Here is a 272886-nt window from a genome sequence, read left to right as displayed (position 1 = left end):
CCCAGGGTGTCTGTTGTGGGGAGGGGAAGGGCAGGGGATTGTAAGCCGGTTTGAGTCTCCCTTAAGTGGTAGACAAAGTCGGCATAGAAAAACCAACTCTTCTTCTGATAATCCACAGTGGGTAGCCGTGTGAGTCTGCCTGCAGTAGTAGAAAAGAGCAAGAGTCCAGGAGCACCTTCAAGACTAACAAGAATATTTTCTGGCAGGGTATGAGCTTTCGTGAGCCACAGCTCACTTCTTCAGATATCTGAAGAAGTGAGCTGTGGCTCACGAAAGCACATCCCCTGCCAGAAAATATTTTTGTTAGTCTTTAAGGTGCTCCTGGACTCTTGCTCTTTAATTCTTCTGGGAATTCAGATGGGGAAAACGTGCACCTAAAAAGCAGCCAATGCAAGGCCTGCATCCGTGGCCCAAGCTCTTTCCGCCCTCGCACAGTTCAGCGGTAGTTTCGTCCCATGCCAGCCGTGGAGGGCGCGATGGCTGCCAGGCCCCATTGAATGACCCGCCGCGCCATTGCAGCGGAGGAAACGTCCCGCCTGCCTCCGAGGGCCTGGGATGATTGACAGGCTTCCCGGGTCCTAAAGCGCGGCGTGGCAGGCGCCGGGGTTGCCCCGCGAGGGGAGCCGGCGGCCTTGTTTCGAAATCCCGCCCCCCTCGTTTGCATGTCTCTGGGGATTGGCTGGCCCTTTGCGCTTCCCGCGTCTTGTAATATTCCGGGTGGCCAGTTGGGGAGGGGCCGTGGCTCAGTGGTGGAGCCTCTGCTTGGCATGCAGAAGGTCCCAGGTTCAATCCCCGGCATCTCCAGTTCAAGGGACCAGGCGAGTAGGTGATGTGAAAGACCTCTGCCTGAGAGCCATGGAGAGGGGCCCTGGCTCAGTGGTAGAGCATCTGCTTGGCATGCAGAAGGTGCCCGGTTCAGTCCCCTGCATCTTCAGTTAAAGGGACTAGGCAAGTAGGTGATGTGAAAGACCTCTACCCAAGACCCTGGAGAGCCACTGCTGCTCTGAGTAGACAGTATTCCCATCAGCATCTCCAGTTCAAGGGACTAGGCAAGTAGGTGATGTGAAAGACCTCTGCCTGAGAGCCATGGAGAGGGGCCCTGGCTCAGTGGTGGAGCATCTGCTTGGCATGCAGAAGGTCCCCGGTTCAATCCCCGGCATCTCCAGTTCAAGGGACCAGGCGAGTAGGTGATGTGAAAGACCTCTGCCTGAGACCTTGGAGAGCCGCTGCTGCTCTGAGTAGACAGTATTCCCATCGGCGGTTTTATTCGGGAGATTTAGCGGTACCCGTTTGGAAAAGAGAATTTGTGGCTGTGGCTTGAATCAGACTCCATTTATCATATTTTATTGGAATGTGAAATGCTAGCGGACCTACGTACTAAACATTTAATGCCGTCAATTTTGGATAGGAACTCTTCCCCCCACTCTTTGATTAGACTTTTATTGAACGGGTATGATCCAGAAACTACAGAAATAGTAGCCATGTTTTTGAAGCAAGCTCTAATGATAAAAACCAAACAAAAAATAGAATAGCTGCTATTCCGGTTACTTGTAGACACTCGTTTTCTATATATACCTTATATTCGCTGTACTCCGGCATACCTCATTTTATTCATATCTATCGCTACAGATTTCGATATTGATGTTTTTATCATTTGTCAAATTCTGGAATACCTTGTACGATTTGTTATGCCAATAAAGGTTTCTGAATTGAATTGAGTAGACAGTACTGACTTTGATGGACCAAAGGTCTGATTCAGTAGAAGGCAGCCTCATGTGTTCATGTGTGTTCATGTGTCTTGAGGGTTGTGCTTCCCAGCCGGCTGAAGAGGCTGGATGCCTGAGCTGTGACCAGCTGCAGTGGGAAGAAGGGCGGCTCCGGCTAACCAGGCTGGCTGTTTGGGGGGAATGAAAGAGGATGAGCCGGAAGAAGGGAAAGCAGCCTGGAAAACTTCCACATCAACACTTAAAAGATCAAGAGTCCAGTAGCACTGCTATGTTAGGGTTTTATTATTGTTGGTTTTATTAATGATTATATATATTGAATGTTTGTGTTTTTAAATGATGTTACCCGCCCTGAGCTGGCTTGCTGGGGAGGGCAGGTTATAAGTCAAATAAATAAATAAATTTCTGGCAGGGTGGGAGCTCTCTGGCTCACGAAAGCTCATACCCTGCCTGAATTTTTTTTAGTCTTTAAGGTGCTACTGGATTTTTGCTCTTTTCTCCTGCTAGTGACAGACTAACACGGCCATCCCATCGTGAGTTAGCAACTGGATAGAAGACAGAACTGGCACGGTCATGAATTGGATTCTCGTTGCCGTTGTAGTAATAACATGTACCTTCGCATCTATGAATGTAAACAAAAAATTGTTGCCCTCAAGTCACAGCTGACTTATGGCGGTCCTTTAGCGTTTGCAAGGCAAGAGCAAGAGTCCAGCAGCACCTTAAAGACTTAAAGCGCCTCAACAGAAGTAAAGTATAGTGTCCAGATCACATGAAGTGATGGTATCGCTTTACTCTGCTCTGGTTCCTCAGTGGAAGAGGCTTCCTCGGGAGGTGGTCAGCTCTCCTTCCCTGGAGGTTTTTAAGAAGAGGTTGAATGGCCATCGGTCCGCAATGCTGATTCTATGACCTTAAGCTGATGATGAGAGGGAAGGCATCTTGGCCATCTTCTGGGGTCATTGGGGGTGTGGAGGGGGAGGTAGTTGTGAATTTCCCATTCTATGATTCTGTGACTAACACAATTTCTGGCAGGGTATGAGCTTTTGTGAGCCACAGCTCACTTCTTCAGATATCTAATGACTAACAAAATTTCTAGCAGGGTATGAGCTTTCTTGAGCCACAACTCACTTCTTCAGAGAGCTCATACCCTGCCAGAAATTGTGTTAGTCTTTAAGGTGCTACTGGACTCTTGCTCTTTTCTACTGCTACAGACAGACTAACATGGCTACCCATTGTGATCTCTGTACAAGGCAAGAGACATTCAGAGGGGGTTTAGTGTCACACCCCTGGTGGTATTTCTTTGAGGTCTCCCATCCAAATACTAGCCAGTGTCAGGGCTGAGAGTGTGTGACTAGCACAAGGTCACCCAGCAAGTTTCCTGGGTAGAGTGGAGATTTGAACCTGGGTTTCCCGGGTCCTAATCTGACCCTTTAAGCACTACATCATGGTGGCTATTATGAATGTAAATCAGCATGGGCAAATCTTGCCTCCCCCCCTTTGTTGTTGTCTGTAAACAGCAGAACTAGAGTGGCCAGCGAGGATATATGCTTCTAATAAATAGAAATCTTGTGGCATCTTAAAGGCTGGCTAGCTGTTATTTTGGCATAAGCTTTTGTGAGTTAGGCCTCACATCATTAGATGCATGATATTGTTTTCTGTGTTCCCTTTGGAGGCATTTAGGGGCCTGGCTCGTCCTTTCTCCCATGCACAAACACTAAAAGATTTCCTTATTGCTTTTTACTGGTGAGATCATCTTAGTCGTGATGGGCGAAGGGTCAGAGCAAGGGAAGCCAATTGTTTCTTAATGGCCAGGCCAAGGAAGGAACAGGACTCTTTTCAAGGGAGAATGCAGTGCTTCTGCCCACATACAGATGCAGGCATAGCCCAGAACTTCAAGCTCCAGGTGGAAAATCCAGAGAGAAGGAATCCTAAACAGCAGTAGCACAAAAACTTTTGTTAGGACTTGAGTAAAATGGCACAAATTAATGAGCAGGCTGTCTAGGCCCACCATAATTCACCACCTGGCTGGATGTCACCACCAGGATCATAGAGTTGGAAGGGGTCACCAGGTCAATCTAGTCCAACCCCCTGCACAATGCAGGAAATTCACAACTACCTCCCACACACACACACAGTGACCCCTACTCCGTGCCCAGAAGATGTCCAAGATGCCCTCCCTCTCACGAACTGCCTAAGTTCATAGCATCAGCATTGTTGACAGATACCCAATTTGGCTTCTTCTGATGCTGAACTGAATTTTCAGACTTGCTAATATAAAACAACGATATTTTTCTTTGCTCTGTCTGTTACAGTTAGTGCTGGAGACAGGTCCAGACCACACCGTAGAGAGATCCAAATTACACCTGGCCTTGTACATTTTCAGTGGAGAATTGCTGCTGAGTCTTTGTCCCAGTAGCCTTTTGGGAACCAAATATCATTTTTAGCACTTGGACTAATTGAACTAGCACTGTTACAGGCTTTTACATATTAGGACATATGAACTGCTGTATTAGTGTTGTACATGTGCAGAATTATTCAATGTAAAACCCAACTTCTCATAAAAACCCTGCAGAGGCTTGTCTTTCATTTAAAAGTGAACAAGCCTGGACATTCTTTTGCCAAGGACTGATCTGCCAGAATTATTGTCACACACTTGTTTGTCTTTGTCCTTGGATGACTCCACTTTCAGAGATATTTTTTCCTATGGCCTTTATCCTTTTACTCTGGAGATTTTTTCCTCTGGTAGCATTTTTATCCAGTGGTAATTTTGCTAACTGTTACCTAATGAGGTAATATAATGTTAGAGGTCTTTCACATCACCTACTTGCCTGGAGATGCTGGGGATTGAACCTGGGACCTTCCACATGCCAAGCAGATGCTTTCCCACTGAGCCACGTGGCTCAGTGGGAGAGGGGCCGTGGCTCAGTGGGAGAGCATCTGCTTGGCATGTGGAAGGTCCCAGGTTCAAACCCCGCATCTCCAGTTAAAGGGACCAGGCAAGTAGGTGATGCAAAAGACCTCTACCTGAGACCCTGGAGAGTCACCGCCAGTCTGGGTAGACATACTGACTTTGATGGACCAAGGGTCTGATTCAGTATAAGGCAGCTTCATGTGTGTTCACGTGTATGTGAAGCTTGGAGGGAGCTCTTCGCTTTTCACTCTCACCCCCTGCCCAGTATTCTTTTTGTTGCTATGAAATATGTAGCATGTTACGTTTTAATTATCAATCATATCCATGTTTCTGGTTTTCTCTGGATAAGGGCCGTAAATAAACTATCTAATTATCAATCAGGTCAATAGGACTGTATTTCTTGTAGGATATGCTTGAACTCTTGGTACAGATGGTATGCTTCTCTTTAGGAATGTCTGTGTTCTGGTGATTGGTTAGTCTCTTGTTACAGTAGGAATTCTAGATCGAAGAAAGTCTGAACTCTCCCCAGAAGCTAATATGACCAAACGGATGCTATCATACTTGTCTTCTCATAATGTGACCAAAGACAAGACTCACTGCAAAAGACAGTGATGCTAGGAAAAGTTGAAAGCAGCAGGAAAAGAGGAAAACCCAACATGAGATGGATTGACGCAATCAACAAAGCCACAGCCTTCAGTTTGTAAGACTTGAGCCAGTATTAGTCATGGGATGTTTTGGAGGTCATTAATTCATAGGGTCGCCGTAAGTCAGAAGCGACTTGACAGCGCTTAGCGCGCACACTGAAGGAATATTGGCTTTTTAGGGTCCATATTTGTAGGGTCCATATTTGTAGGGTCCATATTCTTACCCAGTTTGCTGTTATCTCTCTGTGTAGAGCGATGGATTTAATTTTTACTGTGCCATCAATGAATACACCCAAACAGTGCCCTACAGAATTGCAGAGACAAAAATAGGTCCAGGGAGCTTTGCAGCATAAAGTAGAGAATGGGGGAAACCAAGACGGAGAGAAAAGAAGAATGGGTGCATATGCTTAAGCGTTAAACCTAGTTTGCTTGTTTATTAAATTTATATCGCACCCTCCCCAGCACAGCCAGTTGAGTCCAGGTATTAGAATGAATGGAACAAGCCAAAATACTTGAGGGGAGAGTAATGTTTTTGAAGAGGGATTAGAAGAAAGGGAGAAGAGTGTTGTGGATGTGGTCAGTGTGGAAGTTCCAGGCATGAAGGGCAGCAAAAGAGAACTGGCAGATTCTTACCTTTTAGGCATTGGGGTTGTTGTTTTTTAAGTTCCAGTACTCGTATATAAGTTGCCACCAATTTCAACCAATTCTGCCATCTGGACTTGGGAGAGCGAAAAAGATGCCAGTACTCAGTGCTAGTGAGTACTGTCATAAAAAAGCCCTGCTTTTATATATTCTAGATCATGGGTGTCAAACATAAGGCCTGCAAGCCAGCTGAGACAGCCACCTCCCCCAGTTCCAAGTTGTTAATGATCGAACACTGTCAAATAAAAGAAAATATTGTAAGAGTGTTATTGTTTTAAGCATGTTTGCATTTTAAAGGAAAAAATATATCATTATAATATCATTATGGGACACATGGCCCAGCCCGAGTGACATTTATGTCATATCCGGCCCTTGTAACAATTGAGTTCGACACCCCTGTTCTAGATGCTTAGTACTCTCCTGAGTTTTTGTACCTGGGGCAACCCCTTGCTGCTGCCTTTGAGTGTCTTAATTCTACCGGGGAAGAGACTGCAACTCTCTGAAAGTAAAGCATGCCAGTACATTAGAAAGGTTTCATGCATTCTTTCCATCCGCTGGCTCACTTGCACTGATGCCTGCTCACTCTCTGCCCTGGCAGCTGCCTGTACGACTTGTGTTCCTGATATCAGGAGGCTCCTTGGCGTGCACCATTGCTTGTGTGGGTGAATTGGTGGGTGGACAGTCAAGAACAAAGAGCGCTATGAATGACCCATCCTGGGGCTCTTCCCCGCCCCCCCGGAATTACAAAATAACCCCTCCCCAGTTTACAGTGCAATACAACCATTTCCCACCAGTGTCTATGATGAGGCACGATCCCAGAATTACAGATTTTAAAGAACTTTGTGGTTGTGGTGTTGCTGTTACACCTTGTAGTAGCCGTTAATGCGGTGCTTTCCAGTTGAGCCCAGCTCACCTGGGGAACCATTGCCTGGTTTCATTCCTGCTTTTTGAAGCTCTGTTCTCTTTTGCTTTCCCTGCTGCTTAGGGAGCGGAGCTTGATGCTGACACGTCACTTCCTTAATAGATCTGAACTTGAGTCAGTTTTTGATTGTTTGTTCAAACCCATGCTGATTCTTGGTTGTGCTGATACAGTCATGAGGATGACTAGTTGTGTGATGGCGGTCTGTGTTTGTGATCCCACGGGAGCGATCCTAAGAAGGCCTACAGTTCTTCACGTGGTGTAGTGGTTAAGAAGCTGTGGTTTGGAGCTGTGGACGCTAATCTGGTGAGCCGGGTTGGTTTCCGCACTCTTCCACATGAAGCCTGCTGGGTGACCTTGGGCTGGTCACAGTCTCTCGGCCTACCTCGCAGAGTGTCTGTTTTGGGGAGGGTAAGGTGATTGTAAGCCGGTTTGAGTCTTCCTTAAGTGGTAGGGAAAGTCGGCATATAAAAACCAACTCTTCTTCTTCTTCATTGGGGACTACTCCTTATGGGTGCAACATGTGCATATACATTGAAAGTTGAGGCTGCAATCCTGCATACCATTAACTGAGTGTAAGCCCCTTTGAACACAATAGGACAGAACTTCCCAGTAGACATGTTCAGAACTGTGCTGAATGTTTAGTTAGATTAGTGAGATTTACAGTGCATTCCTAAGGAGAGTTACTCCAATCTAGGGTTTAGACTGGAGTAACTCTCCTTAGAAATGCACTGTTACTGAACTAATTTAGTTGGATGTATCTGGATGCATGGCTTTTAAGAGTGTTTCCTGAGGCTGCTGTAAGGGCAGGTGGGGGAAAATACTACAAATAAGCAAAATCCTTCAACTGTTGTACAGAGGTTAAATATCCTTTTATTTAACATTATCTCTAGCCTGCTGTCTTGGATGAAAAATGCCTTAATTAGTTTGGTATTGAACATACTGGACATAATTTTGCTCCACTTGCTTTCTTTGTGCTTTTAAATCTTTAGGTGAGACTAGGAGGGGTGGATTAGGGGGTTGTGGGGATTTGAAGCCTTGGAGAAAGAAAAGGTGAATTTTGGGGGCCTTGGGTTGTGGACTTTGTAGTAGGTAAAATTATTTCTTAGTTTTTGTATGGTATTTTTAAACTGTTCAGGTACTTTGCATATTTTTGTAATACTCTCAGTAGATCAGTATTACTGTAGTCTGTTGGTGATTACCATTAAAGCCATTTAATAGGTTGGGACAGGAGTTTATGAGACTGTGCATCAGCTGTGATAATCAACAGAGACCTTATGTCTCAACAGAGACCCGCACCTTCAGAAGTAACAAAGATGTCCATTGGAGCAGGGCCTTTTCAGTGGTGACACCTCAGTGTTGGAATTTCCTTTCCACAGTTGTGCATGCAATACCCTATATATCTGCTCTGCTGTTGTTTGCTGCTGATAATATTTTGTTCATTGTATGATGGTAAAGAGCCAGAGTGGTGTAGTGGCTAAGAGCGGCGGACTCTGATCTGGAGAACTGGGTTCGATTCCCCGCTCCTCCACATGAAGCCTGCTGGGCTTGGTCACAGGTCTCTCAGAACTCTCAGCCCACAGGGAGGCAGGCAATGGCAAACCGCCTTATGGGGTTGCCGTAAGTCAGCTGTAACTTGACAGCATTTCCCACCACTATGACGATAAACTCCCCAGGGAGCTGTCAGTTGAGAAAAAGAGCATTCTATAAAAAGCTCTTAAACAGTATTATCCTCATTTTGCAGATGGGCATACAAGGGCTGTGATTGGTTTGCTAAAAGCCCCCAAGGAGTTCATGGTTGAGGTAAGGTTTGAACCAGGGACTTCCCAGCTCACACCGTTCTCGCTCTCAAGTCTGCTTAGAGTGTGCTGGATATTTGGTTTTTGGAGGGGATTTTGGGTCTAATTTTACTGTTGAAAGTTAGGTACTGCTCCTGACCACCAAATATGTTCCTTATTCTTTATGTAAGGGTTCATTATACATTTAAGCTGGTTTTATGAAGATATCACAGTTGGAGAGCATATCTATCCAATATATTTATTTTAGCATCACAGTAGTTTTTGTTGTGGTTTCTCCAAAGATAATTGAAAGGTGTTTGAAGACGGGCTGAGAATCTAGATCTCTTCTTAGAATTACAGTTTCTTGAATACAAGAATTGACTGTTAATTCAGCGAACATACAACCACACTGAGCCATGTGGTGTACTGGTTAAGTGTGTCGGACAAGTGTCCTGGAAACCTGGGTTTGAATCCCCACTCGTGCCATGGAAGCTCGCTGGGTGACCTTGGGCCAATCATACTCTCTCAGCCTAACCAACCTCGCAGGGTTGTTGTGAGGATCAAATGGAGGAGAGAAAGGCGGGATACAGATGCCTGAAATGCACATATGTCCCCTTTGCTATAAGATTACAGCATTAAAATGGCCTTACAGTTCAGATAATATCAACTTTTATGTATGCGTCAGATTGATATCCCATCTTTAAACATATTCAGGGCACTTTATGAGAAACAGACACAGGTAAATAAAAATAGCAATTAAGATAATAAAAACAGAAGAGGAAAATGAGCAGAGCAAACGAAAGCCACAGCAATTGCAATCGTCCCTCCATCCCATCCCGATCTATCCTAAACCTTGGCTTAGAACATGAAGCAGCCATGCTGCAAAAATGAAATGGAAGTGCAGATCCACATTTCCTTGTCTGGTTAGAGCAGCTCCATAAATTGGGTAGAAAATACAATGAAAAACAGATCTCCACTGACTATGAAGGAAATACATCTGGGGCAAGCTGCAAAATACAGCAATGTGCATTGGATCCAAAGAAAGAATGATTCTCTCCCCCCCCCCAAATGGGGGCTCTTTCTGGTGGAAAACACTGGGATTCTGCAATATTACCTAGAGAACCATTGAGTAACATTACATATGGACTTCACCCGCCTGAGTTGACATCAGTAGCAAGGTAAAGCATCAACATATGTTTACACAAATAAATGTTACTGTTATTCTTGCCAACGCTTTGTCCAATTGCATCTAATGAGCGAGAACGTAGTTAACGTAGTTCTTTCTCCACATGGGCTGTCAAAGAAGACCCTGAGCTGCAGACTGTTTTTATTTTTAAAAGAATTCTTATCAATTTTTTTAAATTCACATATTTTCAGAGTCAGAAACCTAGCATAGCTTGAACATAGACTTTAAGAAAACGAGTTAAAACCTATGGATCAAGTAGGTAGGAAACATGGGCTGCATTCAGACATCACAATAGATCTTGGTAGTTTAACTGTGGCCAGTGTAAACATCAAATCCTGGTTTGGTAATAAACCCTGGTTTGTCTTCGTCCTGCTTCTCATTTCTCCTAGCAGGGAAGTCATTCTGCCCCCTCTGCGGCCCAGTGTCCAACAATGATACTCAACAAACTGTGATTTGTGATTTCAAACAGGATGACGAACCACAGTCAGTGCAGACTATGGATAACAGCTACAAACTTGGTTTGAAAATCCTGATTTGGTACTATCAAAGGTTTGATGAACTGCCTACCTTTGGGCAGCATAACTAACTGGTGTTTGATCCAACTTTGGCTCATTGTGATGCTGGCCCCAGCTCAAATGTACAATGACAAACTGGTTATAGCTGTAAATGACTCACGCTAGGATCCAAAAACAGAATGTGTAACGCAGCAAGCACTTCAAATTACAGAAATACATCACAGGATTAACCAAGGCGCAATATATTACAAAGTTTATGCGATATGCATGTCTTTCTGATCACTCTTTCCTGTGGTTTTTATGACTGATGTAGGCTTTGCAAACAGCTCTTTTTTTCCTTTTTGGTTTGGGCTCTCTTGGTGATTTCCTTCTCCCCTGGGAGGGGGGCGGTTTCCCCTTCGGAGTTCATTGATCACACTTTCCACTTCCTTCTCTGCCTGCTTTCGGTCTTGGTGGTTTAACCCTGGCTCCACATCTCTCACTGTGGTGTAAACCACTTGGGCGAGGAGCAGAGACATGCAGAAGGGGTAAGGGGGCCAAAATATAGTGGAGACTTTTTTGTTCTGTTTCGTTGCACTTTGTTTTGTTTCAGCACTTTCACGATATTTTGCATCATTTAATGTGTCAGGGTAATACTTATGCTTTGCTTCATTTCTGTTTTTAGACTTCTGGTGATTCTACAAACCTAATCCTGTTGCTTTGTTTGCTACATGCCCCATCTGTCTTCAATTGTATTGACTTGCTCTGTGTAGTCCGCCTTGAGTCCAAGTGAGAAAGTATATAATAACGTAAATAAATGTTAGAACAGTTAGATGGGGGGTTCACTTTTTCTGAATTTCTCTTTCATATAGTGATAAAATAATAGCTGGACAAACGACAGAACCAACTGAGAGATTTGCCTTAAACAAATATGATTGCATAAAACTGTTATCTTTGTCTCTGCTAATGTAGGAGCATTAAGGTAAAGGCAGTCCCCCATGCAAACACCGGGTCATTACTGACCCATGGGGTGACATCACATCACGATGTTTACTAGGCAGACTATGTTTACAGGGTGGTTTGCCAGTCCCTTCCCCAGTCATCTTCCCTTTACCCCCAGCCAAGCTGGGTACTCATTTTATTGACCTCGGAAGGATGGAAGGCTGAGTCGACTTTGAGCCGGCTACCTGAAACCGACTTCCGTGGGGATCAAACTCAGGTCGCGAGCAGAGCTTGGACTGCAGTACTGCAGCTTAACACTCTGCGCCATGGGGCTCCTATAAAAGCATTAAAGCAAGGCTGATTTAAACAGTATTCATCCCATACTTCCATAGCTATTGTATAGATTTGGTCCAGCGCTGTCTTATTTTTATTGCTAACCAAGCAAATCTAGCAACTCCATTGGTTAAGACCTCACTTGTATCTGATAGTAATAATTTAAGGCGTTGTTTCCTCAAGGCTCTGGGACATTCTACAAGTAATGATGTTAATAGTCCTGTACATATATGGTAATACAGCTTACATTTCAATAGCACATGTTTGGTAGTTTCGAGCTCAGTAGATGTCTTGGTGTACACTGACCCCTTTCTTGGCGCCCACCAAGTGTTTTAGAAAGGGGGCGGGCCAGGTAGGGCTTTTGCCAAGCAAGGCTTATTTTTTTTATTTTATAATTTTTATTTTTATAATATGAAACAAAACAAACACATACAGTAATAACAAAAAACATAAAAAATACAAAAGAGTATCAATTATAATTATACAAAGTTATAAACTTCAACAAAATTCAACAACCAAAAATACTCTTTTGACCCTCCACCCACCTTAAAAATTGACCCATCACCTGACTTCCGCAGAAGTGTCTAAACAGTTTTGAAAGTTATTGATAGTAATAATAGAAAAGTTAATAAACTTGTTTCTATAACTCACTAACGAAAATAGTAAAATCAATTTTTGCCAGTTTATCCCAATATGTGATGGCCTTTGCCCAAGTTTTTTTGAATTCTTCCATATAATTTCCATGTAGGAATTCTGTTAATTTGGCCATCCTCATATACATCCATAATTTCTCTCTCCAGTCACGAATTGAAGGTTCATTCACTTGCTTCCAAACTTTAGCAATTACAATTCTTGCAGCAGCGAAACTATATTGACAAATGACCCTATCATTACCACTCATTTTTTCTTGTGGAATTCCCAGTAAACCACATGCAGACTTATGACCGACCAGCCGATTTTTTTAAACAAATGTTGCCTTGACAGCAGCCCCCATCTCAGCACAAGAATCATCACGGTGTAACTGGAGAGAAACTGTGGGTTCTGTTTTGTGGCTGGCTCCGCCTCTTGCGGCCGCCATTTTGCGGCCGCGCCCATCATGCTGTGTCGGAACTCCAAAGGAGCCCACAAGCTCAAAAAGATAATAAATTTAATGGATATGTATAGAATAGTTTAATACGGAATAGTAAACGGAGATTATAAACTAAGTATAGATCAAAAGATAGACAGCTGATAGGCTTTTTCTCTTTCTTTTTTTGTAAGTAATGAATCGATAAGTTTAAAGTGAATCCCCTGGAAGATTGATTATATTGTATGTATGGGAATGATTGGGTTTGTCATGTGTAAGTTTTTAATAAAATATCTTTAAAAAAATGGTTGGGGACTCCTGCATTAAAGAATAGGACCCTTGGAAACAAGTTTCTCCAGTATATTATAACAGTTATTAAGGAATAGTGCAAGCCTTATGCATCATTGGGGACTACTGACCCCTTGACCGTCTTTCTGTCTCGCTCCATGCACGTTCAAAGAGGGACGTGAGGGAGTTGGTTCTGCCCTGGCCAGGCTTCTCCAAGGGAGCTTTGCATAGCTTATTTGTCCTCACCCTCAGCATTCCTTTGGGATTCCTGCAGGGGGCACTCCAGGCACATTTAAAACCTGGACCACAACCTTTCTGTGCGCTCTTGACTTCATTATGTGTTTTTTTCCCCTTCCTTCTAGGCTTCTCTGGGGCTTCTGGTGCGGTGCGTGGCCTGCTGAAAGGGATTGACCGGAGTGCTGCACCAGTCTCAGCTCAAACATTTGGCTTTAGCCGATGCAAGGTGAGCAGACTGGATTTTGTCACGCTTAGTCTGCCCCAGGTGCAAACAAGGCCAGGTGGATGGGTAGGGGAATGGCTGGATATCCCTGACTGCTGGAGGGGGGAGTTGTTCCCCCTTCCTGTGCAGGCAGCTTACTTCCTTCTGGTAGATTGGAGTCCCCTGGCGCCTTAGAGAGAGCCAGCGTGGTGTAGTGGTTAAGAGCAGTGGTTTGGAGGGGTGGACTCTGATCTGGAGAACTGGGTTTGATTCCCCACTCCTCCACGTGAACAGCGGAGGCTAATCTGGTGAACTGGATTTGTTTCCCTGCTCCTACACACGAAGCCAGCTGGGTGACCTTGGGTTAGTCACAGCTCTCTTAGAGCTCTCTCAGACCCCCAACCTCACAGGGGAGGGGAAGGGAAGAGGATTGTAAGCTGGTTTGAGTCTTCCTTAGGTGGTAGAGAAAGTTGGCATATAAAAACTAACTCTTCTTCATAGAGACCAACAAGAATTTCCCTTTGTATCAGATGAAGGAAGCTTTGACTTGTGAGAGCTCATACCTCAAAAATCTTGTTTGTCTCTAAGGCGCTAAGAGAGAGAGCCAGCGTGGTGTAATGGGTAAGAGCAGTGGACTCTGATCTGGAGAACTGGGCTTGATTCCCCACTCTTCTACATGAAGCCAGTTGGGTGACCTTGGGCCAGTCACAGTTCTCTCTGAACTCTCTCAGCCCCACCTACCTCACAAGATGTCTGCTGTGGGGAGGGGAAGGTGATTGTAAGCCACTTTGAGACTCCTTAAAGATAGAAAACAGCGGGGGATAAAAACCATCTCTTCTTCTACTGGGCTCGTATCTAGCTGTTCTGTCACAGGCTTTGACATATTAGGACATATGAACTGTTGTATTAGTGTTGTACATATGCAGAATTATTCAATTGAAAACCACATTTTTCATGAAAAGCCATTTAGAGGTTTGATTCCCTGTAAACTGGACAAGCCTAGACATGCATAGCCAAGAGAGTCTTTTGGAAAAATTACGTTTTGGAAAAATAATTATACTCTTAGATTTTTTACACTTAATATTTATCCAGTAGTATTTTTCCTGTTACCTAACAATGTCTAGTCAGCAACAGCTGTCTGAAACATTACCTAATGGTGTTGTATAATGTTATATTGGGTTTTAAGGTTTAATATGAAAGAATGGTAGTAGAATGTTGAAAATATATTCATTTGTATCGTGTTCTTTAGGAGATGAGATTGCTGGTAAAATTAGTCATTATAGAGACATAACAAGACTAAAAACTGACTGTCTAAGAAATAGCTATGTTCAGCAAAATAACCTACTGGAAGAAGAAAATCCTTATGTGGTAGTCTGCAAGGAAGTTTGCAGCTACAGAGCATGTGCAATAAAAATAAATCCAGCAGTAAAAATAAATCCCAAATCGAAAAAAAGTAATTTTTGACAGTATAAATATAGGCAAGGAAAGGCTAGAAATTTAGATCTCTCTAAGTCTTTGGACGAAGAGAATCTCAGAAGAGATTGGCTTTGGGTATGGATGGATTTACTTTTATACTATTCTAGATAGTGTGAATCAGATTCTTTTAACTAAATCAGACTTTAACTGCTATATTTTAAGTATTGGATTTTAAAACTAAATAGTATGTAGAACTTGCTTGCTTTATTGTATACATTTTAAGACGTTGTAATACTTGCATATACACATATATACACATTTATTACATTGAAGCTATTCAATAAAAAGACTTAATTTTGCGAGTAAATTAGTTGAGTCCTGCTTAGTAGGTGACTAACTGAATAAGATAACATACCACTTCTCAGGAAGGGGTCAATTCTAAGAGTATAGTCAACTGAAATGCACTGACCCGCTTCAGTTCTACTGCAAGCCAACATGGCTTCCCTCTGAAATGTGCTTCCCATTGGTTCATCTAGCCTAGTATTTGGGATTGGGGCTGAAAGTGAGAGGCTCTTTCCCACAGTTACGGGTGGAGATCTTGCACAGCCTTGTAACCTAAGATCTCTTAACTGGAGATTCCAGGAACTGATCTGTTGTTCTTATGTGCGCAAAGCATTGGCTGTACCACTGAACCCTGTGCCTGTTTCTTGGGAATGTTGCTGACTTTCAAGTCCTGAGCAATAGAATCTGGAAATAGCCTCAGAAGAGGTGGATTTCCCAGGCAGTCCTGAGACATTCCCAATGTCTGAGCTTCTACTTGTGCTTGTCGCTTGGTGAGGAAAAAAGAGAATATTCAGGTGAAACAGACGCATATATCTACTTATAATAATATATACTTTTTTGCAGGGAGAAGACCACGAAGATTAAGGATTAACCCAAGTGCCTTGTCTCAGCAGTCATAATGAATCAGGTGGGATCCCAGACTGCTCTTGTGACCAGTGTGTGAATTTGTCTCCTGAAGAAACATACTAGCATGTGTTCAAAGGGGGAAAGGGAGGCTCTCTTGAGCACCTTTTATAGAGGCTTGTTTCTCTCTTCTGCCCCCTCCCCTTTCTTAAGGTTGGTCTTGTAGAAAGGTCTTGTCCCTTGGAGCATGGGCACCTGCAGTCACTTCATAAGAACTTAAGAAAGGCCATGCTGGATCAGACCAAGGCCCATCAGGTCCAGCAGTGTGTTCACACAGTGGCCAACCAGGTGCCTCCAGGAAGCCCACAAACAAGACGACTGCAGCAGCATTGTCCTGCCTGAGTTCCACAGCACCTAATATAATAGGCATGGTCCTCTGATCCTGGAGAGTATAGGTATGCATCATGACTAGTATCCATTTTTACTAGTAGCCATGACTAGCCCTCTCCTCCATGAACATGTCCACTCCCTTCTTAACACCTTCCAAGTTGGCAGCCATCACCACATCCTGGGGCAGGGAGTTCCACCATTTAACTATGCAGGGGAGGGGTTCATTGGCTGTCTTGATTGTTGGCTTTGATTGTATACATAAAACCCTGTGGGGGAAGGCAGAGGATGCTGTGAATCACCTATTTTTGACAATTGCTCGTCTCTCTAGAACCTTCTTTTTAGCTAGATTAAATGCTAACACTTCTAGGTTTTGCAAGGTAGATTTTAAACCTACCATATTCAGAAAGGACTTGTCCATGCCCTTCCAGTTCCATCGATTCACTAGCTCATGTGCTCTAGGAATGTCATTTCTATGAGGATCTTGGATTATGATCTCTCTCTCCTCTTTTAATGGATAAATCTAATGCCCCTCTGTCTGATATAATGCCTTTTTATTAAGTGACTAGCATCCTAAGGCTACACTGGCAGTGGCAAAATTTATCTCAGTCATTATATCCCCCAAAGAATAGATTTAAAACTATGCTGCTCAAGGTCAATGGATCAAAGAGCTTCTAAGGGATAAAGGAAAGGATGCTGTGAGTCTCACTCAGGGAAATTTTCACCCTCACTTGCTATTTTCAGCAGTGTAGTTTCTTGTGATAATAACTGGAGAAAATTTTGATTAGGGGAGGGCTGTATCACCAGCACTCAATTTTGTACCAAGAAGGCTGTGTTATCCAGCAGGCAAATCATTCATCTTAAGCACACCTGCGTATATTGACTGGGGCCATACTCTTCTGCCAGCCTCAGGGAGGGGCTAAGAGGAGTTATAAAGCACTGAAATCCTACCTCATGACTGCGAGGAATCTTCCTTCGGCCTCCCTCTAGTAGCTTTTACCAGGCATGAGGACTAGTAACTTCGCTCTGTTTTGTTTTTAAATGAAAGCGTAGATTCTCAAGAGTGCTCAGTGCCGATTTCCAAACTGCATGACATGAGCAGATATGCAGCTCTAAAGGATTTTGCACACTTGAGGTGTTACATAAATCACACGTATCATATAGAAAAGCTTGTTTTATCTCTTAATCCCAGCTGCGCTTCTGATGCACCAGGGCTTCCTGTCCATCTGGAGCCGCAATTGGGGACACTGCTGGAGTGAAAGCAAAATAAATGCAAATACATGCCAACGTGTTTAATTGGTTTAATCTGTGCAGACTGCTGAATTCAGTTTTCACTTTGTGCACAAGCTCTGTTGCTTAGCCTAGAGTTCTTAGATCACCACCCTGTTCACATAGTCTTATTAAATTTAATTAACAGAGGTGTGGGTTAGCATTTTTCTCTCCTCCACACCTTATTCCCATGAGCTTTAGATGCTGACACTTTATTTTTGTGTCTTCCTAGGTTTATAGGGAGTGTTGTAGGAGAGCCCCTGAGAAGAATGCTAATTCCCTGGCACCTTCTGTGTACAACCTCCAAATCTGAGTAATCCAGATTCTGCACTGTGAAAAACTGAATTCTGTGATTAATACTCATTTTTTTTCAAATAAGCATAATTGTCTTCAGGTTATTCTGAAAATTATTCAAGTACATCTGTAGCCCATAAGGACTAGAAGCTTGCTCATGAATGGAAGCTTTAAGTTCAGGAAACTGCATTTGGCACCAGATACCACATTCTATGCTCCTGAGGAATCACGTCTGTATACCCTTAAGCAAAGCCTCTTCATGCAAAGCAAGCCCTTGCACATAGAGGGCTTCTTACCTGCAGAGGTCTTCATAAATAGCTGCATTCTGCCTCACTTCCCCTTTAGGCATTCCCTCCCTGTTCTTCAATAAAATCATAGAATTGGAAGGGGCCAAAGAGGCCATCTAGTCCAACCCCCTGCTGAATGCAGAATCAGCCTAGAGCATCCCTGACAAGTGTTTGTGCAGCCTCTGCTTAAAGACTGCCAATCACATATAATAATACAGTTCTCCTCTGCCAAGTCACGTAAATTCTTCCAGGGTGCCAGACTATGGGCTGGCCAAGACTCCGCAGCTGCTGGATCCAGGAATTTCTTCCTGGCTCCAGGCTGTGTGTTTGTGGCTTCCTGCCTCTTGGCAACACACAGTCAAGGTTTTGACAGATTGGTTTGAGGCAGCAGAACTACCGCAAAAGCAGGAGAGGGCAGGGGTTGAACCCTGCCCTCTCCTATATGCCTCAGATTTAGGAGAAGGCCACTGTACCCCTAACCCACCAACTGAACGAGGGGGCGGTTAGAGGTGGTGGTTATACTGTGAGTGTCCCAGTAATGGTAGGCTGGAAATTTGCTAGGATTAAACAGTAGTTTGAAAACAGTAGTTTGCTTTGTTATACTAGCCAGCATGGGAATATTCCGTATTCAACACACATACCACCCTCCAACCTGAAACTTCATTTTTTCTAGAACGGGTTTCTTAAGAAAAAAAATCACTTTTTAATTTTAAAAGTAGAGAAGGCTATTGGGGAGGGAGTGAAGAGATTTTAATGCAAACCTCAGTAAGTGAAACTACATCTGATAAGGAAACAAACCAGTAAAGATGCTGGAGATTCAGGGGCAAAAAAAGACCAGCAGAGTTGAGAGTCCAGAAGAAGGGTGATCTGGAGCAAACCTTCTTAAAATAAATTGCTTTATGATTTATGTTTGATTTGTATACCTATTTTATATACCTATATACCCGGGGTCGTGTAAAAATTTCTTGGGTGAAAAGGAGTCGTGAGCAGAAAAAGTTTAAGAAGCCCTGATCTCGAGAGCGTTAGAAGTTTACTTCCTACTTCTCAACATGTTTTAATTATTCACCTGATTTATGCAAATGCTGCAACTATAACGTGGGGCCTGTGTATAAAGAAAGGTGAGAGAGAAGGTGTTGTGTATACTGTCTTGGCTTTGTTGCTGGATATCAACAGGAATGAGAAGGCAGGGTAGGAGCGTCAGAGTGTTTGTGTCTTGCGCTGAGGCTGGCGTTTGTTGCCTCCCAGTCATTGATGTATAGACCTCCTTGCATTGACCGATCCTGAGAATTACTAAGAGTGGTAATGGACCATTGTTGCAGAGCTGGCTCGTTTTTAAATAATCTCAGAACTGTTCCGATGCATTTGCACCTCTTCCTAGCCACCCATTTTTATTTATTTTATTTATTTTTCAAATTTATAACCCGCCCTCATCCCCAGCAAGCCCGGCTCAGGGCGGATAAATAATGAAAACATTAATATATCCAATATATAAATCAAGTACATCCTTAAAACCATAATCATTAAAACCCTAATCAGATGGCCATAACTATACCTAGGTGCCACAGCCATAAATGTCAGCAGATCAGCCCCCCAGATTTCAAGAGTGGGGGCAGGATGGGGAGGCCAGTAAAGATGGATCTTCTTGCGGCTGTTCTCAGTTATAGGCCTGGCAGAATAGCTCTGTTTTACAGGCCTTGTGGAACTCCTTAAGGTCCCGCAGGGCACAGATGTCACTGGGAAGACTATTCCACCAGGCAGGGGGCCAGGGCCAAGAAATCCCTGTCCCTTGTTGAGGACAGCCGCACATTCTTCTGGCCAGGGACCACCAGTAAATTACTGTTCACAGATCATAAAGCTCTCTGGGGGGGCATACCAGGAGAGGCGGTCCCACAGGTACTTTATTTGGTTCTAGAATTCAGGATGCTCACTGGCTGACTTACAGTTGGGTGTCTGTGTGTTTTTCTTTTTTCTTTTCTCTCTCCTAGGAAATCGGTGGCAATAGCTTGGTGGAGCACTCCGTCACCAGCATCCTTTTGTACTCCTTTTTGGAAAGATCCCCCTACTGCACTTTCTCGCGCGAGCTCAGCGCTGTGGGAAACCAGCTGAAGTCTTCAGAGCCATGCTACCATTATGAGGGGCCTTTCGGCGGGGATCTGCAGACAGATGGCAACCGAGCCGGACGATTTGGGGCCCTAGACCCAGGTAATGATGATTCTTGCAAGGTGATTCAGGATGCTGTAGAAGCAGGGGCCCTTCCTGCCCAGAAGTGCTGCTTCAGCCCTGGAGAGGCTGACAATGGAGGGCTGTGTTTGTTTGTTTGTCTGCTTTAGCACTCCGAAGGGTGCCCTTCAGATTCTCAGTATGCTTGTGATTTGCTGGGTGTGTGTAATGCTTTGCTGGAGGCCAAGATCAAGATAATTCATACTGGGGTATTCCCAATTACTATGCATGGATGTGAAAGTTGGACAGCAAAGAAAGCTGACAGGAAGAAAGTAGATTCATTTGAAATGTGGTGTTGATTCATTTGAAATGAGGAAGAGTGTTACATGGACTATCAAAAAGACAAATCAGTGGGTTGATACCTGCACAGTTCCTGCTGATAGCTGCTACTCAATGGGAACTCAGTCAGAAGACAGACTAGAACACCAAGGAATGAACTACATCCCAATTTTTAACCTGATTTCACTCCTTGTATTTTAAAACTGTATTATGCCATTAAAGGTATTTGTATTGTATTGATACCTGCACAGAGCCTGGGTCATGAGCATCTCTGTGTTCATCTCTCAAGAGGCTCGCCAAAGTTTATGAGACCTGTGTGGACTGGTTTTAAGGGGTTATATATTTTAGCAAGTATTTCATTTTGAGCAAATTAAAATCTAAATCTAACGCCCAGTGTTGTGGTACATCATCAAATGACAGGTGTTTTCTTATGGGTAGAGGGAGAAGTACCCAGTCAGGTTTTCCTGACAATACAAGTATGGTGTCTTCCTCCGCTTATGTTTAAAAGCAAAGCGTTATCCTTGTGTATTTCATTTTGTTTGACTCTCCTCCTTCCTGTTTAGCTATCGGAGATGACAATGAACGTTTCCAGATTATTGGAGCTCAGTTGGCTGAAATTGGGGACCAGCTGGCTCTGGAGATTGAGCCGTCGTTGATTAATAATCTTGTGCAGCAGTTTACAGCGGAGAACCTTTCTAGAGAGGTGAGGAAGGAGTGGAATGTAGGGCTTGTAAATATGATACTGAAGGGTAATCACCTAGGATAAGGAAGGTCCTGTATTCGAATAACCGTGTGACATCCAAAAAGTCTTCGGGAGAGTTCTTCCCAGCATCCCAGGGGCACTGGGTAAATAGGGTTAGATAGGTATATCAGCTGTACTTACTGGCACTAAATTTATAGTAGAAATCTGCAGAGAGGCCAAGGGAAATTTTTACTCTTGGGCATAGATGCTTTGAATAAGAGATTTTACTGGAGTGCCAAGATACAGGTTTTCCCACTTCCAGTCTATCATGTGATATCACTCCCAGAGGCTTAGCATACCCTTTTTTCAGTTAACTGGCCCAAAGAATCAAAGCATTACTGTAAGGCAGAATAATCGCGTAGAATCCCCCAAATCAAAACGCGAGGCTTACTTAACCAAGGTTTATTAACAAACAAAGTTGTAATACGAACAGAAAATAGTAAAATATTGTTTTTAGCTTGATACACTTGCCCCTTACTTATACCTAGGCAGTATAGCTTACTTAATCACAGAGGGATCCACAACTAAAGGCAGTTCGAATATTTCTCCAATTTAGTCCCTCCCTCCCAGCGCAGAGCCTTCATGCTGGCCAGATTAAATACATTTCCATAAGCCATAGTTTCGGGTAGATATTGGGGTATTCCTCAGAACAAAAGACTATGCAGCAGTTGAAAGAACCAGAATCAGTAGAGCATATTCTCTTCTATTGTCCCCTGTATTATAAACAACATCTATAACTAATCAACCCTCACCTTATGTCCTTAAAAGATTTATCACATGGTGGCATCAAATTTGTATTAGCGGATAGGATACCCGCTGTCTCCGAACATGTGGCAATGTTCCTGGTGATTGTTATCAAAAATAAAAATAAGGGTAAAGAAATAATTAAAAAACCAACTGAGGTAATCTACATAAAAGGGTGCTGGTGTTAGCTAGGCTGTGTGATAGGTCCATTGTTGTATGGAAGAATGCATTATTACAGCATTTAAAACTGAAGAGTTATACGTGAGACCCTTTTGAGTGAATATGGAGTTCTATGTATTTCTGTTACTACTATTACTATTTTTATGCCAATAAAGGTGACTGAAATGGAAATAAAGGCAGTTGTTTCTAAATTAGAAATCTAGGGATTGTTTCTTACACAGAAAGGTCCAGCTTGGAATTCAGCTCTCTCCATCTCCATAGTTGGAAACCGAGGCTTCCAGCCCCTACAGTTGACTTGGCTTGTATGTCTATAGTCTTAATTTAACTGGAGAACTGATCTGAGGGCACACTATGATCTTACAAGAAAACAGTAGACCATGAGGATTATTGATATGGTTTTCTTGTATGAGAATGTAACCGAGGGCTAGTCTGGGCCTGTCCCAGTCAGTACACATTTGGGTGTTTTGACACAATCTGGAGATATTTGAAAGAGCACCGTCTAATGAGGTAGCCAGTATTGTAGGCCATTTTGTAGATGGAGCACTTAGACTGAGCGTGACTTGCTTACAGTCCCCTGGAGAGTATTTGGCAGAGGCAAGATTTGAATTGGGAATCATTTTCTTAGCCACTATGATACATCAGCTATTGGATCTTGGTTGCTAGCATATGAGCAGATAGTTCTTACAGTCTCTAACCCAACCATTTTTCTTGAATGGATTTGGTTTTATCAATTGTTTCGATTCTGAAAGTTAACATGGGTGTGGGAAGAGTAGGTAGCTATTTTATCAAAATGCCCCCCAGACAAAGGGTGTGAGCCAAGATCTCAAGAAACTACATGAGATCAAGGATAAAATGAAAGTAGTGATGAGGGGTGGAAGAATTGGGGACCAGCAACGAGCAGATGGGACTTCTCTTCCCCATGGATATTGTGCGTTCATGTTTGTTACTATCTGGCTCTGGTAATGAGTTCTGACAACCAGCTTCACAAAAGAAAATTTGAAACTAAAGAATGCTGGAAAGGTAGTGTTTCAGGGAAATATGTTTTCTGTTCTCCTTCAGGAAATAACCAGGCATCTGTCTCAGGCAGTGGAGACCTTGAGGAGAAGGATGCCAGTGGAAATGGAGCCAGAACGAGCCATGTTAGTGATAGTCATGCTGTTGGCCCGAAATGTAGCAAACAAGGTTCCATCTCTTCTTCGTCGGGTGTTCGTCACAACTGTGAACTACATCAACGCCACACTTTGGGATTGTGTGAACAACCTGGCGCCTGAGGTAGCAAAAACAAAATTACAAAAGTCGCATTTTAATTCTCGTTCTCTCCATGGTGCATCTCAGCGCTTGGAGCACAGATAGGGTTGCCCACATATTTAACTGTGCTGTTCAAAGGCCGTGGTGTCATTTAATGCCCCCCCCAAAGATAGACAGGGCTTCATTAGCCCCCAGTTTCACATCATGTGCTACTTGTAACAACTTGCAAATGCAACTGCCAACCAGATTTGACAGGACTCGGACAGGACTCTTTAGTACTTGCACCAATTTAATTTTGTGTCTAACATATCCGCTCAGGATAGAGCATATGAAATGGCCTTATAGTGAATGAGACCAGTGGTCCCTCACACTCAGTATGGTCGACTCAGATTCACAGCAGCTCTCCAGAGTTTCAGGTGGAGATCTTTCATGTCACCTACTACCAGAATTTTTAACTGGAGATGCTGGGGATTGAACCTGGGATTTTCTGTCCGCCAAGCAAGATGCTCTACCTGAGCCACAGCCCTTCCCCTCAGATGCATTGGCAAAGTCTGTGCACGGTGGCCCAAAATATGGCAGCTTTTCATTGGCCCGGGATTGTCAAATATGAGCAAGTTTACCTGAGATTACATAGGAGCCTCTTGGCGCAGAGTGGTAAGCCGCAGTACTGCAGTCAAAAGCTCTGCTCAAAGTTGACTCAGCCTTCCATCCTTTCGAGCTCGGTAAAATGAGCACCCAGCTTGCTGGTGGTAAAGTGTAGACGACTGGAGAAGGCAATGGCAAACCACCCCGTAAACAGTCTGCCTAGTAAACATAGGGATGTAACACCATCCCATGGATCAGTATTGACCCAGTGCTTGCCCAGGGGACTACATTTACCTTTTACCTGTGATTAGCCTTCTGATGGCCATTACTTAGCACCATCATTAGCACCTCCATTCCCTCTAGTGAATTTTCGATTGTTGTATTCTCAGGGCACAGACCTGTCAGCTGATACAGCTCTCTCAGCCCCACCTACCTCACAGGGTGTCTGTTGTGGGGAGGGGAAAGGAAAGTGATTGTAAGCCGGTTTGATTCTTCCTTAAGTGGTAGAGAAAGTCGGCATATAAAAACCAACTCTTCTTCTGTAATGTAATAATGCTGTAAATTAATATAATAATGGTAGGCATGCTGTGTGTAACTGACTTTTCTCTGTTTCTCTCCTAGGGTTAAATGATCGTGTTCTGTCTTCTGGAAGGAAAAAAAACACTTTTTAAATATCCCAAAGCAATTTTAGGTTGGTTTGTTGGTTCTCCCCACCCCCCATGAAATTGTGTCATGAAGCATTTCCATCCCCTTGGATTAAGGCCTTCTGCAACTTTTTGTGGCAGCAGTTAGCTGCAACGTTCTGCTTGCCTTTGCTTTATTTTGCCAATTTTTCTTACTAACCTTGAGACCCTCGGTGCTACTCTACCTTCATCTCAGGTGGGAGATGGCAATTCGACTCTTGTACTCAGGGTTGGTATTGAGAGTCTGCCGTTCCCTTGCTAACCAAGGTAGAAGTTCGTAACAGCTTTGGAAGAAACAGTTGGCTGGCTCTCCCAACACTTGTCAGCTGGGTCAGGACATGAAAGGGTGGTTTGTAACACTGTAAAGCCTAAACAATGTGGCTAAAACCCAACTGGATATACTTGATTCTATCACCAGCTTCAATTTGTGCAGCAACCTTAGTCCAACCAGTGCTTGGTGTCATCCTTGGGTCAAAAATACCTCAAACCCTAATGTGAATGAGGCTTTAGCTGGTGGGGGGGTGGTCTGGCAAGATGCCATTATTTTCCAATCACTAGCCGTTGGAGCAGGCTCTTCCCTAAGTTCAGTTGGGGGCTTATTCTGAAGACAGGAATTTCTCAAACCTGTCCGTCCGTCTCCTCTCCCACTGTCAGCTTTCAGGGATATATCATCATCAATTCAGGCAATTTATTTTGTGTAATCCATCTCTGAAAGTGACTTGTTGTTGTAACTCTAATATTTTTTTAAAATAAAAAACTGCCAACTACCAAATATGGAACCGAATTATTCTACGTGGAAAGAAGAAGAGCTGGTTTTATATGCCAACTTTCTCTACCACTTAAGGAAGAATCAAACCAGCTTACAATCACCTTCCCTTCCCCTCCCCACAACAGACACCCTGTGAAGTAGGTGAGGCTGAGAGAGCGTGACTTGCCCAAGGTCACCCAGCTGATTTCACAAGTAGGAGTGGGGAAACCAATCCAGTTCACCAGATTAGCTTCCGCTGCTCATGTGGAGGAGTGGGGGAATCAAACCCGCTTCTCCAGATTGGGAGTCCACTGTTCCAAACCACCACTCTTAACCACTACACCACTCTGACTGTACTTAGGGGGTATTATTTACTACTATACAAGTGACAGTGCCCCAAGATGAGAAAAGTCCTAGAGCCTCCTTTCTCTGTATTCCCCCCCCCCCAAAAAAAAGTACAACTGGGGTAAGAGATACAGCCCAAGGAGGGGCATCACTGTTAGGGACCCTTGGTCTAAATCATATCCAGAGGCATGTTGGGCGGCCTATGCGTTCTCAAAATGTGCAACTATGGAAGGAGTAGGAAGGAGACGACATTAAAAACTACCACTTTTTTTCCAAAATTGACTTTATTAAAAGTGCAACCGGGGTGGCGGCGGTGGAGGCATGGTCTTACAACAGAGTCCCATTAGGGGAAGAAAAAAAATGTATAACCCCCTTCAATTTATAAACACAGTCATGATGGAGCTGGCAATTACTCCCTTTTAACACTGGAAACAGCCATTTTTTCCCTCAAGTCAACAGATGTCACACAAGAAGTTTCAGACAGTAGTATTTGTAAAAGTGCTGTGCTTGCACCAGAAATGATCAAGAAACGGCACTCTTTTCAGAATACGTGCTGACCTGTTCTTGCAGCTCATGTCACCCTTGCATAATTCAAACCCACCTACAGTTGCAAAGCATGTAATTGTTTTCTTTTGGGAACCCAGGGAACAGAATAATGTGATAACAGCCATCAGTTTGATGCTTGTGTGTGCAACCAAGTACAGGATTTAGCTATTGCAGTTAACATTTTTTTCCTGCACCGAGATCAGTTTATGATCCCCATTCATTTGCCAGCCTTCTGCTACTGCCTCTTCCCTAAATGCCATGGGCTTGAACCAGCTTTGTAATGCAGACATGCAAACATTCTCTATGTAGTGCTTAGAGATCGATGCAGTAGGGGCATACGGAAGGCTTATTTTGTAACATGTGGGTTGCATGTTCAGGAAAGAGGATTCTTTTTTAAAATAAAGACCTAGGCATGAATACAGTAGTGAAGTCTAAAACAGCACAGCCCATCTTTCAAAGCCATAGTAATCAAAAGTTTTGAGCCTGTCATGGGCAGCTTGAAGCTGCGAAAAGCAGATATCTTTCGTTGAAAAGGAAGGAGGGTGTTTAGTAGACAGCGGCTTCACCTTGGTACAGAGACAAGTTCCTTGCCACCCAAAGTGTTTTGCCAACTAAAGAAGTTGGAAGGAAAGGAGAGCCTCCACAGATCTGGTTTGGTTGTTGCAATTCAATTTAGGTGTTCAAATACAGAGTTCAAACCTGTACTGTTTTTGGAACGTCTGTATTACGTGTTCTGTAACACTACCAAGGATATGTCTGCAATAATACTCCCCTCCCCCAAAAAAGCTATTTAGCATATAATTCTTGCAGCCCAAATAGTAAATGCGTACTCCGCCCCGTGCCTGGACTATATGAACGTTTAACCCTGAGTATTTTTGCCAGAATATAGAGTACTTTTTACAACAGACTAGCCCTTCTCTCACGATACTTCACAGCTCGTCCTGAAGTAGGACTCCAGTTCGAAGCATCGGTGCCATTGGCCTAAGAAATCAGAAGTAAATTACAGCCAACTAACAGATATGACTTCAAAATATAGAGTACAAGAAATGCCACACCTTAAAACAAGCCTTGTTCTATTGTGAATCCCCACTAGTCCTTCAACAGGATACTGGCTCTAGGTAGCTTTAAAAAAAAAAACTCAGAAAAAGGTCAGCTACGTGATTGGCCAATATTTAACAGCAATTCAGTTCTGCATCCTTTAACGTTTATAATACTCTTTATTGTTTTGACAACTAAGCTTTGCCTACAACTAGAAAGGACTTAGCTCTGTCTCCATATTCACTAACATGGAGAGGAGACGTATAACAGACACAGGAAGCAGGCCCCTGAAAGCTTCCTTCTGCCTCTCCTAGCACGCTATATCTCTTCTATCAACTGTAGTGGTTAGCACAGTGAGAACATGGAAGTGCAAATTTATAAAGTGAAGGGGCATCAAGTACCCTATTTGAGAAGCAGCAGTAGTCCTCCCGGAGAAAGCCATTTGTTGACTAGTGTATGGCAGAGCCAAGATCAGATCTTTTACTAACAACAAGCTGGAGAAATTATAAATGCTGAATTTTAAAATTAGGCAAGGTAAGCAGCCTCCATTTCCACTCTGTTGAGATAGCACAATTCCACCAGGGAAGCTACAGACCCTTCCTATCGTTTACTGTCACAGTTGCCCAATCCTAATGGCTCTTCCAAGTACCCGACAAGCCAAAAAACACTTGCAACTGCAAGAGCTGCGAAGTGGTGAAGTAGGTACTAGGAGCCAAAAGCTAGAGGAACTGCGCTACAGCAGTGCTCGAAACGAGCAATATAGGAGCTACAGTGTACTACGTTTTTCTGAACTTCCAAAGCACCTTTAGAGCCACTACTAGCCAAGAAAGCTACAAAACAGAAAGTAGGCAAATACACAAAGGAAAACCCACTGGGCCACACAGAGGCACTTTTTCTAGAAAACTGACGATAAACTGCACTAAAGCACTGTAAATAACCCCCCAGATGGCTGTAGCACAGTTCCTGTCCTGCAGCACTAGACACAAGTAGATTTCCCCCTCCACCAAGGTCTACCTGAAAACCACTGTCAGGTGTGCATGCAGTAGGTTTTACATACACACCTGAAAATATAGGAAAGGAAAAGAATGTCTGCAAATGAATAAGACACTCATCGGAGAGAAGCAGCTTCCCTATGTCTCCCTGTCAAAAAAGCCAACTGGTAGCAACCCTCGGTTTGCAGTTATGTCATGAACGAGATTGCCTCGAGGCCATTCATAACCAAGATTGGTAGAAAGGGGCGCATGGAAAATGTGCTACAGCAGCTTCGTCCCCAAAAATGTTTTTAAAAGGATGCTGCCTCCAGCCACTCGGTCGTTAGAACTGCACCTTCTGGTCATCTCTGCTCCTCTGCTGGAGCTAACGGTGAGCAGGGTAACTTTAACCACGACCAGAGAGATCCATGGGTGCCCAGCACAATTAAGGGACCACAGCAACTAAGGGTGAAGGTAGAGAATAGCAAATATCACTAATAAAATGCACATGGAAACCCTATTGTGTCACAGCTTTTGAAGAACAATTACCACAGTATTAAGAGGAAGCAACAAGATACGCTTTTGAGGGGGGAGATGGTAAAAGGAAGGCCAGGTTATAACAAAGTCCTTAGGGCCTGATTCAGCTGTACCCCTTTTGAGTTGAATCCTTCAACATTAATTCCCCATACCTATGGTAAGACCATCTGTCAGCAGTCTCCAAACTGGTAGGACGAGAGGATGTATGTGTACAGTGGAACTATTTATGAGCAAATGCCTAACAATGAAATATAGGCCCATTTGCACAACTGATTTACCCACAAGGGCAATTTAAATCATAAATGCTATGACCAGGAGATCCAACGTTTTTGCCAAAATACTGCCACACGAATATAACTGCTGTTAACATAAGGACTGGAGAACAAATTTGCCACTGCCACATGATGACTCCTGTGTGATAATTAAGAGTTTTTTTTATTTTACTTACATGAATAGAAAGCTGGAAACCACATCTGCATGAAGAAATTTAGGAACTCCCTGATCATCTGATCTACAGAAGGTAACAGGAAAAGGCAGCTATGGCAAAGGTTTAAGAGAAAAACGCTAACTCTACACTTCGATGCTACCTGCAGAATAATCTGCACCGAGGTACCCGATTGCTGTGCAGGATCATATCCAAAAACAAGGGCACCAGGAACGGAGGGAGAAAAATCCCTCAGGACCATTAAATGAGAGACAAAGTCGAAAGGGGGTGAAAGAGAGGGGATATGTCTGCCACGGCACAGGCCAGGATTAATCATGGTTGGAGGAAAAAAAACGCTTTATCTACCTTTTCTCAGTACTTCTCCAAACTCTCTATACATAACAGTCTCCCCAGAAGTTCACATGAGCTGCATGAGACCGCTAGCTTTGCCAACAATCTCTCAGGAGCTAGGCAATTAAAATGCTGTTCAGAATGGAAACCAGTTTCTTAGAAGACCTTGGATCTGCTCATCTGGCAGCGGCCAAGGCTGATTTAAGGCTAAATGCAATCCACCCTTGAACTTTGTGCAAATGCAGAAGAGGCGGACCAAGTCAATGTTTACGTTATTCATCAGATGGCGCCAGATCAACCCTCAGGCTCATATCAGTTTTTGCTTATGAATACTGGGTAGTAACATTTCCATCATCGTTTGCATTCATAACAAGGACTTCATCAATTTTTCCCACAGCAAAATGAATGCAATAAAACAGTATGGATTAAAGGGGACAGAATTAACAGCGATCACGGAAATGACAAATACACACGAGGGCTCTAAGGACATTTACCTTCCCCCAACAGCATCCTAATTGGGAGTCGCACTTCCTCCACCCAACTCTGGAGAACGTTGAGAATTCTACTAGAGAAAGAAGAGATTTTGAAGGTTGGGGGCCTTAGGAAGTATTGGGGGGGGCAGAAAAAGAAGAAAGCAAAAAGGTATTGAAGAAGCACTACCCCACTGGGGTTTAAAAGAGGACTGGGAGGTCAACAGGAACAGCGCAATAGACCTGAGGAAGCTGAGGCGGAAAAAGGGAGACCAGCCTCATGCGACAGTATTCAGGTACCTCTCGTTCAAGAGGTGAGGTGGGGAACCAAAACGCTGCAATAGCAGCTATGGCAGGAAAACCTCCAGGGGGGCAGCCACCAACTCTCCCATTCCCCTGGAATTGTAGGTTCCAGTTTCCAGTGTATAAACATTCAGTTTCCTCATTCATACATAGATACTTACATGTGCAGGGGTTTTGAAAATGACACCCCTATATGTTAATCAGGAAGCTCCAGTTCCCAGCCCACTAAAAACATGATTGTCCCTAGACTTAAACCTTAACAGTGTACACCTTTGCCCCACCACCCTTTAAGTTACCTAAATTTCCCATTAACAGTAGGCATCGCAACCCTCAGTCAACGCAACTGAACGTGGATCCGAGTTAAGCCCATTACTTCTTCCTCAGTGCCAGGGCTACACCCACCGCCACCGCCAGGATGGCCACCGCCGCGGCCCCACCGTATAGCAGAATCGATTTGCCTTCTGGCAAGAGGATGGGCTTTTCTTCTCCAGCCGGGGACTTCTCTTCCTTTTCTTCGGAGTAGCCCTCCTTCCTTGCCTCCAGCTCCTCTTCCGGAGCCAGTATTCTCTCAGGTTTGGAGGCTGCCGTGTCCTCTACGGGAGATGGCGTCTTGTCAGGCTTACTCAATGATGGAGTTTCGGGTTCCAGCTCCGCTACTGCCTTCCCCTCTTCCTGCTGTTCTGTAGGCAACGTTGCAGAGAGGCTCGGTTCTTTAATGGGCATGATTTCAGGCTCCACCTCCACCAGCAAGGCGGTTGGAGCGTCTGTGGAACCCTGCTTAGCCGTTTCAGTCTGCAGAGCCCCTTCTGACGGCAACGTTTCCTCGACCCCCTCTGAGATCTCCTCCTTCTCCACGTGCACAATGTCAGAGTTGGAGGAGTTGTTTTCGCTTCTCTCCTCCCCGCCTCCGTTGCTGTCCAAACTCTTCACCTCTTCCGTTTCCATGGCCACTTGTTGCCAAGACTCAGGCCCCAAAGACACAGGCAAGCTCTCCGTGTGCCAGCTCTGGCTAGCTGACAAGGAGACGGGCAAGCTCTCCGAATGCCAAGACGTTGTCACTGTGGGTGACTCAGGGGGGCTCACCTGGCCCGAGTTGTCACTAGTTAGGATGTAGATGTCATTGCTGTCCTCGGCAATGATCCCGTGGTACTCCTCCTCTTCAGAATCCAAACTAAAGACAGTGCCCTGGAAGGAGAGGAAGAGGGGAAATAGTCAGCAAAAGAGTACCAACTTGAACACATGAAGCTGCCTTATTGGGGGAGGGGCCGAGGCTCAGTGGTAGAGCATCTGCTTGGTCCCACAAAGGCATCTGCGGAAGGTCCCAGGTTCAATCCCCAGCATCTCCACTTAAAGGGACTGGGCAAGTAGGTGATGGGAAAGACCTCTGCCTGAGACCCTGGAAAGCCGCTGCAAGTCTGAGTAGACAATACTGAATTTGATGGACCGAGGGTCTGATTCAGTATAAGGCAGCTTCATGCGTATACTGAATCAGACCCTTGGTCCATCTAAGTCAGTATTATCCACTCATACTGGCAGCGGCTTCTCACACACAATTGTACATGACCACAGCTACACAAGAGTCTGCAGAAAGAGAAATAGAGGTGTCTGTTTTTTTTGTTACCAAGACGGATTTTCTGTCACGATGGTAGCCTCAATTTTTATCTACAGAGAAAACTAAGGTGGCTTAGAGCAGTATTAAGACACAGTATGGAAACTGATGCGTTTTTGTAATTTTGTGAAGAATCCCATGAAGTTAAGAAACTGGAAATGAGAACCATGCGTACTTTGTAAGTGTAGGGCCCTAAACTTACAAATGACATTACGTTTACTTTAGTGTTAAGCCTCCAACTGCTCTTTCCATGCAACTCTAGATTTATTCAAACAACTTTTTCATACTACTGTACTTCCTCAAAAGGAAGATTACTTTCCCCCCAGTTACACACTGCAACTTTTTAATTACCGGACATAACTACCTTGTACGCAGATGTAAATGGAACCCCTCTTTTTCTTGCCATACTGGGACATAACTACTACTGCATTTACTCATATTCAAGACTAGATTTTATTTGCTTGTGCCTGAACTTTATTAGTAAAAAAAAAGGATATGTGCCAAAAGGGACAGTTGCTTCTTTTTTTAGCCTACCACAACAACGTGGACAAAGGGACTCCGGTTATCAGAAAATTACTGCTGACTTTTTTTTTTTACAAAACTAAAAATAGGATAGAACTGTTTGCTATGGTCCCCATCACCATCTCCGCCTGTTATTATTTTTCTTAATTTTGTTCTGAACTTTGCTGTCTTATTTGTTACTGTTCTGCTTTTTGCTATAATGCAATAACATTGTGACAGTCAACTGCTATAGTGTACTAACTATAAAAGTCTCTAAACCTTTTCATTGTGGAGTTATACATCGAAGCCCATTTCTCCTTAAAACTCAGCAACAGAGCTAGCAACTTTGTAAGGAAGCTGTGAACAGATGTAACCATCTGTCAATTTCTGAATTTTTAAAAAACCCTAAAAAAATTCTCTCTGGAGACAAGTGAGGGCAAGGAAAGCAGCTGTGTAGATATTTTGCTGCCAACGTGAATGCCTCCATATTAGCAACAGCAACAAGAGCTATATGGAGAATCATTGCCATGTGGAAACGGCCTTGCTAACTCAAAAAAAATGTTTAGGACTTTAAAGGGTTGAGAGAGGCAGCTAAAGGAAAATAAATTGCAAGACAGCTGAAACGTGGGGGTTGATTAGAACCTGTGCGGAAAGATACTTGCGCCCTACTGTAGCTATGAAATGGGGGGTGGGATTCAGTGAGCTCAAAATTCTGTGTAATACCGCAGGCATTACAGGGTTCAGGGAGTTCTGCAGAAATCCACGAGCCAACTTGATGCCCTGGGAGAACCCAAGAAGTCTCAATATAAGTCTATAATTTATGCATTACAATATTCAAGGCAGCAAATATATATATTAACAGAAAAATTCAGTGTTCGAATCACAGAGTTGGAAGGGACCATCAGGGTCATCTAGTCCAACCCCCTGCACAATGCAGGAAATTCACAACTACCTCCCCGACACACTCCCAGTGACCCATACTCCATGTCCAGAACATAGCTAGATGCCCTCCCTCTCATGATCTGCCTAAAGCACTGGTTCCCAACCAGGGGTCCATGGACCCCCAGGGGTCCGCGAGAACTAAATTAAGGTCCGCAAAACAAAGTTATAAACCCATAATAAATTAATATTTTCAATTAAAAGTTCTCTATCATAAATATATATATTCAAATATTATTCTAAGTTTAATGTTTAACTAACAGTTATGATTAAAGTTTATTTTCAAATTCTCTGAATTTTCATTTTGAACCTTGGGATCCCTGCACCGAACAAAAAAGTCCTAGTGGTCCCTGGTCAAAAAAAGGTTGGGAACCACTGGCCTAAAGTCACAGAATCAGCATTGCTGACAGATGGCCATCTAGCCTCTGCTTAAAAACCTCCAGGGAAGGAGCACTTACCACTTCCCGAGGAAGCCTGTTCCACTGAGGAACCGCTCTAACTGTTGGAAACTCTTTTGATTTAATGTTTTAGCTGACAAGACAGTGGCAAAAGATTACATGTCTGAGCTGCATCAGTGGGTTTCCGGAATTCAAACGGATAAAGCAGGGAATTTCCATTCTTGTAAAGGAGTGAAATAGGGTGCAATTTAGGGCAAATCTGTCCATTCATCTGCAGATGTGCCTGTGAACAGAGGCATTAAAAGACAACAAGCAGGGCCAGATGGAAGGTTTAGAAGGATCTTAGTAACCTAGGAGAAATTTAGCTGTAAATTGAAGATTGAAATGCAAACAGAACGAGAAATTCCTCCTCATTCCCCAGTTCATGATTTCAACAGAATTTTGCTGCCATGTTAAATGGTAGCCTATCCCGCAGGCTTACTTTATGACTGTATATTATTGCCTGTTCCCTCCTCCTTCCCTACATGGTGTTTCAGGTCTCTTGTAAACTATAAGCCTACAAAGGAGACTTGCCTACTTTGCAATTGTACACTGCCTAGTGTAATTTTAGGCTGCTTAGCAGCCGCAACATGGAGTTTTATATTCTCTAGATGGCAAACCTGAAGACAACAGAGAAAATAGCTAGTTTCCTCAAAATCTAAACCAGAACAAATAATATTCCTATGAAGTGTCTCTCCCCAGTCCCACCACTCCTGAGAGTCTGAGGGAAAGGGGCTGTGGCTCAGTGGTAGAGCATCTGCTTGGCATGCTGAAGGTCCCAGGTTCAATCCCTGGCATCTCCAGTTAAAGGGAGTAGGGAAGTAGGTAATGTGAAAGAGCTCCACCTGAGACCCTGGAGACCCGCTGCTGGTCTGAGTACACAATGCTGACTCTGATGGACCAAGGGTCTGATTCAGTATAAGGCAGCTTCATGTGTTCATGTGAAAAAATGCATCTAGGGATGTCAGCGTGAGCCAATGTGGCGTACTGGCTAGAGTGTTGGACTAGGACCTGGGAGATCAAGGTTCAAATCCCTACTCTGCCACGGAAGCTTATTGGGTGGCCTGGGGCCAGTCACATGTACTCCGCCTAACCCATCTCACAGGGCTGTTGTGAAAATAAAATGGAGGACAAGAGAACATGTAAACCACTGTGGGTCATTGTTTGAGTGGAAGCCAGGGTATAAATTAAGTAGATAAATAAATGTCTGTTTCTATGGAAAATTCTAGAAGTGAAAATTTGTGAAGATGTGCTCTTCTCCTGCTTGTTGATTGTAAAGCAACTGTCAAACCAAATTTTCATAACATACACCCCGAGGAAAAGGTTGTTTTTCCCCACATGCGCAAGATCTGGCCTTGTTTTTTTATTGCTCAACAAGGCTTGAAAAGCAGCCAGGAAAAGCAACAACAGCAAGGCAAATGAAGCCAGGAAAATGCATCAGGCCACTACTAAATGTCTTCATTGGAATTCAAGCCAGAGTCAGCAATACTTCAGACTATTCATCAATCCCTTAAAAAAAAAAAAAGACACAAAGTTTGATGTTACCCAGACTGGGAGCCTGCTCCCCACAAAAAAAAAAAAAAAAAAGGATGGAAAGGCAGGTTACAGAGTTAAATAAACAAACAAGACTATCAAGAGTGAGAATGCATGTGCAAAGGACCTGCAAGTGAAATGCTCTGCATTGGTAAAACCATCTGTTGGGATGTTAAAGCTACCAACCTCAAGGTGGATCCTGGAGTTCTCCCAAAATTACAACTGATCTACCGACTACAGAGATCAGTTCTGCCAGCTTCAGAGGGAAGAATACTGTATACCATAGAGTCTAGGGAGAAATGGAAGTCCTAGAGTGGATGCTCTAGGACTTCTGCAACTCCTAGGGTACCCCACAGAGAATATAAGAAACCGATTGATGGTCACTTGTAAACATACTAAATGCCACAGGTCAGCTGGGGATTGAAAGAAGGATGAGTCTGCTGTTGGCTGGCATCACCTATGTACATTTTTCTCAACACAGAAAAACCTGTAGAATATTATGAAAGGGTTTTTCGGTTGAGTGGAATCAGTTATACTAGCACAAATATTTAGGATCAAATAGTTAGTATGACACACATAACTCATGCATGCAGAAGCCTATGAGTGATGCAAAGTGGGAGAAAAAGGTGTGTATGGGGGGTGACATGATGCAGGAAATTTAATTTTGGTGCTGGAAGTGACCTCAAAGGAAGTGGAGGAGCTAACCTTTAAACTGGACATGACATCACAGAAGTGACATCACATTCCCACTGAGCTCCCTCCCCTCCCCATATACCACCCACAAATCTCCAGGAATTTCACAAGCTAGAGTTGGAGTAAAAAATAAGGCTAAGGCCAATGATTCAAAATTGGTTAAAATATATTTTATTACTCAGATAAAAATTCCCTATGCATTTCACCCAAGAGGTTTCTTCAGGGGAATCTGTTAGTCTCGCAGTGGTTTTCAAAGAAGAATATAAGTTCAGTAGCCAAGCTAGAGTTGGCAAGCCTAGATGATGCCCAGTAGTTTGCAAGTGTTAAAAGGTAAAGATCCCCTGTGCAAGCACCGGGTCATTCCTGACCCATGGGGTGACGTCACATCCCGACGTTTCCAAGGCAGACTTTGTTTGCGGGGTGGTTTGCCAGTGCCTTCCCCAGTCATCTTCCCTTTACCCCCAGCAAGCTGGGTACTCATTTTACCGACCTCGGAAGGATGGAAGGCGTCAACCTTGAGCCGGCTACATGAAACCAACTTCCGTTGGGATCGAACTCAGGTTGTGAGCAGAGCTTTTGACTGCAGTACTGCAGCTTAACACTCTGCGCCACGGGGCTCCTGTGTTGCAAGTGTTGGATGGTAATTATTAACTGTTTGGAACCAGTGGAGAGAGCATCGGATTTGAAGGGGGGAAATTCACTATAAATGCTTTGAACGACTTAATGCTGGGCCTAATCAAACAGGATTGCTGTGAATATAATATGGGATACCTTGATGTACACTGACTGTATGTTTCATAATGCATAAATCTGACCTTCCTTCTGTGGCTACAGAATCATGGCTACATGGCTTGGCAAGTCTACACACTTATTTATTCACAGTGGGTAGCCGTGTTAGTCTGTCTGCAGTAGTAGAAAAGAGCAAGAGTCCAGTAGCTCCTTAAAGACTAACAAAAATATTTTCTGGCAGGGAATGAGCTTTGTGAAGTGAGCTGTGGCTCACAAAAGCTCATACCCTGCCAGAAAATATTTTTGTTAGTCTTTAAGGTGCTACTGGACTCTTGCTCTTTTCTACCACTTATTTATGACTGCCTGGAGGACCAAATCTAAGACATGTAATAGAAAAGTACATACCTCGAACATTAGCATGGTACAAAAAAAGAAGATAAAATAGCCGTATATGTTTTCAAAAGAATTCAACTGCAAAATGGTGATCAATTCCATTAAAAGGTGTCATTGCCATTAAACAACTAACTCAAAAGAACGTCTGCTTTTTCTATTTCTAATCTTTTTCCAGAGATTCAAACGAAGTCACATTACAGCTTCTACATTCTTTCTATAAGAATTTATGGTATCAGATGAGATCTGGAATGGTATAAGTATATCGGTTCTTGTAGGTTATCCGGGCTGTGAAACAGTGGTCTTGGTATTTTCCTTCCTGACATTTTGCCAGTAGCTGTGGCAGGCATCTTCAGAGGAGTAACATTGACACTGTCCTTCAGTGTTACTCTTCTGAAGATGCTTGCCACAGCTGCTGGCGAAACGTCAGGAAAGAAAATACCAAGACCACGGTCACACAGCCCGGATAACCTACAAGAACCGATGAACTCTGATTGTAAAAGCCTTTGACGGTATAAGTATAGTTCGATCTTTTTAGAACTCGAAAGTGGAGCTGGGTAAGTACTTGGAAGGGAGACCACCAAGGAATGCTCTGCAGAATAAGGCAAACGGCAAACCACCTCTGCTTAATCACCTGCCTTGAAAACCCCACCAGGGTCGCTCTAAGTCGGCTGCAACTTGATGGCACTTTATACACACACATAGAGTATCAGAACTGTTCAAACAACAGAGTCTTCGGGCACCTTAAGACTAGAGTGGCCAATTTATTGTGGAATAAGAGATTGTGCGTCAGGGGCTATTCTTCTAGTTGCCTCAGGTCTTATTTCGACTAACTAAGACCGATACCGCGACCCCTCTGGAACTAGCAGTAGAAAAGAGAAGGAGTCCAGTAACATTTTAAAGACTAACAAAATTTCTGGCAGGGCATGAGCTTTTGTGAGCCACAGCTCTCTTCTTCATGGCTCACATGAACACATGAAGCTGCCTTATACTGAATCAGATCCTCGGTCCATCAAAGTCAGTATTGTCTACTCAGACTAGCAGCGGCTCTCCAGGGTCTCAGGCAGGGGTCTTTCACATCACCTACTTGCCTAGTCCCTTTAACTGGAGATGCCGGGGATTGAACCAGGGACCTTCTGCATGCCAAGCAGATGTTCTACCAATGAGCCACAGCCCCTCCACAGCTCACAAAAGCTCATACCCTGTCAGAAATTGTGTTAGTCTTTAAGGTGCTACTGGACTGCTACTCTTTTCTACTGCTAGTGACAGACTTAACACGGCTACCCATCGTGAGCCATCGCCCCTGGAATTGTTCAGATTCACAGAATGCACAGCCTTGCTTGCAAATCTGGTCACAAGCGCTCATGCAACATTCATGCAAAGCTCTCGGAGCATCTGCCGATAGTCGCTTTTCACATTCATCCATCTGTGCTAATGGAATGTGGCACATGTAGAAAGCTGCATCAGGGCTGGACCGCAGCCATACTGAAAGCAATTACTCAGTAAATCCCTACCCACCCTCTCTCTGTGCTGATCAAGCTGTCTTGTGGACGGAAAAAAAGTACATATTATTTTCCCATGAATTGTTCCCTACCCACTGTCCTTTGCATTGCTCCAGCCTGGTTTGCATTGAACATACTTACTTCAGCCATATACAATAGCTAGAAATGTGAAGGCTAAGGGGGGAAACACAGAAAAACAGAGAGGCATACACAATCCCTCTCCCCCGGCGGACTCTGTCCAATTAAAATAGTATAATTTATATGCTAAGTTAGAAAAGATGTATTTTATGTTCTTAAAACAATAAGAAAATTTAAGCTTGATAAAAAGGATTGTATATATTTAAATTTCTCCCCAATTTTCAATACTTCCCAAAAGAAAAAAGGATCATACACTCTCCCTCCCCATGGCAAGTGCGCTCTTACTTCTTCTCTTTATATATAATTTGCTTACCTACTGTCCTATTAGTCCTTTGTTTTGCATCTGGTGAAGCAAGCAACAGATCCTAGAAAGTTTATATAGTTTTGACGATGAACGCCAATTTATGTTTCTGCTCTTGAAGACCAATGTCTAAACATTTTAGATTTTATACTGAAGGTACCTTAGGCATTCCTATGAATGCTTCTCAAAAAGGATTTAAGTATTATACTCCTTCTCTACTAGTCTATTTACTTCAGGAGAGGGCTGCCCCTATATTGCCTGAAGAGTCAAATGTCATGTCACGACATCTGTCAAGCAGAATTTACTTAGGCGTAGCAGCAGCATACCATTTGACTCCCAAAAGTTACCCATTTGCCACCCTGTAGAACCGCATCTCAGCAAGATATATTCATTACACTGTACTTAGCAAGTAGACCAGCTTACTAGAGAGCAGTAGAGATATTAGATTGCCCCTACCTAGGCCAAATCTATTGCCTTGTCTTTCTTGCACTTAGTCTAAATGCCCTTTGCATCTCTCTGGGTTCCAGGGTGGAAATGGAGGTCAAGACACTCCTCAGATCCTACAAATATTATCTTTATCAAGTTTTCTCAAAGTATTGTCGAAGGCTTTCACGGTCAGAGTTCATTGGTTCTTGTGGGTTATTCGGGCTGTGTAACCGTGGTCTTGGTATTTTCTTTCCTGACGTTTCGCCAGCAGCTGTAGCAGGCATCTTCAGAGGAGTAACACTGTCCTTCAGTGTTAATCCTCTGAAGATGCCTGCCACAGCTGCTGGCGAAACGTCAGGAAAGAAAATACCAAGACCACGGTTACACAGCCCGGATAACCCACAAGAACCAATTTTCTCAAAGTATTTGCCAGCTCTCCGGTATGAGTGTGTCTCAAGATGAAAAATGTTCAAGGGGGATAGGCAACAAATAAGTGAATGAATGCAAAACTCTGCATTTTTCAAATAAGTAATGTGACAAAAATAGATTTCCTTTTAGCATCAGATGTAAATCTCAGTTACTGCTCTATTTCAGGTCAAAATGCCCAATAAAGCTACAAAATCCTTTCATCGGTACCATATGATCCACAGTACAGCCTAATTTTATACCACTGTAGATGCTAGTAACGTTACATAATGAACCAAAGAGCATCCAGCTCTGAGCCCATCTGACAGAGAGGCACATGTTAAAAACAAGGTCAGACGTACTCTCTTCCTGGAGGAGTGCAGTTTAGCAGCTTCCAAGTGTTCCATTAATATTCTTTAAAAAAAGAAAAGAAAAAAGTGGAGTCAAAAGATATGTAGTGACAAAGCAGAGGCTATCTTAAACAAGATCAGGTTGTAAGGTGTGGTTTGAAGAAACTGGCTCTGCAGATGGGAACTAAAAAACAAGCTGCTGTATAGTACTGCTCTATCTAGTTCTCCACTGTTTACTCCGGCCGACAGCGGCTCTACACAGGCACGTAAAAGTAATTCCAACATATGCAGCCTGATCGCTTAACTGGAGATACCAGGAAACGAACCTTGGAGCTTCTGTGTATAAATCATGTGCTCTGCTTTTGAGCAATGGACTCTCCCACAGCGATAAATGGGAGGGCAGCAGCTAAAATATTTCTCAGTGGGAATAAAGGAATATGGGTGGGGAGAAGAGATTGTTTCCCCAGGCAGGAATGGGGAGCAGCTACAGTAAGAGTGAGGCTTATGCACCAAGTAGGAGACTTGGGGCCTTAACCTAAATGCTCCAGGCTAGCCTTATCTCGTCAGATATCAGAAGCTAAGCAGGCATGAAGGATGCGTCACTGGCCACTAAGATCAGGTTAATTCATGCCATCGTATTCCTTATTACTATGTATGGGTGTGAGAGCTGGACAATGAAGAAAGCTGATAGGAAGAAAGTAGATTCCTTTGAAATGTGGTGTTGGAGGAGAGCATTACGGCTATCGTGGGCTGCCAAAAAAATAAATCAGTGGGTTATAGATCAAATCAAGCCTGAACTGACCCTAGAAGCTAAAATGACTAAACTGAGGCTGTCGTACACATTATGAGAAAACAAGAGTCACTGGAAAAGACAATCATGCTTGGAAAAGTTGAAGGCAGCAAGAAAAGAGGAAGACCCAACAAGAGATGGTTTGACTCTATAAAGGAAGCCACGGCCCTCAATTTGCAAGAGCTGAGCAAGGCTGTTAAGGATAAAACTGTTGGAGGACACTGATTCATAGGGTCGCCATGAGTCGGAAGAGACTTGACAGCACTTAACACACACACAAGCAGGGCTGGTCCTGGTTAGTATTTCGATGGGAGACCACCAAGGAAGCCAGGGGTTGCTACGCAGAGGCAGGCAGTGGCAAACCAACTCTGCTCGTCTCTTGCCTCAAAAACCCTACGAGGTCAGCATTAGTTGGCTGCAACCTGACAGCACCACCAGGTGCCTTGGGAGACCAGTGGGTAGGATGGCATGAGATATGGAGAGTTTGAATGTGGGTAGAACGTCCTTTGACATGGAATGAAGGAAAAGTACAGAAGAAGAGGAAGAGTTGGTTTTTATATGCCGACTTTCTCTACCACTTAAGGAAGAATTGAACCGGCTTACAACCGCCTTTCCTTTCCTTCCCACGACAGACACCCTGTGAGATAGGTGGGGCTGAGAGAGCTCTTAACAGAACTGTAACTAGCCCAGGTCATCCAGCTGGCTTCATGTGTAGGAGTGGGGAAACCAACCCAGTTCACCAGATTACCGTCTACCGCTCATGTGGAGCAGTGGGGAATCGAACCCGGTTCTCCAGATCAGAGTCCACTGCTCCAAACCACTGCTCTTAACCACTACAACATGCTGGCTCTCCAGGAGGGCTATGGGGAAAAGTGAGCATTTAGACAGTTATCCCTACCTTAATAGCATTTTTATGCTTTTGTTACCTGCCCTGAGCCTCACACACTGAGCATGTTATGTATAAGCACTATTTTATATTCCTGTATTGCAACAACCAGTTTCGTGTTACTCAAAGACATGAATAGCAAAAGGTTACCTTCCAAACCATAAGATCAGAAAAGTTCCAGCAGTCAAGACCAAGAACGAAAAAGCAAAACATCAGGTAGAACAAAAATCCATTAGTCATACCAGCCATGACTCCAAGAACTGAACACTTGCCAATTTCTTTATTTAGAATCATATAATAAGTTTTAGATACACTATACATCATTTCAGGACCATGGCCCACTATGTAAGAAGCCTTGATGCATTAAATAGCCTTTTGCCCAAATACAATTTTTAAAAATTTATACCAGCCTATATAATTTTCAAGAAAGGTGCTAAGAAAAAAAGCAGAGCAAGGAGGACATCCATCTCAAGGAGATGGGAACCTGTTAAAGCAGTCTTTTCTGTGAAATTCAATCATGCCTATCAAGTCAAGACAAAACAAAACAAAAATCCCTCGGATTGCTCTACATGCCCCTTTCAACAACTTTAACTATATTAAATGGCACTTGTTTTCAGTTCTGCAACAGTTCAAGTTTAAACTAAATAGATTTATCTATCCCCATAAAACAAACTCTCCCTCAGGCTTCAAAATGCCCCCAAATGAAGTCTGTTTCTGTTCTGAAATAAAATTAAATACCTGAAGATTTCTGCACTATCACGCAAAGCCAATTTATTGAACTAGGTAATTTTGAGCTCTCAAGAAAAACATCAGACCATTATAGCCTGAACAGCAACAGTGGTATAAACCACAGTGAAATATTAATTTCACAAAAGCCATGAAACCATCATAGTTGATAAGGGAATGGAGTTTCCACGTGCACTACTCTACCAGAATTTGAAAAAACTACTTATTGGAAGTTCAGTTCTACAGACACAACTAGTTTCACTACCTTAAACAAAATACCAAGACTAAAAATTAACCTCTGAACCATGCAGCAGGGGAAAGTATCATCTCTCTTCCAAATCATACTACAAACTCAATAACAATGAAAAGACAAGCATTTTAATATATACTGCAGATTCAAGCTCCACATTTACAGGTCAAGCAGATGTTGAATTCCAGTCATTTAATTGTATCTTATATTTCTATGCCAGTAAAACATAGGCAAACAGATTGGGGATGCTGGAGAATATTAACTTCCATGCAAACAATCTTTAAACATTTTTCAGATTTCCCACGGCTCCTCGTGCACATGAAACACTGGAAATATTACTCTAATGGAAAAGTCTTACCCAAACTGGAGGTTTTTACTCTGCTCTTTCTCCAGCCGAAGCTTCTGATGTCGCAGACACGGCAAATGAGAGGGAGACAAAATGAGCAAGGGAGGGGAGAGACAGAAAGAGAGCGCACTGCACGTCAATTGTTCATGCCCTAATACAGCTTCAGGGCATACAGAGGAGCTAAGCTGCTTGCCAAATTAGAATGGAAGTTGTTTTCCATTGGCCTCCCCAAAAAATGTTTTTTTAAAGCAACTTTACAGTGACTGCTCTGGTTTCCATCAACAGTGTCACGACAGAAAGCTATGTCTTAAAAAATGCTAGGGAGTTAGAAGAAAGTGGATTTAATAGAAGTTGACTGTACCGTCCTAAGAGGCAAAGCAAGCAAGTAGACAGCAACATTTCCCCGTCTCTTTCTGCAGCTTTAGAGTTTCTTCCAAATTTGGTAACAAGCTAGACTGGAGGACTATTTTTATACACGGATTATTCGGGAGAGTTTCAAAATTACAATTGCAATTCCATTTGTTGCAACATTTGCTTAAACAGCTTAAAAAGCAAGCATAACCAAAGATTTCCTATCCTTGTTTTATCACTATCTCCCACTTAGAAAAGCAAAAGGCACATCATCCTGTTTGATTAGCTATTGACCCAGCAACTATAGGCAAAAAGTTTCCAATTTCATTATGCTGATTACAGCATGTGCTTGATTACAGTCTAAAATTAAGATTTCTTAACTCCTCTTTGAGCATTCCAGATTACCACAACATGGAACACTTTCAACATCATTCAAAGTCCATAAAACAGCATACCGAGTCCAGAACTTATGGAGCCCACCAACGGGCCTCAGATTTTGTGGCACTGGATCGCCCTGCCCAGAGAGGCCTGATAACGCTGATAAGAAGTCCTGACCATACAAAAAAATCCCCCTCTTTTCTCATTATGTCCTGGATTCTCGCAAGGAAGTACAAAGGGAGGCTCGCCCCTGAAGAGCCAGGCAGTATAAAAAATACAACATAAACTTTAACCGTGAGCCCTTAGCTAGTCCCTCCCATACAGGTTTCTCCCCCTTGGCCAGGATCTGCCTAACACACAACAGCAAGGTCTGACTACACCCTTTTTTGGACTCGCGTAGCTCACAGAAAGGCTCATTCTAACACTCCACCATTATGGGAGATCATCAAGGAATATTATATGTACTTTCTGAGCTTCAAGGCAGCTGTAACTGTTAAGTTACACTAAACTGACGACAGAAAAGAGATTGGTTAATGGAATACCACGTTCTAAGAAACCATTCTAACAATGTGAAACGTTTATATTCAAACCTCCAACATTATTCCCTTTACACACCCAATACAGTTATAGTTTCTTTGACATAAACTTAACATATCTAACCACTGTACAATCTGACCGCAGAGGAAGAATACCCACCCTGTTAAAAACAAAAAAACCCATCCCACTCTTCTTCTCACAGCAATTAATCAGGGCAAGTGTATTCAGCTAAAAAGCAAACAAATATCAATACCTCAACTACTTCCTCACCTTTCTTGCTCAGTTTCAAAAATAGCTCTGCCCTATTGGCTATGCAGTTCCTGTCAGTCCAATTTTATGCCTGGTTAGAGGTGAACAGATAAATGCATGGTTCATGGAGCAGCCGCGCCAGCCACAAACAGCGTGTCACCCAGCGAACACTCAGAGACCGAACGAGGATACTGGGTGTTTTTCTAAGCAGCTATGTGCTGCAAGAAGTGTTTTTATACGAGGCTGCACTTTTTAAACCCCTTAGGAATGGAACTCGGTCTTCTGAGAGCTCCCACATCAAAAGGGGCACTCTAAGGGCCATCTTCTTTCTTAGAACTATATATTAAAACAAGTCCCAGAGACATTGACGCTAAATCCTGGCTGGAAGCATAACCAGATGTGTCAGTCGCTGTTCCTTTGCAAGAGTGAAGGTCACAGACACAATTCCAAACATTTACTGCTCAGCCAGGAACAACAAACACACATTGCACCAGTCAAGGGTCATGCTTATTCTCATAATAAACAAGGGGAATGGAGTTAGGAGGGGACAGTAGGAACATCAGGAAGTGAATGGTTTAAAACAGCCTTCTGCATCCTTTTCGGAAGTAATATACATAAAGCAAAACATTAGAATGAGATGCTTGCAGTATGAGCTTTTTGATGTTTAGACTTTCTAATCACTGAATATTTCCGATCAGCTTTACTTTCATAATAAAACCAAACTTGGAGTCATTTCACTAATCCCAGATTAATTCAGTTCAAATCTGGCAATGTTCTACCTCCCAGGGCAGAATAATCTGGATGCCCAGTCAGCTCAAGCTCAACTATCAACATGAATCACCAAAATGTGAGGAAAGGGGGGTGCGTGCTTTTGATGGGCTCCCAAATACCTTCAACTCACAATATTTTAAAGTAGTATATCAAATGGAACCCCATGCCCATAAAAGTCTGGATTTCCGGTTAACAGCTTTACAAAAAGAAGTTCTAACCGCCTGATGGTAAAAGTGGCAATAATCAGAAGAAGTAGAAGAGTTGGTTTTTATATGCTGACTTTCTCTACCACTTAAGGAAGAATCAAACCATCTTATAATCACCTTCCCTCCCCCTCCCCACAACAGACACCCTGTGAGGCAGGTGGGGCTGAGAGAGCTCTTAATAGAACTGTGACTAGCCCAAGGGTCACCCAGCTGGCCTTATGTGGAGGAGTGGGGAAGCCAACTCGGTTCACCAGATTAGTGCCCGCCGCTCATGCGGAAGAGTGGGGAATCGAAGCCGGCTCTTCAGATCAGAGTCCATTACTGATAGTTACATATGGAAATACCGTTAGACTAATTATTCTTTGCTGTGGACATCAAGAAGATCACCAGAAACAAAGACACCACTCCTTAAAGTACTCAGTGAATTAGAGTATAACTATGCAGCTGGGAAAACCTGATCCCCTGTAAATCTCAGGATCCCACTACCTTTGGATTGTCTGGCGTCTTTACTTCCACCACTTGGTTAACTTGCAACAACGAAGGGCTTTTATGCTTGCGAGGTTTAACCTTTTACCCTTTGCTATACTTTTTGGGAGGTTTCAGAAACATCCCATATTCTAAAAGACTCTGTCAGTGCAGTATGAGCAGCATAGAATCATTACAACATGTTTTGCATTGTCCTTTCTAAGTTGATATCCGAGCTAAATTGCTTAAGTCACTCTTAGATTAATGGAACGGAGATTCGGACAATTGTAAAGTTCAGTTTTTTCTCACGGGACAAAACTCCGATATAATGGATAGGGTTGCAAAATTTCTACAACTAGCTATGAGGCTTTGAGATTCTAAATTCTGATCCTATCTGGTCCTAGCTTTTGTTCTCCTTGTTTTTTGCCCCGTATTAATTGTATAGGAGTCCCGTGGCGCAGAGTGGTAAGCTGCAGTACTGCAGCCCAAGCTCTGCTCACGACCTGAGTTCGATCCCGACAGAAGTCGGGTTCAGGTAGCCGGGTCAAGGTTGACTCAGCCTTCCATCCTTCCGAGGTTGGTAAAATGAGTACCCAGCTTGCTAGGGGTAAGGGGAAGATGACTGGGGAAGGCACTGGCAAACCACCCCGTAAACAAAGTTTGCCTAGTAAACGTCGGGATGTGATGTCACCCCATGGGTCAGGAATGACCCGGTGCTTGCTTTTACCTATTAATTGTATATATGCCAATAAAGGTGCTGTTGTTGTTGTAAAATTGTATAGTCGTTCTAGATACTTGTACTGAAATTATTACCCATGGCTATGAATAGGGGAAAGTTTCTTTCAAAATGCAAGACAACATTCCATTGGGAATAAGCTCTGCCACACATAAAGATCAATGTGAATTTTTAGCTGCCCAGTTTTAACAGAGCCCTTTCCATTTGCATGTAGTGCATGCATATTCCTACAGATTCTCAGCATGCTGTGTCACAGGCAGGAGGGTAGGGACTGCCCTCCTCCATGCGAAAGCAAATCTGAAGTCCCGCTGTTGCACTGAGAGAATTGCACATCTCAACTTCTGATCTCTTGAACGTATGAAGCTGCCTTATATTGAATCAGACCCTTGGCCCATCAAAGTCAGCATTGTCTTCTAAGAACGGCAGCGGCTCTCCAGGGTCTCAGGCAGAGCTTTCACATCCCCTACTTGCCTGGTTCCTTTAACTGGAGATACCGGGGATTGTACCTGGGACCTTCTGCATATCAAGCAGATGCTCTACCACTGAGCCACAGCCCCTCCCCAAAAGAAAGATGCATTCCTGGACTGGCTGTCTTACCCATCCACCTTGTTGGATGACGTAGTCAGAGACATAGTCTTCTAGGTAGGTGACACCAAACTGCAGCAACGCGCCAAGTGGCTCCTGGCCCCGCCTCGTGAGCTCCATTAAGAACTGCTGAAGTATGACCAAAGGCACTAAAACCTTTTAAAAAGAAAGTCATAGTCAAGGGCTGCAATATGCACCATAAAAAATTCAAAGACAGCTTCATCTACCTGTTGCACAAGTAACTTAACTACACACTGAATGCACGGCACATGCAAGAGAAATGCGGCATTAAATTCATCTAAAAATTTAACTGGATGTCTGGAAGAGTTCAGGAGAAATGGAGTCTTCCAGGCCCCTGGAGTATAATTACACTGGCATGCAAGTCCCATGAGCCAAACAGGAGGTCTCTCTCATCACTTCCTTCAGGCTACCTGCTGATGGAAGGTAAAGAGGAGTTGCTGTTGTCAGTTAATGTCATCATCACTTTAAATTAAGGGACTAGCGTAGGGCGGCGGGAACAAAGATGGCAGGGATAACAGAGGCACAACTTTACAACTGGCTGGGATGAAAAAGGAATAAATTTGGAAGGATCAAAGGGAAAACAGTGATCCCATCTGTTTTCTCTTGCCTGGTTACAATTCATCCTTCCTCAGCTGACCTAGCATAAACCTGACCGGAAAAAAACATGCCACCACTCCTTCCCCCAACCACTTGAAAGGACCAGGATGGTAGGAATATCATGCTGGTGGATATCTGGAAACCTTCTGTATGCTGGATACTACCCATCACCGCCAGTTGCCGCCTTTGCCGCAGAAGCAGACAAATAGCAACACAACTGTCACTTATGACAAAATAATGTTGATTAAGCATTTTATCTGTTCATTATACTCATCCCCACATGGCTCAGAACAGCTTACGTACGATTCCTAGACAATTTCCCATGCAGGCAGCTTACAGGACAAGCCTGCTTAGCTTCAGCAGAGAATGAGGTTATGTACCCTTCAAGGCCATCCCCGTCCTATTTCTAGCATAAAGGCATTTACTTTCTCTTTTCTGGCTTTCCCCAAAAGGGCTCCTTCTGTGCTAGGCCACACTTCAAAACAGTGGGGGTTACCGCACTTGTATTCCAGCGATGTATTAAGAGTTTGAAAATGTTATAAAAAATACTGTTCACACTTTCTATGTATTCCCCCGACGTATTAAGAGTTTGAAAACGTTATAAAAAATACTGTTCACACTTTGTTTGGCCCCTCTAGCTGTGAAGACGTCTTCCAACCATTTATAAGCCGTGGTATCCAAAAACCCTTTTAAAGCGATGTTTTTTACAACATTTTCAAACTCTTAATACAACACTGGGAATACAAAGTGCGGTAAGTGCCAGGAATAGGAAAGCTCAAAAGCACATCTCTCGACGTAATTGAGGAAAGATTAGTTAAGAGCACTAAGTGTGTAAAACTCCTTCTCCAAATAAATTAATGTCCTTCCTGATAAAACAAAACACGGGGATCTTTTAAACTCTGGGCTATTTTTCACAATGTAGCTTTCAGTGCCAAGTTTTTTGGGGAAAGAGCTAGCTGAATTATAGCCAGTAATGCCTGAAATAAATAATCTACAGAAGGGGCGTCGAACTCAATTGTTATGAGGGCCAGATATGGCATAAATGTCACTTGGTTGGGCCGGGCCATGCCTCGCCAGCCCAGATCGAGAGTGTGGGGAGAGGGGCTGCCAGGGCTGGTTCACAGGCCGGATAAGAGCTCTCAAGGGGCCAGATCCGGCCCTTGGACCTTATGTTTGACACCCAGGCTGAGTAGAATCTATTGTTGTGTTTTAATAACACTTACAATGTCCTAGATGCGCAGTGATACACAGCTTATAAGAACTAGGCAGTTTCTGTACGAGAAAGAGGATGGGGTTTCTAGATGCTTAGCTTGAAGTACTGGCCAATGCTTTTGTCAGAATAGCTTATTGCAAGCTTGTCACCTGTTGTTAGGACAAGGAACTGTAATTCAGTATAATAATGGGGGGAGTGGATTTAAAAAGTCAAAAATTATTTTACTGGGCAAGCTTGTTAGAGTTCAAGTAGTTTTTCAACTTAAAGCTTGGAACTAGGATACCTGAATGACCGCTTGCTCCCATATGAGCCTACCCAGCTGTTAAAATCTTCCTTGGAGGCCTGGTTCTCCATCTTCCCTACTCCGGAGGCAAGATAGATGGATACCAGGCACACAGCATTCTCAGAAGTAGCATCTTGTCTGGACTCTTGCCCTTTTTGACTACTGCAAACAGACTAACACGGCTACCCACTGTGAATCATCTTGTCTGAGGAACTCTTTGCCCATCCATTTTCCTGTTAGCAAACTTGGCTATTATTAGATACCAAATGAAGTGTTCCGTTTTCCGAGGCTTTCAACGTGATATGAATTATACTAGGGATCTGAACTGCTAATGGTTATGTTTGTTTTTTAAAAAACCCTATTATGTGATGTGACTTTAAATTATTTGCAAACCACTTTCAAAGACAAGGATTGATAGGTAGGACAGAAATATCGGAAGATAAGGTCATAAATTTGGACCTTGATACTTGTGACAGCTATTCAAACATAACTGATCAAAGGAAGTACTTCTGTATTCCCAAAAGGAGAACATTTTCTATTTTTTAGCTAGAACACTTCAAACTCCCAGTCAAGAAATAAAGGTAAAATCTGCAACCAACATTTTGCTTGCAGAAGAGTAAATATCATTTTTAATTCCCTTACAACTCAACACTTCTGAACCCTTCACTTATGGTAGACTTTATCTTTATGCATTTTCCTCCTGTAGGAATGTTTCTCAGTTTTAAAAAATGTTTAGAAAGAAGGGACAGGAAAATCTTTAATTCTTTTCATTTCCCTTCCAGTTTGTGAATCAAAGGGCAGGTTTACAAGGAAAATAGCCGCAAGATAAAATACCAATACAGATGGCATGAGAGACGCTCCAGTGAAAGCAAAGTTCTTTTAATATTATGTGCGAGCATTTTTTTTGGGTAGAGAAGATTCAGGCATAAAGGGTCCATAATTTAAAGCCATGATAGTCTGTAATACCTTAATGTTTGGTAAAACAAAAGACTAACAAACTAAAAGATTCCAATAGTTTTCTCAGATAAGTGCCTATAACCTCATGACAAATATTCTTGTTTGCTATGCTGCACACTTTTAAATTTTTGACCTTCAATAAATTGACTGGTGCATCAGAATTCTCCTCTTCAAATACTTACATGTAACATTTATCTCTCATCGTTCAGCAGAACATGAACACATAAAACTGCCTTATACTGAACCAGACCCTTGATCCATCAAAGTCAGTATTGTCTACTCAGACTGGTAGCGGTTCTCCAGGGTCTCAGGCTGAGGTCTTTCACATCACCTACTTGCCTAGTCCCTTTAACTGGAGATGTTGGGGACTGAACCTGGGACCCTCTGTATGCCAAGCAGATGCTCTACCACTGAGCCACAGCTCCCACTTTGAGGAAGTGCAGAATTTTAAAAATATTGACCAACAGAATTTTAAAAATCTTGACCAACTGTCGAAGTTAATAAGAGAAATCATAAAGGCCCAGGATCTATCTCTACAAGGCACACAGCAACAAGACCTTTCTGGTGTGTGTGTGTGTGTGCGTGCATGTGTGTGCGCGCACGCGTGTGTGTGTGTTCTGGTGTGTGCCCAGAACACCCAGAGAAGAGCTGAGAGGTATATTCTGACCCTCTCCCCCAAAATGTTTGGATGCATCCTAGAGATTTGTAGACAAAGTTCAGAGAACAGACCACAGGAACCATTCTGACCCCTCCACCAAAGCTTCTTGCTGCAACTCAGAGCCCTGAAGGGATGCCAGGAGATGGGTGGGGGGAGTAAGGGCTAAGTAACCAGTATTTACTCTCTAGGAATAGAACTAGCCTATCAGATGGACATTTTGGAGGACATTGATTCATAGGGTCTCCATGAGTCCGAAGTAACTTGACAGCACTTAACACACACACATCAGATGTAACTTAATAAGAAGCGCAGCCAGTCACCACCACCGCTTGAGTTTCCAGAACCACTCAGACTACAAACCCTTTTTTCAAAAGAGTATGGTTATAGCTGGGCGTTGGTTGGCACTTAAAGAAAATCTTGAGTGACAACCTGCTAGTCTGATGTGATCAAAGCAAAGAGTGCTGGGAAAACTTTCAGAGAAGCTGTTATTGTGGCATAAGGGTTTGTGAGTCACAGCCCAGTCTGAAGTGTTTCTTTCAGTGGTTATTACTGAACGAGCCCAGAAAGTCAATCGGCCTTGAGAGAACTATGTTAACATGACATTACTATTCAGACCACCAATGAAAGAAGGGGTCAAAATAGCAAACGATCTGAGAATGGGTATAGACCACTGCCAAAGGGTGATGAGCAGTCAAATAAGGAGTTACTCCGCCAGGCCTACAACTGAGGGCAGCTGCAGGTTGTCATCTGTGCTGGGCCCCCTACCCCCACCCTTTGTTAATTATGTGAGGTTTTGACTGCCCTGCCGAGCCCTCGGTGGTTTCATACTAGTCAAGCACCTTGTTATTTTCTTTATTAATTATTCTGTATGGTTTTAATAGTTTTAACGGGTGATGTTTTATGGTCTTGACGTATTTTGCATTGATTTGTTGTTACCTGTCCTGAGGCCAGGGATTGAGGGTGGGATACAAATCGAAATAAATAAAGCATATTTATCAGCAGTGAAAATCTGAAACAGTTACGTGGGCCATAAGGGATCCTGCCTAGAGCGAAGGCCTACAGGACAGGTTTAGAGCAGGCCAGAGACAAAACTCTGCACAAGAAGATCTTTACCTCTAGTTTGCTCTCAGCATTCCTTGTCACCTCGCTGCCTGTAATTAGAAAGGGACTGGGATATCCTTTCAAAGCACTCTTGTCCCCATCAGGACTGGATGGTGCTTGCCAAGGACATCCAAAATCCCTCTCTTCTTACAGGCAGGAAGAGGACAAGAATGGTAAAGAGCAGGGTGTCGAACTCAACTGTTACGAGGGCTGTATATGACATAAATGTCACTTGGTCGGGCTGGGCCATGCCTCGCCAGCCCAGATCGATAAGAGATAAGAGCTCTCAAAGGGCCAGAGCCAGCCCGAGGGACTTGTGTTTGACACCCCTGGTGGAGGCTTTTTCAAATGCAGAGGCTGTGAAGGCTGAGACCTGGAACCACATGGAAGGGGAGAAGATAGCAAGAACCTCCTCCCACCCAATAACTATTATTGCTCAGGTCAAGCAGGGGCAGCAAAAGCATACCGCTGCCCAGGGCTGGTTCACCACTTACGCAAAGCCAGGGGCCTCTTGGGGGTGACAAACCAGCAGCAGATACAAGAGAAGGCAGGAAGCAGCTGAGAAGCTGTGTGGCTGGTCTGAAGCCACCTACCCAAGATCTTCCATACAAGCCAGGCTGGAGACATTTGCCCTGCAGCTCACCTTGGTTGTGAAGCTGCAGGACACGTTTTCTCTGCTACTGCTCACCTTGGGGGTGGGGGGCACAATGGCTAAAAAACAGCTGAAAGGTAGTGTTCTGATCATCACACACCCCCTAGAAACTTCATACTGCATCCCCCCATGCCCCCAGTGAACCCTACTCCTCCATGGCCATCTACTGGGCATGGAGTAGGGGTCACTGGGGGGGAGGGGGGGAGGTAGTTGTGAATTTCCTGCATTGTGCAGGGGGTTAGACTAGATGACCCTGGTGGACCCTTCCAACTCTTTGATTCTATGATCCCAGAGGTGTGCATGAAAATTGGGATGGGTGTGGGCAAGACCGCTGCCTCTCAGCTCATAGAACACTCAAGAGGCAGCATTCTGACCCCTCTCCCAAGGAAATGGGAAACTTCTAACTGCATCCCATAACCTTGCAGAGAGACAATAAGAAGTTCTCCAAGTCAGAGCTCAAAATACCACCTCTCATCCAATAGGTTTAATACAGTTCTTTAAAATGTTGTATGAAATTGGCCTTTCTCTCAAGAGCCAAGGCAGATGACAACAATATTCAAACAGTTTGATAAAACACTAAACAGTAAAACATCAGATATAAAAATACATTAAACCCCAATCTAAAACACCTTCTGCCCCCACCAGCAGGGCTTTCCCCCCTTTGCCCAAGCTCGGATTGCCCCAGAAGCTCTCCTGAGTAAGTCTTACAACCTTACTGGAAAAGCAGGAGAACAGAAGCTCCCTGACCTCTTCTGGGACAGGCATGGACAGCCAGTGAAACAGCCCAAGCCTGAAAAAGCTGAAGAGATCCCTCCCCTATCCTCAGGGGAAGCAGCCGTGAGCAACGCAACATGGCTCCACGGTGCAGCTCGCAGTCGGCATGTTGCGAGTCCATGATGTAAACAAACCTCAGAGGAGAGACAATTAGTGTCAGATATGCTTATGAATTCCAGCATGACAGCTTTTGGGAGTGGCCAGCTCAGTGCAGAAACTATGTTTTGATTTGTAAAGAAAATCGCGAGCTCTGCAAGAGAGTTAATTTAAATCCTTCATTGTTTTAAAACTTGTACAGATGATGCTTATATTAGCTGATCTGTGCCATTTGTTCAGCTTCTGCTAGTTATATAAAGGGGCAACGCCCAGGACTGAAGCCCCACTCCCAAATATTTGAAATGCTACTTTGCTTTCCCACTGGCTTATGAAATGTTGACAGTGTTTTCCTCATATTTACATATGTATTTGCAGCCATAATGAGTATAAACTTGATTTTTTTAAAGACAAGAACAAGGAAATCTGAGATTCTCAGGATGCTAAATTCCGTTCTAGCCTTCTGCGAGAATAGTGTATCCTTTCTAGATGAACTCCTAAAGTTGAATGGAGATGATGCCTGGCAGATGTGCCTGGCAAGACAGACCAACCTGCTCAGACAGGCACTGCAGATGCCTCAAAACTGATACTAAACAGCACTGAACGAATAGCCAATTCAAAGTGATGCTGAGCTGGTCCATACCTTGCTCCACCCAGTGGCGTGAGCTGCTGCCTCCTGCGTCCTTTCTCTGTACTCCTGATAAGTCACTGGCCTGGAGATGAGAAACCGAAACAGAGGATTATAAGGGGCTGGGGGGGGGGGGGGAAAGAGAGGCAAAACTAAGTATTACATTCATTTTTCCACCAATATTTCAGCACAGTGTTAAATTGGTTATACTAGTATCAGGAGGAGGGAATTTCACTTACCGACAACATCAGATCATACAATGAGCTAGATTAATATAATTTTTGCTGAATTTTCATTCAAGCCGTAGACAGGAAAGTAAATATTGGGGTAGTGGAAAATCACGTTAATTGGTTTATTTTTAAAAGATTTTTTGGGATGGTGAGATAGGTCATCGCCACCAACTTCTATTGCACAAAGTAAACTTGTTGCAAGCAGGAAGAGTGTTGAGATGGAAGCAAAACTATAGTCATTAGTGTCTGGAGCAGGGTTCCCAAACTACATGGAAAACTGCATTTTAGCCCATTCTTCTTCTAACTTGTAACCTCACAACCACCTTGTTACATTAATTAGGCTGACATACAGAGACTTCAAGGGTACCTACACAGCTGAGTGGGAATTTGAATTTGTCTCTCTCATATCCAAACATATAGTATAACCGTTACGCTACCTTGGAGTACACTTGCACGCTGTTTACCAGTTTAATATAAAAGCATACTTTTTACAGAACTAATGCATTGGGGCCTTGCCAAATTGATAAACAGCTCAGCAGCAGGTGTGCCCAGGAATCTGTGCAAGAAACCAAAAAAAAATGATCACAGACCCACGCGATGTACTACAAATCTAACTTCCTTCACTTTGGTTGTATTGTATTTATTGATAGTCTGTTTGACCAGCCAAAAGTTAATACATAAACTTACCTAACTTAATAGAACTGCAAAACTAATATAAACTACAAAATTAGATAAAAGTAAATGATACTAAAATGTAAAAAAAATTTTTTAAAACATATCAAGAGAATTAACTTAGCATCTTAATCTTTCTAAAAGTATAGCAAGGTTTAATAATTTTTTCCATCCTATTTTTGCGAGTTTTAATTGCAATGGCACAAAATTTGGCAGCTGGGAGTAAAAGTGTGGAGTTTCACCCATCAGGAGCCTCTTAATCAGGAACTCTACTGGCTTATCGGGGAATCCACTGATCAGGGTAGCAACGAATTTAATATGGGCCTCATGATAAAATTGACCTTCACTTCGGTTTCAAAAAGCAATTTGCTGCGTATCGATACTCTACAAACACAAGTTCAAGGCATCATTAAACACAGAGATCTCTGCAATGTGGTTCTGAAATTAGTGTTCTTCTGTTTCCCTGAACGATAGCATATACTCAAAAAGAAATCCTATTGTGATAAATTCATTGCCTTAGATGTTTTTTTTAAACTGACAGCACAAAATATAAGCATTTGAAATAAATAATAAACACTATGAAATCTATTGCCCCGACTTGGATGGCCCAGCCAGCTGGATTTGGTGAGATCACAGAAGCTAAGCAAGGTCAGGACTTGGAGGGAAGACCGCCAGGGAAGTCTAGGGTTGCTACACAGAGGCAGGCAATGGCAAACCACCTCTGTCCTTCTCTTTCCTTGAAAACCCTGTGACTTGATGGCACTTTCTACCACCATCACCATGAAATCTAGTACAAATTAAATTTGGTACCCTACATCTTGCTTAAGGAGCCCCGTGGCGCAGAGTGGTAAGCTGCAGTACTGCAGTCCAAGCTCTGCTCACAACCTGGGTTCGATCCCAATGGAAGTTGGTTTCAGGTAGCCGGCTCAAGGTTGACTCAGCCTTCCATCCTTCCGAGGTAGGTAAAATGAGTACCCAGTTTGCTGGGGGTAAAGGGAAGATGACTTGGGAAGGCACTGGAAAACCATCCCGTAAGCAAAGTCTGCCTAGTAAACGTCGCGATGTGATGTCACTCCATGGGTCAGGAATAACCCGGTGCTTGCACAGGGGACCTTTACCTTTACATCTTGCTTAACACAGTTGAACTAATTTTGCCATATTTGTTTCTCAAAATTAAATTTAAATAATATCAGTAGTGGACAACAACCGCAGAAAGGGCTCCCAAATTTGCTCATTTTAAAATCTGGGACTTGCTCATATAGCTGAATACCAGTTACCATAAGGAAGCAAAGTAAAAGGAGATGTTACATCCACAGCTCCATTACATGCAGCAGTGCACCAAACTAGATTCTATAAAGCAGTGATAAAGTATCTTTCAGAAGAAAAAAATATTGCTATTAAAAATCTAGATCAGTATTTTGAATTTGCATAGAAAGTATCCAAGCACAAATATGCATAAATATCTGGAGACTGTCTCTAAAGGCTGTATCGCTAGCATACTATACAAGATGTGCTTTAAAATGCATAATTTCTTGCATTTATCAGAGATTTGCCTTACCTGAATTACACTTTCAAACCACACATTACATGGTTATAAATACTCATGGCATATAACATGAAATAGAACACCAAGTTGGCTGTAGCGCCATATAAAGCCAATATACTAAACCAGAGGTGTCAAATATAAGGCCCAGGGGCGGATTTGGCCCCTTGAGAGCTCTTACCTGGACCGCAAGCCAGCTGAGGCTGCCACCCCCTCCCATTCTCCATCTGGGCAGGCGAGGCATGGCCCGGCCAAGTGACATTTATGTCCTATCCAGCCCTCGTAACAATTAAGTTCGACACCCCTGTACTCAACTGTAAATTGTTATGGTTTCACAACTGTTAAAACTTATGGTACTGGCAAGTTACTTGCATAAATACACAATAGGTCTGAACAGAATCTTATTTATTTTACTTTATTTATTTCTTCTTTCAACTTCTATCCCGCCTTTCCAGACCAAATCAGGCTCAGGGCGGCTCACAGCAAATTTCAACAATTAAAATTACATCAATTACAATTTTAAAAACCTAAATCTGCTGAAAGCAGAATTTTAGCACAAAAATATTTCACTTCCTGCTACCAGCCGCATATTCATGTGCAAGCTGTATGCATATGGCGCTTTGCTAGTGACTCAGAAAACTATCATAGAGTCCCAATGACCCAATCCTATGCATATTTACAGATAAGCATATCCCTGGGCTAAGCTGGAAATCTCTATGCTGCCATGTCTATGACACGTATCAATGAGCTACTATAATGCCCAGATATAAGGGCTGGTATAAAATACTATTTACTAATATGCACACACATGGAAGCTTTGGGAACGTTGGCATCCATGACTGTGGGTTGCCACCAGCTTTCACTTGCTTGCCTGGTACGGCCTCACACCAGTAGAGAAAAAGCTCTGAATTACCTTCATCCTCAGGAATGTGGTTTCTGGTTACTAAGCTCACAAGATCAAGCAATCACTCAGTGACGCCTTCAGGCAATATCTATAGGCTATGCTAATTATCGTGGAGTAGACACCTAATGTGTATTGGTGCTTTTGTGTGTCAATCTGCTTGTCAGCAGCTATAGGCCTGCCCCATCCGAATGCATAAATGATACTGACTTTCCTTTGTTCGTTGGTGAGTAACCTTGCATCTTATCTGTGGTTATTTCACCCCAGGTCCGTGTTTAGCTAAATAAAAAACTGTTGCTCTTAACTTAACCTCCTCCTTGCTGTCTATCATTGGACACTATAAGACAACCAGGCATTTCATTTGGCGCTCAACGTGGGGCGAAGCTGAAAGGCTGCCTCCCTATTTTTTTTTTTAACACCCCAACATAGTTGGGAGGGGATTCGCTTTTAGAATCCTCTGGCCTTCGGTAGGTGGGCATGGGGAAAATTGTTCCAGGGGAGGCCTGACGTCTCTAGTGTGCACCCAGCCCTTTTGGCTGGAGGGACCCCAGCTTGCTTCCCGGGGGGGGGGGGGCAAAGGACTCTGAAAAGCCCAACCCGAACGCTCGCTCAAGGAGGTTAAACCGCTTGGAGAGGAGTGAATGGCTGCATTTCACTACAGTTTCATCATAACATTAGGATATTTTGAAACAATCTGCATGTTTTCTGAATACAAGATGTGATCTTAAAACATCTATGACTATGAATTAGTTTCCCCAAATAATTGGACAGAAGATTTGATCAGTCTGCTAAACAACATTCCAGACACAGAAATGTTTCCATTTGAAATTAAAATACTATACATAAAACAGTGTAATACGAACTACATTTCAGCAGCAACAGTGTAATACGAACTACATTTCAGCAGCAACATAAAAGGCCCAAGCAAAGCCCACTTTAACAAATTCCAGGAACTGCTTAAAAACACACACACACAAGAGCTACACATCACTATACAAGATCTATACATCTATCCAAACAAGATCTATACAGTGGAATCTCTCTTGAATTTTCCACACAAATCTTGCCTTGGGATTATTTGTACGAAGCATGAAGTAAGAACAGAAAGCATTCATGTAACTCCACTCTAGGATTCCCTTTCCTGGGACATTATGTTGGTTTAGTAAAGCATTTCTGTGTTTAGACAGTGCGAATACAGATAGTAACTTGGGGACTGGAAGCCAATATCAACATGTGATCTTTCTCCCTCAAGTGAAAAAGAAGCATCTAACACTAGTTTATCATATTAAATACCACTCATCTGGGACAAGTATCAGTCGTTTCCCCAATAATACTTTGAAGGTGCAGAAGAAAAAAATCCCCTTTGAGGACTTTTTTTTCAACTTTCTAATGGGAAAACTGGAAAAGCATTGAAGAGAAACTCCTATGAGATGTTTTTTAGAATGAATAAAATACTTGAGGCAAGGTTTTTCACATTCACAAAAAAGTATATCGTGAAAAAGTCTGAGCACTTCCTCAATTTTTCCTATGGGAAAAAATGGGAAATTTGGGGGAGCAATGAAAAAATAATAATTTTTATACTGTACAAACAAGTGTAAATAATTTTGACAACAATTAATATGCTATAATATATTAGATGAGACATTATTAAAGTGTTTTCAATGTTATAAAGTCTATCTCCAAACATACTGGTAATGCTACCTACTGTGACTATGAGAGAGTTTCTATCCAAATACTTCCTTTTGTTTATTACAGAATTTGTTTTCTACCTTCAACATTTATTTTTTACTACCTGTCAGATGGCAAATATTAAAAGATACAGGTGCCATGGTAGGATAAGGAGCAGCAGTTTGCAACTCTTTCTCAAATGTTGGGTACACATGAATTTTTTCTTATAGAAATTGAAGATATTTATACTTTTACATTCCATAAATATGTTAAATAGTACAATTTTACATTCTAAATGGTGCATTTTATGTTGTTAAAATCAGTAAATGTAGCTTAGATTTGACAGAAAATAAAGTACTGTAATATCCCCCAAAATTTCCTCTTTTTTGGCAGAAAAAAAGAAAAATAAACCCACTTTTCCCCAATCAGATGCTGGAAGCAAGTGATCAATCCATTTTTTGATCCATCAGTCTAGAAACCAAGATGTATTACATTTATGTTCAAACTAAAAAAAAAAAAGCTTTGCAGCCCAAACTTTCCCTGAATTTTTTTTAAGGCTTTTGTATATTGCAGCACTACATGCAGCAGAGAGAAAAAATGTAATAATATGGCAAAATCCCATGATTTTTTATAGGTAAGAGTTTATCAAGCTGTTGTGGTGTCAGTTACCCTTATCTCACTAGTGTTCACACTACTGATACAAAACAAAGTGACAGTACTATGTTCATTACCACAGCTCTACACATGCATTTGAAAGAATGCAGAGAAGTTAAAACTTCCTATCTCACGTTAACATTGAGGGCCTAACCCCACTAGGTGGGGAAAAAATAAACAAACTGACTTACATTAAACAGGTCTCTGTGCTACCTCAACGCAATTTCTCTATTACTTCCTACTTGCCCCTCATATTAAAGGCCAGGAGCGCTCCCACTATGAGAATGGGGAAGTAGTTCCAATAGCAGATGTTCACCCAAGATATATGTTTGGTAACATCTGGGGTACCTAAAATATAGAGATATCAGTATTAGCCCCATGGCATTGTAGTATGGCAACCAGAATTTTAACATTTAGGATAAAGGACACTATCCTGACTACTATCGGGTATGCAAGAAACTCATACACTGAGCACTTATAACTATCAGAACAAACAGCAGTGGCTTTTGTGGTATGCTTTTATTATGACTGATCAAGGCTCACAACGTAAAAAGATGGGAAACTGCCAGTTCATTTCATGCACCAGAGGCAAACTTTTAAGAATTTAAGAAGGCAAACTGAAACAGGTTTAGAAAGAATTGTACCAAAAGGCAGTCACATCATCAGCATTATCATAATTGTGAGAATTTTAAGAGCAAGTACCTTCCTGCTGAGCAAAGCAAATGAGAACTCACTTGCTAAGTAGGGTCTCGAACGCCTTTTGAAGAGGTTCCCTTAGTTCTTGGGATACTTTCTCTCCAAGATGAGCTAAACAGTCTTCTATTGAAGTCTCCGGGTCAGCAGGACTGAATACTGGAGACGTGTGGCAGTCAAATCCCGTGCTGGTAAAGGCTGAAGACAAACAGTACATAGTCACAGTTATTAGAAATTTCATATTCTTTGTGCTACAGAAGTGCAAGAGTCAAGTCCACTAGCACCTTTAAGGCCAATGCAATTTCCAGGGTATAAGCCAGGGGTCTCCAACCCTTTTAAGCCTGTGGGAATTCTGACATAAGAGTGGTGGCTGCAGCCACAAAATGGCTGCCATAGGAGGTGGAGTCAGCACCAAAATGGCTGCCTCAGCAACGTTTTGCACAGCCAATACAATCTCCAATGGCCAATCAGCAGCCTTGCTGGGAAAAAGCTCCACCTGGTCTTACCTACTTTCTAAAATCACTCGGTGGACACCAGGAAAGGTGTTGGCAAGTGCCATGGCACCCATGGGCACCACATTGGGGAACCTTGGTATAAGCTGTCAAGAGTCAAAGCTCGTACCCCGGAAATCTTGTTGGTGTTTAAAGGTGTTACTGGACTTGAATCTTGCTCTTCTACTGCACACCAACACTGCTACCCACCTGAAACTATCATGGTGCTACAGAATTGCTGCACTATAAGAACATGAATTAGTAGTAGTTTTAGTACTAGAAAAATACAGCATGAAATAAATACAAGTACCATTTTGAACGCAAGACTTTTTTTTTTTTTTGCCTCGTATAATTTCTCTAGCAAAATGCCCATCACTATTTTGGCTACTGCATATGAGCTAAAGGAAGAGCTTTACACTAAAGTGTTTACTGCCATACATGCAACACATCTCTGGGAGCTCTTCGCTGAGCTTTTGTTTCTTGGTGTGACAGAAATCTGAAAACTAGTTTTTACCTATTTAATATTTTGAGGGATTTAGAAGACTGGCTCGCATTTGCAACCTTTCCCATCTTTCATTTCTACTCCATGGAAGGTTAGCCGTGCTGTTGCACCAGTTTTAATCCAAGACGTTAATTATACCAACATTTACAAGCCTCGGAAATTTAACAATGGCTACAAATAGGCAGATAACAGTATGAAAACTCTGGGTGAATTTGGCTTAAATCCCATGAGCATACAGCTTTATCATCTCTCATTTCTTTATTACCACTCTATTGGTCTCTTACTGCACAAACTGTTCCTACTAATTGTTGTCTATTGATCACATGCTTAATTAGAATGAGAAAGAGCACATGCGTTCACATACATGACAGCTGGTAAAGTGTAGCAATAGGAAAGCCAGAAAATTCCATCTTCAATCATCATTTCATTCATAGCAGCTACTTTACTCTCAGTCTCTGCCCCAGTCCCCCAGTTATCAATATGGGGACAGGACAATACCAACCCCCTTCGCAAGACAGGGGTATGAATGACTGACAGCACATTCCTAACCTGGTGGCGTTCATGGACGGCGGGGAGGAGGCACTGCTGTGGCGCCTCCTAACCTGTTTCCCCGGGGCCGAAAACGGCTTTTTAAATTTTAAAGGGGGCTTTTCGTCCCATAGAGAAAAGTGAGGTTGTGCCAGCTAAAAAGGCCCCGCCGGCGTTCTGGGGTGTTGCTGCTGCTGCGTCAACCGGGCCTCCACGCTGGCGCTGGGGCCACTAACGCTGTCGTAAGTAGCCGGGCGCCGGCACGGGGGGGCCAAACGCCGGCGCAGCACCTTCCTGGCCTCCTAAGGGCTTTCACCCTTGAGGCTCAGGAATGCACTGTGAGATAATATATGTGGTACTTTGAGCACCCAGAAAAGGTCAAACAAAATTATTGTTTAGTGTAAGGAAACTGATTTGACCTACATTTGTGAAATCAGATTATGATGGTAACGAATACAGAATACTTAAAAGCCAATATCAAATCACTGCAACAACTGTGAGGTACATATCATTCTAAATTCATAAAACAATCCAAGCAAAGTACATAAATTTAAGTCCCATTGATTCTAACAGGACAATTAAGCATGTGATTACCTGTCTTCCATATAAATCAGTAGGATCTAAAAGCTCTTAACTTTGGGCTGGATCATGCCCTAACTGTGCAATGAGAAATGCTGAAGTTATAAAGAGAATGAGCAAATAGCCTTTTGGACAGATCAGAAATATTTAGACTTAAAGCAGTTTGCTGTTAAGCAGCCAATGGAAATAATGTGTGGCGATTTATTCAAGGACATCATTTTGTTTCATCAGATATAGTAACAAGAAAATAAAGCTGTGTTGCTTACTAATTCACTTGCATTTTAAAATCATATATTTATAACACTGATATAGGTGCTTACGTTATAGAAACTTGGGAGCAGGAAACCTCAACTTTAAGCCAGAACAACATTAGCAAGAAAATCCACCAATATAAACAGACCTTCCAAAATTTCTTCATCAAGATGTTTCAATTCTTCTTCAATTTCTGCTTTAACTTTCTCCAGAACTTCCTTATCTAAAGCATGGGAGCCTGCAGATGGATCTGTCACTGAAATAAATAAAAAATGCTCAGCTAAGAGGCTGCCCTCTCAAGGCATGTGCAGGAAGGAAGGACAGCAAACATTAACCAAAAATGACTTATTCGATTGAAGCAAAATAAAAAAGCTTCACTTCTCACATTTGGCAAGTATCACATTAAAAATAGGAAGTGGGATTGAGTATTTATGTCACAACAACATCCGAGTCATGGATATCTCTCTACATACAGCAAATTCCTTGTGGTGAAAGAAAAACCCATAAGAAAAACAGTAACCAACAGTATGCTTTAAAGTGTATTTAAATAACAAAAAAGTGAAACAATGACTATACATAATTCATATATTATCCAGGCATCAAGAAGAAGAGTTGGTTTTGATATGCCGACTTTCTCTACCACTTAAGGAAGAATCAAACTGGCTTACAATCACCTTCTCTTCCCCTCCCCACAACAGACACCTTGCGTAGGGTTGCCAGGTCCCTCTTTGCAACCGGCGGGACGTTTTTGGGGCGGATCCTAAGGAGGGTGGGATTTGGGAAGGGGAGGGACTTCAATGCCATAGAGTCCAAATGCCAAAGCGGCCATTTTCTCCAGGTGAACTGATTTATATCGGCTGGAGATCAGTTGTAATAGCGGGAGATCTCCAGCTATTACCTGGAGGTTGGCAACCTAACCTTGTGAGGTAGGTGAGGCTGACAGTGTGAGACTAGCCCAAGGTCACCCAGCTGGCTTCGTGTGTAGGAGTGGGGAATCAAACCCAGTTCGCAAGATCAGAGTCCACTGCTCCTAACCACCACTCATAACCACTAATAATAATCCAGTATTTACACTGTTTCCCTGAAATGCAACCTTATCTTGTTTTATTATTCAAAACACTAACATTTACAGGAAGAAATGCAAGCTGGTCCTGTAATCCTATAGATACTGATCGACAAGTTCTTCAGTACTTCTATTTAAAGCAATAAATTAATGTAACTTTTCTGATGTCTTTCTCCTTATCAACTTACAAAACAATAAGAACTTTAAACGCGCAATTCTTCTTCAACAGAAAACCTCTTGTATTTGTGTGCGTGTGTGTATGTAAAGTGCTGTCAAGTTGCATCCGACTTATGGCAACCCAGTAGGGTTTTCAAGGCAAGAGAGTAACAGAGGTGGTTTGTCATTGCCTTTCTCTGCATAACAACCCCAGTATTCCTTGGTGGTCTCCCATGGAAACACTAACCAGGGCCAACCCTGCTTAGCTTCTGAGATCCGACGAGATCAGGCTAGCCTGAGCAATCTAGGTCAGTAGGTGTTATTTAGGATTATGTCCTAACAGATTTTACCATCAACGTTGTGGAAGACCGGCTTCTTTAATGAGCCACTTTCCCCACAATATTCTGCCACAAGGATTCTCTTATTCAACTTTATAAGATTCAAAATATAAATAAATATATAAAATACATGAACCAGTAGCCTTTTGAATTGTCTAACACAGCCTAGGTTGAAATTCCCTCTCTTAAAATCCACACAATCATAGTGACATTATTTTTGGCATTCAGGAATAAGGGCATTTTCTCCAAAACCATTTTTCTAACAGCTCACATGCCCCTTAGCCCGAGTTTTAAAATATTCCTTTCCCTTTTATCCCTTAGAAGCTCCTTGATCAATTGATCTTGAGCAGCATATATCTAGTGTTGGAGGGATATAAGGACTGAAACAAATCTTGCCACTGACAATGTAGCCTTGGGGTCCCTGTCGCTTAGTAAAAAAGGCATTATGTCAGTCACAGAGGCATTGGATTTGTATATTAAAAGGGGGGAAATATAGTGCGATCGAAGTTCCTCGTAAAAGCGGCATTCCAAAAGGGCATGGGCTAATGAGTCAATAGAGCCAGAAGAGCAAGGGCAGGTCCTGTCTGAGTATGGTATATTCAGAATTCTGCCCTGCATTACCATAGAAGGATTAGCATTCAATCTAGCCAAGCAAAAAGCTCTACAGAGACGAGGAGTTGTCAGATAATATGTATAGGCAGGCAGACCACGTGGAGGGGGTATTCCGAAGAACTGGGATGAACAGACGTGACGAGCACGAAAAGTAGTGCTGTTATAATCGAGCTCTTTAATGCGCTTTTTAATTTTGGCAAAAGCTTCTGTTTTCCCAAGATCTGATATCATATCCTGCGAGAAGCCCAGCAACGCCAGTTTCTCATCTAAGATTTTTTGCCATGAGGATTTAAAAGGGTCATGCTTCAGAGAAGCTAGGAACCCCTCAGTGCTAAAGCACAGTTTAAGGTGGAGTTTAAAGGCGGCCAACCACGCCCTAGCTTCAAGTGACATTTGGCCAAACTCAGAACGAAGAGTAACGCCAGCAACACATCGAGGGGCATTTAAGAGTTTTCGTAAGAACTGAAGCAGTGGACGATCTACAGATTCATTGATGACTGTAATCCAGATGGCAACACCAAAGAGGATAATTGGGGTAATTTTCAGGTTAAAAACCTGAATAGCCCCTGGAATATATTTGCCACCTTTGGTGTGAAAAAAATTGACAATAGCACCAACCCCAGGTTTAATTTTGTTGGACACTGCTTTTTGATGGGCATTCCAATTTAGGTTATGGGAAAACAGAATGCCAAGGTAAACAAACTCCTTGACTTGGTCAACCTCAAAGCCATCTAATACCCAGCGAAAAAGAGGCATTTTTCTCCTCTTAGTGAAGATCATGATCTTAGATTTATGATGGTTTATTTTAAGACCTTCCCTAGAGCAGTACTCAGAAAAAGTTTGCAAAGATCTTTTCAAACCAATTCTTGTGCGGGACAGGAGAACTGCATCGTCAGCATAGAGTAGAATCGGGGTGGAATGGCTTGCAAGGTTTGGGGGGTGGCAAAACTCTGAGAAATTGGTTGCCATATCATTCAGGTATAGATTAAACAAGAGAGGAGCAAGGAGGCAACCTTGTCTAACTCCCTTGGCCAGTTCAAAAGGCTCGGTTAGTTCTCCTTGGTTGCCACAGCGAATCTGGGCTGTGAGGTCAGTATGAAATTGCTGGATAAGCCATAGTAACCTCCTATCCATAGTAGAATGTGATAGTTTCAACCATAGCCTCTCCCTCGGGATGGTATCAAAAGCTCCCTTAAGATCCATAAAACCCGCATAAAGGGTGCCATTTCGGGGGGAGGAATATTTCTCGGCTAGATGGGAGAGCCCTAAACAGTGGTCCATGACAGACCAACCCCTTCTGAAGCCAATCTGTTCCCAGCCAAAGATGTCATTACTCTCAACCCAGTCCAACAGCCTCTTTAATAAGTAGGAGGAATACAATTTGCCTAAGCAAGACAAAAGGCTGATTGGACGATAACAGCTTGGGTCAGAGTGCTGACCTTTTTTAAAGATTGGGACGATAATGGTATGTCTCCAAGATTTTGGAATAGCTCCTGATGCATTAATTATTTAAAATATTAAAAATACTGGGGAGGGGCTGTGGCTCAGTGGTAGAGCATCTGCTTGGCATGCAGAAGGTCCCAGGTTCAATCCCTGGAATCTCCACTTAAAGGGACTGGGCAAGTAGGTGACGTGAAAGACCTCTGCCTGAGACCCTGGAGAGCCGCTGCCAGTCTGAGTAGACAATATTGACTTGGATGGACCAAGGGTCTGAGATTCAGTAGAAGGCAGCTTCATGTGTGTTCATGTGTAAGTCTTCTATTTATTTATGCAAAACATTTATTAGCAACCATTCTTCCTTATGGAGCTCAGGGCAGCTTACAAACATAAAATAAAATAAAATACATTAAAACATAAAATCAAGATTTAAAATCACTATTCAGGACTGCTACTAAACCAAATGCAACTCTAAATAAAACAGTCTTCAACCGCCTCCTAAAGACTGAAAGTGAGGGAAAGGGGTTTTTTTATGCCAAGGATTTAACAATTATATTCCCCCACCAACAAAAATAGGGACAGAAAAGAATAGGAAAAAAAGAAAACAGTAAACTACGTTCCAATGCAGTATGCTGAGATGGAAGTCCAATATCAACCACCGTTGGTTAGAGAGACAGGCCTGGTTCTATTTTACGGGGACAGCAACAGTAGGAAGAACCAGCATCACTGTTGCTCTTCATGTCATAAATTCAACTGACCCATCTCACCCTATCAGCTTCAACCCTTGCTATACAACATGTAAACAGAAACATGAGCACCGTCTGTAAACCACCAAGGTGTCCAATGTAGTCCCATGTTCAAAAAATATGGAAGGATAAGAGTGGGCTGGCTTAGGTGAGAATTCCTAGGTGTTAATGGAGTCTCTAGATCTTTAGACTACAAGGCAGGTAAACGACACTCTAGACCAGAGATGTTACAACTAACCTTTCTTGCAGAAACACCATTACAAAACTGCCAAAATTACAATTCAGAAGAGAAAACAGCAGTTCCTTGGACAGTAGAGAGCTCATTTTGACCATCAAAGGATTTATACAATATCCCCCTTTGGGAAAGACTACAATACTATTACACAAGGTTAACATAATATTTGTCCTGCCCCACCGAGAAAGAATCCATTAAGCAGAACAGCAGTTTCCACAGGACTTGCATGATGTTGACTGCACACGACAAGCTGTCATACTTGATAAGAAATGATGCTAAAAATAAGGAACAGAAATTTCAGTGTACAATGCACAGAAATACTGTTTAGGTAACTAATTTGTACCATTAATATTCTTCATTTCATTAACTTTACAGCAACTCAAGATTCAAGTAACTATTCAGCTCTATTAATGGATCAAAAGCAGCCATTCCAATGGTTTTTCAAAGAGGCTACAGCGTAAAGATTAACAAATTGGCAATTCATGGGTAGACAGTTATAGGAAACAACAAGTCTAATTCCAATAAATGATTCAGCACAACAGGATATTCTTGCTGTTATTTTTCCTAAATTTCACCCATTTTTCTTCCATTTGCAGTGCTATTCATAAAGGCTTGTCAGCTTTCAGAGAAATATAGCATAATCACATGTTGCTCTCAAGTCAGTTCAAGGGTGGCACTGCCAGCCTCCACAGGAAGTCAAATTCAGCTGTGCTTAATTGACAAGGCAACTAAAGCTGTGACAATTCCTTAGAGTGTTTCTTCTAAGCTAGAAATGCAAGTTATTGTATTTTAAAATTCGTAGTATAGACTACTTCATTAAGGAAGATCTCCCAGTTCTGATTTGTAGTATTGCATGCCCTGCTTCAAAAGTTAGAATAATAGAACCATAGAGTTGGAAGGGACCACTAGGGTCATCTAGTCCAACTTCTTGTACCATGCAGGAAATTCACAACTATTTCCCCCCACACTCCCACTGACCCCTATTCCATGCCAAGAAGATGGCCAAAAAAACCCCGTCCAGGATCCCTGGCCTGGAGGAAAATTGTTTCCTGGTCCCAAAGTGGCAATTAGCATTTCCCTGGGCATGTAAGAAAGGGCCGTGAGAGCCAAACACTGACACAACCCTTCCTGCCCTCCCTCTCATGATCTGCCTAAGTTTGTAGAATCAGCTCTATTGACAGATGGCCATCTAGCCTCTATTTTAAAACCTCCAAAGAAAGAGAGTCTACCACCTCCTGAGGAAGCCTGTTCCACTGAGGAACTGCTCTGTCAGAAAGTTCTTCCTTATGTTTAGCCAGAAACTCTTTTGATTTAATTTCAACCTGTTGGTTCTGGTCTGACCTTCTGGGGCAACAGAAAACAACTCTGCACCATCCTCTAGATGACACTCCTTCAAATACTTGAAGGTGGTTATCATATCACCTCTCAGTTGTCTCCTCTCCATGCTAAACATACCAAGCTCCTTCAACTGTTCCTCATAGGACTTGGTCTCCAGACTCCTCACCATCTTTGTTGCCCTCCTCTGGACAAGTTCCATCCTTCTTAAATTGTGGTTCCCAAAACTGAACACAATACTCTAACTAGAGCAGAGATAGCATCACTTCGTGTGATCTGGACACTATACTTCTGTTGATAAAGCCCAAAATCGCATTTGCCTTTTTAGCTAACACATCACACTGCTGACTCATGTTCAGTGTATGTCTACTAAGACCTAGATCCTTTTCGCACATACTACTGCCAAGACAAGTCTCCCCATCCTATAATTATGCATTCGATTTTTGCAGAACATTTATCTTGGTTGAAATTCATTTTATTAGTTTTAGCCCAGTTTTTCAGCCTGTCAAGATCACCTTGTATCCTCGCTCTATCTTCTACTGTAGTTGCACAACTACAACAGCATAAGACAAGAATATCCTTCTCTAGCTGTAAGTTTGGTGAACACACAATGATGAAAATGAAAGCCACCAGTGAAGAAACACTGTCCACCCAAGTTTTTACCCCAATGTTTCAATTATTGTGACTGCTCTCTGACCATGGACAAGAGCCCTGCTACAGAATAGTAGCGGGCAGAAGGGAGGGAGGTTAGAGATAGGAGCCATCAAACTCCCAGCACAGAGCACTCAAGCTCTAATTTATGCCAGTAGCGTACTGCATCATCTCCTGCTAGTAAGTCACACCTAGAGCCACAAATTTGGGAAGGCTACAGCAACAGAAAGAAAACTCTTCCTTTGGGACACAAAGGCCATCCCAAGAGAGAGAAAGAGGGGTTACAAAAACTATGAACACAGGGAAGAGGTCTCCTCTTCCATTTTGGGCAGCTCTTCAGATGCACACAAGGCATGATGGATTAAGCTTTCACCAAGAGACTCCATCTTGTCCATGAGGCAGAGGACAGCGGAGAGAAGTCCCAACCTGGAAATCTATGGTAATGATGATCTCTAACTTATTGCACCTTCAAGTCAATCTTACCTGTCCTAAAATTCAACATGATTTAGAAATTATCTAGAGTAGGGAATGAAGACTGCATATTTTCACCTTTTCTTTGTTCCCTTGCTTAAACAGAACATGTGTATTCTTTGATTCATTTATTGAACTCTCTTATTTTAAATGCTCTAAATCTAATATCTGGAAAAAAACAACATCTATTTGGTCTTGCTATATGAAGAATGGTAACGGGGAGGGGCAACACAGAAGCGCTCCATTTCTGGAGCACAGTAGTTCTAAATTGCAAATTTGCAATAGATTGCCCCTTGGCCTGCTAGTAGAAACAGAGATGGAGGCATAGCAACTAGGGGGGGCTCTAATAGTAATGCAGGTACCAAGTGCTAGATGTATGACTCCATCTGGCAGGATATATTCCTAAGAGTCACTGGTGGCTGCTGGCGGTTACCTGGTTTGTGTATGGCACCCCAGGGGATAGGGAGGAAGGGGCGCATTGCCGAGCAAAGACTTGAGGGCAGCCGCACAGTTCTTCCAACCTCCCAGGGATCCAATCAGAAGGAACAGGGTTGGCCTTGCAAGCCCATCCCGTCACATCATCTTTTCTAGAGTCATGGTTATCAAACTGATTAGAACTGTCAAATTAGCCTGATTCACAGACATAACATCATGCTCCCTAATTGAACCAGGAAATCTGAAACAAACTGAATCAAAGACAGACAAGGCTTTGCCTGTGATCCCAGGTAAAAATAGGGACATGAGTTTGCCTGGAATTACATTCCATCTGAAGGGTCAGGTTCACAGACAGTAATCCTGGATTCTGCTTTGCTCCTGATATGTCCAGGTTTGTCTTTTCTTGGAAATGAGAGTTTCGCACAAGTACTATGTAACATGGTGTTCCAGGCATGCACAAAGGCATCCGATTGCTATGTACACGTATACATAGCCTTTTACGCAGGGACGTTTCCCTGCGGTCACCCCCGCTGTCCACTTCGGGGCTTCCTTTTGATTATGCAGGTCTTTTCCGCCCATCAGAGGTCGGCTCACTCTCCCCGCGCGTTTTGCCAGTGTTTTCCAGATGCTGTTTTAGCCAGAATCTGTAATATGTCCAGGAGTGTTCTCTACTAGTTTCCCTTGATTTATCCATCGCCATTGCCTGAATGACCTTCCTCACCACTTACTGTAAGGCAACAGAATGGATGCAATTATTTCCTCTTGTAGGAAGGGAGCTCTGTCTGTTGCTACTTTGGCCCATGTTTATTGACTCCCAGAGGTAGACGTTCTTCCAACCTTAAAAACTACAGACAAATTCCCCCATCTACACCTGGGTGACAAACATGGGGATTCAGCTAAAATAGAGTCAAATGCTTCTGTTTCTATCCTACATTTTGTATGAGCGAGCAGGCTTAGTTATTATAACCACAATATTCGTAAAAGCTTTATGAGATTGTACAAAATGAAATATTAAAAATCCTGAAAATCAAGAAGGTATGGAGGAGGGGAGGGAATAATGAAATTATAACGTCTCTATACAAATGCCAGATTGTGTTAAACTACTAGGAAAATGCAAAGGGTTCACCTTAGTTACAAGCAATTGTAGCTGTACAGTGGCATATTAGAAAAGTTAGTAACTGTATCAAAGCTGGAAATGTATTGGAAGCAATTTCCCAATCCTGAATGGTACCTATAAATATACTGAAGAATATATTCTATTATTTAAAAATGAGATGCTAGAGTAGTCTGACTTCAATTCATGCTAATTCCATCACCCACTTAGTAAGTTAGATATTACCCATACACTTAATTATAAAAGGTATGAAGCGAAAATGATTGAGGACTGAGAAGAGGCCTAATGTACATACATCATGCCATATGAGCTAGATTTTACACCCCCACACACACACTACAAAAAGGTCACTATCCTCCTTTTATTTGAAGTGTCTGTCTCCAACAATTCATTATTTTATTTTACATTTGCATATTTTGAAGTATATACACAATTTTATATCTGATTTTTCCATAAATACAATAAAAAACTACCTTGAGTTGGCAGAGAATGCTGTTCCTGAGGCTTTTCCTGGGACAAGAGACCCAAATAGCTGAGGACAACATATTTTGTCTCATAGTGAAAACCTACAGGCACAGAAGTAGAAGATGCCATCTGGTTGGCTTCCAACGCTCCACAGACCACGTTGTTTTTCCTCTGTTCAAGACCTGAACACTGAAAGATTAAGATTTAAGATTTAAAAGCACATTCAAGTTCTCATACACATGCAATTAAGCCAGTGTACACTTATTAAAGGACAACCAATACACATATCAACATACAGAAACATTTCGGGGATGGGGAAAATATTCCATGGAAGAATCAGCAAAATATTGTGTGTGTGTATAAAGTGTCGTCAAGTCGCAGCCGACTTATGGCGACCCCTTTTGGGGTTTTCATGGCAAGAGACTAACAGAGGTGGTTTGCCAGTGCCTTCCTCTGCACAGCAACCCTGGTATTCCTTGGTGGTCTCTCATCCAAATACTAACCAGGTCTGACCCTGCTTAGTTTCTGAGATCTGACGAGATCAGGCTAGCCTGGGCCATCCAGGTCAGGGCTCAGCAAAATATTACTCCAAGTTAAAAATTAAATGTTATCAATCCCAAGAGATTACCCCCACTGAATTCCTCTTGTGTCTGCAGGTGTTAGCAAATACTGGAATATATTACAATATAATAGTAGGTAGTAGTATATCAGGAGATATATATTTTAAAAGAGGGTGGGGGCAGGCTTTCAGATGTAGCTCTGCATATGCTATTATTTGTTCTGTTACTTAGCAATCTGACAGTTTTTCAAAGTACAGTACATTCAGCAATGAAAAGCTGTTCTTCTTTAAAAAGAGATTAGCCCTTGACACACTCAGTTCGTTCTCTACCTAGGGAGCTTTATATTTCCACGGGGAACCATTTAAATGTGCATACCCCATCACTACCTGGAACCCAAAGTGGTGGAGTACAGGAAAAGCTTTAGCACTCAGTCAGTTCTGCTGACTCCGTCAATTGGTTTTGAAATGGATCACACCAGCTTTTGAGTGCTGCCTATTGTCTAGAAACTGCCAGCACAGCAAGTTTTATTCAACTAATGAGGCCAAAATACCCTAATTCTGGGTATGCTAAAGGACTGAGAGATAGGGAACATAAATAATCACAAGTCTATTTTCTTCATTGTTAAAATTCAGTTTCTACTGATGAACAGGGGGCTCTTAAGCAGCCACAATGTGTTTCTAAAAGACTAGCAAGCTTATACCACAGTAACCAACAATAGCAGAAATGGGCGGGGGGAGGGAGAGAACAGAATATTTCACTTTCCCTGAGAAGTGTGTGCAAGAAGAACATGTTCCTATTCAACAGCCCCAACCAATTATTAGTTCTGGCGAACTAATGGGGTGAGGGCCGTGGCTCAGTGGTGGAGCATCTGCTTGGCATGCAGAAGCTCCCAGGTTCAATCCCCATCATCTCCAGTTAAAGGGACTAGGCAAGTAGGTGATAGGAAAGACCTCTGCCCGAGACCCTGGAGAGCTGCTGCCCGTCTGAGTAGATGATATTGACTTTGATGGACCAAGGGTCTAGTTCAGTATAAGGCAGCTTCATGTGTTCATGTGATTAAGAGGGCCAACTGATGACCAGGTCACAGGAGTGCAGTGTTAAGGGTGGGGTTACAGTCAACCAACCCATGAGAGGTGCACTCCAGTCCTTACCTGTATTTTAATGCTTATACATAGACAACTTCTTTACGCAAACAACTCTTCTCATTATGGCTTCCTTTCCTTAGCAATAATAATTCTAGCTGTACTTCTATAACACTTTTCATGGTTTTAAAAAATTCGGTTATTAGGCTAGGTCCAATTTTCTGGAACCTTTTGGTATTATTTCAGCCATATTTCAGTACCCACGTGAAAAACTAGTTTTAATAATTACAGATTAGTTAGAAGATCAACAACTGAGTGCTGGAGTTACTTTATGTGAGTTCTTGGGCATGTGCTATTGTCCCAGGGATGTAACTTTTTCATGTTAATGAGTACCAAAAGTTTATCTTGGGTCCCTTCTATTGTTCCTCCGCCACTGACACATTCCCTGAAAACAATGATTGAGACGCCGCTAGACCTGCTCTATCTTGTGCAGTAAAGTATAACGCAAAAAAGTCAGCTTCTTCACAGATAAAAAAAGCTGAGTAATGCATCTTTTTGTCAGTTAATATCTAACCTTTGGCACTCATTCATTATTGTAAGCAAGAAAAGATAGCAGTTTCTGTTAGATAGCTCTCTGGGAAGCCTGGCTTCTTCTCATATTAACTGTTATGCCTGGAAGCCTCTATCAACTATTTCCCATGATGGAATCCCCTGCTGCAGAATTTATTACAGTTATGAATTATATAGAAAACACTAACGAGAAAACCTTAAAAAACCACTAGGATCTTTGCCCTCACAATTTAAGACATTAGCAAACATCTTTTGTGCCAAAATGCTTCTGAAGTATACAGCATTGCTGCTTCGATACTGTTTATAGGTAAAAGAACGGTGTCATAAAGTGACATGTGTTAAGGCAGAACATAATGTTGCTACTGCTTAAGTGTCAAAGGTCAAGTATTAAAAAATGACATTTAAGTTGTCAATGTGGCCAATTAGAAGAGCGCCAGATTTAAACCTGGAAGAACAGAGTTCAAATCCCCACTAACCACAAACCTACTTAGAATCATAGTCAGAAGGTACCCACCAGGGTCATCTAGTCCAACCCTCTGCACAATGCAGGAAACTCACAACTATCTCCCCCACACACCCCAGTGACCCCTACTCCATGCCCAGAAGACGGTCAAGAGGCCATCTTGTCAGCTTCCAGGCAGTCACTAGACATGATTTTTTTTTTTTTTGCTGTCAAGTCAGAGCTGACTGATGGTGTTTTCAAGACAAGAGAAGTTCAGAGGTGGTTTGCCATTGCCTGCCTCTGCCTATGGATCCTGGACTTCCTTGGCAGTCTCCCATCCAAGTAGGAACCAGGGCAGACCCTGCTTAGCTTCCGAGATCTGACGAGATCGGGCTAGCCTGGGCCATCCAGGTCAGGGCATACCTGAAATTAGAGTATTAAATTAACAGCCTTACAGAGTTTATATTAGCATGAATGAATAAGACTAAGAAATTATGTGCAGCTTTGTAAATAGTAACTTGACCATGGCGAGTAAAAATTGCTTTTGGACAAACGATGCAAATTCCATGAAGAGTTTATTTTCCCCAGGCGTTGCCACAAATAATTTAAATTGGTATTCACAGGCAAGCAGATTTGTGGGATCTTATTTACAGAGCTCAATTAACAACACAGTGTAACAATTACACCAAATACTACAGAACACAGAAGATTGGATCCAGCCAGCTTTTTCATTCTGTCTTGCTGGTTCTCCTTACTAGTTTGTACCATATGGCTTTTGTAGATGCAGGTCCCACAATCCCCAGTGGGGGCCTACGGACCCATTTTCTCCAGCAGAAAAGCTAGAGATGCAAAGCTAATCACTTCCCAATATTAACAGTCAGTTAACCAGTCTCTGTGGCAAGGAACAGGAGAAAAATACATCAAGTACACAAACATATCAAAATCGGGAGAGGGTGTTCTTTACTCAGTTATGTGCTTGAGTACCAATTTCATTTTGTAAAACAAATTCAGCATCATGCCTGAGAATTTACACTGAGCTGATTTATCAGGACTATAAGTTTTCCACTACTTTTCAGATTTTATATTTACAAGTAGTATTTCTTCAGAAGAACAGACTGAGTTTTGGGAGGAAACTACAGCATGGATACAAGAAAGAATAATTTCTGTAAACATTTCCAATGCTTTACTTTTCTGCACACAATTATCCATTCCTAAAAGATTCATTTTTGCATAAAATATACAACAAATGGCTGACATTGCTAATAATAATTAAGTTCTGTCAAGTCAAAACCGACTCACGATGACCCCTTATGGGGCTTTCAAGGCAAGAGACGAGCAGAGGTAGTTTGCCATTGCTTTTCTCTGCATGCCAATCTAGTTCTTCCTTGGTGGTCTCCCATCCAAGTACTAAGCTTGGCCAACTCTGCTTACCTTCCAGGCTCTGACAAACTCAGGCTAGTCTGGGTTATTCAGGCTGTCATTGCTGATATAAACTATAATTAATGTCTCGCAGGTGATTATCCCTAAGAAGTGCATGTGAATTGCATCTCACTTACTGTAAACAGGGAGGGGGGTGTAAAACCACCAATAACAATACATATAACAATACAAGTATAAAATCAAGTTATGAATTTACCTGATTGGTTTTAATTTAACTTGCACACACAGTGCACAATGGATTTTTATTTATATGTCTTCTTTCACATGGGAAAAGAGATAATTTTATATCCGATTGGTAAATTACAGTAACAAGTAAAGCAAGTGACGCCATGGAGAATATCAGTGAAGCTGAGCTGCCCCAGTGGCCTTTTAACCACTACACCACGCTTAGTTCTTACACATTGTGAGATGGACATCAAGTGGGAATGGACAATTTCTAGCAATATCCAGTAGAAATATCCACTTCTCTAGAGTCTGTAAACGGATTGGCCTGACAGAATATGAACAGACTAACAGATGTGGTAATGGGATTTGCCAACAGCCTACTTTCAGAGGTGTGGGAATGGAGACTTGTCCGGATAGCTACACATCTTGGTATTCCTTGTCAGAGGTCTAGACTTTTCAAAAGGTGGGGGGAAAAACACTAGAGATCTGCACACCCAAATGTTGTTTACCAAACCAGGTTTTGCAACACATATCACAGCTACTACCTACCCCAGGCTACTTACATGTTAGAGCAGGGGTGTCAAACTAAATTGTTACAAGGGCCGGATATGACATAAATGTCACTTGGACGAGCAGGGCCATGCCTCGCCAGCCCAAATTGAGAGTGTGTGTATGGGGGAGGGGTGGCTGCCTTGGCTGGCTCTCAGGCCGGATAAGAGCTCTCAAGGGGCCAAAACCGGCCCCTGGATCTTATGTTACCCCTGTGTTAGAGTCAAAATATCCAGCTCAACACAGTGCAATCCTAAACACCGTTATCCCCGTCTAAGCCCCATGAAATCAATGGGCTTCGAAGGGGTACCTTTGCTTAGGATGAAACTACTAGTAATGGGAACTTGAATGTTTTGGCAGGAGGCTTCCAGAAATAAGAATCAGTTCAAGATGTGGTTTCGTTCAATTTTAATTAAAATAACTATATATGCCTTAACACTTTTTACTGACATCCCAATTCAAAAACAAAACCCGAACTGCAGTCCAAGGTGATAGTTAATACTAAACATAGTACCATAACAGGGGCATTTCCTAATGAAAAGGCAATGATAAAATCGCTGTTAACAAAAACAACTCTACCGGCTGCTGCACAGACACTGGACTCCAGCCCATGAATAAGTATGCAAGACAAGGGCCAGAATCTCTAATGGCAATATCCCTGTTTTGTTTTTTAAAGGGGGGCAGAGAGGATGGACCGCTTGGAGACAGAGTTAAGACAAAACAAATTGCCACTCTTACATCATCTGACAATTTAGGCTTAAAAGAACATGGGGCCTTTGCTGAAGAAAATTCAATGTGACAAAGCAGGCAAGTGCCCATTTATACCATGGTGAGCTTTTCCCAAGCTTAAAAAGCACAGAGCTACTTTTTATAATGAGAGTACCAACAAGACAAGGCCACATATAATGCATTTCTAACCAGCAACACCCTTCCAAATCATGGGCTTAGCAGGGTGTAACTCTCCTTTGGATTGGACTGCAAGAGTGTTATTTCCTTCTACATTTGATTCAGACATAATCTTGAAAGTAGTCAAATAATTTGAGTTTATTATGTGTGAGCAAGTTTGTAGGCAATCTTCCGCTGCGCTGCCACCAAGCTTTCAATTTTTTATGTTTCACTTTAAGCTGCTCAGACTTGAAAAATTGTTGAGTCATCATTTTAAACTTACTTATAACATTTACATCCCATCTTCCCTCCTTAGACTCAAAGTGGGCAACAATATAGCAACAAGTTGCTGCGCCCAAAGATAAACATAATCATGCAAAGCAAGAAAAACAAAACCCAAAAATTTTTAAAAATCAATACAAATGAAAATAAATAACATTCACAGATACCACTAGTGACGTGTGTGTGTGTGTGTTAAGTGCCGTCAAGTCACTTCCGACTCATGGCGACCCTATGAATGAAAGTCCTCCAAAATGTCCTATCTTTGACAGCCTTGCTCAGGTCTTACAAATTGAGGGCTGTGGCTTCCTTTATTGAGTCTGTCCATCTCTTGTTGGGTCTTCCTCTTTTCCTGCTGCCAACTTTTCCTAGCATGACTGTCTTTTCCAGTGACCCTTGTCTTCTCATAATGTGACCAAAGTACAATAGCCTCAGTTTAGTCATTTTAGCTTCTAGGGTCAGTTCAGGCTTGATTTGATCTAGAATCCACTGATTTTTTTTTTTTGGCAGTCCACAGTATCCGTAACGCTCTCCTCCAACACCACATTTCAAAGGAATCTACTTTCTTCCTATCAGCTTTCTTCGATGTCCAGCTTTCATACCCACACATAGTTTATCGGGAATACGATGGGACGAATTACCGCATTTTCCCGTCTATAAGATGCCCCCATGTATAAGACGACTGCTTTTTTTAAAACCCAAAATTAAGGAAAAAATAGGGGTCGTCCTCCGTGTATAAGACGACCCCCCAATTTTGGAGCAAAATTTTAAAGGAAAAAATGTAGTCTTATACATGGAAAAATATGGTAACTTGATCTTGGTGGCCAGTGACACATCCTTACACTTCAGAATCTTTTCTAATTCCTTCATGGCTGCCCTTCCCAGTCTCAATCTCCTTCTGACTGAGTGACATCCTAAGCGATAAATGGGTTACACATCAATAACCTGGTCAAGCAATAGTTACAAGGAATAAGGTGGCTATAATCCTATAAGCAAAGGTGCTTTGCTATGTTCTAGCCTTCAGTCAGGAGATCCCAAGACACAACCAGCTATACAGTAACTGTATGAATATATGAATTCGCCTTTAATTGCTTTAAAATTAAGACATCTGAAATACTATTCATGTTTACCAGAAACACCGAAGAGCAGTTGGAAAGAGGAACTAGGCAGAGAAATTTGATGAACCAGAATTTAGCTGACAAAGAGTGGGACATAACTGGATGAATCATTGGGTAAAACTAAATATCCCTAAATTTGGTTTATGTTGACTCTTTACTTAATACGTCAATTAAAATTAACCTTCAGCATTGCTAACAAAAAAGCTACTGCATTTTTCCTTTGCTCCTGGCCTTTTAAGAGACCCGTGTGAGTGGTTTTGCATCAGACAAACATTTGATAAAGTTTTGGTTTTTATATTTTTCAGTTGGATGGGTTCCATGTTTTGATCCCTCTTCCCAAAACACAATGGGTGCAACATGAAAGCAGTGTGGTGTAGTGGTCAGAGTGTCAATCTAGGATCTGGAAGACCCAGATTCAAATTAATCACTCTGCCATGGGAGCTTTGCTGGGAGATCTTGGGCTGGTCACACGCTCTTGGACTAACCTACCTCACAGGGTTGTTGCAAGGATAAAACGGTGTAAGCCACTTTGGGTCACCATGGAGGGAGTATAAATTAAGTAAAAATCAGACAAATCCCGCACCCGCTGAAGTCGCCTGAGCATTCTACCCAAGATGCCGACAAAGGGGCATGTAAGATCATCACCCAGAATAACCTTTTTCTTCCCACCCCACCCACATTTTTTTGTTTGTTTTTGAACATCTAACTTGATGGGGAGTTTTGAAGAACTTGAAAGCTTTATACATTGTATTGTGTTACATTGGCTAGTCTTAATAAAAAGGTATTACAAGGCTTTTGTTTTTGGAGTTAACTGATAGTAAATAGCATCTAAAGACTAATTTATCTACCTCTGAGAGTATGTTTTTCAGAACTTGTTAAATATTTCCTTCCCAATGCACCATTAATGAATAGTAGAAGCGGAAACAATGCTAGCCTTACTAAAATAGAGAAGACACAGTATATTAATATTCTTGAATTTTGAAGAACTGTATCTATTGCTGTTCAACAAGAAGCTCTTTCTTAGAGGACTGAAACAACAGTGGGAGGGGTGAAAAAGCTTAGTGGTAGTCCTTTATCTGAGCTGCAGTTTAACATGCTCATTACAATCTTCTATAAACACGAAGCTTTCAATGGACTTAACTGAACTAATCTCCTCCAATGGTTTCACCACCCAGTCCAGTTTAAATCCATCTCTTCACAGATATTATTAACACCCATCCAAACAATTGTCTCCTGTTCAGTTCTAGGTACAAAATTATAACAGAATTCTGGTTTCCTTATCGAAAACGGCATAGCAAAACATCTAAGAATAAACAATAATTCTCCACCCCATTTCAACAACGAGCAGTATTATCTTCTTGTTTTGAGATTTCTGCAACCCAAACTCTATTGCAATGTTTTACTGGATGTCCCATGCTATTGATTCTATTTGACTTATACTCTGCAATCCGCCTTTGGTCTCAGTGAGAAAGGCGGACTATAAATAACATATGGACATTTATAGAATCCCTGGACCTATGCAGGATTGGCAAAAGACATCAAAGCAGGACTTGGTCAATAATGCTGCTGGGATTGGACATTGCTATGTATGTGCTTTCATAGCACATCTAAGCAAACATCTGAGTTAGCAGACACAAAACTCTTCAGTCCACGAAAAGTCACAGCAAGCACTGACAACTATGAAATGGCAATTTCTGCTTCAATATGTGAAGAACAGACACCCCTCCAGCAGACAGTCGTGGGAGCCATTCTGCAGAACTATTATCTTTTGCTAATACCAGAGTCCAAGAAGAGCTATGCAGGCCTTTGCCTGCAAGGACAGGCTTAGAGAAAAGGCCCCCCACCTCGATGCTGCCGCCTGTTATCCTGTCCCTGCAAAGAATGCTATTCTTACCAACCGATGAGTGAATCCTGTTGCAAAAGATGATGTTGGAGGGAATTAGAGAAAAGGCACCCCACCTCGCCTCCTGTTTGCACGCCCATGCAAAGAATGCTATTCTTACCAACTGACGAGTGAATCCTGTTGCAAAAAATGAAGGCAGTCCAAACGTGTACACGCACACACACCACCCAGCAAACTCTCCGTGAACACAAGAGAGTTACAGACTGACAGGATACACCATTGTCCACAGTGGGTTGACCCCTATTCAGTCCCCAGGAAGAGGTGGGGCCTTGTCCTTCAGCCACTTCGAGCCTCACGCACGCAGCAGCCAGTGTTACCACACCACACTGTGGCTGAGGCACCACCCCTTCTGGATGGGCTCTTTCCCCCTCCTTCGCAGCATGCTCCAGCTGGGATAACTCATGGCTGGGCAGAGACCATGATGGGACCAACACAACACCCACCCAAAGCCATTTATTGGCGGGGGAGGGGGGGAGTCTGTTTGCCTTTCAACAGAACCCTCCCCGCAAAGTTTCCCCTCATGCAGTCGGTCGGAAGAGGCCATAAAAAAGCAGCCCGAGAACCACCTCGGAAGGAGCAGAGGTTAAAATACAAACACACACAACACAACAGGATTAGTTAGGCAGGCGGGGGGGGGGGAGGAGGGAATCAACCCACCTGAGATAAAAGTGGTAAAAAGTGCGGAGAGGAAACACAGGGTTCTATAACAAGTGACCTGTAAAAACATATAGGCCATTTATTCATGGAAGGTTTTGCATTGGATTTGCCACTCTATAGATACATATTTTCCCCATCCGAATTCTCAAAACTCTGCATGGGGGGCTAGTTGTTGAGTTTTGAGAATATGGATGGGGGGAAAGTGCATCTAAAGAGTGGCAAATCCAAGGCAAAACCTCCCGTGCATCAATGGCAATAGGCACACACATACACAAGACCAGTATCCCCTGCACTTCTTCCTCCACCCGCGTCCCTTACGACTATGATTGCTATTACCATTATTATTATTATTATTATATCACAATTATATTATTATATTGCCACTGCTACACACACCAGGTTACCAGCACCTGCCCAGAGGGCGCGCAAAAGCCACGCACCGCAGCGCCAGCCGCCCGCACCGTGGCACGCGACCGAGAGTGACCGCGCGCGCGCGCACAAGGCTGGAGGGGCCCGGCTCGCCAACCACTTCTGCTTTGTTGCTTTTTTGCCTGAGTCTCGCGAGACTAGGAAGGGAGAGGAGGTCAAAGCGGGGGAGAGGGAGAGAGAGAGAGAGAGGCTGCCGAGAGCATCCGTTCCATTGGGCCGCGCGCTTAGCCACGCGCACGGCGCGACCCAATCAGGCTAAAGGTGCCGCTTCGGATGCCGACGCCGCCATGATGGGGGAGAAAGGTCGGCCGGAGCGCGCCGGAGAACGTCGCAGTGTCGTCACCGACGCGACAAGGAAGACTGCCGTGGGGAGGAAAGGGGGTTGGAACCCCAACAGACGACGTCCCCTGAGAGTTTCCCTTCCCTCCGGCCGCCATTGCGGCTCCCACCCAGTCAACGTTGGCCCTCGGTTCTAGAGATAAGGAGGGAGACGTTATGGGGAATGGAGACGCTATGTTGTGGGGCGGCGTCGCTCTATCCCTGTAGCAACTCTATGGTGAAGGCGCTACATCGCATTGGACATTTACAGTGGAATGTGGGGCGGCGTCGCTCTATCCCTGTAGCAACTCTATGGTGAAGTCCCTACATCGCATTGGGCATTTACAGTGGAATGTGGGGCGGCGTCGCTCTATCCCTGTAGCAACTCTATGGTGAAGTCCCTACATCGCATTGGGCATTTACAGTGGAATGTGGGGCGGCGTCGCTCTATCCTTGTAGCAACTCTATGGTGAAGTCCCTACACACTTCGCATTGGGCATTTACAGTGGAATGTGGGGTGGCGTCGCTCTATCCCTGTAGCAATTCTATGGTGAAGTCCCTACATGTAGAGACTTCATCATAGAGTTGCTACAGGGATAGAGCGACGCCGCCCCACAACACCTTTGCCTCCAACGGCGGCTTTCAATCGCTGCCGGAAGTTACTGTTGCAGCTCAACATCCTTTTCTACCTTTATGTCGTTGTTACGACAAAGTGGTAGGAGCGTGACTTCCGCCACGGAACTTCTCGCAGGGAGTTGTGGGAGTCGTCTTTCACGTGTGTCCACCTGAGATTCTTTTATAGCTTGGGTGTTTTCGTTCTTGTTCCTGGAATAACAGAGTCGGGTTTATCCCCTTACGAGTAAATGCTCTGCGAGTCTTTTCAGTGGCCTTTACATTTTCGTCACTGTACTTTTATTTTCGTTTCAAGCAAGAGACATAAAAAGCCCGAGCTGATCAATACCAAAATATGGTAAAGCGTTACGTTAAAAGGACATTACCACATTTAAAAGAATTAGATCCTGAGTCAGTTACCAAAATATGAAACCAAAAATAAATAATATTAAATTGTTTTATATAGGAAGGAATGGAAAGAAATGTAATTAGAACATTAACAACAAAAATACATAATGCAACCAATATTTGGATGGCTTTTCAAAGTGTCTGGGACATTTACATGGGTAATAAACTGGGACTAAATCCAGAGAAGTAGCCATGTCAGTCTGCCACAGACTACATGACACTGTTTTGTCACACTGCAACGCCTGGTTAGCCCCACTCCACTTACTAAAAACACTTGGCGGGCACTAGAAAAGGTGCCAGTGGGCACCATTTTGGGGATCCCTGCTATATAATAAAACGGAGAGGGAGAGATTGCTAGAAAGACAGGACAATTGGCCTATTTTCCCCAGATAATAGGTGCGTTATATTGTGCAACATAAATGAAAAGAGGATATAATCAAAAGAAGAAGAGTTGTTAGGGCCAATCAACAAAGCAAGTGAGGCAGTATGGTGTTCAAATCCTCACTCTGCCATAGAAGCTTTTTGGGTGACCTTGGGCCAGTCAGCCTCAGCCTAACTACCTCACAGGGTTGTTGAGAGGATCAAATGGAGGAGAGGAGAATTATGTAAGTTGCTTTGCGTTCCCATTGGGGAGAAAAGTGAGATATAAATGAAGTAAATAAAATAAAAATGTCCTCCTTGAGAACTTCTGGAGGGATCTGGTTGGCTATTGCTGGGAATAAAATGCTGGCGTAGGCAAATCTTGAGATGATCCAGCAGGATCCTGCTCTGTTCTTGTACAACAACCCAACTCCTCTACCATTTTTTCTTTCCAAATTCCATCTCCCTCCCCAGTCCGTTTGCATGCTTTGCAAAATAGTACTCTATAAACACCTGTTTATTTAAAATGAAAAACAAAACAAAACTAAGGTTGGCCAAAATACAACAAACGGCCCAAAACGGGGGGGGGGGGAGAGAGAGACATGTCCGAATTAACTGACAAACTCACATTACTTGTGCAACCAGTTTTGGACACATGCAAACTGGTATGTGACCAAGAGAGCTTTGACCTACCCAAGCTTATAAAAGGTAAAGGAGTAACCTGTGCAAGCACCGGGGCATTCCTGGCCCATAGGGTGATGTCACATCCCGATATTTACTAGGCAGACTGTGTTTACGGGGTGGTTTGCCATTGCCTTCCCCAGTCATCTACACTTTACCCCCAGCAAGCTAGGTACTCATAACCCTAGGAAAAAATGGTTTAAGGCACTACTGGAGTAGGGTTGCCAACCTCCAGGTACTAGCTGGAGATCGCCTGCTATTACAACTGATCTCCAGCTGATAGAGATCAGTTCACCTGGAGAAAATGCTTTGGCAATTGGACTCAATTGCATTGAAGTCCCTCCCCTCCCAAACCGTGCCTTCCTCAGGCTCCGCCCCAAAAATCTCGTGGTATGTCCCAACCTGGAGCTGTCAACCTTATACTGGACTCGAATTTTGTTCTGCTATTGGAATAGTACACCTCCCAAAGCAAAAAAACACAAAAAACAAATCAGTGGGTTCTAGATCAAATCAAGCCTGAACTGACCCTAGAACAGTGATGGCGAACCTTTTAGAGACTGAGTGCCCAAACTGCAACCCAAAACCCAAACTGCAACCCATGCAAAATAACAGTGGCCGGTTAGTTATGCACATGCTAATGGCTATGCAAACAGGAACAAAGGAGCAGGCGAGTGGGAGGGGTGGAATTTCTCCTTTTGCTTCGAGACCGTGAATAGGCAGTTTTAAATTCGCATTTTAAAAAAGAGCTTTTAGCGAACATCAAAACTGACCATGCATAAATGGCCAGGGTATCTGTTGTGGGGAGGGGAAGGTGATTGAAAACCGGTTTGATTCTTCCTTAAGTGGTAGAGAAAGTCGGCATATAAAAACCAACTCTTCTTCAAAGTGAAACTTGATATTTGTAACTGAACCATCAGGAAAAGAGGTAAATGGTTGGGGGAGAGACACCTGGCAACCCTAAGGCAAATATATGAAGCAAAACCTGCTCTATATTCAGAGGGTTCCGTCTGAAAAAAAAACTCTGCAGGGGGGCTTATTGTTGAGTTCTGAGGATCTGGATGGGGAAAATGTGCGTCTGAATGGCAAATCCAATGCAAAACCTCCCATTCATAAATGGCCAATAACCCCCCATGCAGAGTTTTGAATCAAACATTGCTTCCCCCACCCCCCAGCCCCGACCTCCTCCTCGCCGCCCGCCTTGGCGCTGCCGGCCCTCGAGCGCGCATTCAAAACCCGGCCGCGCTGGGAGGGGAGGGGGAGGGTGGCGCTTTACCTCACACACCACCTCTCTTGTGTGTGTGTGTGTGTGTGGGAATAAACCAGAAATGGGGCGGTGAGGAGAGGCTTCGTGGTCGACTTTTGGTGGGGGTGGAGCCTCCTCTGCCGGCACGCGGGTAAGTGGCTCGGGACGGGACCGAAAGTCCAGACGGGCGAGGCAGCGACGGATGGAAGAGGTGGAGAGAGAGCCAGCCCGCTTCCCGAGGGACGGGGCGAGGAACCGGCAAGCCGACAGAAGACGGAGCGCAGAGACGCGGCGGCGCGCTGCCGCACCCCAGCTGTAGCCCCGCCGCCCGGTCGCGCCTGCACCAGTCAGAGGACTTGGCTGGGGGCATGGGGAGGAGGGCAGGATGTTTCAGCCCTCCCTCTAGTCCCGCCCCCAAGACCTTAGGTCGGGCACGCGTGCCATAGGTTCGCCAACACGGCCCTAGAAGCTAAAATGACTAAACTGAGGCTGTCGTATTTTGGTCACATTATGAGAAGGCAAGAGTCACTGGAAAAGACAATAGTGCTAGGAAAGGTTGAGGGCAGCAGGAAAAGCGGAAGACCCAACAAAGATGGATGGACTCAATAAAGGAAGCCACAGCCTTCAGTTTGCAAGATCTGAGCAAGGCTGTCAAAGACATTTTGGAGGACTTTCATTCATAGGGTCGCCATGAGTCGGAAGCGAACTGACGGCACTTATCACACACACACACAAAGCAACTGCCCCCAGTTTTGAGCTCAGGGCACATTCCTCCTAAACAGCACCACACGCACTTATTATTACCTAGCGGGACTTTCAATCATAGGGTCGCCATGAGTTAGAAGCAACTTTTTTTTTAAAAAAAAAATTATTATTATTTTCTACTTAAATCACATTTAGTTTCATCATTCAATTAACATATTTGCATAACATAATCTTTTGTCTAATCGCTACAAATAATTCTATCTTATTGACTTCCCCTCTCACCTCCTCTATTTTATACATCTGTAGTTCCCTTTGTAATTAAGTTCTAATTCATTCTAATATTTCATATATAAGTTTAACTATAGGTCACATTTTCTTATAATCTAAATTATAACAGTAATATTTTTTTTCTACTTGGATCATTTGCATTAGGTCAAAACATAACCTTTAATATTTCCCAAGTTAAATTCATTAACACAGTCTATTGTCCATGCCTCCCATTCCCCCATACATTCCACATTTTCTTTTTGATTTACTAATGAGTCAGAAGCGACTTGACGGCCCTTAACACACACAGCGGGGAAAGGGTTAACCTAGACACTCAACAGGACCTCCTCCTTCCTCAGCTTAACCTTCCTTCACCCTGCCGAAAGGGGCCTACGCGCAGGCGCCGCGGAGCTTCGGTGACGCCATCGCGAGGCGGCCTCCCATTGGCCCAGAGTGAGGGAACCGGGGCGGCGCCTCCATGACCGAGCAACGGTCAGCGCCGGCAGGGACTCGGAGCGGGTCGGGTTGTGTCGCGCTCGAGGCCGGCCTCAACGGACGCGTCGCCCCCTCTTCGCCTCTCCTCCCGGGCCGCGGCTTCCTTCTCCTTCTCCGCCATGGCGCTCAGCGATGCCGACGTCCAGAAGCAGGTACAGGAGGGGGAGGAGGAGGAGGAGGAGGGAGTCTGCCCCCCTCCCTTGGCCGGAGTCTGCCCCCCTCCCTTGGCCGGAGTCTGCCCCCCTCCCTTGGCCGGAGTCTGCCCCCCTCCCTTGGCCGGAGTCTGCCCCCCCCTCTTGGCCGGAGTCTGCCCCCCCCTCTTGGCCGGAGTCTGCCCCCCCCTCTTGGCCGGAGTCTGCCCCCCCTCTTGGCCGGAGTCTGCCCCCCCTCTTGGCCGGAGTCTGCCCCCCCCTCTTGGCCGGAGTCTGCCCCCCCCTCTTGGCCGGAGTCTGCCCCCCCCTCTTGGCCGGAGTCTGCCCCCCTCCCTTGGCCGGAGTCTGCCCCCCTCCCTTGGCCGGAGTCTGCCCCCCTCCCTTGGCCGGAGTCTGCCCCCCTCCCTTGGCCGGAGTCTGCCCCCCTCCCTTGGCCGGAGTCTGCCCCCCTCCCTTGGCCGGAGTCTGCCCCCCTCCCTTGGCCGGAGTCTGCCCCCCTCCCTTGGCCGGAGTCTGCCCCCCTCCCTTGGCCGGAGTCTGCCCCCCTCCCTTGGCCGGAGTCTGCCCCCCTCCCTTGGCCGGAGTCTGCCCCCCCCCTCTTGGCCGGAGTCTGCCCCCCCCTCTTGGCCAGAGTCTGCCCCCCCCTCTTTGCTCAAGAGTCAAAACCCTCGCTGTGCTCCGTGAGGCTTACTCCGAAGCAACTTCACAGTGGGTAGCCGTGTTAGTCTGTCTGCAGTCGTAGAAAAGGGCAAGAGTCCAGTAGCACCTTAAAGACTAACAAGAATATTTCCTGGCAGGGTGTGAGCTTTCGTGAGCCACAGCTCACTTCTTCAGATACAACTAGAATGTGAATCCATCTGTCTTTAAGTAGAGGAGAGTGAATTCAGACAAGCATTAGTATTAGAAAAGAGCAAGAGTCCAGTAGCACCTTAAAGACTAAGAAGTGAGCTGTGGCTCACGAAAGCTCATACCCTGCCAGAAAATATTTTTCTTAGTCTTTAAGGTGCTACTGGACTCTTGCTCTTTTCTACTTCCGAAGCAACTGTGCACCGAGGTTGTAGCCTTGGAAGGCCATTGATGCACGGGAGATTTTGCCCCTCTCTAGGTGCACATTTCCCCCCCCCCATCCGAATTCTCAAAACTTAAAAATAAGCCCCGCATGCAGAGTTTTGAGAAATCAGATGGGGGAAAATGTGCACCTAGAGAGGAGCAAAACCTCCCGTGCATCAATGACCGTGCATAAATGTCGAGGGGCCTTCTTGGCAGGATCCGTGTTGAGAGAGGAGGGGGAAGGAGAAGGGGTTGCTCAAGATGGAAGGGGGTGGGTGGGGAATGGAAGCCAGCGGAGGGAGAATAATGATGAACATTATGATATTTATATGGTGCTGTGTGTGTGTGTTAAGTGCTGTCAAGTCGCTTCCGACTCATGGCGACCCTATGAATGAACGTCCTCCAGAATGTCCTATCTTTGACAGCCTTGTTCAGATGTTGCAAATTGAAGACTGTGGCTTCCTTTATTGAGTCCATCCATCTCTTGTTGGGTCTTCCTCTTTTCCTGCTGCCCTCAACTTTTCCTAGCATGGTGCTAGCAATGGGTTTTATACTGTACAGGGAGACGGGTCTCTGCCTCTGCTTTTATAGTGTACAGGGAGACGGGTCTCTGCCCCCAGAGAGCTTCCAATTTAAAGTTTGACGTGGGCGAGGCAACTAAGAAAGAGCAGGGAAATGGAGGCAGAAATAAATAAGGGAAGGAAACGCATTTGGTGTAGACACATGCAGCTCGACTCTGGGCATGCCTAACCTTGAAGCAAGGATTCTTGTCGTTTCATAGGGTAGCAAAATTTCTGGCAGGGTATGAGCAACTAACAAAATTTCTGGCAGGGTATGAGCTCACGAAAGCTCATACCCTGCCAGAAAGTTTGTTAGTCTTTAAGATTTTGGGGGTATAAGCTTTCCACTGTCAAAGCTTGTATCTGATAAAGGGAGTCTTGAAAACGTATACCTAAAAATCTTGTTGGTCTCTAAGGCGCTACTGGACTTGAATCTAAGGATTCTTGTAGTTGAAATTGTGCCTTCTAGGGAGTCCAGTGGGGCTTGTTCCTGGGTAAGCATGCTAGGATCAGAGTTTAAGCAGGCATGACCCTTTGCTGGGAAGTCAGCCTCCCTGTATTATGTGTAAGAACATTAGACTTGTTAACGTGGGTTAAAGGGGTTTTGTAACTGAACAAGACTTGCAACCCATTTTGATGGCTGGTTCTTGTAGGTTATCCGGGCTGTGTAACCGTGGTCTTGGAATTTTTTTTACACAGCCCGGATAACCTACAAGAACCAATGAACTCTGACCGTGAAAGCCTTCGACAACATTTTGATGGCTGTTTACTTGGGAGTAAATTTCACTTAGGGCTTGTTTCCAAGGAAGCATAGATAGGATCAGAAGGAAGCCCCGAGAAATGTAGTGGAATATGGCTTTCTAGTAAGCATTCATAGGATTGCAGAGCACTTTTAACCTAGAGTTGTTGTTTCTTTGGTCTTTGTTAAAGGGCTGCTGGAGAGCAGATGGAAAGAAAGAAATAACAAAAAGATTAGTGAGATTCACTATATGATATATTGGGCCACATTGTAGAAATCTTTGAATTAATGTTGAAGGACAACTCCTTTTCACTTCTTTGCACACAATTACTAATCTGCTCTAGAAATCCCACAATGCATTAAAGGGGTGAGAAAAGAAAACCCCTTGATCACCACAGTTTTGGGTATAAGTGGGTGTTGTTTATAGGAGGAACTATCCCAACTGATGTGACCTTGAACATGTGCCCTTGAGCTGAAGGATTTCTTAGTCTTGCAAATGACTTAAGAAAATATCCAGAGGTAGAACATGTACACAAGATCACAGCCCTGAATTGATTGCCGCCTTAGAATAATTGCTACACTCTGGTTTTATCCCCGCAACTGTTAATATAAATATGGTATCCAAAATGTGCTGTTAAGGGGGCGTTAATGGGAAGGAGGGTGATGGGGAAGGTGGGTGGACTGAAGCAGAGATGATTTGAGTTACATGGAAATTTATAATATAGAAATGGCAGAACAGATGGTTACTAGATTTTTTTTGGTCTGCTTATTGGGTAGAAAGGCCGAATATAAATTGGAGGCGGAAAGAAAATACTCTGAGATTGGAGGCAATAAGATTCTCTGTATTTCTGTATCCCCCTTTTAAAATTTCATTTCTTTAAATTCAGTTGTAGTTAAATGATTATATTGCCATAAAATGAATTTTAGCGCTTAGATTGGAAACAACCAAAGAAACAATGGTATTTATTTGTTTTGAGTATTATTGTGCCACTTCTTTAGAGTCCTATCTCTTCTCTTTTTCTCCTGCCTTTGTTTTCTGTATTGGCGTACGTAGGCCTGACCTGGAGGGCCCAGGCTAGCCTGATCTTGTCAGATCTCAGAAGCTAAGCAGGGTAGGCCCTGGTTAGTATTTGGATGGGAGACCACCAAGGAATACCAGGGTTGCTGTGCAGAGGAAGGCACTGGCAAACCACCTCTGTTAGTTTCTTGCCATGAAAACCCCAGAAGGGGTCGCCATAAAGTTGGCTGCGACTTGACGGCACTTTAAGTCGCACCATGGTCTGTGAGGTTGTAATGGTAGACAACAATAGAAACTGGACAAATGAAAGTTAAAACATGCGGTGTGCTGTTTGGACAGCCAGGGCTGGTCAGCCCCTGAGAGAGTCTCTGCAGTACAGGGTCCCTAGCCTTTTTGAGCCTGTGGGCACATTTGGAATTCTGACATGGCATGGGGTGTGCAGGAACAAAATGGCTGCCTCAAAATGGCTTCTGCAGGAGGCGGAGCCAGCCACAAAATGATTGCCACAGCTTCAGTAACACGGTGCAGATCCTTGTGCTACAGTGGCAGCTGCTGCCAAAATAACATTTAAAAAAATCTGCACAGCCAGTCAGAATCCTTGCTGGGCAAAAGCCCTACCTAGCCCTGCCTGCTTCCTAAAAACTCATGGCAGGCACCAGAAAAGGTGTCAGCGGGTGCCGTGGCACCCATGGGTACCATGTTAGGGACTCCTGCTCTATGGACTCTCCACCATTTGTAGAGGTCTACCTGCAGGCTCTTTCAGTAAGAGATGTTTTATCCCAACATAACATGATGTTGACTGTAAGCAGAGGAGAGCTTAGTGAAATACAGTAAGCAGCGCAGTCATGTTTGATCTTTAGTCTGGGAAGTGAGAAAGGGCTTAAACAAGTTGCATATTTAAAACTTCTGCAAGGCTGATGCCGAATAGATGTAGGAAGGCAGTGAGGCTGCTCATGAATGGAAAGGAAGGACTGGAAAAGCTGATGAATAATGCTCATGTTCCTTGGTGGAAATGCAAAGTTCTGACTCTGGAGGCTGAATATTTGGGGAAGGGACACTGTTGTGGAGAAACCTTTTATGAAATGTTTAGGGTCCTGGCTCCCTTTCTCAATGGCATGTATCTTGGAAGCTGCTTCTGATAATATTAGTCTTGTCTCCACTAACGCATTTCACATCGAGAAGTGGCAACAGGGAGGGGAAAAGTTAAATTGATCCAAGAAACCACAGTCATGTGTTGCCTTTTGGACCAAGTTTTAAAGTATACATGTTGTAAGAGGAAGAAAAGTACAAAGAATAAATCCCACCCATAAACTGGAATGAGAGTTTTTCTCTTTATGAACAGACTTGAAAATTAAGCCCTTGCAATCTAATCCTCTGCATGTTTTCACAAAAGTAAGAACCCACTCTTCAGTGGGACTTGTTTTCAAGTAAGTGTGTATAAGATTGCAGCCTTAATGTTGTCCACTATGTATAAAACCTAGCATGGCTTGCTTAATAATCATGGCCAATTCTTGAGGCTTCTGCAGGAAAGCAATAAACAAGTTTTTTTAAAAAAAATACAATCTCTGTAAAATAGCTCTTCCACTTTGGTTCATGAGCCCAAAGTGACTGCAGTCAAAAGCTCTGCTCACAACCTGAGTTCGATCCCGACGGAAGGCGGTTTCAGGTAGATGGCTCAAGGTTGACTCAGCCTTCCATCCTTCCGAGGTCGGTGAAATGAGTACCCAGCTTGCTGGTGGTAAAGGGGAGATGACTGGGGAAGGCACTGGCAAACCACCCCGTAAACAAAGTCTGCCTAGTAAACGTCGGGATGTGACGTCACCCCATGGGTCAGGAATGACCCGGTGCTTGCACAGGGGACCTTTACCTTTTTTTGTGTGTGTAAAGTGCCGTCAAGTTGCAGCCGACATATGGCGACCCCTTTTGGGGGTTTCATGGCAAGAGACTAACAGAGGTGGTTTGCCAGTGCCTTCCTCTGCACAGCAACCCTGGTATTCCTTGGTGGTCTCCCATCCAAATACTAACCAGGGCTGACCCTGCTTAGCTTCTGAGATCTGACGAGATCAGGCTACCCTGGGCCTTACCTTTTTACTTTGGTTCAAATAACACTTTCTCATGAGGAGCCACTGGTTGCAATGGAAACTTACAATTCACAGCATGTGTTGTGGTCTGGAGCTTGTCCTATTGACTGTAAATTGTGTCTGTACCAGCAGGACTGCCCTGACCTGAGTCTGGGATGGAATATTCTGCTGAAGGCCGCATCAATCCAGCCCATACCAGTAGAGAAATGTCCCCTCACAGCTGGTGTGCACAGTGTAGATGTTTTACACAAACTCAGCCACTGGAGGTCGAACAGTTTCCAAAGCTGGGTACCCAAGGATGGGTGGGATAAATAAAATATATAGATAACGAAAATATAATTTATTTAAGGCACCATGTCAAGATAAACATTATTTAGAAAACGTTAAAACAGCGCAGTGGCATTTCCTAAGGTTTTTTTATCTATAACCTCATTCCAGAAGCGTTTCGGCCTATTTGGCCTTCCTCAGTGGTCAATTGAAACCCATGTAAAACATACACACATTTACAAATATAAATCCATATACAGACAATATATATCAGACCAGGCATGTATATAGATTTTATAGTACATTACCAATTATACAAACATCTGGTAAGATTGTCTCAAGTTATTCTGGGCTGTATATGTCTAAACAACATTCTTTCCCCCCAGGTTGATAATTGCACACATTTTATATGGGAGACATATAGGCTGTTTTAACGGTTTTAAAATATCAGTTCTTGTAGGCTATCCGGGCTGTGTGACCGTGGTCTTGGTATTTTCTTTCCTGACGTTTCGCCAGCAGCTGTGGCAGGCATCTTCAGAGGAGTAACACTGAAGGACAGTGTCCCGAGACACTGTCCTTCAGAGGAGTAACACTGAAGGACAATGTCTCGGGACACTGTCCTTCAGAGGAGTAACACTGAAGGACAGTGTCTCGGGACACTGTCCTTCAGTGTTACTCCTCTGAAGATGCCTGCCACAGCTGCTGGCGAAATGTCAGGAAAGAAAATACCAAGACCACGGTCACACAGCCCGGATAGCCTACAAGAACCGATGAACTCTGACCGTGAAAGCCTTCAACAAGGTTTTAAAATAATTTTTATCTTGACACAGCACCTTAAATAAATTATATTTTCATTATCTATGCATTTTGTTTATCCCACCCAACCTTGGGTACCCAGCTTCTGTTTTCTAGGTTGGGTTTCATTCCCCTCTTTTTTTCTTCTATGGTCGAACAGTTTCCTCCCTTTGAATGTGTGTTCCGTGCTTTCATAGGAGGTGTGTTGTTGTTTTTTAATCCAGCATGAAGAGAATTTAAAAGTACTCCTCACCTGGCGTTGCAAGCAAAGTGTTGTGTTGTTGCAATGCTGACTGCAGAGGAGAAATTTCCTTCAGCAGCAACCCCACAATTATGGATCAGCCTTTCCAGAGAGGTGGGCCTGGCCCCCCTCACTCTTGACTTTTAGGAGGCAGCTGAAGGCTATTTTATTCAGGACAGCATTCACATAAACACATGAAGCTGCCTTATACTGAACCAGACCCTCGGACCATCAAAGTCAGTATTGTCTGGCAGCGGCTCTTCAGGGTCTCCGGCAGAGGTCTTTCACATCACCTACCTGCCCAGTCCCTTTAACTGGAGATGCCGGGGATTGAACCTGGGGTCTTCTGCATGCCAAGCAGAGGCTCTACCACTGAGCCACGGCTCACTGCTTCTGCCTACTGGCAGTTTTAAATTATTGGTTTTTATATCAGTGGCCTTGTGTATTTTATTGTGCTTTTTGTTTATCCAGATTGTAAGCCATCTTGAGTTCCTATAAGGTAGAAAGGAGGTTAATAAATGTTTTAAATAAAATAAGTAAGTAAATAAAATATTTGGTAGAGTGCTTCTGTTGCAGCAAGTAGTCCATTGTCAAGTCTGGGAACTTGTGCATACATACCCCCCTTTTCTGGCTTTGCCAGGTTATACATTATTGTGGGGGGGGGGGCTCTCTCTGACTTCCAAGCGTTCAGCAGCTATTAGACTTTTAATTGAGCGCCATCTATTGTTTTACTGTAGGTAAAATTACTGGATTTTGTTTTAATGATGTTAGATGTTTTTAATTAACATGTGTTATGTTTTATTATTTTATTGTTACCTGCCCTGAGCCCGGCCTGGCTGGGGAGGACACAATAGAAATTTAATAAATAATAATAATAAAAATAATAATAAAAATAGGCCTACACCCAGCATAGAACTGGGGAGACAAAACTCTAGAGGGCTCAAGCTCATCTAACTGGCAGTGGCTTGAGGTCATTCAGTTTTTTTGCCAAGGGATAATAGCCATCTGTCCCAACAGTACGTTAGAACAGAAATGCTTCACCTGTGACTCACCTGTCTGAATTCCACTTACCCGCCTTGGATGGCCGCCAATGAGGGCTTTTGTCTTTACTGCCAGGGATTGCAGAAATGGAGGGTTGCTGAGCACCTGGCAGGACACGGTCGCATGCAGGTTGTGGTCATCTTTGTGCATCACAAGTTCTGCAGGCTTGTGTTGAAGGAATGCTCTTGCCCCCCCTACTTAGCACATTAATGCACTTTCTGTTATCTTGACGGGAGGCTGGAAGCTGCCAAGAAGTATGGATAAATTTAGCCACTTAGTTGCTACAGCTGCCTTAATGTAATTTCAGTCCACAGCCAGATGAAAGCAACCATAGCATATGCATATTGGGCAATCTCTCGTAATTGGATTCTTGTAGTTGCAATTAAGAGCCCCGTGGCGCAGAGTGGTAAGCTGCAGCACTGCAGTCCAAACTCTGCTCACGACCTGAGTTCGATCCCGACGGGAATCAGTTTCAGTAGCCGGCTCAAGGTTGACTCAGCCTTCCATCCTTCCGAGGTCAGTAAAGTGAGTACCCAGCTTGCTGGGGGTAAAGGGAAGATGACTGGGGAAGGCACTGGCAAACCACCCCATAAAACAGAGTCTGCCTAGTAAACGTTGGGATGTGACGTCACGCCATGGGTCAGGAATGACCCAGTGCTTGCACGGGGGACCTTTACCTTTTTTTAGTTTCAGTTGGAGCCCAGTGCTTGGAGGTTCCTTTTTCTGTCTTTGCAGGAAAAAAGCATCCTTGCTAACACTTATAGACTGATGATGATGGGAAGTCTTGCACTATTCAGCGGCAAAACTGTTTCTGTGGGAAATGTCACATGTCTTTTTCTTGCAGATCAAGCACATGATGGCTTTCATTGAGCAGGAAGCCAATGAAAAGGCGGAAGAAATAGATGCAAAGGTAAACAAAAAGACTTGGGTCTTCCCTAAGAGTAGAGCTCCCGTAAGAGGCCCTGGCTTCTGCAGAGAACTAAAAGCCTGCTTGTTCCAGACTAGAAAAGAGCAAGAGTCCAGTAGCACCTTAAAGACTAACAAAATTTCTGGCAGGGTATGAGCTTTCGTGAGCCACAGCTCTCTTCTTCAGAAAGCTCATACCCTGCCAGAAATTTTGTTAGTCTTTAAGGTGCTACTGGACTCTTGCTCTTTTCTACTGCTCGTGACAGGCTAACATAGCTACCTATTGTGATCTTGTTCCAGATCGACTGTGTTTGAAAGTTCCCTTTCTGCTCCCAAAACGTCTTTGGGCTAAGCCCCAAAATGGCTTGATTTCACATCTCAGTGGAGAAAGTGGAAGGGGTGGTCCTATGTTTAAAAGTTACATGCCTCCCAGTACTTGGCATGTTTACTCAGAAGGAAATCTCACTAAGTTCAGTAAAACTTGCACTCCGGTAAATGAGCCATGCGACAGACAGCTGCTGTTTAGTTAGTTGTGAACTCTGAAGACTGACATTAATTCCCATGTCCAAATAAACTGTATTGACTTGAGTGCTGTGAACAAATTTAAAGAGTATTAAAGCATCTGTTACTGACTCCATCTGGACCTATGGACCAAATGATGATGTTGGAATGGATTCTAGTTACACCTAGCTTTGAATTGACTTCTGCGTGGTAGCTTGAATGCCGCACAAAATTTCCAGTTGGAGTAAGTTGAGCAGATCCAGGCCTTAACTGCCAACAAGGATGTCTTGAGCGGTTCCTCAGTGGAACAGGCTTCCTCAGGAGGTGTTAAGCTCTTCTTCCCTGGAAGTTTTTAAGAAGAGGTTAGATGGCCATATGTAAGCAATGCTGATTCAATGACCTTAAGCAGATGATGAGAGGGAGGGCATCTTGGCCATCTTCTGGGCATGGAGTAGGGGTCACTGGGGGTGTGGAGAGGGGGAGGTAGTTGTGAATTTCCTGCATTTTGCAAGGGGTTGGACTAGATGACCCCGGTGATCTCTTCCAACTCTATGATTCTATGAGTTAAAAGTGATCTCAATGGACTGTGAATATGTTGTGCAGTAGTCTCTGCTCTATTAGAACCGTTTCCAGCTGTGGCTCCGTAAAACCTTTTGATAGGAAGTTTGGACTCCTTACCAAGTCAAAAATTGTAGTTATCTCTGGTCCTCTTAGCCAGCTTAAAACTTTATTCTTTCTTGCAGGCTGAAGAAGAATTCAACATTGAGAAAGGTCGCCTTGTTCAGACACAGAGGCTGAAGATCATGGAGTACTATGAAAAGAAAGAGAAACAAATTGAACAGCAGAAGAAAATGTATGTAGTGCAACGTGTCCTAGCCAAGCATATGCTAGGTTAGGGATCCCTGGTCTTTTTCAGACTGCATGCTTCTTTGGAATTCTGACACAGCATGGTGGGCATAGCCACAAAATGGCTGCCACAGAAGGCGGAGCCAGCCACAAAATGGCTGCTGCCACAGCTTACCTTCAGTCACACAGTGAAAGACCCTTGTGCTGTGGTGGCAGCTGCTGCCAAAGCAGTGTTTTTAAAAATCTGCACAGCCAATCAAATCTCTAATGGCTAATCAGAAGCCTTGCTAGGCAAAAGCCCCACCTGGCCCTGCCCACACTTGGCTGGTGCCAGGCAAGGTGTCAGGAGGTGCCATGGCACCTGCTGGCACCACATTGGGGACCCCTGTTCTAGGTTCTGATGAAACCTGGTATTCTAGTGTTAAGAAATTGCCCTAAAATGCATTGATTAAATTTCATGTAGTTTCCAGCGCATGCTTTTTGAGTTATAGTTTAGTCCCTGTAAATACTGTAAACATCAGAAAGATTATTTTTCTGGAACACAAAGAAGACAAAACAAAGTTCTCATTTTAAAACAAAATGGCTGAGACAGCCGTCAACAAAGTGATGCCAAGAACATGCCTAGTGCATTTTATAGAACTTGGAATATGTGGCATGGGAAGTCGTCATTTCTAATTCAAATGATGGCGTCCAGAACAATCTGGCTTCATCTCCCAGTTTCTGCAGATGCCACCATCTTTGCTTAGATGCAGGCTCACTGTGTGACTAAAGGCTTGGAGATAGTGAGTGGCCCTATCTGGAGCCAAAGGATATGGGGGTTGGGGAAAGGGAAAAGTCACGTATGCCTTCTGCACTCATTGTACAAACTCAGTTCTTCCAACGATGCAGGCTGTGTTCTGACATAAAACAAGACAGTCTGCTGTCTTGTTTTAGGTAGAGATCTTTCACTGGAAATGCTGGGGATTGAACCTGGGACCTTCTGCATGCGAAGCAGACACTCTTCCACTGAGCCACAGCCCGTCCAGCTAATGTGGTGTTTAACTCCACAGAGGATCAGTCAGTCTTGGGTGCGCTTATGAGGAGCATCGTAACTAGCTTGTGTGTCGCCATCTGAAGCCTGTTGTTGTGCTCAGGTTTTGTTTCTGCCTCTCTGCCTTGCAGTCAGATGTCCAACCTGATGAACCAGGCACGGCTGAAGGTTCTCAAAGCAAGAGATGACTTGATTGCTGTGAGTATATATTTCTCATTGTAAGAAAAGAGTAAGACTTCTGACCACGCGTCTGAGCCAAACCGCTGTCTGAAATATACCTTGGGTACATCCAGTGTACTTGACATAGAATATCTTCATTTGCAGCTTGTGTTATCATTTGTGGGCCCAGACATTCAGTAAGCACAAGCCACCAAAGCTGCCTATGTGCTTCTTATTGCTTTCCTTTTGCAAGACTAAAGAAAAGTGACCCAAAGAAGGCTTGTTCCTTCTGATCCTTTCCCACTGTAGTTGCCTTCCTGTAGCCAGCAGCTGACACATGCATGATATAAACCTCTTTGTGTTGTACAGAAAGAGGAAGTCATGTTCTAGGGAAACTCTGAGAAGTAGAACTTGAGGTCTGGATTGGAATAGGGAGACCTGGGCTAAGATTCCAGTGGCAGATGGCAGAGAATTCCTCTTAACCTGTGTTGTGGTTGACCTAATCTTACCTTTGAAGTCTGTTTATAATGTTTGCATGGTTGTAGCAAGCAAGCACAGGTCTCACGCTTACACCTACTGCCGTAAGCTACTGCTCTGCCGTGGCTGCTGTCTTCTTTGGAGAACAAAGTGCCCTCCAGCAGGTTGCTGGAGAGTGGCTTCTTCCATTTCGGGCACTCAGCTGTGGGATGCTTTCATTCTTGGGAGCTAGGGGAGAGATGAGCAAGCCAGGAGAGGAAGCCGCCTCCTTCTGCACGCCGCGTTTTGCTGTTTTTCCCGATCGCTGCCTCTTTGGCGTCGCTGCTGGTGGGAAGGAAAGCCTTCTGCAGCTGAGCATCCAAGACCAAACAGACCCGCCTCGGGCAACAGGCAGCGGGATACCTCAACAGCCATCCGCAGCGACAGAGCAGCCAGTGGCTGTAGCAGTAGCATATATTGGTGTCAAATTTGTCCACATGTTATGATCTCTCTTATTCACTTGCCTGTTAAGAAGAGCTCAAGGCATGTTCATGGACCGATGAGCCACATCTACAGCTGTGGGCAGCCTATGTATAATACCAGAAGGCACTCTGGCTGAGGGTCACATGAGCGGCGGACTCTAATCTGGAGAGCCAGGTTTGATTCCCCACTCCTCCACATGAAGCCAGCTGGGTGATCTTGGGCCAGTCACAGTTCTCTCAGAACTCTCTCGGCCCCACCTACCTCATAAGGTGCCTGTTGTGGGGAGGGAAGGGAAGGTGATTGTAAGCCACTTTGAGACTCCTTATGGTAGAGAAAAGCAGGGCATAAAAACCAACTCTTCTTCCTACTTGCTGTGTATGCTGGAGAGAGGGAGGGAAGGAAGCAAAGCATACCAGTTATTGCACAATGCGGGCCCTGTTCTCTCCCTGCCCATGCTCTTTGAGATAAATCACATGCCTCTGATGCATGAAATGCTCAGCTTCCTCTTTCTGAAATTATGTCCTATAGCTGGCTAACACTGTGTGTTGGGATTGGCTGAAATGGTTGGAAAGGGTCACTTCTTAGCCTGAAATGTTTACGAGTGTTTAGAACAGTAAAGTTCAAGTGGTAGATGGTATGATCTAATTATTCCCCTAACTGCAGGGGGCTAGGAGGATAAGTGGACCTGATTGAATAAAATATGCAGCCTCCCTATCCTCTCAACGGGCCTTTAGCTTTGCCATAATTGTAGCTTCCACCCTGCAGTGTAGAGAATTATCCTTTATTACTTCAGAATATTGCAAGGTTCTTTATCTCTTATTTCTGGCCATAGTGGGTTAAAACTGTACCTTGGTGACATCTAAGTTTACCTGTGGGTGTGATGCACCAGAATCAGGAAACATCTTTTATGACAGTTCTCTGGTTCTATCACTATGTAGCAATATACTTCTATGTTGCATCAAGACCACAGAACAGAACTCATGTTGGATCTTTGCAGATAAGTAAAAGTTTGGTTGGATGGGATGAAATTAATTAACAGCAGCCTGGGACAATGTGTGTGTGTCCGTACTTGGATGGGGAGATCCTGGCTCTCATTCAGAAATTAATTAACAGCAGCCTGGGACACTGTGTGTGTCCGTACTGGGATGGGGAGATCCTGGCTCTCATTCAGGAAACTGGACTTGATGGAGCAAGGGGCAGACTTCAAACAAATGAACCTGCCTTATGCTGAATCAGGCTATTGGTCCATTAAGGTCAGTATTGTCTACTCAGACTAGCAGCGTCTCTCCAGAGTCTCAGGCGGAGGCCTTTTCACATCACCCGCTGCCTGGACTTTTTAACTGGAGATGCCAGGGATTGAACCTGGGACCTTCTGCATGTCAAGCAGAGGCTCTTCCACTGAGCCACGGCCCCTAAGCTAGCAGCATTCCTGAATGTCTCGTTTTAACTTTCTGTCATATAAATGGGTGTTATTCACTGCAGGGAATGTGGCATTGTAGTGGGGCCAAAATCTGTGTGCTGCCCCTAAGAGAGGGGCGTTCTTGTATGGGGGGCTGCTCAGTCTAGAGTCTCTTGCAACATAAGGGTTCTGATCCTCACAACGGTGTAAAGATATAAATGAGATCTTTAATGATACCACCATAGATGCCTTTCTGAAGACAGTGTGATGTAGTGGTTAAAAGGGTTTGATTAGTAGCTGGGAGACCCGGGTTCGAATCCCCACCTGTGCCATGGAAGCTTGCTGGGTGAGCTTGGGTCAGTTGTACTCTCTCCACTTAACCTACCTCACAGGGTTGTTGTGATGATAAAATGGAGGAGAGGCAAACGTCTTTAGGTCCCCGTTGGGAGAAAAGGTGGGGTATAAATGAATTAAATAAAATCAATAGTAAAATATTAATAAAGTAAAGCATTCATATTTTTTGCTACTGACGGGTCAAAGAGCTGGGAGGGTTGTGGGCCACAGGCTGCTACTGAAGCTTCCCAAAAAGTTTAAAAGCTGTCTTGGCTGCAAAGGTATGGGCTAATTTTAGTTTTTGAAATAAGATGCAAATATAGGTGCCTATGGATTAGGATGCGGGTGGGGCATTCAAACCAAGATCAAGCCATAAGGGCTTTACTGACCTGGTAATCTTTCTCTTACTCCAGGATTTGCTGAGTGACGCTAAGCAGAGACTGTCTAAGGTCGTGAAGGATTCTGCCAGGTACCAAACGCTGTTGGATGGGCTGGTTCTACAGGTAAAAATACACCCCTAGCATCCTGCCCCTATTTACTATAAAAATAACTTGCATCCTTCATTGCGCCCATGGCTGTGAGCGCAGCTTTCTCGATTACGTGCTACCTGTTTTCTTGTTGAAACAGTTCCCAAGCATTTTCCCCAGTTGAATCTCCTACCATGTCCTCAAAATGCAAGGCAGCTCTAGTAGGTCACAGTGTGTAATCTCCAAGCCATGTCATATATAGATTCATGTAGCTGTGTTTGCTTTTACAAAATTTGTACCTTTTGGAGAGATACCATGGCTCAGTGGTAGAGCATCTGCTTTGCATTCAGAAGGTTCCCCGGTTCAGTCCCCAGCATCTCCATGGAAAAGAACCAGGCAGTAAGTGTTGTAAAAGACCTCTGCCTGAGACCCTGGAGAGCCATTATCAGTCAGAATAGACAGTACTGACCTAGGTAGACCAAGGGTCTGATTCAATATGAGGTAGTTTCATGTGTGCCGCCTGGGTAAGATTTGAGATATGTTTCCTATAAAGATCAGTAAGAAGTAGAAGTCTTCCTTGAATTCAAGAGAGTAAATCTATATTTGGCTAAAGCAGAGACTACTGTTGTGGCCCCTAACTTTGAGAACCCAAGAGGCTAAACTCAGCTGAAGTCTGTATCTCCTTTGCCACTGTAAAAACCAGTCTCTTCAAGGTACTAGATTTGGTATGTGATGAACTAATAGCTTCACTGGAGACCTAGTGTGGTGTAGTGGTTAAGAGTGTAAACTAGTGTCTGGGAGACCTGGGTTCGAATCCCCACTCGTGCCACGGAAGCTTGCTGGGTAACCTTGGGCCAGTCACACTCATTGGGGACCCAAATTAATTAAATAAACATTCACTGCATTGAAGCGGAATTGCATCGATTCATGCTAGTTAAATTTGAGCTTTTTGGTAAAACAGTTTACGATGTGAGATACAATTCCCCCCCCCCTCTTTCTTCAATGAAGGGATTTTATCAGTTACTTGAGCCGAAAATGATTGTCCGTTGCCGGAAGCAGGACTTTCCCTTAGTTAAGGTAAGATTTCTCTGGCTGAAGTTGGCTTATGTCAGCATGAAGATGGTTTGCCTGGCTGCCTGAGATCCTAACACTGTAATCTTAAGAAATCAGAAGCAGATTGAGACTGGGAAGGGCAGCCATGAAGGAGCTAGAACAGATTCTGAAGTGTAAAGATGTGTCACTGGCCACCAAGATTAGGTTAATTCATGCCATCGTGTTCCCTATTACTATGTATGGATGTGAAAGCTGGACAATGAAGAAAGCTGACAGGAAGAAAGTAGACTCCTTTGAAATGGGGTGTTGGAGGAGAGTGTTACGGATACCGTGGACTGCCAAAAAAACAAATCAGTGGGTTATAGATCAAATCAAGCCTAAACTGACCCTAGAAGCTAAAATGACTGAACTGAGGCTATCGTATTTTGGTCACATTATGAGAAGGCAGGAGTCACTAGAGAAGACTGTCATGCTAGGAAAAGTTGAGGGCAGCAGGAAAACAGGAAGACCCAACAAGAGATGGATTGACTCAATAAAGGAAGCTACAGCCCTCAATTTGCAAGACCTAAGCAAGGCTTTCAAAGATAGGACATTTTGGGGGACATTGATTCATAGGGTAGCCATGATTCGGAAGCGACTTGACGGCACTTAACACACACACACACACACACACACACACACACACACACACACACTGGTTCCTGTGATGCTGGGAACTGGCTTGGGGCCTTTTAAAACATGCTGTAGAGTTGCATTATGGGTAACCACCTGAAACCTTGCCCTGGCTTTTTTCAAAGCTAATGCGTCGGTCACCTTAGTCTTGACCTTGGAGTCCTGGTGCATTGCTTATTAGACGTCTCATCAACATGGATCGTATCAACTTGCACAGTGTAAATCTGCTTTGAGTATTGGTGAGAAAGGTGGCCTATAAATAGAGTAAATAAACGCAGAATCTCACCTTCTTGTACGAGACTTCAGGTGTATCTTCAAGGGCTTCAGGTGTATCTTCAAGTACTTGAAGGGCTGTCACATAGAGGATGGTGCCGAGTTGTTTTCTGTTGCCCCAGAAGGTCAGACCAGAACCAACGGGTTGAAATTAAATCAAAAGAGTTTCCGCCTAGATGTTAGGAGGAATTTTCTAACAGAGCGTTTCCTCAGTGGAACAGGCTTCCTCGGGAGGTGGTAAGCTCTCCTTTCCTGGAGGTTTTTAAGCAGAGGCTGGATGGCCATCTGACAGCAATGCTGATTCTGTGACCTTAGGCAAATGATAAGGAGGGCATCTTGGCCATCTTCTGAGCACTAGGGGTGTGGGTGGGGAAGGTAGTTGTGAATTTCCTGCATTGTGCAGGGGGTTGGACTTGATGGCCCTGGTGGTCCCTTCCAACTCTATGATTCTGATTCTATGTATCAATCCTGTTTCAGAATGCTGTCCAGAAGAACATCCCGATCTACAAAGCTGCTACCAAAAAAGACATCAATGTTCTCATTGACCAGGACACGTTTCTGTCAGAGGACATGTAAGAAAGATATAAAATATCTGCCGAATTACAGGGAGTAGACACTGTGGATATGCTTAAGTAGCTTAGAAGGGAATTTGTAGCTAGAAACTTGGTGGTGGTTATGGCAATTCCAACACTTAGCACTGTTCAGTAAGAATTGGCACTGCCCCTCCGCTCCCACTGGTCACTGCCCATGTGCTTGTTTTCATACCAACAAGTCCGAGTGCTGCCAACTCTTAAGTCTGAGCTTTCCAAGCATTTGTTGGGTTGTCCAGGACCATGCAATGAACATAATAAGAACATTAAGAACATAAGAAAGGCCATGCTGGATCAGACCAAGGCCCATCAAGTTCCAGCAATCTGTTCACACAGTGGCCAACCAGGTACCTCCAGGAAGCCCCCAAACAAGACAACTGCAGCAGCACCATCCTGCCTGTGTTCCACAGCACCCAAGATAATAGGCATGCTCCTCTGATCCTGGAGAGAATCAGTATGCATCATGACTAGCATCCATTTTGACTAGTAGCCATGAATACCCCTCTCCTCCATGAACATGTCCACTCCCCTCTTCAAGCCTTCCAAGTTGGCAGCCATCACCACATCCTGGGGCAGGGAGTTCCACAATTTAACTATGTGTTGGCACCTGGAAAACATAAACGCTTGCAAGAATGCGGATGTTTGTATGCTAGCATGGATACCACTGAATATAAGGGCATTACTGTGTTATCACCTTTATAAAGCATAGTACAGTGCAAAGGGGAAAAGGCCCCGAAGAAGAAGTAGGCGGGTTGCAGTCCTGATTCAGCTCTGTGGTGACTACCTGGTGGCAGTTGCCTGAGCAGATAGTTTTTGCTGTCAAGCTGTTAACGTGACTGTCTCTTGCAGAGCTGGAGGTGTTGAAATCTATAACAATGACAATAAAATCAAAGTTTCCAACACTCTGGAAAGCCGGCTGGACCTCATCGCCCAGCAGGTAAGTTTGGGGGAAGTCTGCTCCTTCCTCCCCCTTCCCTTGAGTGTGCATAATGCCCCTTTCTAGGAGTGGCATTTGGTCTCTCTCTCAGTGACACGTGAACATTGAGTGCTCAAGCTGGAATGGAAGACAGCTCTGGGGGATCATCTTAACAAATGCCTGGGTGATAGAAAGTATAAAATAGCCAGGTGCAGTGATAGTTGATTTTAAACTGTTGAGTAGTTTGTTTTTATGATCAGGCAAGGTTTTTAATGCTGGGTTTTAATTACCAGCTCTTAATGTTTTGTTTTGTAAGCTGACTCAGGCAGGTTCCCTGGAGAGGCAGCATAAAATGTTTCAAAATAAATAACGTGCGTTCTCATTGAAACCCCTTGAGCACTGGTAGGAATACATGGAGAAATAGGGAATTTTCTGATTAGGGAATTCACTTGCTCTGTGCCTCAAAGACTAGATTGTGGAGAAAAGACTTGGCATGGGAGAATCTCCGTTCCCTAAAAAGGGTTAACTATAAGATTTCAGGAGGCTTACCTAAAAGTAGCTTTGTGGGGTGAACCTGTGGTGATCAAACTTACAATATGCTACAGGATGATTTAAATATGCATGGCACAGGTAGATTAAGAGCTCATGAATTGCTACTCTTTTGAAGAGGATGAAGGAACTATTCCATGGCAAGCAGGGAGGGGTCGTGGCTCAGTGGTAGAGCATCTGCTTGGCATGCAGAAGCTCCCAGGTTCAATCCCCAGTACCTCCAGTTAAAGGGATCAGGCAAGTAGGTAATGTGAAAGACCCCCCTGCCTGAGTCCCTGGAGAGCCGCTGCCAGTCTGAGTAGATGATACTGACTTTGATGGACCAAGGGTTTGATTCAGTATAAGGCAGCTTCTTGTGTTCATGTGATCCCTGCCTCAGGCATATTTAGAAATGGTTGCAGATCAATGTGTGTGTGTGTAAAGTGCCTTCGGGTCACAGCTGACTTATGGTGACCCCATAGAGTTTTCAAGACAAGAGACTTACAGAGGTGGTTTGCCATTGCCAGCCTCTGCATAGCGACCCTGGTATTCCTTGGTGATCTCCCATTTAAGTACTAACCAGGGGCAACCCTGCTTAGCTTCTGAGACCTGAAGATCAGGCTAGCCTGGGTCATCCAGGTCAGGGTGCAGATACATAGTAATAAGCATTTTTCAGTGTTGTGATGAGGGAGGCTGGTACCACTGGCAACCTTTGACCTAGCTCACATCAGCCCTTGGTACATGGGGTCCTGGTTGTGACATGAGAACATAAGAAAAGCCATGCTGGATCAGACCAAGGCCCATCAAGTCCAGCAGTCTGTTCACACGATGGCCAACCAGGTGCCTCCAGGAAGCCCGCAAACAAGACAACTGCAGCACCATCCTGCCTGTGTTCCACAGCACCTAATGTATTCGGCATGCTCCTCTGACCCCGGAGAGAATAGGTCTGCATCATGACTAGTAGCCATTTTAATTAGTAGCCATGAATACCCCTCTTCTTCATGAATATGTCCACTCCCCTCTTCAAGCCTTCCAAGTTGGCAGCCATCACCACATCCTGGGGCAGGGAGTTCCACAATTCATGCGTTGTGTGAAGAAATACTTCCTTTTATCAGTTTTGAATCTCTCACCCTCCGGCTTCAGCAGATGACCCCCACATTCTAGTATTATGAGAGAGGAAGAAAAGCTTCTTCCTGTCCACTCTCTCCAAACCGTGCATAGTTTTATAGACCTCTATCATGTGTCCCCTTAGCTGCCTTCTTTCCAAGTGAAACAGCTTGAGCGTTCATTCATGCAAGGTCAAGAAAGTGAATTTGTACCTGATGCATTCCCAGTTTGCTGTCATCAAGGACTTCTCAAACAGCCTGTGATGTAATCCTCATTCTCTCTTTTCTCAACAGATGATGCCAGAGGTGCGAACGGCACTCTTTGGTGCCAACACCAACCGGAAATTCCTGGACTAAATGTTACAAAGCAGAGTGGATTCTCTTCCACTGCCACAGTGAAGGGGAGATGCCTGAGCATCTCTAGTAAAAACACCCTTAAAATGTACTCAGTGCTATATACTGTGTTGTCCTGTGTTAGCTCTTCACTTAAATTATTATTGTTTTTCCAAACCGGCTGTGCTTAGCTTGGCTGGGAAAAAGGATGGAAGACCTCTTTCCCCAGACCAGTGGTATGTGATACAAGGAGTGCGCCATTTGGCTGGCTTGGTAGAAGTGGGGGGGATCAGTGGTCAGACGTTGCTTAAGCCACTCCCTTCAAGGTTCGTCATCAACCCCACACTGCTTACCCTACAGTTTCGTCCATACTTGGTTTTAACAGAGCATATATTTCTCTTGGATTGCTGCAACGTAAGGTGACGTGATCAGCACCAACCTTTTGTTCTGTATATGTGGCTTCAAAATACACACACATATATATAAAGGCTAGCCCTGTAATTTCTTTGTTAAAATAAAATAAATGTGTGATAGTTTTTTGTTCTCTGTTGCTGCAGTACCTGGTGGAGTATGACCAAAAAATACAACACTAGGCTATAATAATATTATATACTATGTTCACTACGAATTTCTATCAAACATCTCAGTAATGTATAAAAACTAAGGTAATCATACAATATTTTATAAGCAATTGCACAGAATCCAACCTTCCAACAAAGGTAAAGGCAAACAGGTAAGTCAACAAGGTTCAACAGATAAAGCAAAAAGTTTGTATCTTTAAAGAACCAAGTGATATATCTTCCTCCTTAGGTCCAAGTGCCAAGTGTGTTAGGTTTTTGTTCTATGTTGCTGCAGTACCTGGTGGAGTGACTGTAGTTCAGGGTCCCCAACGTGGTGCCCATAGATGTCGTGGCACCTACCAAGGGCTTTTGCCATTGGAGATTTGGTTGGCTGGGCAGATTTTGTAAAATGTTGCTTTGGCAGCAGCTGCCACCACAGCACAAAAATCTCCACTGTGTGACCGAAGGTAAGCTGCAGCAGCAGCCATTTTATGAATGGCTCCGCCTCTTTCAGCAGCCATTTAATAGCTGCTCCCACCACGCTGTGTCAAAATTCCTAAGGTGCCTTGGGGACAAGTCATAAGGAGAACTAGAGATCAGCGGGCATGTTGTTTTACTGTAAAACGGAATGATTTACAAAGAAGCTATACATGTTGTTAAAGTTTTATTGGAAACTAGCAGAAATAGTAACTATTCACCTTATAGTGCTACCCCAGCTTCACCTATTAAAAGGACTGTGGAAGTAATCCCCCTACAAAAGAATACAGAGCTTCCAACAGTGTTCCAAAATTTCATTGTTTTAGGCCACATTGACTCTTCCTATTGTATTCCAAGAGTTAAAGATGCTGATGAAAGAGTGTTCCCCATCTGTAATACTCTTAATTGCTTTGCAGGATTTGTTTCTTCTGTTGGGAGGCCATTGACAGATACCACTCTTTTCCTTGCTTGTTCAAGGAACAAATAGTAGTGAAGAATAAGTCTCTTTCTCTTGGCCAGTGGTTCTCCTTTAACACCAACATTTTTAGCATGTCAACTCAGGCTGTTAAAAAAAATATCTCCTTGGCATACATTGTTATGACCCCAACTCATGCTTGTTGACAGTCCATAGCTGTTTCCCCTTGGTGCTCCACCCACTGGAGCTGTGCGCCACAGTAGAAACATGTACAGTGAGACAAAAGCCTGTGCTTAATATGTTATTGACACACAATGAAAAGCAAGAGGGTGGTGGTGCCAAAGCCTCTTTAAAAAATAGCAAGATGGCTCTGAGGAATAAGCGCCAGCTTCCCATGAGAATGTTCTACAGAGAACACACCATAGCAGAAATGCAAGAGGTCAGGTTATACAATTCAACCCAAAAGCACCACATAAAGTACGTCCTTCCCATGCAGGTGACTTATAAATAGTCAGACCCTGCTCCAGGAAGGCCCATAACTCAATAGAAGGTCCCAAGTTCAAGCACCACTTACAAAAGATTTTGCTGAACACCTGAACCGTTGCTAGTTGGAACAGACAGCAGACTGGATGGGCAAATGGTCTGACTTGGTAGATGGCAACTCCTTTGAAAGAAGCCTGTGTTACTATACAATTTATAAGCCTCTCTATCAATAGCTCCCTTACTTGTGGCTACTTTTAATTACAACTAGTGCTTTCCCTTCTTTGGCACAGTGGTGCCAAAACCTCAAACACTCCAAGGGTACAGTTCTTTCAGCCTGAATTTGAATACCTGTGTATCACCTCTAGAGGATCTACATAAGGTCACTGGTTTGTTCCACTTACCTCTGTGGGATATAAAAATGTTCCAGCCACTAAACAAACTGATGCAAAGGAAAAGATCACTTCGAGAAGTTAACCTTGTTCAATCTTGTCTGACCTGATTATTAGTGGGGTAGGACAGTTCGAGCCGAGAACAAACAAGCACTTAATTACTACTTAACCCTTGATGGTTTCCATGTGATCACTATTGCATTCTCTTCTCGCATCCTCCCCCATTTTCAGAGAAACAGGGCAAGAAAAAGAAAGGTACCGGAACACCCCAAACTCTAAAACAAAAAAAAATGGTTAAAAGGGCAGGTGTTCTCTGAATATTCCTGCCTCCATTGAATACCTCTGCTGCTGTCCTATACCTTGTTTTAAGGCTCAAACACTAGATAATCTAGTTTCGAAGAGCAGCCTTCTGTCCAATTAGAAGAGAAGTATGTCTGGTCCCGTGCCCATTTCTGCAGTTTATAAACAGGGGCGATGGTTTACTCAGTTGCATTCACACAAGATTGCAGCCCTAGGGACACAAGGGGTTAGCTTTTGCCCAATAGCCACTCAGGAAGTTTGTTACTAGAAAACAGAACACTGGTCGTCATGATGGAGCACTGAGCGCTCTCTTCCTGGGGCAGGAGAAGCCGCATGTCTTGCTTAGCAGTGTGTCTATATATGTTCACCGAACAGTCTCTGCCTTTCCAACAGTCCGTTTAGGGAGTTTGTGCAATCCTGAACAGCGGTCAGCTCGGCTGCCGTGGGCGCTAGTGGAAAAATCCCAGAATGTATTCTCCAATGCCAATGAAGTAGACCCCTTGAGCAATGCCAAAGAGAGGAGCGATCACCAGTGCCCGGCACCCGGCCCCTTTCATGAAGGCGGCTGGGCCCTCATGAATCCAGACCTTCCTGCAGGTGAGAAGCGGTTGTATGTATGTATTTATTGATACGGTCTGTTTGATCAGCCAAAAGTTAATACATAAAATTATCTGAGTTAATAGAACTGCAAAACTAATATAAATTACAAAATTAGATGAAAGTCTAATGATACTAAAATGTAAAAAAAAATTCAAACATATGAGAATTAACATCTTAATATTTCTAAAAGTATAGCAAGGTTTGATCATGTTTTTCCACCCTATTTTTGCGAGTTTTAATTGCGATGGCACAGAATTTGGCAGTTGGGAGCGAAAAGTATGGAGTTTCACCCATCAGGAGCCTCTTAGTCAGGAACTGTACTGGCTTATTGGGGAATCCACTGTTCAGGGGAGCAATGAATTTAATACGCGCCTCGTGATAAAATGGCAAGAAGTAGTTGGTGAAGTAAACTCAGCCTGAACAGTTCTACTGAACATCGGCAAGATGCGCAAGCTAAATGGACAAAATAATTTCACAATGCAAAGCAGGCTTTCCCCCAAAGGGCATGGACTAGCTGTTCCTAAGTCCTCCCATTTTCCTCAAGTTTTTAGCAAAGGAGGAATGTGAGCGGAGCTTCACGGTCTACAAGCAAACTGTATGTGGGGCATAGGGACGCTGCTGATACGCTGGCAGCAAACAGATGTGCATCCTACGTACATGTATTGTGGATCTGTGGCTCCAATCAATACTCCCAGTTTTGAGGACTATCTTGGCACAAAAACACTGATGTGTCTCTGGCATATACTTGCTGCGGCAAGCAAGGAGTCAAACTGATTTCTTTTTCCTAACCAGCACTGTAAGGAACAGCGGGTCGAAAGACTTACAAATGAAGCGGTTTAATCACGGCCTCCGTTTCATTACAACTATTCCCCCGTTTGGCTTACCTGGCACAGTCAATGATCCCATTATAGGTGTCCTCGCCAAGGCCTTTCTTGAGCGTTTGAATTCGGGTTTTTAGAACTAAAACAAGCGACAAGTTCATTTGATTATATACAACCTAATCTGCTTTGAATGATTTATTTTTAATATGAAAAAAAATACGGAATGACAAGACTTGATGCAACACTTGAATTATTTAATTTTGTTTCTTGGCCATGAATGCACACAGCTCGACCCTCAATATATAAGAAAAGCCCTGCTGGCTCAGATCAGTGGTCCCTCCAAGTCCAGCATCCTGTTACACGCAATTTACTGTGTGAGGGCCAACAACAGGGCTTAGAGACCAAGGCTTTGGCCTCATGTTGCCTCCTAGGACAGGTATCCGGAGGTTTTCAGCTTCCGAACCAAAGAGTCCCTTTAGTCACCATGGCTGGTAGCCTGTGTTGGACGTACCCTCCAAAAGTCTGTCCAATCCCCTTTATTAAGAATATAATCCTCTTTATCAGATAATATAAGAAAGGGTCAGGATGTCAGAGTCCATGCACCTAAATCACAGCTTCATCAAATATTAGTCATATTACATACCGCTTCCTAACCCCAAAAGCGCTGTACATTCTAGTTATAAGTATTCCAGTGAGTTTGGCCAACATTGGGCAAGGCAGGAAATGGGGGAGAAAATGTATTCTCTGGCATCATAATATGAATCTCGTCACTGTCTTGGCTGAGCTAACATTTGAACCAAAGACCTCAAACTCTTAGTCTTTATTTTTATTAATTAATTACATTTTGATCCCACTTTCTTCCAAGAAGCTCGGGGCACTACATGGTTCTCTCCCCTCCTCATTTTAACCCCAGAACAGAAAAGGCAGAAAAACTGTCCCAAGCTGTGAGCTTCATGGGATTTAAGTCAAAGTCTGACACTCTTGAAGTACTTGAAGGGCTGTCATATAGAGGATGGTGCTAAGTTGTTTTGTGTTGCCCCAGAAGGTCGGACCAGAACCAACAGGTTGAAATTAAATCAAAAGAGTTTCCATCTAGACATTAGGAAGAATTTTCTAACAGAACGGTTCCTCAGTGGAACAGGCTTCCTCGGGAGGTGGTGAGCTTTCCTTCCCTGGAGGCTTTTAAGCAGAGGCTAGATGGCCATCTGTCAACAGAGCTGATTCTGCAAACTTAGGCAGATCATGAGAGGGAGGGCATCTTGGCCATCTTCTGGGTATGGAGTAGGGGTCACTGGGTGTGTGTGGGAGAGGTAGTTTGGAATTTCCTGCATTGTGCAGGGGGTTGGAATAGATGACCCTGGTGGTCCTTTCCGATTCTGTGATTCTTTACTAGGCTAGGCTGGATCACCGATACGACTCTCTCGAACTTCATGCTACCCCATTTAAGATGATCGGTACGTCAGCACTATTCCAGGCAATGCTCACCTAACACAACCCTAACTTTTTTGCCCTGACCTGGATGGCCTAGGCTAGTCAGATCTTGGAAGGTAAGCAGGGCCGGCCCTGGTTAGTACTTGGATGGGAGACCACTGAGGAAGTGCAGGGAAGTGCAGAGGCAGGTGATGGCGAGCCACCTCTGTTCATCTCTTGCCTTGAAAACTCGAAGGGGTCACCACATATCAGCAAGGTCTCTTAGTTGCTGAACAGGAGCATATGGACGAACTGTTAACAAAAAGCCAAACAAACATGTAGCCCATCTTGTTGAAGTGTGGGTTTGCTTTACAGTACGGCTGGAAATGGTGTCACTTGTGTAGCAGCCCTGAGAAGGGCTTAATGGAACTTGCTTTGGTGGTGGGAAGGGTTGTCAAATCATAGCCGACTTATGGCAACCCTGCAGGGTTTTCAAGGCAAGAGACAAACATGTGAACATAAGAACATAAGAAAGGTCATACTGGATGAGACCAAGGCCCATCAAGTCCAGCAGTCTGTTCACACAGTGGCCAACCAGGTGCCTCTAGGAAGCCCACAAACAAGACAACTGCAGTAGCATTGTCCTGCCTGTGCTCCACAGCACCTCATATAATAGGCATGCTCCTGTGATCCTGGAGAGAATAGGTATGCATCATGACTACTATCCATTTTTACTAGTAGCCACGAATAGCCCTCTCCTCCATGAACATGTCCACTCCCCTCTTCAAGCCTTCCAAGTTGGCGGCCATCACCACATCCTTGGGCAGGGAGTTCCACAATCTTTTCATGCGCTCCTGACTTCCCATAGTCACTAAACAGTGGTTTGCCATTGCCTGCCTCTGTGTAGAAACCTTGGAGTTCCTTGTTGGTCTCCCATCCAAATACCCGGGCCGACCCTGCTTAGCTTCCAAGAACTGATGAAATCAGGCTAGCCTGGGCCATCCAGGTAAGGGCTCCCTTGCATTGAGGAGGCCTTGTTTACTGTGAACCAGCAAAACTGTGGCCAATCAACGTGGAACAACAACATCAAGGACAGCTGCACCGTCTGATCGTTACCATCCAGCGGGGTCACCGCCACTGCAGCCACGGATCCTGCCGCACAGCCAGACATGAAGGAGTGCAAGAAAGAAGCTTTCTCTTCATGGTGCTTCTGTCCCAGTTTGTTGATGTTTGCAAAGAGTGGGAAATATATAACTGAAAAGGGGACATCCCTGTTGGAAGTAGAAGAGAAACTTCTTAGTAAATGCTACAACCATATGAAAGACATTCATTTTTGATGCACACTGACCTTCTACTGATCCAGTGCCATGGATTACCGCCCCAAAATCCTCCTGGCCCAGTTTGAACACTGCTGTTCCCATTAGGCTTCTCATACATCTTTGATTTACAATGGCTAAAATGTTCATCACATTACAATTTTTTTTAGCCTTAGGCTGATGCTAACGGGTAGCCTTGAGAGCTAAATGTTCATCACATTACATTTTTTTTAGCCTTAGGCTGATGCTAACGGGTAGCCTTGAGAGCCAGCGTGGTGTAATGGTTAAGAGTGGTGGACTCTAATCTTGAGAGCCGGATTTGATTCCCCATTTCTCGACATGGGTGACGGACTCTAATCTGGAGAACTGGGTTTGATTCCCCATTCCTTGACATGAGTGGCGGACTCTAATCTGGTGAACCAGGTTGGTTTCCACACTCCTCCACATGAAGCCCGCTGAGTGACATTGGGCTGGTCACATTTCTCAAACTGGATTTGTTCCCCCACTCCTATACACGAAGCCAGCTGGGTGACCTTGGGTAAGTTACAGCTCTATCAGAGAGAGCTCTCAGCCCCACCTACCTCACAGAGCGTCTGTTGTGGGGAGGGGAAGGGAAGGTGACTGTAAGCTGGTTTGGTTCTCTTTAAAAGGTAGAGAAAATCGGCATATAAAAACCAACTCTTCTTCTAAAGGCCCAATAGTGCAGGGCAGTTGTGAGCAAAGTACCTAAACCTAACTAATGGCATGGACTAGGACATTATTGAACTGCTGAAGCTAAGCCCATCTGGTCCTTTTAAGCTAATTCGGTGGCAGACCATGTAAGCCATTTTGAGCTTCTTAGAAGCTCAGAGGGATATAAATGTAGGGAAGTGTGCAAAAAAACAGCCAGCATCATAGTAACCATTAATACAGAATGTCTGACAAGGGCAAAATACACACTACACAGCAGCCCAAGTGTAACAGAGCTTGGGCTGGTGCCCTCTTCTCCCTTGCAAACCACCCTGGCCCAGATGGCCTTACAAACACAGGTCTGGACCTCAGTGGAGATAAAAGTGACTTCAGGGACAGTTTTAGGGAAAAAGAAACAGTCACGGAAGGTTTTGGGCATGCTCTTCCTTCCTTCCTTCCTTCCCATCCCTTCTCTGCAGCTACTCACCCTTCCCTGAAGATACTTTGGAAAGGACGGGGGCCATTGGAAATTCATTACATGCAGTTACAGTAGAAGAAGAAGAGTTGGTTTTATGCTGACTTTCTCTACCACTTAAGGGAGACTCAAACCGGCTTACAATCACCTTCCCTTCCCCTTCCTACAACAGACGCCCTGTGAGGTAAGTGGGGCTGAGAGAGCTCTCTAACAGAATTGTAACTTGCCAAAGGTCACCCAGCTGGCTTCGTGTGTAGGAGTGGGGGAACAAATCCAGTTCACCAGATTAGCCTCCGCTGCTCATGTGGAGGCGTGGGGAATCAAACGCGGTTCTCCAGATCAGACTCCACTGCTCCAACCACCACTCTTAACCACTACACCATGCTGACACAGTATAATGTGTCACTTGCCCCTGAGCCGGTAGTCCAAACAGAAGAGAATTTGCTTGCAAATTCTGTTGATCTGAGTCTGGTAACCCTACTTTCAGCCAAGCCTTTTGACCATTATCCCATATAATGGACAAGAAACAGAACACATGGGGGGAATTTGGAAACATCATTTTGCCACCTGACAGAGAACCAGGCTGAGTTTCTGTTCCTTCTCCCTTGCACTTATTTGGCCTGAGTGTGGTCAGAGGGCTCATATTCGGACAAGAAACAGAACACATGGGGGGAATTTGGAAACATCATTTTGCCACCTGACAGAGAACCAGGTTGAGTTTCTGTTCCTTCTCCCTTGCACTTATTTGGCCTGAGTGTGGTCAGAGGGCTCTCAGACAAATCTAATACAAAGTTCCAAGCATCATCAAACACGCACATCAGCTTTCCCCCCACTGACTTTAATATCCAGAGCAGCTGTGTACACAGATGTGGGGCTGCCCTCAATCTTGGAAACCAATGGAGAAGTCCTTGTGCTCAAAGGAACACATGGGTAAGGAGTAAGGTTGCCAGGTCCGGGTTGGGAAATACCTGGAGATTTTGAGGGCAGAGCCTGAGGAGGGCAGGGCTTGTGGAGGGACTTCAATGCCACAGACAGAGTCCAGTTGCCAAAGTGGCCATTTTCTCCAGGTGAACTGATCCCTATTGGCTGGAGATCAGTTGTAATAGTGGGAGATCTTCAGCCACCACCTGGAGGTTGGCAACCCTAGTAAGGAGCTCCAACTCCAGCTGAGTGTTCAAAAATCAAAGACCTTCCATGTGAAGAAGATGAAATCCTTCTGGGGCATGAAGAGGGTGTCTGTTAAGAATGAGTCCTTTTTCTTAGTGTAGGCTAAGTACTTTTATTGTCCAGCACACATCAAGCTGACTCTGTAGTCCTGAACCTGTCATTTGTCATCCAGTGCAATAATATATGGAAGGAGAACTCCCGCCCTCTTTTCACCTGAGGAGGGTGGCCCCCAATCCTTTATACAGGCCTGCTAGTCCCTGGGTTTGCAGGAGATCTCTGGCGATCACAGTGGCAGAGGGCCGTTTGGAGGCTGCCGTGGACCCAGAAGCGTACGGCTGTCCTGGCGGTGGATGGGTGGCAGGAGCAGCTGGACCGTCCTGCCTCAACGCCTTCTGCTGATGAGCAGCTGAAAAAACAAAGCAGCAGCAATGCCCCCATCATTCTTTTCATGCGCTCCTGACTTCCCATAGTCACTAAACTGTTTCCCCACTAACACTATCTAAAGAAGTACTTCACATCCCATCTTAAAATCACACCGAGGTACTACTATAAGGCAGAAATGTCAGTCCAAGTATTACTGGACTGCATCCCAAGAACTGCCAGACTCCATCCATGCCCTCCCCCTCTAGCTTGCAAGACTCACCCTGTGATGGTTGGCCAGATAACACTCAAATGACCAGATTCCAAATATGTCCTATCACCCCTGCTATGATCTATGAATGCTCCACCAGATTCCATGTGGCTCTGCCTTCTAATTTTTAAAATTAAAAGTCAGCAACTATAGAATATGACACAGAGGTGTTTCATCAAGAGATACAATATATCTCTTTAAAGCCCAGCTCCTCTATTGAGATACATAGTGAAGTTCCCTCTAAAGAATCTGAATACAGTCACTTCACCATTTTCTATGGAGGAGGATGGAGGCGACCCAGACTCCATAAAATCGGACCCCCTTACCCAATCTTCACCAAACTTGGGGGTTCTTGCAAGGAGAGTCCCTTGCAGCTACGCTGCAAATCTGGGGGCTCTACCTGCAAAAATGCCCCCCCAGAAGCTGCAGAAACCCCCATAGGCTTTATTGGACCCAATATATTTTTTCGGGAAACCCGGAAAAAGCCGAATCCCCACATTTACCGGTATGCGAATTCGGCTTTTTTGGGTTTCCCCCCAAAAAATCAAGTCCAATAAACCCGAACCTGAAATTAACTTTTTTTTTTTTTTTGGCACAGCCCTAGTAATAACCTTCCTCTACTAGCAAGGAGTCCAGCAAGGCACCTCACCTAGTGGAAGAGAGTAACTGGATCCAAACAAAATGAAGTTCACTAGCCTAGGCTAGCCTGATCCCATCAAATCTTGGAAGCTAAGGAGGGCGGGCCCTGGTTAGAATTTGGATAGGACATGGAAGACCACCAAGGAAGTCCAAGGTTGCTATGCCAAGGCAAGCAAAGGCAAACCACGTCTGTCCATTTGTCCCATGCCTTGAAAACCCTATAGGGTTGCCATACGTCAGTAGCAACTTGATGGCACTTTCTACCACCAATCCAAAGACAGAGAAAAGGCTTTTGTTTCTGCATTATGCCTTGCCGTTTTTAGCACCAAACTGGTAACAATAGCTGGATTTAAAAGCCTTATTACCACTTTTACTGGCTGTGTCAGACCCGTGCAAAAAGACACACACACAAAAAATGCTTTCATAGCCAGCATTGACATTATTTGACGAGCTCTCCTATGAGCCTACACAGCGTTTCTGCAACTGAAGAATGTTCCTGAGCACCCAGGACTTTCATTTTAAAGGGCCACGACACCTGCGGACTTCACTGTAATATTTTGCATTTATATCACTTTCACTCTTTAACATGCTTCAGCAAGAGTTATCATTCACAACTGCTGTGTGTGTGGTGGTGGGTGGTGGGTGGTGGTGGTTTGAGATTGAGAAAAAGAGGCTTGCCTAGGGTCACCTAGTGAGTTTGAGGCAAAGGCAAGATTTGGAGACCTCCCAAATCACAGCTTGTTCTCTTAGCACTACACTATGCCAGCTCACAACAACAGAAGGTTTCACTGTAGGAAACAAAGCAATCTGATGACCACTCACTTTCATCGTCTCCAAAAGGGATCTCACTCACCCAGCCGTCCAGCATCCTGGAGTTGGATTTTCAACATTTCCATTGGGGATGTGACCACCACCTGGCAAGTCCCAGCTCCACAGCCAGCAAGCATCTCCCTCACCAACGTCAACTCTTTTCTGTTGAGAATAACATAGATGTACAAGAATTGAAGAAGAAGAGTTGGTTTCTATACCTCGCTTTTCTCTACCTTTAAGGAGTCTCAAAGCAGTTTACAATCACCTTCCTCTCCCCCCACCCCACAACAGGAAATTTGTGAGGTAGATACAGCTGAGAAAGTTCTGAGAGAACGGTGACTGGCCCAAGGTCACCCAGTAGGCTTCATGTAGAGGAGAGGGGAATCAAACCCAGTTCTCCAGATCAGAGTCCGCCGTTCTTAACAACTACACCAAACTGGCTCTCACACCACGCTGGCTCTGAGAATTGGCTGGATAGTTATTCACAAAAGAAGAAGAGTTAGTTTTTATATGCCAACTTTCTCTGCCACTTAAGGCCGGCTTACAATTACCTTCCCTTCCCCAGAATAGACACCCTGTGAGGTAGGTGGGGCTGAGTGTGACTAGCCCAAGGTCACCCAGCTGGCCTTATGTGTAGGAGTGGGGAAACAAATCCAGTTCACCAAATTAACGTCCGCTGCTCATGTGGAGGAGTGGGGAATCAAACCCGGTTCTACAGATCCGAATCCACTGCTCTAAACCACCGTTCTTAACCACTACACCACGCTGGCTCCCAATCTACTCACAAAGTCAGACAAACCCATACAAAACTTAAGTCATATATCTTAACAGTGAAATACACTGATGCACAAAAAAAGTACAACAAAAACAAGAGTCGTCTCTTTCCACCATACCCATCCTGGGTAAGCAACTGTCGGAAGAAATCATTGGCTGCCAGCTTGATTGCTTTTTCAGGAGTGACCAGAGTTAGATTTACAGCGGCTCCTGTGTGAAGATGGGAAAGTAATAAAGATTTGCTTTGGAGTAAAGGAACATACTTTCTCCCCCTGCAAGAAGTATAACTTACTATACCTGTTTTGGACGCTCCTAATCCTGAAAGTTTGATTAATTGCTATTTGACCCAAGTGCATATAGATTAAATACCTTTTAAAATCAGATTAAACCAGTTGAAACATTAATGATAAGTGTTATCCTATTTTAGCAAACAGTGCAAAGGCTATCAAATGTTTTTAGAAGTCTTATAAAGTTTCCAAAAGACTGATGCGGCTCTTTGGACTTGGTGCCCAAAGATTGAACACAAGAGGTCGCTGTTGCTCATTCTTAGAGATTATGATGGGCACTTAAGGGGGAAGTATAGCAGGGAACATGTGGGTTTCCCCAGAGGACCAAATAGCACCTGCCTGCTTCAGGTTGGGAAAACAGTAAGGATGGGAAGGCTTGAAGCCCCTTCTCCATGCACACTGCACCTGCGACCTGAATCTGGCACCTTGTGTGCAGGAATTGTGGAAAACCCACAACTTAAGTCTGATTTACACAGGGTGAAGATCCCACACCCAATGTGTGCTCTCTGTAATGTGTGCTTAGCCCTCTGGGGTACACAGACTTAAGGAGGATAATCCAAAAACAAACACAGAGGGCACTTTCACACATACCATATGATGCACTTTCAATCCGCTTTCAGTACACTTTAACTATAGTTTGCAAGTAGATTTTGCCAGTTCACACAGTAAAATCCAGCTTCAAAGTGCATTGAAACTGGACTGAAAGTGCATTATTCGGCACGTGTGAAAGTGCCCTGGATCTATGGCCTTGTGCAGTTGCAAGTCAGTAGCACAAGAAGATGCTTCTGTTTTTCTGAAGACCTACCTCGATACATGCCGAAGAACCCTTCCGAGCGAATGGTCTTCACCAAACAATCCCGCCTGGGACCACATTGGGGAATAAAGAAAACACGAGTGAGCCAAGAGAATGACTGCCATTTGTAATCCCCTAGTGACTATGATATCTGAAAGCTAGCACAACCTATTTTTTTGGCCATCAAGTCACAGCTAACTTATGGCAACCCTGTAGGGTTTTCAAGGCAAGAGATGTTCAGAGGTAGTTTGCCATTGCCTGCCTCCGTGTCACAACCCGGGTATTCCTTCAGAGGTCTCCCATTCAAATATTTGCCCTGCTTAGATTCTGAGATCTGTTGAGATCAGGCTATCCCGGGCTATCCAGGTCAGGGCAGTACAGCATAGAGAGGATGAAAAGCAGTCCTAAACTAGGAAGTAATTGGTACAAACCCAGCCTCTGCCAGGAAGGGCCATGGCTCAGTGGCAGAGAATCTGCTTTGCATACAGAAGATCCCAGGTTCAATCCCAGGAATCTCCTCTTCGTTCTCATTTAGCGGGCATTAGGAAAGCCACCTTGAGCAGATTTCTGGAGATGCAGCATATACATTTTCTGAAGTAAAGATGCTTTAGATCCACTACCAGTCAGACTGGACAATAGAGAACTAGGTGGAACAATAGCCGGACTTCGTAGCAGTCGGCTTCATAACCTAGTAAGTCAGGGGTCCCCAATGTGGCACCCGGGGGGGCTTTGGCACCTGCAAAGTACTTTTAAAATGTGGGCAGGGCCATGTAGGGCTTTTGCCCACAGAGTTTCTGATTGGCCACTGGAGATTTGACGGCTTTGCTTTGTTATGAGCTGCCACCACAGCACAAGGATCTTCTTCCCTGTGTGACCAAAGGTAAGCTGCAGAAGCCATTCTGTGACAGCTGTTTTGTGGCTGCCTGCGCCCACAACACTGTGTCAGAATTCCAAAGGTGCCTGCAGCCTCAAAAAGATCGGGGAGCCCTGTAGTAAGTGATCTTAGGCAAGCCACTTCTTCTTGGCCTCGCCCCTCATGTATGGTAAAGAATGAGATCTGAAAGCATTTTGCATGTGAAGCACCTTGAAGGATTGCAAGATTCAAGTCCAGTAACAACTTACAGACCAACACAATTCCCAGAGTATAAGCTTTCAATAGTTGGTTTTTAAGAGGCTACTGGGCTCAAATTCTGCTCTTCTATTGCAGACCAACATGGCTACCCACCTGAAACTATCCTGAAGCATTACGTAATTACTAGTTAAATTATCCACCTTCCCTTTGGGAAATTGGTAGGGTTGCCAACCTCCAGGTGGTGGCTGGAGATCTCCCGCTATTACAACTGATCACCAGGCGATAGAAATAAGTTCCCCTTGAGAAAATGGCCACTTTGGCCATTGGACTCTATGGCATTGAAGTCCGTCCCTTTCCAAACCCCGCCCTCCTCAGGCTCCACCCCGAAAATCTCCTGGTAATTCCTAACCCAGAGCTGGCAACCCTAGAAATTGGACAGTCTAAATTATTATGTTAGCTGCCATATTCCTCAAGGCTAGTCTAACACAGCTTGCATGTGGTTTTGCCTGATGAATTCCCCACTCCCCCCCCCCCAGCTCTGGACCATCAAATAAGAGAAATTGCCATCACATGCTCTGGGAGCCCAATAAAACCAGGTCCAGAACATGGTGGCGGTTTGCATTTTGTAGATATATCATCTTCAGGAACATCATGTAAGTGAACAAATGTGGGGGGGGGGAATATAGGGAAGTGAGAAACATTGAAGCCATTCCCCAACAGATTCATAACCAGGAGGCGCTCGAGCTTCAAGCCAAATGTCCCACCACACTTGAGAAGGTCTTAGATCACATACATTCCAGTGTAGACTCCTTGTCCTTGCTGGTTCTGGAGACGGGTTTTGGCTAAATCAATAGGGAAGACACAGGTCACCCCCACAAGCCCAGCTATTCCTCCATTGATCAATTTTGCGGGAAGGCTGGAAAGGAGAAGGAGAAGTGTTAGAGTACACGCAGCAAGTTTATTTTGTTTAGAAAATGTTTCCTCCCACTTGTCTACCAAATGGGTTGAATCCAAGACTCCCTCTTCTAGCAGAAGCCTGCTTCTTCTTCTTTTTCAATCATTGGAAGGCTCTTACTTAACATGAGCCCAAAAACGAACGCCCTTTATGAAGACCAACCAAAATAACATGACATGGTGTGTAAGCTTCTGAGATCTCCAGAACCGTTCATCGGACTGATCAAGAAAATTAAAAAAAAAAAAAAAGACAGAGAAAAACAGATATTTTAGACCATGATGTTGAAGGCTGTAATCACCCTAGGTGGAGTTTTCTACCAGCTTCGGTGGGCACAAGGTGCAGTGAGTGCCAGGACATGCCAATGTCTTCTGGGAAGAAGCAACAAAAATGCATTCCAGTCCCCTTTTTATGTTCATGTTGAAGGAGGAGGAGGAGGAAGAGTTGATTTTTATATGCCGACTTTCTTTACCACTTAAGGGAGACTCAAACCGGCTTACAATCACCTTCCCTTCCCCTCCCCACAACAGACACCTTGTGAGGTAGGTGAGGCTGAGAGAATTCTGAGAGAACTGTGACTAGCCCAAGGTCACCCAGCTGGCTTCGTGTGTAGGAGTGGGGAAACTAGTCCAGTTCACCAGATGAGCCTCCGCCGCTCATGTGGAGGAGTGGGGAATCAAACCTGGTTCTCCGGATCAGAGTCCACCGTTCCAAACCACCTCTCTTAACCACTATGCCACGCTGGCTCTCCTTAACTAACATCCAGCCAGATGAAGAGTATTTGAAAGCCAGAGTGAGTCCACATATTCCAGTATCCTGTTTCCAACAGTGGCCAGCTAGATGTTTCCAGGAAGGCCAGGAACAGGGCAAACAGCCGTTGATAGATCCCACCAAAAGCCAATGAAGGGTCCCACCCTCTGTGTGTTAGTCTAATTCTCCTTATTTAATTTATGTTATTCCTTACATCATTTATAGCCCTCCTCCTTTCTTGCTGAGACTGTACATTGTGTAATTGCAAACAATGCAACAAAAACAGAATATTGTACATGCAAACAATGTCATATTTTGGTTTTCCAAGCTCAGATAATAAGCTACAAAACCAAATAATACATATAAATAAAGCAGGATTGCAAAACAGGAAAACAACACAGCAAAACAGTATCATTAGGGTCACCAACCTCCAGGTGGGGTATGGAGATCTCCTGGAATTACAACTCATCTCTTATGTACAGAGATCAGTTTACCTGGAGAAAATGGCAGCTTTGGGGGCTGGGCTCTATGGCATTGTACCCGGCTGAGGTTCCTCCTCTCCCCAAGCCCCACCTTTCCCAGGCTCCACCCCCAAATCTCCAGGAATTTCCCAAACCTAATTTGGCAACCCTATAATATATGCAATAAACAACACAATGAAGACTGCCTACAGATTTCCAGACAATTAGTGCAATCCTGTCCTAGAGTTGCCAGCTCCGGACTCAGAAATACCTAGAGATTTTGGTGGGTGGAGCCTGAGGAGGGCAGGGTTTGGGGAAGGGAGGGACTTCAGTAGGGTATAATGCCATGGAGTCTACCCTCCAAAGTAGTCATTTTCTCCAGGTGACCCCATCTCTGTCACCTGAAGAGATCTCCAGCCACCACCTGGAGGTTGGCAACCCTATCTTGTATGCTTTCTGCATAAGGATAGACACTCGGGAGTCTTTCTGCCTTCACCAGGCATGCCGTTCCACAAGGAGGGAGCCAAAATAGAGAATACCTGGGTTCAGGCAGCTGTCAATTTTACTCACTTGCAGGGTGGCACTTTCAGAATTCCATATTTTCCTTTCCCCTCAATTAGCTATTCATATTTTCCTTTCCCCTCAATTAGCTATTCATCTGCCATTTCACACTTTTAAAAAGGGGGAAATAAAATTCATTTCTTCTTGACACTATAAAGAGAAAAGTGGCCACGTCTCTCACACAAATTCACTGATCTACATGATAGCAGATAACACAGTATCCGCTTCTCAGAAAAGTGCCATTAGCTTTTTTTATCTGGGGAGTGATATATTTATTTTGTGCAATATTATTTTGTGAACATGCTAAAACAATGTGGGCTAGGGAGGAATTCCACACTTTGTTGTTGTTGTTTTTAAAAAGGGAAGGAATAAAAAGGCTCCACTGACCTGATCTTCTTTTTGTCCCTCATCGTCCCACTGAGGATGTTGCTTTTTGGCAGCTGCTGACACAGGAAAACTCTTTCCGCAAGGAGGCACTTAGCTCTGTTTATAGCTCAGCTGGGAGAGAAAACCCCATTACTATGTTTTGACGCACAACTTGCCGGGATTGTGCTACAGATAACAAATTATGGTGTCAGCTCAAACACAGAATGGCAATTTATCACTTAATAGACTCGCAGATTACATGGTTTTTATCAAAGAGTGCAGCTCGATACATTTTGTATGGTGTCAAAACTATTTGTGCACTGTGATAAGGGAAAAACAGAAAAAGAAATAGTAGAGGATGGAATGCTGTTTCCTTTCAATCTTCCTAACTTTATATATTACATATCTATTATGGCTATTGCTGCCAGCTCTGAGTTGGGGAATACCTGGAGATTTTGGGGGTGGAGCCTGAAGAGGATGGGGTTTGGGGAGGGGGGACTTCAAAGGGGTATAATGTCATATAGTTCACCTCCAAAGCAGCCATTTTCTCCAGGTGAACTGGTCTCTGTAGCCAGGAGATCAGTTGTAATAGTGGGAGATCTCTGGCCACTATCTGGAGGTTGGCAACCTTAATTATGGCATTGATTATATGACTAGTTAAGGGCGTCATACTAAACTTTGCTTAGAACAGCAGCTTGCGTTCAGTGATGGTTGAAGCATTCCTCAACCCTAAGGAGCCGTCGTATGATGAAAGGGGAGGATCATGCAAACTAGCTAGCTGGTAGCAGCTGAAGAATATCTTGCAGAGTCTGCTTTACATGAGTCTTTAAAACTTGGGCATTCCCAATATTTGTCAAAGTTGTAGTGTAGAGAGAGGAGGAAGATCTTTCTGTAGGGATCACCTTCTCCTCTTTGGTTTTTTTTTTTTTAACCTGTAATTCTTGTATTGAACTTCTTGTATTGTAAGCCACTTTGGGTTCCCGTGGGAAGAAAAGTGACATATAAATCAATGAACAACTCTTCCAGAGGAAAAGCCACTTTCATTGGAGGATGGCTCCTTTGGCTGGAAGAAGGGTTCAAACTTCGCTGAGCAGAGGACTCAATATTTAGTCTCCTCAGCCGTTGAAGAGACTTCTCCCTGCTCAGCCTTTCAGCAGAATCCAGCCCTGGCAACAGAGTCAGTCCACTCTCTTCCATCAGGCAGCTTGCCAAATCACAAGACTGGACCCCAACTCTCCTTCTGGTTCCTTGTGTGTAGGTTCTTTGGCTTGCACAGAACAGTCCTCCGTTGCGCCATACTAACTCCCAGGATTCTTGGGGCTTTGTTCCTATTTGCCAGCATTAGTTTTACTCTTCATATATCCTGGAGAACCAACTCTTGAAGAAGAGTCTTATCCCTTGAGTAGACTCCTTGAAGTCCCCGTTCAACACAGACTCTTCAAGAGGCAACATTAAAGAGGGATCCCAGAAACAGACAAGGCCTCAGCTAGGCCTCCAGGTTGGGAAATTCCTGGTGATTTGGGGGAGGCTCCTAGGGAAGGCAGGGTTTGGGGAGGGGAGAGACTTCAGCGGGGTGTAATGCCAAAGAGTCCACCCTCCAAGGCAACCATTTTCTCCAGGGGAACTGATGTCTGGAGATCCGTTGTAATTCTGGGAGGTCTCCAGGCCTCACCTGGAGGCTGGCAACCCTCAGCTTAGGCCCAAGAAACTTGAAAGTTTTACAGCCTGAACAAGGTAGGGCAAGAAGGCCAAATGCTTCAAGCAAATTGAAGGACAGGCAGAAGGGTTGCCAGGTCCCTCTTCTCCTAGGATTGCCAACTGCCAGGTAGTAGCAGGAGATCTCCTGCTAATTCAACTGATCTCCAGCCGATAGAGATCAGATCACCTGGAGAAAAATGGCAGCTTTGGCAATTGAACTCTATGGCATTGAAGTCTCTCCCCTCCCCAAACCCCACCCTCTTCAGGCTCCACCCCCAAAATCTCCCGCCAGTTGCGAAGACAGACCTGGCAACCCTACTCTTCTCCACCAGCGGGAGGTTTTTGGGGCGGAGCCTGAGGAAGGTGGGGTTTGAGGAGGGGAGGGGACTTTAATGCCGTGGGGTCCAATGGCCAAAGCTGCAATTTTCTCCAAGTGAACTGATCTCTGTCGGCTGGAGATCAGTTGTTATAGCAGGCGAACTCTAGCTAGTATCTGGAGTAATTCTTTAAATGAACCATTAACCCAATATATGGATCAATTCTTAAGACCCTTTGCAAAAGACACACCTTCCTATATTCAAGACACTACTGATTTCATTAGATTTGTGGAAAATATTCAAGTTACACCAGGATGTGCTTTGGCTAATGTTGATGTTGCCATACTTTATACCAGGGGTTGGCAAACCACAGCTCGCAAGCCGCATGTGGCTCTTTGGCCCATTGAGTGCGGCTCTCTGAACTTGGTTCGGAGCCCCTGCTCTCGCACCCGCTTGCGCCGGCAGTCAGGCTGCGGAGCTGGCGCGCCTGAGAGAGCGAGCGCGAGAGAGCAGGCGAGAGGGCACGCTGCCTCTCCCCGCCCCTCGTGGAGAATGGCTGGCTCCCCCTTTCCCTTGCCCTCAATGGTTGGGAGGCTAAAGCCTCCCCTCCCCTCTAACCGCGCCATTGCTGGGCGGGCGGCTCAGTGGTTCCTGGCCTGCCCCGCATGCCTATCAGCTGTTGGGTGGGGCGGGCTTCCTTTGGCTGCGCTGGGCCGTGGTGCCCCGTCTTCTGCAGTGCCAACTCTGTTCCCCCGTCATCTTGTGGGCCTGCGGGTCCCTGTAGGGAAGAGGCACACTTTGGAGCCAGCAGGGGCTTGTCTGGTAAGTGGAAGGTGGCTTTCTTGGCGGTAGACCTGGACTCCCAAGGAGGGGAAAAAGTCCCCCTTCAGAGGCCAGGTCTACCAATCGGTTTCTATGGGCCTCCGGAAGCCAGGTCTACTGCCAACAAAGCCAATGGGTAGACCTGGCCTCCCAATGGGACTCAGCCGGAGGCCAGGTCTACCAATAGGCTTTTATGGTGGTAGACCATGCCTCCAGACGAGGACTCCGGATGGGGAGGGGGAAATGGCAGGGACTTACAATTTAATTTTTATCAATAAATAAGATCACTATTAAGTATGATATCAAGTTTTATTCAGTGTACCTATAGTTTAATTAAGACTTAAAACTTTAATTAAAGTTTATTAAGTTAATAAAGAGTGTACCTACCTATATAGTTTAAGTTTAAGAAATGTGGCTCTCAAAATAAATCTCAATCGCTGTACTGTTGATATTTGGCTCTTTTGACTAATGAGTTTGCCGACCCCTGCTTTATACCAATGTGCCATTACCTGAGACACGTCAAATAATAGAAAAACGTTTGGCCACATGAACAGATTTGAGACCTCCCACTCACTTTCTTATGGACATCCTTGATGTTATTTTTGGGGGAAAATTTTTTAGGGAGGACCTTTACTTACAAACAAAAGGGTATAGCCATGAGCTCTTGCTGGGCTCCTTCAATAGCAAACGTGTCTTTTTGGCTTAAGCCTGGCGATGGCAGCAAAAGGCCTCTGCACTGCTAGAGATGGGCAGTAATGAAAGACCCAAGGAAGTCAAAGCATGTTTGAAATATTTCCATAGCTTTGAGAGGATTGGGTGTGCCCTGGTGCTGCCTTAGCTATCCCTAAACAAAAGTCTGTGTGTGTTTATAGCCATCATCATATTGTTCAGCTATTATGTAATCTGTTTTTTTGCCCAGCCATACCAGAATCAAAGTCAGGCCAACAATATTGTAAGGCCAATGAGTCATACTTCTGCAATGAATCATACAGAACCAGTTCACATTATTTAAATATTGCAGATGGTATGAAAGTTCTCTCTGATGGTGTATATATACAACTTGCGGCTTTGCAGTTAGAACACTTAGTTAGGTATGACTAACAAAATGCTGCAGTTTATTATTGGAAGGGGTGATAACAGTATATGGAATGTCACAGTTTGCAGTGGATTGAGCTTATCTGACTTTAGATCTCCAAAGCAATGTATCCCAGCATTCCACTCTAAAACATTGTTAACTGACCTATCATATAAACTCACTTGTGAACCAAGTGAAAAGGAGTTACATTTTTGTCTGGCAGTTTTGTGACTCACGGTTACCAGTTTCCCCCCAAGCATCTGCAGATGCCTATAGATGCAGACAGTATTGTACAAGTGGAATACACTGTAATACTGCTAATGGAGTAAGGAATTTGGTTATATATTATTCCTGCATGGATCCAGGCAGCGGCGTATATCTAATTCTGCAGTTCCAAAGGTGTGTGTGTGCGTGCTGTCAAGTCACAGCTGACTTATGGTGACCCTGTAGGGTTTTCAGGGCAAGAGATGTTCAGAGGTGGTTTGCCATTGTCTGCCTCTGCCTGGGCTGAGAGAGTTCTGAGAGAGCTGTGACTGGCCCAAGGTTACCCAGCAGGCTTCATGTGGAAGAGTGGGGAATCGAACCCGGTTCTCCAGATTACAGTCCGCCACTCTTAACCACTACACCATGCTGGCTCTCTCCAGAGGTTTAAGGGGACTTAATGTTTTTGGAAGGAGAGCCCCGTGGTGAAGAGTGGTAAGCTGCAGTACTGCAATCAAAAGCTCTGCTCACAACCTGAGTTCAATCCTGATGGAAGTCAGTTTCAGGTAGCCAGCTCAAGGTTGACTCAGCCTTCCATCCTTCCGAGGTGGGTAAAATGAGTACCCAGTTTCCTGGGGGTAAAGGGAAGACGACTGGGGAAGGCGATGGCAAACCACCCCGTAGACACAGCCTGCCTACTAAACGTCGGGATGTGACATCATGTCATGGGTCAGTAATGACCTGGTGCTTACGCAGGGGACTACCTTTACCTTTTTAATGTTTTTGGAAGAGGAGCTGGCGATTTCCTGCTGTTTTCCGTCTCCCACTGAAGAACCCTACTTTGCCACTGTGCTGCTCCCAAGTCTGCCAACCCCCAGGAAGAGGTTCAGGGAGGGGAGGACAGTGAGAAAATCCCACTCGGCAGGATTCACAGATCACTGGCTACATGCCAATACCACATTTTGAGCCATTTGTGCTGCTTCTGCTGTTCATAAGGAAGGGCAAAGAGTGTTGTGCACAGCCCTGATGGCTCGTTCCTTGGCCGCTGGAAATCCCACTCAGACGCTCTTGACTTCTGACATTTTCAAACTAGATGCCCAGTATGAAGGGCTCAAAACCTGTGTTAAGATACCAGCCAAGATGCTAAATCTATACACAGTTCTGGCTGTAGTTTGATTTGTGCATCATGCATAAGACAATGAGAGTCATGCACTGGGGAGACCTGGATGGGCCAGGCTAGCCTGGTATAATCAGATCTCAGAAGCTAAGCAGAGTTCACCCTGGTCAGTACTTGGATGGGAGACCACCAAGGAAGTCCAGGGTTTCTACACAGATGCAGGCAGTGGCAAACCCCCTGTGGATGTCTTTTTGCCTTGAAAACCCTGTGTATGTGTGTGTTAAGAGCCGTCAAGTCACTTCCGACTCATGGCGACCCTATGAATCAAAGTCCTCCAAAATGTCCTATCTTTGACAGCCTTGCTCAGATCTTGCAAACTGAGGGCTGTGGCTTCCTTTATTGAGTCAACACATCTCTTGTTGGGTCTTCCTCTTTTCCTGCTGCCCTCAACTTTTCCTAGCATGACTGTCTTTTCTAATGAAAACCCTATGGAGTCATAAGTCAGATGCGATTTGGTGGCACTTTCCACCACTATCAATAACTGAGATTAGATAAAGACAGTTCTTACTACGTTGCTAAAGAAACTAGTGTTGGGCCCAAACACTCAGTATCTAAGAGCAAGTGATTAATTTCAAAGTGAAGTGTCACGCAAAACATCCCATGCCAGTACGGCAAAGCATCCTAAACTATTACGAATCTGAGCAATTGCTGAGTAGTTGAGATGTCGTCCACTTGGGAGGGCACAAAAATAGCAGGAAGCCACAGGGAATCTCTGGAGGAGTAACATATCTGCTGGTGAAACATAGGTATGCATTCAAATTTTGAAGTCATGAAAGAAAAGAAGGGAAGCTTACCTTCCTTATGTGTGAGGCTGTAGATTCCTCCCCTCTTGCAATTACGATGAGCATCTGACTCACATCTGGATTCCTCCAGCTAACAAGCCCAATCCCAGTTTAAGGGACAGTGCACAAATTCCCAGAGAATTAAAAAAAAAAAACCCACTGTTAAGTGAGGGGGGGGACTTGTCCTTATTACTCATGAAGACTTTCCTTTTAGGGCCTGGCAAAATACTTGCTCCAAACCTCACTCACATAGGAGGCTTCTCCCAGTGGGCGGAGCTAGATGGGTGGAGATGATGCATATCTAAAAGGGAAAAACTGTTGTGTTTCTAAACCTTAACTTAAAACAGGTTTTTAGACAAACACGGTCTGCATTTTAGCCTGCATAGGCAAGCCCGGCTTCCTCAAATGCCAGCTGCAATCAACTGAGTCGTTACTAGCCACACTGTGTTGCTATTAACTGAGGTAACATAGGGGCTAAACGGCATGAGCTGCATAGGCTGATGTCCCCAGTTCACATTTCATCCCTGCTTGAAACTGTAGCTCAGTGGTAGAGCCTCTGCTTGGCATGCAGAAAGTCCCAGGTTCAATCCCCGGCATCTCCAGTTAAAGGGACAAGGCAAGTAGGTGATGTGAAAGACCTCCGCCTGAGACCCTGGAGAGCTGTTGCCTGTTTGAGTAGACAATACTTTTGATGGACCAGGGGTCTGTTTCAGTATAAGGCAGCTTCATGTGTGTTTATTTATGTGTGTTCTGAGACTCAGCCCCGTAGCTGTGGGATGGAGATAGTGACACTGGCCTACCCTTTAAGAGTGTCGTACACATTATAGTGACTCTGCACATAAAATGCTTTGAAGATGTGACAAGTGCCGCTTATAAAGTTTATTATTGTAAGAGGCAGGAGAACCAGCTGTTGGGTCAGCAGTCCGCATATCTGGACCATAACGTTTTCTGAGTGCTGAGTAATATACACCAGCGTGTCTTGAGCAAGAGGGATCCCACTCACCTGATATAAGATCAGGCTAAAAGTGCAGTCCTGGCTAGCAAGGGGAATTTACCTGTGCAACATTGCAAGTGCTCAGCATCTGGTTTTAACTGTCCCAGTTAAGGTTGCCAGCTCCAAGTTCGGAAATACCTAGAGATTTTTGGGGCAGAGCCTGAGGAGGGTGGGGTTTGGGGTGGGGAGGGACTTCAATGCCATAGAGACCAATTGCCAAAGCGGCCATTCTCTACAGGTGAATCTCTAGCAGCTGGAGATCAATTGTAATAGCGGGAGATCTCCAGCTAGAACCTGGAGGTTGGCAACCCTAGTCCCAGTCCATGTGTATAATGCAACGGGCCACACCTGCCAAAGTGACATATTTCTGGTTTGCTCCTAACATCGCACATGCTGCAGATGAGAAACCAGTGGTGCTTTAAAATCCAGCTCATTATATTGAAAGTACTTTATGTAGGAATTTGCAGGAGACTCGCATGGTGATTGTGGCTTAGATTCGCTGGAAAACTTTCACATGCACAAGGGGGGGGGGGTTTTGCTAGTCCCCAACAATGGCAGACCTCCAACTCTCCCCTCATGCTGTGGGGTCCCTTGTCCCCCAGGAGCAGCGTTTCATGGGTATTTTGGACAGAAGAGCAGTTTTGCAGGAAATGGGAGTTTTTCTTAAGAATGATCCTGAGTCTGATTAAGGACTCAACAAAGTGAGTTTATTCAGAAACCACAAACTTGGTAAACGACTGAGAGACAGGCTTATTTCGAACTAGGGTCCATAACTAACAGGGCAACATGCGGCCTGTTGCTCCTCTCTTTCACTGCAACAAGAAGGAAGAGGAGGGGTGCATTATGGGGACAAACAAGAACACAGGAAGAGAAGGGAGAAGGATCACAACCTTTCTATCTCTCACACTTGCTGTCCCCTGCTGATCTTCCTTTCTTTAATCAACCTTTGTGCACTAGACATTGTATTTCCAACAAGTTTAACTCCACCTTTATCCCCAATGGAGATCAAAAATACCTTTCTTCTCTTCCCCAAATACCTTTGTTCTCTGGCTGCTCTCCCTCTCATGATCTGCCTTCATTCATAGTGAGTCACAGAATCAGCCTTGCTGTCAGATGGCCATCTAGCCTCTGCTTAAAACCCTCCCAAGGAGATCCCACCACCTCCCGAGGAAGCTTGTTCCATTAAGGAACTGTCTTGTCAGGAAATTCTTCCTAATGTTTAACCGAAAACTCTTTTGATTTAATTTCAACCCATTGGTTCTGGTCCGACTTTCTAGGGCAACAGAAAACAACTCTGCACCATCCTGTATATGACAGCCCTTCAAGTACTTGAAGATGGCTATCATATCACCTCTATGGCTATCATATCATGGTCTTGCTGTGATGCAATTTGTTTCTTATATTTGGATTTTAATTGTCATGGTTTTTCTTAGAATTTTATTGCTTTATTTCTTGGATTGTACTGTTTTTATAACTGGATTTTAAAGAGTTGCTTGGAGGAGACATCTGACTATTATGTATTTTTCTGATTTTTTATTCTAATTTTGTGTGATATGCTTTTGAAGTTTAGGGGAACCCAGAATATTAACCACAGGCTATATTCCATAAAATTAATACAATTAAAAACATTTCAAGCAGAATGCACCAAGTTCATAAAATTTTGCCCTTTCTGGCAAACGTACACACATGAACACATGAAAATTTTGCCCTTTCTGGCAAACTCACACACATGAACACAGACTGGCAGCGGCTCCCCAGGGTCTCAGGCAGAGGTCTTTCCCATCACCTACTTGCCTAGTCCCTTTAACTGGACGGGCCGGGGGGATTGAACCTAGGACCTTCTGCATGCCAAGCAGATGCTCTACCACTGAGCAACGTCCCCTCCGTCCCCCCTCCCTCCAAGGATGTTTTTCAAACAAAAATACTGCAACCTCAACCTTATTGTTACTCAATGGAGAACTGAAATCTGATTCAATAAACTTATGTCAACTAACAATGATTACCGCCTCGCATAATGGTTGACCTGGCATCAGTTCTGAGGAGGCTGCTATATGATTGGTGAGGCTCCTTGATAAGACCTGAAGGCAAGGAAGGAATTTGCCGGCAGTGCTTATTCCAGTAGAAGGCAACGGGGATTACCCTCTTTGCAGTGTGCGAGGCTGACAAAATGTTGGCTCCCTCTCGGATTCTCTGGCAGCAAGAACTAACGCACAGTCTGTCCTGCAGTTAATGTTCTGCTCTCCTATAGGAAAAACTTGCAACAGGAGTTATGTTCATTTCTGCACTGCCTTTGAGTGGAACCACTGCACTGGGGACACCGTTATCGTTTGGAAAACCTTCTGCAGCAAAGTGTCGTGTCTGAAGAACCGTTTGCTTTCTATGCCTTGTAGCCAGCAGCAAGCAGTGTTAGTCATATAGTGCTTTCAGTTTTCAATGCGCTTCTTGTATATTTTCACAGTAGTCTTTGTAGCAATGGTATGGTTGACCAATATTATTAGACCCATATTTAAGATTGCCAACCTCCAGGTAATGAAGGAAAAAACACTAATGCTATAATCAATTAGTTAGCAAGAACAAAATAGCAAGGCTCATATATATGCAATTATATTTATAAATATGTGAACAAATAAATAGTGTATCTACCACCTCTGTGACAACGTACAATACTTTACAAACACAATATATATACACACAATCAAATTTTCTTACCAAGCAGCACAGCTTTGTTTCATATTTCTGTAATCCTTTGTAGATGTTAAACAGAGTACTTTTCTTATAATGTAACCTGCAAGCTCACACAACCCATCGAGGTTTCTGTAACGGGACAAGCCCTTTGGGGCGACTAAGAGCCAATTGCGCCAAAAAACTGCTGAAGAAGCCCCTGGTAGCAAAAATGCAAAAATACAATCAGGAAGGCGTTCCTCTTGATTTTCTCTGGCGGGGAGGGTTTTAATCCCAAGGAACTGCAAACCATCATTGCATGTGTGAAAAATTGCCATACAGGCAAGAAAATTATCCTTTTCGATATCTATGATAGACTTTGGAAACATAAGCCTTACAGGCAAAGAAAAGTACTCTGTTTAACATCTACAAAGGATTACAGAAATATGAAACAAAGCTGTGCTGCTTGATAAGAAAATTTGATTGTGTGTATATATATTGTGTTTGTAAAGTATTGTACGTTGTCACAGAGGTGGTAGATACACTATTTATTTGTTCACATATTTATAAATATAATTGCATATATATGAGCCTTGCTATTTTGTTCTTGCTAACCTCCAGGTAATTACTGGAATTCTCAAGCACTTATTGCACAACCTCCAGGTAATAGCAGATCTCCTGCTGATATTAATCAGTTCCCCTGGAGAAAATGGCTGCTGGGGCTTTAGCCTCCTTTATTCCCTGTTTCAGCCAGGATTCAGCCAGGATCAAACGCATGTGTTTCGTCGAACATGTGTTCGATCCTGGCTAAATCCTGGCTGAAACAGGGAATAAAGGAGGCTAAAGCGACCATGCGTTTTAGACCTATGGCATTGAAGTCTCCCCTCCCCAAACCCCGCCCTCTCAGGCTCTGCCCCCCAAACCTCCTGCCAATGGCGAAGAGGGACCTGGCAACCCTACCTGTATTACAGGTGGGGGTCTGAGGTGGGGAGGACCCTTCCCTAAGGACACTGAACGGGTTTGTGCCAGAGATAGGGATGCCATCCTCCAGATGGGACCTGGGTATCCCCTGGAATTAAGGTTGCCAGCTCTGGGTTGGGAAATACCAGGAGATTTTGGGGTGGGGCCTGAGGAGGGCGAGGAGAGACTTTAATGCTATAAGAGTTCAATTGCCTAAACGGCCATTTTCTCCAGGGAAACTGATCTCTGTCACCTGGATATCAGTTGACATAGCGGGAGATTTCCCGCCACTGGAGACTGGCAACCTTACCTGGAATTACAGCTCATGTCCAGATTACAGAGATCAATTCCCCTGGAGAAAATGAATGCTTGAGAGGGTGGGCTCTATGGCACTGAACCTGGCTGAGGTCCCTGTCCTCCCCAGGCTCCACCCCCAAATCTCTAGGACTTTCCCATCCTGGGTCTGGCAACCTTACCCCCCAATCCTCTGTCAGTGGCCAGAGGGGACGTGGCAACCCTAGCAGAGATCAGATTTCAACTGGTGGCTTCCTTGATCACAACTCATTCTGTCAAAAGTACTGTGCTATACAGATTCCTTACTGAAAAAGCCATCTGTTCTGTTGTAATTTTAAGCACAGAAGAATTGGTGCTTCGGAACAGGCAGTTATAAACTTTTTACAGTCCCTAAGCACTGAGCCTGCTAGGAAGAGAAAGAAGTAGGCGGAGAGCCTGTGGTTTGCTAGCTAGACTGGTGAAGGGGGAGTAGCGGGTGGGCAGCTCCACCCAACAGGAAGAGATGCCGCTGCAGGCTGCCAATCGAGATCTTAAGCAAGACGGCAGTGATTATATTACAAATGGCTCTGACTGTCCCCCACAAAGTATAAAAAACTACTCTTCTTCTTCTTAATTTATTCTTAAGAAAGGTTCTGGGGCTCAAGATAGCTAAAAACTCCTCCTGATTTTAAAAAACTTCTCCTGATTTTAAAGTCTTCCTCATAGTAGTTTCTCAGTAGTGAGCAAAAGGCTCTCTCTGTTCTTTTATTGACCTTCACACACTTCGGGGCTGGGCTCTGGGTACTCTATGGCCTCTCTTGAAAAGCACACTTTGCTTCCTGTTACCCCCAACAAGGATCAACTAATGAAAGGAAAACAAACCCTGATAAGGTAATTATTCAGACAGGAAAGGGCATTGCATCTACACCACCTGAAATATGAGATATTACACTGTGTTGCATAACTATACACACTCCCAGACAATCCTTTTATAAGAAATTCTCAAACATAGATGTAGGTATCTTGAACTAGAGCCTGATTAAAGATCTGAGATTTGATATTATTAGAGATAGCCAAAACAACAGCAGAAGACATTGGTGGTTGTTAATCTTTTCCTTTTCCCCAGCAGTCCTTTATTTATTCCTGGGGTTGTGTGGGGATGCACACAGTGCAGAGGGGATGAAGTACCAAATCATCCTTTATGCCTCTTGCATCCGTAGAGCTCTGTGATTGGAGAGATTTTGCCCCCTGCAGGCGACCAGTCATGCCATAGTATTCCCTATTAGTATGTATGGGTGTGAAAGTTGGACAATGAAGAAAGCTGACAGGAAGATAAGATTCCTTGGAAATGTGGTGTTGGAGGAGAGTTTTATGGAACCACCAAAAAGACAAACCAGACCAAATCAAGCCTGAATTCTCCCTAGAAGCTAAAATGACTAAACTGAGGCTATCGTACTTTGATCACATTATAAGACTCACAGGAAAAGATAATAATGCTAGGAAAAGTTCAAGACAGCAGGAAAAGAGGAAGACCCAACATGAGATGGATTGACTCTGTAAAGGAAGCCACGGCCCTCAGTTTGCAAGACCTGACTGAGCAAAGCTGGTAACAATAGGACAGTTTGGAGGTCATTGATTCATAGGGTCACCATGAGTCGGAAATGATGGCACTTAACACAAGCACAGGCCAACAACCCACAAGGGTTTTGCATCCTTGGGAATAAACTTCCTGGGGTCAGAAATGGCCATGGAGGGGGTTGGTGGGTGGGTTAAGAAGCAGGGAAGAACCACAATCCTCGTGCTGGATGCAGCCCATTAGAAGAGAAATAAGAACATTACATATACCTCCACTTCATCCTCGTTGCTTCCTGCATGGCTTGGCTCAGCTGCTGGAGATATCTGTTCTGCTGGTTGCTTATCCACAGCTTCTCCTTTGTCCGTGCACATTATAGTATAGGTTCAGTGGATCCATTTGCAGCAGGGTTGATCTGTGGGAGATCTAGCCTAATGATTCTCCACCTTGTGGTACAGGAAGAAGGACCAGGGGTCTGGAGACCAAGCCCCATGAGGAAAGGCTGAGGGAGTTGCGAATGTTTAGTCTGGAGAAGAGGAGGTTGAGGGGAAACATGATTGCTCTCTGTAAGTATTTGAAGGGCTGTCATTTAGAGGTGGACAGAGAGCTGTTCCTGTTGGCAGCAGAGGATAGGACTTGCAATAATGGGTATAAATTATGGGCAGAAAGGTACCGGCTGGATATTAGGAATTCTTTTTTTACAGTAAGGGTAATTCAGAAGTGGAATCAGCTGCCTGGACAGGTGTAAGCTCCCCCCCTCTGGCAGTCTTCAAGCAGCGGTTGGACAAACACTTGTCAAGGATGTTCTAGGCTGATCCTGCACTGAGCAGGTTGGACTAGATGGTCTTTATGGCCCCTTCCAACTCTAAGATTCTATGAATGTACTAAACTGCATGTAATTAAGTATTTGCACTTACTTTTTAACAGAAAAACAAGTCACACCCACATTATCAGCAGCACCAGAGTACTTCATCACAGCACACCTTGCAAAGTTACTTCAGGCAGAATTAAATCAAGGCTGGCTTTGTCCCAATAAGGAGAAGAAAAGTAGTGGCCAGTCCATAGCCCATTGCATTGAACAAGGGGTTTTAAAAGCTGCCTTTGAGAAGGACATCCAACTGAAGAGGGTATTAACTAGTTATACTTCAGAATTATCAGCTTTGTTGCTACTAAACATCCCACGGCAGAAATCAGTGGACTACTTTTGGACTTTCCAGCAGTAATTATCACTGAACCATTACTGGTCAAACGTGAATCTTGAAAAAAGGACAGTCGCTCAAGCAGCAGGGCGCACATTTTGCATGAAACATCCCAGGCTCAGTTTCTAGCATCTTCAACTAAACAGACAGTGTGGTGACAGAGAGTGGAGAGTGGCTGATAGAGTAGAAGACATTGGGCTAGTAGGATCAATGCTCTAACTCACTGTTTCATGAGTTCATATAGGAGCCAAAGTACACACAGAACAGGACAAGTTGCTATTTTAAGAACATACTTTATACAAAATAACAAATTCTTATGGAAATAAAATCTACAGATCTCCAAGGAACAAGCTTTTTTTAAAAAAAGGATCCTTAAAAAAATTACCCAACACACAATATTAAACTAACTATTGAGGTAACTGTCGCTCTCGGGGAATAAAGGGGATCAGTAGACCAAGACAAAATATACACAATACAAAAATAAATAGCATTCCCCTTTCCAGTATTGACCAGGAGAGTTCGAACCCCAGCTCTTTGCAGCAGCAAGAGAGGAGAGCAAAGATCCCTGATGCTGTGCTCCACGCGTAGGGAAAGTGACCAGGGCTTCCAGGAGCAGCGGAAAAGGCAGCTGAGTGAGGTACCTGAGCCCCTTGTGGCAGGGCGGGCGGGCAGAAAAAAGTTGAACGCACGGGGAGAGATTCGGTCAGTCATTCTTAGAACGTACCCAACAGGGCTCCCGTTACAGTAGTTTCCTGCCGCTCGTTCAGTCTGCGGTGGTACGGAGGGCTCACCCCAACTCCCTTTTGAAATCTCATCCGAGGAGAAGTCCACTTATCCAACCCAAAGGTTGCCGTGCGCGGCCCACAATGCGTTCCGGGGTTTTGTCAGTACAATTTTCACAGCTGGGTGATGAGGGGGCCTCTTACAGCCACGGGCTTGTAGTTCTGTTGACCAGAGGATGCTCCGGCTGTTTGTAAGACCAGGATCCACAAGCCCCCCCCCCTCCACAAACAGACCAGAATCAAGTAAAACACCAGCCTTTGCCCTACGGACCGTTTCACAGTTCTTCTCCGTACACCTCAAATAGGCAAGTTACATTCTTTACAAATTTAATTACAATTAATACAGTCCTGTTTCCCACCCACCCCCTATAATCCAGCAAACATTGGAGAAATGATAAAAGATTGGCAAAGGTCCATCATTTCAATTTAAAATGTGAATTTCCAAGAATAATCAGATCACGAACCATTATTATTTTCCAGAAACAGGATTTGCGTTGCCACTATTAAAACAACAACAACACATTTTTCCTACCCTTCTGACAGTGGAAACATCTCTCTCGTGACTGGCTACTTGTAGAAAACCCAATGGACCTCATGAACAATTGGGCAGTAAAATACACAAACTGGAGAACGAAGGGTACCGACACATAGGATCCAGGAGAGGAAAAAATGTCCTTCTTGACCTCTGCAGAAACCCAGGCATCAGTCCTAATTTTTTAAATTGCCCACAACTTCTGAGTTTTTGCAACCCTGCTACAGATTCCTACAATATACCTCTTATTCAACTCTGGAGAGCAAGGAGGAAGCACAATCGCTATTAGATGTTATTGCTAATAATGCTGTTAGGCAGCAGTAGGCACGGAACTATTTTTTATGGGACAGCAAAGCACCATCACTAGTAGCTAGCTGCATTTACATTTGTGGGACTGACGGGAGGAGTCAGCACGTTGGGAAATCAACCTTGAGTATTTTTGAAACCAGTTGTCGATGGAAGGAGATTCTCGACGTTGCAGTGACACCTTGTGGTCAGTAGAGATCACTGCTACATCCAAAGGGCAGCTCACATTGGAACTAGCACTCGCCTACAGTTCAGACGTTCTACACATCCAGAATTAAATGGATCCCACCGATTTCTGACCAAAGAAAACTCACAGCCATTTCTCAGGTTTTTTTGCTAATTTCCTAATAAGCACCTAGTATATGGTCAAAGTGACACACACACTTAATAGTTACCATTTGACAATGTATTTTTTTTAATCCTACAGAAACTTGCCAGAAGACACAAGACGTTAAACACCAGGGCAGCTAGCTGGAATGGCGCCCCAGAGCCTCCCCATTCACAACTGCCAATATTCTCTCCCCCCACCCCCGCATTACTCATCCTATCTGAACCCTTGTCATGTCAATGAACATCCATGTCACGTCGCAAAGTAACATTTTTGACACATGCTTAGTAGGAAGAACCCTTTCATTACTTTGTTGTCGGTTAGTACTGTTTTTCTCTCCCTGGCCCAAGCATTCACCCCTGGGCCCCCAAATTTTGGCACCCCTTCATAGTCACTGACTGCCCCTATGAAATCAGGGGAGGTGCAGGATCCTAGCCGACATCTTGCTGTGCTCTGGAGGTGAACAGAAACAATAAAAAGTTCTTGTCCACTTTGGTGTCTCTGTGAAACAAGAATAACTGCAAGGACAAGAATCTCAGGTGTGGGGAAAGGGGGTGGCTTGTTGACTGCGTTCCTGCTGGGCTTCAGTGGCACCCAGAGGTTGCTGCCACCAAGGGCCTACGAAGCCCCATGTGAATGCAGAAAGGAGTGCCCCTCCTCCTGAGCTTGGCAGAAGGGGGAGGGGGCTTCTTGCCAGTGGCTGCGCTGGACTGGAGGCTCTCAAAATCTGCAAAGTCTCGCTGCTGCCTAATGCCTCTGAAGTCCGGCGCAAGATCAGAAATGAGCTCCTGCCCGTTTCTCACTTTGCCCTTAACCACAAACGTGCTCATACCAGGTTAAAAATAGGTTCGCCGCCTGCAACTTCATTTGTGGAACAACGCTCACCGTCACTCTCTTGCATTGCAACCATCTTTTGGGTTCTAGTTTGAAATATATCACTTCCACTTTCACATTCTGTGATAGTTCCAAATATAGTTTACCTATTTATTGTACTACCCCTACCTGCTTGCCAGAGCAACTGATTATTCCTACAAGGTCTCATTCCGTTAAATGCGGGCCCAATATAAATGGGATGCTAATGAGAGAAGAGTACTTTACATGGGAGATTTTTCACCTGCGCATCATCTCATGTAAATTGGGCGGCCACATGCGTGAAGCAGCTGGGTGTGCCTCGTATGCCAGCGCAATGCTGGCACAGGCTGCGGGCCTCTGGTGTGTTATTTAAGCACGAAGAGCGGCTTTACAGGGATGGCAGCCCAATCTGCATGACAAAATGAATGCAAAGACCCAGAGGTATGTGCTTTCGTTCCACAGCATCATATATAAATCAGGCCTTAAACACAAGTATGGGAAAAGTTATGTCACAACCAAGCCATATTTTCTCAGTAAAGAAAGCATACCTTCTCCCCATCATGTGATGGTCTTTTCTTTATACAGCATTAAGAGTAGTTGACTAGTTCAGCAAGCAGACGCTCCAAATAATGTCCTGTAGCAACTCATTGCTGTCAAGAGGGGGATCTCATCCACCCATGACCTACCTATCCATCCTCTCACCAGCTCTTTCTAGAACAGGCGTGGAGACAGTGCAGGCGTGTGCATGTGTGGAAGGGGCATGCCTCCTCCTGTGAGCGAAGCCACGTGGCTTTGACTTGCGTGGCAGAAGCATGGGCTGTGGGATGCGTCTCCTCCTCTATTCCCCCCTGCCAACTCCAAGGCAGGCCTGCTTTGGACCCAGGCAACATGGGATGGGTCTGGGAGGCAAAGGCAAGTACAAGCCCTGCCCGCCTTCCACACCGCTGCCCACCACCAATCTGCGCCAACTGGCTGCTTGAGTGTTGAACTGGCGCTGGGTGAGGCATAGTGGTTCGAGTTACAACACACCTGGCTGTTGGGAAAGAGAGAACGGAAGAGCAGCTGAGACTCACATGAACAGGAAATGTTTGCATACATTCAGCATGGGGAAAAAATCCCATAATCAGAGGTACATTTGTTTCTCTGCCAATTTATAAGAAAACGCCGTGCTGAAATAGATTTAGAGCCAACTAACACTCTTTTCACTGAGAAAAAGAACAGTGCTATTCAGCAGAAAGCTTCAGTTCTTTTCTTGCTCCCCTCATGCAAAGACAGTTAACTTCTTTTTCTGGTTTCTGGAATAAGGCTTCAGACCTCATCCCTGCTTCAAGGGAGAAGAATTTCACTAACTTCTAGCTAGCTGAAACACTGCCAGAACTCTGTGGTAGAAGCGCTGACTCATACAAAAAGGCTACATGGGAATGTTACCGAAGAGAGAAAGCACTATGAACCTCCATGGAATTCATTTAAACACCAGCTGTTGAAAGCGGACCTTTAGATTCTCACTGCCAGCCACAGAGAACCTCTTTATCCTTGCTCTGTTTCAGCCATTTAGTTTCTTTCTAGGACTCTGAGGCTCAAAAAATAAAAAAACCAGCTTTTACTAGAAGTGTGTAATCACTAAAACCTTGCTTGCATTATCCCTATTAGAAGTATTTTATGAGCCAGCATTGTAGCAATAACCACTTCCAGTAATAACTGTTCCACTGGAGGATCACAGACCACCGGCATCAAGAGACCACCAGTGATAATGTATGCAACTAAAAGATTTAATTACCATTGTTGGCAACTGATGAGAATAAGCAGCGTGTTTAAAATTTCTATTACTCGTAGGCAATTTCCGTGAGAGAAGACACCCCCCCCCCAGCTCAGTGTTTACATAATTAACATTTCACCTCTCATGCTTTCTCCTTAGTTCTCGGTGCTACTAATTTGGTCCTACAGACAAAGAGGACAGAGTGTTTTTCTCTCTTGCTGATTGGAAGGGAACAGACAGAAGTACCAGGGTCCTTGTGTACCAGCGCTGGTTCTTTTTTAAAAGATTATTTCTGCACAGAAAGGCAAGGGCTCCTACAGGCTGGAGAAGCACCACCTCTGTTTGTCGAACTGATATAGATGGGGAGAAGCAGGAAGGTTATTGCTTCTGATGGCTCCTTGTTACTATAAGCATGAGCTTTGAGAGCCCACTGTCAGAGAATATGCACACACCCTGCCACACTTCTCACACATACAAAAAGCTCACGTGCCTACTGTTCAACCACTAACGCCATATCCGTAAGCAGGAACTGGGAAACAGCACATGCCTTCCATCACTTAGAAATACTCTAGTGCAACACCTGCCCAGTGGCTACTCAAATGTTGACAGATACTAGAGGCCAAACACATGGTCCCAATCTGCAAAGCATGCACAGGTTTCTGATTACTCAATCTCAATCAAACTACTCCCTGTTTCTGAGCAAACTGGCTCTTCACTTCCAAAGGTTTTTCTGCAAAGTGGTTCATCTCTATGGCAGCACAGGACTTTCTGTTTCACAGACTAAGATGGTTGGTGGCACTTGGTATTTCATCCCCGAAGTGAGAACACGTTTGATATAAGTCATGGTACATTTCTGGAGCACGCTATGCAATGTCAGCAGACAAAAGGCAGTAAGGAGGAAATGAAGGGGAAGAGCAGGACGACGGGGTTCTCCAGTAATATTTAAAAACCACAGGTGGGACTCCTGGCACCCTTGCGCCAAATTAATATGGAAACCGTCTGTGAAACTGCAAGTTATTGCTCTGGAATGCGGTTTGGAGAAATTACCCAAACTACTAATCCCGGGGTGGGGGGGGGGGAGGATGCTTGAAAGGAGGACATTTACTTTTTCAGACTTGTTGCCAATACCTGTTTTGTTCCATACATTCCTAGGAAAAACGCTGTACACAGTGGATGTACGGACAGCATACGACACAGGAATGCTACCTGTCCAAATTGCATTTGGTTAACAGCGCTGGCCAGTAGACATGTTTCAACTGCAGGCTTGTTCCCCTTGTTACTTGGGTTCTGCTATCGTCCAAAACAGTGAGGCTGGGAGCAAGTCTCAGCCTCTTTCACCTACTCACGTACTCCTTCCCCCATTCCTGGCACTGCAGACAGAACTGAACAGAGAATCTCAAAACAAACACAGGATCTTTCCCATTCAGTTCATTTCTACCTACAGTGAGAGCAGCCGGGGAGGAAAAAGGGAAAGGTGACACTTGAACAGGAGGGCTATTCTTAACCTGCCCACAGATATAAACTAAGTAACAAGTGGATAGACTCGTAGTATCCAAATAGCGGAAGACAGAAGTGTCTGGGAAAGGTGTCCAGCGCTCCTACAGAATGTGTATCCAGGTCTGACTGGGCTTACTAATCAGAGCAGTGTGGGGTTTTTTTTCAGTTCAAGTATTATGAAAGGTACAAACCTCCCCACGTGTTTTTACATTATTATTTTCTGCTCCTGTACACAGTGGCATATACTGCTTAGGAACTGTTTATATGACTCTTATTCTCTACAAGCCCGTTAACACCCTTGCCTTACCCCTTTCCCAGTTCTGATAACTTCACATGGTTCCGCCAAAATTTCAACATGCAACAATTCATGTTCTCACCAATGCAGCTTCAGGTGGGTTTGGCAAGTTTCCATATAGACAATATAGTTGCTGCTGAAGTACCAAACACTGCATTTGCAATACAGTCAAGATTTAAAGTCATGATCCCTACTAATCAATCCCACAACCTTCTGAGCTACAAAACGGACATTCCCAGCGTACATTAATTTTTCATTTTCATTTTCCTCTTTCTTAACATACTTGTTTCATTGATGGTGGGATTAAATGTTGTTCCCCCCTCCAAAAGCATCTCTTGATCCTACCACACCAGACAGGACCCTTATCCCTAAAATTCAACCATGTTTCCCTTGCTTTCATAGGAACATAAGAGACAAATTATACCAAGACCAATTCGCTCAATATGCATATGCTTTTTGTCTTATGCTGATGTTACAGCAGTTGGAATTCTGCGTGGGGTGGGGAGGGAAGTATTACAGACTAAGATTTTGAAGCTGGCATCCAGTCAAACTTCTACAGTCCCACAGGTTTCCTGGAAATTCCTGACTTCCTTGTTCCTATGCAGGCAGGAAGTGGTAGAGCATCGTGACATTTCCTGAGCAATTCCTGTGATCGGTTACCAGACAGTGTCTCAGACCCAGACGACAAAAGATGATGCGGATAGTGAGAAGTCTCAGAGAGCCTCCACTGTCTTCCCCCATCCACTCTCGCTTGAACGGTTTCAGCACGCCATGATTGTAAACAGTTCAGGATCATCCCAGTGCTAAGCTTGCTACATTCTGGGCCTCCCCCTCCCCCAATAATGTACAATACATTCACCAACAAAAAGTTATTAATATTATTTTTTAAAAAGGCAACAGGTTAAAAAAATTCTGTAAACTGGATTCCGTTCCAAACACACAGCATTAACACAAGTACTATCCACAGTCTCCTGTTTTTCACCCTGAAAAATATACCTGAGTTTTAGCAGTTTATGAAAGTTTCAAGTCCTTCAAACAGAGCCCCTTTAAAACCCTGAATGAAGCCAAAGTCTCTGGTCAGAAACAAGTCACTCATTTGAGATGCTCTCTCTGTGTCATTGTGAGTGGCCACGGCTGGCTCAGATCGAGGACAAATCCATGTTAACAGGAAGCCACCGAGGCTCCGTGCTCTGCCCAACTTTTGAAGCTACATGATGCTGGGGAAGGAAGTGAGGGTAGGAAGCAGGTCCCTCTTTGCCCTTATCTAGTTGCAGGTGGCTCCTACCGCCTTTGAATTCTTCCATCCTTGGACTAGCTCTGGAAAAGTATAAGGGGGAGGGGGAAGATATCTGTTATTTCTCTCAGAAGGCACTTTCATAAAGAGAAAGATCAAACAGGGCAACTAAAGGAAAATGGCACAATAAAAGTCCAGGCCGAACAAAGAAATGATGTTATTTACTTTTAAAGTACAGACCCAGCAAATGTACAACAGCTACTTAACCAGCCCTGGAAAGAAATTACTCATCATTTTCCTAGAAAGATTAATCAAACAGTCAATTTGCATTTACCAAGAGCCACTACTTGGAGTAGTGGGTAAGAGTAGGACCTGTCAGCTGTGAAGTCTACATTTTAAGTCTGGCCTCAGCTCTCAGTTCTGTTCTTGACTGGCACTTACTTGATCCAGTGGCAATGCTGATGATTTTTGTGGTGGCAGCTCATCTCGGGGTAGGGATGCTGGAGGCACCTTTGGGAATGGGGCCTGGGGTTGGTGCATGTGCATTCTGGAATCACACACGAGAGAGAAGGTTACTTCAGCAACCAAATACCTATTAATTAACACGCACATAGCAACACGCTCCTGCAAGGACACCCCATTTGGTGGAGATGGATAAACTCTATGTGCGGTCACTGCCTATATGTTGTTCATAGGGTCATCCCTTCCTCCCCGACTATGCAAGAAAGGTCTACGAATCGATAATCTTTTCCAGAATATAGGTGTGTGTTAACTTTTTTTTCAGGTAAATGTAGGTACAGGGGAAGAAGAGTGCAGAAAATGAACTAATTTACCACTGTAAGCAAATTTAGCCTTAACTTACTGAAGTGATTGAACCGTTTCCCTCCTTATATAATCAAGAAACTTCACTGATGATGTTCACCAAAATGAAAAGGAAATCATGATTATGCATTACAACAAGAGATTAATCAGACCTGTCCTTACAAGGTTATTTTAAAAGTCTGCCACAGATGGTCTTAATCTGACCTGTAATACATCATTGTAGGCAACTCTGGATTCTCATCATTGTGACAGTAACCATAATTGGGCACCAACACACACCTCCCTGTCCCACCTCCCTGTCCCATGGAGAACAATCTTACCCTGGTTGTCTATACATATCTGGGGACAGTCCCCCCATGCCACTGCCACGTCCTGTCTGTTCCATCATTAAGGCCTGAAAGTGTCCCACGTTTTCTTCTTGGCAACGGTACAGAGGTCCTTCATGAGCGAGACCATTTGCTTGATTGGCAGCTGGATGGTTTGACAAGTGAGCGTTCACTGGTGGTCCATAAGCCCGGGGCTGGAAGTGACTGGCTGGATGCCGCGATGCATAAGGAGACCCTGCCTGCAGCATGACCCCGTGGGGTGGGAAAGCAGAGGGGCCAAACCCAATCCCAGACCTCATGGGTGGAGGGGGAGAGCCATAGATATACTCTCCTGTTGCCACTATCCTCTGCCTCTTGGCAGCCACATTGTGGTTGTCCAAATCAAGAAACTCTTTGGGACTCTCCGACCTCTCCTGGGACTCATCCGGTTTCTCAGCCTCCAGCGGGAGCTCTTGCCCACTGCCTGAAACCTCTTTGGTGCTTGCCATATCCATTCGGTTTGGGGAAGCCAAAGCGGCGCTGACCACCTCGCAGCCCTGCATGCCGCCGCAGCCACCCATGGCCCCTCTGTCAGAGAAAGGGGGCCTCGCCAGAGGTGACTGGGGAGGCGGGTGCCCGGTCGGACTGGACTGCGGAGGGAAAGGCCTCGGCCAGTCTGAGTAACCCTGTGGACAAGCATAATAAGGAGGCTGATGGTAGTGGTGATAGGAAGGAGGGGGCTGTGGCTGGTATGGATACGGCACTCCCTGGTGAGGACGATAGCGAGGGAAGACACCAGGGGGGCTGTTATTAGGCTGAAATCCCCGAGGAGGAAAATGCTGAGCGTGGGACACTGGAGGGGGCTTTCCTCCCATCATAGGGTTGAACCCCTGCAGTCCTGAATTTATGTGGTAACGCGTAGCTGAATTTGGATACTCCAAGCTGTGCATGTAAAGAGGCCCGAACTGGCCAGTGCTGCCTCCCACGGGATTGCCATCCACCCCAGCGGGAACACTGGTGTTCTGTCCCATGCAAGGCACAGTTGCTTCCAGCAGGGTTTTCCCCCCAGCACAACGGGGCTTCTCCAAGAAACTGGTAGGCATTGCTTTCCCTTCTGATCCACCGGAAGGCCCTTCAGCACCCGCAGCTCCATTTTCAGGGGCAGACTCTCTTTCCGTTGCTGTCGGAATATCCCTCGTACACCCCTGGGCTTCCGGGCTCATATAGCTGCCTTCTGCTGACCATGTGCTCTTGCTCTGCATGGCTTTTGGGTCATTTTTAGTTCCAGAATCATTTCCATCCCCTTCTTGTGTCACACTTTGCCTCAAGTAATCTGTCTGCAAGGGGGACTTGGAATGAGGTAGCAGCTTGGGGTACGTCCCTTCTGGAAGGCCAACACACGACGTTTTCTCTTCCACTCCCGATGGAGGGTCCACTGGGCAAATGGAAGCAAAGGCAAAGCAGGTGGCTTTAGCTTAGTCATACATGGGGAAAACAAACAGTCCAAATCCTGCTCATCACAGGAACTTGCAACATCCCCCCAAAGAGCTATATTAAGACTTCACCTCTCCCACTTTGAGTAATTGATTCAGGCTCTCATTTTCAGCTTTTTAAAGTGCTTATCTAGAATTTCAACACTACAATGCTAAGACCCAATGCAGATACAACATCAAATACGTTTTATGGATCGGGGGGAATGGGGAAGGGAATGGTACCTTTTAGACAAACGGATTTATTATGGAATTAGGTGAGAGGATGGGCAGGGGAGGAAGTGTATGATCCCGAAGCTCTGAGTTCCAGTTCCTAAACCCTTGTTAACACTATGTTTGCACCAGGCTTCTGGGAAATCCCATTAACAATTAATTTCACGGGCTGCAATTATGAATGGAGCAGGAATTTTGAAAGTTAACAGAATGTACTGAAATAAATTTACCAGACTTCCTTCAAAATTAAAATGGAGCTGAAAGGACAAAGGGTGAGGCGCTTCATACACCAATAGCCGTGGGGTAGTTGAGATCTGCATCTAAGCACATATCTAGGTAGTAGCTCTGGGAAGGAATCCTACAATCAGCTACCTTCCTGCATTAAACATGCATTTTCTTTCTCCTTCTATCTACATGTTGTTCCGCTATGCTGAATTAGCTGGGCTGTCCATCACTATGTGTGCTCTTTTTCTCACTCACCCTCCTCCTGTGTGTGTGTAAAGTGCCACCAAGTTGCAGCCGACTTATGGCGATCCCATATGGGGTTTTCAAGACAAGAGACTAACAGAGGTGGTTTGCCATTGCCTTCCTCTGTATAGCAACCCTGGCATTCCTTGGTACATAGTTTCAGATCCATCTCTTACTCTGTTGCCTTAATGGTACTGTATAAAATCCATTCTTTGAGGTCGTTGAGCTCACCTTGCCCACGGTGGGGACACCTCTGTGTGCACATGACACAGACAAGAGGTGTATCGTGTTCACACCAAATCAAGATATATACATAGCCCCCTCCCCCACAAAAAACACATCCATCAAACAGGAACAGTAGCTCCTAACGGCTCAAGTGATTGTGGGAAATGTCAAACAAAGTGCACATGAGAAGAAACTAGACCTACATTAGTCACTCAGCTTATACAGCAGTCTTTTCCCCACCTTAACAAAGCAAGAACATACATTACCTCTGTTGTTCTCTGGATCTACTGTCCGGCTGGCATCCTGAGAGTTCCCATTGCCTAAAATTGGCTTTGGAGGCTGAACGTTGGTAGATGCCACTCGAGCCAGCTGTGGGAAGGGTCCAGGCAAGTGTGGGGGAGGAGGCTGACGGGGATGGTAAGGCACACCGGGTGGGCATACCCGGGAAGACAGCTGCTGCATGGCAATCATCTCTGGGCTGTCCATCATGGAATCCCCACCCTGCCCCCCTCTCTGCGCTTGAGGGGGAGGCCCGAACAACGAGGCTGGCAGCTGCTGCTGCATTCTCTGACCGGTGGCTTTTCCTGGTTGCCGGATATATCCTGAGGGTGGGACCCCATGAGGTAGGAAATTGGACTGCTCAGTCCACTGGCTGGGTGGCAAAGGTGGCCTCAGTGCCCGAGGGTCCATCATGTGGCTCAAAGCACGAGGTGGCAAAGGGTGGCGTGGGCCCATGGGAAGCTTCTTGTCTACTCCCAGGCCCAGCTGGCTTGCTGCCTCATGGCTTCCATTCCACACCGCAGGATGTGCTTGGTTTAGGTACTTAAAAGATCTGTACATGTGGCTGGGAGGAAGCTCTGAGGTCTCTGGTTGTCTCATAGGAGGTCCATTGTGCCTTGGAGGAAGAAATCCTTGCTGGAACTGTGCAGGGGAATACATACTGGCATCCGTGGGAGGGCCGCTCATCCGACCAAGCTGCAGGGATCCGGGCTGTGGTCCCATTGCAGGGACAGTCATTGGTCCTGCGCACACCTGTTTCTCTGGAGCAGGAAGCCGATGTCCTCTGGGGTCATTCAGTCCAACAGTAGGCTGAAGAAAGAAAGAGAGGGAACGGAGATATGTCCAATTAAAATAATAGCAAAGCACAGATCACAGAACGGGGAATATCTCTGCCAGAATCTTGAAATAGCAATCACTGAACCATCTCCAAATAGGAAAGGTTAGATAACAAATCTGTTCACTTGATACTGTCTTCAGAAATATGTATGTGGGTACTGCACAAAAGTTATACATTGAGGAGTATCTCAGATGATGGAATCACTGAGTTGGAAGGGACCACCAGGGCCAACTACTCCAACCCCCTGCAAAATGCAGGGAATTCACAACTACCTCCCTCCCCATCCCCAGTGACCCCTACTCCATGTCCAGAAGATGACCAAGATGCCCTCCTTCTCATCATCTGCTTAAGGTCATAGAATCTGCATTGCTGACAGATGGCCATGTAACCTCTTCTTAATAACCTCCAGGGAAGAAGAGTTTTCCACCTCCCGAGGAAGCCTGTTCCACCAAGGAACTGCTCTAACTGCTAGAAAATTCTTCCTAACGTCTAATGATCTCTGCATTATAACTTTAAGAACATTTCTGGTCCTCAGGGGGGGCAGGCAAACACTGAAAACAAGTGTCTACAAGTTTTAGACACCACAACCAATGTTTCCAGCTGTTATAAAACAAGGGTTGCACTTGTAACTGTTGTTAATCCAGTAGCCTTCTGTGCAGGCACACTTTGGAACTGCGTGTATGCAAGGCCAGCCACAGAAAAGATTCCCAAAGCTTTCTAGCAGATTAGTGGCGCCCTTCCCCGCTCTGACGCTTTCCCACCAAAACCATCACATGACCAGGAGGAGGTGAGCCACTCCAGCAGTTCTCTCCATGCTGCCAGTGGAAACCCCAACAAGCTAAGGTTCCAGAGAGTTCACAGCAGGTCAGGAGGGAGGGGTGTGAACTTGTACAGAAGACCACTCGCTGAACAACAGTAACAGTTAAGCGCAACCCTGTTTTCATCATTGCGGCTTCTGTGAAGTCCCATGTTGGGAGACCAGCAAGCTCACTCAGTGAAGGAGGTGGGTGTGAAGCTCTCAGAGGAAGAGACCATGGAGGACCACCTTCCCAACAGTTGTTTAGCATCCCACATTGGCATTCGAACAGAGCTACTTTATAAAGAAGCGGGGCCTCACTACAAGCGTCTCAACCAAAATACATTCGGGAACATGGCAAGGAAAACCAGGGCTCTGGTGGAGAGAGCTGTTATATTTAAAGAGGCATTGAACAGTCATGCACTCAAGACAGAGCGTGATGGGTTGTGTGAAGATGTTGACCAGGAGCCTTACCGAGATCCACCCTAGTATATTGAGGCTACAAGGTCTTGCATTATTCCTTTTTGGAACCCTTTTAAAGCTAATTTCCCCTTTTCTGGTTACAGTTTGGATAACACCTCCTTAACACATAAGAATCACTCAAGATAACACCCTTTTCTGTCCCAGGGGGATCACTGTATAGTCTAATTAATGGGGAAACAGGTGACCTCCCCTCAGAGGAGAGGTGGAGAAGATCTTGGGTCTGAGCCCACAAAATGAGGTAGATGTCAAAAGGATTGTCGGAAACCTGTGAGTGGCAGACCTCCAGGTTTCTCCCCTTGGAGCTGACACAGCTGAGGAGGGGGAGTGTGCCTTTATTCAGGCTGGAATGCGCAGCCTTTGAAAAGAACTGGTGAATCCAAGGCTCTAACAGACCACACCGTGCCAGGGCTGGGGAAAGTTGCCTTTATTCAGGCGAGAAACAAGTCTCCTCAGCCTCAAGAGTGAAGTGAATTTAAACAGAGAAGAGCAGCAGAGATCCTTCACTCTGCCAAAAAAAATAAAAAAATAAAAAAAGATTGAAGGAGTAGCACTCCTCCTCCTGGTCATGAAACGGTTTTGACAGGAAAATACCAGAGGCAGTCCCACAACTGCACAGAAGCCACGACGATGAAGACCACAATGCTTTGTACCTTGAAACTTTGCTTGCTTCATTGACCTGTTGCCCTAACACCACACAAAACTTTTAACACACTACTCCTTGTGGGGAAAAAATTGAGATTTCATGCACAAGCACACACACACATGCAAATACCTGGAGGTACAGCACTTAAAACCACAAATGTTGTTATACATTCTTAAACAACTGGGCCGCCTTACTGGCTCATGTGTAGTCCTTTTATAGACGGGTGGCATATTTCACTTCAGAGCATGCTTCTTACCTGCATGGCAAAGTGCTGGTGCTGCTGACTTGGCTCACCAGGGTGTGGTTCCGGTACTCGTGGTGATCCATAAGGTTTTGCAGGATCAGACCCATGCAGGGAGCCAAAAGGTCCTGGAACTGCTGGCCTCTGGACAGGATAAAAACAATTACATATGAGGCTTTGTAGAAAACGGAACTCGTGAAAAGTAACATGTCTTCAGTTATTTCAGATTCACAATTCACTCTGCTACATGAGACCTTTTTTACTTTAAAAGAAATGAACGTATCTATCTCTTCCTCCACCTTCCTGGTTATTTCTCTCTAAAACATATTGCAAGTGCTGCTGGTGTGAGGCTTGATCCATATATGATCAACAGCTGTGGTTGCCAGTAGAAGAATGGTGCACTCGAGAGCCAGAATGATGTAGTGGTTAAGAGTGGTGGACTCTGATCTGGTGAACCAGGATGGTTTCCCCACTCCTCCACATGAAGCCTGCTGGGTGACCGTGGGCTAGTCACAGCTCTCTTAGAGCTCTCTCAGCCCCGCCTACCTCACAGGGTGTCTGTTCTGGGGAGGGGAAGGCGATTGTAAGCTGGTTTGATTCTCCCTTAAGTGGTAGAGAAAGTCAGCATATAAAAACCAACTCCTCCTCCAAGAAGCTGATGAGAACGTTTACCCTCAACAGAACCAACTGAACCACGTGCCCCACTGGACAAGGGTTTTGCCCACTTTCCTGAAACAGGAACATTGGGAACAGTGCTCCAAAGAGCCACAGGTGGCATGTCAAAGAACCACATGTGGCTCCTGAGCCACAGAGTGACTATCACTGGTCTAGCAGATGCAAATAAAAGGCTCCTGCTTTAATGATTCTGAGTTTTTCTTCTTCTGAAGTATTAGATTTTCTTAACTATAGACCTAGTGGTAGCTGTTATAGACCTGAGCTCAAATCAAACATTCCTCGGGGAGTTTTAACAGGTTATTCATGATCATCATATTCGAGGCTGAATAGGAATTTCTCCCTCAAATCAGATTTTCTAATTTTTAAAAAAACACTGTCCTTTGTTTTTTGAATCATCTATTGATGTATATAAGGCTAAGTGGCCTTTATTGGCTGGCCTGAATGAGCTTTCTGACACTTTCAAAGTCTGACAGGAATATCTTTGGAATATGGACCAATGGAATGTTTATTTGTGACTTTAAAATAGTGCTTGAACTGAAAATGATGTTTTCAACTCTTATACTTTCCAGACAAGGTCTCTTACAACAAGTGGATGGATTTTTTCCAAGTATAATGTGAACTCCTCCGGGGAAGGCAATAATGAGGAAAGGAAGCAAAGGTGATTACAACATCAAGGAGGGTATAATAAAGGAAGAGGGGATTGAATGCCTCATTAATACTGTTGGGATTTTCCTGCAATTTCTGCCAAAAGATTCCCTCCCCCCCGCCTTGACCCATTCGACTGGTATTTACCATCTGACCAGGATGGGATACATGGCTGGGCATTCCACCATAGTGGTTTGTCTGCAGAAAGCCTCGGCCATTGGAAGAGGCCACCTCCCCAGTGGGCGGCATCGGACCGCTACTTGGATCAGCCACAGAGGAGGATGAGGCGGAAGACGAAGAAGTGGGAACTCGATGTTTTGCCCGATGTGGCGGAAGTTTTCCTCCGTTCTGCAGGTGCTGTTGTCTCCGGCCAGGCCCTTCAGAGTCCTTGGATCGCGTCCAAACACTGGAGCGTATTGTCCGACGACTTCTTTTCTCCCGTTTCCCATCTTCTCTGATCCAGAACTCATCATCCGTGTCCCCATCTTCTCCAGGGAAATGCTTTATCATTGCCCGATGAAAACATCTTTCCAAGTTGTAAGCCATTTTAGTGTATTCTGTGTTTGAAGTATGAAATTAACAAAAATGGGTTTCCTAGGTGGAGGTATTTTGAACATTCAGACTTTTCTTCTGCTTAGACCTACTCTCAAACTCCAGACCAGTTTTTTTTTTGCTTAAAATACAGCAGAATTGGAACCAATGAGTCCCATGGACTTCATAACTTCAATGCTATTCTGGATTTTAAAACTACCCATACTGATTGAGACTGGAATACCATAGAAACCTTGGTGGCCTGGACTGGAAGTTAAATAGCTCACTCTTACATCTCCAGCCTAGGGCAGCCTAACTTAGGAAGAAACTGCCCTGCGTTATCACTCAGGTCCCTTTCAGACCTTTCTGCATTTATTTCACAAAACAATTATGAACCCTGGTTCCTACACAAAATATTCATGCTTTACAAGGCCAATACTGAAAAAGCAGCCTTATTCAGAAGACTTCATGTCCTTTTTTTTAAAGTGAGCATCTTAACACAGAGAGGTTTAAAAAGAGCAGCCAGTGCATTACACGAAGGTTCAATACTTAAACTACATGTTTACATCAACATCTACGTGCTTCCTCGGGGCCTTATTAGCACTACATTTCAAACTGATCATAGAATTTAACATATGATTAATGAATAACTCTTTAGCCTAATTAGCTTGTAAGTTGGAAATGTTCTGCCAGGCAGCGACGACTTATACAACTTCTGGCCTCCCTCTCCCCTCCCCCTCCCCACTCCTGTGCTGATCTTGTTGGACCTTCTCTTAAATTCCCCCTCCCTCCCTCCTGTCTCCATTTTATTATTTTATTCCCACCACTATCACCACTTATTAGGGTCTGTTGATCCCCCTTATCATAGTATTGGTTTCTAATATATATATATATATATATATATATATATATATATATATATATATATATATATATATATATATATATATATATATTTATTTATTTATTTTGTGGGGGGGGGACTTAGTTATGGCACCATCTGTTTTAGTCAGGTTTTCCTCCCTAAGATTTTAATGACAAACAGAAATGTAGATTTTATGTTTTTATAAATTTATTCTGTATATGATGTTATGCCATTGTATTGAAGCGCTGTAAGCTGCCCTGAACCTGGCTCTGGCTGGGTAAGGGCAGGGTATAAATCTAATAAATTTAAGTCTAAATCAAATCTCATAGTTGCACACAATACCACCAGGACATGCATGCTGGGTATAGTGACACTTCAGAATAGCTGCAGAGCTTACCAACAGCTAGAGAATATGGCTTCAGAACAAGCTATGGTTTCTAATCCTCCTCCCATGACTAACAGTTCATGTTCAGATTCAGGACAGATAAAATCAAGAACTCTGTCACACTTCATTTGTGGAACTTGCTGCCAAAGGAATGCAATGAGGGCTGCTATCGTAGATGGCTTTAAAAGATTCATGGAGGACAGGTCGATTAATGACTTATTTGTTGGAAGTTCAGACTACTCATAGCAAGTAGATTGCTGTAATCTATGTGACAGCCAGGTGACAGCTGGCATCACATGACTGCTCAGTGACTTGGCAGTAAATCTGGGTTGAACTGGTCTGTGCAGGTTAAGTCCTGGCAACTAGGCAGCTTACTGGTGATTGGCTGCTGGACAGAGCCAGATGTGTATATATTCTGTACAGTACTTGTATAGGTGTGGAGTTGTGGAATGGAGATGCTAAGCGGAGCACTTTGTCACTGTAAATAAAAGAGCACTGGTTTATATGTGCTGAGTCTGCTGTTTTCACTCGCTATTGGGCTGGATAGAACTTCTAACACACGCCAATAGGGTTATGGGCCCAGCTCAGCTCAACTGCGCTAAGTCCTGGAGGTTGTGAACAGAGGTTCAATCTGTGGAACAAGGGCTGTGGTGAGCAGAAGGGCGAGTGAATGTCTGAGGCTGAATCAGACGGAGCAGAGGAGGTGGCAAGCCGATCTGCTAGCAGCAGTGCGTCTGAAGTGAAGGAGGAGAGCGACACAGAGGAGGAGCAGCTGGGAGCGGAAGAAAGCATGGCTCAGGCTGCAATGTCCTTGCTTGTGGAGAAGCTCACTTCTACCAATTATAATGTGTGGGCGCTGCGTATGCAACACTACCTTAAAAGGGAGGCACTGTGGATTTATGCCTCCAACCCCCTGGACCCAGAGACAGCTCAAGACGTGGTGAAGGATGAAAAGGCACTGGCTATAATTGTGCTCAGCGTAGCTAATGATCAACTTGTACACGTCTCGGGTAAGCTGAAAGCGAAAGCAGCATGGCACTCTTTGAGTCAGGTGTATGTGCAGAAAACGGCTGGCTCTTTAATAGCCATTACCAGGCGCATGAACAGAACTGTGATGCAACTGGGGGTGCCAGTTAGGAAGCATATAAACACTTTAACAGAATGCTTCCAAATGCTTGAGCAGAGAGGGAAGACATTGTTGGAAGAAGACAAAGTGTTTATTATATTGAGCTCTCTGTCTGAGCAATATAACATGCTCATTACTGCCTTGGAGTCAAACTGACCTTGGAATATATTACCGGGAGATTGCTGGAGCACGAGCAAAGATTAAACGCGTCGGTGCCTGGGAAACCTGCCAAGTCAGAGGGAAGCCAGGAGAAGACGCATTGCTTCACCGGCGGAGAGCGGAATGCAGAGAGGAGACAGCAGCCGGGAGAATTACAACATGTGGCATTGAGAGTCAGACAGTGCTTTATCTGTGGAGCTGCAAATCATTTGAAAAGAGACTGCCCTGACGTCAGAAAGAAGAGACGAAGGGAACAGTCTTCAAAGGGATTTGCTAGCAGTCAGAAGGCGTCACAGGTGCTGACGGAGCCCAACGACACTGCCGGTGTCTGGATTTTGGATTCTGGGGCGTCTTGGAACATTTGCCAAAATGTGGAACTGTTACAACACACACAGGACTCCAGTTTACAGCATGTTAGCCTGGCTGATGGACACAATTCAGAGGTGACATGTGAGGGAAGTGTGTGGTTTCCTGCATTGAGTTATGCATTTAAAAATGTACTGTGTGTCCCTGAAATAGAGAATAATTTGTTAAGTGTATATGCCCTGGACAAAGCGGGGTTTAAAACAACATTTGCAGGAAAGGCTTGTCAGACAGCCAAGGAGGGAAAAGTGCTTCTCAAAGGGAAACTGTGTAACAACGTATATGTGGTGAAAAATGTGCATGTGGAGGCAAAGATGATAACAAATAAAAGCCCACATGATAACTGCATACATTTACTCCACAGAAGATTAGCTCATGCAAATTTCGATACAATAAATAAAACGCTAGCTTTACTGGGGAAAGAGAAAGTGAAGGAGTGTGGGAAGTTTCTGGATTGCGAAATCTGTAAAAGCTCCAAGTCGAAAGCTTACCCAGTTGCTAGGCACAGTGAGAGACTGTCAGATACTGCTTTGCAGTTAGTCCATGCCGATGTGATCGGCCCGTACAGAGTCACTCAGGTAACAGGTATGCATTGGTTTTAATTGATGACCATACCAGATTCTCATGGGTATATCCTTTGAAAAAGAAATCAGAGGTGTTTGAGACGTTTAAGTATTGGGCAAAGAGAGTGCAGAAGCAGCTTGGCCATGACTTGTGTTCCTTACAAACTGATTTTGGTGGAGAGTTTATGTCAAATGCCTTTAAAAAGTGGTTGCTGGAACAAGGTGTGCAACACAGGGTAGCAAATGTGGCTCTGCCACAGGAAAATGGCATTGCTGAAAGGCATGGGGGAAAGCTGCAAACAAAAATGTATTCTATGCTGCAAGACGGAGGTTTGCCTATGACATTCTGGGCAGAGGCAATTAAGGCTGCCAGTTATGTCTCTAATAGGATCTGGACTAGGTCCATAAACGATATCCCTTACAGGGTTTTGTACCAAAGGGATCCTAGCTTGGGCTACTTAAGAGTGTTTGGTGCGAAAGCCTGGGTCAATGTGCCACTATCCAGGAGGAGGAAAGGAGGAGCAAGGGCTAGAAAGCTGACCTTCCTTGGGTATCAGACTGGCATGAAAGCTTATAGATTTGCTGACAAGCATAACTCTCTAAGCTACAGCAGAGCTGCCAATTTTTGTGAGGGAAGTAACTGGGCCAGGATTCATGGACAGGAGGAGCCAAAGCAGGTTGGGCTTCCATTAACTGATCTCTCTCAGGATGTAAGTGGGGTGAAGCAGGAGGGAACTCCTCAGAAGGCTTCATCACCGAGAGTACACGATGACAGACAGATACCTAGAGTGTCTAGCAGAAGCACAAAAGGAATCCCTCCGGTGAAATACGGGTTTGAGTCAAATGATGTTAACCATGTACAGATAAAAGAGCCTAGGAGTTATCAGGAGGTGATGTCCTTGGAAAGAAAAGAAAAGGAGGCTTGGCTAGAAGCCATGAAGTCAGAGTTTGATTCTCTGCAAGAGAATGAAGTGTTCTCAATAACCAAACTACCGGCTCAGAGAAAGGCCATAGGTTGTAGATGGCTATATAAGGTCAAACATTGTCCAGGTGTGAAAGTACTCCGGAAAGCCAGGCTTGTGGCTAAAGGTTACTCTTAAGTAGAAGGTCAAGACTTTGACAAAATATTTGCCCCCACAGTGAAGTCTGAGACCATAAGAGCTGCACTATGCAAGGCTGCAAAAGACAGAATGCTTATGCACCACTTTGACTTCACCACGGCTTACTTAAATGCCAAACTCAGTGAGGAAATTTACATGGAGCAAATTCCTGGGTTTGAATGTGAGGACCAGCAGGGGGTACTAAGACTGCACAAGGCACTGTATGGTCTAAAGCAGAGTGTACGTGCGTGGTCGCAATGCCTCAGCCAGGCATTGACTAAACTTGGTTTCAAGCAAGGGATAGCTGATCCTTGCATGTTTACAAAGTGTGTAGGGGGCACAGAATGTGTGATATTTGTGTATGTTGATGATATCTGTTTTTTGTTCCACACAAATGAACAACTACAGTGGTTTAAGGAGGCTGCAGAAGGCTTGTTCAAAATTAAGCATCTAGGTAGCATTCAAAATTATCTGGGGGTGGAAATCACCAAAAACCCAGAGGGGTATTTTGAATTGTGCCAGCAAAAGAAGATTGAACAGCTTCTGATAAAATTTGTGATGACAGAGGCCAAAAGTACAGAAACTCCCATGGCTACAGGGTATGTGAAAGAGGTGGATGATCAAGTGTTCCACAACAAGGTTCAATACCAATCTCTAGTGGGATCATTGCTATATCTGCCTTGCTGGTCAAGACCAGAACTTATGTAAGGCTGTACATCTGTTGTGTCAAAAATGTGTATGTCCTTATGCTAAGGACTGGACAGCAGTGAAAAGGGTACTGCGCTACTGAAAGGGTACAGCTTCAGCTAAACTGTGTTTGAAAGCTGATGCAGAAGAGCCAGTCACTGTTTATAGTGATTCAAGTTGGGGGGACAGAGAAGATGGGAAGTCCACCACTGGCTATGCATTGTATTTACATGGTGCCCTAATAATGTGGAAATCTTTGAAACAGACCCATGTAGCGACTAGCACTTGCGAGGCAGAGTATTCTGCAATAAGCGATTGTGTAATTCAGCTAGAATGACTGAGTCAACTAGCACTAGATCTAAGCCTGGGATGGGATCTACCTGTATGTATATATTGTGACAATACTACAGCACAGCAGTTGGCAGGGGATCAGGGCATTAGAAACAAAAGTAAAAACATAACAATAAGGTATCAGAATGTCAGGGAAGCAGTAAACAATGGACTCATAGTGTTGAAACATTGTGCTTCAATAGTCAATATTGCTGACATATTCACAAAATGTTAACCTATTGAGAAATTTGTACAGTTCAGAAATAAGTTAGGACTTGCTATGGCAGTCTAGGAGGAGTGTTGGAAGTTCAGACTACTCATAGCAAGTAGATTGCTGTAATCTATGTGACAGCCAGGTGACAGCTGGCATCACATGACTGCTCAGTGACTTGGCAGTAAATCTGGGTTGAACTGGTCTGTGCAGGTTAAGTCCTGGCAACTAGGCAGCTTACTGGAGATTGGCTGCTGGACAGAGCCAGATGTGTATATATTCTGTACAGTACTTGTATAGGTGTGGAGTTGTGGAATGGAGATGCTAAGCGGAGCACTTTGTCACTGTAAATAAAAGAGCACTGGTTTATATGTGCTGAGTCTGCTGTTTTCACTCGCTATTGGGCTGGATAGAAAACAGCCATAATGGGCAAATGGAACCTCCATGTCTGAAGGCAGTGGGCCTCTGCAAGCCAGGTGCTGGAGGTGATATAAGAGGGGGGGAGGCTTTAAACCCCTGCTGTGGAACGTCTTGGCATCTGGTCAACCATACTATGCAAGAAAGGATGTTGGACTAGATCACTGGTCTGATCCAGCAAACTCCTCCCATGTTTCTCTGATCCAACCACCTGCTTTACTTTCTGCCACCATTGCCACACAACAACAACAAAAAAAGGTCTGACCCCCTTGGAATTAGACCAACTAAATATTTTCAAATGTGAACTGGCAATATGGGCTTTTCCTCTTCTTCCATTTCTGATCTGATAAACCCAAGAGAGGCTGAGAGATGTTTGGGTCATTCAAGAAAAAACACCCAACAGACTGAACCATTTCTAAAGCTTACCACTGTTTTCACCATTGTATTTAAGGCAGTTTCTAAACATGGTCTTCATGTCTCCCACAAATTGTTCCTTGGTGTAGTATTGCCCTCCATTTAGTTTCTTTTCCATGCTAGAGATATCCACGGGAGACTGAAAAATACCAAGCTTTGCTTCAGTCATAATACTTATTTGAAACATTTCTATGCCGCCTTTCCAACCAATACTGAGTCTCCAAGGCAGCAAACACTTCCGAACACTGAAGACAGTGTTTAAAATGCAAACATATAAAATTATGTTAGTTAAGACAATTAAATAAAACACAAATGAATAAACAGAGTGGCGGCTAATAAGAGTTAATGAGGGAATGCCAAATAAAATTAAAAAGGTCTTCACCCGTTGGCAGAAAACAGTGACAAGAAGCAGACAAATATCCCTGGGAAGGGAGTTCCGAAGTTTTGGTGCTGTGGCCAAGAAAGACCTTTCCTCAGCAATGGACCTTGAAAGCCACGCCAAGGCCTTCTCACAAGCAAATTCCTGAAAGCCAGTCATCAGAAGGCAGAAATCGGTTTACAGACTATGCATTGAGATGCTTACCTTAATGATCTGATAGTAGTTTGGGGCATAGGATTCGTCGACTGGCTCCAGAAAAGGCCAGGAGTCCTTGTGGGCTTTCACCACATCTAGAACTGTCATCAGTTAAAAAAAAAAAATGTTAAAGTCGTATAAATAAACAGAATCCTAACTCTGTTATTTTTTTTTTTTTTAAAAAAGCACAACCTGCCAAATAAAGGTCTGGAACGGAGACTGACCTTTGTACATAGCTGTAAACTCGTCATCAAGTTCAAAGCTGCAAAGAGGAAATGCAAAAATGAATATGACGTCCCTGAGCCCCCAACTCTGGCTCTTGCGCAGAACTGTTAATGCTGAATGCTGTATTCCAGCTATGGTCCCAATCACATGAACACATGAAGCTACCTTCTACTGAATCAGACCCTTAGTCCATCAAAGTCAGTACTGTCTACTCAGACTGGCAGCGGCTCTCCAGGGTCTCAGGCAGCGGTCTTTCACATTACCTACCTGCCTAGTCCCTTTAACAGGAGATACCGGGGATTGAACCTGGGACCTTCTGCATGCCAAGCAGATGCTCTACCACTGAGCCACGGCCCCTCCCCTCCTTACGGCACACGTCATCAGTATACTTACAGGTCCTTGGTCTTCCTCTCCTCCCTAGCAGGTGAGCTGGGATCCAGATGGGAAAGCTCTGGGGGAAGCTCCTTTCCCTGGGCCAGCAACCACGCCCGCTGCTCCCGCAGCTTCCTTCTCTTTGCTCGTTCTACAGATGGAGAAACAGACACTGAGCTGGAAGTGTCCTCAAGGGTCATCTAGTCTAACCCCCCTGCATGACACAGGAGATTCACAACTACTTCCACTCCCCCAGTGACCCCTTAGAGAAAGTCATTACATCCCTAAGTAGTTTCCATATACAAAAGTCTCAGGGGCTGCTCCACTATGGGTTTCTGGAGATTATTCACATGAATGTAGAAGATCACCTATGAATTGCTGCCATCCTTTCAAAAGTTCCTCTACCTATGGATAAGGCATGCATGCATTCAAAATACAAACACTGCAATGAAGAAATGCAAGGCCTGGTGGCTTGAATGAAACTGTAGATAGATAATTATGACATTATTACGAGGTGAACTATGTGTTCCTAATAGTATAACCAAATCAGTAATTTTTGATATAACTGTAAAACTAAACTGAAAAGTTATTATTCTAAAAATGAAACCTTCACCTGGTTGTAAATATTGAGATTATACCAGCAAGAATTAGTCTGTATGTAGAAAACCATGATTTAAATCTAGTCTTACTGACTAGTGATTTACATCGTGATTTAAATCAAATCAATCCTGGTTATAATGCAGGAGATTTCCAAGAAAAGAAACTTGGATGATAAGAACTACACTGTTTTCTCAAGAGGAGAGCAATGAAAACTGTTTGAATAATAGAATCCAGATATTAATATTTTTGTGAATGGGAGGAAGGGAAGGGAAGCAAGCAGTCACGGCTACTAAACAGCCACTAAATGTCTAAATAAAGTGACACAAAAGTTGTGAGGTACAAATGTAGTGACTGCAACATGCATAAACAGAAGTTACATGTATAGGAACCAACTCATTTTTTCCCCATCCCAAGTTTCAAATCCTATCACATGGAGATCTATTAAGAAAGAAAGCACAGGGGGGTTATCATCTGTTTAACTTGCTCCTCCCCTGGCTCCTTCAGAATCAATGGTGGAAGGCCACTGGATTTCTCTCCTGACCAAGCAAAGCCGTTTTCAACATCTGTTAAACCATCCCTCCAAAACAAAGGGGGCATTCCACTTCACAAAGCGATACCCATACCTTCCACTGCCTTCACTTTCTCCTCCATTTCTCGCTTCCTCTCCTCCTTCAGCATTTGTTCCTGCTCCTTCTTCTGAACTGCTAGAAGGATTTGGCGCTCTTCTTCTTCTTCCCTGCGTCTCTGCTTCTCCATTCTGCTAAGCACCATTGGGGTTATCTGCAGAAAAGGGTACACTTATGCAAAGAGAAGCTGCAATGCCTGAAATTGTGGTTATGGCTTAGATACACTTGGGGTCTTTCAGATACAGACAGACTCTGAATAGGAACCTTGGTGGTTTATATACATATATTTTTAAATAAAAAGTATTTCACCATGGGATTCCCCCCACTTGTAATTCTTTTCCTGCCACTCATTCTTGTAAATGCACATCCATATGATAAAAATCAATTTTTAAAAATGGGACTATGTAGTTACTTTCAGTGACTCATTTCTACGGCTGTAATTTCATTTCACTATACATGGGCAGATTTGTAAGAATAAGCAGTGAAGAATTAAACTACAATAAGAGTATAGTACTTGCAGACATTGTCAAGAGTGGATGCTGAACTAAATATCCCCTAACCTGTGGATCATTCTTCAGACAGTACCGTCATATATTAAACAGACAAGATACATGGTCCATTCAGATTAGCATTTCTTAGCAACCAGCCTGGGGTGCTTAATGATATTTTAAAAAGCCAGAGTATTCACCATTCCACCACCACCTCTTGCATTCAGTATGGGAACCCTTCGGGAAATCCTGAGCATTAATAGTGTCCCTTTAGTAGGGCTGAGCCTAAATGACAGTGCATTCCCTAAGGAGAGTTACTCCAGTCTAAGCCCACACATTTCAGTGGGCATAGTTAGACTGGAGTTAACTCTCCTTAGGAATGCGCTGTGAGGGACTCCTGCTTGTCAAATATTTTACTCCCCTATGAAAGGCATCTCCCCACCATTTCAGCAATCTTTCAACGCGGGCTCACCTTGTCTATTTATTATTGTATTTTAAAAAAACGTTATATCCTGCCTCCTAGCAACATACAATTTAAAATCATAATGGTAAATCAAAGCACCATAAATACAATACAAAGCAAACCAATCTGAGATAAAACGTGTTTAAATATTCCAGATTAAACATACTCTTTGAAATAAGATCTTTACACATTTCCCCAAATGTCTGTAAGCAACTTATTTACAGAATGCGATGGCCCGCAACAGAAGTCATTGATCTGGACTCTCGCCAATCTGATTTCCTGCCTAGATGGGATCATGAGCAGGAAGGTCCACTTCAACAGTTTAAGAATCATTATCGAGTTAAAAGGCAATTCCTCTTTAAAGGTAGATCTGAACTCAGCAAGAGTTGCAATTAGTGAATCCTACTTAAGTGCAACCCAGCAGAATCTATAGTGGTAACCAAGCCTAGGGACAAGGATGATAATAACCAGGCCTCTATTAATCCGGAAGGGCCTTAAATGCAATATAAGTTGCATGAGATGTGCCACTCTGAAATTTCCAGGCGGTGGTGGAAAGTGCTGTTAAGTTGCAGCCAACTTATGGTGACCACATAGAGTTTTCCAGGCAAGAGATGTTCAGAGATTCAGAGGTGGTTTGTCATTCCCTGCCTCTGCGTCAAGATTTGACAAGATCAGGCTAGTCTGGGCTATCCAAGTCAGGGGGAAAATCCAGCAGCATTAACCAATTATCCACATTTTAAACAGAGGCAGAGACACCTACCCCATTATAAACCCCTTGCTGGGGTTGCCAGGTCCCTCTTCGCCACCGGTGGGAGGTTTTTTGGGTGGAGCCTGAGGAGGGTGGGGTTTGGACAGGGGAGGGACTTCAATACCATAGAGTCCAACTGCCAAAGTGGCCTTTTTCTCCAGGTGAGCTGATCTCTATCGGCTGGAGATCGGTTGTAATAGCAGGAGATCTCCAGCTAGTACCTGGAGGTTGGCAACCCTACCCCTTGCTTATAAGCCCCTGCCCATCCCAAAGCCCCCAGCTACCATTACCTTCAACTATGTTATAATCTCTAATTCTAGTTCTGTGAATCCATCAGCATGGAGTACTTTATGTAAATTAGATGTTTGTTCTGGCTGAGGCTATACAGCACTCCATATGAAAACTTTTCGCAGTTTTTGGAAGAAAAATGGAAAATTGTCCAGCTTAATTCTGAATTTATTTTTCTTCATAATCACTGAACTTATACTTCCCGCTATATGCGCCATTGGTTATGGTAAACTAGCTTCCTAGATCAACCACTTCAGCCTTCGACACAGGAGTTTTGCATACTCTCATTTTTGTTTTAAAAGTCAGCTGTAATTTTGGCCATCTCTAAGTAACTTATGCCCTGACCTGGATGGCCCACGCTAGCCCTATCTCATCAGATCTCTGAAGCTAACCATGGTCAGCCCTGGTTAGTACTTGGATGGAAGACCCACCAAGGAAATCCTGGGTTGCTACGCAGAGGAAAGAAATGGCAACGCACTTCTGAATATCTCTTGCCTTGAAAACCCTACAGGGTCACCATAAGTTGGCTGCGACTTGACGGCATTTTCCACCACCACCACCAAGTAACTTACACATCTATGAATATATCCATCTGACTTGCAGATCTACAGGGAGTGGATCCTTTCCCAATGCCAAAAGAGGATATTACTACTGAAATAACTCCTACCCCTTTAGGTTCCATCCCTTTATATATAAGATGTAAATGTGGTACTGTGATGGCAAAGCAGTGTCTAAGCTAAAGTGTCAGACAGTTGGTATGGGCTCACATGTTTGATAGTTATTCCTTTCAAAAAATAACTACAACTGAAAAATGGATATACCAGAGTTTATTCAAGGAAAAGGCTACAATTTATTCAGGTTTATTCAGGCTACAGCCATTCTCCTCGACATGCTAGTTTTCTATGCAGAGATTTTTATATGCAGAACCCTTTAAATCACATGAAACCCCTACCATAACCTGTACGTGGTACATCCTAGACAGAATTTACTGCTCCAGTAAGAATTAAGCTTTAGACAAAAGGCATTTCCTGAGGATTAATGATCAACTGGAGCCTTTTCACTTCCCTTCTGATCCTGACCCACCATTAATTCAGGGGGGTGGGGAGTGGGATCGGACTTTGGTCATTGTTTTATTTTTATTTTTTTACCTGCCAGTAAAAAGGACTCGAGGAAGCACTGACAAACTACTGGAGCTTCCTCTCTAGATACCCTAAGCGCCTCTATATTTTTGTTGTTGCCAAGATGCCATTTAGTCATTTCCTTCAGTAATGGCCCCTTGGAGAATCATTTGCACATCATCTCCACCCCTGCCACTGGCAACAGACAAACATTAAGGAAACTACGCCGAGGCCCCCGTGTTCCGTATGCCAATAGCAGAACCCTGAGGTTAGGCAAGGGTTAAAACGATCACAGCCTTGGGCTGCTTTCTGAACACACCATATCCTGTGAGAAAAGTGCAAAGAGGACAGAAAATTGGATACAAACAACTGCTCCTCGCATCAGAGCGCAAGGCGTCCTTTGAGTGTAACCCTACCCTACAGAACGATCTTGTGTATTTGAAGTAGTGTTGCCGTGGTACCCAATTAATCCACAGCAACACATCCCGGGAGGATCGTTTACAGAGAATCAGAGCAATTAGAGAGTGAAGAGACCTTTTAAAGTCATTTAGCCCATTTCATCTGACCACTTACAGGATTGCCCCTGAAGAGTTTATTCAGACACCGTAGTGCCCGCCTTTGCTACGGCTGTACAAGGATGAATATCGGAAAAGAAAAATCTCCAAAAACATAAAAGCCATTTTAATTAAGCTTTCTAGGGAGTTATTTCCCAAGACTTATACGTTTAGTAAACAGGCCTAGTTTTAAACTTTTGACAGTTAAAGAGCTAGTGTCAACTGGTAGGAAAGAATTCAAAGAGCAGCTATAAGTTCTTGTAGGTTATCCGGGCTGTGTGACCGTGGTCTTGGTATTTTCTTTCCTGACGTTTCGCCAGCAGCTGTGGCCGGCATCTTCAGAGGAGTAATACTGAAGGACAGTGTCTCTCATTCTCACAGAGACACTGTCCTTCAGTGTTACTCCTCTGAAGATGCCGGCCACAGCTGCTGGCGAAACGTCAGGAAAGAAAATACCAAGACCACGGTCACACAGCCCGGATAACCTACAAGAACCAATGAACTCTGACCGTGAAAGTCACAGCTCCACATAATCAGGTAATTGCCCAAAGGACTGGTAGAAGACGTCCTATGTGTCGCACTGGGAATCAGGACTGTCCTAACTCATTCTTTTCTCAGCTGCACTGATTTCTCCCAGATATATTTATTTTTACAACATTTGTTTCTTTAAAAAAATATATATTGGCATAGTATAAGCATGCTGCATTGCTCATGCATGCACGCACGCTTGGCAGGTAGAAACTGGCAACAGCAGCTTGTGATATTTATGTGTAAAATCTAAAAGAGCATAAAACTGTAATGCTGGCAAGGACAAGGCAAGCCAATGGGAGGGAAGGCAGCTCTGGGATACCAGGCAAACAAAGAAGAGCTGCTGGCTGACTCACGGTCAGAAGGTCACACAGCTCCAAGCTTTGGTGATCAAGCGGCAGCAAGGTTTCCTTCCCTCTCCCTGCTCCGGCCTCCTTCCCTCACCCAGTACAGTAAGCCCTTGCACTCAGTGCAGAGTGTCTGCATGCCCACCTGGTCTCGGTGTGCACTGCCTGCTTTCAACTGCTGTGGAGGTCACTGAATGCAGGATAAGTGGTTGAGAGCGATCTTAGCCGCGGCGTGCAAATGAGCAGCTTTCTGCAATAGAAGCTGACCCAGAGGCTCTACTTCTCTGTGTGACAGAGTCTGTATCTTGTGTGTGTCTCACCCTTCGCATGTGTATCATGCGGTTTGCCAGTGCATGATGTTTGTGGGTGCCTTTTATTCATTTAAAATCTGAAGAGTGGCTTTATGAGTGTTGGCACATACAGACATGTCTGCTTAATACTTTGTCCATGTAACGTGGGTGTGCAGCTACTGCAGCTTGGTTCATCTTCTTCACTGCTTTGTGTGCGTTCTCTGCCATGCATTCAGGGATTCATTTTAGGACTAGTCAATCTCTGGGTTGTCCAACTCAATAACCAAGTCACAGGCTAAAGGCTATCTGACAAACCTACAGAAACATAAAATTCCTGGGAAATAAAATATACGATGAACGCTTCAGTTAACCACAACAGAGAAGAAGAAAAAGAAGAGTTGGTTTTTATATGCCGACTTTCTCTACCACTTAAGGGAGACTCAAAGTGGCTTACAATCACCTTCCCTTCCCCTCCCCACAACAGACACCCTGCGAGGTAGGTGGGGCTGAGAGAGCGTGACTAGACCAAGGTCACCCAGCTGGCTTCGTGTGTAGGAGGCCTCCACCACTCCAAACCTTAACCACTAAACCACTCTTAACCACTAAACCACACCTGTTTGTATGTGTAAGAGCATTGCAGAAGGAGTTCCACATGTACAGCTTTTCTTACCACCTACTTGATTAGCGGAGTCTGCCACTTCTTCACTAGTATCATGCAGGAGCCTGCAGTCTGCTACTTTACCTTTGACCAAGGCCAGTTCACTGCTCAAGCGACTGCTTGGGGTCACAGCAAAGAAGGAGGGGCCGTGCCTCTCAGACCTCAATGAGTTCTGCAATTCTCAGGGCTGCACCGAGTTGTAAATCAGCGCAACCTGCCACCCTGAGCAGAGTATGGCTGGGCAGGGGGAAAATCTCACTTGCGTTGCAGCTGTCGGGTAAAACAAATGGCTCCCTCGAGTGCTGCCAGCAAGATGGCATTCCTGCCTTTGCCTGTCTTGGAAATGACCTTGTCTTCTTGCTTCTGTGGATTTCATTCTGGTCCAATGCATATGGCTGAGCAAGTAACCAGTGCTTTCCCTCGGGAACACAATGCTGCTCCAAACAGGGAGAAAGCCTCACATTTTCTTCTGCAGGCATGTTTCTAAATCACTCTAAATGCAGGTGCTGAAGCTGCACCTGCTCTATGCTGGCTGAAGCCCTTTTCAGCCTCCCTAGCCCAGCAGAGCACTTTCCCTCCTGCCAAAATGGGCAGGCATTAACAAGGAGTGTTCTGGCCCAGCCACAACTGAAAGGAAGAGATCCCAGGGCTCCATCCTTCTGCTTAATCCAGGATGGTGAACATGCCAAAAACAACAAGCAAATTATCTTTCCAGTGTGGTGTAGCGGTTAAGAACAGCGGTTTGGAGCGGTGGAGTCTGATCTGGAGAACTGGGTTTGATTCCCCACTCCTCCACATAAAGCCAGGTTGGTGACCTTGGGCTAGTCACACTATCTCAGCCCCACCTACCTCACAGGGTGTACGTTGTGGGGAGGGGAAGGGAAGGTGATTGTAAGCTGGTTTGAGTCTCCCTTAAGTGGCCCCTGATACACATTCAGGCAGCCAACATGCCCCCTGCCCCGTTGTTCAAGTGACAAAAACCTGTAACTGTTGTTCATCTGGTGGATCTTCTATGCAGGCACGCATTGGGGGACTGCGCAGGCGCAGGCCAGCCACAGATAAGATTTGTCAGCTTCTAGAAAAATCTAGAGAGAGTGCTCCCCCTCCCCTTGGGGCATGCAATCTTCCCGCCTACCGGTCACATGACCCAAGGGGGAGGGAGCACTCTTCCCTCCAGTTCTCCAACCTGTCGCCACGGAACCAACCACTGGTCTAGCGGAAAGGTCCCACAGAGGGAAGGAGGGAGGGATGTGTGCCTGCATAGAAGATCCACCAGATGAACAACAGTTCCAGGTAAGTGAAACTCTGTTTTTCATCTGCGTGGCTTCTATGCAGTCCCACATTGGGAGAGTAGTGAGCTCGCTTACCAGGACGGTGGGTGTGGGACAGTCACCGAAATAAAGACTGCAGTACGGCACGTCCCACGGCTGCATCTCTCGCTGAGTCCACATCCATAGCGTAGTGTTTCATAAACGTGGAGGGCGTGGACCAGGTGGCAGCCTTACAGATGTCCCGGAGATCTATCTTGGAAGAAAAGGCGATGGAAGCCGCATACGCTCTGGTAGAGTGCGCTTTAATCATAGGAGGGCATTCTTGGTGAGCAAGATCATAGGCCAGTTTAATGGTTGACGTGATCAACCTCGAGAGGGTTTGAGGAGAAGCACGACGACCTTTACAGGGTCCCCCGAAGCAAACAAAAAGGTTATCATCCTTACGAAAGTTCTGAGACCTCTTAATGTAAAAAAGGAGGGCTCTTCGGACATCGAGGGAGTGTAACGCTCTATCAGCATCTGATGATGGGCGAGGGGGAAAAACAGGGAGGACAATGTCCTATGTAAGGTGGAAGACCGATACGGCCTTAGGTAAAAAGAATATCTTTGGCTTCAGTACCACCCTATCCGAGTGGAACTTAGTATAAGGAGGGGAATGTAAGTCGCTTACCCTCCTTGCCGAGGTGATTGCGACCAAAAAGGCCACCTTCAATGAAGGTAGAGCCAGTTCACAGGTGGCTAACGGCTCAAACGGAGGTCTCATGAGCTATGAGAGGACTAAGGAGAGACTCCACTGAGGAACGGGAGGAGTGACGGGAGGATATAAATTAGTGAGACCTCTCAAAAACTTTTTGGAAAGGGGATGAGAAAAAACTGAAAAGGAGTCAATATCCGGGTGAAAAGCCGAAATAGCGGCTAAATAAACTTTAATGGATGAATTAGATAAACCTTCATCTTTGAGGGTTAACAGATAATCAAACACAGTAGATAGTGGGCCAGTAATTGGCGAAACATCTTTGACCTTAGCCCAATTAGAAAAATGTCTCCATTTAGCGTCATAGGACCGCCGTGTGGAGGACTTCAAGGAGTGTAGTAAAACATTAGCTACCCTATCAGACCACTGCCCTGGGGCCGCACCCTCCAGGCAGCAAGTTGTAGGTCTGGGGGGGGGAGTAGGAGGGATCCTTCAGAAGAAGGATGTAGTTCCCTTGCGCAAGTGACATGAACACTGCGAACCACAACCTCCTGGGCCAAAACGGAGTGACAATGATGGCATCTGTCTTGTCGTGGTTCAATTTGGCCAGGACCTTGTGAAGTAGAGGGAATGGAGGAAAGAGATAAAAGAGAGCCCCGTTCCAAATTGCTTGAAAGGCATCCCCCAGTGAGCTCGGACTGGCTCCCGCCCTCGAATAAAACCTGTGACACATGAAGTTGATATGTGTGGCAAGAGGTCTATTTGCGGGTAACTCCACTGTAGGAATATTTGGTGGAGACAGTCGTTGCTTAAGGTGAGCTCGTGCGTTTGATTGGGAAGGAGACTCAGAGCATCTGCTAACGTGTTGCTCTTGCCTGCAATGTGAATCGCTACGAGAGTAGCGTGGTGAGTTATGGCCCATTCCCAAATGTCGCTGGCCTCTTTGGAGAGCAAAACGGACCCTGTGTTGCCCTGATTGTTTATATAATACTGGGCGGTGGAGCTGTCTGTAGCGATCTGAATGTGATGTCTGTCCAGGTGCCCTGTGAATGAAGACAGAGCGAGATGGTTGGCACGAAGTTCTAATAAATTTATGTGCAACCGGGATTCTAAATGCGACCATGTACCACATGACGTAAGGTAACCACAATGAGCCCCCCATCCAGAAAGGGAAGCATCTGTGAACAGGTGTCTCTCAGGGGAAGGACAATGAAAGGGGATGCCTGAGAAGATATTGACATCATGTGCCCACCATTGTAGGAAGGAAATGACATATCTGGGGATAGGTAGGCGTTTGTGCTGGGGATCTACATTGAGCCTAAACGCCCGGAGGAACCAATTTTGGAGCGGACACATATGGAGGCTTGCATACTCTACCACAGCCGTGGTAGAGGCCATGAGGCCTAACAACTGTTGTATATGATAGGCTGTTTGAAAACGTTTCCTAGTGAACCTAGCCACCAGTTTTTGAATGGCACGACCTCTTTGTACAGGGAGGAAGGCCCTGGCTTGCTCAGCATCCAAACGCGCTCCAATGAAGGTCTGCACTTGTGCAGAGACAAGTTTGGACTTGGAAAAATTAATTAAAAGACCCAGGTTGTTAAGGACCGAAAGGACTAAATCGACTTGTGTGGCCAATTCCGACTGAGATGGACCCACGATTAACCAATCGTCGAGGTAGGGAAATATTACACAACCCTTCAGGGCAAGGTGAGCTACCACAACTGCAAGGCACTTTGTAAAGGTCCTGGGGGCCGTAGACAACCCAAATGGTAACACATTGTACTGGTAACATTTTCTGTTACATTCAAATCTCAGGTATTGGTGACACTCTGTGTGAATCGCAATGTGGAAGTAAGCATCGTGGAGATCTAACACTACTAACCACATATGCCTATCCTGGAGGGGAAGCACTTCCGGGAGCGAGACCATACAGAATTTTCTGGTCCCAGGGCGCTTCCCCCCCCTTTTTATCCACAAGAAAGAAGCGGGAATAAAACCCGCGGTTCTGGTCAGAAGATGGAACCTCTGCAATAGCCCCCTTGGAGAGGAGACTGTCAACCTCTTGTACAAGTAGGTCAGGGGCCGGTGTTGGAGAGCAGCCCAACAGTCTATATGGAGGTAACATATCAAACTCTATGAAGTAACCGACATTTATTATTTTCAGAACCCAGACATCGTTGGTAATCGAAAACCAAGCATGGAAGAAAGCAGACAGGCGATCAAGAAAACAAACAGACACATCTAGTCATGCCTGTTTTGGCTTGTTAAAACGGGCCGGAGACCCTCTGGGGCCTTTGCGGACCCTAGGTTTGTTTTGGAACTTCCTTTTGTTTTGAGGGCGAGGAAAGGATGGGCAAAATGATGGTTGTGTAAAAGAACTCTGAAAACGGTATGGGCGGAAAGGCTGGTTGGCTTGTCGGCCAAAGTAACGCCACTTAAAGTCAGGCGCCTGAGGGGTAATCCCTAGGGACTTTGCATTTGTTTTATTCTTTTTCAAGCGATCCAGGAAGGTATCCGTTTGGTTGCTGAATAAGGACATCCCTTCAAACGGAAGGTCCTCGATACATGATCTAGTATCATAGGGGAGCGCAGATTGACATAGCCAAGCGTGTCTGCGAATAACTATGGCGGATGCAATGGCTTTACTGGACGAATCCACCACGTGGCGTGCCGCTGTGAGCTGCTGTCTTGCTAAAGACATGCCTTCTGACTGAATGGCTAATGCCGAAGGACGCTGGTCATCAGGAAGGACGGAAATTTGAGGGAGTACTGATACCTGGCCATGACAGCAAGGAAGTTGGAAATGCGGAGGCCTACCGCACTAGAAGTGTAAATTTTTCTAGCAAGGGTATCCAGTTTACGACCCTCTCTATCCTGTGGAGAGGAATGTGCTCCTGACCTATATTTACCAGGCAAGGCTTCCACTATGATGGAATTAGGTGGGGGGTGCTGATAAAGGAACTCTCCACCTTCCCTGCGAATCTTATAGAGATTCTCTACTCTTTTGGTGGACGAGGGGACTGAGGCAGGCTTAGCCCAGTTGGTATGGACCACTTTGAGAATGCTTTTTATCATGGGGAGGGCCACAGGGCTTACATCAGGGCTATGGAGGATATCCATAATATCATCTATCGGACCGGAATCCTCCGGTTTAAACTCAATTTTAAGAGCCTTCGCCATGCAGATTAGTTGTTCCACGTATAAGTGAACATCTCCCATAGGAGAAACCGGTTTAGAGTCCCCGACAGTGTCCTCGGGTGAGGGAACTGAAGCGTGGGATTCCTCATCCTCATCCGAACTAGGAGAGAAGGAGGCGTCATACTCGGAATGATCAGTGTCCCTTGACATGGAAGGAGACCTGGATAAAGGAGGCTTGCGAAGCGGAGCTTGCCTTGGATGGATGGAATCTTTGGATTGGTCATCAGGATGGCGAGACGGCGTGTGTCAACGCCGACGAGAGCCCCCAGAAGGCGACCGTGAACGGGAGCGATGGTGACGACGACAGTCGACTGAAGAACCCAAGCAAACTGAGGGAGTCGGGTATCGGCGTCGAGAAACATCCCGGCACCGATGGGAGGGAGAGCGGCTCCTAGAGGAGGAACGGTGCCTCCGAATGACAGGACTGCGTGAACGAAGTGAACGGCTATGTCCGGTGATTAACTGCTTGGATGATGAACGACGAGTGTGAACATCCGGACCATGTGAGCGAAGTGAACGGCTATGTCCGGAGATTGACTGTTTGGATGAAGACCGGCGAGATTGGGAGCGGCGAGAAGTAGATCGGCGCTGACGATGAATGGATCGGCTTCAACGATAGGATCGGCTCCAACGAGACGAACGGCTCCGACGCGAGGATCGGCTCTGATGAGAAGAACGGCTGCGACAAGTAGATCGGCTCTGACGAGAGGACGACCAGCGTCTGCGGGAGACGGATCGACTCCAACGGGCGGAACGACGTCGAGAAGAGGATCGGCTCCGACGGGTAGGGCGGCAACGGCGCGAAGTAGACCAACGCCGACTGGATCTGGATGAAGCCGGACTTCGAGAATGGCGTCGAGAAGTCGATCGACGCCAAGGCCGTTGACCAGGTTCGAGATGGGACGAACCTTTCGGCGACTCTACTAGGGTCTTTTCGACTGACCGTTGAGAGTCTCGTTGGGTGCTCACAGGAGGGGGTGGCTGAACGGCACCTTCCTGGAGCTCTGCAGATTCTGCCTGAGGCCCCTTATCGCCAGGCTGTGGGGACTTTGTAAGCACCGGAGGCACATCTTTGAAGAGATGAAGAAGGTGCTGTCTGAACTCAGCCGAGTCTTCCTGGGCCCTGCTTGGACACGGAACCGAGGTGGTAGCCAGGGAATGAGGAGGCGAATCCTCGATAGTAATGGGCTGCTGCGCAGCTACATCGGAGGTGAGCGACGCAGAGGGATGAGACGACTTGGCCTGAGATCGGCGTCGAGGAGATGTCGAGGGTGATGGGGGTCGAAGAGACTTCGGTGAACGCGAAGGTGATCAGCGCCGAGGTGATCTGGAGCGGAAAACGTGGCGCGAAGAGCTGCGGCCATCTTGGGAATCCGGAGCAGTAAACTTTGCCAGATGAACAATGACCGACAAGGGCTTCTTAGAAGGGCCACCCCTCTTGGATTTTTTTTGTTGGGGGTCCCGCTTCGGACTGTGGCTTACAGGTCGAAGTACCAGGCTCAGCAGATTGACCCCGCGGACGCAGAGACTCTTTGTAGAGGTGAGAGAGCAGGTGAGTCGACCGAACCCTCAGGGCCTTGTTGGTGAGTTTGGAGCAACTTTTGCAAGTTGCAGGAATGTGGCCTTCTCCCAAACAAAGGAGACATTCAAGGTGAGGATCAGTCTTCGCCATCTTGGTACCACAAGAGGTACATTTTTTGAAAAGTGGAGCTTTCTTAGACTCCATTGGCTAGAGACGAAGCTAACACGTTCTCTCTTCGTGGTGGCAGAAAGAGAACTGGAGGGAAGAGTGCTCCCTCCCCCTTGGGTCATGGGACCGGTGGGCGGGAAGACTGCATGCCCCAAGGGGAGGGGGAGCACTCTCTCTAGATTTTGCTAGAAGCTGACAAATCTTATCCGTGGCTGGCCTGCGCCTGCGCAGTCCCCCAATGTGGGACTGCATAGAAGCCACGCAGATGAAGAATACTTGCCTCTTGACAGTTCCAATCAAGAAAGGCTCCAGGGCCATTGTTTAAAATTCAAAATACTTTTCTTCCTGTGTAACAGTGATGCCATCAGCACCGCCAATCAGATTTGGCTGATTCCTGACACAGAGGGCAAACAGAGGTAATCCACAGTGAAATCGTTTTATTGCACATTTCTTTGCAGGTCTAAAAAGGGCCGTTCATTTTGAATCAAAACATCCCTCTTTCTAGCAGCAGTGGTTACAGCCAATCAGACTTGGTTTTGGTGACAACGTCACCTAAGCTGTAGCCAACCAGAGCTGCAAACAGCAGGAACCAGTATGAAAACGTTAAGCGTTCTGAGAACGGGGCTCTAAGTTTCCACATCAATAAAGGTCACTGTGGAAAACTCAGCTCACCCCTTTCTTTAATGTGGAGTCAAAATAATGTTAATTTTATTTAGCTTTTGGTTTAACCCTGTAAATCCTCCAACTGACACAAAGCATAGATATGTGTAAATGGATATTCTTCCCCATGCCAGGTAGTCTTTGCTCTATCAATATAAATTGTAAGTTTGTTGAAGCAGGGATGTGCCTTTCGCTTAAAGCACTCCATACACCAGCGGCATTATACAGGGTGTTGACCATTAATTTTTGGGGAGAGGTGGTTGATGTCAATTTAGGTTCAGCTGCAGCTATTCCCGTTTAGTCCCAACTTCAAGCCAGTTCATTTCTATTCAGCAACAAAGCTTTGCTCTTTGAATGCTGGCAAAATACAGAACTCGACAACAGAAACACTTCTTCGCAGAAAGATGTGAGAAATCCCCGCGACAACTGAGTTAACCACACATCTGTTGAGCGATATAGTGTGTGAGCGAAAATGCCCTTGATATCAAGAAGTGATGTCTGCAGGTTGGCTGTATCACCCACATATCTACAGCAGAGGGCACTGCGGGTTACGTTATGTAGAACAACAGGTTTAGGGGCCCTGAATCTCCGCACTCCATGCTGACGCTGGCCTCCTTCCAGACTTCAATAATCCGAGATGCAAAGCCTCATCACAGCTTTGCCTTCACCCTACATATTGCATAGCTCTTGCCCTTTCCCCTCTCCCTCTGTGCAACCTCTACCAGGATTTCCGTAGCTTCTCCTTAATGAGGGTACTGCTTGGAAGGTTTTTAATGAGAAGCTAATCTGAACCACCTGTTGAGAAATACCCTGAAGGATAAGAAGCCCACATAAGAGTTTCATCAGAAATCTAAGCAGCATCCAGATCTTAGAGCTGTAAGGGAAGGGATGCGCCCACTGATGGGGCACAGGCCAAGAAAGGAGGGTGTTCGTGCCCAACAAATCCAGTCCTCCCAAAACCTTTGCATAACATTTCACTGACTAATGAGAACTACAAGAAGCACATGTGGAACTGCAGAAATAACTGCAGAAGAGAGTTAGCGTAGTGTAGTGGTTAAGAGCGGTGGACTCTGTTCTGGAGATCCGGGTTTGATTCCCCACTTCTCCACAAAAGCAGCGGACACTAATCTGGTGAACCAGGTTGGTTTCCCCACTCCTACACATGAAGCCAGCTGGGTGACCTAGGGCTAGTCACACTGTCTCAGCCCCACCTACCTCACAGGGTGTCTGTTGTGGGGAAAGGAAGGGAAGGTGATTGTAAGCTGGTTTGATTCTTCCTTAAGTGGTAGAGAAAGTCGGCATATAAAAAACAACTCCTTTTCTTCTTCTTCTTCTACCTGGTAAAATCCAAGACACAGATTGTGTCTTCAGGTTTGGGATTGAGAAATACAAGCCACGGTGGGTAAAACTGAAAAGGAGTTGCTATAACCTACAGGATTCTCAAGGCAGTCCAGAAATCTGCCAAACCAAGGCATCTGGTACAAAGTATTTAGTAACTAGGAAGGCAGTGGATCTTCATCTTGAGAACAATGCCCGCAACTAAAAATTATGCATTTTGTAATGTCTCTACTTGTTATAGAAGAGCCCTGTGACGCAGAGTGGTAAGCTGCAGTACTGCAGTCAAAAGCTCTGCTCACGACCTGAGTTTTACTGAACAGAAGTTAATTTCAGGTAGCCGGCTCAAGGTTGACTCAGCCTTCCATCCTTCCGAGGTCAGTGAAATGAGTACCCAGCTTGCTGGGGGTAAAGGGAAGATGACTGGGGAAGGCACTGGCAAACCACCCCGCAAACAAAGTCTGCCTTGGAAACGTCGGGATGTGACATCACCCCATGGGTCAGGAATAACCCACTGCTTGCACAGGGGACGTTTACCTTTACCTTTTTACTACTTGTTATGCTTCTCATGTATACATGTGTCCCAGATGTTTTAATACTTCATTCTTCATGAACTCAACAGGAACCCTCCATCTCAAATCTGAAACTCTTGTCTGAACTTCTTGCATCTCAGACAGTAACACTATATAAATATTACTACTGCCCAGGCGGTCTCCAAACCTTTTCTGATAATCAGATTTGTGCTACCCTTCATTAGATCAAAGCACTCCAGCATCCAGGTGATCCAGAAAGGCGCAACAATCCTGCCATTATGATAAAAATACATCTTCAAACATTTCTGCTCATGTTAAGACTACCAGGATTATAATGGCTAGCATTATCCAATATGCCAGTTTAATCTGCTATCGCATAACGAAACAGCAACTATGCAACGTTACTTCTGTGGCTACTATCAACAATTACACCCAAAGATGTTTTCCGCTTTGGAATGCAGCTGAAACATGCCAAGCCCTCACATCGTCAAGGTGCCTTTACCTCGTGCCGCATTGGCTTGATGTGCTGATGATCAGACATCCATCTGGGAGAAAATTCCATCCTCTGCAAACGTTTCTCCTGAAATTAGGGAAACAAGTAAACACGGATGAGAGCAGGATCTGCTACAAGAAGCTTTGCATTAAATACATCTATTGCCAATTAATAATAATACACCCTACAATAATTTTAAGTATACCAAGGGATTCAGAATTTCTTCCATGTTCATTCTCATTTTACCTATGTGATCAAGGCATATTTATGAGAACAGAATCATACACAACTCCCCAAAGAACAGGCTTGGGTGTTGAAATGCTGACAGACTGATTTTTAACACACTTTTCAAGAACAAGGCTACAGTGTCAGAGCATTGCTGAGATTAGGAACTGTCCTTGAGGTTCACAATCTCATGGAATTATTATGCTGAAAATCACTAAGAGACCATCCGGTCAACCCCACCTGCTATGACAGTTTCTTCTATCTATTAGCGGTAAGCACACATCCCAATCATTCTATACAATCTAGAACATAAAAAAAGAAAGCAGTGTGCAAAAAGGAGAGTGCAGGTGGACCAAGCCAGACACCACAGAAGGCGGCAATCCTGCTCCTTGGATGAGTGCTACTGTGACCTAGAGAGGGCGGGAGAATACCCTATACACTGGGACACCCAGAGGGGAAATGTGCAGCTGCAATTGACCTGCTCTCTGAGCCACCAGTCATGGAAGTACCTAATTTTCTTGTTTATTAAGCCCCTACAAAAAATGTACAGGGAATTTGTACTTTTCAGAATTTTCACAAAAGCATTTAAAACAATGTCATTAATTGAATTTAAAACAATGCCATTAATTTAGTTTAACAGCATATTTTGAATCAAATATTCCATCTTAACCTTTTGTGCAATCATGTTGCAGATTTCTGGCAGAAAGTCTTCACTCAGGAGCTTGTAGAGCTGTCGCTCCCTCAAAGACGTTCTCTCTCGGAAGCTCTCTGTGACCTGCCTCCACTCCTCTTCTGTCTGACACAGCAACCACCATGTTCCATGACCTGGTCCTTGAGAGCCATCCATAAAGCAAAAAAATGTCAGGGATATCATTGCCCATGGGAAAGCACGCTGCTCCTAACAGGCATCACCTGTCATGATGGTAAAAACCAGCGAGAGCTCTAATTTTTATACATCATACAGCAATTTTACTCTGTATTTTTTACTATTTTATTTGGTTAACACTTGACGCCAACTTCATATGTGCAAACTCGCAGAACAGTCCATATTTCAATTTCAGGCATTTAAATCCAGCTGCATTTTCTCGATTTTTACTACGTGTGCTCAGTTTATATCTTTATAACAACCCTGTGAGGTTGGTTAGGCTGCATATGACTGGCCCAGGGTCGCCTCAGTGTGCTTCATGGCTGAGTGAAGACTTCAGCGCAGGTCTTCATGGTTCCATTCCAATGCTCTCATCACTCTCCCTCACTGGTTTTAGGCTCTAAAACTGAAACCATGGACAGAACAACTGCTCAGCACAGTGTAATAGTGAAAGCCCAACTGGTAAGCCTTTTTAAAAACACAAACCAGCACTTTTTAAAAACCTGTCCTGTAAGCAATGCTAGAAAAGATTTTGAAGTGTAAGGATGTGTCACTGGCGACCAAGACTAGATTAATTCATGCCATCGTATTCCCTATTACGATGTATGGGTGTGAAAGCTGGACAGTGAAGAAAGCTGATAAGAAGAAAGTAGATTCCTTTGAAATGTGGTGTGGGAGGAGAGTGTTACAGATTCCGTGGACTGCCAAAAAAACAAATCAGTGGGTTATAGGTCAAATCAAGCCTGAACTGACCCTAGAAGCTAAAATGACTAAACTGAGGCTATCGTATTTTGGTCACATCATGAGACGACAAGAGTCACTGGAAACGACAGTCATGCTAGAAAAAGTTGAGGGCAGCAGGAAAAAAGACCCAACAAGAGATGGACGGACTCAATAAAGGAAGCCACAGCCCTCAATTTGCAAGATCTGAGAAAGGCTGTCAAAGACAGGACATTTTGAAGGACTTTCACTCATAGGGTCACTCATAGGGTCGGAAGCGACTTGACGGCACTTAACACACACACAAGCAATGCCTCATCTTCCAAAGACACCAGGAAGCATCGCATGGTATTTACATGTGGAAGAATTCAGCTATAGGATCAATCAGAGTCTGGGTGCTGCATAATCCTAGGGACATGGCATCACCATGAAAACTATGGCATCGGAGGAAATATGGGAAATATCTTATTTCCTGCATACTGAGTGTCTTTTTCAATCATGCCTCCATATCTGTGTTCTGATACTACATAGCCTTTGAAACAGGGGGGTCCTAAGCTTCTCAGCTGCTACCTACAGGGGGGAAAACCCAGTCCAATGCCCTTAAGTTTTTTTTTTTGTAGAGGTGGGGTTGGGGGTCAGCTCAATAGCTAGACAGGATGGTAGAGATGGAGGAAGCAGTGACTTCAGCAAGCTCAAAATCTGTACTGCCAAAAAGGATGAACTAGCAAGGAGGATAAAGACTTGCTTTCTCCTGCTATGACAGAGAGCCTCCGTATGCTGGAGAGGATTCCTTGCATGTTAATCTACCCCGCAACAGAAAGAATGTCAACATCATGACATGAGAAAGTCAAAGATCTCCAGTGTCAGAACAGTTGGATCTCGTTTTCTTATTTGTGCAGAATGAAACAGGTATGAGAAAGAAGGGACAAGCAGGAGAACCTCCCTTGGGAGATGTTATCTCTTTAGAGCAACATTTTCAAACATAACTCTTGTCCATTCCTTACCATTTCTCAACTGCGAATCATGCACAACTGCATTTTCCTCTGCCTTCTCTCTGCAAGCAAAAAGAAATTGTTAATCAGTTATATAAAGCAAATTTAAATACGGAAATACACCTACTGCCAACTGACACAGATGCTCAAACAAAACAATCTAATACCATTTTAACATTGAAAGGCAAACTGAAGATCACAACTCTATACATGATCAAAAACTAGTTGATAAAATAGATGTAAATTCTTCGCCACATGAAAAAAATATTTATATGATCAATGGCATTTAAATACCACTAATGGGGCCATTTCCTTTACTACTTACATAAACAACTACCACCTGTCATATTAATTCCTAAGGGAGATGATTAAAAAAATCAATATTTCTGATGGTTGTATACCATGGTGGTAAGCTTACTAGTATTTAGGAAAGAATTATAACTTCCCTGATTTACTGCTGTGGAGGCAGGCAGGCAGGCATGCAATTGATAAAAACACTGGTGCCATCTATTCCCTTAGCACTGGTGGCATTTGGAAAGGTCAGAGTGTCCTGAAAATTTGGTTACTGGTGGCTTCTTTTATTCATACTGCTTACTGCAGAACTTGGATTTATTACAACCAGATATTAAGCAGAGCCGACCATGCTTAGCTCAACAGATCTGTGGAAGTTGCAGCTCGAGACGCCACAGATATGGGAGAAATTATTAGATTTTAGACTTCTTTCATTTGGATTCAGAATGCCCTTCGTGCTTGCATTCATCTCTTTCACCACTACATTTTCCCTGCCTTCAAAATGTACATTATACTCCCCTTTTAGATCACAAAAGTACTACGTACACTCATGATACGAAGTACAGAAATAAAGTAATAATGGTTTGCATTTCGCCACCCAGATCTCTTAGATGAATATTCCAAGCATGTTTTTTTTTTTTTTTTTGTTCTACCTCAAGAGATTCTCCTCCAGCAACTTTTTCCGTTTTGGGGGTCGACCTCGTCTTTTTACTACTTTTCCAGGAACGGCTGGAGCGCTTGCCTGTGTCCAGCTTCCCCTGAAACATATTGAAGAGTTACAAAATAGCTACAGAGTACCATAGCAGCAGTTGGCAAGATCAGGAGGGTAAGGAAAGAGCAGTGACAGCAAGAAGTATTGGAACAGCTGCAGCAGGCCAAGCGAGATTAGCTCCACGGGGGATAAAGGTAAGAGAAAGCGCACAACCACTGGGTGCGCAATGAAATCCAGAGCAGACACAATTTGTTGTCATCTGCAAAGGCCTGAACTATTTTTATTTACATTAGTAGTAGAAGAGTTGGTTTTTTATATGCCGACTTTCTCTACCACTTAACGGAGAATCAAACTGACTTACAATCACCTTCCCCTCCCCACAAAAGACACCCTGTGAGGTAGGTGGGGCTGAGAGAGTGTGACTTGGCCAAGGTCATCCAGCTGGCTTCATGTGTAGGAGTGGGGAAACAAATCCAGTTCACCAGATTAGCCTCCGCCGCTCATGCAGAGGAGTGGGGAATCAAACGCGGTTCTCCAGATCAGACTCCACCACTCCAAACCACTGCTTTTAACCACTATACCACACTTTCTCACAGAGACTCCAGTGATGCCCTGTCAAGAGACTACAGGCAGCCTCTCTTGCCTCCAGTGGCGAGAAACCTTTTTGATTCTGCAGGCACCTTTAGAATTCTGGCACGGTATGGTAGGTGCGGCAACAAAATGGCTGCTGCAGGAGGCGGAGCCAGCTATAAAATGACTGCGGCAGCTGAACTTCAGCCACACAGTGAAGATCCTTGTGCTGTGGTGGCAGCTGCTGCCAAAACAATATTTTTTAAAAATCTGCACAGCCAATCAAATCTCCAGTAGCCAATTAGAAACGTTGCTGGGAAAAAGCCCTACCTGCCCCTGCCTACTTCCTAAAAAGGTGGGCAGCAGAAAAGGTGTCGGTGGGCCCCATGGCACCAACGGGCACCACGTTGGGGACCTCTGCTTAAGACCCATTGGATTTTGTTATCCTACAAAGAAATACTGTGAACCAGATCTACCTCTGCTAGGATGGCACAGCTTCTGTGCCTGCCTAACTCACAGGGCCATTCTGAGGGCAAGCAGAATAAAACCTGAAAGTGACAAGTATTAATAAATACACAGTAATAGTTGTGATCGGGAAGTTAGCGAACAGTGCTGAACCTGCAGTCTTTGGAAGAACTAGTAGTTCTTAAAACCCCTGTGTCTTCCCGAAATTTGCTCTCCTTACCCCTTACCTGTCTGAAGCCAGCTCTCCATTCGGTTTGGCTGGTTCCTCTTTGTACAATCGAGTACCATAGAAATACCAGTAGAGGGCGCCATTGCTATCCTCACCCAACGGTTCCACCCGGAGGCTATCTGCATCCAAACCCTGTATTTGGAAGTACATACAAGAAAAGAAAAACAATTGAAAAGGGGCAATCCTTGTCACAACAAACCACAACAACACTTGCCTCCAAATATCCCTCTTATGCTGAGAGCAGATATAATTATTCCTAGGCACAGTCATAGAATCACAGAGTTGGAAGGGTCCACCAGGGTCATCAACCCCCTGCACAATGCAGGAAATTCACAACCCCAGTGACCCCTACTCCATGCCCAGTAGATGGCCAAGATGCCTCAATAGTGAAAATGCAACATTAAATGGAAACTGTCACAAAGGCGAGCAACTGCCCTAAAAGGCCATGCCTCCCTTACTCTGATTTTAATAATAATTTGTTTTTCAGGCCACAGCAGTCTTTACCTGTGCTCCGCAGTGATGTTTTGAACTACAGCTGGGGGGAAAAGTTACTTCCTTTTTAATTGGTCCCGCATCACAGTGTGATCGTGAGAGTTAGAAACCACTGATGTGCAACAAAGGGTTTACATCACCACAGAGGCGTATCAATGCCCTGCTACCAAGGAAAGGAGGGAAACAAGCCTCTTAAAACCAAACCAAAGTAGGCCTTCATTGGAGCCACTCATTGGGAGCCCTTGCCTTAAGACACTGCCGAACTGTGTGAAAATCAACTCTAATGGGCAACAACAACCACGAAACATTTGCAGTTACATACACAGTAAGGCAGGATAATTTCCAAAGCGTTGATATTTTGACTGGCAACCAAGTAGAACCAAGGGAACAAAAAGAAACCTTGGCTGGCCTAGGCAACTTCACTTCCCACCAGACTGATTAACCTGTTAAAATCAAGACAGTCATTTAACATCTCCATAACCCTCCAAGGACCCTTCTTTAGCTGCGAGCAACTCCTGAACACATACACAGAAATATACATGGCTTATTGTAGGGATGAGTCAGTAAGAACATCTCTGTGGGCACAATTATATTTAAAAAATCAAAGCAACAGAGGCAATAAATAGCAACATGTTCTGCTCAGGGTGGTTTGTATACCCAATTACCTCCAGTTCTCCAATCTTGAAAACTACAGAACTGAAAGGTGTCCTGCGGATGATACTTCCTTCATATAGTTGTACACATAAGGCAATTCCTTCTTGGTAGAGAATATGTTCCCATCACCTTTCCATGCTCTCTATCACACACACCTTGAGCAGGTCAAAGACATCATCAGCATCAAGTCGGTAATCACAAAGACGGTGAAGAATCTCCACACGGGTACGCAGTGGCAACTCCTGGAACGCAGATTCTCGCAAGGGGTTAGGCTTTCCTTCCTCCAGCTCCCAGCGGTAGTTGATGATATCCTCAAGGTAGCCGTGAAATGTCTGAGATCTACCAAAGAGAAGATCCGTATAAGGCACCACACAACCTGGTGCAAATAACCAAAGGCATTCTATGAAATGGAGGGTGGTGGGGGTGGTTAAATCCCATTAATATAAAAACCTTTTGGACAGGCAAATGTTTAAAAGCTGACCATGTTATTTGTGTAAAGTTAGTAACATGCTCTGTTTCTTTTAGATAAAGGAAAAAAGGGAAAGAGCTAAGACTTCTAATGTTTCAGGATTATTCCCATAAAAGAATTATCAAGAGTTGGTCAGTAGATTACTTATTCATGAAAAGGAAATTTCATGGTAGACAAAGCGTAATGAACTGAAATTATCAGTGGACAAGATAAGCTAATAAAAGTAGGTAGGCCTAGTAGCCTACATAAATAAATAAAACATTTAAGTTTGTATTCAGAAGGAAGAGTTTCTACCCTTCGCTCACCTTGTCAAATAATTATGAGTGTCAAAATTCTAACTCAATAAATTCATGAAGGGTATTACATGATACATTTTAATCCAACACCTCAGGGGTTACTTAAGAAGTCCCCCCCCACTGTGCTGGCATTGATTTTTCTTTTTTGCATTGTTCTGCATATATTGGATATCACTGTTTTTTAATATAAATTTTTATTATATTTTCAAACATAAAAAAGATAATACAAACAAAAAATATAACAATATAGAGACCTACACAATAAGAATTACATTTATCCTACCCATTTTATTCCCACCGCCCTCCACCAGTGTACCCCTAATCCCTCCCACCACTGTGTTGAACTTCCGGAGATGTGTCTAAACAGTTTATTATTATGTAAACAATAATCTAAATTACCAAAAATTGAATCTACAACTCGTTCACTATATTAATAATGTTCATTTTTGCCAGCTTGTCCCAATATGCAAAGGCTTTTGACCACATAGTTTTAAATTCTTCCACATCCGTCCCATGAAGGGAATCTGTTAATTTAGCCATCCGCATATATAACCATAATTTTTCTCTCCAGTCCTTAATTAGAGGTCTATTTACTAGCTTCCAGGATTTTGTAATAATAATCCTTGCCGCTGCAAAACTATATTGACATATGACTCTATCATTCCTATTCATGTTATCTTTAGGAATTCCTAATAAGCAAAAAGCTGGATCCATATTTATTTAAATATTAATCAAATTGTTGGTCTCCTTACTACCTTTCTCCAAAACTTTCTAATTTTTTTACAAACCCACCAGGCGTGCATAAAAGTTCCTTTTTCCATTCCGCATTTCCAACATAAATCAGAATTTCCCACTTTAAATTTACTAACCATCACTGGTGTAATATACCATCTATAAAACATCTTATATAAATTCTCTCTTATTTCATTAGTGATTGTAAATTTAAATTCTGTTTTTCATAATCTTTCCCAAACTTCAAGGTTAATATTATACCCCAAATCTCTCATCCATTTTATCATGACTGGTTTAATCCTCTCTTGCTCTAAATTTGTTTCTATTATAAGTTTATACATCCTTGCTATCTGACCTTTATTTCCCATATTTAATATTAATTCCAATTTAGATTTATTTCTATTAAACCCTGTTAATTTATCTTTATTAAATATGTCCTTTAATTTATAATATATAAACCAATCTCCAATCTTAAGTTCTTCTCTTGTTTTAAGAGTCCATGTATCACCACTATCCTCGATAATATCCCTATAATTACCTATATCCAAATTAAGCTGCGTTCCCCTTTTCATAAATGCTTCACTGGTTTTGTGACAGAGCGCTATGGCTTTTTATTATTTATTTCTTTAAATACTGAGGCAGTTCATCTGATGAATATGCTCATGGTCCAACTGATCACTGTATTTTCTATCAAGGAGTATTGTCCACTCAAAGCCAGTGCTGGACTTTCCTTCAGAAAGCATGGAATGGTTCACCTATTGATAAGGTTGCTGTTTTATTACTAGCTTTGGCTCTTGTGCCTCCATTAGCAGCTTGATTTTTTTAGCCCAGTAGCCATTTGTGTTTACCTCCATGTCAATTGAATTTCTGCAAACACTGCAACTTGCTTAGTGCTTGACATTTGTCAGACAAAGAGCAAACATAAGTTTAAATGTGCTCTGGCTAGCCATCATCTGTGATTTGGTGGATCACAAGTTATACAGGCTAGTTCTATAAGTTTGGAAACTCAATCCTGCTTCCATTCATGGAGCAAACTATGAATGACCCTTCAAGTCTTCCTAGCCTTCAAGCCTCTTGCAGCTTATGACTTTATGGTAACTGAACAGATTTGTAACCTTGGTGCAAATTTATTTATTTATGTTTTAGGACAAGGTGACTAAAGCCCACCGCTTACCTCTCCACAACATTCACAAGGGCATTACTCACAAAGTATCTGGGAAAGAGGCAGTGGGGAAATAAGCTGCTCTAAAAAGCAGATGCTTCACCCCTCAAAACCACATTTTAAACATGCTTTGGTAAGATGTGCATTTAAAGAGCTTCGACTACTGTCATGTCTAGTTTGGCCCTTACAACACTGGCACATCATCACAGATTAGCCTCATCTTCCATTGCTGTATGATCTCAATTTGATCCATTTAGTTTTTATTGTAATATATGGCCTTCAATAGCAGAAAAATGATCAGCATCACTTACAGATCCCCTTTTCTACCCATACTGCAACAAACTGAAATTATTATCTAATAACCAGGTACCAGTTAGTTCTACATATTTGTATTATTTGTGCAACTGTCAGAGAATGCCTAGGAGTCAGAGGGGCTTAACGCACGGCCAATTTGTCTCACTTTTGTGCCTTAATAGTAGCGAATCTCCATGGTCCACACGCACGACCGTCCAAGGGATGCGCATCGGACCCACCTTAGTCGCGAATTAAGGCAAAAAAACCCGGGTTAATCAATCCCTGGTTTATAGCGATCTTTTCAGTGCTAATCCGCTACTTTTTTTAAATTCCGCTACATTACCGGAATGCCGACGTGCGTGTAATTACTTGGCTAGCTCGCTACTAATGCCCCTTACCGGTCTCCTCCATCCCGCCCCCTTCCCTGCGCGAGCAATTGCCGCTTCCCGTCCCCCGTCCCGCCCCCTTTCCTGTGCGAGCAATTGCTGCTTCCGGCCTCCCGTCCCGCCTTTTTTTAATTGACAGGTTGAGACGATGGTATACCGGAACGCTGGTGTTCCAAGAAAAAAAAAGGGGGAGAATCACCCTTTGATTGGATAACTCCTCAGCCAATCCTTGGGCGATGTCACTCCCCTGCTATCCCGCATTGCGAACTATCCCACATTATATGGTTGGTTCAAACGCACGGGGAGCCTCCAGCAGCTACTTGTTTCAGACTTAATGTGGGATAGGCTGGCGTCATGCGTTTGATTATCCAGACTTAAATATTGTGGGATTAAATATTGTGGGATAACAGAGGAGCGAACCAGGAACATTCTGCCCACGCGTTAATGCCCAGAATCTTCTTGGATCGGAACAAAAGTTCATCTAGTCTAGCATTCTTTTCCAATAGTGACATGCCAGATTCTTCTGGAAAGACTCTAAACTAAAGGCAACATGGCTATCAGCAATCTCTGAATTAATTCCAAAGATGAGAACATAATATTGGGAATGTGATTTTGTAATATGTATCCTGACTGTCTCAGACACCTTTTCCAATATGCTGGATCAGGGAATGGGAAAAAGTAGACGTGAGAGGACTCAAATGTTTCACCCAGCTCTAAAACTCTACCATTCTTAGCCCAGAATCTCAAAGTTCCATCTTTCAAATCTTTGCAAATTACAGTGCTGACTCGGAATATTAATCTCAATGTAACCTCAAATACAGCCATCTGATTCTCTACCTGTAGGCTAGCAGTGTCACATTTCAAACAAAAACAACTCCCACCTCCCCTCCCCCACAAACAGAGACATGACAGCCATTACTTTTATGACTCTTACACATCCAATGATTTATCATCTCTTAAAACTGCTGACATCAACAATCTAATTAAGAGACTCCTGGTCCGGATTTCCTCAAACTTCCAATGAGTCAATGATTAATGACACACCCCTCTTTGAAACAGTTGACCAGTAAAAATTGTCATCAGCATTCAGTTAAGATTATCATAATAAAAATCTAATTAAAAGACATTTCTTCAACCTCCATTTTTGTCATAATTGATAACCGGCCATAAAATATTTGAAATTAATTACTTCAGGCAAAACGGTGTTTCTGTACCTAAACTCTAACAGATTAGTCCACTGAGTTGTAAAGTGCTAGTTTGTATCTGGCTAATATCTGGCCTGTCAAGTGCTGAAAAAATCCTTTTAATTAAATGTCGGGCTTTTGAAACCAATTAATTGCATTTAAACATATTTACATGTTGTCTCGGCGCAGATGCCTGCTTTGCAGATCCTGAAGGAAAAAATGTAAATTATTTTATAAACTGTCCCCTTCATTATTAGAAGTAAAGGCAACCAAATTTAAAAACAAAATACGGAGAACTTCCTTTTACCAATATCAGACCAAAGACAAAATGCAGCATACTAGAAACACCTTATTAAAAATTAGACCTAACTTTGTCTAAAAAGACAAACTATCTACTAGGGTTTTAACTGAAACTGTAAGAAAAGACCATATTTAAAGACTGATTCACACCTTGTGAAATCCCGTGAAGATTCTGGATCTGGCATGGAGTTCAATGATCCCCAGACATGCACAGGGCCCAATTTGGATCAGAACCACAGTGGGCATGGAGAAGATGCTTTAGCCTTCTCTTTCCTGACATTTTCCCAGCTTGAAACAACCCCAGGGAATCACTACTTGCCTCATTGGGGAAAGATGTCTGCAATGATTACATGTAAGTTTCCTCAAAGAGGTAAATAGTGGCTCCCTAGGTCATTGCAGGCTCCAAAATCCTCATGGAGTTTGTAATGTAAGAATTGGCCTTAACATTCTCTCCTCAAACCCAGAGAATGATGGAAGAAATTAATTTTTATAGCAGGAAGGCCTTCAAGTACACTTTCTAACTCCAATTAATTGAAGAAGGTAAGTTTGTAACGATAGCTTCACATGCTGCATTTTTAAAGTATGCCTGTTTTTTACAGTATGCCTGTAAAAAGTCGTACATCAAAAAATATTTTGTGTGTATGACAAATTGTGTTTTGAACCACATGAACTGTACAGGAACTGCTTGGAAGGTAGATATAATCACAGCTCCCTACTCACACTGGCAAATATATTTGTGACGCTGTGTAATGTGTCTGAAACTGCCCGTAGTTGATTAAATAACCCTAGATAATATGACTTTTGAAAGGAGCACAGTGGGGGTCTTCGGCAAAGTACTAATTCTGGGAGTCCAGTTAATCAGAACCAGAGATTATCCGTCAGCGATAAAATAAAATAAAACCTCTCTCTCTCAAAATCTGTATGCTTGTTATAGCAAGACAGGAAAAAGCATGTGTGGGTTTGATACGGGGGGAAAATACATTTAAAATCTCAGCGATTTCCCTCTAATTTCCATGTTTTGCTGCTGTTCAAAACATACAGATTGAGCCATGAAATTTCCCATTTCCGGAAGACGGCAAGGATTTGAGCACTTAATTCCCTTTTCCTCAGGGGAAAAGAGTCTGTTGACTCAACCAATCATCTTGAGTATCTGAGTTTGACTTTTACATATGTGGCTAAAACCAGAAGCTTCCGCCCTTCTGCCCCACGAAAGCTGTTGTGAGCCTCTGTTCTTAGCAAAGCACTCCAGGTCCTCTTGTCAATTTGTGTAGACGGCCACGGCATGGTTGTCGCTTTGATTCAGGCTATAATGAGAGCCTGAAATGGGAACCAGATGTTTGACAGAATGACCAGTTGCCCCTTACAACTTCAGCTTTTTCTTTTGCCTCTGTGGCAAGCCATTTTCCCCACATAAGCATAACTCTGTTGCCATCCCAAACAAAAAAAGCACGTGTTTACAGAAATGTGGTAGAAAAATGGCTGGCAGAAGATACAGGTAGCTGTTAGTTACCATTATAGCCCTCTATACTTTGCAGTATTTTATATCTGATGTAAATACAATGCTGTTTTACACAGTTTCGAATGTGTTCTACTCCTCTGGCTTGTGGAAAAAACAACAACTACTATAATAATTTCTCTCAGAAAAATACTGTGCACTGTTTCTGAAAGAAACAAAACATGGCTAAACTTTTGTATAAAATAAAAAATTCTGTGCAGTCTTTCTCTGACTCCAGAACTTCCTAACAAAACGTTTTCCTTAAGAAATACGTGCTCTTCCATAACCTATACTTTTCCCTCTTAGCTGAGAACAAAACTTTACAAGAATCATCAGACTCCTGCTCTCCTTCTGTAGCATCCAGTATTATTTATTCATCCTGATGTCGTAATGCCCTGCCTCACATTATTTACTTGTTCACTTGTTGATTTGTGTGCCATCTTTCATCCAAAAACTCCCTACGGCTGCTGAACAGCAAAAACAAAAATGTACAGTAATGTCCAAGACACCAGGAACAGCCAGACCACCCCACAGCCAATCAATTCAGCTCAAAGTCTTTCTAGAACAGAAATGTCTTCAACTTACTCTGAGAGGCCTAAAGGCATGGCACTGTGGGAGCGTCAGCTTTCAGATACAATTGGTTCCTGCAGCAACGCGTTATCTGTAGATCTCAGAGCTCCAGCACATTGATATGGGTGAACACGGCCCTCCAGGTACTTTGCACCTTCCCCAAAGGACAGGTCTAGCACTCTGAACTGAGCTCAAAATCATATTTACATCCAATGCAGCATTGAGGTGGATGTTCTCAAAACACAGACTATCAGATAAGTTGTCTGCAGCTAGGGGATAGAGTGGGGTGTAAGTATTTTAATGTCAGTCAATCAATAAATTATTCTTGCCTTTAAGTTTGGCACCTACTGCGGCTTTCTCGGGGAATGGGTGCAGCTTGAGTAACAAGCCAATAAAAAGCACTCTTGGCTAGCTCGGTCACTTATTTACCCAATGATAAAGAGGTATCTAGGAGTATCCTTCTCCAAGCTAGCTGTATGGTTGCTCCTTCTGGGGGTGTGACACCGCTTCTAGAACAGGCTGAACACCAATTGCCACACCAGCTTTACTTCCAAACCCACAGTATATTGTGCATTGTTGTCCAGATTAGGTTTTGATTTGTTCATCACCCAGTCTTTCTCCAGATACTGGTTTAGAAATTCCACTGCCTCCCTACAATTAGATGGAAAGGACTCATAAAGCTGTTTGTCAACAGCATACTGATGGCACCATGCCACTAATGTCTGGATGATCTCTCCCAGTAACTTCATGTAGGTATTAAATAGCACAGTGAGACGGACAGGACCTTGTGTTACCCCATAAGCCAGGGGTGGGGAACGTCAGGCCCGGGGGCCGTTTAAGGCCCACAAAGTCATTTGGTCTGGCCCTTCATGGGCCTTGGCAGATCTCTAACTCAGAAGGATCTAAGACTGGCGATCCACCCCCTCCCGTGGACAGGAATAGCCTCTATTCAAGGCGGATGTGAGTTTGTTTTGCTGAGAAAAGGAACCTTTCCCCCCACCCTTGCAGAAGAGTTGTTAGCTATGGAGCTGCTAGGACCGCCCAAGAAACTGTGTTAACCCTTTCCCACCCGGGCCGTGGAGAAACGTATTCCCTCTGTACTACAAGAGGGCTGGGGGCAGAAGTGGCGACAATGGAGGGGTTAAAGGGGGCAGAGCCAGAATGCATGGAGGGTGTCCTCATTTCACACCTGCAGGCAGAGGTAGCAGGAGCCGGCTGTAGAATCCAGCCCCGACCATGCAGAGCAGGAGCAACTCTGGCGTGTGGCTGGATGGCTACACCCGGCTGGTGCAACAGACCATCCTGTGCCGCCAGGTGGGCAAGTGCACCACCAGGTGTATGCCTGCCTGCTTGCCCGTGCCGGGGGGAGATCATCTGGGGCAGCTGCCTGCTTGGAGCTTGGTCAGCTAATTTTTAAGTTGATAATTTTGTATGGCCCACGAACGATGTTATAAATATCCAAATGGCCTTTGGCGGAAAAATGGTTCCCGACCCCTGCCATAAGCCAGGGAGTAGAACAACACCTCCTAGAATACACCTACAAGGAAAATCTAAGCTTCTGCTAGTCAAGGATGGCTACATAATGATGTGAGGACATATGATACATATGCTAGTTAGTAGTGAGAAGGAGAGGACGCATTAGTTTCATTTCATACTACAGTAGTTGTGTCCCCTGAATGGTCATATTATTCCCCATAGCGAAATTGAAACTGTGGACCACTTGATGCTCCGTTGTCCTCGCTGATCTCAGGACAGAGAGGTTTTTATTGCTCCAATTCTTACTAGCTTGAACCTCCCTTCACATGCCTGGGTGTTGCCATTTTTGCTTGGCGATTTAAACAATAGTTTGGTAACGTTGAATGTGGCTCGTTTTTTGGCCAGAGTGGTTGCACTTAAGAAGAAAGAACTTTCAATGCCTACCTTGGCAACTTTTAGTCAGTTCGCTCCGCCCCTAGTTTATTTTAGCTAGGAATTTTATCTATCGGGCTGACGCCTGGTTTTTAGCACTGTTAATTTAATATTGTCTTATGTTTACTACGTTTACTACGTTTAATGTTTCCTATCCTTCCTTTGTGTTTCCCTCCCTCCCTCTTTCCTTGGTCCAAGACTGTGGTCATAGACCTAATTAATAATAATAATAATAATAATAATAATAATAATAATAATAATAATAATAATAATAATAATAATTATTATTATTATTATTATTCCCCATACTATTTATTCGTTCTTCATTTCCAGCCTACCTTTCTCATTGGGACTTCAGAAGGTTTTGCTCAGATGAGGAAGCTGTTACAGCAGAGCAAAGCAGGAGACAAGGTCCTGCAGGAATATGGGCCCAAAGCAAGCCATCAAGGCGATAAGCAGAACCTTGAACTGAATGAGGTGTCTGCAGAATGGGTATGACATGAATGTTCTGCCTAGCACCTGATAGTAACTGGGCTGCAGTGTTCTTTATCAACTGGAGTTTTGGGAGTTTTCTTTAAGGGCAGACCCATGTAAAGCGCATTACAATAGTCTAGCCTTGAGGTTAACATAGCGTGGATCCACATGGCTAGATCAGCAGAGTCAAGGGGGTCTCTTCCAGGCTAAACAAAACTGGAAGAATGCATTAACTTGCTTCTCCACAGCACACACTACATTAGTCTGTCATATTACATCTCACACTATCCTGCATTGTATTTACACTACAATAATTAAAGGCAAATACCTAGGCGTGCTGCAGAAGAATAGGTTACAGAGCTAAAGCAATTAGCACTTTGGGGGACTCCTGCTGACCAACATTATAAAGAGAGTTGAGTGAAACAGACAAAGACTGTAATGTTAAGACTTTCTCTAAAAGTGGTTTACGCAGAATACTATACTAGGTTCAGAATAAAAATATGGATATTCTAAGGGTGTGAAAGTTTATTCAAATTAGATAGGGCAGGAGTCGGCAAACTCATTAGTCAAAAGAGCCAAATATCAACAGTACAGCGATTGAGATTTCTTTTGAGAGCCAAATTTCTTAAACTTAAACTATATAGGTAGGTACACTGTTTATTAACTTAATAAACTTTAATTAAAGTTTTAAGTTTTAATTAAACTATAGGTACACTGAATAAAACTTGATAGCATACTTAATAGTGATCTTATTTATTGAAAAAATTAAATTGTAAGTCCCTGCCATTTCCCCCTCCCCATCTGGAGTCCTTGTCTGGAGGCCTGGTCTACCGCCATAAAAGCCTATTGGTAGACCTGGCCTCCGGCTGAGTCCCATTGGGAGGCCAGGTCTACCCACTGGCTTTCTTGGCAGTAGACCTGGCCTCCGGAGGCCCATAGAAGCCAATTGGTAGACCTGGCCTCTGAAGGGGGACTTTTTCCCCTCCTCAGAGTCCAGGTCTACCACCAAGAAAGCCAGTGGGTAGACATGGCCTCCCAATGGGACTCAGCCGGAGGCCAGGTCTACCAAAGGAAGCCCGCCCCACCCAACAGCTGATAGGCGGGAGGGGTGGGCCAGGAACCGCCGAGCCGCCAGCCCAGCAATCGAGCGGCTAGAGGGGAGGGGAGGCTTTAGCCTCCCAACCATTGAGGGCAAGGGAAAGGGGGACCCGGCCATTCTCCACGGCGGGGGGGGGGGGGAGAGACAGCACGCCCGCTCGCCTGCTCTCTCTCTCGCGCGCGCTCTCTCAGGCGCGCCAGCTCCGCAGCCCGGCTGCTGGCGCGAGCGGGTGCGAGAGCAGGGGCTCCGAACCAAGTTCGGAGAACCGCACTCACTAGGCCAAAGAGCCGCATGCGGCTCGGGAGCCGCGGTTTGCCGACCCCTGGGTTACACCATTGGGTCCTTTAATCAACTCTTGCTTGCTGCTACTCTGTCACTGTCCTTGGGTCTTCTGCCTCTTTCCAAGCAGCGCTCCCGACAGGGGCAAGAAGCCATGATAGACCACATTCACTGTGCAGTATCAACCGCCTGCTGAGCCTATAAAACATGGCCAACTGCTGCAGTAGTCGGTGTGCATCATCTAGCTGATCTGCTGTGTGGTTGCCAATTCTCTTCTTAGCTTCCGGAGAAGTTGTAAAACCTCTCTTATGAGTCATTTGGTGAATAGGGCTCTGTGGCTATTCTATGTTTTCATTATCACTGGCTTGATTGCTTTGAATTATTTTATAGCCCCAACTTTGGAGGACCGGAGGGGGGGAGAGAGAAATCCTATTTTCCCACTCCTTCCCTAGCTGATGGCTTGCCCACTTTGCTGCCAGCTCCAGCTCCCTCCCCTCCACTCAAATACCATCTGTGGCTCACCTCTTGGTTACCGAATACCACCAGGATACATATGACCTTTTGAGTTGCTACAATGCAAAACACCACTGTCTGCTTTTTCACCTCTAAACTAATCTCTATTTAAAAGTTGGACTCTTCTGAAAATCTGAGGGCTCTCCTGAGTTCCCTACATTACTGATGTGGCTAACCCAGTTGTGTGAATTTTGCTATCTGCATGGGGTCCAGTCCTTTGCAAGTAGATACAAAGGGTGCTGCTGACACCTTTGACTGTAGGGAAAAAGCTGTGAAAATTGTTTAAATAAATGAGTAAATATTGCCCATTTTGGGATGGCCTTACACAGTCTGGGAACCTCATATCTTCGGAACCGCCTCTCCTGGTTTACCCCACAAAGAGGATTATGATCATCTGACAATGTGCTGGTTGTCCCTGGCAGCTGTCCTTGACAAGAGCCAGGGCCTTTTCAGCCCTGGCTCCAGCCTGGTAGAATGCTCTGCCTGATGACATCAGGGCCCCGCAGGACCTTAAAGATTTGTTTTCCTCTTTGGCATCATCCTTCCTGCACTATGTGCCATGTGCAGAACAAGACGAAGGGCCTAACAGAACAGGGAATGTACAGATCCTGCCCACTGAATTGAAACACATGAAGCCTTTTTATACTGAATCAGACCACTGGTCTATCAAGGTCAGTATTGTCTTAAAACTGGCAGCAGCTCTCCAGGCCCTCACATTGCCTTCTTCCTGACACTTTTAACAGGAGATACCTGGGACTAAACCTGGGACCTTCTGAATGCCACGCAGATACTCTTATCACCAAGTCACGGCCCCGTCCCATAATCCACTGAGGGTTAGTCAACTTTAATAAAAAGCTTATTTCATTGGAAAGGCAATTTATACAGTTTCTGCTAGACTGGAATAGGGTAATCATTGTTCAGAGAGGGCTCCCTTGCCAATAGATGAGTAAGACGCTTAAAAGTTTATCGCTCTGCAGCAAAAAGGGGTATTTTTCTAGTGACAGTCAAGGTCATGAAAGTTTTATTCCCAGCCACCTGGCAATATTTTTTTCCCACAAACTCTACTTGTCTAAAAAGAAATTACGACTGTGGGGAGGAGTCTAATGTGTGTTTGAATGACCTCATTCAGACATCATTAGCAGGGTCAGGAGAGGCAAGGACTGTATCAGGAGGAAGAGAAGGGGGAAAACCTAAGGGATGGCTAATGTTCTCTCCCCTACAGCATTCAATCTATCATGACTTGTCAAAAAAAAAAAAAAGGCTTGTTTCTGATTAAGGTCAACCTAATCTGAGTTACAGCTGCGGGCCTGACCTCAGACAGCCACAACGGAGCTCTTTGCTTATCTTTGGTGGGGGAAGGAAGTCCAAGGGGGAAACCCTTGCAACATAGCTTCAAGCTGTTGGGTCTATGAAGGAGCTAAATCAAGCAAGGTATTAGTCTCTGCAGAGAAGAAATAAGAGGGCATATACCATACTGTTTCCCAAGCCTTGTGCCTTTCTAACCAAACCTTTAACAGCATGTTTAAACAGGCTCCTTGCCTAATTTTCTTAGAGCTACCCTCCATGTCTGTCAGCAGCTATTAACCACAATAGCTAAACAGAATTTTCTTGTTTAGAAAGAGTATTCCTCTGAGAAGAAGATGCAGGGAATATACAAGGGAGGGTTGTTTTTTTTTTTTTTTAAGTGTCCTACTTTTAGGCCACTTTTGAGAACAAGGTGCTGAAGGTAGATGGAGATCTCTTTGGAGCCAGGAAAATTCTTCTATTCCTACATGTGATTCCAATACCCAACTTAAACAGTGGGTCAAGAATCTCAGGACAGGAGCCATATGGCTACATTGTCAGGAAGAGGCGTTAGAGGACTTCACATCACCATCAGAGAGGGAACCAAGATGCACATTCTCCCGAGTTCATACCCATAAACTGGTTGAAAAGAATTTCCCCAGAGAAGAAGTTGTAAAATAAGAACAGAAAAATCTGATGTAGGGGAAGAGAATTAGGACATTCAGGTTCCAACTGTTGCACTAACTATGGACTCAGAAATAAAAATTTCTTGAACAAAAAGGCATACCATGCGTTGTTTTATGACCCTTTTACACATCTCCAATCAAGGAAAATATCCACCCTTTTAATTTTTTAATTTTATTTAATTTATAGTTGGGTACAGGGCAGATTTAACAATCAATACATATGATACAATATATGAATTAAAACACAGGATTAAAACATAGAATTAAAAACATTTTACAAGTCAGTTAAAAGATGGCAATCTAATTCCACCAATACTTATGTTTCCCTGATGATGAGGTGGATCCATAACCATGATGCTTTCACAGCCACTGCTCACGGATGTGTTGAAGGATTTATATACATACGCACGCTTCATAGCTGACACAAGGCACAAGCATTTTGTATGAATACAAAACTATTTTGTTAAGCAGCAGTCCTTAGGGGGAAAAGGTGCTAACTGGTTTAGACCAAAAAACGATTCAGTGTGTAATGTAAGATGCTCATTTAGAATAGCCCCAGCCCTGCCTCCTCTCAAACAGACCTCTGTAAAGAAAAGCTCACAGCCAGGGAAGGAAGCCGCTGATGCAAAGGGCTCCCACAGATAGAATTGGAACAGCGCTGGAGCGGAGCAAAATCCCTAGGGAAGCTGGGGAACAGAGAGCCGATGGGGGGCCGGCCGTCTAATCTAATAACAGATCACATCGCAGACATATGTATAAGCTTGACAGAAGCAAATGCAGCCACTTAACCCAGAGATGACAGCTGAAGCAGGCCAGTTTCACTGCTACCCAAAAAAGGAGGAGAATGGGAAAGAAAGAGGAAAAACAGTGAGGTCATTGCCAAAACACACAACTAGGAAAGGGCTGGATTATCCGGAACTGCTTCCTGCACCCACAGCATAGATATCTGACAACAGAGAATGGTTTTCCTGCTCAGCCATATTGATATCCTTGCACCAAATTCATCCTAGAGAAGATGCTCTTAGCAGTTAATAGTTAGAATGTCCTGCTACAAACTTATCTCTTTGTTTCAGCTAGACCAGATACCCATAGAATCATAGAACCATAGAATTCTAGAGATGGAAGGGGACTCCAGGGTCATCTACACAATGCAGAAAAATCACAACTACCTCCCCAGTGCCCCCCCCTCCATGCACAGAAGATGGCAAAAAAAAAAAAAAAAAAAAAAACCTCCAAGATCCCTGGCCAAACTGGCCTGGAGGAAAATTGCTTCCTGACTCCAAAGTGGAGATCAGCATTACCCTGGGCATGTAAGAAGGGGCCATGAGAGCCAAGCACTGACACAACCCTTCCTGTCCTCCCTCTCATTATCTGCCTAAGTTCACAATAATAATGTTGCAAGTTACATAAAAAAATGTTCCTTGGAATTAGCTGGATACGCTCCATAAATCCACAAAACAAAGTAATGCAAAACTATACCCAAATATTGCAAGCAAAGTTCCTCTCACGTTTGTAGAAAGATTTAAGCTGAAATACTGTATGAGGAGAAACATATCTAGACATCTAAAAAGCTAGAAAGGAAAAGGTTTTCTTAGGTAAGACATTTTTTCTCCCAATAAGTAGCTTTTATTCTTGGACAATGCTATAAAAGAACAGGGAAGATTATATAGTAAAACCATTTTCAAAAATGGTACAGCAGTTCCTATCTAAACCTTCATTCAGTCATTTTTCTTGCTATTTACTCACTCATGGTATGCCCTAAGTAAAGAACTTAAACTGCTCATTGGCCAAATTGTCCTGTTCATGTTGTTATCACATCTTCCTCACGTAAGCTCAGCCCAGGAAAAGTTTGGCCTCCCAGGTTCAAGAAATTTGAGAATGCCCTTCTATTCAAGAAAGGAAACTTTGCCACAGAGGCCTCATTTTACTTCATAATGTCATACCTCTAATCCACCCCAAAATGATATCCTGGAATGCAGCTATAGATAGCACATGAAGAACGAAGACCTCATACATTATTATTGTGAGATATATATATTCAGGTTGAGGAGTCATAAAAAGCCTACTTGAGGATATCCTTGTTTACTGAATGCATGTAAAATCTGTAAAACATGCAAAATATTACCATGGCATAAATACTGACATCCATCAATCGAACTTTTTACTTCATTCTGGCCAGCCAGCAACAGGAATGCTTTAATCTTCCTCCCGCTCATTCACCTAATATTTTCACTTCAGTCAGCTCTCTCCAAAGTCTCAATTGACCTACTAATGCTAGGCAAAGGATACACTGGTCAAAGAAATCACGCATACCTGATAGTTTGAACTGTCTGATCAGTTTCTTTTCCTCTCAGTCCCATGAACTAGCATGGATTTTTTTCACTTGCATTAAATGAAATGGAATGGAAGCCAAACAATCAAGGGGTATATACGAGAAGTTATAGGACTGAGTACTCTATATTTTTAAGAAGCTACTACTAGATAACAGAACATTTAAAAGAGCACACAATGAAGTAATCGTTTCAAGTGCTTCAAGCGCTTCTGATAAGTCGATGTTTTAAAATGTAGCTGCCTTGCAGTATACTTATCAAAAAGACAATTTCAAGCAGGTTCGTTTTTTTTAAAAAAAAAAACATTTTAAACCAAAAAGTCCCCAAAGACTTACAATGCAACAGCAGCAGTCTTCATACATGTTTTCGTTCCAAGACAAATAGGCAAATTAGCCTAAAGTACATTTAAATTGTTCACCAGAATGCTTCTCAGCTAGGCTTCCATTATAATTAGCAAAGTACTTTAATCATACAGAATACAGAAAACAATAGCCAGGCAGTTCCACAGCCAGGCAACAATGTTCACATGCTGTGCAAGAAAATATAAATAAATAATGAGGCACATTTTGTAGATGTAAATCACTATATAAAAATTAAACCACCCTCAGGTGGGCAGGTAGTATTTATGGCAATGACAGTAAGTATAGTTTTTCTGACACTGGTGTGCTTATGAGAGCTTGCATGTCCTTGGCATAAAGTTTAAGGCACAATCTTCTTGACTGAACTCCTTTTATATTCCCCATTTCAGCCAGAAACTGCCATTCAAAGTTGGATGTGCCTTAGAATATATAGTCTTGATCTTATAGGGGTGAAAATTATCAACAAATATTTGACTGGAAACTGCTGGTAATTTACAGAGGTTAGATGCTATATAGCAACAATAGGGAACCTCTCTGATTGAATGGACTGCCCATTTCACTTTCTAAACCCTATGACCAAGTAGAATATCCATGACCAGTTTTTACTAATTCCGTTTTGTATACAAGCGCTGCCCATGTGTTATGGAACATCACATAACAATTATACATGTACTGCTCCCTTCTGAAAGCGAGTAGACTACCAGCAAATGTATAGTGAGACACATACAGCTAAATTCATCAAACCCTGTCCCTCCCAGAGCCGCAATATATGTTTGCTAGGACAATACTATATTAGAATATTTAACAGTGTTCTTGAATACTTATATGAATATAGTGGAACAGTTATCGTTACAATATATTTATCACTCATTAAGAACCACCAGATTGCATAACCCTAAAACAGGTGTGTCAAAATCAATTGTTATGAGGGCCGGATATGACATAAATGTCACTTGGTCGGGCCGGGCTATGCCTTGCCAGCCCAGATTGAGAGTGGGGTGGGGTGGGGTGGCTGCCTCGGCTGGCTCACGGGCCAGATAGGAGCTCTCAAGGGGCCAAATCCGGCCCACGGGCCTTGTGTTTGACACCTCTGCCCTAAAAGGAAACAGGTATACATTCAGATACCGACAAATTTGAGTTTACTAACTAATTACATTTCTATTCCATCTTTCCACATAGTATGGGCCAACAAGGCAGCCAACAAGGGATTGCAGAGAGAAGGAACAACTGAAGACTCACAAGCTAGGGATAGGAGTCAATGCAGTTTTTATATTACTCGAACAGCCCATTCCTGAGAGCTGCAGCGGCCAGGAATGGCATGGCCGTGGCAACGCTGCAGCACCTCCAAAGAGGTTTCGCCGCTGCAGAGGGGGGAAGGGCTGTTTTTAAATAAAAATTAGGAAAAGGGGGGAAGCCCCATTGAAAATAGTGACACTGCGCCAACAAAAAGGTGATGAAGCACTTCCGTTGCTTAAGGGGGTGTTCCCAGGCTGAAAGGGGTTAGGAGGCTGCCTAATGGCAGCTCCACCCCCTGGAACGCCTCGGGAACACCTCCTGGGACGCCGGTGCAAGGACTAGTGCTGGGAGGACACCGGCAGGAGGCCAAGCCGGCATCCGAAGCCCGCACTACCGCCCCAGTCCAGAGTGGCCGGTCTAAGTGCCCCTACGCTGGCATCCGTGCCAGTTTAGATGGCGCAAGTGGCAAGGATGCCGGCGTAGGGGTCACACCACCTCCTAAGCCCATTCGGCCCCCAACCTCAGGAATGTGCTCTAAGTGCTATATTACTCTACAAGTTTATATTACTATAAGTGCTAGAGTTCATTTCAATAGGGCCTGCCCAGGGCTCCTGTACTACCTCTCTGAAAACCCCATGCAGGAAATGTACATGCAGCTGTACGTGGTCAAATGGGGACCCACACCTAACCACATGCCACTACAGGAAGGGCACCAAAATCCCATAAATATTCCAGTCATGAGTACCCAGAATATGGGATCTAAGGAAACAGTGTTCTAAAGAGTCTGAGAACAGAACTCTTACAGGCATTCAAACAGAAAGCTGTTAGTGTTCACTTGACACTTAATTCAATGCTCAGGGTATGACACCTGCCTTTTCAATAGTCCACAGAAGCTGTGGAACACCTCTTGACTCTTTTAAAAAGAATTATTTCTAAAAGCATTTAAACTACGAGACTACTCACGTAATGTCACTGCGCTGATAGCAGCCCTGAAGAAGACAGGCAATCAGATCGCTGATGAAATCCACATCATCACTGTAAAGAGCTGCTTCAAGTTCCTAATAAAAGAAACAGATGAATTAATTCCTCCAAATTCCGTCTTCCCAAAGTGGCTTGTGCCACGGTGAGAGCAGAATAGATATCACTAGGATTCATTACCAGTGTGCTAATTGCTTTATAATCTGTATTTTATCCATTCTCAAAACAAAGTGTGTGACGTTCTCGTTTTTGATCTACAGAAACAAACTGATGCTATGCTTTGTCCAAACCCATTGAGTAAACTAATGGTGGAGCTGGAATTCACATTTGGTATCCCAGCTCAAGTCAAACACACCATGGACCCCTCTAGTTTGGGGCCAATCACCCGGGGGGGACGGACGCTGCCAAAGCTTTATATTTTTCTGCAGTTCAGTGTCTCCTTTCTTTTGGTCTTTGATTTTCTTAATTCACTACAAGGAATCATTAATAAACTTTGAGCAAGATGTATGATCATGATTCTATGTATGCAGAGATTCTGCAGGAGCACAGAAAATCTGCAGAATGTGGTACTGGGAACAGAACGGAGCCTTGTTTACTCACCGTGACGGCTCCTTCTGTTCTGGGTTGAAGGGCATCTTGTCAGCTGTGGGTATTGCCATCACGTGCCCAGGGAGGCAGGACTAAAAAATTATCTCCAGCTTCCTGTCTCCCTGGGCGGGAAACCCAGTTTCGGACTCGCCGAGCTAATGAGACAGGTAAGTGCACACACAAAAAACAGCAAGCAATAAACACTGCTATAACAAAACTCCAATAGAAACTGTAACCTGGAAGGAACAACAGTGAAGAGGCCCCCCACAACGAGATTTAGGACAGATGGTGGACATAGGGAGAGAATCGACCCGCACTACAATCAGACCAGACCCCCAAATTTAAACCAGAGAACAGGAGGAGATAAGTCTTGGATCCTAATGGGCGGGCAAGATGCCCTTCAACCCAGAACAGAAGGAGCCGTCACGGTGAGTAAACAAGGCTCCGTTCTCAGTTCTGGGTGAAGGGCATCTTCTCAGCTGTGGGATATCCAAGAGCTCAATGACTGGGCAGGATTAGGACTTATCCAAGACTTGCTGCAGGACCCTTCTACCGAAGGCTGCGTCAGCAGAGGCCATGGCGTCTATTTTGTAGTGTTTTATGAATGTAGACACAGTGGACCAGGTGGCCGCTCTACATATCTCCTCTAGGGAAGCCTGCCTATTGTAGGCGGATGATGTGGCAGCACTGCGCACCGAATGTGCAGTGATGCCTGATGGGGGAATAATCTTATTGGCCCTGTAGGCTTCGATGATACACTGTCGAACTGCTGTGCTAATTGAAGAGCTAGACATTTTACATCCCTTGGAGGGACTGGTTAAGAAAACGAACAGGGCGTCTGATTTTCTGATAGAGGCGGTACGCTTGAGGTATGTTTTTAATAACCTCCTCATATCTAGGTGGAGTTCACCTTGGGAATAAAGGTAGGGTCAGGTCTAAGGACGACCTTGTCCTTATGGAAAATACAAAAACCTTCGTTGGAGGAAAGAGCGCTCAGCTTCGACACGCGACGAGCCGAGGTCACAGCTGTGAGGAAAATGGTCTTAAGTCTCAGTAACCTTAAAGGGATCTCGCTAATTGGTTCGAATGAGTGGCAAGTTAATGCCGTGAGAACCACGTTTAACCGCCAGGTCGGGAAGCGATGAATTACTGGGGGGCAGGTGTGCCCTACGCCCTTGAGAAAAGTTATGACATGGGAGTGTCTGGATAGAGGCAAGCCCCCATCTATTGAAAGTACGGTGGACAGGGCTGCCACCTGCCTTCGCAGAGTGGAGACCTTAAGTCCCATCTGAACTCCTTCCTGAAGGAATTCGAGGATGCTAGGAATACCAGGAGAGAGAGGGACTATGTGTTTGCGCCTAAACCAGAGCACAAACGCCCTCCAGGATGTATTATAGATTCTCCTGGTTGAGGGTCGTCTGGCCTCAATCATTGTGTCCACTACCTGAGTCGTGTAGCCTTCTTCTAGAAGGGATCTCTCAATTTCCACACGGTTAAGCGCAGCCATTGAGGGTCTGGGTGAAATAATGGCCCCTGGTTGAGTAGGTCCCGGGAGATTGGAAGTTCCCAGGGGGGTTGGTCCGAGAGTTCCCTTAGGCTGGGGAACCAAGGCCTCCGAGGCCACATAGGTGCAATGAGGATCACAGTTGCCCTTTCCTTTCTGATTTTTCTTATTACCTTCGGTAATATAGGGATGGGAGGAAAGGCAAACAGGAGTTCTCTCGGCCATGGTGCCGTGAGAGCATCCATGTCCTCCGCCCTCGGATGAAAGAAGCGGGTGTAAAACCTTGGTAGGAGGTGGTTGATCTCTGAGGCAAATAGATCCACCTTTGGTTGGCCAAACCTCTCCACGATCTGGTGGAAGACTGACCTGTTTAGGGACCACTCTCCCTCGTCTAGGACCTGACGACTTAGCCAGTCGGCCTGTAAAATGAGCACACCGCTCACGTGTTCTGCGGAGAGAGACATTAGTCTTGATTCGGCCCAAGACAGAATGATCTCTGCCTCTCGGTGGAGTCGTGACGACTTCGACCCCCCCTGTTTATTGATATATGCTTTGGCCGATATTTTGTCCGTTCGGACCAAAACATGTTTGTTTCTCAGTAGGTGTTCGAATTGTTCTAGTGCTAGTCGAATTACCCTTAGCTCTAGCAGGTTTATGTGAGACTTTCTTTCTGACAGGGACCAGGATCCCTGGGCCATTATGTTCTGACAGGTTGCTCCCCACCCATCAAGACTTGCGTCCGAAAAAACTTGTATTTGGTTCTCTATCAAGAAGTGTAAGCCCTTGTTGAGATGTCTGGGGATGTTCCACCAGAGGAGAGATTGCCAAAAGGCTAGAGGGAGTAGGATTGATTTGTCCTTGCTCTGGGTGATGAGATCCTGGTACGGTCGTAACAGATTTTGAAGGGGTCTGGAGTGAAATCTGGCCCATGGTACCGAGCTGAGGCACACTACCATTTTCCCCAACAGTTTGGCCAATGTCATGATTCTGCCCTGAGTGGAACTGACGGTGGATTGAACCATCGTCTGTATCTTGGTTATTTTGTCTTGTGGAAGAAATACCCGGTTTCTGTGCGTGTGTGAGGGCCATGTGTCTCAGACTCCCCTTTGCTCATTCCTGCTTCCTCTATCTCTGTTCCTTTGAACTCGTAAAAGCAGTTCACACCTCCCTTGCCTTCCTGGGCCCCGGCGCCTCATCCGTCTTTCCCAGGTGCCGTTCTTGCCCTCCCCTGCTGCGCTTCCTGCATGCACTCCCTCGGGCCGAATATGGCCTTGGGGATCTGATAGTCCTAACAGTCTCTCTGGGACCTGTTTGATGTTTTGTATTGCACCAATCTATCTTGTTATTTCCCACGACAAAAGAGACTTGTAGTAGATATATACTGTAACCCCGATAAGCCAGCTCACTTGCAACTTCTAACCCGTGTCTGTCTGGTACTATCTGAAGCCTTCAATAAATCCTTTGTTTCTGCATCCAAGTCTGAGCAAGTGATTTTGCGAAGTTAGCCCAGCTAGGTTGAGACTCTCACAGCGTGTCTATAATGACCCCCAGGTGTTCTAACCTCCGGGTGGGGACTAGGTGACTCTTTTCCATGTTCACTAGAAACCCGTGTTTTGAGAGGATGTGAATTACCCTGGAGGTGTGTGTCAAGGCTTCCTCTCTGCCCTTTGAACAAATTAATATGTTGTCCAGATAAGGGAATATCGAAATTCCCTCCTGACGCAGAAGTGCCACCAGTGTCACCAAAATTTTGGTGAAGACACGGGGGGCAGACGCCAGTCCAAAAGGGAGTGCCTTGAACTGATAGTGAGTTCTGTTGTAGCAAAATCTGAGGAACCTGCGATGTGATGGGTGGATGGGTACATGCATGTACGCTTCCTTCAGGTCCAGTGATGTTAAGAACTGGTCCAGCTGAAGGGCCTCCAGAATGGAGCGCACTGTTTCCATGCAAATCTTTCTGTACCTGACCCTTCTGTTGAGGTGCTTTAGGTCTAAAATAGACCTCCAGTCCCCATTTTTCTTGTGGACAGTAAAGAAGATGGAATATACTCCTTTTCCCAGTTCCCTCTGCGGGACTGGCTCTATGGCCTGAATCTGCTGTAAGTGCAGGATGGCTTGAAGTGTTCTTTGATGTTTTTCTGCTCGAAGAGACCTTGGTGAGTTTATGAATTTGTCCCTTGGTATGCTTGTAAATTCTATGAGGTAGCCTGATGAGATTATTTGGGACACCCAGGCGTCCGTGTAAGAGCGCTCCCACACTTGATGGAAAAGTAGGAGCCTCCCCCCCACTTCCAGAGACCTGGCGTCAGTGTTTGGGGTTCTTGGTGAACTTGTCACCTCTGTTGTTGGCAAACTGCTGATGACCCTGTGAGGGACGAAAAAATCTGCCGCCCCCTCTACGAAAGGATCCCCTATTGTTGTTGTTCCAGGATCCTATAGGGTGGTCGGGCCTAAATTGTGCTAAAGTGTGAGAGGACCTGAAGTTGGGAAAGGAGGATGAGGACTTTTTATAGGACCTGGATAGTACCTCCTTTTTATCTTTGTTTTCAACTAGAATCTTTTCCTGCCTCTCTCCAAACAACTTTCCTCCTGTGTAAGGATGAGACATAGTTAAGGTCTTAGTCTTTATCTCATTTTGCCAGGGGCGAATCCATAGTGCCCTTCTGACGGCAATGTTAGATGCAGTGGCCCAAGCCGCAAAGGACATGGCATCCAGAGAGGCGTCTGCCATAAAGGTGGAAGCCTTAAGAAGTCTGTTAAGCCCCTCCGAATGTTTGTGATTGTCTCCTGTATAGAGCTGTATGATCTTTCTGAGCCACACAATGGAGGCTCGTGCCATGATAGAGGTTGCTGCCGAGGCCTGGATGGCCAGGGTCGACGCCTCATGCACTTTTTTGGAAAGGATCTTAGCCTTTCTGTCTATTGGATCCTTAATAGTTCCCATGCCATCCTCTGAGGGCAGGTCTGGGGAATGTACAGCTGCTACAGGAGCATCTATGAGGGGAAGCTGAAAGAGGTTCATTGCCTGGGGAACCATGGTGTAGAGTTTTTTAATGTTAGCTGGAAACTGCCTGTTAGCAAGAGGCTTATCAAATTCTGTTTGAACCTGAGTTTCGAAAAACTCTGGAAATGGGATTTCCCAGACACGTGCCTTAGTGCTGGGAAAAATTCCTTTGAACCCTTTTTTCTGGACTTGGGTTTGGCCTCATTGACAGGATCTGGGTCCTCATTAAGATCTAAGGCAATGAGGGCCTTATTCAGCAAGCCCTGGAAATCCTCTGCCAGGAAAAGGCGAAGATGTTGCTCTTCTAAAAGTACAGGGGTGTCTTCATCCGAATCGAACTCCCCTTCCTCCCTGCTCTCTGTATCGGAGATTATGGACAGTTCCTCCTCCCTGGAATGGTGAGCCTGTATGGGAGGTTGTGCCTTTAAGGCCACTTTGGTGCGCCACTGCCGGCTAGAGTGAGCTTCCTGATCCCCTTGCCCCTGGGGAAGGGTAGGGGAAATGGGTTGTGATTGGCCTGGATTCATGGGCTGAATAATGGGAGCAAGCGAGTCTCTAAAGGCTTCCATCATCTGTGCTTGTTTGTCTAAAACCCCATTAAAAAACTCAAGCATTTCCCTTCTTGTTACAGGAGCCTCCAGCTTGTCATGAAATACGTTACCCCCCTCCTGTGAATCAACCGTCAGCAGGGCGCTATCCTTCCTGGGACTCTTCGGGGCCAAAATGGCTGCCGGCGCCATTTCACAGACTTCGCTCCTTTTAGCGCCATTTTGAGGCGGCTCCTCAGAGCGCGCCTTCTTTGGTGCCGTCAGCCCCTCAGCGCCTCTAGCCCCGGAGCCTCCGCTCCGACCGCCGACGTTCTCTTTGCGGCGACGCCCTGCCGAAGCGACGAGGGCTGAGTCGCGGTCATCGTCGGACAGGAGGCCCGAATCGGAATCTCTCCTGCCGTCCGCCATCTTGCCCAGCGGGGCGAAGTGGGGGTGGAGAGATCGGACAAACGGAGGGAAAAAATGAAAGGATCGATTGCGGCCGAAGCTGGTAGACACAGAAGGTAAAATAGATGAAAGTAGAAAACTTGGGGGAAAAACGACGTCAGGGGAGCGATAGAGTAAGGTAGATAGCCCTTAAGACGGAGTTCAGAACAAACGCTGCCGCCCTCAACAAGGCAGGACGGAAACTGGGTTTCCCGCCCAGGGAGACAGGAAGCTGAAGATAATTTTTTAGTCCTGCCTCCCTGGGCACGTGATGGCAATACCCACAGCTGACAAGATGCCCTTCACCCAGAACTGAGAATACAGATTCCTCAGAACTTCATCCTTACATTAAAAAAAAAAAAACAGAGTGAGAGAGAGAACAAGCTTTTCGCCCTTATGGATGCAAAACACAGGTTTAAAATTGTGTGGATGATGCCTGCTGAATTCTGAGATTTCAAAAGTCAGAGAAATGGCTGACTGATTTCCTAAAGCCAGAAATTGGGCTTCTTTGCAATGCACCTCCCTATGCAGAATTTATTCTGATTTAGCTCATGCAGTACATTAGGCAGTACATTAGGCACCTACAATATATCTTTTCCCTGCCCTTGCTATTTAGGTTATATCAATCTCACTGATTTTCCCCATACCCTCAGGTTTCTGAAACATCCACTGCATCTAAGTTCCCATTTAATATCAGACATTCCAGCTCTCCCATCTTAGTCCAGCTCTCCCATCTTCTAGTATTTCCACATAAACACCTATATTTTGCTTCCTTTCCCAAGTGCTCTCGGTGTACAAATATCTCCCCATGACCCTTTGGTCTCCTGCTCCTTACACAGCTATCATTTCCTGACACATTCTCACTGTCAAGTTCTAAACCCGTCTCCACCTAGATTACCTAGACCAGCTAAACTCATCATGCATTAGGGACTCAGTCAAACTAAACCAGATGCCCAATAGTTAACAAGGTTGCACTTAGCCATGACTGTTTTTCATGGTGTCTTCTGTGCAGGCACACATCCCTCCCTCCTTTCCCTGCTGTGGGCTGCAGCATGTATTATTTTTTAGGGGGTGCTTCCTATCTACAGTTAGGGAGAAGCACTCTCCCTTTCCATGTCAAGTGACCATTTGGGCAGGAAAATTCCTGGCAACAGCTCCTGACGGGAGGGGGAGAGTGCTACATTATATTCTTGAATCTTCTAGAAGCTAACAAATCCTATCTCCACAGCTGGCCTGTGACTGCATAGTCCCATGTGGGACTGCACAGACCACATCATGATGAACATGTTGGTTTCCCCCCAGGAGCTAGGTTAAAAGCTGCCCTGTAACCTTTTTTTGATACTAAGCACCATCTTCCCATTTCAATTCTTTTGTATAGGTCCCTAATTGTTCCCCAGCACTTCACAAACATAAACCCTTCCTCCCAACACCACAGACTCATCTGCATATTGAGACACCGCCTAATCTCCACTTGACTAGCTGGCCCTACAAAATGGAAGACAACATTTCTGAGAACACTACCTTGGAGGACTTAAACTTCACTCACTTGGCTAGCAATCTATTTTTTCTCCAGGACCATATGACTATACTTCACTACCCTTCTGGTGCAGATGTGCACCATGACTCCCCATATTATGTACTAGCTATAAAAACAGAATATAATGTCCACAACCACTGCCCAAGGTAGGCATGTCATTTGGTAAAAATGCCAACCAGACCCATCTTTCTACATTCCTCAGGAGACAATCTCCCACTACCAAGAGACCCCATCCTCCCAAACCCTAGAGCAGTGATGGCGAACCTTTTAGAGACTGAGTGCCCAAACTGCAACCCCAAACCCTCTTATATATCGCAAAGTGCCAACACGGCAATTTAACCTGAAGAATCCCCCTGAAGGAACCATGCAAAATAACAGTGGCGGGTTAGCTATGCACATGCTAATGGTTATGCAAACAGGAACAAAGGAGCAGGCGAGTGGGAGGGGTGGAATTTCTCCTTTTGCTTCGAGACCGTGAATAGGCAGTTTTAAATTCGCATTTTAAAAAAGAGCTTTTAGTGAACATCAAAACTGACCATGCATAAATGGCCAGGGTATCTGTTGTGGGGAGGGGAAGGTGATTGAAAGCCGGTTTGATTCTTCCTTAAGTGGTAGAGAAAGTCGGCATATAAAAACCAACTCTTCTTCAAAGTGAAACTTGATATTTGTAACTGAACCATCAGGGAAAGAGGTAAATGATTGGGGGAGAGACACCTGGCAACCCTAAGGCAAATATATGAAGCAAAACCTGCTCTATATTCAGAGGGTTCCGTCTGAAAAAAAACTCTGCAAGGGGGCTTATTGTTGAGTTCTGAGGATCTGGATGGGGAAAATGTGCATCTGAATGGCAAATCCAATGCAAAACCTCCCATTCATAAATGGCCAATAACCCCCCATGCAGAGTTTTGAATCAAACATTGCTTTCCCCACCCCCCACCCCCCACCCCCCACCCCCGACCTCCTCCTCGCCGCCCGCCTTGGCGCTGCCGGCCCTCGAGCGCGCATTCAAAACCCGGCCGCGCTGTGAGGGGAGGGGGAGGGGGAGGGGGAGGGGGAGGGGGAGGGTGGCGCTTTACCTCACACACCACCTCTCTTGTGTGTGTGTGTGTGTGGGGAATAAACCAGAAATGGGGCGGTGAGGAGAGGCTTCGTGGTCGACCTTTGGTGGGGGTGGAGCCTCCTCTGCCGGCACGCGGGTAAGTGGCTCGGGACGGGACCGAAAGTCCAGGCGGGCGAGGCAGCGACGGATGGAAGCGGTGGAGAGAGAGCCAGCCCGCTTCCCGAGGGACGGGGCGAGGAACCGGCAAGCCAGCAGCCAGGAAAAGACGGAGCGCAGAGACGCGGCGGCGCGCTGCCGCACCCCAGCTGTAGCCCCGCCGCCCGGTCGCGCCTGCGCCAGTCAGAGGACTTGGCTGGGGGCGTGGGGAGGAGGGCAGGATGTTCCAGCCCTCCCTCTAGTCCCGCCCCCAAGACCTTATTAGGGCTGAAACATCCTGCCCTCCTCCCCACGCCCCCAGCCAAGTCCTCTGACTGGCGCAGGCGCGACCGGGCGGCGGGGCTACAGCTGGGGTGCGGCAGCGCGCCGCCGCGTCTCTGCGCTCCGTCTTCTGTCGGCTGTCGGCTTGCCGGTTCCTCGCCCCGTCCCTCGGGAAGCGGGCTGGCTCTCTCTCCACCGCTTCCATCCGTCGCTGCCTCGCCCGCCTGGACTTTCGGTCCCGTCCCGAGCCACTTACCCGCGTGCCGGCAGAGAGGGCTACGCGTGCCAGGTCGGGCACACGTGCCATAGGTTCGCCAACACGGCCCTAGAGGGATATCCTCAACACAACGGATATTTGTTTGCCATTTGAGGAATGGGTCCATTCTGAGGGATCATTTGCCTTCTCTTCAGCCTGATACCTCCCAACTCAAGACCTTCTTGACATCAGAGATGTCACCATAGGAGGATACCTCTAGCAGGTCCTTAAAGCCTTGCCTACATACTTTTCTGCCCCAGGTCAGCATATTTAGCCTGAAGGATACAGATTCATTCCCTGTGAACCAGGAGCTTACTGTACTGAGCGCCCCCATTCCCCTCTTGCCTTTTTACCGTAATGACTGATTTTGTCTTTTAGTGGCTTTTAACTTGAAGCAAAGATATTTATTTGAAGCTATGCAATTATTGCTTTAATGAGAAGTGTCTTGTAACCCATTGCTGAGTTTATACAATTGCCTAACTCACTTGCATCCTTATCCTTTTTAGCTGTTGCTGTAATGTGCTTGCTGCTGTGCCTTCTTGCTTGTATTGCAATACATGTGAAAAAGGTATATCTGTGCCAATCTCCATTTAAAGAGCACTTGGGTAGGTTAAAGATCTATTTGAGGAGGTTCCTATACATGTGACCATCCTTTTGCAACAGCCTGAGCACCAAACCTACATGTATACGACTACCATAAATATAAGAATGAGAGAATACCTTTGATGGATTAACTGGCACTGTTAAAAGCCCAAGGGGGAAAATGCTAGAAAAATAATGGTTCCAGTTCTAATGGAGGCCAATGTGAGAGAGTAGCCAGCATGTGTATTTCTGCAGACAATTTTTTTTTAAAGTCAGCAAATGTTACTTTTAAGAAACTAGCTGACAAAGAAAGAAAGGAAGAATAAACAGGATTCTACTGAGCAATGCTCAGTCTTGGAATAAAGCAGTAAGTGCTTTCCCTTCACATCCCTCTCGGTCCTTTGTTTGTCCCCTTTTCTCCTTGAGCATTGAGCTGTGAGCACAGAAATCTGAACCTTGCCAAAATGCTTTGGGGACAGAGCAAAAAAGGATGCAGAAGAGGCAGCAAATCAGCAGTGTGCGTGTGTGCTGGACCAATGGGAGGGGGTGCAAGCTGGAGACAGGCAGTTCCGTAGATTCGCAGAGTACCGGACAAGAGAGAATATGGCTTTTTCTCCCCGTCTCCAGCTGGCGTCACAGCTCATTAGGGAAAAGCTTGTTTAACGTCTCTCCCTCCCCCCTTCATGACTAAATCCCTTGGAGTTTTGCAGTGGCTGCTGGGAACACACACACAGCAAAGGGTATCCACCTCACCAAAGAAAAGCACAGCTAGGGTGGAGGCAGCAAGAGGTACAAATGTCCTTCGTATCAGGACAGGAAAGCATTAGCAGTACTGCTTTTGAAAACCCAAATTGTCCGACAACCTTAGTTCTCCCATTGTTTAGCCATTACGCTGATTCCCCACCTCTGGCTTACAAACAATCCCCGTCAGATGAATTAAGCCATTTAATACTTGTATGGAGGCATGTTGGTTCACCTGAGAAGCAATCAAAAGAACCTCAAAAGAAAATCAAAGATTGTTTGGCCCAATTAAAAGATAATTAAATGGGGGAAGGGGAGAGGCTGTGGCTCAGGGGAACAGCATTTGCTTTGCATGCAGAAGGTCCCAGGTTCAATCCCAAGAATCTCTAGTTAAAAGGATCAGATATTAGGTGATGTGAAAAACGAGTCCTTGGAGAGCTGCTGCCAGTCAGAGCAGACAATACTGACCTTGCTAGACCAATGGTATGATTCAGTATAAGGCAACTTCATGAGTTCAGTATTATTACTTCTCAAATATTTATATGGATGTCAGAAGAAGAAAGAACAATAATTCACACCATCATTTATGGAACAGGATTAAATGATAGGAAATTAAAGTTCTTCATGTTTAATATATATAAATATGTAATATGTAAATATTTTAAATAAACAACCTAATTAAAAGAGCAGTTTAGCAACTACCGTAAGTAATCTTCCAGGAGAAACTACAAATAATCTTCTTTGTATGATTCAAGAAACGATTGGATACAGTTAGTTCCCTCTTCCCCACCAACTAAAACTCTTAACAGTGAAATCCTTTGCTAAGTTACTCCAGTCTAAGCCCATTGAAATCATTCAGTGGAGTAACTCTGCATAGGATTGCATTGTAAGTCTTTTTAAAACCTGGTTTAGTATTGGGGAGGGGGGAGTTACCCAGTGTGCCTGCATTTGATAACTAAAAGTACTGTTAACTGTGATCCATGTCAGAAGGGAGGGCAGAAGAGCAAGATGTGTAGTTCCCCAAAAACAAGCCACATTTGTGCACATTTTTACTTAGCTGCAGCTTAAGACATCTGAATGCAGCCTAAAATGTGGCTTGTATAGAAGACTAAAATGTGGCTTGTTTAGAAGACAATCAGTGAAAACCAAATTCATAGTTAAGGAGCCAATAAAGAGCAGGCTCTTTAGAAAGTTGCAAATGGAAAAGTAATCCATCTACGTTCTTTGATAAATAGTTCACCAGGATTTATTTTACTTATGCACTATAATGTTAAAAGAAAGGTCAGAAATAATCCATGTCTTTTTGAGTCTGGACTTCTTTTTATAAAGTAGATGGAGATAGTTTGCAACTAGGAAAATAATTTTAAACGCAAATGATTTGCTAAACAACTGTTATATTTGCTTAAATGGTAGGTGGGTTTTTTTGTTCAAACATAGATGCAAAAAAGTTTAAATAAGACATGTTTTAAATATTTTAACAGACAATGTAGACATGCTTCTTGTTTTATTTTATAGTATGCATACATAGTACTGAGTGCATTTCAATCATGGCAGTAATCGTAATTAATAAATTTCAGTAGGGTAACTATGTTTGTTATAAACAAAAGGTCCTGAACCATCTTAAAGACTTAACAGATTTACTGAAGCATTTTCTGAAAATAAGAAGTCTTCCACAGCACCTTTGGTTATTTTTCTGTTATTTTTTTAACCCTTTGAAGGAACAGAAGTTGTGTGAGTGAAGCCAGGTTAAGAGCAAGCTGGCTCCTTGAAAGCAAGGAGTCCCTTACCCCAGCCGCCTCTGAATTCAGAAAATGTAGGACTGTGGTCTTTGTATAGTATCCTTTACAAAAGACACATGACTTCTGACACGCTAGATGCTTCCCTTTCCAGCATTTTAAATGGCAAGTTAGAAAGTTTCAGAATGGTCTACCTGTCCTGAGGTGCAGAGTAAGGGAAAGCATTGCACACTGAGGTATAGGATTTTGTTTCATTTCCACTAAACTCAGGATGGTTTTGGATATCTTCCCCAGCACCAAGGAGGGCTTAATTTAGCTACATTTGAAAAGCCGTGCCTCAACAAGATCAACTTTTTAAAAAGCTTTTTTTTTTTTTTACATTTGAAATTAGCAGTCCCAGGAATATGAACAGCAGTATGGACCAATCTTATATTGGGTCATCCATCTATCTCTCCCTCAAGAAGTTGCAGTTATAAAGAGATTCCAGTCCTTTGTACAGACCCCAAAATACATAGCATGTACTCTTTCTCCATCTGCTTCTATTTCTCTTGCATACAATTTGGCAAAACCACTTGTATTTTTACATAACCCATCCACCCCCCACTCACAGCTGTGGTTAAGAACCCATCCCCTCATTTCCCAGCATCTTCACTTCCCTACAAGCCCTGCAGGCAATTGCACAGCAAAAGGGAAGTATACTGCCCACTTTAAATAAGATGCTCAAGTGCTTTATGGCTTCCTGAATTGAAAGTCCCCCCCCCCCCAATTCTGTATCTGAGCAGCCTCCACGGCAAAAGACAATACCAGAGTTAGGAGTCAAGACACACACAAACACCCCTCCTCCCAGCCAACAGAAACCAAATCGACAGTCCTCTTCAAGGGGGACACTTTCTTGGCACTTCATCCACCAGGGACGATTAACTCTGAAGGAGTCAGGCATTGTCCAGAATGCTGCCACTTTCGCAGAGAAAAGGGGGAGAGTTTTAATTACACTCAACAATTTTCAATAGCTCCAAAATATGTCTTCCGGGGCTGCTGTTTCCACCTTTCCTACAGCATCTTTTCAACCATGAGTCAGATACACATAAAGAGACAAGGCGCCTGTTTCTTTTTGAATTTACTCTTAATCACACTGCTATTTCTACACTTGGCAGCTTTGTTCCCCCCCCCTTTATAACTACACATAGGAGGCTGTTTAGAAACATCAGAACAAGGGGATAATGTTACTATACTGGTTTAGTAGAGGTGTGAGATGACAGCTTTGTTACAAAGTCAGGGTTGTAAACTGAAAACCACAGAGCAATTCCTTTTACAGTGGCTGGGCAAATCCAACAGCCACAACAACTACCTAATTGGGGGACGACGACAAATAAACAAGCAAGCCACCTTTAAATGCATCCCATCTGTTGTCAGTTTGGTAAAATAGAAGCTTCACTTGTCTCTTTCTCCCAGAAGTATTAGTTGGCCAACTTCTTAAAAGGATGGCCTTAGCACTACTTCACATCAAATGCAACAGGGCTTTGCCTATGAAAGTTAATGACATGTTCATTAAAGGTGCCACAAGGCTGTTTTAACCTCATTACTACAGGCAAGGTACAACCATATTTGTAAACATGGGGGTTATATTCTTTTGCACCCACTTCCTTGGGAACCAGCTCAGGAAAATTACCACATGCCCCACACAGAATCTACCACTACAACACATGAACACATGAAGCTGCCTTATACTGAATCAGACCCTTGGTCCATCAAAGTCATATTGTCTGCTCAGACCAGCAGTGGCTCTCCGGGGTCTCAGGCAGAGGTCTTTCACATTACCTACCTGCCTAGTCCCTTTAACTGGAGATGCCAGGGATTGAACCTGGGACCTTCTGCATGCCAAGCAGGTGCTCTAACACTGAGTCACAGCCCTTCCCCAACACTTCCCTCTTTAAGCTGCTGATTTTGTCCTCTACCCCTCCCCAGACATGAGGTCAACCTTCCCCCGCCAAAAAAAAAATCCTTTTGGTAGCAGAGCCTGTCACTGTACAGGTTCCAAAAGACATTCTAGTCCAGAGGAAGGGGGAACTGTGTGTCCTGCTTCCATCACATGGAAAAGCAGGCCAAAACTGTAAACAAGCTCTGACAGGGGACGCAACCCTCTGGGACTATAGTGCCCACAGGCCACCAATTAGCCATCCCAAATGAAGACCAAATTGTTTCAGGCAAACTATTTATGCTGTTTACATATATTTTTGGGCTCTTCCTTCTGGCAAACTCTACAGAGAGATGCTCTGCTACCCCATGAGGGAAATGACAGTAGTTTCACTAGATTCCCCATGCTCTGGGGAATTTTGTCCGCAACGCTTCCCTTACCCCGTTTCAGCTTCTGAGGGGTCAGAAGAGATTGTGAGGGGTTAGGAGAAGGCAGGAACAATCCAAGTCTGCAAGCACCTGCCAACCTGTACGAGCCAGCCACTGAGATTGAGAGATACTTGCCCAAGCAAAGTAGAGAATCTAGGGCAGAGCATACAAGCACAGCCATGGCACACAGAAAAAAGCTTGCCCATGGAACACAGCAAAAAATGACACAGACAGAAAGACAGGCATAAGGCATACACAGATATGGCTACAAGGCACAGGAGGCTTGGTGCACCTCGAATTTTGGAGCAAACCTATGTGACTGCTGTAATGTCTGTGAGGTGTGGTGTCTTGTCGGCTAAAAAAAATTCAACCTTTGAAGCATTTCGGTTTTTGGATTTATGGGTAAGGCATACTCAACCTGTACTTGCAACCTCTAGTATAAATTAATGCAACAAGTGGGCTACAATTTTATTCTAAAGATACACATGCTCAGAATGAATACTAAAGTATAGGATCATGCACACATTGTGCTCTAGCCTTGCTTCTGCCTGTCCAACATGGCATTGATATGCACAACCTTTACACACTCTGAGATTATTTTTAAGGACAAGAATGACAACTTGTTAGGTGTCTGTATGAAGGAACACAGGCACACATGCCCCATTTAGACATTATGCTGATTTTACATGGAGGGAGTGTCAGTGCATATCCATAGGCCCCAAAAGGCATGTTCAAAAGGCAAAAGTTATCTACAAGGGAGTGTTATTTATAAAGGCCATAACATACTAGAAATCTGGTAATCATGCAATTGAGTAATAGTAAAGCCCCATAAGGATCAGTTTTAAGTATTTATTCTAATACCTCTTATGTAATCAGTAAGCTGTACTGGTAAAAATAATAAATTCATTTTGTTCTGTAATGCTTAGTGTAGAACCCCTTAGCAGTTAGGCCATTAACTCTCTCTTCTGCGTAGAAAACTAATGAACTTTTGGTCTCTCACTGCTCAGTGTTTTTCTATATATTTAATATGCATTATTTTTCCAGCTCTTAAAAAATGGGGGGATTCTTTTTTTTTAAGCAGCAGAGTCAATAAGAGAACCCATAAACTCAGAATCCCCATATTCTTCTTGGTTTTGTGGCAGTGTGTTAGCAGACAAAGCATCTGGAGACCATGCTGTTCTCTCTCACTACAGCTAATAGTCCCGCCCACCCCTTCAAATAATCCCTTCTCCTCCAGTGCAGAGCATCCATCCCGCTTACCCATATGTCTGCTTTGCTGGTTAAAAGGGGTATCAGGCCATGCTGTAAATGGGAGAGGATAAGAGGGGTCCAGGGCTTCCCACTGTGCATATTAAGGTAGCTGAGGCGCTCTAAGTAGGAGACAAGATAAAGGCCACCAACACCACAGAGGAAAGCTGTGATTCTACCTTAAAGGGAAAAAATGCAATTTGGTTGTCCAAAAACAATAAAACAACCAAGACATATAAATACATAGCAGAGGCACTCACAACATATACAAGTTTGACAAGGCACAGATGTATAACTATGGAGAAAATACTGCTGGAATCCATTTGGGTACACATGCCGTTTCTCCCTCTCACAAAATACTCTGTCCCCCTCCCAAAACATAAAGGATGTACCTCCCCAGACTCTTAAAAAATGAGTTAATCTAGACTAGTAATTTCCTAGCTCTATATTTTACAACAATTAATATTTATTAATTAGAACCACCTTACCAAGTAGACTTGGTATCACCATGGAAACCTACAGTATTTGGTCCGGTGGAAGCACTTCCCCCCTGCCTACGACGAATGGGTTCGTGCACGAGATGTCTCCGCCATAGTTTGTTGGGTGTTTCTAGAGGTTGCAGTAGCCCCGGGGGTTTGAGGCACTTGGAGGAAGAAGTAGATATTGTGCCTCAACTGTATCAAAAGCTGCAGAAACCATGGGTCGAGATTGTTAATGAGCCAAGGCCAAGTGGTACGGAGGGTGTGTGCCCAGGAAGCAATGTCAGGATCTCCCTCCCCCTCCACAGTGCTTGTGGGAGTAACAGGACCAAACTCTTGCCCATACACTGCATAGAATGGGCTAAAACCTGTAGATTGATGTACAGCATTATTGTAGGCATATTCTGCAAAAGGCCATCCAGGCCTCGGCAGCAACCTCTATCATGGCACGAGCCTCCATTGTGTGCCTCAACTGTATCAAAAGCTGCAGAAACCATGGGGAGTAATTGCTATGGACTTTATGACTGATCTCCCTCTCAGCGGGGGAAGAACTGTATTATGGGTTATTACCGACTTGTTTTCTAAGCAAATCCATTTGGTTCCATGCGCAGGAATTCCCTCTGCTCAAAAAATGGCCCGCCTCTTCGTGACACATATCTTCAAATTACATTCGTTTCCGCGCAAAATAATCTGTGACCGCGGCAGTGGCTTTGTTTCCAAGTTTTGGAAAGCATTTCTCAAGTTGGTGGGGGTAGAACAGGGATTGTCTACTGCATACCATCCCCAAACCGATGGTCAAACTGAACGTGTAAATGCTGTCCTTGAATGTTATTTACGCTGTTATGTTAACTACCACCAAGATAACTGGGTAGAAATGTTGCCTTTTGCAGAATATGCCTACAATAATGCTGTACATCAATCTACAGGTTTTAGCCCATTCTATGCAGTGTATGGGCAAGAGTTTGGTCCTGTTACTCCCACAAGCACTGTGGAGGGGGAGGGAGATCCTGACATTGCTTCCTGGGCACACACCCTCCGTACCACTTGGCCTTGGCTCATTAACAATCTCGACCGAGCCAAGCGCAAATACAAAGTACAAGCTGATAAACATCGTTCCCCCGGGGGCGAACTGCGAGTGGGTAAATTGGTCTATCTTTCCACCAAAAACCTACGTTCCACCCGTCCGTGCCTTAAACTCAATGCTAAATTCATTGGCCCATTCCCGATCACACGGGTCATAAATCCTGTCACGGTGGAATTAGCTCTCCCGAAAACCCTGAGGCGTGTGCATCCCGTTTTCCACATTAGCCTCCTGAAGCCCCATACGGCCTCTCCACGATGGCATCCCGATCCGCCCCCCGAACAGCCCATTATGGTGGGGGGGGAAGAGCACTTCGAAGTCTCCAAAATCCTTGACTCCCGTGTTCACCATGGAAACCTACAGTATTTGGTCCGGTGGAAGCACTTCCCCCCTGCCTACGACGAATGGGTTCGTGCACGAGATGTCTCCGCCCCCAAACTAATCGATGCCTTTCACACTGCCTACCCGGACAGACCATCCCCCTTACCGACTGGGAGGGGGCCTTAAGGGGAGCAGGATGTCAGGCTGCTATCTCGGTTTCAGTATTGTTTCTGTGTTGGTACTGTACTGTCTAGCCTCAAGGCCGACCACACATACCAAGGCCTGGGAACACTGCTCCTGAGAAAGTTGACTCTGTCTGTGTATGCTAATGTTGTATAATCTCCCGCCATTTACTGCCTTATATTATCGTTCGGCTAGTGAGACTCTCATAGCTGCCATAGTTCCCTGTATGCACTGTATTGCCTTTTTGACCAGTAAAAGCCATCTGATTGGATTCTATACGACTCTGTGGTGATTTCTGGTTCGAAGGGTCAGGAGCTTACAGCTCTATATTTTACAACAATTAATATTTATTAATTAGAACCACCTTACCAAGTAGACTTGGAACAGAAGCGTGAAGACAACCCTTCCATTTAAAAACATTAAACTACCTTGATAATGTGTACTAAGGGACTGTTAATATGCCATTAATCTAAAAAAGGCATCATAATGGTATTAAGTGAGTATCTCTAAATGCTCTCATCAAGTTTAACATAAGAATTCCCAAACAGTCGGCTAATATTTTTATCTTTTAGCTGCCTAGACACAATATAATCTTGGGTAAAGTTGTACAGGCTACACAGTTTGCCGGCAAAAACACAATGCAAGAGCCCAAATTAACATATCACAATGCTCAAAGGAATGCTCAGGCTGCAAAAAAAATGCAGATACTTTTTCTATGCAGACCGGATTTATCTCTGTAGCTGGCCACTGCGTGCAAGCACACTCACACAGACAGAATGAGGGTCTCCTGCCAATGAGTACAAACAGTTCAATGCTCATGATCACCCTGCTTTGCATTGCCCTGAGTGATGCAATCACATACTTTGGAAAAGCATCACTGCGGCTCTCTGCAACCAAACCAGTGAGCTCTTGATACTATTCCCTGAAGCGCTGCTGCTTTAGCTCCAGTGCTCATTCAGGCTACTCTGCAGTGGGACGAACACAGAACAGCTGATCCCACTGCCAATTTGCTGCCAATTTCTACAATAAGAGGCTTCGCGGATACCTAGTGGGAGTTCTCTTAAGCTTTTAAGTCCATTGGCAGCATGGTGAGCAAGCTGCAGCTCCAGAGCCAGGGGCTCAAACCTATAATCGTATTTCAAAATTCTAGTTCCCTGGCCAACAAGCGGAGAGGATGCTCTCTATTTTAGATCTGGCCTGGCTGCGACTTCCATTTCATTAGCGTGTAGAAGAAACAATAAATGTGAACCGCACTCTCACCCAAAACCAAATGCCATGCTAAAATCCTTGCAATGTTTTAGCCTCTCTTAAAACTAGAGATGGCCAAATCCATTTGTATTTCTAAGCCACAAATAGTGGGGGGAGGGGGGAGAAATATTTCACGTGCAGAAACCTTTAATTGAGAGACTATTCACTTTTTGCCAACCATGTTTACTTTCTCATAAATGCTGCTGCTTTGTGCCACTTCCTCCTTTCTACCGGTAGTTTGCCCTTCTTTCTGGAAAGGACAATCAAAGCCCTAGGGATTGTGCAGTGAATTTGCTATGCAGCCAATCATGTCTGACAAAATCACTAAGGCAAAAACTAACTAATAAAGAGCAATTGAAACACAATTGATGTCCCAGACTAATCCTTGGTAAGTCACATAGGTGGTCCTAGCCAATCAGGGACCATATGGGGGAGGGGCCATTGCTCAGTGATATGGTATCTGCTTGGCATGCAGAAGGTTTCTGCAGCTTTTGATACAGTTGAGGCACTTGGAGGAAGAAGTAGATATTGGGGGATACGAACTAAACAGGTTCAAGCCATTCCTCACAGATCGGTCTCAAAGGGTTGCTGCGGGAGACCAGCTGTCATCAGTGTGGGACCTATCCTGTGTAGTTCCAGAGGGCTCAGTCCTATCCCCCATGCTTTTCAATCTCTATGTAAAGCCCTTAGGACAAATCATTCGTACTTTTGGGATTGGATGTCATCAATATGTGGACGATACCCAGCTCTATATATCCTTATGCGAATCCCGTGGTGATATGGCAGAGGTCCTGAATAACTGCCTGGCTGCTGTGGTAAATTGGCTAAGAGTGAACAAATTGAAAATAAACTCTGTTGGGAAGGCAAAGATTTTGAAGTACATTGTGCTCCCCACTTTTGATGGAGTTTAGCTGACCCTCACTGACTCAGTTAAGAGCCTTGAGGTTACACTGGACCAAACTTTATTACTGGAGAAGCAAGTTAATGCAGTTGCTAAAAAGGCTTTCTCCCAACTCAGCCTAGCACAAAAGATGGCATCTTATCGTGACAAGGGTGATCTGGGCACCTAGATTCACGCCTCAGTAATATCAAGACTAGACTACTACAATGCATTGTACATGGGTCTCCCCTCAAAATAAATTCGGAAGTCCAGCTGGCGAAGAATGTTGCACCTAGGCTATTATTGGGAGCTACATGGATTATACATAGTACTCCCATCCTGCAGGTACTTCATTGGCTGCCCATCAGTAACAGAGCTCAATTTAAGGTATTAGCTATCACATAGAAAGCAGTTCATGGACCTTCATATCTGAGAGACCGCTTCTCCCCCTATGCTCTGCCAGAACAGCACTGCTCATCAGAACAGTGTCTTCTGGAGGTGCCAACCTGCAAATAGGCAAAAACAACAACAGCCCATACTCGTGCCTTCTCCCTTGTGGCCCCCACCTTATGGAATGGCCTGCCTAAGGAGGTCAGGAAGGCTCCCACTCTCCTGGATTTCTGTAAACTAATCAAAACTGAATTATTAAAGAGGGCTTTTCTATACAGGCAATAGACTTGCACTGTTCTAAATGGTTCACAAAGTTTCGTAGAAAAATCTATACTGCTCTGTATAGCTTGTTGAAACTAGGATCCTACTATGTTTTTCATCATTTAACGTGTCATGTGAATACTTATGCTTTGCTTCAGTTCAGTTTTTAGGCTTCTGGTTGGTTCCACAACCCTAATCCTATTGCAACGTTTATTGAATGTCCCATCTGTCGATTGTATTGACTCACTCTGTGTAACCCACCTTGAGTCCAAGTGAGAAAGGCGGCCTATAATTAAATAAATCCTCAACATCTCCAGTTAAAAGGTCCAGGTAGAAAGGATGATGTGAGAGACCTCTGCCTGGCAAGTTGTCATGAGGTATCACACAAAATGTCCGTGCTCAGCCACTGTTTCTATTTCAAAATGCCCAGCTGTTTCTATTTCAAACAGAGAAATTATTGACTATTTGTAAGGGGAGACATGATAGAGGTCTATAAAATTATGCCTGGTATGGAGAGAGCGGACAGGGAGAAGCTTTTCTCCCTCTCTCATAATACTAGAATGTGGGGTCATCTGCTGAAGCTGGAGGGCGAGAGATTCAAAACTGATAAAAGCATTTCTTCACACAACGCATAGTTAAATTGTGGAACTCCCTGTCCCAGATGTAGTGATGGCTGCCAACTTGGAAGGCGTTAAGAAGAGAGTGGACATGTTCACGGAGGATAGGGCTATCCATGGCTACTAGTCAAAATGGATACTAGTCACCATGAATACCGATTCTCTTTATATCAGAGGAGGATGCCTATTATATTAGGTGCTGTGGAACACAGGCAGGATGCTGCTGCAGTCGTCTTGTTTGTGGGCTTCCTAGAGGCACCTGGTTGGCCACTGTGTGAACAGACTGCTGGAATTAACGGGCCTTAGTCTGATCCAGCATGGCTGTTCTTATGTATAGTAGATTTTGTGTAGGCACAATTATATGAATGAGGGTGGTGTTCTGACATAAGAACAGCTATGCTGGGATCAGACCAAGGTTCATCAAGTTATTCAGGAAATTAGTGTGAAATTAAAAGCAACAGGCAGTAGAACTAACAAGGACAGCTCAGCATTATAAATAAGACTGGTATCAGAAATGGCCAAGATATCATAGTAGCACACATCTGATTGATATAATCTGATGCAACTCACAGCTAAAACTTGAGGACTAAGATACAAAATTAAAATTACTATGCAAAGTGCAATGTTCAGTTCCACACAGCATCTCAGGAAGATAAAAGGTTTGATAGAAACTATTCAAGCATCTTTTTAAAGACCTGACTTAGCTAGCTAACATTCCCAGCTCGACCTCCTAATTCCAATTGGAATTCCACATTTCCTCAGCTTTCCTGATGGCCACACAGAGCTGCCTTGCTCCACTGAGCTGTCATCTTGCACAGGATGCTAGTAAAATACAACCAAACAGGACCCAACACTGTTGCTTAGTGACCAACACTGCTGCTTTCATGGCAGCTGAGAGAAGAACCAGGATCCTCACAGGAATTCACAATCCCCTGATCACAGCTGGGAAAAGAAACGGGTAAGTAAGAAACAAGATTACTGTTTGGAAGCTGTAGAAAAACAAAATTCTGTTGAAGACGATGGTTTTCAAGATATAGGAGAGATTTTTAAAATATTCAAATTAAAATATTTCAACGTATACTTAATTCTGGACATTACACAGCCACCAAATTAAAAGGACTTTTGGGAGGGGGAGAAGGGAGACAGCTCTTTCCAATAACCAGAGATTAAGAGTTCTACAAATATAGAGCACCCAGCAAGAGTACCCTTCTTCATGCTAGTTGGCTGCAGAAATTGTGTCAAGACACAGAAGGTGTGTAGGGAAGCTCTATAACTGTCAATAAAATTCCTATTTGTCACGAGCGACTATAAGAATAGCTATTCACAGGTTTGAAATAGAGCTCAAATCATTCAGGTCTTTTTTTGCAGGTTAATCTTCAGTTGTGACTTGGATGTACTAGAAATCTATGAATTATTTCTGTATTCCCCAAAGCCCCAATTCTCAACAAAGTGGATAACTGCCTTTCTTAAGTGAGCTTTAAGTGAAATAATAACCCCCATCTGTAATATTTCACTAAACAAATGTTGCCTAGTTTAGCAAGTTCTTAAATCAATTTGCTCCAAGAGCCAGTCGCTGAGTATCATCCTGGTTCAAAACCTCATATTGAACATTCCTGACAGAAGCCTTTTCAGTTTTATTCCAAGTGACCCTTACCCACTCCACATGACTGCTCTGACACACACCCATGTATAGTCCATCCATCAATCTACATCTAAATTTTTCTTCAGATGGTTTGTTCTTAGGAGAGCCAGTGTTTTTTTTCTGGCAAGCCTCCACTGTTAGACAGATAGATAATTATCCAGTGAAACTTTACCCAGCAAGCAGATAAAGTAATCAAAAAAATGTCACTTGCTCAAAGAGCCTTTTTTTTTTTTACAGGAGCAGGAGTTCTGCCAGAAAAAGATGGTACCCTACTGCTAACTTCATCAAGGGAGAAAGTGGAATTGTGGTGACGGTGGTGAACCAGTACCACCACCTGTTAAACTGCTTAAAACAGCTCATCACATGAATGAAATGTCATAGTACAAGGTTTCAGATGTCTACCATGCTGCTGTTTGCACATCAGAATTGGGCCTTGGACCTTGTGTTGAAAGGGAATCTGTTTAACACTTTCACAAGATGAGAAAAGGTGTTAAAATGTATAGCCCTTCTTGATACTTAAAAGGAGGCTTCTAAATAAAAACTAGCTCAGCAGTCTACAACTAATAAAAATCGTTACAGGTGCCTTGGCAGGGAAGCACTTATTTACTTTATTTATAGTCCACCTTTCTCAGTGAGACTCAAGGATGATTATATGGTATAAGTCTATGCAGTCAAATAGTTTGGACATATAATACAAACACTGGAAACAATGCAAAAAAGTTGTGTGTGTAAAGTGCCATCAAGTTGCAGCTGATTTATGGCAAACCCACAGGGCTGTCAAGGCAAGAGACTGATTTATGGCAACCCCACAGGGCTGTTAAGGCAAGAGACTAACAGAGGTGGTTTGCCATTGCCTGCCTCTGCATAGCAACCCTGGAATCCTTGGTGGTCTCCCATCCAAATACTAACCCTGGCTGACCCTACTTAGCTTTTGAAATCTGACAAGACTGGGCTAGCCTGGGCCATCCAGGTCAGGAAGAAAGTACTGGACTTAAGTAATGCAGAAAATAGTATTACAAAAATAGTAAACAATGCAGTAAGAGCAGGGTAATACATACGACAAGCAATGTGTGCCATACAAACTGGCATAGACTAGTCCTATTCCCTTTATAGCACTTTCCTGAATACCACAGCCCTATTACCTTTTTAAAAATGCCCTCCTGAACAACGTTTTTACACAGTTCATGGAATGACAGACAGGTGGGAGCCTTCCTGATCTCTTTAGGCAGGCCATTCCATTGGGGAGGGGAAACAACAGAGAATGTGTACAGGCAGTTATTGATCCTACCTATTTTCAAGATGGCACTCAAGAAACTTTGCTTAGATGAGCAAAGCTACCACAGCAGAGAATAGTGGTATAGGCAGTCCAACAGATATGACTGTCCAAGGCCATGAAGAGCTTTATGTCATAACCAGTACCTTGAGTTGAGCCTAGTAATTGATAGGTAGCAAACTGAATAACTGCAGAATCAGTATAATATGCATACATCAGATAGTAACCGAGCTGCAGCATTGTGTACCAAAAGGAGCTTGCAAATTGACTTCAAGGGCAAGCCCTCGTAGAGTGCATGGAAATAATCTAGTGCTGAAGTCACCATGGCAGGTAACCAAAAATAGAAGGGGTGTCTTTTTCTTTCAGGCTATGTGCCCAAAAATAGTTAATATTGTGCTATGGTCAGCTAGGCAAGTAACTTACAGGCAGCCCTGCAAGGCTGCCTAAAAGACACATTCAAGAGCAGAGACAGCTTTCTGAATCATTAATGTTTATGGCCGTATGAACCATTTGCAATAGCAGCGACATTTTCCTCTTGCTTTATCTCTGCAACAACTTTGTGAGAAAAGGCTAGCAGGATGCTATTTTGCAGTATACAGACAAATAATTGGGACCCCCAAAGAGGCCAAATGCTGTAGGTACTCTTTGGCTGCAATTCTGCCAGAGCTGGTGGGTGCTCTAAGTGGCCCAAGCCAATCACCTAGGGTGTGAGTAGTGGAGGGGCGCCACTCAGTACTGTTGCCCATCCCCACCTGACCCAGCCACAGAAAATGATCAGAGGAGTCTTCCTTGATCAAGGACAGACTGCAAGGCATAGGGGGAGGGAGACAGCTGTGGCAGGACAACTCTGAGCTTGTCAGTATCCTTAGCTAGCAGTGTCCCATTGTCCCTAAGCATGAAGACCCACCTTGGAGAAGACAGTAAGCCTCCTGGGCCACTTCACTACCATTGACTTAATTGTCTTACCTCCCTCGTGGTGTGAAGGTAATATACCCTTCCCAAAAGCCTTATCCCAATACCTGTTTAAAAACCTCTTGCAAATGGGTACAAGGGATGCTGTGGAGTTTCCTATTTCCAGTCAGCCAAACCAACCTCTGAACAAATACAAAGAAAATGTACGAGCTTAGGTATCTTAACACTGAATAGGACACAAAAGGTAAATAGTGTTTTACCCATTAGGACGAATCTACCGTATTTTTCGCTCCCTAAGACGCACTTTTTTCCTCCTCAAAAGTGAGGGGAAATGACTGTGCGTCTTATGGAGCGAATGTGTGTGAATCCGGCCCCCGGGGAGAAGGGCAAAACTGCGAGAGGCCCTGGGAGCCATGGCCGACCCCCGGCCACGGCAGCCCAGTGCAGAGCCGGCACGACCCGGGAGCGGGCTAGGAAGCCACCAGCCAGCTGGCGAGCGGGAGGCCCCTCCCAGCAGCCACCCAGCGCAGCGAGAGCCCGGCGTGGAGCCCATGCACTACGGGAGCCTAAAGCCGCCAGCCAGCTGGGGGGCGGGAGGCCCCTCCCAGTCGCCCAGCGCAGCGGCAGTGGGCGCAGAGCCGGGCCACCCCGCGAGCCGGCTGGGACGCCGCCAGCCAGCTGGGGGGCAGGAGGCCTCTCCCAGCCGCCCAGCGCAGCCTCGGGACCGGGAAGCGCTGGGGTGTGTGTGCGGAGGTTAAACTGCTCTGCGCTGCCTGGGCAGCGCGGAGAAATTGAAAGACCCCCCGCTGGGCTTCCAGGGGCAGTACACCATTTGATTCAGAATATATGTTTTCTTGTTTTCCTCCTCTAAAAACTAGGTGAGTCTTATGGTCAGGTGAGTCCTATGGAGCGAAAAATACAGTAATTCTCCCTCCTTCCCCATCACCACAGCAGCTATAAAACATTTTGAAGAGACGGGGATCAAATCATGGCTCTTCAAAGTCTTTCCCAGCTTCATGCAAGATCCAGAAGATACTTTTTGTGTTATCTTTTCAGGATCATCTACAGAAGCCACATAGATGCTCTTGAACTCCCAGTTATCCCTTTCACCTTCCTGAGTTCTGCAATGTGTTCAGTAGTCAGTGGATAAATATTTATGACTCTCCCACCAAAACAGCAGAGACACTTACAACTTTATGGGAAATACTATGGCTTGGAACCACTGATCCATCAGTGGAAGACACAGGCAGATGTGGATTTTAATCACTTTCTTCTCACAAGCAGTCCATTTCAGTCCCCAGAAATATTAACCCGGGGTTTTAAGATCCACAGAGACAAATAGCAGTTCAAGTTGGAGACCAAAGTAAGAAGGCAACAGGGGGTGAAGTCGTCCTCCACCCTCTTCCATCATGGAGCTGTATTTGTGGGAGGTGATTTTACCCCCTTTTAGCTCCTTACTGCATCCATCCCCCGACCCACACTGCTATTTGTCCACATGTGCCCTGAAATTCCTGGAACATTCTTACTTGGGATTAAAAGTGAACACAGCAAAAAATCCAAGCCATTTTGCACTGAAATTTACAGTCACTATTCCTGAAAAGTTCAGGTCACTTACTGCACAGAACCAGGCTGCAAGTGTTTTATTTTTCAGTGAGAGTTACTTCCAAAGTAGTGTGTCTATGGCTGTGGCCTTAACCTTCATATAGTGATTTTTTTTAGTATCTCTGCATATATGAGAAATCTCTCTCTTATCTCTAAACAGAAAGAATTCTGCAAGAGGCACATGGACTACATGACTAAAGGCTTGGGATTATACCGCCTATGCTGTATAAAAGCTCTGTTTTTGTTAGAAATCAGTATGTTTTAACTGTTGTAGCAACAGGTTAGATGTTCTTGCTCAGAAAATATGTAATATAATGTACATGAACTGTAAAATGGGAAACTTGTCTTGCTGATTTAAATCAATTATTTAAAATCAAACCACCCTGTGGGAATACAGGGAACTCTGGTTAGCTTTAAGCTGCCGTACTGCAGTCCAAGCTCTGCTCACGACCTGAGTTCGATCCCAACGGAAGTCGGTTTCAGGTAGCCGGCTCAAGGTTGACTCAGCCTTCCATCCTTCTGAGGTCGGTAAAATGAATACCCAGCTTGGCTGGGGGTAAAGGGAAGATGACTGAGGAAGGCACTGGCAAACCACCTCGTAAAACAAAGTCTGCCTAGTAAACGTCGGGATGTGACGTCACCCCATGGGTCAGGAATGACTCGGTGCTTGCACAGGGGACCTTTACTTTTTTTTTTAACAATGGTGTAGATGCAGAACAAAACTATTGTTAAGGCTGGTGGGGAGAGGGGGATTTGTGCTCGAGAAAGGACATCCTGGGGAGGGGGAGAAGTGCGTGATCCTGCAGCCTGATCTCTGTTGCTTAATTACAGTGAAACTTCTGTTACGTTCTTCTAAGGGTGACAAGGGAAAGGCAACATCAAACACAAAAAGTTACCGAAAGAGTTAAACTACTACAAATATGCAGAGCATTACAGCTCTGCCAGCTTGCCCCCACCTGCCTCTAAGATTGAAAGGGGCACGCTTCCAATAAGCACTCTGACTTGCAGGTAAAGGGGGTCAACACTAGTCATTTTACTACATTAAAAGATCTGCTTTTTGATCCTGCTGCTTTTCTGAAGGGAGCTGGAATATTGCCTGGATTGCGGTATTCATCCCTTAAAATGTGTATCCGACTTCTCAGGCAGAAAAGTGTTCATCTGTACAAACTTTAACACTCATCACTGACTACATTGTGGAGCGAGCATAAAGAAACCTAAAAAAGACAAAACTTTCACAACAGTAAAGAAGCAGGTGCCACAAACCACCACAATGGCAGAATAGATTTGGTCAGTGCTCTCTTTCAAAAACAAAAAACAAAAAGACTTCCACACAATTTTATTATAAATAAAAGTGAATTTTGTGGCGGACTGCAAAAAGAGTCAAAGGAACATTCCCCCCAAAATTTTGTCTGAGGAATAGGCAAGACAATCAGCAGGTTAGAGATCCTCCACCGATGAGTGCTACAAGTACTGCAGAGGCAGGAAAAGACAACCAGGGTTTAGGCGTGCCTGCTAATTCCACAGCAGGAACAGGTACTACTTATTCAGTCACGTGTATAAGAAAAGGATTGTGATGAGGACTATCAGGAAATGGGGCCAAACAGAATGCAACAAGGTCTGTTCCCGTTTCACTACATGATTGCAAAGTGTTTACTCAAAGGTCTGCTTGCCTCTTGTGGCAGCTTTCCAGTTACTGCGGAGTAAACAACGCTCAGCTAAATAAGGAACAACCATTGTGCATTACAGCATAGTGCTTTTTTTGAGTACATGCTGGGGTAAGTTACACCAGGCTGCTTTAATTTTCTCGCCTCTTTAAGCAAATCTTTGTATAGGCACAAAGAAGGAAGCCGCTCCATTACAAAACCTGTAAGGGAAAAAGGAGCAGATGTGAGAGAGAACTATGTTCAAGGGTTTGATGAAGGGCAGAGAAAGACACAGCAGAGAAGCTAGCATAAGCAGAAAGAAGTACAGGAAAATAGGTTGATGTCTTCAGGACTGCATACACAGACCTTTAAGAGGCGGTTTGAGTTAACAGCAAAATAAAAGTTCTGAATGGGTCTTTTTTGGCCACAAAATGACTCCTGTAGACAGAAAAAGCATCCAACACAGAACAGATACTTCACTCACTCGTTCCTTAACAGCACAAAGAACAATGAATTAACCAGTATGATTAAAACACCATTTGAAATAGAATAAAATATTATGCTTTTCCTCACTGAAGACACACACATATTTTTATTTCATTTATGCCCCGCTTTTCTTCCCAATGAGGACCAAAAGTGGCTTACAACATTGTCCTCTCCTCTATTTTATCCTCTTCTATTTTATCCTCGATGTAGTAGGTTAGGCTGAAAGTGTGTGAGTGGCCTGAGGTCACCCAGAAAGCTTCCATTGCAGTCGGTATTTGAGCCTGGCTCTCTCAGATCCTCCTCCACCCTAATTACTACATCACATTGACTCTAACTGACAAACATTTATTGGGAATTGGGATGTAAATTGATTGTTTCCAGTCTGTGGGCCATTGTTTTCTTTTCCATATTTGTTGGTATAATCTTGTCAAGATTTTGATGGACTCAGTTTCTGTGGCTTGGAATAGCTCTATTGATATCCCATCTGCTCCTGGAGATTTGTTTCTCCCAATTGCTCTCAGCACAGCTTTCACTTCACTTTCTAAAACTGTAGGTTCTTCTTCAAAAGATTCTTCTTGGAAGGAATCTGTCATCCTTTCATCTCTTCTGTATAGTTCTTCAGTGTATTGTTTCCACCTTTTCTTTATTTTGTCCTGTTCAGTTAACGTATTTCCATGCTGATCATTCAGTATGCCTAACGGTGATTTAAATTTCCCTTTGATTTCTTGGATCTTGTGGAACATTTCTCTTGTTCTTCCTTTTTTTTGTTGTTCTCTTCTACTTCTTTACACTAGTTATTATAATAGTTCTCTTTGTCCCTTGATAGGCAGCACCAAAATTTTCCAAATAAACAAATAGGTGTGTGTGTGGGGGGGGGGGAACTGGATCCACCCAGAAAAAAAAGAGAAATGTTGAGATGTTTATTCTACAGAGGTAAAGAACTGGGTGGAACTTGCTCCCCTTCCCTTCTACATGAGGGAAAAGGCAGAAAGATGTCTTGACCTAAAGGCTAGGGTGAAGAGGATCTGAATGGATTTCAAAAGCTTATTTAGATGCTGGAATGATAAACCCAATCCCCTTTTCCCTGTAATCTTTCAAGGACAATGAGAAGAAAAGAAAGGGACAAATTTATTTGTTTACGTAGAAATGTTTTGTGCTGCCTCTCCTGGGAATCTGCCCAAGTTGGCTTACAAAATATAACAAAAACAAAAAACACACTAAATGATGCTAATTAAAACTAGGGCTGCCAAGCCCCAGTGGCAGCAAGGAATCCGCTGCCCCCAGGTCCCATTGCTCACTGCCTCTCTTAGAGATTGGGGGCGGGGGGAAGCAGCCTCGTGTACTCACGGGAAGTTGATACAGGAAGTGACAAGGGTAGCTCTAGGAATCTCCAGAAAATGAAGAATCAAAGTGGCTTACATTGTTCTCTTCTACTCTATTTTACCCTCACAACAACCCTGTGAGGTAGGCTAGGCAGCGAGTATGAGACTGGCCTGAGGTCACCCAGTAACCTTCCATGGCAGAATGGGGATTCAGATCTGGGTCCCCCAAATCCTAGTCCTACATTCTTACACCACACTAGCTATAATTCCAGCTGCCACAAAAATATCTAGAAATGGTTCTTTGAAAAGTGTGTGGGACTTCCTTTAAAAAACGTTTAGGTGGCAATGAAACTATTCATAAGAACATAAGAAAGGCCCTGCTGGATCAGACCAAGGCCCATCAAGTCCAGCAGTCTGTTCACACAGTGGCCAACCAGGGGCCTCTAGGAAGCCACCAACAAGACGAGTGCAGCAGCACCATCCTGCTTGTGTTCCACCGCACCCAAAATAATAGGCATGCTCCTCTGATACTAGAGAGAATAGGTATGCAGCATGACTAGTATCCATTCTAACTAACAGCCATGAATACCCCTCTCCTCCATGAATATGTCCACTCCCCTCTTAAAGCCCTCCAAGCTGGCAGCCATCACCACATTCTGGGGCAGGGAGTTCCACAATTTAACTAAGCGTTGTGTGCAAAAATACTTCCTTTTATCTGTTTTGAATCTCTCACCCTCCAGCTTTAGCAGATGACCCCATGTTCTAGTATTATGGGAGAGGGAGAAAAACTTCTCCCTGTCCACTCTCTCCAAACCATGCATAATTTTATAGACCTCTATCATGTCTCCCCTCATCCGCCTTCTTTCCAAGCTAAACAGCCCTAAGTGTCTTAACTGCTCCCCATAGGAGAGTTGCTCTAGTCCCCTAATCATTGGTTGCTCTTTCCTGCACCTTCTCAAGCTCTGTAATATCCTTTTTTAGGTGTGGTGACCAGAACTGTACACAGTATTCCAAGTGTGGTCTCACCATAGATTTGTACAAGGGCAGTATGATATCAGCAGTTTTATTCTCTATTCCTCGTCTAATTATGGCCAGCATGGAACTTGCCTTTTTTACAGCAGCCGCACACTGGGTTGACATCTTCATTGAGCTATCCACTACCACCCCAAGATCCCTTTCTTGATCTGTTGCTGCCAGCACAGATCCCATCAGTGTATATGTGAAGTTGGGATTTTTTGTCCCAATATGCATCATTTTCACTTACTCACATTGAATCTCATTTACCATTTTAATGCCCATTCTTCCAGTATGCAGAGATCCTTCTGGAGCTCTTCACAGTCCGATTTTGTTTTAACCACCCTAAATAATTTGGTGTCATCTGCAAACTTGGCTACTTCACTGTTTAACCCCAACTCCAGGTCACTGATGAACAGGTTGAAAAGCACCGGTCCCAACACAGTTCCCTGAGGCACCCCACTGCTCACATCCCGCCATTGTGAGAACTGACCATTGATTCCTACTCTCTTTTTCCTATTTTTCAGCCAGCTCTCAATCCATAAGAGGACGTCCTCTTATCCCGTGACTATGAAGTTTGCTTAGCAGTCTTTGGTGGGGGACTTTGTCATCAACACTCCAATTAGCAGGACCACAGTTCCTAACCACTGTACAATTTTTATAGGTTTCTAATTCAATTTTTCTTGTTATAGAACACCACAAAGAGCATATGACCCTGAAAATGCCTTTTACGAGTTATTCTCAAATTTTGTTTCAGAGAACTATGCAGTTTCTCAGAATCTGTGATTTCTCTATAAGAACAATAATGATGAACAAGATCTTCTAAGGTATACTCCACATGGGGTGACATCTATTCCATAGCGATCTGACCATGTCCCTAAAATGCTTTCCACAGCCCTTGGCTGTTCCCTGAAAATAAAAAGTTTGAAAACCACTGCCCTATATCCAGAGCATCTAATACAGATATGTCCTCTTGAAAACACCCAAGCCACAATCCCAGATTGAATTGCTGCCTTCTGAGAGATGCAAAACTTCCATAAGTTTTGAAACCACACACACACACACACAAAAAAGATCCCCCAGTTTTTTAATTAGAAAGCAAATGATTTGTAGAGGATGACATTCTTTCCTATCTAATTTGAACTTATTTTACGACCACATTAAATACTACTTTTTAAAAGTAAAACCTTCCTTTTATAAAGATTTCACTCATTCCAAAAAGAAAAGAAAAATTACACACACACTGCTCCTTTAAATTCCCCAAAATTTTCCACTGCACAAACTGAAAAAAATCCTCAAAATGTTTTCTGGATTTTTCTGGGACTCCACATCTCTACACCCTCCCTAGTTCAAGTCTCACTGTGGAAGTGAGTTGTGACTCACAAAAGCTCATACCGTGCCAGAAATTTTGTTAGTCTTTAAGGGGCTACTACACTCTTACTCTTTTCTACTGCTACAGATAGACTAACATGGCTACCCATTGTGATCTAATTATTAATTGGTAGAATAATAGCCACTCAAATGAACACGTGCTGAGAAATTGGATGGAAATCCATTCTTTTATCACACTTGCAACCATCCAAATTCTACAACCAAAAAGTCTGATTTCACTGTGGTAAAACAATACATGATAAATGACCTGCAATGTGTGTGTTTGGTGTATTCAATTTACCATGCTGGTCCAAAAGTTGAAATTGGTTGCAATCCACCTTGCAAAAATGGCAGCTTATCAAAGTAGCAGCAATTTTTTGAGACAGCATTTTGAGATTGAGTGCCCATGTTCAGGTCTTTCAACATCATTCAATAAAACAAGAGTTACAAGCAAAAAAAGGAAGTCACTTCAAATCCTAGCCAGTGACCCATAATTGTGTAAAACTAGGTCTGGCTATCCTTTTAAAATAGATTACCAAAGGGCCTCCTTTGCACAAACCCGGTGATGAAGCAGACTAAAGAAGGATTTGTTTGTATCCTAATTGGCACTGTTTTCTGCAACTGCTCCACTGTAAATCAAAGTGTGTGGGGGGAGAACCTTCTGTCTTTGGAAGCTTTCTGTGTCTGCTTTGACATGCTAGAAACTCAGCTACAGTTAGCAACATCAGCCTATAAAACCCTACTTGGGGGTGGGGGGACTGACCAACAGTCCTGTGGGCCCAATAGCAATTGCAGACGAGGAGAGATTGCATAAATAGCAGTGGAAAGGGGAGGAAAGGGAATTTGCAGTGTTGGGTCCCAGCTGCGAACTCCTCTTGTTTTTGTTTTAGGGTAATTAATGTTCCATTGAATAGAGTCTAGCTATGGACTCTATTTCTGTAGCTTTTTAAAAATTCTGAGTCAGAAGCTTTATTGGCTGAGCTAAAAGCGCAGTAAATGAGAGTACATTGCTTTTCACTGTGAAGGTAACACCAAGTCTGCTGGTTCACTCAGAGACAGAAAATGAGTTGACAAGAGTAGAAATATAACCAATCCTCCTATTTATTCTGGGAACCAGATCATTGTCCATATTCAATTGTGTACTGGGGGGGGGGAGAGATCCTTGAGAAGCTGTTCGTATGAAAACTAAGTGATAAGATGTACAATAAGGATTTCTCTTTACTCTAAGGTGGAGAGAAATGCTGGTGGGCTAGAACTTATTTGCATGCCCTCGTATGGCTGTTCAGCCTGGTAGCACAACCACTCTGCGCTCCAATCATTATTACTCCCAGCCCCCTTAACTTGCCATGATCCTCAAATTAGATATGTTCCCCCTTGCGCTCTCAGACATCTCCATCTCTACAGGCCCTTGACAGAGCAATCATTTATCAAGTTGTTTCACGCACTGTCGGGGCGGGGGATGAGGGGGTGGGGGTAAGCATCGTCCTTTTGTTGGAACTCCACGGGATCATCCCAAATAGTCTCCAGCCAACTGCTGAGAATTGCAAGACTCCAGGAGCAAATGTTAAAGGGGGCTGCCTTTCATCTACTTGCTGATTTTGCCTGACTTTTTATTTTATTCTCCAGTATTAAAACACACACATACCCCATCGCCATTCTGCACGCATGGCTTTGAGGAGCTGGGCTTACTATTATTTCTACCAGTAGCTTCCTCTCATCATCCCTTCTCTGAACCTCCCGGCAATTCAGCCGTTAGAAATAGGATTTGCCACCAGCAGTCTCTCTCCCACGGGTTTCAGACTCAGGACTACCGCAACTCATCTTTTTGTGACAAAACATGCTTCTTCTGTCAGAAAGAACACGTGAGATTTTTGTATTATCTCCTAGATTTTAAAAATCACTAAATATTTTATAATATATAAAGTTTTTTTTTTCAAGCCAGGTAGCCCCCACAGAGTTATCTGGAGTAATATGAACAGCAATCACTGACTTTATGAGAAGCTAGAAGGGAGCTTTGAACTGATAGCTTATTTAATTTATGCTTCTTTGAATTATCATACTTGAATTTATGCTCCCTTTTAACCAGTATGCAATGTTAGAATACACCCACTGTCAATGAATTTGTGTGTTTCTCATTGTTTTTCATTGATCTTTGTTTTACGGAATGCCAGGTTGAAGGCATAATAAACGTGTGGGTGATTATGTCCACTTGAAGACTGTGTGAAGACAAGCTACAATAAGCAGATGGGGCTGTTCCATTGTTTGCAATTAACATAAACTACAGAAGTAGAAGATACTTTCCCATTTTGCAGGGAACTCAAAGGGTCACTGTGCGCATGACTGCCTCCCCCACTTCAGCCTTTCTACACAATGGTATCTTGACTACTGCGCAGGTAAGATACTGATGACACCTCCTGGATCAGGCCCCATCAAGTCTCCAGAAGCAGCCCACCACAATCTTCTGATAAGAGGGAAAAGACACATTTTCATCAGCCTGTCCAAAACGAAGGCCATTTCCCCAAGAAAGCTGTGACACCACCCACCTGGATCTGGCCTATTCCCACCCTGTTTCTGGAAAGGACGACGACGCAAACCACATTGGGGCCAAAGACGCAAAGGACCAGCAAAAGGGCAAAGGAGAAGCAGAATCTCCTTTGCCACCTGTCAGGATTCTCCAATTTGAATTGTATGAACTACATCTAAAGCTGGCCTAGGTATGTATAGAGGCAAACCTGAGTATAAGTGGAATAAAATGTGGTGCTTTTGAAATTCCTTGGTGTGAGCTTAGTAAACATTATAGTCGTATTCAAGAACTTGCTGCCTGGCTCTCTCCCCCCCCCCCCACCAAAAAGGGGAAAGGTCCTGCTGGGTCAGAGGAGATTTGGGTGGAGACATATCATCCTTGCAGCTCATCCACACTGGGCCTGGGCTCATTTGGCCCTTACAACTTGATCATGGATTCAAATTGTGGCCCCACAGGGAGGTTTGGGACAAGTCCCTACTTCTCATCCTTGGTTACCCAACTGTTAAATGTGAAGTAAGTGCTGCTCATAATTATTCACAACAGTGGGGACATGGAATGCAATGAGCTTCACTTTTTTGTAGAAATGCAGTGAAAAAGGAAATTGTTTCTAGTCTCACCATTCAATTTTTTATTTTTTACAATGAGGGCAGAAATGCTAGCTTGTGTGCAATTTGACATAGTTTTACATTTTTAAGTGTATGAATCTTTCAAATCTTCTGGGGAAGATTTTGCTGAATTTTCCAACTAATGAGGAAGTACTTACTTTGCTCCAGCAACACGCAAAAGCAAATAAAGGATTTAACACTGTTTCACTTCTGCAAGAGCGTATGCAATACCTAGCACTTTCCTCCCCATATATTACAGTGCCCAGAAACTGATAACACAAGAGGTTGCACAAGCAGGAACCCAAATGGGGGTACATTAAGTTTGTAAATAACAGTGCAAGCAGCTACCATGGTCTTTTTCTTCTGTTTCTGCTTACACAAGAGCTCTGGAGCAATTGGAAATTTTTAACTGGATCCAACTCATGGAATTTCCTGTGCAGAACCTTAACTGTATTATGCGTGTAACTTGTGTACTCACAAGTGTTAATCCCCTGACTGTAGTTTGAGAGGGATGTGAGCTTTCTTTCAAGATAGTGTGATGGCTTATCAGTAAGTGTAGACAGCATATAAAAGATGCCACTGATTTCTTATTTTTGCTTTGCTTACATTAAAATGTAATAGGTATATATTAAATTGCTGAAAATAAGAATAGGCCTCCTAAATGAGGATGCCCAAAATCCAGAGACGTATATAGGTGGTGCTCCCTAGAGAGGTTTCAGAAACACTGCAGAATGAGAAAGAGAATCCAACAGTCACCGAATTTTATTTCTGAGTATTTCTAATTAAACTAAATTTGGAGGCACATATACAAAAAATTACTGTGACAGAATATTTCAAGGAAACTAGTAATCTAGACCAGCTTTAATTAGCTTGACTGTTTGAATTATCTGATATGCAATACAAAACATTCTACTTAAAAGCTTATCCATTTGAAAAGGAAGATCGGGTTTATCTGCAATCAGTTTTAAAGAGCCAGCCTCAGGGGCAAGCCAAAAGAAATAGGAGTAAAAGAATACTCTCCTGCACTTAAGAATTGCTTAAGTGGTCTAGAACCTTTAAACAGGCTGCACGCAAGCTCCAAAACACTACCCATTATGATCGCACTTGGCTAGAAACTGGGGAAGATGGACATAACACTTTTAGAGCAGTGGGATCCATTTGGAAATGTCTTCACTATATTCAGCACAAATTAACAGTGCTGTGTGTTTAAAGCATGTTTTTTAGTTTCAACTGAGAGAAATGCCAGCGGTAGAGGACACCAGTTGACTAGCATTGCAGTATAGGCTAAACATCCTGAACCCTCCAAAAAGTTCTGCATTGGGGTTTTTTAAGTTTAATTTTTAAAAACAAGGTAAAGTATGAAAACATAAGTATGTGAGCTACTTTGACAAATACACAATTTTTGTACCCAACAGCAATTCTGCCCCTTTTCTGTACTGTCATGTCTATACTCATACTCTATTAAGTAAACTTGTTTTAAAGATAACACTGGACTCAGCCTTTCAAACCTGAATGAAGAATCTCTCCAGGCAGACTGGTCATCATGAAAAAAGTTGGCATCAGATACTATACTCCCTCCCACTCCATCCTTCTTTTCCTCTTTGTACACTGCAAATGTCAGTTTGCTCCACTGTTTCATTCTGGACATCTGAGCATTTCTAAGTCATGCCCATGGGTGCAGCCAAATGAGAATGAAGAAAAGTAGATTCTTTTCTTAAGTACTGGTTGGTACCGCTAAAGTCACTAACCTTCCTGCAACCCACACATCTACAGATTCAGCAATCTAGCAGAAAGGAGTCCAGACTCCAGAAGAGGTGCCAAGATGCCACTGAATGAGCTGGTTGCTCGTACTTTCTGCCAAATGTTAGCTCTGATTTCTAGTGAACCCATTATGAAAGTTTCAGTTTTCATAGAGATGGACAAAGCAGTAGAGCTGTAGCAATTGGCAAAAGAACAGAGGAAATAAACCATGGAACATATTTCACTGTTCCCATACAATTAGGATACAAGATGACCCAAATTAGATTGCTAAAACTGTGGCATTTGCTGTGCATTTTGAAAGGAAAAAATATTAGAGATCTGAGGTTTGAGAATGAAGGCTAAAGAAAAGTATCCAAGAAGAGGAAAAGTAAAACGTCAACGATATCCTCACACAGGTTCTATAAAGAGCTCTTCCAAGATGGTGCAAACCAACATTTCTCAGCCTCAGTTCCAAGATTTAAAATGAAATGTTAATAACCTACATTGCATGGATGATGAGAGGATGAACAAATCTCTAAAGCACTTGGGATAATAAAGGAGTGTAGAAATTAATGACAATGGTCCCAAGCAATTGCTAGTCCCAAAATGGTGCTGTTTCAGCTGAAATAGTAAATTTTATGCAGTTATGTCTGCCATGTTCAACATGGCTTTCCAATGGGAAATGTACAATCCTGCTTCTGCATCATATGCAAGTTCTATATCATCAACCACGCTGGCCTATTTACTAAATAGCAGGGGATTATCACAATTAAGGTGGAACAAAAAGTCTCTCTCCAAGGAGCTCTGGGTGGCATACATGGTTCTATTGCCCCTTTTATGCTCACAACCACCATGCAACCCAGGTTAAGCTGAAAAATAGTGAAGGTTGCCCAATAAATTTAGGAGGGCAGCACAATCTCAGGATCCCAAGATAAGTCACACTCAAAACAATCCCATCTTTCCAATACCAAACATCAAGTTTATCTTTCAGAGCTTTCGTCATTATCTTGCATTACCTTGTTGGTTTTATCATTCTGAAATTTTGGATGTCACGGTAATTGCTCTGAGCTCTTTTGATTAAACTAGTTAAACCAAGATAGGTAGATTACCACTATTATGATAGCTAAAATCCTCCCTTTAAAAATACATATTTTCAAGTGCTCACTATCGTATCTGAGACTCAGATTCCTTAAAGTATCTTTTCAATAGAAATTTCTACACAAGTTTAATACAATAGGATAAATGAAAGTTAAAATACTAGCTGGATTACAGAATACCAGTTGAAGTTCTCCTTCCTTGTTTAGAAGGACATCACAATGTCGGGACCCCAAGACATGCCACATTCAAAACAATCCCATTTTCCCAATACTAAACATTGAGCTTGGCTTTCAAAAGCTTCCTTCATTTCACCTCAAAATATACCATATACACAGGCCACTGAAGTGTTAATTTAATTAGTCTTGGGTGTGTTTAAGGAATTAAAAACAACTTCATTTCATTGTTCAATTGCCAATCAGGTAACCTCTGTATCTGATTAGCACCATCATGACATAAAGTCTGCCAGTTCAAAGCTGTCATCCCAATCAACAGACAGCCCTTAAGCTGGATGGAAAAGCAAGCAGGGTTTCCATGGATTCCAGCTTTAAATCTGGAAGAAGAATCTGGAGAAGGGAAAGATGGTGTTCCTTTCATTTGTGTGAAACTTAATGCTTCTTCTTTTTTAGTTTGTATTCTTGATGCTTCTATTTCCCATTCAAAGTTTGTACTCTTGATGCTTCTATTTCCCATTCAAAGTTTGTATTCTTGATGCTTCTATTTCCCATTCAAAATTAGCACCAACCCATCCACCCTCCTTACCATATAACAAACCTATACCCTGTCCTTTAAGAAACTTACCTTAGAACTTGAGCAACATATAAATTCATGGAGGCCAATAGCCCTATCTACAGGCCACAGAAGCACAAAAGAGTAATGCGATGATCACACTCAACTGTAAGAATACACCCTTTCAAGCAATATGTGGTGTGTGTGTGTGTGTGTTATTAAGTGCTGTCAAGTCGTTTTCGACTCATGGCGAATATGTGGTACTTCCATGAAATTTGAGGATTCCAGTTTTCTTGTTTAAAATATGTTTTTAGTCCTTGTGCTTGAAATGGGAAATCTGACTTGGGTATGGAGACTCTTCCTATGGGCTTTGAAATCAAGGGGATGAGATTTTTCCCCATTCAATACAGCTGCAAGTTTCTTGTCTTACAAATTATTGCTACCTAAAGTCTCAACTTATTTTCCCCAATACTCATGTCAGCTCAAATAAAATCAAGCTACTGTTCAAGTAGGAGCCCAGTGGCGCAGAGTGTTAAGCTGCAGTACTGCAGTCAAAAGCTCTGCTCACGACCTGAGTTCGATCCTGATGGAAGTCAGTTTCAGGTAGCTGGCTCAAGGTTGACTCAGCCTTCCATCCTTCCAAGGTCGGTAAAATGAGTACCCAGCTTGTTGGGGGCAAAGGGGAGATGACTGGGGAAGGCACTGGCAAGCCACCCCGCAAACAAAGTATGCCTAGGAAAAGTCAGGATGTGACGTCACCCCATGGGTCAGGAATGACCCAGTGCTTGCACAGGGGACCTTTACCTTACTGTTCAAGTGTGTAATACAAGCATATCTGTCTAAATTATTCTAGTCACAGACTTGAGGTTTTCTAGTTGCAGAAATGCATAGCACTGTCTATATTCATCCCTGTCTTGCATAAACAATTCCACAGCATGGGCACAGCTAGTCGAGAAACCTATGAAGTATATTGGGCACAACTGATATCCATGTGGGAAAGAAGATAAACAAAGCCATTAGACTCAGCCAATAAACATCTCCCTTTGCCTTGCATGCCATTCTATCCCCCATGACACACAGTGTTACTTCCAGCCCGGAGGAAAGTGCAAAGCAACAGCTGTCACACTGAAACAACGTCCCAGAGAGCCCCGCCCCCTTTCATTAGCTGGGGATTTTAGATCTAAATGACCCACTACAATTTAACACAGCTGCCAGAAGTGGGACACTTCTTCATGGTGTGACTGGGGGTGGCTGGAGCAGGGGAGAAAGGAGAGGGGGAAATAGCTACCTGGGCTCAGAGCAGCAAGATCTGGGAGGGGTACCCAACAGTGCACTTCTAACCACAGTTGCATCTTTCTAAGGCCATTGAAGTAAATGGCTTCAAAAGGGTGCAAATCTGTTTAGGATTGCACTGTTCACCTGCTTCTAAGACACTGGCTAGGCAAGCCTCATCTTGCAGGACTGCTACTTTCCAGTTTCCTCAATATACTTTCCCTCGGTATTTGTGTCTGAATATTGAAGACAATCCAACAATATCTTAGTTTTTAATAACTCCAGGTTAGTGCTCCATTTCTGAATGGTGCCCTCCCCATACTTCGCCCCAAAGACCTGCTTCAGTCCTAAGAATACTGATATAGATGTAACCGTTTGGATCCAAAGTCCCCCTGCATGAGCAAAAAGCACTTCGGTTCATGTGGGGGATCTAGTGATCCTCACATTTACAGTGTCTGATAGGCTCTCTGCTGGCCCCGGAGAGAAACAAGATGGTTTCCCCCACGGACAAAATGGGGCCCTTTTGCACTCCGTCCCTCTCCGTTTGCACCTGGTCTCCTGCCCAAGTTCTGCAGCTCAATGGAGACCTGCCCCGGTAATGGCTGATCTGATACCAGGTCCCACAAAACAATACTGGTAGCCCGGGAAGATCAGCCTTAACACACACATTTTACTCTAATACTTTTTGCTCAAGTCGTTACCAGTAGTTTGCTTCGGTATTGTGCCTTTGTTTCCAATAATCCAATCAACCCCATTGTATCCACCCTATATATGTCTCTGTATTCCCCATACCTGGATGCTAGCCTTAAGTTTTTGACCTGCTGAAATCGCTGTTCTTCTGAAATAACCTTTTAACTCGCTGCTTCGGCTGGAGGAAAGTTATTGCCTGGAACGCATCGACTTGCTGAGGCCTGACATACAGCCTCTGATCCTCCCCCCCCCCCAAAAAAAAACTATACCAGAGGGTTCTCACCCTCAGAGTTTTTAAAGGACATGGAGACTGCAGATGGTGGAATTATGTGTTATGAGATTATGGTAGTGCCTTCTGCTCACACAGCAAGATCGTTAGCTGCATGGTCAGAGACTACGGATAACTGGTATCCAGTGCTGTTAAAGACACCTCTTGAAGCTTTGAAGTAGCTGCTACAGCATGGCTACCAGTTATCTGAATCTACCCAGATACATTCCACAGCAGGGCTGGAACTGATATAATGTGGTAATATTTTCATTAACAGGGACAGGGTAAAGGAGAGGTCCAAGGAAGGAAGATCAACATTCCAGAACTAATCCTGAAAGGAACCCAGCATCCTTATTTCTTGACAACTTACTCCTCATTCAACAAGTGCAGAAGACTTAACAAATGAAAGAATACCTGTGGAAAAATGGAGGTGAAGAGAACCATGTATGGCACTCTGAATTCTTTGGAGGAAGGGTAGGATAAAAACATAACAGCAATGAAAATTATTTAAATTGCTTGATAATTAAAAGTAACTGTTCACAAGTACATAGAAAGTGTATATTTCCCAACCTGAGTCCACCCTTATTGTACTATGTGGCATGGAAAACCATTCAAAGGGTGAATGTTCACCCATCACCCTTTATGTCATGGTCCTGATCTGCACTATCCCCCTATACACCTTAAATTGGAACAGGATATGGGTCTCTCAGACCATGTCTGGTCTGACCCTGATCTGTTAACCAATTTGTTCTGTTGCTCAAAGATGGATGTCTTAAATACTGTCAATAGATGCTGGTCTTGAACCAACAGCTCTGCTTAGGGTTGTGCTGCCCTGTGAGGTGATCATTCCAGGGCTGTATCTGTGGGCATTTGGGCGCTACCTCCTGAGCCATATGAACTCCTTGCTTCCATTTTAAAGAAAAGTGTGTAGCCTGTTTCATTGTAGAGAGAGAAGGGAAAATGTGGGAGCAATTTTTGTGGGACAGCTGCAAGTAGGCTGAGGCTGAGTCAGTTAACCCATCCCTGATCAAATTAACTCTTGTTTCCTCTGTCCCATCACCTTTTCTCCTTGAGCCCTGTGCTTCTCTCTTTTGTGTTTCTATCCTCTTCAATGTACACAGTGGCAAATGAGCAGAGAATTAGAGTAAGTTCTCACTACTGTCTCCTTTGTTTGTTTACCTCAGGGCGAGGTAGGTCCATGGTAAGGGGCAGGAGTTGAAAAACGAATGCCCAGTTTTCACCCAACCTGGTTTTAATCATTAATTTGCAGATTGCCTTGTTGTAACATGTCTGTGTAGAGCAGTGGTTCCCAACCTTTTTTTGACCAGGGACCACTAGGACTTTTTTGTTCGGTGCAGGGACCCCAAGGTTCAAAATAAAAATTCCGAGAATTTGAAAATAAACTTTAATCATAACTGTTAGTACTTTTACAACAGAAGTACTTTATTACAAAAGGCCAGGGGGCCAGTCTCCTCTCTGAAGAAAAAAATCAGGTGGGATCTAAATAAACCTGTGCCAAGATTAATTAGTTGTATGAATGCTGAGACTGCAAACCTTTTGCACACATCCCAAGTGCTATACAGTAGAGGCACATCTATCTGATAAAGGATATTATAGAGGTTGGAGGAAATTATATGCAGGAGGTACAAGTTAGGAATCTCTTCTTTTATCAGTTAAGACACTAAATAATTGTCACCCCTCATCCACCCCCCACTGTCCTAACACCATTTTGAATCCTACCATGCAGGCTTATACCCCAAAACATTCTTTAGAGAAGGATAGAGGAACACAATTCATTTAACAAAAGGATCTTTCCCTGGTTTGCTGATGTTGCACACACATGGATTCTTAGAAGACACATGCCTTCCTCTGTGTCTGCTTATTGCACTTGTACATTGGAGATGTGGCAGGAATTGAAATTAGTCGTCTTACAACTATTCACTGAAATTAAAGGGAGGAAGTACCAGCCTTACGTATCTGGTCCCTATGTAAGTCATACACAGAACCTTTTGTATAGCACTGAACTAACTCTTAAAATATGGGTTCCATTGCTTTCAAGAAGCCACAGACACATCAAGATAGAAACTCAATATTCGAGGGTGTATATAATCAAATCACCTTACATATGTCATCATATTTCCCTTGATGGATGACAATTCTACTTCATTTTCAGAAATGAAATTCAACTACGATTCTTTCTAGTTTGCGCATAATCAGGAAAAAAAGTGGCAGAAACAACTTACCTAATTCTATGATTTCCTACCTGCGGTTTAGAAAGGCATTAAAATGTATTTTTTGTTCCTGAATTCAATGAACTACGCCTGAAAACATTTTGTATAAATAACTGGGGCTGCCATGATTTGTGTGACTGGGCCAACACCTTTCACTGTGAAACACCTTTCAAACTAACTACCACCTACTAGTTAGCATAAAGTCATCCAAAATCAGTGTGGTATAGCAAGGTTATAAAATTCTGAGTTGGATGAAAAACACAAATTCAAATCCTCACTCAACTACAGAGCTCACTGGATGCCTCTAGACAAGCCACACACTCTCACAATTTTATCCACTTCACTGTGCTATTGAATAACTAGTACAGCACTCTGAGCTCTATGTCTGTAATCCCTTCAGCAAACAGGGCATCCACAGACTTCAGCTACATATTCACAAACTGTATTGCAATTATAGGAAAATGTAGCTTTTCCTCCCTTTGGATTATGCAGCTACTATATATGTGAGTGTCATCCATGGTTTAGATCATTTTTGGTAATCAGAAAAATAAGATCCCCTAAAATAAGATGCAGAAATCAGCTTGAGGCTTTAGTTAAAGCCACAGGAGATGTTCCATAGTAAATTTTCTACACATCTCGTTACCTAAACTCAATCTTTGAAAAGAAAAATATGACTTGAGAGAAATGTCTGTATTACGGGAATATTCAACAATGAACAGGACACACTAGTCACCATAAATTTGTTTAGCAAGTGTTCTTGCTTTTCAAATAATGGAACTCCTGAAAACTTCTAATTACAGAGATACCCTATCTAGCATAATCTGCTAATTTAGCTTTCCCGAGGAACCAAAAGGGAACCTTCCACAATAGAGGAGACTTGCTACAGTGAATGGATCTGTTAAATTAACACATTTTCTGTCAACCAAATCAGCTGCCTCTAGTGCTATTGTTGTTGAAACAATGGAGACCCTAGGAATGGGCACCCATTAAAAGGAACAAGTCTACTGAAAAGGATACTCTGCAGTAAAGAGCTTGTGTGTTTAACTAGATTCTCTACTGTAAGGGGAAAAGCTAGGCGGCATTGTTCTCACATGCTAAGCAGATGCAAGTGCAGTTGGAAGGTACTGGGGAAATTTAAAATTTTTAGGTTTCAAATATGCCTTTATAACAAAACTTTAAATCTGCACACTTTTAATACAGTTGTTTCTCGCTCTTTGGCAGACATTATTCGCTATTTTCTCAAGGGTATTTTCCTTGAAAAGGCCTATGAAAGCATCTGTTGACACCATGAAGGGTAAATTTCCCCCTCCTCAATATCCATCACACAGGCACTGAACAGATGCCAGGCGTGGAGTGGCACAGATACACAATGCCATGTGGAGAAGACGAGAAAGCCTAAGGATTAGGCTTGCTCGGCACACAAAGTTGGACTGCTGTAACCCAAGACATCATTTTTATACTGAATTAGGCCTTGTCTGGCATCTTGCTGCAGCAGCTCCCTACACTGATGAAGCTATACCAAGCCACGTTTTGGCAAACATGCAATTCTGTTGAAAAGAATACCCTTTTTGTGAGGAATTATAAATGACTACTTTAGCTTTTCAATTTCAGTTTGCTAAAAGTTGTTGGAGGACACATGGATTTTATATTTAGATTTTCATTCTGGCAATCACATTTTGTCACAGAAATTAACATTCACCTTTCAAAAAAGCATCTCACACCAATACTCAAATCGTAACATTCAAATGCAACGATACTGGCTTTTTCAGGTCTAACAAGACCTAGTAATTCAAGCAGTTATATTTTGCTGGGCCACCATTTGTTCATTGAGGAGACAAACTTTCAAGTTTTGTCACTAGTTATTTCTGTTTGATTTCTGGAGGAGGGGAAAATCAAGTCTACCCACTCCACTCCCTAAGTCATTACAATTAACTGCTGCTATACTAGGCTCATAATTAAAAGAATACTCACAGTTCACAATAATGGGGTACATCTAGGTCCTTGTACTAAAGGTGCAGAGGATATGTTCCGAATTATGATGTGGCTCCAGCAGCCATAATTGAATATCTAATACTAATAGCAAAAAAGTTTCTGATACTCTGATTAGTTGTCAGTTTTATTAATAGACTTTTTATGGGTTATTATCTAGAATTAAAACTATGATTCAGAACCTTGGTTACTAGGAAATAAAAATATCAACTTGTGAATAACATCACAATAATCTGGAGATAGGTGAAGACTTCAGTTTTGACACATTCCATGGGGTAGGAGGTTGGAAGACGTGCCGGACACTTATTTAGGTTTGTGCCCCTCACATGCTTCAGTTTATGATATCTGAACTGCACCCCAGCCAAAATTAAATACTTTAAAGGCAGATTGTTAGTAGTCACCTAGTTGGCTTAAGAGGTGTCAGGGCTGAAGCCTACCTGGAAATTATAACCTCTGATTTGAGAGCTCTTCCCCCACTAAATGGCCAGTGGCTATGATTACTCTGTATTAAAGCAAAAGAGCCCTGACCTGGATGGCCCAGGCTAGCCTAATGTTCTCAGACCTTGGAAACTAAGAAGGGTCAGCTCTATTTAGTACTTGGATAGGAGACCAGCAAGGAAGTCCAGCATTGCTTTACAGAGGCAGACAATGGCAAACCACCTCAGAAGGTTTCTTGCCTTGAAAACCCTACAGGGTTGCCATATGTTGAGATGGCACTTTCTACCACCAAGGGAAAAGGTTTCCTTAAAGAGAATTTTGAGCAATCAGGGCTGAGAGATTCAGCCTTAGCTGACGTCTTAGTAAAGAGACAAAAGGAACCATCGATTTAAATGCAAAACCCAGTACAATTACTTAGAAGAATCACCTGATTTTAAAGTCTTTTTCCTTTAAAGCACTGTAATACAGGCTATGGTTTATCTTTTCATCAGAATCAGCCCTTGACTGACTGTCCAGGTAGAGGAGGTTGGGATACACTATAAAAACTAGCCGGTTAGTGATGATGATGATGATGATGATATGATTTATAGGCTGCCCTTTCCTGGCCGAGGCCAGGCTCAGAGCAGCTAAAATATATAATATTATAATATTGAATGTTTTATTGAGAGTAAGAAAAGGGATGGCAGGAGAAAGAGTGAGAGACAGAAAGAAGTAGGGGGAAGAAGCACAGGGGGGAAGGGGAGAGTTGCTTTGCAAGTTTCTTGCAGGTCCCCCATTGTTTGTCCTAATGTGATTGTTTTTATTTGATGTGTTATTGGTATGAGCTGCCTCAAGCAGTTCCTCTGGAAAAGCAGCATATAAATGCTCTATCTCTCCAGTTCAGCTCTACATTGCTCCCTGCTGCTTTCTTCATCCCTTGTGCCTGGCTGGACAGTATGTGAACCTGAGGCTGCCTTATCAGACCTTTGATCCAGCAAGGCCAGCTCTCCAGGGTTTTAGGCAGAGGTCTTTCACATCACCAACTACCTGATCCTTTTAACGGGAAATCCCAGGGATTGACCCTGGGGCCTTCTGCATACTGAACACCACTGAGCCGTGATGATCCCTCCTAAACAGTACTGCCATGCCAAAGGTAGTCTTTCTTAGGCTCAAAACATTTTAATTGGTGGAATCCATCATTCCATATCAAAACTTTGAACAATGCATGTCTTTGGTACTCAAACAAAATTCAAATACAACATAGACCAAAGGAGCACAGAGCATCAGGTCAAAACAAGACTTTCCTATTGTAATGAGAGGAAACTCAAACCATTTTCCCCTAAAACAAACCAGGCACCAAACATTCAAGTCTGAAAGCACGTATCACAAAAGTAGAAAGTTGAAGGAAAGTTAGAAGAGAACAGGAACATTCCAAGAACTGGTTAAGTAAAATCCTGAGACCTTTCCCAGTTCTAAGACTACAAAGAGCCCCCTGAGGAATACCATAAAGCAATATGTAAACTGACAGAGAAACTACCTAAAGATCTGCACAGAAATATCTCCACAGTCAATCTTACAGAACATACATATGGCAGTCATGGATGTAGAAGCTATATACAAAAACATTTCCCACAAAGATTTACTGCAAACTATCAAAGATATGATCCATAAATACACCATAATACATTTAGCCACCAAGCTTTGTCACTTTGTTCCCATCTATATTTATTTCTGATTTGGGGAAAGCTTGAATCTTCAAGTAAATGGCACTGTAATGGGCCTACCTCCACACTATGCCAACATATTCATTGCTGACTTAGAGCAACACTTCTTCAGCTCTTGTCCATAAAGACATCTTTTTAACCTATATTAACGATACCATCACTTGGAAACCATGAAAAGGAGACTCTTGAGAAAGTCTACCAGGATTTTAACTTCGTCCACCCCACTATCATTCCAAGCCTGAACCTCTCCATGTAGAAGATTCATCTCCTGGACATAGTGAGACTATACAAGGGGCATATAATGAATCTGCATTTGTTCCTATCCTTCAGTTGAGGGGCTTCCACTTGAAGGATTTACATCAGACATTGTTAAAACTACAATACCCACCAAATCAAATAAGAACCTAGGTTGGTACCTAGGAATTACTAACCCATGTTTCTAAAGAACTGAGTCAAACTGAGGTAACAAAAGATGAAGTTCTAGGATAACAAGGCAAACTGAAAACTATTATTGGTTCTCGTAGGTTATCCGGGCTGTGTAACTGTGGTCTTGGTATTTTCTTTCCTAGGAAAGAAAATACCAAGACCACGGTTACACAGCCCGGATAACCTACGAGAACCAATGAACTCTGACCGTGAAAGCCTTCGACAATATTTTGAAAACTATTATGTCTACAGGCCTAGTGGACATACACCCAGGGGTTCTAAAGGAACTCATATGTGAAACTGTTGATCTACTAACTAATATATGTAATGTGTCACTATATTGGGCTCCATGTCAGACAACTGGAAAGTAGCGAATGTCATAATGATTTAGAAAATGGGGTCCAGAAGGGATCCAGGAATTACAGGCCTGTTAAACTAACACCTGTTCCAGTAAGTTAGTAGAAACTGTTAAAGATAGAATTACTAAGTGTGAGGGGAGGGGTCCCCGGAGGTGCCCTCTGTGTATTCCCTGGGGGTGTTTGGGGCTGCACCGTAAGAGCTTCCTCGGCCTCAGACCAGGCGGAGGGGGAGTCCGAGTCACTCTACTCCTCCTCCGTGGAAGCCAGGGTCTCGTACTCTGACTGTCGTCGGCAAAGGAGACTCCTGACCGCGCTCCTCCTCGGCCTCCACTCTACTGCCCTTTATGGGCACGGCTCCCAACCTTCCTCCCTGGTGACCCTGCCCCGAGCCCTTATTAGGGCTGGGCTGGCTCCTCCCCCATATCCAACGTGGCCGGGTGAGCTCCCAGACCCCATGCATGCGCGCCGTGCCCTGGGCGGGCCCACCCGCCTCCCAGCTGTTTGACAGGGCGGGGAACACCGGCTAGCGTCGCTCCGACGCGCCCGGCCAATTCTGTGCGGCCCTGCCGGAGATCCTCTTCGCCGGCTTGGTGCGCCTCCCAGGGCGCTCCTGCCGTTCGGTCTTCACCGGCTCCTGCTGGTCGCCCGGGCTGCGCGGCTTCAGCCCCGGGTCCTGGTCTCGTCCGGCGCCCTGAGGAAACAAGAAGCCCCCCTGGTAAGCTGGGCATGTCAGGGCTGTGTTGCCTGGCAGCCACAACCCCTCGGGGGTCTGAGGCGGGAGGGGCGGGGGTCCCTCTGGCCAGCTTTGGGAGTCCCGGATGGACCGGGCTAGGGTCCGTCTCGGGACACTAAGCACAAAATTGAACAAAGCCTGATGAGGGAAAATGAGCATGGCTTCTGCAAAGGGAAGTCCTGCCTCACCAGCCTTTTGGAGTTCTTTGAGAAAGTTAACAAGCATGTGGATGAGGGTGATCCGGTGGACATTATACTTGGGACTTCCAAAAGGCTTTTGACAGGGCACCTCACCAAAGACTCCTGAGTAAGCTTAGTAGTCACTAGATAAGAGAACAGGTTCTCTTAGGATTCAAAGTTGTTAAATGGTAGTGAGCAGAGAGTAGGAATAGATAGACAATTCTCTTAATGGAGGGAAGTGAACAGTGGGGTCGTACAAGGATCAGTACTGGGACCAGTGCTATTTAATTTGTTCATAAATGATTTAGAACTGGGAAATGAGCAATGCAGTAGCCAGTTATACAAGATAATGAAAACCAAGGCAGACTGTGAAGAAATACAGGAGGATCTCTCTAAACTGGGTGAGCTAGGAACAATATGGCAAACTAAATTCAATATTAGTAAATGTAAGATGATGCACATTGAGACAAAAAACCCTAACCTTAAATATATGCTGATGGGGTCTGAACTGGCTGAAGCTGAAAGAGATCTTGGTGCTGTAGTAGAAAGTGCAATGAAAATGTCCACTCAGTGTGTGACAGCAGTGAAAAAGGCAAACTCATTGCTGGGAATTATTAGAACAATGAGGGGGGAAAACAGTCAATACTGTACTGCCCTTGTACAGAGCAATATTTATTGAGTGTCCCATTCTATTGAGCGTACTGACTTACTCTGTGCACTGTACCTGGAGTCCCAGTGAGAAAGGCAGACTATTAAAAAAGTAAATAAATAAAAATAGACTTATGGTGTGGCCTTATTTGGAATACTGTGTACAGTTCATGTGGAAGCCTGTTGTTGCTGCGCTGTACTGACAGCTGCACCAGCAACTGAGAAACCACACAAGCCTGTCCCCACATGGAAACCACCAGAGAGCTTTTTCTCCCTTTCCCCTAACAGAGCAGCAATCAAGTTGATGGGCAATCAAGTTGATGGGTGATAGGTTCAGGACAGACAAAAGGAAACACTATTCACTCAACAAGTAATTAAATTGTGGAATTCACTGCCAGCAGACATAGTGATGGCCATAAGTGTAGATTGCTTTAAAGGGGGTGGGAAAGATGCAGGAGAGATGTGGTAGCCATGGTGAGTAAAGGGTCAGCCCATAGCTGCTAATTCTTTTCATAAATTATAAAATCCACAGCTAAAAATGTTTAAACCATAAATTAAAACCCACATCAAATAAAACTAGCATCAACTGAAACCCACATCATTAAAACAAAAAGCTCAACAATTACAGGACAGTATAACCCACAAAGGCCCTATTATGCAACAACCTTAAACATACTAGCAACAATGGGGAAATGTGAACTCTGCCCAGAAGGATGCTCCAAAACTGTGGAATTACTACAGGAAAGGCACTCCACCTTGTGGTCATCAACTGTATTCAAACAGCAAGAACACGCAAAGAAAGTCCTCCAATGATCTCATTGCCAGGACAGGCCTATATAGGTAGATAGGATCCTTGAAATACTACAGTCCCAGCCTGTTTTAAGCCTTTAAATGTTACAACTGGTACTTGTAAAGTTGGACCAACAAAAATCAGGCAACCATGTAGAGCATCACTAAGGCATGAGTCAGAATGACCAGATCACCCCTACCCAGAAAGAAGAACAGCTGGTAACCCAACAGATGCTGGTTAAAAGCACCTATGGCCTTGGCCACCACATGACCCATCTAAGAATGGCAGCAAGTCCAAGAGCACCCCAACTTTATTTAAAATATTTATACGCTGTGCTTTTCCTTTAGATTCAAGGCACCAAGTTCACCAGACAACACAAAATGGCACCCGGGATCTTGGCCACCACGGAACTCTGTTCTATATTGTGACAAATGCACATGAACACTTATGGTTGTTTTTTTAACTTATTTTTAAAATGCTTCCAATATTTCTGCAAATTTGCAGGTTCCCACAGGTTTGGCACAATGTCTCCCCAAACCATAAAATGGCCCTATTGTGTTGATTTTTTGATCTGCAGTCTAGGGTCTAGGTCAGCAATGTGTGTGTGTAGATATATGTATATACATACACACAAGCAGAGGACCCACAAAGACCTGAGGGGGTATATAAATTTTTCCTCTTTCATATCTCTGAAAGCCCCTATAGCCACTCCCCTTTTACTGCTTCTCACCTTCCTACCCACTAGCCCAGTGGTCGGCAAACTCATTAGTCAACAGAGCCAAATATCAACAGTACAACGATTGAGATTTCTTTTGAGAGCCAAATTTCTTAAACTTAAACTATATAGGTAGGTACACTGTTTATTAACTTAATAAACTTTAATTAAAGTTTTAAGTCTTAATTAAACTATAGGTAAACTGAATAAAACTTGATATCATACTTAATAATGATCTTATTTATTGATAAAAATTAAATTGTAAGTAAGGTATCCATAAAATTAAATCATGACAATGACTGACAAACACTTAATGCGAACAATGGCCTTGCATCTTCTTGGAAAGTTTTGGTAAGTCAGGTTTGTATGTTGTTGTTTTTAATTTTAGGCACGATTCCAGGTTCTCATCAACTATGCGTTGTGTGAAAAAAATACTTCCTTTTTATCTGTTTTGAATCTCTCACCCTCCAGCTTCAGCAGATGACCCCGCATTCTAGCATTATGAGAGAGGGAGTAGACTACTTAGCGACCTGATAAAAATTCAGGCTCAGTATATTGGCGGTTGCACACTCTGGCGTTTGCCGGAGTTTGGGTCCCTCTCCTTGCCTGCAGGTATTGACCAGGGGGGATTTCTAGCGGGCTCTGAGCATGTGGGGGGCAGCCCCTGTGCAACCCTCCCTCTGAAGCACCCACAAAGCCCTCCGAAGTCTAGTCTGGAGGGTCCTCCGGCAGGGTTACCTGCGTGCCCCTCCTTGGCTTCTGTGCCGACCGCGGAATCACAGCGCTGCGCCCAGGCCGGCTCCTTCCTCTTCCATCAGACTCCCCCCGCCCCTTGCGTAAACTCCAGGCGTCCCATCCCGCCTTGCCAGCCAGTGGGAGGAGGGCCTGCTGGGCCAAACCAACTGGTGGCAACACCAGAGGGGAGCACAAACCTGGAGCGAGGATTCCAGACCCCCTTTCACTTTCCAATCATAGAACCAGCCTTTTTTTTTTTTACTGCTGAAGTAATCCGTCTCTTATGAGAATGAAAGAGAACTTTGCTCCTCTGCTTTTCTAATGAACTACAAAGAACCAGGCGGGGCTGTAAGAGGAAAGGAGCCGTTTGCTAAATTGCGCGCGCGCTTAGAGGGACGGTCGTCTCCTTCGGTAAAATGCAGCCTATGTTAGCGAAGGGTCTTTCCAGCCGTTCATGGTCTGAGGATCTAATTACAGAGCCGCACTCAAGGGGCCAAAAAGCCGCATGCGGCTCGCGAGCCGCGGTTTGCCGACCACTGCACTAGCCAACCTACCTTTATATACCCCCATTTTCAGCTTTCCCTCCTGCTCTTCCCCTGGTAGCCTCTCCTTATGAAAATTCTGTGCACCACTGGCTGCCAAGCCAGACAATGGGGGTTAACCGCACTTTGTATTCCCAGCGATGTATTAAGAGTTTGAAAATGTTATAAAAAATACTGTTCGCACTTTGGCCCCTTTAGCTGTGAAGACGTCTTCCAACCATTTATAAGATGTGGTATCTAAAAACCCTTTTAAAGCGATGTTTTCTATAGCATTTTCAAACTCTTAATACATCGCTGGGAATACAAAGTGCAGTAACCCCCATAGAAAGTGTGAACAGTATTTTTATAACATTTTCAAACTCTTAATACATCGCTGGGAATACAAGTGCGGTAACCCCCCCAGTTGCTCAATAGAAAGGACTCATTTACCCCATATATCTTCCCCACACAATTTCTTCTTTCCCTCCTCCTGGCAGCAACCATATACTCACCTTTCCTTGTTACCTTCTCTCCTTCCCACCCATCAACCTTCCTTTTATCTGCCCCCATCTTCAGCTAATTTATTATTTACTTCATTTCTACCTGGCCTTTCACCACAATGGGAGACCAAGGCGGCTGACATTATTCTCATCTTCTCCATTTTGTCCTCACAACAACCCTGTGAGGTTGGCTAGGCTGAGAGTGTATGATTCACCCAGTGAACTTCCATGGCAGAATAAAGATTTGAAGCTGGGTCTCCCAAATCCTAGTCTGAAAATCTAACCACTACACCACATTTGTTAACATGCAGAGGCTACTGTTGAACTATAGTGAGCAGCCAGGCTTGGGTGAGTCATGCAAGTCACATGGCAGCAAGAGTCCTCCCTCAAAGGCCAGAACAGCCCTGGAAAGGACCCTGCCTGCCTCTCCGCCTTTTACTGACAGAAACCAAGGCTTGATGGCTGGCAATACTGTTATGGCTGCCTAGCAAAAGTCACTGAGGGCACTCATTTCTGAAAGCTATGGGGGGGTGTTTAGCCCCAATGGTTTTTTTTTTTTTTTTTTTTAGATTTCAGATTTTTCTGCAAGCCAAGGGGCATTTCTCGGGTTTGTAGAAAGATGTGTCTTGTCTGCTTGTGGCACTTTTTATATTCATTCCATTTTTGCTTATTTGGAATTAAATGTTTATTTAATAGTATTAGCACCGTGACGGATATTCATTCTGTTCTTATCTTGAATACATCTGGGCTTTGTATAATGTCATAGACTTACTTTCGTTTCATGGCTTTTTAGTACCACTGTATTTTTTTTCTGTACTCATGTGTTTATATCTCTGTCAGTGAAGGATAACACCATGCTTGTGGTGGGGTTTAGTTCACTAATATTGCAATATCACAACAAATCAGTTATATAACAATAAATAATATTTATGGAATCACTAGCGTATTCTGCTTATACTGAAATAAGAATCATTGTAATGATTGAGGCCTTAACTTATGCAGGCTGTGGAAAGAGAAGAACAACAATTTAGCAGGTTGTAAAGTAAAAATATGGCACATTTCAAGCATAATAGTCATCTGTAAAAGGGCCAAAAAATAAAGATATGCATATAAGAAGTTAAAGTAGTTGGGAAGACAAAATATTCCTTTAGAACTAGATATTAGTACCAAAGCAGAGATGGTTATCAATGGAGATCAGGACTTAAGAACATACGCCCTGTGTTTCTCAGATAGATTAACAGGGTGTTAATCTATTTTAAATATCCTGGTATTTTGATGTACACAACTGCTGAACTGCCTGGGGGACATACTATTCGATATCATCTTCTTTTGTAAACATCTAATATTCTTCATGAATATGTCCCACTGAACTTTTGACCTGGTCACTGCAGAATCACCTCCTCCTCTCCAAACCCACAGCTGTGAAGTCTTGAAAAGAAGGACCCTGAGTCTTGTCAGGCAGCTGCCTCTGCTGAAGCCAGCATGGGGGCTCATGGCTGTTCAACACTCCCTTCCCATAACAATACCCAGAGCCTGGCCTGATGGATGCACTGCTTTATCTGAGCCAACCAGCTTCGTAAATCCATTCCCCCTTCTCCTGCCTCTCATTACGCAATGGTCCAAGAAAAAAAACAAACACAAAACATCTGCTTCCCAGATTCTAAGACATACAGCTGCTGATGGCAGCCCACATCTGGAAGCATCACCTTCTTCCAGTCTAGCGAGCACATGGATTTAGACTGGCAATGAAAATGAAAGGAGCTCAGGTTGCAAAGTTGAAAACCAAAGTCTTTTTCAAGTATCCTTTGTGAATAGAGCTATAAAAGGTCAGGCTACAATAAAGTCCTCATCTGTACTTTATCGCCAGTGGTCACTCCAACTGCACATATGCAGGCTGCAAAATACACACCACCACATAAATGCCTGGCTGGCTGAGCATCCAAAAGACTAAAAAATGAAAATAAATCAATTTATTCAGTGCAGTGCATGGTTATCACTTCCAAACGTAAAACAATTATTTTTCATTTTCAGACAAACATTCAGAAGGAAGATTTTTAAATCAAATCCCACTTGCATGCAGCAGTTTTCCATAGCTGGTATAAGAAAAAGAAACAAAACCACCTCTGCTCATCTCTTGCCTGGAATGCCCCGTGGCAGGGGTCCCCATGAGTCAGTTACGACTCAACAGAATGCTCTTCATAAAACTGAGGATGGGCAGATAATTTGAAAATTTTCCTTACCTTCCCCCCAGGTTTTCCCCCACCAGGATTCAGCAGGCTAACTCCCCTCCTCCCTTTAACTTTAGAACCTCCTGGAGTATAGTCTTCCTTTTTTCTTTTGGTTTATTTGAGTCATATTTTTCTGTACACCTGGAGAACCCTGATACCATGTTGTCTATACTGCCTATACAACATCTAACATAAGAGATCTGTTAACTCATGAGCCATTCCCTGGTTTATGTAGGCTCCATATGTAGGGTACAGGAATCTCAAGAATCTCCTGCTGTTGAATAAGAGGAAGGACTGGCTTATTTCTCTGTTATATCTCTTATCCTCATTGCAATTCAGTTAGAATGTACTCCCCCCCCCCCCCCGGTACATCCAGCAATTCAACTTCCCTTGCACACATTACCAACACCAAGCATGGACTTTGAAAGAAGCTGTGCATCATCTCGAAGCATCAAAGTACAGGAAGGATTGTAAAAGATGGGGAACAAACAAACAAGTCCCCCCTTCTTCCTCTCTGCTTCCCCCCACCCCTGTCCTTCACGATAATAGTTAATTTCTACACGGCATTGTCAGTGTTCAAAGTTGCTCAACTAGTTAGCCTACAAGGGATCCCAGGGAACACACATGGCAATGACACCAGGGAAGAAACCTCCTAAGGAACACACAGACATCACAATTAAGTCAGAAACAGGTGGTGGTGTCAAAGACAGCCGGAACAGATCATTCAAGGAAACACAAGGATACTAAATCCTTGAAGACCTGGTAAGGGTTGTCAGAAGGTGTAATATTAAAAGTAGGCCATGAACCTAGAAAACAAATCGAAACCAGTATTTTCAGATCTACACAAATTCTACTACCATCTTAATTATCTTTAAATATAGTGTCCTTCACATAAAGCCAACAACAATCTACTATCAAAGAAGCGAGTGACTGGATGTTTTTATTTAAAACATTTTTATGCCGCCTTTCCACCCAACCAAGGTCCACAAGGCAGCCAATATAAAACACCGAAGCATTTAAACAATTAAAAATACAGCCAAAATTATAAAATTCAATTGAAAACACATAAGGAAATAACACTGGAAGAAGGGCCAATAACTGCTATTGGGATTATGCCAGAACAAAAAAGTTTTTGCCTGATGGTTAAAGACAACAATAGTGGTAGATTGACGAATCTCCCCTGTGAAGGGACTTCCAAAGTTTTTGTGCCCGCCCATCTAGCCTCAGATGGTGGGGGCAACCAAAGCAGAGCCTCTGAGGAGACCAGAATAAACACATCGATTCATATGGGAAAAGGCTGCCTTAAGGTAAGTTGGTTCCAGGCTTACAAGGCTTTAAAGGTCAATACCAGCACCTTAAATTGAGCCCAGAAGCAAACTGGAAGCCAGCACATTGGACATTCACAATTTTTACTTCAATTTGCATTTTCTGAACATTAACATGCTGTAGTAAATGAACACTTTTAAATTTCTAAAGACAACTCATATGAATGTGGCAATATCATACAGAAAATGCCACGTAAGCTCACTACCTCAAATCTAAAAACATCCATCTTGGTTTAACAGAAATAAAAGGATAGGTCTAAAAATGCTGGTGCAAAACTGTCAGCTTTGAAGGAGTACTTTGTTCAGGTTTTATACACTATCAGTATGAGGCAATTAATACATCTGAGTACATAATCAATAAAACTGCTGTATGGCAACTTGTTGCAATAATGTCTGGTAACACTACCATATGACCTACATGAATGGAGGCAAGACACTACCTCTGGATGCCTCTTGCCCTGAAAACCCTATGGGGTTGTCATAAGTTGGTTGCAACTTGATGGCACTTTTCACCACCACCGCCATCACCATATTTAATAAGGATATTTAAAGACAGTAAGGATATTTAATAAAAAAAGCAAATATTTGAAGGGGGGACCTTTCAAGGAAAAGAGCTGTTTTCAATTATTAATATTATCTACATAATGAGATAGTCCTATAAGTTATCTCCCAGCATCTTTATCTTAAGCATTAGAGCAGAAGAATTGTAAAAAGGAAAGGGTTCTTGCAATAGGTTAGAATGCAACAAGGTAGCCAAAAGTAGTATCATTTTATGGGGGAATGGTGACCAGTTTCCCTTTAGGAAGGAAAAGCACAGCATTTTGAGAAAGACCAAATAAATGCAAAACTATAGGGTATGTTCAGATGGTACTTGTAATCACAGTTAAACAAAAAAGTGACATGCCTGGTTTGTTTCCAGGCTCAAATACACACTTCAGTCCTTTCCCCCTTCCCCTTTTGCACCAAGAATAGTAGTTACACACTAACACTGGTTACCCATGACACTCAGATGCAAGTGCACAGATTAGATGGGGAGGCCTAATTCCACAGTTAATTTACATATTTGCACATCATGAGTAACCAGAGTTAGTACTGGCATAAAAGAGTAGAAGGGAGCAGAGAAGTGTGAGATGCATGTAAACACGCCTGGCAAGCAAGCTGCATTTCTATATGTTCTTCCTTAACCACACTTACGTGTGAAGCCTGAATGCAGCCTAGTCTATACCAGTGTTTCACCAACTGGGGTCCAGGGACTACAAAGGTACTCCAAAGCGTGCAGGAATCCTTTTTAAGAACAGTAGGTTAGCCTGTCACACCCCTCTGGATAAATGTGAAAATGGCATCATCTCAGTTTTCTAAGGATCTGGACAATAACTCTCTACCTGCGGGAAAGGTGGCAGCATTGGTTCCTCCCTCTTTCAAAAGGGAGGGAGCTCTCAGAGCCACTCCTGCCTGGAATCATTTAGCTTCAAGATCACCTCAGAGAACCTGCATGCTGATTTGCTGTCAGAATCTAACAGGTCTGGGAGCGGGAGCTGAAGGTTTAGAGGAAGGAGTCCCTGAATTTTGTAGTGAATCCCACACCATAAGATAACTTAGTGGATACAGCAGTTGTGGGTGCTGACTATTTGACCATGGGTTGTGGGTTCTGACTATTTTACTATTCTGACTGTGAGTTCACAGGAGCTTTGGAAGTGCCAAGGTTCATCAGCAGTGTCAGTCCATTTCATGCTGGAACCTTCCTTGTGGTTTGCCTGTCTCCACCCATCCCGGGGCTAGAGCCAAACTGTTTGGATTTTTTAACTATAAAATCAATTGTAGTGTCTAGCTGTTGTAGGGCTCCTGCCCTTTTAGTTGTTGTTTTCTTTTCCTGTTGCTGTAGGCTTAGTTTTGTGTGTTTTTGCTGCAATTTCCATTGTTATTTGATTTTGTTGTTTACTGTTTTATAGTATTTTGAAATTAAGCCTGCTTGCCCTTTCTTCAACCATATATTGGCAAATAGTTAATTTTCTTTTAAAAAAAAAAATCTAACAGGTCAACCCAAAGAATCAACTGGCTGAGCACCAAGGAGGCAGTCCTAATGCAGTCATCAGTTACATTGTTATAAAACTGAACTCTTATTTTCCAATACAAAGGACTTCACCACAGAGATAGATGCTGCTCTGCCTCCTCAGCCAATTTTGAACTGAATCCTGGAAGTTCAGATTTTGTGTGCTGTTGGTCTTAGCCTATCAACAACTCTAAACAGTTTTTCCTGGCCACTTTCCACCCCTGCTCATCCAGCCTCTGGCTAGAACTTACTTCTCAATCAAGCTCAAAATTCCTTCCACTCATGGGGACAGAGTGATTGGAGCTTGAGTCAGGGATTTCTGAGCTGTAGCCCTACAGAAACAGTGACACTCTGAGATCCAACCTTGCAAGGCCACAAACAATATACACACACATTTCATGTAGCTGGTATTGTCCTCACTGATTTGGGATACTAGAGGACCAAGGCCTCCAAGGCACATGCAGGACTTACCAAACAGCCCGAAAGTGACTGCTCATAGCATAACATGTGCCAGTAAAAAAGGGGGGACTTAGGGTCTGCAAAAAAATATGTTCATATTATGGTTCATATTGTTTGTGCAAAGGAAAAAATCAACACTGAACAGGTTGTCCATAGCTGCAATACCTGTAGCGAAAGAACGATGTTGAAAAAGTAAATTTTCTCACTTTACTGGCCTTTCGATTCTGTTTAGCTGGAGCAGAACAAAATACAAACCTTCTTGTGAACACATGAAGCTGTCTTATACTGAAGCAGACCCTTGGTCCATCAAAGTCAATATTGTCTACTCAGACCGGCAGCAGCTCCCCAGGGTCTCAGGCAGAGGTCTTTCACATCACCTACTCGCCTAGTCCCTTTAACTGGAGATGCCGGGGATTGAACTTGGGACCTTCGGCATGCCAGGTAGATGCTCTACCACTGAGCCACAGCAAGGCCTTTTATATTATTCTGCCAGACCCTCTTCAGAGGTTCAAGAACCCCTATGGGACTCAACATTTACAGAGGAAACAAAATCCACACCACCATCCTGCAGAAGAGGCCTGGCATCTGCAGCTCTCCCATCTTTGAGTTCTCCTGTCAGGTCTCCAGTGCAGCAGGAAATACTGGTACTATACGGTCCTTCAAGCCTCTTCTCACCCCTTCATGCTGTTCTTCCATTTTCCCCAGAGATGCATGCACATTTGGAAGCCCTCCCATGAAGATTTTGTAATTGTCTCCACCCAATTTCAAGGATACCCAACAAGCACTGCGTGCTGACTCTCTTCTTTTTTTAAGGGCCCTTAATACAATATGTTTCCTGGCAAATTTTAGTCCACTCTATAAACTCTCATGCCCTGACCTGGACAGCCCCAGGCTAGCCTAATCTCGTCCGATCTCAGAAGCTAAGCAGGGTCAGCCCTGCTTAGAATTTGGATGGGCATCCTCCAAGGAATACCAGGATCCTGATGCAGAGGCAAGCAATGACAAGCCACCTCTGAACATCTCTTGCCTTGAAAACCCTATGGGGTTGCCATAAGTCAGCTGTGACTTGACAGCACAAAACACACACACACATATTGAAAATACACCTGCAAGGTAAAATGTAATATGCAAAGCCATAAAAACAGAAACCCTCTCCTTCCTCACCACCTTAAAAAAAGGAGCCAGTTTGCTTCACAGCTTATTTAAGTATCCCCATTTAGAAAGCACATTCTAGTAACTGGTTTCCAAACTGACTGGCCTGTGAAGCAAACCAGATGCTAATTCAGGCTTCCCAAAGGTGAAAGGCTAGTGCAATTGCCCCTTTATCATTGTAAATTCAAGATCTTTCCCCAGCTTCACATGCCTGGTCAGAGAGAACCTTATTTAAAGAGTCTACATCAATAGAAGGGGGAGGGGCTTCCATTGCTAAGGAACTCCATTACTGGGATACCCTTTCCCCTTTCAAATATTTAGCACTGCATAAGGGATTCTCCCCTCCCCTGAAATTCACATCCTGCTCTAGAAATTTTAATTCTCCTCACATCCTGTTGAACTGAACATCTTTGGAAAGGGGGCCTGCCTACCTTTGAAAATCATAGCGATCTCATTGCTATTCTTAACTGTCCCAGGGTAGTGGTTCTCAAACTTTTTGAAATGCAACCCACTTCTAACTTGCTGTTCTTTTTGGGACCTACTTTTAAGTTAACTTATTTTTTTAATCACTTGCAGAATAACTCTACACTACTCCCTCCCCCCCAACGCCAGCATAAGATGTAGGAATCTCACGATATTTTAAAGGATTGGTAGCTGTTAAAATCATTATTGCAGCATTCAGGGAAAAGCAAGATTTATATTCCCACATTTCTCCCCAATGAGGATACAAAGTCCTCACAACACTGTGAGAGAGGAAAGGCTGAAAGAGACTGACCCAAGGTCACCCAGCAAGGTTCAATGGCAAGAGTGGAGATCTGAACCAGGGTCCTCCAGATAATATTTTAACACCCTAACCCTACACCACAATAGCTCTATAGAACCCCCTTCTGGAATAAAATCATTCTTTGTATTGTTTTATGTAGTGCAATAATTACAAGTAAATTACAATTTATGTATGTAATAATTGCAATTAAAAATGACACTGCAAAAAATGTGGGAATCTCATATTTCCCCTAGGAAAACTAAATATGAAAAAATCAACAGAATTACAGAGAAACAGGCTGCATTGCATGGCCATGTTGAACATTATGCACAGACAAATACAAATTTGCCATCAAATCTCCCACCAACTCCTTCCCTAGCTGTTTCTCCTCCTCCTTCCTGACCTTGCAACCCATCTGTGAAAGTCCCAACCCTGAGTTTCATAACATCTGTTCTGTGGGAAGTCTTGCTAGAATTAACATGTAAAGACACAGAGATGGAACCTTGATGTTTCTTGTTCTGTCTCCAGCACCTGCATCTAGAACATGCAGCATGACATCATAGTCACAAGCTGTCACAGTCATGCTTAAACTCTCGCATTTGGCTGTATTTAAGCACATACCTGTTTCAGATTGTAGCTCGCAGACAACCACACCTACAACAAACGATAAAGGGTTGGATCCTATGGAAAAGATCCAAGTATGTGATGGGAAAACCAATTTTCCCCTTGCTCTTTCTGGGGATCCCCGTTCCCCAGGAGCAGCATTCTGGAGGACATTTCAGGATGCAGCAAGAAAGGGGAGGGGGAAATCACGCTTTTCTGCACAGAAATCAAACAGGATCCAACCCAGAGATTAATTACACCGTTTACAAAATTAACCAATGTTCTCTGTAAGGAAGAGAAAAAGGGTGGCTGTGGCAGTTCAATTTTACTCAAGGCTGACTTATGGTGATCCCATAAGGATTTCAAGGCAAGAGACGTTCAGAGGAGGTTTGCAATTGTCTGCCTCCACATCAGGACCCTGGTATTCCCTGGAGGTCTCCAATCCAAATACTTGCCAGCATTAGGACTGAGAGTGTGTGACTGGCCCAAAGTCACCCAGCAAATTTCCATAGCAGGAGTGGGGATTTGAACCTGGGCTTCCCAGGTCTTGGTCCACCACCTTAACCACTACACCAGTGATGGCGAACCTTTTAGAGACCGAGTGCCCAAACTGCAACCAATAACCCACTTATTTATCGCCGAGTGCCAATGCGGCAATTTAACCTGAATACCACCCCCAGAGGGGGCCCAGAGGGAGAGGCTAGGGTTACCAAGTTCCTCTTCGCCATGAGTGGGAGGTTTTTGGGGTGGTGCCTGAGGAGGGCGGGGTTTGGGGAAGGACTTCAGTGCCATAGAGTCCAATTGCCAAAGTGGCAATTTTTTCCAGGGGAACTGATCTCTATTGGTTGGAGATCACCTGTAATAGCAGATCTCCAGCTAGTACCTGGAGATTGGCAACTAGTTCCTTAGTGTTTTCTCTCTACATATCAAGACAAATGGAAAGGTGTTTGGAGGATAGCTTGTGGGCACTTCAAAAGTGGAATAGGACTGCACGCCCCTCCGCCCGCACAGACCCAGAGGGTGCCGGAGAAGCCGCTGGAGGGAAAGAAGGAAGGAAGGAAGGAAGGAAGGAAGGAAGGGAAGGGAGGGGGAAAGGGAAGGAAGGGAGGGAGAGAAAGAAATAAAAAGAGAGAGAAAGGGAGAAAGAAATGGAGCAAGGGAGAGAAAGAAAAGGACAGAGGGAGACATAAAAAGAAAGAGACCATTTATGCATGGGAGGTTTTGCCTTGGATTTGCCACTCGGTGGGGCTCAGCGGCAGGCTTGTGAGAGGCGAGCAGGGTGGGGCAGAGGGCGCCTCCTTCGCACCCACCGACCAGCCATGCCCCTCCGCCCGCACAGGCCCAGAGGGCGCCGGAGAAGCCGCCGGCCATGCCAAGTGTGAGCGCTCGGCTTCTGTTCCCCGCTCTCCCACCCGCCTGGCTGGCCGCGCACACTCCAGCGGCGGCAATGGCGGCAGCTTCTGTGGGAGAGTCCGGGGGCCACCGCCAATCATGTCGGAGATTCCCCACCCCTGGGCTACAGCCTCCCCCATCCGGGGTGGGGCAGAGCCGGAAAGGCCAGCGGCTTGGAGGAACCGTGCGTGCCGGCAGAAAGGGCTACGCGTGCCGGAAGTGGCACCCGTGCCATAGGTTCGCCAACACGGCACTACACTATGCTGGCTCTCAGGCTTTATTCTGCTCCCTATAAAAATGTTTTGGTAACTATCAGTAACACAACATATCACTTAAAGGCTTGCTGTAACTAAACAGGAGAATTTCTCAACATTTCAGCAGGGAGTCATGAAAACAGGCATGCTTCCACCACTAAGTTGCAGGATAACATTGCTTTGCTTTATAAATGCCCAGTGCCCAACAAGATTTAAGCCATGAAGAACCTGAGGGCAAGTGACATTTTAAAAGGAAAAAAGCTGAATAGATTATTCCTTTAGGGAGTAGTGTAACCTATACTCATTTTTGTCTAGCTAGTTTCCACTATGCTTTCCTCATGTCTTCAGTGAAGGATGCTACCAGTAGGTCACAGAAGGCCAAACTCCTCCAAGAGCTGCCACCATTTTGAGCAGCCTTCAGGGACAGAAGCATGTTCTTTATATTCCAGAGTGCTGTCCAAGACATACATATTTTATTATACTGAGATGGATAGTAAATCTTCAGTACTCCAGATGATATATGACAGCTCACAATGTTAAAGGAGCAATTAATCACAGACATCCTGGTTTCTTATGAGCACCTACAGAGCTTCGCATGTCTGTGTATCCCCTTTTCATTTGTCTTCCAAGTTCTAAATCTCAGTGAGTACTTGAACACCAACTACTCTCTCTGCTGCTACACATCACATTCCCTCAACTCTCATTCTATTCATGCGGCTCCCTGAAGACTCAGGAAAGCAACCTCGCCAGAGCAGCTTCTCATGTACATTTAAAAGTTTTAAAGAGCATCAACGGTACCACAGTTGTTACATCTGCTGTAAACAGATGGCAAACCTCAGGTTTAATCACATTGGTCTAAGCTGCTTAGGCTCTTGGAGCATGAACCAGAGATTCTGGGACGGCTGCTTGGGGTGCTGTTTCCCCCACCCCCCCAGGTTTCTCCATCTGATCCCATTACTGCCAATATTTTTAAAACTCTGCAACAAACCACAAAAAGGAAGAAAATAAGATCCTCAGGATCACGAAACTTTACAATGTGTACCATCAGTAAAGTAAATCATATTGTGTTTCTGAGCATGCACACTGGAATAAACAAATGAGCAACAATTTTTCAAAATCTCTATAATCCTAAAACTGTAATGCTGCGCCGATACAATTTTAGGGGGGTATCTACTAACAAGTGTAAGATATGAGGTAAGTATGGCTTTCTTATTGTAACAACCATAACAACATATTTTTTTGTCATTGCAAATTAGATGCTGCCGTTTGATTAATCGGTTTTCTGAAGCTCAGCGCTAGGAACTAAGTAGCTTTCATAACTTGTTTTGGCTGTACTTAAAAGGTGGTAGTGTCTGGCAAAAAAGATCTCCTAAGAATAACTGAATCAGGAGGAGGAGGAGAAGCCGAATTCAGGCAGGGTGTGTGCATGCACACACACATAAACTCAATTGTCACAAAGCCCTGGGGCAATGTGTAGGCACTTCCACCTAAGGCAAGCAGCAGCTGAACTTCCCTCCTCCCATCCATCCTTTTCCTCAAGAATAATGGTGGCAAAACAACAAGCTCTTGCAAGCCATCAGGCGGAGGGAGTCCAGGGCCATCAGAACTCAGAGGAAGAAAGGACAGCAAGATAAGGATTGTTCAAGGTAGGCATCTTGAGCTCTTTCCTGATCTGCTGCACAAGACCAAAGACTCCCCTCTTCACTTAGCCAGGAGGCCTGAAAACATGAAGAAGAGCTGCAAAACGGGTGGCTTTAAATTCAGCATCCCCAAAGCTGCTGGTGGATGGGGAGCGTTAATTCCTGGACTCATTTCTGTTCAGGAGGATCTGAAGGGATGGTTCATATCTCGGGTTAGATCTTTAAAGTGTCCACACTTTAACAAACCTGGTGCAAGCAGTCAAGACTGATCCTAACTAGTCCCCACCCCGCCAATCCCTTAGATTTGCAAGATTAATAAAAAAAAAACTCAACCCCCACCACCACTTCCCATGCCTTGCAAAAGCCAGTCCCCTCTATCTATCCACACACACACACACACACACTTTAAGGACAATATATACAAAAGTAAACAGGAATTTTACAGCACCAAAATAAATCAGGAATCAAGGCTCCTTATTTCAATTTTGATGCTACAAACTAAGGCCATTTATGCATGGGAGGTTTTACCTTGGATTTGCCACTCTCTAGATGCACATTTTTTCCCCCGATTCATTTTCAGAACTCTGCATGGGTGCTTATTTCTGAGTTTTGAGAATTCGGCTAGGGAGCAGACCAATCCAAGGCAAAAACCTCCCATGCATAAATGGCCTACCATGGCCACCCCGTGGAACTACACACAAAAGTAGCACCTCTTTTTTTAAAAAACAACAACAACATGGATTGCTTGCTCCTGTTCTGAAGAAATGAGGCTCGGCTCAGGAAAGCCTTACGGTGTAACAACCTTAAAGCCGGTCCTCGACTTCTGATTTCAGAAATAACTTGCAAAAGCCAGTCCCCTCTATCTACCCCGATACACACACACACCACACACACACACTACCTATCTATCCCCATACACACACACACACACACTTTAAGGACAATATATACAAAAGTAAACAGGAATTTTACAGCACCAAAATAAATCAGGAACCAAGGCTCCTTATTTCGATGCTACAAACTAAGGCAGAACTAACACGGGTAACTCTTTTGGACGTTATTGTCTCGTCCTCCAGAGTTTTACAGCCGCCGCCCCCTCCTCCTCAAAATAAACCCCACCGATCCATTTGGGAGAAGAAGGAAAACTTAACTCGGGGGGGGGCCGCGGAGGGAAGAGAGGAAAGAGGTCGGACATTAAAAAAAAGAAGAAGAAGAAAACAACAACGCGACTGAGCTTAGCCTCTTGCCAAACCGGGCAGGTCGACGGCACTTTTCAAAAGAGACTTTTCTGCGCCCGTCCCCGGGAGGAGAAGAGCGGAAACAACCCGGGCAGCTCCCCCCCCCATTCTGGAGAAGGACCGGCAGCGGAGGCGCAGAGCAAACCCCACACTCCGCCTTCCCTCCCGAGAGAGGACGGACCCGCACCGAGCCGCCCCCCCCCCCACACACACACACAAAAAGCGCCCTTCTGCCCGGCGAGGGAGGCGGCGAAGCGAGCCGGTCCTCCTCGGGGGGGGGGGTTATTGTCCCGCGCCCGCCGCGAGCTGGGAGGCGGGGCCCGGGGGGGGGAGAGACACCGACCCTCCCCTCCCCCCGCTCTCTCTCTCTCTCCACCCGCCCCCCCTCAGCCCGGCTCACCTCGATCTCGAAGTCGGGCAGCCGGAACGCGGTCCTGAAGAGCGAGCAGAAGTGAGCGACGGCCGGCACTTCCCACCACGAGCGCAGCTCCCTCAGGAGGGCCGCCGGGGCCGCCGTCCCCCCCTCCGCCGCGCCGCCGTCCCCCCCTCCGTCGCCGCCGCAACCCCCGTCCTCCTCCGGGCACATCGCCCCCTTGACCCGGCGCTCCTCCGAGAGCCGCTGCTTTACGGCCGAGAGCGTCCCCCCTCCCCCCCTCTCTCTCTCAGCAGCCGCGGCTGCCCCCCCCGCGCCGGCTCCTCCGCATGGGGCTCCTCCGGGCTGGCGCCTCCTCAGCCGCCTCCTCAGGCTCGGGGGGTCTCTAGGGCTGGAGCGGGCGGCGCGGCTGGCGACGGCCGCTCGGACCCATCCTCCTCCTCCTCCGTCCTCGTCGTCTCCTCAGCCGCTGCCCTGTCCATACAATGTAAGCGCGCCGCGGCCAGCCGGAGAAACAGATGGGAGGGGGGGAGGGGCGCGAGAAAGACCGTCGAGAAAAGGCGAGCGCGCCGGGGAGAGAGGCGGAGTCCGAAAGGGAGAAGCCGGGGGGGGCGTGGCCGCGGCGGCGTGGGCGCGGCTTAAAAACTCCTCGGAGGGAGGCGCGGGTCGAGAAAGGAAGGGGCGGGGGGTGGGGTAGGGCCGCGTCGAAGGGCGGGGCCTGCGCGAGGACCGTTTCGGGCCCTGGCTGAGAAGCGGGGGGGAAGGGGGCGGAGCCTCGAGCGCCGAGGGGCGGGGAAAGGGTGGTCCGCTGGGAGCCGTTAAAAGGCAGGCGGAGGCGAAGGAGGGGGCGTGGAAGCGGAGCGCGTGTTGAGAGGGAGCTCGGCGCACGAGGCGTGGGCGGAGCCGCTCTTTATCATAACAACAGCTTTGCCCCGCCTGTCTCCCCGCGTCTGGCCAATGAGGAGTCTCGAGGTGGGCGGGGCTGCGGGGAAAAGCGTTATCTATGGGTGTGAGGGAAGGAGGGGCCTCTTTTTTTTGTAGGAGCGGTGGAAGCGGCGGTGCGGGTCTGCTCTGGGCGACCCTGTATATAAGGAGCTTGAGGAGGGGGTTCCTCGTGAACGGGGTGGTTGTTGTTGTTGTTTACAGCTGCGGAGAGGAACGTGAAATGAGGAGTGTTTCACTTAAGGGGTTTTGTGCAAATGTTAAGCTTTTAGGGTCAGTGACGTTACATGGCAGATCTGTGTATGTTCATTTAAGACATTTGCGTAACTGGACAAGTCGCTCGAGTTAGATCTTATGCAAAGGCTGAAGCTGCAACGAGTGTTACAAAATATACAGATCCATGTAGAAACCAGTTTTAAAAGTCGTCAGCTGTCGAAAAGTTTTTTGTTTTTTTTTACAACTACGTAAGACTCCGTTAATTAGGATGGAGAACTAATAGGAGCTGGGAAACGTAAACGGAGTAAAATCAATTTGCTAGAAAATGAAGTCGATCAAATTAGGGGGGGAAATACCTACACAAACCATTTTTAAAAACTGGGTGGAAAATAAATAATCTTGCTTAAAACATCTGCACTCAAAACACCTGGTGAACGGGGAAGGGAAGAGAGTACAGGAGCGACAGCCAAAATAAGGACCTGTTATTATAGGAGGTGGGGGCACATCAAATTTATTTTACTGTATGAATAGACCATTTTACTCACTGAGATTCAAGGCAGACTGCAGTGTAAATTAAGGCAACTGATAGGATGAGGTGGCTAATAAGCAATGTGGTAGGGCTAGGATAGCAGAAATCTGCGGCATATATTAACTGACAGATATATTTCTATTGAAGAAGGTAGTCTTTTAATTACCCTGTGAGCATTTATTAGAAATTATGACTGAATGGCATTTCCATGAATGCATGGCTACACTGCCTTTACACCAGTCACTGAGAAGCAACAATGTTCAGGAAGACGGGCGGGCTATTTCATTCATATTCTGGCTATGAGTTTCCTGGAAGCATCTGTCCACTATGGGAAACGAGATATTGGACTAGGTGATATGAAGAAGAAGAATGTTGGTTTTTATATGCCGACTTTCTCTACCACTTAAGGAAGAATCAAACCAGCTTACAATCACTTTCCCCTTCCCCTCCCCACAACAGACACCCTGTGAGGTAGGTGGGTCTGAGAGAGCTGTGACTAGCCCAAGGTCACCCAGCTGGCTTCATGTGTAGGAGTGGGGAATCAAACCCGGTTCTCCAGATCAGAGTCCACCGCTCCAAATCATCGCTCTTAACCACTAAACTACGTTGGATATTAATCAAGAATATCCCTTCTCTTCTGCTCAAATCTATAACAATACAAGGGTCTATCCGTCCATTTGTGGCATGCACATCTCCTCAGGAAATGAAGCTTGGAGTCTCAACGTTGATCACAAATGTCAGGATGATCATGGGAGTTGCAGTGCCACACGAAAAGGGAATCAGAACATCCTGACATTCATAATCTCCAGAATTGCCCACCTCCCTTTTTGCCTTGGCGGCTATAGCTGTCTCTGGCAGGCACAGCTTGTC

At 44.3% G+C, this 272886-nt stretch overlaps 5 protein-coding genes across 5 annotated transcripts; 2 read left to right on the top strand and 3 right to left on the bottom strand.

Moving 5' to 3' along the window:
- Window positions 1–15697: 15697 nt before the first annotated feature.
- BID (BH3 interacting domain death agonist) lies at window positions 15698–23440 on the top strand. The gene is made up of 4 exons (XM_056846594.1): window positions 15698–15749; window positions 19908–20124; window positions 20985–21124; window positions 23147–23440. Exons 1-4 carry the CDS (start codon window positions 15741–15743, stop codon window positions 23438–23440), a joined length of 660 nt encoding a protein of 219 aa, XP_056702572.1. The 5' UTR covers window positions 15698–15740.
- A 7265-nt stretch (window positions 23441–30705) lies between these two features.
- On the bottom strand, window positions 30706–72461 carry BCL2L13 (BCL2 like 13). The gene is made up of 6 exons (XM_056847690.1): window positions 72322–72461; window positions 63404–63505; window positions 60945–61101; window positions 54558–54627; window positions 47578–47721; window positions 30706–31521 (listed from the first exon to the last, which is right to left on the bottom strand). The coding sequence occupies exons 1-6, from the start codon at window positions 72440–72442 to the stop codon at window positions 30706–30708; spliced, it is 1410 nt and encodes a 469-aa protein (XP_056703668.1). The 5' UTR covers window positions 72443–72461.
- A 15112-nt stretch (window positions 72462–87573) lies between these two features.
- ATP6V1E1 (ATPase H+ transporting V1 subunit E1) lies at window positions 87574–107500 on the top strand. The gene is made up of 9 exons (XM_056847692.1): window positions 87574–87633; window positions 96270–96335; window positions 97576–97685; window positions 98840–98906; window positions 101952–102041; window positions 103014–103082; window positions 104481–104575; window positions 105443–105530; window positions 107438–107500. Exons 1-9 carry the CDS (start codon window positions 87601–87603, stop codon window positions 107498–107500), a joined length of 681 nt encoding a protein of 226 aa, XP_056703670.1. The 5' UTR covers window positions 87574–87600.
- Window positions 107501–110532: 3032 nt separating this feature from the next.
- On the bottom strand, window positions 110533–124698 carry SLC25A18 (solute carrier family 25 member 18). The gene is made up of 9 exons (XM_056846593.1): window positions 124676–124698; window positions 122358–122480; window positions 120505–120560; window positions 119532–119622; window positions 118682–118800; window positions 116772–116964; window positions 114048–114202; window positions 111585–111660; window positions 110533–110691 (listed from the first exon to the last, which is right to left on the bottom strand). Exons 1-9 carry the CDS (start codon window positions 124696–124698, stop codon window positions 110550–110552), a joined length of 978 nt encoding a protein of 325 aa, XP_056702571.1. The 3' UTR covers window positions 110533–110549.
- Window positions 124699–145982: 21284 nt separating this feature from the next.
- LOC130475167 (chromatin remodeling regulator CECR2) lies at window positions 145983–270542 on the bottom strand. Its single transcript, XM_056846904.1, has 19 exons — window positions 270357–270542; window positions 203233–203327; window positions 185369–185552; window positions 184066–184199; window positions 182745–182849; window positions 181816–181862; window positions 179894–180066; window positions 179008–179085; window positions 163637–163793; window positions 162435–162564; window positions 162041–162078; window positions 161826–161917; window positions 161255–161381; window positions 154239–154648; window positions 152787–152915; window positions 149758–150580; window positions 147111–148530; window positions 146410–146515; window positions 145983–146051 (listed from the first exon to the last, which is right to left on the bottom strand). Exons 1-19 carry the CDS (start codon window positions 270540–270542, stop codon window positions 146046–146048), a joined length of 4440 nt encoding a protein of 1479 aa, XP_056702882.1. The 3' UTR covers window positions 145983–146045.
- Between the last annotated feature and the right edge of the window lie 2344 nt (window positions 270543–272886).

This window comes from Euleptes europaea, chromosome 3, assembly GCF_029931775.1.
Source record: "Euleptes europaea isolate rEulEur1 chromosome 3, rEulEur1.hap1, whole genome shotgun sequence".
NCBI lineage: Eukaryota > Metazoa > Chordata > Lepidosauria > Squamata > Sphaerodactylidae > Euleptes > Euleptes europaea.
This window is presented reverse-complemented; position numbering and strand designations above follow the sequence as displayed.

Coding starts and splice junctions, on each gene's coding strand:
- BCL2L13 (XM_056847690.1), bottom strand. CDS start 72,442: ATGGCATCTTCTACTTCTGTGCCTGTAGGTTTTCACTATGAGACAAAA. Junction 47,722..54,557: donor ACGCCACTGGGTGGAGCAAG/GTATGGACCAGC, acceptor TCTTTTTAAAAG/GTTTTAGTGCCTTTGGTCAT. Junction 31,522..47,577: donor TCATCCAACAAGGTGGATGG/GTAAGACAGCCA, acceptor CTCTCCTTCCAG/GGCACTGTCTTTAGTTTGGA.
- SLC25A18 (XM_056846593.1), bottom strand. CDS start 124,698: ATGAGGGACAAAAAGAAGATCAG. Junction 114,203..116,771: donor TTGGGGGCCACCCTCCTCAG/GTGAAAAGAGGG, acceptor TACTTCCAACAG/GGATGTCCCCTTTTCAGTTA. Junction 111,661..114,047: donor GGCGGTGACCCCGCTGGATG/GTAACGATCAGA, acceptor CGCTTGTTTTAG/TTCTAAAAACCCGAATTCAA.
- BID (XM_056846594.1), top strand. Junction 20,125..20,984: donor ATTTGGGGCCCTAGACCCAG/GTAATGATGATT, acceptor CTTCCTGTTTAG/CTATCGGAGATGACAATGAA. Junction 21,125..23,146: donor CGGAGAACCTTTCTAGAGAG/GTGAGGAAGGAG, acceptor GTTCTCCTTCAG/GAAATAACCAGGCATCTGTC.
- ATP6V1E1 (XM_056847692.1), top strand. CDS start 87,601: ATGGCGCTCAGCGATGCCGACGTCCAGAAGCAG. Junction 97,686..98,839: donor ATTGAACAGCAGAAGAAAAT/GTATGTAGTGCA, acceptor TCTGCCTTGCAG/TCAGATGTCCAACCTGATGA. Junction 105,531..107,437: donor TGGACCTCATCGCCCAGCAG/GTAAGTTTGGGG, acceptor TTTTCTCAACAG/ATGATGCCAGAGGTGCGAAC.
- LOC130475167 (XM_056846904.1), bottom strand. CDS start 270,542: ATGTGCCCGGAGGAGGACGGGGGTTGCGGCGGCGACGGAGGGGGGGAC. Junction 163,794..179,007: donor TCAAGCCAATGCGGCACGAG/GTAAAGGCACCT, acceptor CCTTTTCTGCAG/ATAACCCCAATGGTGCTTAG. Junction 162,565..163,636: donor GAAAGTGAAGGCAGTGGAAG/GTATGGGTATCG, acceptor CTCCATCTGTAG/AACGAGCAAAGAGAAGGAAG.